Genomic DNA, 288358 nt, shown 5'->3' with positions numbered 1-288358 from the left:
ATTTATTATTTATACAGAGTCTCACATATCACAGGCTGACTTTGAACTCACTATGTAACCAAGGATGACCTTGGCTCCTTCTGCCCCCACATACCAAGATCGGGACTAACAGGTACATGCCACTATACTTGTTTTCATACAGTGCTGGAAATTAATTATGTTCACGATAGGTGTCCATTCTGCAAACTAAACACCATCCCTAGGCCCAAATATTTCTTAACTAGAAGCACTAGCAGCACAATTCACAAAATAATAAATAAATTTGACTTTTATTGGAATTTAAAACTTCAGGCCAGCAAAATGGCACTCTAACCAAGGCTGACAATGATTTCAGTGCCTAGGACTCACATGCTAGAAGGAGAGAACCAACTCTCTCACGTTGTCCTCTGACTTATGTACACATGCCATGGCATAATAGGGTACGTAAGCACATAGACGCATAAACACAAAAATAAATACATTAAATTAAAAGCTGGTTCTTGAAAAAACACTACTAAAGCATGTTGCAGACCAGCAGTGGTCCAGAATAGTCCAGAAAGGACTTGTATCCAGAACACACCAAGGCCATTCAAACTCAACAGTGAGAAAATAAACAACAGTAAAAATACACAACGGGACCTGGAGATACCCAGCGGCCATGGTCTAGTGTACTTGAAGCCCTGGTTCCATTTTCAGCACTGGAAAAGAGTCAACTAGACAAAAAGTCAAAAACATTATACAGAGAAAATCAATACATAAAAAGATATTCAGTTTTAAAATTAAAACCACAAGATACCATTATACTACATATTAGAATAGAAATGTAAGGGACTGCTTATCCAATAGTTGACCCCAACACACACGTCACATGTTCTCTCTTATCTGAGGTGCCTAGCTCCAAATCTTCACATATGAGAAAGTTAAAAATGGGACCATCACTGAGGGAAGGGTGGGTGAAAAGGAGAATAGCAAGGCCCAAGTAATACAAAGGACATGAGGAAAGTGGAGAGCTCTAAGTATGGAGGTAGGAGGCAGATAAGTACAAAAGAAGAAAGGAGGGTAAAACAAGAGTAAGGATGTCTGAAATGGTCATAAGGAATCATATTACTATCCATCTAAAATATCTATAATGCATGTAAGTCAGTGCATAAATATACATATATAGTTGAAATTAGATTTTTCCCATCTGGGTTGACAATGCTTCTTCAAATAGCCATTGACCATCTAACAAAAATTCCAATGCCATGCAAGAGAAGCTCTTTTTTTGAGTTGTTGGTCAGGGTTGTTCAAGAAACTCCACAAATATTATAAGCTACCACGATTGCCCTTGGTTGCCCTCCAGAGGTGGAATGTAAGGCCTTATTACTGAAAATACTATGCACTTCAGAAATAGGGCCCAAACACCCTGAGATGAGACTGATCTGCAAGCCTCCTCCCCAAGCTTTCATGGTTCCAGAAGGTGCCATGTAAGCTTCCAAAGGAGGGACGCGACCCATAGTTCTGACCAGCTATGATTCCTACAAACCACAACAACCACCAGCATGGCACAGCAACCTTAAGGGTCAACAGGAGCATCAGACCAGGACAGTAACAAAAGCCCCTTTAACTTAACAAGAGGGAAATCCTGCCTGGTATAGGAAACCTAGGCAACTACCTAGGGCTAATAAAGCCATTGATCCTGGAGGTTTGAAAACCTACAATGACTCTCTGTTTTCTCTACCCTGGGAGCAGCTCTGCCTTGGCCTCTCATCCCTGAAAATATATGCCTGCTCCAAGTTTGTCTCTACCCACTCCTTGATCAGGAGCTCCTCTCAGCTGCTGAGAGCTGTAGTGGAGTTGAAATGCCCACAGGCACCCACCAGTGGGAGCCTCGGCTCACTCATCTCTAGCTACAGCTTCTAAACCAGTGCCATTTCAAAGGACATCAAGACACATGCCAAGTTCACTGGGGCTGCTACAGTTGGGGCTGGGGCTGGGGCTGGGGCTGGGGCTGGGACTGCTACAGTTGGGGCAGCTGGCTCTTGGGCTGGGATTGGGACTGGTTTGGGGAGCTTTGCCATTGGCTACACCAGGAACCCTTCCCTGAAGCAACAGCTCTTCTCCCACACAATTCTTGGCTTTTCCCTCTCAGAGGCCATGGGGCTCTGTTGCCTAATGGTGTCCTTTCTCATCCTCTTCACCGTGTGAAGCAGATGTCTCCACTTCCACCTCCCCCCATAGTTCTTTCGTGTCCCTTGTGTCCTGTCTGTCCTGTACCTTTTTCCTATACCTCCCCAGGAAGTCTTGGGGAAGTGCTTGTCTCAGGGTTTGACAGAGAGAAGACAAATAAATACTGTACTAATAAGATGTCTTTAAAAAAGAAAAGAAAACCCACAGTGGCCACTTTACTAAACCAGCATAACCCCTAACTACATTTTAAATATAGCCACAGATAAGTGTGGTGCTCACCCCTCATCAAGAAAACATCTCTTTGCAACAGATGGAGACCATTACAGAAAATCACGACCAATGAAAATGCAGAGTTGTGGAGCCCAGTCCCAGTGGATACACGTACAACACAACTCATGCACCTAAGGCGCAGGAAACATTACGGAAGAGAGGACAGGAAGATTTGAAAAGGCAGAGGAACAGGGAATGGAATTTTCTGTAAGACTGTGACTCCTGGAAATGTCAGAAACTACATCCACAAAGTCTCATGAGTACAGCTATCTAAACAAAAGTAGAACAAGTACACCACCAACAGGCATTGTGACAGGGAAGAGGCGAAGCTCACAAGGCCTCAGCCCTATACAAACAACTACAGGCAACTAAGGAAAGGAGAGAATGGGAGACATGGTCTTCCCCAGAGAAGAGCACAACAATTGAATACAGAATGCCAAGAAGTTACCCCTGAAAACATACTAGCAAATAACATTATGCAGACTGAGCAGGTTGTACTTACTTATCTAGGAATATATAATTTACGGATATATATGCCCAGAATATAATATATATGGCATATATCTGTGTGTTCTATATGTATGTATATATTTAGAAATATGTATTGAGGCCATGAATTTGAAAGAAAGCAGTACTGATACATGGGAGGGTTAGGAGGGAAGAAAGGGAAGATGTTATAGCATAATCTCAAAAGCTAAACGCTTGTTTTTAAAACTTTCCCTCCAAAACTTCATACGCCAGGGCTACATTGTCTACATTTCTTTCAGCATCCTTATCTTCTAAGTCCCCACAGAACAGCTTAGCACGCTCTGAGCTCTGAAGTGCCTTTCCAGACCAAAGTTCCAAATGCCTTTCACAATACTCCCGAAAACCAAAATGGCCCTGGCCATCACACCCATGCTCCTGGTACCAATTTCTGTCCTAGTTTGCTTCTCTGTTGCCAAAAGCAACTTGAGGTAGACAAGGCTTATTTTAGCTTACAGATTAGAGTACATCATCAAGGGAACCATGGCAGGAACTCCAGGCAAGGGTAAAAGACAGGAACCACAGAGGAGTACTGGTTACTGGCTAGTTCCCCTTGGCTTGATTGCCTTACTTTCTTATACAACTCAGGACCATCTGTCCAGGGGCAGCGCCACCTCCCACAGAAATTACAGTGGAGAAAATGACTTACAGACATGCCTGCAAGCCAGTCCAATGGAGGCAGTTCTAATAGACAGGTGGAGGTCCTCTCTTACAGGTGTATCAAGTTATCAACCAATATCAGCCACCCATCACTGCGATCCAACAAAACTGGTTACTGCATAACCCATAAAATATCCCTGACATTCTCCTCCTCTCTGAGCTCACTGACATTTTTTTCTCTTACCCAGAATAACCAGCTACCTTTTCTCCTCATTCTAAAATCATCTCTCCATTCCAAGACCTAATTTAAATCCTGTGTTCCTCATAAGGGGGACTCATGATATAAGGGCACCCTTATTGGCTGAAGTAAAGGTAGCAGGTAATAGACGCTAAACTGAAAGTTCCACAAAGATGGTTCAAACAGTTGAACTCTCTTCAGCCTCCTTAGAGGCAGGCCATGAAGATAATCAGACAAACCAAAGCAAGAACTTCCAAGCCAAAGTGCACTGTTTCTGTTACCCTAAATTCCCTTTTTAATTAGTGAGGGAAGATCAGAAGCAGTGTGAATGAAAGGGCACAAAGCACAGCCTGTCACTTTTACAAGTGTGAATGAATGCCCTGTGGGTTTTTTTAATTGCATGAGGACAATGAAGGAAAAGTCTCTATAAAATGTGGCTTCTCAGGGGAATGTGTTAATGTTATGTAAATTAAAATTTGAAAGTCTATTTAACTGAAATTAGCAACACCAAGCACTCTGTGAGTGCAGCTGCATATTTCATCAGCCCTGAGGATGGGGCCTTCAGCCTGCCCAAGGCCAGACCTGCCTCTGGCTGAGCCCTTCCACAGAACACTCTCCGGTTATGACTGTTAAGGTTTGAATATGAAATTCTCTCTGCAGGCCTGTGTTGAATGTTGGTGGCACTGTTTTGCAAGATTCTAGGAGCAAGTAAGCTCCTGGGCGCATGTTCCTGGGGCCTTACCTCGCCCTGGTTCCTTCCTGTATTCTCCGCTGTGCTTCTTGACAGCCATGCTGTTTGCTGCTCTACCATGCTTTGCCAGGATGCACTAAGTCTTTCAAGAGAGAAAGTGCAAATAGACTGCTTTCTTTAATTTGCCCTCTTAGTTATTTTGGTCACAGCTTTGCAAAAGTATCAAATACAATGAAGCAAAGATTCCTGCTTGACTTCAACAAATATTTTTCCCTGGCTGGAAAACAAGAGGCATTGCGAGAAAGAAGCAAATCTGATTGCTTTCATTCAACGTTTGAAGCCATATGGTAAATAATTAGTAAAAGGTGGCCTAACCCCAGTAGGATCTTAAAGTTTAACCTCTACAGCCCAAAACCCACTCAGAACCCCAACTCTACCTGCTTCACCTCATCTCCACTCCCGTTTATAAGGTGACCTCCAGAACTGCCACAACAGTCTGCTAGCAGCTACTCATGCAAGCTATTAAACCATTAGACCAATTTGTCAAAACAAAATGTGTGTGTGTGTGTGTGTGTGTGTGTGTGTACAGAATTTGCCTCAAAAGGGATAAGAAGTTGCTTATTCTGGAGCCAAGTAGGAGTCAACATGGCCCAAGAATACATTTGAGTTACTCCTAATTCCATGTTCCAATGTGGTAACAGTCTGACAAAGCTTGATAGTAACAGAACAAAGAAAATCATAAGGCAAGGCATTTGTCAAATTTAATTGCTAGAAACACTAGGTAGATGGTTAAAGCGAAACAGGAAAAGCTCTGCAGTAGGTCTCAGATGCTGTCTGATGGCATTCTTAGCCTGTTGGTTGCTTGAAGTAGGGGTCTGTTAATGTAATATATTCCAAAAGGTTTTACCTGTTAGTCATAGGGTGTCAGATGAAACAGAGCTGGACAAGGAATGGCCATGAAGAAGCCTAAGGAAACACAAAATAAATTATAACCTGGGCCTGCAACATTCCAACTTCTCCACACTCAATCAGCCTTGCAGAAGATTCCATAGAAGGTGGGTTCTTTTCACAAACTTTTATTCACAATATCCATCCTCACTCTATAGGGGGAAAATCCAAATAGTTCTATGTCTGTAAACACATTACTTCTCAGGAAGAAAAACAAAACAAAATAAAACAAAAACTCACAAAGATAATGCCTGGTTCAGATATAGCCTTTAATAAAGGGATAATATGAATTCTATATAACTTTTTCTAGATATTAGAAAAAGAGCCAATATTTCCAAGTTTATCTTACGAAGTCATAATCTTACCTAAAACAGAGCTGCAGACACTGCAGACACTATAAGAACAAGCCACCATTGCTTGTGAACATCTAGGCAAGTTTTTAAAAAGCACATAGCCAGCCGAGGCCAGCACTACAGAAAAGGGTTGCACATACAAGCAAGTAGGATCTACACAAGGGCCTAAGGCAGGTAACAACTACTGGAAACATATGAGATCTCCACTTCCAGTGATGATTAAATAGCAAAAGCTAGACTGAATCTCTTAAAACCATTAAAAAATAAAATAAAATATTTGAAACTACAGTACTCAAAATCTGTATCCATAACCAAGGGCTGCTCAAAGACAAACCTATATGAATTCCTAATAGGTCTTGAACTTGAAATTTTGTGGAATTGGAGGTGGGGGTGGAGTTGCTTTTTTTTCTCCTTAACAGATACATTAGAAAATGGACTTCCTGGCATAGGCGCACCATTTACCTCACACTGTTGTATAGGAGAGCAGCCATGGGAATAGTCATTCTCAATTCTGCCCCAAACAGCTCAGGCTTGATTGACTTGGCTCTTCAATGTGAGCTAACCTGGCTATAGGATGGAGGATGCTCCATCAGTTCTCTGTGATGGAGCCATGGGCTTGCCCTGAAGAGGGTTATCCTTGATACGTGGTAAGATAGATGACGCTTGCCCAGTGGCTGATACACACTTACTTGGTCTTAAGTCTTTTTAGTTATTGTTACTTTTCATATTTAATTTTAGAATTCACAGTATCCTAGAGAAGACAGTATGTTCCCCAGGACAGAAACAAAAGTCAGAGGATGGTTTCTTAGGCATCTGAATATGATAGTCAAATCCTTTAGCAGGGCTGTTTGATCTGTCAATAAAGAATGGTATCATTATTTTTAATCATCCGAATAGGAGAAAATTTTACTTTAACAGAAGAAAAGAATTTTTAGGTTTTGATAAGAAGTTGTACAAATGTTTACAAAGAAAATTGAGACATCATCAAAAGCAGTCTAAATATGTGTCATGACAGGAAATGTGTATTCTGCATCATTTTGGGGCACAAACAGTAATGACAGAAACAGACATTTTCTTTTAAAATCACTCTAGCTCTCAACTCAAGCAAAGGTTCTGCTTGCTTAGATAGCTTTCCTCCCTGCTCTCAAGGCGCAGGCACAGATGTCCAGAAGAGTAGAACACCAGGCCAAACACCACTGAGGTGACCTTTGCCCCCTGCTGTTGGCTCATCTATTTAATCCGTGTATACATTGGGTTATCTCCAAAACAATATCGACCAAGGACTTGAAGGAACAAGACTTGAATAAGAAAAAAGTCTTGAAGAAAAAAAGTCCCAAGATAATAAACATTAAAGCAAACTTACCTAAGAACTATAAAATCATGACCAGAGATGTGGGTACATGCCATCTGTTTAAGAAGGTAGCTGATGAAAATCAAATTCTAGAATGTCTTTGGTCTTGTTTTGTTATGACTGGAATATTGAATTTTTAAATTGAAAGTTGGATTCCTTTGGGAAAAAATCATTGAGAAAAGTCTTTCAACCTTATTTCAAATTTCCCACAGCACTAGTCTTTAAAGAGCGCACATGTTAAATGCAGAGCTCCATGATGAAGAATAGCCACAACAATTTGAGAGAGTTAGCAAAGTGCACATTTTTAAGATGCGTATACGTGAAGCCAAATTTTCTCCATTGAACCAAAATACCATATTAGAATGAATTGAATGCAGAAGGTAGGAGAATCCAGCTGTGCTTTATTAAGCTGCACATTAAGCCATTTACTAAAAGAAAAGAGAAAAAAAAAAAAGAAAGAAAAAAGTAAAACAGCACTGGCCTTATCACTATGTGAGAATGGGGGGGGGAGATTCTTTTGCTGAAAAAAACAAAACATAACAAAACAAAACTGTCAAGATGCATTTTCAGGTCTGGGATTTAAATCAGCTTGTACAGAGCTCTCCATTCAAATCCCAGCACTAAAAACAAAATGAAACAAATGTTTATTGTTATTTTAAGTAAAATAGAGAGGATATTTTTAAATTTCGTATATGACAGACACCCATAGCAGTAAGTTATATATACGAAACCTTTGGTGGTCTGTAATGTCTAAGGGAGCAAATGGGTCCAAAGGGCCTCGGAGCATCTGGTTAGTTCTGTACTCTACCCGGTTCTCTCCTCAGATGCTGTAAGCAAAGCGTTCTCCTTACAGTTTGCAGTTGCCACGCCGCAATTCCAACCAAATGGTTCTCATCAACATCATCTTCAAATCAGCAACGCCAAGTACAAGCCAGCTATCTTCCGCCCTTGAAAACGTTTACAGGAATTTGTCAACAAAGGAAGAAAATTAATGCTAAACTTTATAACAAATTTACTGACAAACAAGACCACTAACAGTGAAATTACGGTTGTATTTAAGGAAGAAATAACCCACAAATAAGCTCCTTTGTAGGGGCTCCACGGTTCGAAAGAATTTTCATGTGCAAATCTGTATTCCGAAAACCAGTAAGATTTAAGTCATAAAGCTAGTAGAAACCCAAGTGTCAATTTCACCAAGTCAGCTGTAAACTCTCTTGTTTATTAAAGTAATTAAATTATGAATCTAAAAAGTAGCTGAGCAACAGATCTGGAACTAAGTTGGTTTTCCAGCTAACAAGAAAAACAACAACAACAAAATGTGAAGACTTGCTAGTAAAATTAGCAGAGGAAATAGATGGTCACTGGGCTCTCAGTAGGTACTTGGATTAGGAAGGATGTCTGTATTCTAGAATCTTGTATAGACATCTATCACTTTGGATCTTTTAGCTACCAGCTTAGCCTCGAAACAGCTCTTTACATACAATGCAATCCTCTACTTCTCCTGATATTTGAGTTGTGTAGGAGGAGGGAAGTAATTAGCACCAAATCCTTCATAAAGATCATCTGTTGTTCATTTTCCCTCAGATTCCTTATCAACCTTCACTGTGGGACATATCACTTTCCACAGATTGGGCTATCACTCTGCATAGATTGGACAGATTGAAACAATTTAAGAAGGGACAGAAAGAAGCAGAGCTGCCATCCATGCAGTGAGGTAGAAATGGGGAATTCAGAATCAGTCAGGGCGATGCTCCTCAGGCACTGTACACATTTCTACTTGATGCTTGCGAAGTATAACCCTGCTCCCTCACAATGCGAGGCCATGTCTGCTGCTTGTTTCACCACCTCCCTCAGGTGTCACTGACGAATTCCAATGATCAGATTTTGAACAATGATTTTCTAAAATAATTTATCGGGACCTTCCTTACAGTTTTTGTTGTTGTTATAATTACTAAAATTTACTTTACTTATGTCTAAAATATTGTTAGCAAAGTTTGGGCTTAATATACATTACATATAAATTTTAATTTAAAATTATTACTTCTTGTTTGTAAAATTGTCTCAGATATTCTCCATTCACATGAGATATGATATGAACTGAAAGGCATCAAATACATAGAAGAGCATTCAGAAACCAATGCAAAGGAAATCCACATAGGGAAAGGCTGTAAAGCTGTCTAACCAACGCAAGTAAAAGAATCATGTCAACAGGCCATGGTCCAATTTAAAGAATGCTAACCTAATAACTAAGTTATTAAGAAGCATCTAATTAAAATGAAGAGCACCTACTAAGGTATAGACATTAATTTTAAGTTTATTGGAATCACTATTTCAAATGCACAAAAAATTCAAACTGCAATTAATTATGTTTGTATGCATACAAATATCCTCACAAGCTGTATAAAGTCTCAATCTAGATAGATATATAGAACACTTATTTCATTTCACAAAGTGGGAGCACAGACTGATCTGCAGAAGCTATTGGTCGGTCTTAAAGGGGTTCTAATAACCCACACCAAGTGCACTCCATTGTCAACACAAAACTGCTTTTGCAATCCCTCTCTCATTGAATGAGACAGGCATTGGCTGCTCTGAACACTGGTTATCTGGAGCTTGAGCTAATTTAAAAGATTAGATATGGTTCATTTCTATGGGTGGCATGGTTTATACAGAAAAATAAGACCAAAAAAGAGTGAGGTTCTTTTTAACATAAACATAGTTTTTCTTAATTCTACTTTCTTTAAATAAAACTATACATTATTGCGAATAAGTTGGTAAAAGTACTAATAGTTACAATATCACTGAACATACCAGGCCTTTTGTTCAGTAACTGGTTCCTATATGTTAACTATCCTCAAATAAATCAAACCTTCTCTAGCTTTTCAAGCCTTACACCACTCCATAAAGATGGTCTTGTAACACACACACACACACACACACACACACACACACACACACACACACCTGTCATGCTGATGGAATCCCTTTAGTGTTTTCTATTGTTCCTTAGGATCAATAGAAATCATAGACAACATACTCTCATTGTTGTGGCTAATTATATTTTTCATCATAGTCTTTGATGCGCAGACTTTTGTTAATATGATTCACCCACACATCAACACAGGTCATCCATCTAAACCATGACAAAAGTCTCAGATGCCCATGAAATGGCACTTCCTAAAAATATTGCCTGCATCTTCCAGGCAGATACGCCTTCTCGGCTCCTCCTATTTATATCACTCGTTTTGTTTTCAAATAATAAGTCTTGCTTAGGAAACGTGGTTATTCATAAGCTGTAAGAAACACTGTGTTTTATACAAACAATAAATCAAATATGTTCATTGTGAAATTATATATCATTTTCTACACATTTTTGTTTGTAGCTTTGGCTGTCCTAGAACTCACTCTGTAGACCAGGCTGGCCTTGAACTCACAGAGATCCACCTGCCTCCCAACCACTAGGATTAAAGGTGTGCTCACCTATCTATACAAAAAATTTTAAAAGCTTATTCTAGTTGAACATCAAAATGGATCCATTTACAAGAATTGTCTCTTTTTTCATTTTCACCCCTTTCTTGAACTTTCAAGATTAAACAAAATTTGAATGACCTACATAACTTATTATTTCCTAAGCAAGCTTGTCACTCATGTTTATTTAATGTTCAAGCTTACTATTTTCCTTTCACAACGACCTCTAACTCCAATCTTGGTGGATCTGACACCCGATTCTGGTCTCCACAGGCACTGTATACATGTGGTACAGACACATGCAGGCAAAACACCCATACATAATAATAAAAAGTATTTTTAAATGTCAACAGTTAAATTTTTGACCTGTTTGTGGCTTAAACTAGCTCCTACTACCCATTTCTACCAATTTTCTACTGTTTCATTGACTTTTTCCTTCATTCTTCTGTATCTTAAACTACTAAACCAATATTTTTCTAGTTAACCTAAACTCACTTGTTCTTATACCACCTGGTTCTTATATCGTTCTCTTCTTTCCCCATTTTTCTAACTTTCCATGCCTGTTTCATTTATTCATTTCTATACCTTTCCTGGAAATGCCTCCCCAAATCATTTCCTATAAAGTCACTAAAAGAATGGTTTTTATACAAAGTAACAAAAAGGCAGGATACATTTAACGGGCAGATTGTTGAGATAGGCAAATTTTTCACAAATTTGTTAAAAAAAAAAAAAAAAACTAAACATGATACCTATATACTGGCTTGGAGAGCCACTGACTTAACATGATGCCATAAGCTACACCACAGTCTCCAACTGTGACCTTTAAGAATTCAAACAAGCACTCCCAAACACCTTTCCTAACTAGGCCCTAAATCTGTCATCTCCTTATGTTCCTCCTGTATTCCTTTCTGCTGAAACTATTAGCAGTTGACAAATCACATACATTGGATTCAACCACTGCATCCTTCAGTCAGAATATTTGTGCGGTATGACACACAACGTTTATTTAAATTCTATTATTCATAAACTTTATTCATACCAACAGGTAAGGATTGTACAAACTACTGAGTTTCAACATGACATTTGCACACATGCATTTTAGGACACACTGAACAAATCTAGCCACCCTTTCTTCTGCTCCTACCCACCAATATCTGGTAATCACGGTTCTTTCTAATTGATAGTATTTCATTTACACTTATAGTAGAGAACATGCAATGCTCGTCTCTCTATGTATGCTTTATTTCACTTTCTTTACTTCAGTTCCATCCATTGACTTCATTTTTCTTTGTAGCTAAATGATACTTCAGGAAGAATCTGTATGTACCACATTGTCATTATCCACTTATTTGCTGATGGCCAAATCTTAGCTACTGTGAGTAATAACACAGATAATCATGGCTACGCAGATTTCTTCCCGGATGTGTATTTCAATCCCTTTGGTGTATCCTAAGAGTACCAAAAGTGGTTCATGTGGTAGTTCTTTTTTTCAATATTTTGAGGAATCACCACACTTTTAATTTTTAATAGCTGTTCTAATTTTGAAAGATCTATTTTTTTCTACATGCTCACCAGCATTTCTCTCTGTGTTCTTTTTAATTTTTATTTTATTTAATTTTTGCAGTGCTGAGAGTCTTACACATCTAACTAGCATATATATATATGATATGATATGTGATATCACACATGTCAGCTGTGAGTGATTAGACTGTAATAGCCATTTTAATGGGTTTGATTTTCATCTCCCTGTTGACTACTGCATTTTGAGTATTTTTTTCACATATCTGTTCACCATTTGTATTTGTTCTTTTGACAGCTATCTCTCTATTCAGATCATGTGCCCAGTTTATGAAGTGGATAGTTGTTAAAATCTATTTCTCTTATCACGTATAAACGATTCCATTATTACTGGGTCTTTTACATACAAGTTACAGCCAATATCCTCATAGAATCTCAGAAAAACTAATCCTGATTCTACCTTGTCAAGAAAAATTGGCTTTTTAAAAATGAATAGACAAACATTGTGTTCCAACTATTTTTATTTTCATTTCTATCTTCACAACTGAAAACCCAGGGAAAGATTTCTTCTAACATATTTCTATTTTTATGCAATCTAATTTTATACAGTGTTTTACAAATGGGTTCTAAACTCAGAGGAATGGTACTAAATGCCTGTTAAATGTATCTCACCTTTTAATTGCTTTGTAAAAACATATAATTGGCATCAGGAAAATAGAAATTTAATAAGACTTTTTCAAGTCTTTGAGTCTAAGCAGGGTTGAACATCATGGACAGGAGCATGTGGTCATGTAGAACAGCTCTTCCCACAGTGGACAGGAAGCAGCACTAGGCAGGAGAGAGCAGGGAACAAGTGCATCCTTTAAAGGCTCCCCACAGCCACCTACTTCCTCCAGCCATGCCCCACCACCTCACACTTTCACAACGTGCTAATATTCCATCAGCTGTGACTCTAGTAACTAATTAGTGTGTTGATAAAGTCAGAGTCCTCATGACACACCCACCAGCTGGGGAGCAAGAAAACACTTCATATCTATACCATAATACCAACTATTGAAAATTAAGTATCAGACTTTTTACAATTCTCCAAAGCTAATTAAAGAAAGACTTAAGAATACAATGGAGAATATTTACCACACAAGTCATAATATAGTTATTAATATGCAAATGCTAGATACCATATGCTATTTCTATACTAGAGTCTGTAAGAATATTTTCTGAAATAACTTTTTCAACTTTCCTTTATGTTGATGATGGTGTGAGATACACCAGGAAAGGTATATTCTGGGTCAACTTAAAAAGTTCCTTAAAACAGAGACTCGACATCTACTTAAAAACAAAAGGATGGTACCTAAACTGACAACTATATTAACGTCAGGTGACTATCATCGTATATTTTTTAATCTATTTAACCTCCAATTTCAAACAAAAACCTAGGTTCAATGAGCTTTTGTTTTTGTTAATGGCTGGAGTTAAAAGGATTATACACAAGAATACACGGCCATACTTAATTTATATGTTGACAATTCCAGCATAAACAATGGAATGAATGTGCATCATTGAGAACTAACTTGAATCTTGATTTAAAACAATAAAATAATAGGCTTGATTGCTATAGAGGTTACTTTTCTCAGCTGTGCCCAAGCACATGGGAAACAACTTAAGTAAGCAGAGCCTTACTGCTGACCACAGTTGAGAGTACAGCCATGGTGGCAGAGAATGTTCCAGAAGGAAAGGCTCAGGTGGCAGCAGGTGCACCCAGAAGCAGACACAGGGAATGCCTGCCCTCTGCTGGCTTCCTCCTTTCCTGTTTTCTTCGATTCAAGATGCCAGCACATTCTAAGGAGATTGCTCTTAAACCTCCCTGGCAATGTCTTCAGTGACATAGTCAGAAGTGTTTCTTCTAGGTTATCTGTTTCCAGCCAGGCTGAAAATGAAGGCTAACCAGCATAACTGCTGTGCTATTTGAATGAACTATAAACAGAAGGAAGCATAAGGAAATTGTCCAGAGAAAAAAATTAATTTGATGTAACCTGATTTCCATGTTTAAGCATCTTCTTTCCACAATGTTTAGTGCAGAAAATGTTTGAGAAAGACCCAAATTTATGGCCTGCCACCTTTATGTGTGGTACTCTTTCAAAAGTAGTTTTCTGCTTCGTTAAACAGCAGAGTTCTATTGCTAGGTTGTATATGTATCAGAACTTCATCTCTATTTGCTTATTAGGTAACAAAATAATCCTGTTTGATATATTTGTAAAAAGATAAAATTATTTGTAAGCATAAAATATTCTAGTTAAATAGGTGTCTTAGTCAGTGCTCTATGGCTGTGAAGAGACACCATGGCCATGGCAACTCTTATATTATTGGGGTTTGCTTGCAATTTTAGAGGTTTTAATTTATTATCATCATGGAGGAGAGCATGGCAGCCCACAGAGGCACTGGGCATAGATTGACCTTGTGAACCCCTAAAGGCCATCCCTAGTGACTCCACCAAGGCCACACCCACTCCAACAAGGCTACACCTCCTAATCCCTCTCAAGTAGTGCTACTCCCTGATGACCAAGCACTCAAATAGAGAGCCTAGGGGGGCTGTTCCTATTCAAACCACCACAATAAATAACTATAAAATGAAATAACACATAAAACCTGTTTTTACTCATTTAAAGAGGGTCATGGCTTATCAGTGACTGTGAGATTATTTTCATGTCTAAACCATTTTGAGCTGTTCTGAAGTCTAGTTGCATTTGCATTTTAAATATATGCACCTATGTTCTATATAATATATTCCAAATATATGTATGTGTTCACTTTTCCCTCACCAATGACTAAAAATGCATAAAGTACTATGTAAGGCTGGCAAGATGGCTCAGTGAATTAAAGCACTTGCTGTCAAGCCTGGCAGTGTGAGTTCCATATCCAGTATACACACAGTAGGAGAGAACTGACTCCTACAAATTGTTCTTCCATCTCCACACACGCACACAACCCCTTACCCCACAAAGTAAATATTAAAAAATACAATGTAATTATCACCAACACAATAAAATTGCAATCAATGCTATATAAACAAAATAAATAATGAAATATGGTTATGCTTTATAATAAGAAGCTACTTACTTTTATTGTAAGAATTTATATTAGTTTTAAATATCATTTAGTCTTTAATTTTTACTAAAAATTAGCCATGTATGTGATCAGATCATTAAAATAATAAACTTTACCGGTATGGAAATATATGTGGAAGTAGAGCGGTGGCTCAGCAGTCTCTAGTACTTGCTGATCTTCCAGAAGACCTGAGTCTGTTTCTAACACCTAAGTCCAGTGGCTCACAATGGCCTGCATCTCCAGCTCCGAGGGATATGACAGCCCCTTCTGGTCTATGCAGGCACTGCATGCTGAAGCATAAACCCCCACATACACATAAATGATAATGGTAATAATAATAATAACAATAATAAAATCTTTAAAGCCACTGATAGTTAACTAAATGTCATCATTAAAATGTATGTGTTCTTGAGCACTCAAGAGCCCAACGTCAAAGAATGCTTAGGAGGAAAGTACGAAGAAAGGGAGCAGGACCTTAAGAGATTTATACTCTACAAGTTAATTATTATAACCATGTAATATATGTACATTCCTTAAACATTCTAAATGGGTCCTAAGTAATCAGAAAAGAAAATGACTGCTTTATTTTAATTCTTGTTCTTTACATGAAATTAAAAGTATTCTATGTCCTGGTTTCAAGTTCTACCACTAAATAAACTAGGCACGGTGATGCACACCTGTAAGTCTAGCATTCAGCTGCTGGAGGCAGAAAGATAAGTGGATACGGTCATCCTTGGCTACATAAAACACTTGAAAACATGGGCCTGTTTCAAGAGCCTGTTTCAAGAACAACACCAAAAAGGAAGTGGAGTGACACTAAGATTTGTGACAAAAAGAAAAAAGTTAATTAAAAAAAATACTTCAAACCCACATAATAAAGTCCCTAGTGTGTAAAAATACTATTGTTTACCAAAAATGGCAGATGAAAACTGTAAAAAAAAAAAAAAAAATGATATGCATCTCCAGTTTTATGAGATTTAGAATAAACTTCTTAGTTTCAAGAATGTCATTCACATATATTTCCAATATGTACAGTACATATAATAATTCTAAATTGAATGTGGGTTCTGAGTTACTTTATGATTCCACAATTCATTCTGAAGTTCACTCAACACAACCCCATTTTTTCCTTGATGCTACAGTGCACATTTTTTTTAAATTATGGGTAAACACTGCCCTCTTCTGGTAATTGGATATAATTGTGTGCCCACATAAAATTTATTATGGCTTATTACTGCAAAATGCTCAACAAGTTATATGCATTATTAGATAACGAATAAATGCTTTTAGCCCAAATCAAATAATCTTTTTCTCAAAAAAGAATCCTCCTCACAACAGTAAGAAAGCTCACTGCCATTTTTTGGACAGGTGTGCTTTAAAGAAGACTAAGGTAGGCAGTCGAAATTCTCCAATAACTCTGCCACTAAGTAGATGCCGGGCCTTGTACTAATTCTATAATTACTCTAGATTTATGTATAACATTATATGACTAGGTCATTAGTGAAGTTCTTCAGCCTAAAATTTCATGTGCTTCCAGATTTAGAAAAAAATCAAATACTTGTTTTTAATATCCTAATATGAAATAATCTTTATATTTACCTTTTATTAATAAAATATTGACTTGTGTTGCTTGAATTCTCTTTAGAAAAAAAAGGCTCAATTTCTATTCTTCTCTATCAAACACACTTTCACTAAACAATACACAGCAAGAGCTTACTGCACTATAAAGAAAAGTAAACTCCAAAAAAGTTTCCAGGAAGTATTTTATAGTATTGCTTTTGATAATGGAGGAGGTAATGTCAATCAAGTGGCCAAGAGTTAAAGGGAAAGAAATCAACCTTCAAAGATTGAATTTTAAATGTTGCCATGATAAGTAATTCGAACAAACCCAGCCACTCTTTGGCAAGAAAGAGCTTTGGTACCTTGGCTTTATCTGTGCTACCGTTCCATTCTTCCTCCTCAGCTGTCATCAATTTTGCTTCACAATTTCTTTCTCTGGTGTATTCCTTTTTATTCAACTTCTCTGCCATCTATTTAGTTCAGGCTCTCAACTTCTTAAAACTGCATATTATAATATCGATAACAGCTAACTGGTTTCAAAATGTGGCCTGAATACCTAGCATTAGAAACCTTTGAGACCTTTGGAAGACGATGTCTCCTGAACTCACTACACGGTACAATATCAAAACTGTAACATCAATCCCATGTGTAGTCCTATATGCTCTGGTACAGACTTTAAATGCTCAAAAAAGCAAGAGCATATGACCCAAAAATTTTAAAGCTGGCTAATTGCAAAGAAAAAGAATCAATAGACTACCATTTAAATCGTGTTAAATTTATGTTGTAATAGAAACATTTCTAAATACGATTATTACTACTCGTGAATGTGTGTGTGTGTGTGTGTGTGTGTGTGTGTGTGTGTGTGTGTGTGTGTACACACAACTTGCAGGGGTTTGCTGCTCCCAACACGCATGAGTTTTTCTCCCACCTAGCTTCCTTCGCCTTACTTCCCAGACTCTCCCAGACTTGAAACTATCCACGAAGCTGAGACTGTGCTTTAGGGATGTGCAGACCACGGGCTTAGGAGGGTGGTATTCCCACTATGGTCCTTGGGTATTTTCTCGGCCCCAAGACCAGGCGCCCCGCTCACCAAGGATCCCCCAAGGCGCGAGGACCGGAAACAAAGTACAAGACACCACTCTGCGCCTGCGCAATCGGTCTGCCGGCGAGGGCCAAGCCAGAGCCGGATACAAGTCGCTTTGGGCGGGATTTCCTGCGTCACGGGGCGGGGCATACGGCGGAAGCCGCGGTTTAGGGCGGAATCAAGATGACAAGAAACTGGCCAAAGAGGGTTCGGCGATATGGGCGGGCCTTAGAGAGGAAACCAGAAGCTTGGGGGCGGGCTTAAGGAGGAATTTGGTATTATAGGGAGGGACTTGGGCCGGAAACTGGCGGCGTGGGTGGGGCTTAGGGCTCGATGCGCCTGCGCACAGAGAGGCCGCGGTCTGGTAGTTACTTTTGAACTGGTGGCGGGGAATAGCCGGAGGACCTGCGGGGTTGCAGTGTGCCGTGAGGCTGACAGTGTTCTCCGTTCGATCTAGTGATGGCACAGCAGCTCGCCCGGGAGCAAGGCATCACCCTGCGCGGGAGCGCGGAAATCGTGGCGGAGTTCTTTTGTGAGTATTGAGCGCGACCCCAGCCGCCAAAGTGAGCGGCCTGGCCCGGGCCTTAGGACGCGCGTTAGGGCGGAACCATCGCACAGTCTCCCGCTCTTTCCTCCCGGAGGCGGGGAGCGCAGCGCCACTCGGCGCAGGCCGGTGCCTCCTGGAGCGAAAGGGGCTTACATGGGGCCATCGTCCCACTCTTCGCTTTGAAAGCCGAGGTCTGACCACATAATCTGTATTTACACTTAGATTGCGGTACGGTGAAATTTGGCATTGCTGGGTTAAAGGGTTTCCGTGTGGTTTTGTGCCCACTCTGCTTTCTGGAAGACTTAAACACGCGAGTAGACGTTTACAGCTTTATTTCTTTCGCATACAGCATTCGGCATCAACAGCATTTTGTATCAGCGTGGCATTTATCCGTCAGAAACCTTTACTCGAGTGCAGAAATACGGACTCACCTTGCTTGTAACTACTGACCCCGAACTCATAAAGTATCTCAATAATGTGGTGGAGCAGCTCAAAGGTAATCATGTTTTGAATTTTACGTCTTATAGGTTTACATCTGTAAATGTTCCAAGTAACGTAAAGCAATGACTCTTCAAATACAGTGATTCTGAATTGGGAGGACGCAAGTAATGGAGAGAAATCCCACCCCTTCCCAGACTGCTTTTTACATAAGCAGAATGTCTTGATTTTAGGAATGGATTTTGCAGTTTAACGAGGTGCAACAATTTGACAGTCTTACACAATTAAAATGATTTCATGTTTCTATGTTTCGCTTTGTGTCTCCCAACGTAATCTTACAAAATAGCAATTCTAAAAGCATTACAACTGTCATTTTCTCTTTGAGTTTTATTTTATGTGTATGGGTGTTTTGCCCCTGTTATGTCAGGGTTTCGGTTTCGATTGTAATTTCATTATAGTGCTAATTGCATTTTTGTTCATTTCCGCATTAAAATGGCCTTCCTTCGTTGACCACCTAAACATAGTTAGCTTGACGTCTCTCTTTAAGTTCATACGCCCTAGTTTTTGTTTTGTTTTGTTTTGTTTTGTTTTGTTTGAGACACAGTCTCCATGTATGTCTGGTTGTCCTGGAACTTGCAATGTAAATCAGGTTAGCCTTGAACTCAAACTGGCTCTACCTGCCAAGTGCTAGAACTAAAGACATTTGTCACTGTGCCTAGCTAAAGGCCATACTACTAAACACTCCTAGCAATTAATATCCGTAGTAGAGTATCCATCAACACTTGTGAAAATTGGGTATGAATATACAAGCAAAAACAGGTAGGGTTTTTACAAATTTCCTTAATCTTACATTACTAATAATTTGGTCTGGATATTTAGTGGGAAACTGTCTTGCATATCATAAGATACTGTGATAACATCCTGGCTTCTGCTCACCAGATGTCAATTACACATTCCTGGCTGTGACATTCGGATAGCTCTCTCTATTGTCACAGGTACTCTGGTAGACAGAGTTGCCCTTGCTTGAGAGCTTCTTTGATGGATTAGACAGCTAGAATAGGAACGATGAAGTATTTGGTAGATACGTGGAAACAGACTTCTATTCAAGTGCCAACATGATAGCTATACACTGAGAGACGCAGCCCATCTCTCATCATTCTCCCAAATTGTGGGTCAGGGTAGAGTCGTATAAGGTCATACACTGGACTCCTCTCATACTTGACCTGTAGTGGCTATGTATCATCATCCTGATGTGATAGAGAAGCTGGCCTTAACTATGACACAGGTTATAGTTTGTCACCAGTGACATTTTACCTCGTCTACACTGTTGTTGACATTGCCCTCCCTGCCTATCTTAGTTAAAATACCGGAATTGCTCTTTATTAAGAGGGGAATTGTTCATTTTGTTTTCAGTCCCATTTTTGTTAGCCTTTTTAGAAGCTTCTTGTTTATTTGTTTTTTGTGGGGTTTTTTGTTTTTTGGGGGGTGTATGTGTGTGTCCCTGTTATGATTTGAATTCTTCCTGTTTGGTTTCATCTCCCTCCAACTTTAACCCTTTAAAAAAATTGATCTATCCTGAATTGCTAGCCCAATTCCTGTATTAACTCAGAGCTCCACCTGAGGTCCTCCTTAGAGACTGCTTGTTTATCTGTGGCATGCAGAACTTCACTATAGCTTCTGTGTGGTTAAACCAACCTTCTGCTCATACTCGTAACCAAGATGGCATCTCTGTGTGGTTGTCCTAGGCATGCTTGGGTTCCTCAGAATGAAAACTAAGTGTAGGATGGTCGCCTAAGTTGTTTGTCAGTGACTAGATCAACAGTCCAACCAGGTATAAAGTTAGAAACCTGGGAACTACGTCAAAATGGTTTTTACTTATAGCTAGTCCAGGAAATCTTAACAGTGATGAGCATGAAATCTGCTTTGTTCCATCTCCACCAGTTTATCCTTTGACCTTTGAGTTCTGGTACCTGTAGACCCCCTTTTACCCTCTCCAGCTCACTTCCTGCAGGGTAAGTGATAGTTTGGAAACACAAGGCTAACTAATCACTCTGCTTAAAACACGATTGTGGTTTTCCTGGGTTTTTTTTTTTTTTTTTTTTTTTTTTGGTTTTTCAAGACAGGGTTTCTCTGTGTAGCCTTGGCCATCCTGGATTCACTTTGTAGACCAGGCTGGCCTCGAACTCACAGCGATCCGCCTGCTTCTGCTTCCCGAGTGCTGGGAGGGTTTCCTGATTCTTGAACGTATGGTTTCACTAATTTAATGTGCATCTTGATTTTTCATAATAATGTAGTTTAGTCTCCCCTTCTTTGCAATGAAACTAGCCTGCTCAATTACATACGTTTTTTTCTTTTGACTCTTTAAAGCCTGTATTTCTCTCTCCTTTGTAGGGTTAATGCGACCGTTAATCCTTTTCTCACCTACCAGGACGGATCATATTTTTTGTGTGTGTGCTCTCATACTCTCTCTCTCTCTCTTCCTACAGCCACCATAGCTGTGACTGGACAGTTGTTGTGACAGTGGTTAGATTAAAGCCTGTGTCCCATGCTCTTACTGTGAATTAGTGAAGTACTGGTTTGCTGCTCCGTCTGTGATGCTATGGATCGCGCCGATTAGTGATGTGGATAATTTAAAAATTGGCTAAATTCCTAATGGAGAATTTTTTTCCTTATGAAAGGAACGCCACAAAATATCAGTGTAAGAATTTTGTGAGGCCAAGAAGTGCGTCTTTAGAAGAGAGTTACTGCATTATAGGTTAGCGCATGAGAACTGCCCTGTGTGTTGCAGATTGGCTGTACAAATGCTCAGTTCAGAAACTGGTGGTGGTCATCTCAAACATTGAGAGTGGTGAGGTCCTTGAAAGATGGCAGTTTGATATTGAGTGTGACAAAACTGCAAAAGAAGAAGGGTAAGTATGGATTGAGTTATTCCTACTTTAACTTTTTTTTTTTAGTTCGTTGCATTAGTTCACATTGTATTGAACTGATTTCTTAAAATCACTGTCTATGGTATGTTTTTAGAGATGACCTTGGTTGATTTGTGAGGGGCTTCTGAGTTCCTCATAGCCTGTCAGGGATTATGTAGATAAGATATTTTTAGCATGCTGTCTTTAGGCTGACTCACTGAAATTTGACCTTCATGTTTCTGGTTATATCAGAACCTCTCAGTGATATAATAAGTGGACCATTTAATAATCATGGGCTTAAAAGTACTGTTAACTGCCAGACATGAGCCTAGACCCATTCCAGACATAAATGCTGTTTGGCTGTATTTCATCTAATGACATGAACCTTGTAAACATTAAAGAGTGCAAGCACTCTACATCAGAACTGCCCATTATGCTTGGCATACTTTTCTGTAAGTTCCTGTAATGAAGATTTCTGAAGTCTTTGATCTGTAGGAAATTCTTAGCTTATAAAAAAAATTATATGTAAGTTATCTTACTTGACTCAATCAGGAATAGGGTATTTAGGTGTTACTGAAAATGCCAGAATTTAAGCTGGAGAAATGGTTCAGCAGTTGGGAGCACTGGCTCCTCCTCTAGAGGGCCCAGGTTCAATTCCCAGCACCCACATTGCAGCTCACAACTGTCCGGTTTCAGGGGATCCTTGGTAATTGGTATGTATGGGGTGCACATATAAGTGCATGCAGGCAAAATGCCCATACACATTAAATAAACAATAGTTAATGGCAAAATTCTACCAAGTTTCTGTGTTGGAATATTGAAAATATCCTTACTGGAAGTGGTAGGGAAGTGTACTAATCATCATACACTGAGTGACCATAAAGGATGATGGGAAGGACTGATGCAGATACAGTAGCCCAAGGGTACCTTTAGCCATTAACCTTCCGTCTCCTGACGGATTGCTTCTGTGTTGTTAGAAGCATTTTGTTCAGATAAATGGTCACCAGTGTGTTTTAATTAACTTTATGAAACATAGGATGAATTATTTGTTTTGTTCTTTTATAGTGTTTGTAGAGAAAAGTCACAGAAAGCCATACAAGATGAAATCCGCTCAGTGATCAGACAGATCACAGCTACTGTGACATTTCTGCCACTGTTGGAAGTTTCTTGTAAGTAGTAAACAACTTCTTGGCTTAAATTTGCAAGGGAAAGTGTTCACCACTATTGGGAGGATCCCCCATCTGTTAAAGCTCTTAATTTATCTCTGCCTTAGAACATAAATGGGATATGGGAAGCAGAGTACTGCACAGATAAAAGATGTATATTCGGAAAATGTAAAGACGTAGACTGAGCAGATAGCTCTGTGGTTAAAGTACTTGCTAAGCAAGTATAAGGACCTGGCTTAGGATGCCTACCAATCCTCCAGTGGTGGTGGTGGCCCACCTATAACTCCACCCAAGAAAGACAGGCATGGGATCACTAAAGCTATCTGGATACCAAGACTAGCCATATTGGCAAGCTCTGTGTTTGCTTGAGCAGCCCTGCCTTAGTGAATAGATTGGAAGATTAATCATTCTTTTGGGGTATTCACCTGTGTGTTCCCCACACACTCAAGAAAATGAAGGAAAAAAAATGAAAATGCTCTAAAATAAAATATTCTACAGTATTTTGAAATTTTTCTCACAATTCCTTTTACTATTGTTTCCTACTGGAAAGTATAATGCTCAGTTCTAAACCCAGTTTTTACTGAGAAAAATTATAATTAGGACAAGCCAAGGACAAGCTGTCTTTTAGCAAGAGGTGGTTTAAAATAAGTTCCAGTGAGAGAGGCAGGAACTACAGCTTCACTTTGAAAAGTAATTTACTCTCATTCCCAACTTAGGTTCATTTGATCTGCTAATTTACACTGACAAAGATTTGGTTGTCCCTGAAAAGTGGGAAGAATCAGGACCCCAATTCATAACCAATTCTGAAGAAGTCCGTCTGCGCTCATTCACCACCACGATCCACAAAGTGAACAGTATGGTGGCCTACAAAATCCCTGTCAATGACTGAAGAGACGGTGAGGAAGGAACAAAATGTCATTCTCAAGTGTCTTTTTTTAGACACTCAGTCAAATATAGTTGATTTATTTTCTTCCCTTGTTTCATTCTCAGGAGAAGAAAGCCAGGATCCGACTTTGATAAACGTGCCTGTTGTTCCATTTCTTGGCTTCCTCCTGGACTTGCCATAGAATCACCAGAGCAGAAGTGCTGCACATTTTTAACAAGGAACCAACAGATTTTGTTAGCATTGTGGAATGGATTCCTTTAAAAGTGGTCATTGTAGACAGAAAAACTTGTTAAAAAGCTAAATACTTCCCCTAACCATTTAGCTCAGGAATCTTGACCTGGATCTAGAGAGACGTCGGCGTGTAAATACCGCAGAAGGAATCCAAGCTTTGTTCAGTTCTGAGAGCCATGAACGCTGTCTTACTCAGTCCACTCTTTCTCCTTGTATAGATCCCATATTGAAATCCATGTTAATTATTTGATTTTAGTGTATATACCCTGAACTCACAAAGTAGTTTATACTGTTTAATTTCTGTAATAAAGAACTCTTGTTTTAATGTTTTATAAAAAAAAATCAAGCTTTAAATGACAATGATAGAAAAATTTAACTCTTGTGTTTTAAATTTCTGTTACAGTGTCTTTGATATCTTGTTTGCTGTTTTTGTTTGGTTTTTGTTTGTTTGTTTTGTTTGCTGTTAATATAGTCATATATTGCATTGGGTTGAGTGTGGATTGTTCGTGGTGATTGTGTGCTCCCTTCCTCATCACAACAGTGCAGTTAATGCGAAACGGCAGCTGTCGTTTGTAATTAGTTCAAATATCAGGCTGTGGTAACAAGTCAACCTCGTGTTTCTTATGACCTTGAGCACCAAGCTCGTTCCTTTGCCTTCATCTCTTAATAGGTGTGTTGGTTCTAATTTTCCAACACTTAAAAATTTTCCAGAAATATGACTACTTAGTTTATAATAATTTTGAGGTTTATAACTAAATTCTGTAAAATCACAGTCATAGAAGCAGATCATATATCAAACATTTAATACCTCCTAAATATTGTATATTATTTAAATACACATTTTAAAGTCAGGGAGTCAATCTGAGCTTTGTTGGACATTAGTTGGAAAGGCTTGGCCTGTGTTTCCAAATAGATGAATACCTTCCTCTTTAAGGATTGTCTTGGGAGAAAGTTGTTCATTTAACTGCCAAAAGATTTGTGACCAGCTTCTGTTCTGTGCGAAGTCTAAATGCAGTTATAACCTGGTAGGTCACTGAGTCAGACCTGAACTCAACACACTCATTTACTATAGAGGAAACCCATTCCCAATTACTCGATTAAGGCCTGCAGTGAAGCCCAGAAGGGGATGAAGCGCTCAAGGTCTTCAGGGCCCTATTGTTGCCATCAGCCAGAGAAATCCAGTCTCTGTTGAGTTGCTGGAATAAAATTTAATCAATATCAGAGTGAATTCCCCTGTTAGAATTCTATCTATTAAAGGCTATGGCAAGCCCGGACTTACATAACCTCACACTGAAGTGTGCATTGGGACCTTTTTGTTTACTGTGGGGTTTTATTATTTTGAGTTCTTAAAACATTTTCCCAAAATGTTACCTTGTTTCCTTAGTTTTATGATGCACCGTCAAATTTTGTGTACCTGACCTCATTACTCCTCTTTGGCCAAGGCCTGAGACGCTAACTCAGCTTTTGTCAGCAGAAGGCAGCCACGAGTCTTGTCAGTGGCGGAGTCAGCTTCATTTTGTCAGAGAAAAAATTAAGATCCTGGGAACTTGGAGGCTCTGGAGTGCCAAAAGCAACAGAGAAGTTTCCCAGAGTGACAGTAACTGTCACTGGCATGGAGGCGAGTCAGAGCACTGAGTAGAAGCAGTCAATAGGAAAGAGTCACTCACAGTCTACCGTAGAACAAGTACACCTTTGCAGCGCTGAGGCTAGGTCCCACCTGTGGGAAGCCCGCACTCAGGTGCTCAAAGAAGTTTGAATCCACTGCCAGTCAAGAGTTGTTTCAAACTTAAGCCCGGGGCTGAGAATATGCTGCCAACAGTGGCCACAGGTTCACAGCCAGTAGAGAGGAGATGAGCACCAAGGATGAGCAAGCTTGCTTCCTGTACTCTTATTATTCCAGAAGAAAATAAACTAGGAATTGGTCTGGAATTCATTATGTAGCACAGGCTGTTCTAGACTTTGTAGCATCTCTCCTGACAGCCTCCCACGTGCTGGGTGCTGGGATTGCAGACGTAAGCTACTGCGCATCGGAGCTTCCTGCTGTCTGATGGAGTCAGTCTGATACATTGATACTGTGCTGCTGCCTCTACCATCCATTCCCATATATTTCATCTTGTAAAACATACCTGAAACTGTAAATTCCTGTTGTTCTTCCTAAATCTGGTAACTAATTTCCTCTGTATTTCCTACAAATGAAATCATACTTGTATTGATTAGTTTGTGTCTGTTTTATTATCCCAATATCTTCAGGGTTACCCACACAGGATGTTTTCAAATTCCTTTTTTTAAGAGTAATATTATCCTGTATGGCCTTAAGCCATACTTTGTTATCTGTTTATCTGTGGATGTTTGGGATGTTTCCGTGTTTGAGCTAGTGTGAGTAATGCAGTTATGATAGCGAATATTCGTATATTTAAATCCAGTGTTTCAGTCATTTGGGGATATACCCAAATACACTTCAGGATTGTGTACAGATTCTGTTACCTAATTTTTTGAAGAATCAACATACTGTTGTCTGCAATGGCTGTTACTGTTGAGCACAGTCATTCATCTCACAACATAAGCCCATTTATAGGTAACCTCCACTTTTCTTTCAGTCTGTTTAATGCCTTAGTGCTGGTAAGGTTTTAAAGCCCCTTGCTGGTATTGTGGTCTTCCGTTTTTTAACTGTTGCAGTACATATCCTCATGGTATTTTAGGTCTGTAAATGTTTATGTTTGCTATGTCCCTTTCTGTACTGACCCTTTAAAATATATGATACCCTTTGCATTTTTGATTGAGAAAGCCTTTTGTCTTGGTCCAGCCATCTTTGCTCTCTTCTGGTTGCATTGTGCCTGGAATGTGTCTTTATCCAAAAATGCTGCTGGTGTGGTGCTTTCTAGTGCTTCCTGCTTCTTCTAGAACCCCTTCGCTCGATAATGACATTGGAGAGAAAATCAGCATTAGCTATTACAGAGGACGGTAATTATTTAATAAGGAAGGGGGCATTGGAGTACTCATCTTTTTAAAGGCACACACTTAATCCTAGCATTCCAGAGACAGGAGGATCTCTGAGTTTGAGGCCAGCCTGGGATACATAGAAGACCCCGTGTCTCGGAAAGGGGGGCGGCTGGGGGGTGAGGGAGAAATAAAGAAAAGAAAAAGTTAAAAATATGAACCTCAGTCATGGTCCTGGCCAAGTGTAGGAATCACCTGGTAACAACTTTTAAGAATGCAGGTCTCCTGGATCTAATGAATTTGCTAGGCCTGTGGGGTCTTTTAAAATTCCTCCGCGGGACTTTTAATGCTAGGAGGATTTATTAGTGAATAGATTCTAGGAGAACCAAGTCCCTGGCTTGTCCCAACAGTAGGGCATGGGAGAGTGGGCCTGCAGTAATCTGGAATTAGTACAGAGATGAAACTGACCGTAAGCACACCTTTGGAAACTTGGCGTGAAGGCAGTGTTACCCAGTGAGCTCGTCCCTTTAAAAGTTCTTATCCCTGTACAAAATCTGCTTGAGATACTGGAGACCAAGAGTACAACCATAAAACTCTCTAACAGTTACCAGAAAACATAGTGGGAGCACTTTACAGTATTGGTACTGCTTTTAGACAGGACTCCAGGGCACAGGCAATAACAGCAGAGGCTGACAAATGGCATTGCATCCAACTAAAAAGCACAGCAAAGGAAATGCAATGAGAAACTACCCTACAGACTAGAAGAAAATTTGTCAGTGTTTATTTGAGTAGAAGTTATGATGGTTAGTTTTAATGGCAACTTGCAGAAAATTAGAACTACCGAGTAGGGAGCCTCAGTTGAGGAGGTGTCTTAATTGATATGGGTTGACCCACCCCATGCCCTGGGTTCTCAGCCTCCAGTGAGAGCCACTGTGGGACTGCCCAGACTGCTGAGCACCCAGTCTCCAGGACCAAACAGCTACCGGGTTCCTGGCCTCTCAGGTGTAATTGAGCTGCTGTAAAGCTGATTTAATAAATTTTAATATATATGTTATATTTGTGCACTTTTTTATCCTATTGGCAATAAGTTTGCTTTGAGGGGGAAGGCGGAGCAGGGCTTGATGTGGACTTTCTCTGTGGAGCTTCCGATCTTCTGGATCCAAAGTTTTTTAGACCATGAGTTCCATCCTGGAACTCACAAAGATCTGCCTCCCAAGTGCTAGGATTGAAGGCATGAAGGCATACACCAGCCCCACCTGGCTAAGTTTACCGGGTTTTTTGTTGTTGTTGTTGTTTTGTTTTGTTTTGTTTTTTGGTTTGGTTTGGTTTGGTTTTGGTTTTTTGAGACATGGTTTCTCTGTGTAGCCTTGGCTGTCCTGGACTCACTTTGTAGACCAGGCTGGCCTCCAACTCACAGCAATCCACCTGCCTCTGCCTCCCAAATGGTGGGATTAAAGGCATGCACCACCACGCCCAGCTCTTATGTTTACTTTTTAAACATTTATTTTTAAACGTGTGTATCTGTGGCTATGTGCATATGATTGCAAGTGCCCCAAGAAGCCACCTCTCGCCAGGTCTGGAGTTACTGGTGGCTGTAAACTAGCAATTGAACTCTGGTTCTCTGCAGGGGCAGACATGCTCTGAACCACTGAGCTGTCTCTTTTGCCTAGCAACAAGTTTTTTATAGTAATTTTTATCCTGTTGGAAAAGATTTTCTTGAACTGAAAACAGGAGCATGATTCTCTGTCTGGTTCTAAACATGTTTGCACTTGTGCACAACTTCCCTTCTGAGTGGTTGTTGTTTTTGGAAGAATGTTAGTTTTTGTGAGAAAGGTTACATCTTTGATTTCAAGTCTCTTAATCTGATTTGATGGATGTGGTACATGACAGCCAAGGCAGCTACAGCTGGTTTGATTGCTGTCCCCTTCTTTTCCTGGCTGCCTACTCTTCTTCACCTTGGTAATAGCTCTCTCTGAACATGGCTGAGGTCTGGGATCTTAGCCAGGTGCTCCTGACTCAGCTCTAACAGATTAATGACAGGATCCACAGAAAGAGCTTGTTGATAGCGTCCTCCTGGACTCTGGTGAAAGCCATGGCTTACTGTAGGCCCCCTGAGTATGGCAGTGGAGTGCTCCTTTATTTAAAAAAAAAAAAAAATTGAGTGTTTCGTCTACACATACATCAGTGCACCACAGTCATGCCTGATCCTAGCAGAGGCCAGTAGATCCCTGGGGCCGAGTTAGGCAGTGTGGGCCACATATGAGTGCTGGGACTACACCTGAATCCTCGGGAAGAGCAGCAAATGCTCTTAACCACTTTGTAACTGGTTGGGTCAGGACCAACTGTGAATTTCTTTTTATTCTTGTGGGTTGGTTACTTAAATTCAACTATACACGCCCAACTAAAACAGCTAAGTTATTTTGTGCTTTTACATTGATGGCCTTTGTTCTGTTCTGAGGCTTCAGCTTTTCTGATTGAAAGAGTGAAAGGCTGGTGCACTGAAGATGGCGCTGGTGAAATATTGTTCAGTTGGAAGCTCTGCCCTCACCATACTGCACAGCTACTCACTAGTTCCTCTTAATGCACAAGAGAGAGGGTGTGATCCTCAGGGATGTGACTGTCCTAGGAAAGGGACAGCACCGCATTTTCCCCTTGAAGGTACAATGACACAGCCTCTTGATGCATGAGTCATATAGCTGGGCATTGGTAGTGAAAAATTATTTCTTATTTTGTCATCTATTTTTATGTCTGTATACCACATGCATGCAATGCATGTGGAAGCCAGTAGAGGGCACTGGATCTCCTGGGACTGAAGTTGTAATAGCTGTGAGCCACCAAATGGGTTTTAGGAATTGAACATGGGTCTTCAGGAAGAACAGTGCCTGTTCCAAACCCTTAACTAATAAACCATCTCTCTATCCTCAATCTGCCTTTTAATTTTGATAATGCTTTTATTTTATTTTTCTGAAACAGATTATTTAGCTTAGGCTGACCTTGAACTTGCTGTGTATCTGAAGATCATGCTGAACTTTTGATCCTCTTGTCTCTACGTCTCAAGTGTTGGGATTACTAGTATGAGCCATCTTGCCTCGATGTGCCTCGATAACTAAGCCAACTATGGTCTATCTGAGGCTTCTTTGTCTGCTGTAGCATCTCAAACAAAGGTTTGATTTGTGGGGTGCAGGTTAGTTTCCCAATACACAATCTTAGGCTAGCATGAAGGTAGGAAATATGTCCCATGTACCTGGAAGATTTTCCATGGAACTGCTGGATTCACAGGGCTTGTATAACACACATCTACTGCCCTGAACAACCACATTCAACTCCCTCCCCCATCCCCACCTCTCTCTCTCTCTCTCTCTCTCTCTCTCTCTCTCTCTCTCTCTCTCTCTCTCTGTGTGTGTGTGTGTGTGTGTGTGTGTGTGTGTGTGTGTGTGTGTGTGTATGATCATTTTCTCTGAATCATCACCAAGTTGAGTGACCAAAAATGTCTCCCAAGTTTTATAAACTTAATAAATTCTGTTAACTTAAGAAAACAGTTTCAGAGCTTCTTAAGAAGAATGAGAGTTAATCCAACTATGATGCTTTGTTTACCAGGATGTGTACAAAGATCAGAGAATCTACATCTAAACCCTTAAGCCTTACTTTGCATTTTTACACCTGACCCTGTGTCCAGCTCCATGTTGGCCTGAGCACCCACTGCTTCTTTAAAGTGACATTTCAGACATAGTAGCTTTTCAGATATGAACACCCTTCACGGCCTGGGCAGTTGTGTTCATAAAGTGAGCATAAAGATTTGAAACTCTTAATTTGGTTATTTTGTATGATTTTCTGGGTCAAGAGTAGTGAACCATTTTCACAGGTTACCGCAGCCTCCATACATAAAGAGCAGTAAAGACCAATTTGATTACTCTCTACAACCTGATGGTAAGAAGCTATTGCTTCTTCTTGCTGTATGTAGTCTATTGTATAATATAAATGTATATATTAAAAAAGAAGAAAAACTAAAGTTGGCTATTGCATGAGAAGAAGAAAAAAAAGAACTGATCGCGGATGAAAACACTTAATCTATGTCATCAAACATGGAGAAGTTTAGCTAGTTCCTAACCAAAAGCATCACCCTTGATGGCTAGTGTTGAGAGTACTGGAAGGAATTCTGCACACTACCAGAGGGGTAAGGTATTCATCAATATTATCAAACCTATGACCTAACACTGTAAACTTCCTGAAAGATACACTGATATAACAGTGGCACAAATGTTATGGGAGTAACCAGCCATTTCTGATTGGATATAAAGCACACTTTATGAGATGGAACTCCTATCTGACATTGCTAAAGGAGCCGAGAACCTGAGATTGGGTAACCCATGGATCTAGGAGAAAATCAATTCCTGTCATTCTGATAAAGGATCATAGCAAGATAATGATTGCTAAAGACACAGCACTATACCCATAGATCAGTGCCTCTGTCAGCCGTCATCAGTAAAGCTTCTTTTTACACAAGATGCGAACTAACACAGATAACCCACAGCTGAACAACGTGCAAAGAATAAGACGCTTTAGAACACTCAAGACCTGCACAAATAGGTTCAAGCCAAACAGGGTCCCACCACTGAAAGGGGGAGATAGATATGAGCTCTGTGCTGGCTGATTTTATGTCAACTTGATACAATCTGGAGTCATAACTGGAGAAAATCTCAATTGAGAAATGTCTCTATTAGACTGGGCTGTTTGCAACCTGTGGAACATTTTCTTAGTGATTGATGGAGGAGGGTCCATCCCATTGTGGTAGAGATGCCCCCAGGCTGGTGGTCATGGATTCTATAAGAAAGCAGGCTGAGCAAGCCTTGAGAGCAAGCTAATAAGCTCCATTTCTTCTGCATGAGCTCTTGCCCCCAGGTCCCTGCCATGTTTAAATTCCTGTCCTGGCTTCCTTCAGTGATGGACTACCATGTGCAAGTGTATGCCAAATAAACCTTTCCCTCCTTAACTTGCTTTTTTGTCATGATGTTTCATCACAGCAATATTAACACAAACTAAAACTAAGACAGGCCCCACCCAACAGAGAACCTGTCTCCAATTGATACCTACTAGCAATGAAAAAATTAGTTTTCTACAATGGAGTCTCATGGGATGTATTAGCCACACTTCAGGGCGGGCGCCATGCTCAGGAGTAGTTGAGTCAGCACAAAAGAAACCAAATCATGTTTTCTGCAGACTTAAAAAAAAAACCAACCACTTCATTTTGCTTTATTTGAGTATTTTCTTTTTCTTATTGATCTTTTGCTTGTACATATTGTTTCCTTTTTGTTGTTGGTGATTGTGTGGGAAGCTTTTTTTTTTTTTTTGCAGAGAGTAGGAAGGAACACAAAATTAGGGAGATTGAGAGTGTCTGGAAGGGGGGGAAAAAAGAAAACTAGCTCTCTTTCTCTCAGTCATTATAAAACATGAGAGAGAGGGAGGGAGGGTAGAAGAGAGAGGGGGGGAGAGTTCTTTAAAATATCTTAGCATGAATATTTTGTAATTTTTCCTTGTTTTTTATTACAGTTCTTTGGAACAATGCCACTTTCCCTTCAAAGGTATTTTACCAGTGTACATATTTTAATTGTTTGTTTACTGATAAGTTATAACAGATTCTGAAAACCAGTGCTCTCATACTAACCCCTTTACTTGATAGAATTGATAGTCAGTCCTGAAGTATCTTCTTACTTAGACATTTCCTGGTTCTTTCACATTTTATTTATTTTTGAGGAAAATGTGTTCACCACCTTCATCATTTCCTCCTCACCAACTTTCTTATTGGTCCAAACAATATTCTCAAGACATACATTAAATTCTCATATATACAAAATTACTCTACTACGCTTATTCACATCAACTGGTAATAACTACCCTTGATCTTATGATGGTCCCTCCCGTGCAGGCAAGAATACTTTGAGAACTGAATGTGCTTCCTAAAGTTAATGAGTGGAAGGCTTATGTGATCTGAATTGGTAATAGGAACAACAAACAAAGTTTTCCATCAGGCAAGGTGCCTTGACTCATGGGAGAGGCCACCTGCTATTGAGTAAGGGACATTCTTGTTATAGACCAAGGAGAGTTAGAGAGAAGATATGCAAGTCTCTTCAGGATGTATTGTCAATGTCAATCTGACTAGTCTCAACTCAATTCTTACTTTTTTTTATCCAATTAGCTTTATTTTTAATATATTTTATTGATTTATTCATATTACATCTCAATTGTTATCCCATCCCTTGTATCCTCCCATTCCTCCCTCCCTCCCATTTTCCCCTTACTCCCCTCCCCTATGACTGTGACTGAGGGGGACCTCCTCCCCTGTATACGCTCATAGGGTATCAAGTCTCTTCTTGGTAGCCTGCTATCCTTCCTCTGAGTGCCACCAGGCCTCCCCATCAAGAGGATTATTCCTGGACTGACTGGTGCTACTGTGCCTCTACAGTTGGGGATCAAAAGAGCTAGCTGAATCCACAAATTTTTCAGTCTCTCAAAAGAAAATCATGTTTGCCAATATGTCATCAGAAAGCCTTTAAACAATGAATATAAGAAGCCCAGCATGTGCATCAGCATCTTCTTACTCCACTGTCCTGTGACACAAACACCAAAATATTGCTCTGGAAGAAATAACTCATGCCAGTGCACAAGCACACACACACACACACAAATAAAAAAATAAATAAATAAATAAATAAATAAATAAAGTAAAAACCAAAACCAACAGCAAACAAAAACAAACAAGGAGGCAGATGCAGAGTGTGGTAAGCTTTTAGCCAAGAGATTGGAACAGATTGCCAAGAGACATAAGTTGTCCTAGCAGAGAACTTCTTCTGCTTTTGGGTTCAATGAAGAAGAAGGTTTTAAGAGTAACAAATAAATGATCAAACCATCAAGAAAAAAGCTTTATGCCCAATTCCTTTCTGACTTTACTAGAACTAAGTACGTGACATACTAAGAAATAAACCACTCTACTACTACATGATTTGTAAGGAGAGGAAAAAGCCTTCATTCCTCGCTGTAGCACCCATCCCACCATGAAAGCTGACTCAGAGCAGTAAGGACAGACCTGGGCCTTTTCTGAGTCCATAGTCCATTTCCTCATTGTTCAGTCTAACAGATCCTATTTTGATTGCTCCAGATCTTTATTTTTAAGATAAACACATTAGAAATAAAGTCTCACTACGGCCTTCATGTTATATACAAAGTCAATATATATATATATATATCTCAAGTGTGGGCTCTCTAAGTGCTCTCCAAGTGGTTTTTAGTTGCCTGGCAACAAGCTTCAGTTGTAGAATGTGGATAATGACTTGATAATAGCTATTAATCTGTGGCTTTCAAATTGACTGCATGTTTTATAACCTTTAGCTGTAACAAGTTTGAACACAGATATTATAGAGAAGCAACTTTGCTGGGAGTAACTACATCGAGGGGACTTGTAAGCTCTTTTCAGTTAGAAATCAACTCTGCTTTCTGTTACATATGCATTTAAATAAGTATGTCCAAGATTCTTGATTGCTATACATGTCCAAGCCATGTGTTGTCAGCCCAACTAAACTAAATTTATATAATATTAGTCTATACCTGTAGAGTGTTTTTGCATTCTCAGTTTAAGTTCCATATGAAATAAAGATAGTAGCATAATAAAATTGGTCTATAGTTCTATAGTGCAAGCAATAATGTATATTTTGGTGTCTATATTAAATATTCATATACAATGGTGCATGTATATATAAAATATTGTACAATATTGTTAAGAAATTCCTAGCCCTATTTTATTGTTCTTATTGCATCTTTTATATTTCCTCCCTGTTCATGCATATTTATTGAGATTGTCTCTTGAGAATTCAATCTCCATGATAATTCCTGAAGAGCATGCTTTGATAGGCATTTCTGGCATTAGAACATATTGCTAGACTTATGTCCCGTGGATGATGGTGATAAATGGTGCCTCTATTGAACTGCACAGAGGGAGATGGAATAGAATGTGTTCCGTCTGTACAGTGCTATCTGTATGGATGTGCCCAGAGCTGACCATTTGGCTCTGGAAAGTCACTTGTGCGCTCTTCCCCGAAGGACAACCACACCTCCCTTTCTCAGCTTTCCTTAGTTGCCTGTAGTTTTGTGTGACATTGAGGCCTTGTGGACTTTTCTCTGTCCAGTTTGTCATATTCATTTGTTTATCTCCCATTTGGGCAGTCATGATGGTGAGACTTTGTGGGTGTAATTTCAAATGTTACTTAAAGACACAGTCTCACAGGAACCTCCCTAAGTCTCTGTCCCTTACAATCCTTCAATTTCCTCTTCCACAATGTTCCCTGAACCTTAGGTGCAGGAGTGTTTTGTAGATATATCCATTGGGATGTATTCTGTAGGAATTCATAGAGTTGGCCTAGTTTTTGTTGCCTTGAGAGGCATGCATATTGGATGTTTCAGAGTCTATGGCTTCCAGAATACCATGTGCCTTTCAGTTCCTGAGAAACCAAAGCACTCCCTCACACAATGGAGCATTCAGGCTGCTCTGTGTTATCCTGTGTTCCTAGAAGTCAATGAAGCATATAGAAACTTTGCCAGACAACTGGCCTTAGACTTGTGTCCCCTATACAGCTTGCAAATGTCAGAGTATCCTGGCAACTACCATTGTATTGATCTGGGCAACCACCTGTTTCAGATAAGAGTTTAAAAAGTCAGATTGCTTGTAATAAACTTGTCACAGCCTCAATCTTTCTGTGGTACCTCCAGTCTGTACTTGGTTTTCATTTCTCAGTGGCTTTATCAGGTAAACTTGGTCTGTTAAGTAAGCACTGGGCTCCATACCTTTGCATTCTGATTGGTTGTGATTTTCTGTAGTGGTCTCTATCTGTGGCAGTGAGAAATGTCCTTTATAATGGCTAAAGTCTACATTTATCTGTGGGCAATGTAATCTCAAATTGCTAGTTCCTCAAAGACCACCATGAGTCAAAAGTTGTATGCAAAAGCAAGAAGTCTTTATTTCTGCAGAAGTCCAGCATGCAGGAATCACCATTTAGACAAACATGGCAACCCCGAGGTGAGCTTGAAGGCTGGTTTTTAAAGGCATTCAGGGAAATTTCAATGGAGGGGTTGGCCAACTTTGACATGATGGGAGCATTCACACTGAAAAAGCACAGGCAGACTGAAAAGGTGCAGACAACCTTAGCCTGCAGTCATGAGTTAGTCATAAGACAAGAGATTTCCAGACTGACAGTAAACTAACCTTTAGCAACCTTATCTTCCTCTGGCCAGGTAGCTAGGCTGTCCCTGTTTTCTGTGTTATTTCCCAGTAACCACTGAACTCATTTCTGAGGAATGGAGGCTCAGGCCTGCTCCAAGCCAACAAGAAGCTGAAGCCTGTCATGGAGTCGGCTAGACTTATTTAACCAGGCCTGCTCAATAGTAGGGCAAATGCTTATAGATTGTTGTTAAGGAGTATGCTGGTTTGATAAATTAGTGGTTGTAGATTCTCTTCCAATAACAATGACGTCACTAGCACTGAGTAGTTGACTAGGTTTCCAGTAGCAGGCATGATCTCTCTTTTGTTGATTTGGTCTTAAGTCTAGTTAGAGAGCTCTTGGTTACCACCAAGGTATGCGTGCCAGTACTGCACTCTTAGGGTTATTGTGCCATGCTGGACATTGATGTTCATAGGCATCATGCACGGATAGGACTATTGGCTGCATTCCTCCTTTGGAAGCTTGGCTAATGCCTTCTGGTACCATGAAAGCTAGTCCTTAGAAAGGGGGCATTCAGGTCATTTCCAGCTCAGAAGTATCTGGGTCCTGTTTCTGTTTCTGAAGTATACAGAGTCTTCAAAAATAAAGATTTTCCTTCCACCTCTGAAGGGCAGCAACAATAGGTAGGTGATATGCTTTGGGAGTCTCTTGGACAGTCCTGCCCAACAACTCAAAAGAGGGCTTCTCTTATCTGGTATTGAGGTTTTGTTAAAATGTCTTTGGCTCTTGGAGGGAGCACCATCAGCCCAGATAAGAAAAGTTCACTAAAATTCTATGTTTATACACAAAGTTATGGGTATGAGACAGTTTTGCTAAAATAGGTAATAGTATAATTCCTTGTTACTTTTTCAGACATCCTTATTGTTACTTTTCCCAACCCCCCTCCTTCTGTATCTACCTCTCTCCCCTTCCCTAAAGAGCTGTCTGTCTTCCCATTTCCATGATAGATTCACTTGTACCCGTTACTTCCCTCTCTGTTGCTCTTCCAAACCCCTATTCTCGAAGTGCTTCTGTTGACTTTCCTGGTTTCTGGAGTTACTACAGGCTATGTACTCACATCTAAAGATTTTGAGTTAGAAGCCTCCAATAAAAGAGAACCATGAGATGTTTGGGTTTTGAGGGGTGTGGGTTACATCACTCAGTATGATCTTTTTCTGGTTTCATTCATTTACCTGTAATATTCCTGATTTTATTTTTCTTTACAGCTGAATATTATTCCATAGTGAACACATACCAGATTTTAATTATCTGCTCATTGATTGTAGGACATTTAGGATTTGGGGGGGTTTTTTGTTTGTTTGTTTGTTTGTTTGTTTTTTGGTTTTTGTTTTTTGGGTTTTTTGTTGTTTTGTTTTGGGTTTTTTTGTACTTTCCAATTCCCCAACTATTGTGATTAGAGCATCAGTGACCATGGTTGAACAAGTATCTGTGGAATAGTGTATTGAGTCTTTTGGGCATATGTCCAGGAGGGGTATTTCTGAGTCCCATGGTAGACTTACTTTTAACTTTTTAAGAATTTTCCACATTGATTTCCAAAGTGACTGTCCCAGTTTGCAATCCCACCATCAGCGAATGAGGGTTCATTTTTCCCTGCTTCCACTCCAGTATTTGTTGTTGGTTGTTACATTGATCTTTTGTCATTCTAACTGGATTAAGGTAAAATCTGAAAGTTTTTATTTGCTTGTTCCTAATTGCTACTAATGATGAACACTTGTTGAGATATTTATTAGCCATTTTTTTTTTCTCTTTTTGAGAGTGCTCTACTCAGAATCCAGGCCCATGTTTTGAATAGGTCATTTGTTTTTTACTCTTTTTTTTTTAAAAAGTTCTTTGTGTATTCTGGATAATAATCCCCTATCACATGTATAGATAGCAAAGTTTGTCTCCCATTCTCTTCCATTGGCTTCCTCGTTACCTTAATGATTGTTTATTTAGCTGTGCCGAGCTCTTTAGTTTCATGAAGTCCCACTTGCCAATTGTTGGCCTTAATTCTTGAGCAAATAGAGTTGGTCCTATTCCAAAAAGCCCTTTCCTACACCTGTATCATGTAGGGCACTGCTTTCATTTTCTTTCAGTAGTTTCAGTACCTCAGGTTTCATATTTAGGTCTTTGATCTATTTGGAATAACTTTTGTCCAAGGTGATAGATACTGGCATAATTTCATTGTTGCTGCATGTTGATGTCCAATTTTCCCAGCATCATTTGTTGAGGATGTTTTTCCCCACCCTGGGTTGTTTTGGCCTCTTTGTCAAATATTAAGTTGCTGAAGTTAATTCATGCTCATGTTTGGGTCTTTAATTTTTCTTCCATTGGCTACATGTCTGTGTTTTGTGCCAGGACTGTTGGAATGACCTTCCCTCACATTGAGAATGTGTGTCCCTGTATTTTCAATTATTAATTCTGCAGAGAGCCAAGTGCTGGCAGGATTTTGGTATTGTAATTTCTATGGCCCATCACTGGTTTTCTACTTGTAAATGCTTGTCCTTCTTTGCCTGCCAAAGGGCAAGCCACAAGAGTAGTATCAGGTGTGGTCTTGCGGCTGATTGCTTCAGGCTGGAATATGGCTTTTTGTGTGATAAATAGCTGATGGCCCACAGCTGGAGCATGAAGTATGGGAGGTGGAAATTCTGAGTGGGCAGACATGAAGGTGAAGATGCAGGAGATGCAGATACAGACAGATACAGAGAGAGAGGGAGGGGGGAGAGAAGAGAAGATGGAAGAGAGACAGAAGGAGCAGGGAGGTAGGCAGTGAGAATCACTTGGAGAGACAAAGAAGTTAGTCGCTAGCTGAGAGACTGCCTCAACAAAAGGCCAACAGCTTTAACCTACGTAGATGTCTTTGTGTCTTAACTAAACCTCAAGCAGGATCCATGAAACCCCTGTAATAGAGAACCATATTGTTTTGTAACTATGGCTCTGTAATATATCTTGAGGTCTGGAATTGTAATTGATTCAGCATTCTTTTTTTTCCTCAGTATTCTTTTGGCAACCTGTGGTCTTTTGTGATTCCATATAAAATTTTGGATAGTTTTCTTTTTTCAAAGAATGAGATAAAATTTTTAATTAGGATTGCATTGAATGTATAAATGACTTTTGGTAGAATGGTCATTTTCACAATGTTGATGCTACCAATTAATGAGCATGGAATCCTTTCCATTTTCTTGTGTCTTTTTCATCTCTTTCTTTAAAGGTTCAAAGTTTTTATTGTAGAAATACTTCACATCCATGGTTAGTTTATTCCTAGATATTTTATTTTTCCTGAGGCTGTTCTGAATGGATTTGTGTCTATAATATTCTCTATTTGTTGTTGGTGTACTAAAAAGCTATTAATTTGTATAAGTTTATTGCTGAATTTGTTTATGAATTCTAGAAGTTTTCTGGTAGAATTCTTGGGATCTCTATAATATGTCATCTGCAAACAGGGATAGTTTGACAAACCTATTTTTCTCTGTTTGTATCCCTTTAATTTTTGTCTCTTGCCTTAATGCTCAAGGTAGTACTTTGAACAAAGTGTTGAAAATGAATGAGGGTTCCTGTCATGTTTCTGAGATTGCATCAAGCTTTTCTGTGTTTAAAATAATGTCACCTGTGAGTTTCTTATATATAGAGTTTACTAGGTTAAGGTATGTTCCCCTAGTCCTATATTCTCTAGGACTTTTATCGTTGAAGCATGTTAGAATTTTTATTCAAAGTCTTTCTCTGCAATTCTTGAGATGATCATATGATTTTTCTCTTTAAGTAACTTAGTGATTTATTAACATGTTGACTTGTGTCTACTAGCCATCCCTGAAGTTCAGCTGGAGTATGTTGTATAATCTTGTGTGATATATGTCTGTGTATTGTTTGCGTGTATTTTATTGAGTATTTTTTAGTCTATGTTCATCAGGGATATTGACCTATAATTTGATACATGCTTCATAGAAGTAGTTTGTGAGTGCTCCTTCTGTTTTTGTTGTGGTGGTGGTGATATGTTTTCTTTTTTTAATAGTTTGAAAAGGACTGGGTGTAGATTTTTGAACGTCTAATGCTGTGGATCTATCTGGTCCTGGACTATGTATTTTGGAGGGTTTGGGGCTTGTAAATTTTATTTATTTATTGTAATTTATTCACATTCCACCCTGACTGTTATCCCCTTGCACTTATTTCCAATTCCCACCCTTCCTCCCTCTCTCTTCCACCCTATACCGCAACTCTAACCTCTGACTCGGGAGAGGAGGCCTCATCCCCCACCAACTGACCACAGTCTAGCAAGTCTCATCAGGCTAACCTGCACCCCTTCTTCTGTGTACCCACAAGGGTGCCCCATCAAGGGACAGTGATCAAATCTCAAGCACAGTTCATGTCAGAGGCAGTCCCCCCTACCCCTCCCTACACACATGGAGCATGAGCTGTCCATCAGCTACATCTGAACAGGTGTCTAGGTACTCTGCATGCATTGTCCTTCATTGGTGCATCAGTTTATGCAGTCCCCCCGGGTGTATATCCACTGGCCTTGGTGGTTTCCCTGTGGAGTTCCTGACCCTTCTGGGTCCTTTCATTCCCCACCTCACTCTTCCATAGACTCTCAGCTCTCTGCCCAGAGTCTGACTGTAAGTCTCGTATCTTTCCCGAACCCTCACTGGGTGGAGTTTCTCAGAGGACTTCTATGGTGGTCTAATATCTACTTATAAGTGAATATATACCATGGGTGTATAGGTCTGGGTTACCTCTCTCAGGATTGATTTTTTTCTAGTTCTATCCATTTTCCTGCAAATTGCAAGACTTCCTTGTTTTTGATAGCTGAACAGTGTTCCATTGTGTAAATGTACCAGTTTCTTTATCCGTTCTTCTGCTGAGGGACACCTAGTTTGTTCCCAGATTCTGGCTATTACTAATAGAGCTTCTATGAACATACTTGATCATATGTCCTTGTTGTATGGTAGAGAATCTTTGGGTATATACCTGAAAACAGAATGGCCGGATCTTTAGATACCACTATTCCCAACTTTCTGAGAGAGCATCAGATTGAATTACAAAGTGATTATACAAATTTGCACTCCCACAAGCAATGGAGGAGTGTTTCCCTTTCTCCACATCCTCACCAACATGTTCTGTCATCTGAGTTTTTTATCTTAGCCATTTGGATAGGTGTAAGATGGACTCTGTGCTGTTTTGATTTGCATTTCCCCAATAACTAAGGTAGTTGAGCATTTCTTTAAGTGTTTCTTGGCCATTCGATGTTCCTGTTGAGAATTTTCTGACTATCGATGAACTCCATTTTTTAATTAGATAATTTGGTTTGGTGGTGGTTAATGTCTTGAGTTCTTCATATATTTTGGATATTAGTCCCTAGTCGAATGTAGGGTTGGTGAAGATCTTTTCCCAGTCTACAGGCTGTCGTTTTGTTCTGTTGACAATGTCCTTTGGCTTACAGAAGCTTTTCAGTTTCAAGAGGTCCCATTTATTAATTATTGATCTTAGAGTCTGCATTATTGGTGTTCTGTTCAGGAAGTTGTTGCCTGTGCCAATGAGTTCAAGGCTCTTCCTCACTTTTTCTTCTAACAGATTTAGTGTGTCTGGGTTTATGTTGAGGCCTTTATCCATTTGGACTTGAGTTTGGGACAGAGTGATTAATATGGACCTATTTGCATTTTTCCACATGTACACATGCAGTTAGAAAGCAATATTTATTGAAGATGCTATCTTTTTCCATTGTATGGGTTTGGCTTCTTTGTAAAAAATCAAGTGTCCATAGGTGTGTGGGTTTATTTCCAGGTATTCGATTAGATTCCATTCATCATCCAGCTTATTTCTATGTCAGCACCAGCTGTTTTTATTACTGTTGCTCTATAGTACAGCTTGAGATCAGGGATGGAGATTCCTCCAAAGGATCTTTTATTGAACAGGATTGTTTTAGCAATTCTGGGGGGTTTTGTTGTTGTTGTTGTTGATGTTGTTGTTTTGTTTTGTTTTTCCATATCAAGTTGAGAATTGATCTCGCAAGGTCTGTAAGGAATTGTGTTGGTATTTTGATAGGGATTGCAATGAGTTTGTAGATTGCTTTTAATAAGATGGCCAGTTTTCCTATGTTGATCCTACCAATCCACTGGCATGTGAGATCTTCCCATCATCTGATATCTTCTTCACAGAGACTTGAAGTATTTTTCATATAAGTCTCTCACTTGCTTGGCTAGAGTTACACCGAGATACTTTATATTATTTGTGGCTATTAAGAAGGGTGTAGATTCCCTAATTTCATTCTCAGTCCATTTGTCATTTGTATATAGGAGGGCTACTGGTTGGGTTTTTTTTTTTTTTTTAATTAATCTTATAACCGGCAACTTTGCTGAAGGTGTTTTATCAGCTGTAGGAGTTCTATGGTGGAATTTTGGGGGTCACATATGTATACTATCATTTTATATGAGAATAGCAATACTTAGGCTTCTTCCTTTCTGATGTTGATCCCCTTGATCTCCTTTTGTTTTCTTATTGTTCTAGCTAGAATTTCAAGTACTATATTGAAGAGATATTAAGAGAGTGGGCAGCCTTGTCTAGTCTCTGATTTTAGTGGAATTTTATTGAGTTCCTCTCCATTTAATTTGATGTTGGCTATATATAGCCTTTATTATGTTTAAGTATGTGCCTTCTATCCCTGATCTCTGCAAGACTTTAAACATGAATGGGTGTTGGATATTGTGAAATACTTTTTCTGCATCTAAGGAGATGATCAAGTGTTTTTTCTTTTAAATTGTTTATATGATAAACATATGATAGATTTCCATATTGAACTATCCCTGCATGCCTATGAGGAAGCCTACTTGGTCATGGTGAACATATCTTTGATGTGTTCTTGGATTTGGTTTGCAAGTATTTTATCAAGAATTTTTGCATCAATGTTGATAAGAGAAATTTCTGAAGTTCTTTTTTTTTGGGGGGGGGTCTTTGTGTAGTTTAGGTATCAAGGTGATTGTGGACTCATAAAATGAGTTTGGTAATGTTCCTTTTATTTCTGTTTTGTGGAATAGTTTGAAGAGTATTGGTATTTGTCCTTCTTTGAAGGTTTGGTAGAATTTTGTGCTAAAACCATCTGACCCTGGGCCTTTTTTGGGGAGGGGAGAGGTGGAGACTTTTGATGTCTGCTTCTTTTTCCACAGGAGATATAGGATTATTTAATTAACTTGATATTGATTCAACTTTGGTAAGAGGAATCTATCAAGAAAATTGTCCTTTTCGTTTAGATTTTCATATTTTGTGACATATAGGCTTTTGAAGTAAGGCCTAATGATTTTTTGGATTTCCTCAGTTCCTGTTGTTATGTCTCCTTTTCCCTTTCAGATTTTGTTGATTTGGATATTGCTTCTTTGCCTTTTCAGGAGTTTGGCTAAGGGTTTGTCTATCTTGTTAATTTTCCCAAAGAACCATCTCTTGGTTTTGTTGATTCTTTGACTTGCTCTCTTTGTTCCTAATTTATTGATTTTAGCCATAAGTTTTATTATTTCCAGTCATCTATACCTCCTGGGTGTGTTTGCTTTTTTTCTAGGGCTTCATGTTAAGTTGCTTGTAGATGTTTCCAATCTCTTTATGAAGGCACTTAGTGCTCTTAGTACTGCTTTCATTGTGTCCCATAAGTGTGGGTAGCTGTACCTTCATTTTCATTGAATTTTAGGAAATTCCTAATTTCTTTCTTTATTTCTTCCATGACCCAGTCATCATTGAGTAGAGAATTGTTCAGTTTTCATGTGCATGTAGGCTCTTTCTTATTTCTGTTGTTGTTGAGGTCCAGCTTTAGTCCATGGTGGTCTTATAGGATACAGTGTATTATTTCAAACATCTTGTATCTGTTAAGGTTTGTTTTGTGACCTACTATATGGTCAATTTTAGAGAAGACTCTGAGGTGCTGAGAAGAAGGTATAACATTTTGTGTTTGGGTGAAAAGTTCTGTAGATACCTGTTAGGTTTGTTTGATTCATGACATCTGTTAGTGTCATTATTTCTCAGTTTAGCTTCTGTTTCATTGACCTATCCTTCAGTGAGAAGGTGGTGTCATAGTCTCCCACTATTAATGTGTGGAGATCAATGTGTGGTTTAAACTTTACTAGTGTGTCTTTTTAAAATGTGGGTGCCCATGTATTTGGGGCATAAATGTTCAGAATTGTGATGTTATCTTGGTTGAGTTTTCCTCTGAGGAGTAAGTGTCCTTCCTCGTCTCTTTTGATTAATTTTGGTTGAAAGTTTATTTTATTACATATTAGAATGGTATGCCAGCATGTTTCCTGTGTCCATTTGCTTGTACACAGGAATTGCCTATCTTTGTGGCTGAGGTGTGTTTCTTGTATACAGCAGAATATTGGGTCCTGTTTATGTATCCATGCTGCCTCATCTGTGGAGTAAAAAATTATCTTCCCTACAAGAGATGTCAGAACATACAATGTTGATATCTCTCAGGGCCAGTCTACCATTGCATCTGTAGACCTATAACTAGACTCAAGACTAAATAGCCCCCTATAGGTGAGAGACAAAGTGTGGCCCATAAGAAGGTATGCTGTATTTCCAAAGAACTTAATGTATTCAAGTACAAGTCTGGAAAATATGTGTGGTACAGGATTTTAAGGTTGTGGGGTAATGGCCGCAGAAATGTAAAACTGTATCAGTCTGAGTTTATTGAAATAAGACCATTGAACATAAAGTCTGGGTTTAACATTGAAGCTCATGCTTTATTGAGTGGTTGTTTTTTGTTTGTTTGTTTGTTTGTTTGTTTGTTTAAGACACCAAGAGTTTGCTGAAGCATTTGGCAAAAGATGGCCAACCAAGGAACTGGGATTCCTGATAACCCTTGGTATAAATTGTTTTTGTTTTTGTTTCCTCAAATGGGGGCAAGGGAGATGAGACAAGCGCCATACCAAGCTTTACCAATACATGTCTTGGGCTGAGCCCATGGCGATTCTAGCTAAATATCTCTAGGCCTAAGCCTGGAAGCTTCTAGCCTCGCTACAATCTAATCTTTTGCAAGCCCTGACCTTGAAGGTTTCAGCTTCCAGTCTCCATCTGCTAACCTAGGCCTGGAATGTTTTCAGCTGTTGAGACTTAATACTGAATAAATTCAACCTTTCCAACTCTTTCTGAACTCTGGCTGGTTCAACTCACTGTTCTGGCTTAAAACTCCTCTCCAAGCAGACTGATTCAAATTGGCTTCTCTATACTTCTCACTGAATTGCTCTGCTTCAGAAAAGTGCTTCTGAACCCCGTGAGCTGATCTTCATCAAACTGCCTACAATGAATTCAACTGAACTACACTAAACTGTACTGTACCAACTGTACAAACTCTACTGTATTCCTGTACTGTATTCTCCTCTGTACTCTCTGCACAGTACTGACTGACTGTTCTCTCTCTGTGCTGCTATTAAGTAGCTTCCCTTTCCTGTCTATTCTCATGAGAGTTGGGCATATTCTATCTCTAACTCATTCTGTCAACTCTTTCATCACTTTGTCTGTTCCTCAATTAAACATCATTGTTTGAGATCAAAGGTGTGTACTAAAGGCATGTCTGTATTCCAGTCAGAGAGATTAAAGTGTGTATTCCAACCAAAGGGATTAAAGGTGTGTACTAAGGGCATCTCTTTATTCTAGACAGATCACACAGCCCTAGGTGTGACCCCTTACCAGAGTAGCCATGTTGCTGGATTAAAATTCCTCTATATTTTGGCTAGTCTTGATGAAAGTTTTTGAAGGCTCTGGAGTAACTGGAATATTTGATTAGATTCACCGCTTAAAATTTAATTGCCCTGGTGCTGAAGAAATGGCTCAGTGGTAAAGAACAATTGGTGTTCTTCCAGAGGACCCAAGTTCAGATCCCAGCATCCACATTGAGCAGCTCAAAACAAGTTTTATTCATAAGCTTTTCTCCATTATTCTTGTTGAATTACTATTTATATTTAATACTATATTATTTTAATAAATCAGTGGTTACTATTTAACCAGTATGTTGGATCCTGCTGTTAGAGGTTGCAGTCCCCCCTGTCTGGCTAGCCATTCTGAGCTCAGTGTTAAGTGTAGGACTCCCTCTTCCCAGCAGGGCCTCTGGTTTTCTGCCTGACTCCATCTGGAGAGTGTCTTTAAACATAGGTGTCCCTAACCACATTTGAAACATGGCCCTTGTCATAGCTCCCTGCTACCTCTCCCCACTCTGCACCCATAGGATAATTAGGTACTGTGTTTATATGATAGGAACGTGCTGCCAAATTCAATACAAGCATCCCTAAAGTGCCTTGTTTCAACCAATTATGTACACCTATCCTGGAAGCTACACACACACACACCCTCCAAGGCTATATAGCCTTTGTTCTCCCTGATTAAAGTTGAACTAGTTCTTGGAGTGGTTCCTGGGTATTGGGGGGGGGGTGATCTCCATTGTGCTTATGTCCCTCCAAGCCCTCTACTTTGTTTTCTGCTCCTATTGCCTTGGTGAGCTGGTGGCCATCAGCACCCCATGGAAGAGAATCACACAGATATATACCTAAATAACCATACAGAGAGACTAGGATATATTTAATTAGTCTAGAGCACAATACTAAGCAATAATCACTCCATCCTAAACCTCCAAGCTAGTATAGCTTCCTCTCCTTCAGATCTCCCGCATTATGCTTGCTTTTTATTCATGACCTGATATTTCCTGGTCTTCTCCTCATGGCTCCATCCTGTCCTTCCTGCACTTTCTCCTCCCCTCACTGGACCAGGATCTCCCACCCTATTCTCTATATTGATCAGCATTGGCTAGTTAACTTTTACTGGTGACACAGAGAACAAATAGTGGCATGTTCAGGCAAACTTGAGACAAGAGATACTTAGAATAAACATCACAATGCAATGTCTGGATTGAAACCAGATAGTGGGGTAGAGAAATCAGCATTTGAATGAGCAAGGGTAACCTGTACACAGCCCACAAGAACATTATGGGGAAAAAAAAGAAACTATCAGACTTTTCCAAACTATTGGACACTGATTCTGAGCTGACAATGATTCCGGGAAGCCTCAAAAGCACTGTGCCCTTCCAGTTAAAGCAAGGACAGATGGGTGTCATGTGATTGATGGAATTGTGGCTAAGATCTGATTCATAGTGAGGCCCAAAACTCAAGCTGTGGTTATTTCCACAATGCCAAGATGTATAATTAAGATATATTGTCTTAGAAGATGGTAATGTCAGTGGAAGAAACAGCCCTCATCTCAAAGGAATAAAAGACTGAGTTTATTCAAGACCATGTATGAGTAACCATGGCCCAGGAAAATGGACTCAGGTTACCCCACAATTCTGTGTTGCATTGTGGAAGTAGTTTTATAAAATTTTTATAGTTTTACAAAATAAAATTATAAAGCAGGACAAGTTTAAAAGGCATTGGTGAGCACACCAGAGAGGTGGGTATGTACAAATGTGGGAAGCTTTTTTATAGGCTCAGGATACTATCTAAGTGTGTTTGTGCCTCTTGGATTGGTGGAAACTAGTGTTCTGCTAAGGTAATAGCTTCTGATAGGTTTTCATTTATTATCACAAGATATTAGTTTAAATAAATAGCTTATAAAGAGTTTTAAACTTAGTACCACAAGGTATTAGTTCAGATACAGAGTAGGGCAAGGAATGACTGTTCCAGAGGGCTAATACTAGCCTATGGAAAAATTAGTTAGCCTCTGAACTTACAAAATTCCAATCTCTCCACAGTATTGAGAGTCCAATCAGTCCACCAGTCTCTGTAAAAGCAGACTCCTTCCAGTTTTTTTGTTCACAGCCAGACACAGTTTCTTTTGGGTAATTTTCATTCACAGCAGAGTGCTTACATACGTTCCCTCATCTGCTGTGTGAGGGCTATTACGGTTGAAATATCAGATTGAGGCCATTGGACTGTGTTTGGTTTGGTTTTGTAACTAAAACAGCAAACCAAAACCAATATGACATTCCCAGAGGGATTATATAAATCAATGCCACCAGCAGGGATTTGAAAGATGCAGAGGTAATGAATCCCACCTCACCTCACTTTAACTCCATTATTCTCCATAGAAAGCATATGAAGTCTTCCATGATGATGCATTCCTTCATGGATAATGACTTTTGACAATGACGAAGTTAGTGAGGAAGTGGCTCCAACTGCATTTGCTATGCCAGACATGAGTTCATCACTTGAGCAGATTAAAGTACCAGATAGCTGGTAAGCTGATAGTGACCTCATCAATGCTTTAAAAAAAAATACTACTTCATATGGGCCACCAAAAGCAATTTGCTTCCACCTGGCAATGCCAGCACCACATCTTTATATTTCTACCTTAAAGGATATTAATTCTCCAGCCCTGTATCATAAATTACTTCAAAGGGATCTTGATCCCCTGCCTCTTCCTCAAGGCATCATGGTGCTCCACTATATTGATGACACTATGCTGCCTGGACAACATTACCAAGAAGTAGCAGCCTTTTGGGGCTTGATAAAACACATGCACATTAGAAAATGAGATGTAATTTCAACCAAAACTCAAGGACATTCTACTTCACTGAAATTTATAAGAATCTAGTGGTGTGGAGCATGTAGAAATATCTTTCCTAAAGTGGAAGGTAAGTTGTTGCATCTGGTCCCTCCCACTTACAAGAAAGGAACAGAATTCTCAGTGTGGCTATACAGCTTCTGGGAACAGGACATTCTTTACTTGGATGCTTTACTCCAGCCCATATACAAAGGAACTTGGACAACTGCCAACTTTGAATAATGCTAGTATAAGACAAGACCCTTCAACAGGTCTATACTATGGTACAGGCTGCTTTGCCACTTGGGTCTAAGATCTAGCAGATCCAATTTACCTGAGGTTTCAGGAGCAGATAGGGATCCTGTTCAGAGCTTTAGCAGGGTCCTATGTGTTAATCACAAGGGAAGACCTTGGAGTTTGAGACCAAGGCTCTACCATCATCTACAGGCAGACAGTCTCCCTTTGAGAGGCAGCTCTTGATCTGTTACTGAACCTTAGAGGAAGCCAAACATTTGACAGTGAGACACCAGACTACCATGTGATCCTAAGTACCCATATAAGCTGGGTGGTTTTTTGTTTTGTTTGGTTTGGTTTGGTTGGTTGGTTTTTGTTTGTTTGTTTTTTGACTCACCTAGCTAGCTAGTTTTAAATAGGGCTGGAATAAGATATGACTCTTCGATAGGTCCATGCTGTGGTGCATGTTGCCTTGCCACAACAAAAGTTGGATGTGCATAGTAGCCATCCATTATTAAATGGAAGTGGTGTATTTGTGATAAGGCTTCAGGTTCTGAGGGCATAGCAAGTAATGAATAATGCCTATGATTTTACTCCTATACGATGCTTTCTGTCACCAAACATCCACTGATGGCATAATGGGGTGTGTGTGTGACCTATGATTAGATGACTAAAGAAGAGAAGATTAAGGCACTTTGCTGAGGGTTCTGAACATTCTGACACAACACCCAGAAGTGGACAGCTACAGCATTACAGCCTCTTTTTAAAATTATCATGAAAGACACAAGTGAAGGAAAATCCTTATTGTAGGTACAAGTTAAGGCAGTGCATGTGGTTTTAAATTTTGCTTGTAAGGAGAAATGGCAAGATGGGCAATTGTTTACTGATTCCAGCCAGTAGATTATCTGGAAACTAAACTTAGATCATATTGAAAATATGATTCTTGTGTACTATTCTTTTTATAGTGCATACCCCTGTTCTTGACACAAATCAGATGTTGATGGGGGTTGGGTTTGGAATGAGGACGGGTTATTTCTTTGGTGCATAGCATATGGATGATTCAACATAACTCAATTAGTGCCTTTCACGGCCTATATTTCCAGGGTTCACAAATGACCACAGAAGACGCCATATAGTGATTTTAGTTAAAGATAGTATCATAGAAATCTAATAATGTTATGGACAGGGATTTATGGAATTAAACAAGTGGTAAAATCTACATGTTTGGGGATTTATCTTAGAGTTCTTCAAAGGGTCAGTAGCATCACTATTGTATTAGATAAATGAGAAACTGAATAAATTCTTATTAGTACAGTATAATTAATATTCAAATTATGTAAAACTGGGTTCTATGTAATTAAAACAATGTATGAATAAGCATTAGGATTAGTATAGAAACATCTGGAAAACTGATACCATACTTTTCTTCATGCCATAATAAGCATTTTAGAAATACTTGAATTTGTGATATTAAATCATTACATGTTAGAATAACCTTTTTCCTAGAGATTTCATAATTGGTATTACTAAGGTAGGTTATTTCATAGTGTAGTTAGTTTGATTTCAATTTTCTTGGAAGAATATTGAGACTTAACATATAGTAGATAAAGTAGTTATTTATTTTACACCTATTGATTGTGACAGAGGGTATCAAATTACTTCATTTCAAACTGTATTACAGAGCTTTAGTAAGAAAAACAACACGGTACTTACACAAACCTGACACATAGCTCAGTAGAATAGAACAGAAGTTCCAGACGTAAGGGCATGTGCTGCAGCCACCAATTTTTGAGAAGGATTCCAACAATAAACACTGGAAGAAAGTCAGCCTCTTGACCAAATAAGTGAATTAGGAAACTTTTATGTCCACATGTTAGATAATTAATCTATAGCCTCATCTCTCCCCTGGCACAAAAATTAATTCCAAATGTCTTAAAGACATTAATATAAGATGTGAATCTCTGAAACTATTAAAGAAAAAAGTAGGGAAAGCACTGCAATATACAGAATAAGGAAGCACTTTCTAAATCAGACTCTAGTTGCTCAGGAAATAAGGCCAGCAGTTGAGAAATGCAACATCAGGAAATTAAACAGCATCTGCATAGCAAATGAAACAGTTAATAAAATGAAAAGACAGGCCACAGAATGAGGAAAAAAATCTTGGCTAGCTATACATCTGACAGAGGATTATTTCTAAACTATACAAAACACTAAAAAAGGTAAATTAAGAAATCCAATTAATAAATTGGCTAACATAGTACACAAAGAACTCATATAATTCAATATACACATAAATAACTGAATTTGAAAATAGAATCAAAACAGGGTTTTCTCCAGTAGTACAAAGGGCCATACAATGCACAATATTATTCATTATCTGGAAACAACAAACCAAAACAATGTGGGATATCACCTCTCAAATGTTAGAATGGCTTTTATCAAAATCTCAAGGGATAATAAGGGTTAGGATGTGGAGAAAAAGGAATACCTGTTCATTTTGGTGAAAAGGTAGAGTAGTGCAGGCATTGTGTGAAAGATTATTGTGGTTCCTCAGAAAGATTCAAAGTAGAATTATAAAATTCAAACTATGATCCCACTTCTGTGAATACATATGCAGGACATTAAACTGATATTCCAAAAAAAATAATTGCATTCCATCATTCACTTCAGCACTATTCATAAGAAAAGATATATGTTGGCTGATACATTATGGATGGCAAAATACTATATACAATGTATAATTATTTTACCTTATAAATTATTACATATAACTACATTTTCCTGTAGTGAGAAATTTGGTTTCTTTAAAAACTCAGTTATATTATGTAAGCATATTTTTGTCTTAACCCCAGGTGTGGGATATGAGGCTGCTATAAAGTGTCCCAGCAACAGATTTTTTTTTTGCCTTGTGTTGTCTCTGAGAGGGGCATGATCTTTGCCAGCTGCAGATAGTTTAATTCTGAGGACTTATGAGAGCATATGAATGCCAGAGCGCAGCATCTGTCCCAATCCTCCACTTGATGGAATAGCTCAGAGGGCATCTTGTTGGGCTAATATCCATCTATAAGTGAGTATATACCATGTGTGTCTTTCTAGGTCTGGGTTACTTCACTCAGGATGATCGTTTCTAGATCTATCCATTTGCCTGAACATTTCAAGATTTGATTTTAATATCTGAGTAGTATTCTGTTGTATAAATGTACCATAGTTTCTTTATGCATTCTTCGGTTGAGAGACATCTAGATTGTTTCCAGATTCTGGCTATTACAAATAAAGCTGCTATGAACATAGCTGAGCAAACACCCTTGTTTGGTGGAGCATCTTTTGGGTATATACCCAGGAGTGGTATAGCTGGGTCTTGAGGTAGCACTATTCCCAATTTTCTGAGAAAGCACCATATTGATTCTGGGCAGAGGCTGAGAGTTGTAGGGAAGAGTAGGAGGATGGAAGGTCCAGGAAGAGCAGGAGTTCCACAGGGAGACCATCAAAGCCTGTGGATCTGGACACAGGGGCGGCGAGGGCCTGCACAAACTGATGCACCAGCCAAGGACAATGCATGCAGAGAACCAAGACCCCTGTTAAGATGTAACCAATGGTCTATAAACTCTCCTGGGGTTGGGGGGGGGGGCTTCTGCTGAATCTCTAACATGCACGCAAGTGCTCACAATTTGGTCACTGCCCCTTGTCAAGATGGCCTAGTGGGCACACAGAGGAAGGGGATGCAGGCTAGCCTGGTGAGACCTAATATGATATCTCCAGACAGTTGGGGTAGGAGGGCCCCCCATCAGAGGTCTATGAGAGGAGACTAGGCAAAAGAGGTAGGGAGGGTGGGAATGGGAAGATAAGAGGGAAGGGATAACAATTGGGATGTAATGTGAATAAATTATAATAAATAAAATGTACATTTAAAATAACTTTTTAAAATTCCAGAGCCCAGAGAGGGATGGGTAGGATGCAGGGGGCTCCAAGGAAGAAGGAAGAAGCTGCTGCTCCCACCGGCTGCTGCTGGTTGCTGCTGTTGCAGTTTGATGAGAAGAAGTTGGAGACATCCTAACTATGAAGATTGGACTTGTCCCAAGGAACCCAAGGACCCTAACCAGCAGGAAGGAGTCTTAAGAGAACTATGCCCCATCTCCCCACTAGCATTCTTTCTCTCCTACCTTATGTTGGAAGGGATTAAGGTGGGAAATGGAAGTAGAGATATAAGGAACTCAAATAAATTAGAATTTTTACATGTGCTAACATTTTTCTTGGTTATAAATATAGATAGATGTTGAAGATATCATCTAAGAAAAAATACTCTAGCTACAGAAAGATAAGCACCATACAGCTGATTTTTAAACAAGGTTAAACATATATGTAAGGAGAATAGAATGTATATTACCAGAGGTTAAGAGAATAGAGAATAAGGGAAGGGAAAATATTGGTAAAGTAGTTACACTGTTGAATACATGGTTATTCATTATGGGAGTTCAGCATATGTACCGTTGTTGAAATAAACATAGTAAAACCTTGAACACTGTTGAAATCAAGTGACTTCACCACAAAGAGAACTGAGGGAACAGGGATGGATATGATCAAAATACATCATGTTCATGTGCTAAGTTCTCAAAAACTGAATCTAAAAAGAGCTTTGAGTCCACCTGCCTGCCTATCAGCCCCCACCCATCCCTGACCAACCACTGGGCTCTGAAAACCCATGCAGCCCAACTGGAATGCTGATTAGGAAACTCCAGAGCCTATCTGCCAGCCTCTCAGCCACCCTTCTCATTGCTGGGCTCAGCGATCAGAATGGCCCCAAGACTGAAAAGTCAAGCGTCATTGAGCAGAACCAGCTCTCAACATCAATGGTCTCAATTTCCCAGTAAAAAGACAAACTGAAAGAATGCATGCAAAAACAGGATCCACCCTTTTTCTGCATCTAATAAACACACCTTAACATCAAGATTAGATATCACAAAAAAAAAAAAAAAAAAAGACTAGATATCACTTCATGTCGGGGGGTCTCTGTGACTACCAGAAGCAGGGAAATGATCAGTGAGAAGCAGAAAGAAAATTTGTTTCAGTATGACTTAGTTAGCCAGGCCAGTTCAAACATCTAGAGATGACACCAGGAAGTTTATTTTAGACACGTTTAAGTACAGGATAATTTTGAGAAAATATTTCCTGGTAACAATTATCTCAATCACATGTGCACAATAAAGCTGAAGGCGTGAGTACATTGAAACTCTTTTGCAAAGTACTTGGTAATGTCTTCCATGAAGATGGGTTCTATAGCTTAACTGGTGTAGTCTCTGACAGAGAAGTCAGAGAAGTTACCAGGCTATAAAGTACATGTGACATCTTCCTTAAGGGTGGTTCTATTGACTGAGAAACAATGTTAAAGATAAAGGTCCAGAAATGAAAAGTCTGAGATAAACCTCCTGAGGGATTTGGGTGAGGCCTGGCCCTGCAGAGAACAAAGGTCACAAGGTTATTAACAATGTCCACTGCCAACCTTCTAGATGGAAGACAGGTGTACACATCCCTTCCATTGAAGAGATAATCCTGTGTGCATAACATTCCTAGTTTCCCTAGTGCTTGTCTGTGAGCACAAGGCCACCACGCCCCCTACAACCTCAGAGGAAAAAAAATATATATTCCAAGCAAATAGACCCAAGAAGCAAGCTGGTATAGCCATTTTAATACCTGAAAAATATAGATTTCAAACTAAAACTATTCAGAAGAGATAGGGAAAGTCATAATCATCCAAGGAAAAATTCATCAAGAATATATGGAAATTCTTAACATCTATGCACCGAACACAAGGACATCCAAGTTCACAAAAGAAACACTACTACAGCTTAAATTACATATCAACCTTCACATAGTGACAGTGGGTGACTTTCAATACACCATTCTTATGAATAGACAAAATAAACAGGAATATTGGAACTAATTGAAGCCATAAATCAAACAGACATAACAGATATTTACAGAACATCTACTCAAGCACAAAACAATACATCTTCTCAGCAGTTCATGCAGCTTTCTCCAAAATTGAACAAATGCTTAGACAGAATACGAGTCTCAACACATACAAGAAATTTGAAAAAATTCTCTGCATCCTATCTGACCACAGACTAAAGCTGGATATGAACATTAACAGAAATCTTAAAACTCATGGAAACTGAACAACTCATTACTGAATGAGAAATGGGTTAAGACAAATTATTAAAGAAACAAAAATCTTTCTGGAATTGAATAAGAATGAAAACACAAAAATACCTAAACCTATGGGATACAAGGCAGTTCTAAGAGACAGATTAATAGTACTAAGTACCTACATTAAAATTTGGAGAGATATTATATTAGTAACTTAGTGGCATACCTGGATGTTCTAGAACAAAATGAAAAAAATAACACACCCAAAAAGAATAGATGGCAAGAAATAATCAAACACAGAGCTGAAATCAATGAAACAGAAAAAAAAGACCTAAGAAACAATGAAACAAATAGTTCTTTGAAAAAAATCAGTAAGACGCACACACACACACACACACACACTGCCTCAGGCTGTATAGCTGACCTCACCTCTTGCCTAGGCAGTGCAGGAGAGCTGGTGTCATGGGCATGGGAGAGCTGGTGGCCTACCAACTCAGCTCCCACTCAGGCCCCGATCCAGGGCTTTGAGTTGGCCCATCTGTCTTGGTAAAGGTTGAGAATTAGTGGAGTAATGGAAGCCAGAAGTCTTGAGCGAGACCAATGACTCATTGCAATGAACATTTGCAAGCAAAGCTGTTTGGACCAAAATGTTGTACTGTGTGACACACCATAACATACCACAACTTCCAGAGAAATTTTTTATTTTAAATTTATTTTTAATTCTGGGGGGAAGGATACATGGGTGGAGGGCAGATATGGGAGGATTGGAAAATGAGCGAGATTGGCTTGCATGAAGTGAAATTCACAAGGAATCAAAAAATTATGTTAAAAAATAATGTATTCAACTTATTAATTTAATAAAGCAGCATTTCAGAAAGTATAACTACAAAAGTATTGACAAGCTCTTGTCCAGATTAACTAAAATGTGGAGAAAGGATATCCAAATTAACAAAACTAGAAGAGGGGGACATGATGACAGACTAGGAAACCCAGAGAATCAGAAGGACATACCTTAAAAACCTGTACTCCACCAAATTAGAAAATTAAAAGAAATGGATAATTTTCTCAAGAGGTATCACTTACCAAAGTTAAATCAAGATCACATAGACAATTTAAATAGACCTATAACCCCTAGTGAGTAAAAGCAGTCATTAAAAGTCTTCCAGTCAAAAAAAGCCCAGGACCATACAGTTTTAGTGCAGAATTCCACCAGACTTTCAAAGAGGAGTTAATGCTAATACTCTCAAATTATTTCACAAAATAGAAACAGAAGGAACAGTGCTTAATTTTATGGGGCTGCAGTTGAACCACATAAAGATCTAACAAAGAGAATTGCAGATGAATTTCCCTTACAAACATAGATGCAAAAATACTCAATAAAATACTTGCAAACTAAATACAAGAACCCAATGAAAAAATCATCCATCATGATCAAGTAGGCTTCATCACAGAGATATAGGGATTAGTCAACACATATAAATCAATAAATGTAATTTACTATATAATCAAACTGAAAGACAAAAAAACAACATGATAATCTCTTTAAATGCAGAAAAAGCCTTTGGCAAAATTCAACACTCCTTTACGACAAAGGTCTCTGCAAGATTAGGGATACAAGGGACCTAACTCAACATAATAAAGGCAATTTACAGTAACTTCGCAGCTGACATCAGCTTAAATGGAGAAGGGCTTAAAGAATTTCCACAAAAAATCAGGAAGAAGAGGATGTCCACTCTCCCCATACTTATTCAATATAGTACTTGAAGTCTAAGCTCAAACAATAAAACAACTAAAGGACATCAAAGAGGTACAAATAAGAAAGAAGTCAAATTATCTTTATTTGCAGATCCTATGATAATGTGTTGGCTATTCTTGGTTGTCAACTTGACTACATCTGGAATTAACTAAAATCTATATGACTGGTAACACAGTCTTTGAGGTAGGAGGAGTAGGAGGATACACCTTTAACCAAGATCTCTGGGATTGGAATATCTACCTTTACTCTGGGCCACACATTTTATTGAAAGGCTATTTAAGGATACTTTCTCTTTTTGTCTGCTTGCTCTTGCTAGAAAGTCAATTTCTTCATTGACATTAGAGCATACTTCTTTGGGAATCCAGCAATCTGAAGACTAGTGGATGAACAACTACTGGATTGTCATACCTTCTATTAGTAGACAGCCATCATTGGACTAGTGGGCCATTCTAACAAATCTCTTAGATAGATTAAATATATGATAGATAGATAGATAGATAGATAGATAGATAGATAGATAGATAATAGATAGATAGATAGATAGATGATAGATTTGTTTTATAAGTTCTGTTCCTCTATAGAACCCTAACACAGATAATAAGTGACTCTCAAACTTCCACCAGGAAATTCCTAGAGCTGATAAAAATTTTCAGTAAAGTAACTATATACAAAATTAACACACACAAAACCAGTAGCCTTCCTGTATACAAACAACAAATGACTGAGAAAGAAATCAGTAGCCTCAAATAATATATAATATTTTAGGATATCTCCAAGCAAGTGAAAGACTTGTGTGATAAAAACTTTAAGACATTGAACCAAGAAAATGAAGAAGATATCAGAAGATGGAAAGATCTCTTAGGCTCCTAGATTGGTAGAATTAATATAGTAAAATTGGCCACTTACCAAAAGCAATCTATGGATTCAATGCAATCCCCATCAAAATCCCACCATAATGTTTACAGACATTGAAGGATAGTGTTCATTAAAAACCCAAGATAGCTAAAACACTCATGAATGATAAAAGAACTGCTAGAGGCATCACCATCCCCAAATTCAATTTATACTATGAATCAATAGTAATTTTTTAAAGAAAGCATAGTGTTGGCACAAAATCAGACATTGAACAATAGAAGGAAACTGAAGACCGATACATAAGTCCACATACCTATGAACACCTGATTTTTTGTGAAGAAGCCAGAAATACACAGTGGAAAAAAGACAATGTCTCCAACAAATGGTGCTGGTCAAATTGAATAGCTGCATGTAGAAGAATGCAAATATATCCATTCTTATCACACTGCACAAAACTCAACTCCAAATGGATCAAAGACCTCCAAATAAGGCCAGACACGCTGAACCTGATAGAAGACAAAATGGGGAATAACCTTGAACTCACTGGCACAGGAAGAAGCTTTTAGAACAGAAAACAGATAGCACATGCACAGAGAATGAGACCTCATAATAACTAATAAATGAGACCTCATAAAACAAAATCTTCTGTATGTCAAAGACACCATCATTTAGACAAATCAGAAGGCTACAGAATGGGGAAAGTATTTTTTTCAACTACACATCCAATAAAGTTCTTTAAAAAAAAAAAAAAAACCTCAAAACTAAGACAGCAAGAAAAGAAATAATTCAAGTTAAAGGTGAGGTACAGATCTATACAGAATTCTCAAAGAGAAAACTCAAATGTCTGAGAATCACTTAAAGAACTTTTCAACATCCATAGTAGAGAAATGCAAGTCAAAACTACCTTGATATTTCATCTTACACCATCTTACACCAATCAGAATGGCCAAGATCAATAAGATAAATGACAGTTTCTGGTGAGAAGAATGCTGAGTAGGAGATAAGGAGATCACTCATCCATTTCTGTTAGGAGTGTAAACTTGTACAGTCACTGTGGGAGTAAGAGTGGCAGTTCCTCAAGAAGCTGGGCATAGATCTAGCTCTACCACTGTTAGGCTTATACACAAAGAACAATTCATCCTACCACAGAGACACTTGTTTCACCATGTTCATGATTGCTTTATTCATAATATCCAGAAATTGGAAAGAGTCTAGATGCTCATCCATGGATAGATAAAGAAAATGTAATTAATTTACCCAGTGGAATTTTACTCAGCTATTAAAAATAATGAAATCGTGGAATTTTCATGTAAATGGGTAAAACAAGGGAAATAATGATTCTGTGTGAGGTAACCCAGACTCAGATTTTTTAAATGGTATTTGACAATGTGTGTACATTAGTTATTAAGTCATTGATACACAAGCTACAATCTATATAACCTCAGAAGTTAGGTATAGAGTAAGGGAGTAGGGGGAAAGAATGGTTATCCTTAGGAAGGGGAAATAGAATATTTAGTGATGGATGGATGGATGGCAGGGTTAGCAATGGAAGAATCGAACCAGGATGGGGAGGGAAGGGGGCAAGGAAGAGAATGCAGGGATGGATAGCTGAAACTAAGAAAGATTTGAGGGGTTTATGGAAACTTAATGCAGTAGAAGCTTACACACACACACACACACACACACACACACACACACACACACAAAGGTGATTTAAATGAAATCACCAAATAACTGGTACTACAGAGCCCCAGAAAACATCTCTCATCACTAAATGAAGATTCCAGTTATATCTAATAAAGTTGTTGGCCAAAGGCACCTCATGGAAACCTCATAACAATCCAGACTACTGCCAGGGCTATTGGTTGCTCTTCACAAACTTACGGTAAGGCCTTATTGATAAAGACAACACCTACAATAGTCATTGATCGTGAAAAGTTCAAGCTGATTGTCTATGAAGAGCGTGGGACTGAAAGGTACCATGAACACTACCAAAGGAAAAAAATTAAACACCAATCCAGGTATAAACCCTTCAATCTACAATGGTGACTTGCCCAAAACTCATACATATAAATAAAAGTAAATAAATGGTTTTTTTAAAAAAAGAGAAAAATTACCCTTTTTTAACAATCTGCTGGCACATTGACTGCATCTTTTTCAGCATATTGATTATTCTGCTATCAGAACTGATTTGTACTAATGGAGTGATTGTGGGATAGGCATTCATCACAAACTTCTGAACAGTCAGGGTGACTGGGTCGTACATCCATAACAGGAATGAGGTGACTGATATGGTGAAGTCCACCCAGTACAAGACCACAAAGAAAATCACCAGCAGCAAGATGGTCTGAGTGGCCCTTTTCTCAGGGGATGCTCTCAGGTGGCTGATGCTATGAAGATGCTTACATTGCCTCTGATGTCTGAACAAGATAATCACCATATATGTGCTTGTGGTCAGCATGACTCCTATTAGAAACACATCTCTGGAGGTTGTCACTGTTAAAATTAGTCCCCCAATTATGTAGTTCATGGGGAAGAGTGCACAGGATTTAGTGACCCTCATCTGGTTGGTCTCACTCATGTTGGTACATGCATCAACATAGAAGATCCGGTTACTACTGAATGACAAATTGAAAGACCAAATACATAAGAAAGCATAGATCACATATGTTGTTAGTTTATGCTTAAATTTTGCCAACAAAGAAGTACTGGGACTGATGGTTATGGCCTGGAACACACTCAGGAGGCAGGTGTTGCAGATAGAGAGGCCTCTCATCACCCTGTATATGTAGAAAGTTACCTTGCATTTGAAGCTATTATCGATGTTCAGTGACTCAAATATGTCTGTATGCCAAAAGTACCCTCCAGAGAGGACCATCATTGTGTGAATGAAGGTCTGTTGACAGGAGATCATGTCCATGGGCTTAGGTCTACGATTCAGGATTATGAATGTGTAGAAAAAAAGAAGAAATACATTGCCTAGGACTCCAAGTCCAGCTTGGAAATAAAATACATCATTTAATGAAGACATACATAGAAAGTGTATTCATCTTAGGAGCATAGAGAAGCATATTTCATATATCTGAAAAAAATAGATATGTCAAACTTGTGATTCACTGGTTAGTATGTCTATCGCATTCTATTTTACCTACTGATTCTTGATTAACCTGTCTCTTTAACCTTTGATATTCTATACTGAACATCATTTCCTACATTTCTGTATCCCTTTACATGTATCTACCTGTATATGTAGCATATTATAGATAATCAATGTTTCCACAGTCACATTCCATACAAAATTCACACCTCATATGCTTATATTGCACCTGGGCCTCATATCTTAGAAATCCAATCCTACTGATTTAAATTGCCCATTTTGTAGTTAATATCCAAAACAGTAGTGATGAACACAGAATATTAATCATGTTTGTGCAACTGAATAAAAATTATGGTGATGGGGGCATCAAAAAAGAAATCTAAAAAGTCAGGTGAGTCAGTCTCATATTCCATAATTTTACTATGCTCTATTTTGCAACTATCCATGTTTTTACTCATAATTCTAATGAAACCACAGTGATAATTAATGACAATACTATTTCCAATCAGAAAATTGTTTATATCAAACTCTCTGTTTTTATATTTCTTTTTCCATGAAATTTTACATCCTTATAATTTACAATTGAAGACATAGATACAGATGGAGATCATTAGTGTGCTTGCCACACCCTATTAATTGTATAACCATTAACTATGGTTATAAATGGTTCTAGATGTCTCCTACTTTATTTCCCATCCCATTTAAACCTTTTGGGAGACTTTACCTCAGGTTTTAAGGAACTATCTTCCAGCTATCAAGACAAACACTATATTTCTTTCCTTGTTGGGGTTAGGGAGGCAAATCGTTAAAGGTGTGATTCCTTATGGCTTTTCAGCCATCTGTGTTGTTATTTTACCTGTCTATCTCCTTCTGTACTTATCTCCCCCTGCCCCTTTTGTAAGGAGCTCCTCACCACTTCCCCATTCCCTCTATCAGATCAATTGTATTCTGCTATTTCCCCTTACCTTACTTCCACCTTCTTTTGTATTTACCTCCCTCTCCTTCCCTAAGGAGCACACTTTTACATTCCCTCATCAGAATCCTTGAATTCTACCATTCCCCTTTATCCTCTTTCTACCTTCTTCTCCCTGCCTCTCCCTAAGGTGCCCCTCTTTCCCATTTAATTCATCAGTTTACTTGTATCCTTCTATTACTTGTCCCCTCTTCATTGTTACCTACCACTCCACTCCAGTTTTACTTTCCTTGCTTCTGTAGTTACTACAGGCTATAATAATCATATCTGAAGATGAGGAGCTAGGAGCCCCCAACAGGAGAGAACATGTAATCCAAAGACAAACGTCTTTTCAGCACATTATGACAAACATGAACTCACTGAAGATGACATGCATCATCAGCACCCAGACATTTTTCTTTTTTTCTTTTTCAGTAATTTATTCAGATTACATCTCAATTTTTATCCCCTTGCTTGTCTCCTCCCATTCCTCCCTCCCTTCCTCTTTCACCCTATTCCCATCCTCTAGGTCTGTGACAGAAGGGGACCTCCTTCCCCACCATATGGTCACAGCCTATCAAGTCTCATCTTGGAAGCCTTCCTATTCTTTCTCTGAGTGCTACCAGGCCTCCCCACCATGGGGAAGTGGTCAAATATGGGGCACCAGAGTTCATGTCAGAGTCAGTCCCCACTCTCCACACAACTGTGGATAATGTCCTGTCCCTTGGCTAGATCTGAGCAAGGGTTCAATATTTACTGCATGTATTGTCTTTGGTTGGTGCAGTAGCTTGAGCAGACCCCTTTGGGTCCAGATCTGCCCATCATGATGTTCTTCTTGTAGGTTTTTAGGAGCTCCCCCCCAGATCCTCTGTTTCCCCATTCTCCCATACTTCTCTCATCTAGAGTCCTAATAGGAAGTCCTCACATCTATCCCAATCTCCTGATAAGTGAAGACTTTCAGGGGACATACCTGTCAGGCTAGCGTCCAATTATAAGTTAACCCAGACTCAAAAAGACTCACATGGTATATACTCACTTATAATTGGACACTAGCACCCAGACATTTTTACAGTTTCACTCAACAGTCTTACCTTGGGTGCCTATGTTAGTTATTTGGCCTGGTTACCAGTGTCATTATTTTATTAAATTAATTTAATTTAACCTTTAAAATCAGCTTGTGATAGAGAAATAGAAAACTACTACACTGACTCAGATTCTTATATGAAAAGTGTATTTTCAAGTTCACTACCATATTGTACATATACAAATTAATGTATGCATATATGTATAGAAATAACGTAGACATTAGTGGATGAGATCACTTGAAAAGCTCTCCATGAATATGAAACAATATGTCATACATATACTTACATGATCTTTACTCTTAAAAATCTTCATCTAGTAAAGGAATGGATTTGTCCCAATTTCCAGAGCCAAACATCTGATTCTCTCACCAACATACATTTAGGTAGCTGCACAGTGATGCTCTGTTTTTAAAATCCCCAAGGTATGGTCTGGAGAGATGGCTCAGTGTGTAGAGCACTTTTGATCTTGCTGAGGACCTGGGTTTGATACTCACAGCAGCATAGTCACTCACAACCATCTCTAACTCTAGTTCCAGGAGATCCATTGCCTTCTTCTGACCCAGCCATGCAAGTGTTACATAAACATTCATGGAGGAAAAACATTCATATATATAAATAAAATAAAATAAATCATAATAAATAAAATCCCCAAGATAATATTTAACCCAAGTGTTAGTCTCCAAACTCTAAGGGCGATAGCCCAATTCCCACTTTAAAAATTGCAAGTGGTCAAACCATATACGTATAATCATTATTAATTATACATCCACAAATTATTTATACAGTATGTATATTATATGCAATATAAGAGAGGATAACATAATAAAATAATAGATAGTAATCTAAATTTTTATGCCAAAGCTATGCACTTCAACTTCTCTATTTAATATCCATTGCTTTGTAAATGTTTATCGCATACAAAAAATGATGCATCTTCTAATTCATCAAATGGCATCTTTCTGTGGCGCTCACTGGAGCTGAGACTGGACCAGAAAAGATCATAGCTACCATGGGTACAAACTGAGGCTGTTAACTAGATAAATGCACTGAGAAAAGGTATTTATTTTATTTGAAAACAATGGCAATGCTGGAATCAGTCTATTCTGGGAAAGCACTCTAAAACTAAGACATACATGCCCTCAAGCTCTGAGTGTTATTTGCTAGTTTGTTTTGTGCTGTTACAGGCTTGACCTTGTTATGGAGCCAAAGATGTTCTAAAATTTATGTTTCTATTGCTACTGCCTCCTGAGTGCTGAAGCTACTGGTATGTACTCAACCAAGTTGTTTAATTTAAATGTTAAGTATTTATCTGACATTTTTATTTGATGACCCTGAAAGTTTTGTAACATAAGAATCAAAAGATTTATGCTAATGTAATTCTAACCAGGAAGACATAGAAGAGAAGAAAATATCACAGATAGAGTCTACAAAGTAGTGTGGTGTCAAGGAGAATTGGACCGACTGTGACAGGCAGTCTGTAGAAGTGTGAAGACTGGGGCTGCCCTCAGGTCCCTGTAAAAACACTGGAGCACATTCAGATAAGACACTGAACATTACGGTCATTGCGGTTTCTGGCTTTCACATTAGTTCAAGTTGTAAGATTTAGTTGTAAAGCAATACAACTCAAAGTGTGCCCATAAATATTTATAATAGTGGAGAAGTCATCACTATTAAATTACCAGACCAAAAGACTAAACAGTGTGTGGACATCTGTCTGAAGAGATGTGCATCAAAAGAGAACAAGAGATGTTTTGTTTGTGGCTCTACATTAATCCGAGAAAAATCACTTTACCCCTTTGTTATTACAGTATTTGATTTTAGAACAGTCTAGTTTTACGAATTGATCTTTACCTTCTGTTTTACGGAGATTTAGTAAGCTAAGGAACATGCAAATATCCTACATCAAAGCTATCATTTTCCTTTTAAGGTTTCCCATATTGAATGAGTAATGACCTAAAAGCCATATGACTGTTCAGAGAATATATTGGTAAGTATGACTTTCAGGTGACAAGACACATGGTGTTGCCTGATGTATTGTCCGCTGTCAGCAACATTAATAAGTCTTCAGGAATCTCAGGAGATGAAGACCTTAGCCACCCAACATAGAGCCATGGAACTTTGATGACATAGATAATGATGGCAGGACTAAATACTGATCACTATTATAAGATATTAATTTTTAGTTATTTCTTGATACTCTTAAATAATTTTAATGCATGGATTTTTCTTTGGAAATTGAGTTTAGGACAGGTGTAACTGGAGGCACACAGACATTGACTAGAATATTCCAGTCTCACACTCATGAGCCAGTTCCCTTGAGATGGAGAAGCAGCTGCAGGAGTGTCACTGCCAAGACTGTGGGGAAGGGACAATACTAAGAGCTTTGTCACAAGCTGCATGGTGTGAGTTTAGAGAAGTTATGAAAATGTCTACTGGAAGAGAGAGAGAGAGAGAGAGAGAGAGAGAGAGAGAGAGAGAGAGAGAGAGAGAGAGTGTAACTAAGAATAGAGCAATATCACAGTATGTGCCACAGCAGCTAACAAGAGTACCTGTATATCACTTGAGTGAGAAACAGAGAGTTATTTAAAATATGTTTGTGAAATAAAATGACCATTGAGGAAAATGGAGAGTATGTCCTCTGCTTTCTGGTCATTTTGATCAGATCAATAGGTCCTGCCTAGTGTACCAGTGCAGACTACTAATGTAAGTTACTCAAAACAATATGAAATTTCTGTAATGCTTGCAAACAGAAAGCCATGTTCCTATCAGTTGTTGTTTTGGTTTGGTTGTGTGTGTGTGTGTGGTATTCATACGCTTTGCCAGTGACTTATTGCCAGTCATTGACATCACTTTGCTCCGTTTATTGACACTGATTTCGTAATTCTACATTATCTGTTCTCCACTTTGATTTTGTTATGTTCTTCTGTGTAGGAGAGATAGATATGCTCTCACTCTGTAATCAAACTCATGATGCGCCTGCCTTGGCCTTGAAAGTGCTGGGATCATAGGTGTGTGCCACCACATCTGCCTTTCATTTTCCATTTTAGCAAATATTAGCACATATTATTCCAGAAAAATAAAAAGTGGACTTACATTTTTGTAAGAATAACTTTATGAAGATTTAATAAATAAGTGAGGTGAGATTTCCAGATATTTTAAAACACCCAAAGAAGATCTGTCATTAGAAATCATTGCAATAGAATAAACAAATTTATATAATTTTAAAAATACATATTATACAATATTAAGAATATCGTATGTTTATTAGGCCAAGATTTGAATCTTCCCTAAGAATTACTAAGTATATGCAAACTTAACAAAGTAGAAAATTACTGATAAACACTAAATTAGTTAATACTTGTTAGATATTCCACTTTAAGTTTCATATAAATGCGTGTAGTCAGTTAACCTGAAAAAAGTTGTAAAATGAGAAAATATAAAATACTATTCAAATGCATCAATATTATAAATGTGCTCCTGTAAATTAATACATGCCTGTTCTTTGTTTTTCACCCTCTAAGTTATGTCAAATGTTTTGTGACAGGAATAGCAAACTAACACAGCTGCTAGTGTAATCGTGTTTTTAAAATTACTGGAGTATAAGCTCAGGATAATTCATAGTCAGCTACACTGGTAAAAACAGTCTATTTGGGGTTACTTTTTACTATTGGTAAATTCACTGTAAAAAAGTGATGGGTTACATGACATTTTTCACTCAGTATGTAACACCCATTGATTGTCTTCATCATATTAGCCTTTCCTGTCTCTATCCACCCTTCTGCTAAGCCTGGTACTTTTCCCAGTATCCTCCCTCTATTGCCACATATATAATCCCTAGATAATATTAAATGAAACCTATATTCTTTTGTTAGTCAGAAATATTTCTATTTCTATGTCTATAAACATCTGTTATATTTGCTTATGATACAGGATAGATCAAAAGTAAAATTCTAAGCAGAGAATTCTCTAATCACTGATAGAACCCTGCTTCTTTCTACAACCTACTTACAGCTCTCGCTATTAATGAAAAGCAAGAGAAACACTCACCAGCTGGGCTTTTGACAAACATCCATGTAGAATAAGGCCCTGAGAAGTAGTTATATGGAAGAAACGTCATCAGCTCATGCCCCTCTAGGCACATAATTACCATGTCATCTTGAGAAACAGTGCTCACCTTGAGGTTGTTATGAACTGGTGCCGTCAAATGGAAAAGTGAACTTCTTTACTTCCAGGGGAACAGTGGAGTAGGAACAGCTGAGCTCTGGATTTCCCCATGTGTGAGCTCTTCTCCCCAGGCCATACCTGTCTATGTGGATCAGCTGATCCCAGTCCTTGTGAACAAAACAGAGGTAAGAATAATAATATTCCATTTAAAAGAAGTAGAAAAACATTTCAGATTCCCCAAGGTAAGCTTCCTGCTTCCAAAACATTCATGATGACCTCAGTGCTTACTTGACAGTGGCTTCAGAAATTTACAGTTCTTTTGCTAAAATTACAAAAATGTCACCTCCTTCAAACACACTTAAGGAAAGTAATCCTTCTTACAGAGAGCACAGTGGTGAGGTGATGTAGCTGTGTTATCCGCAGAAAACAGACTGTGGGGCTGCAATGTAGCTCAATTGGTAGAGTGCTTGCCTGGGAAGTATGAATTCTGGGTTTGAAACCCAGCACCACATAATCCAACATAGTAAATATAGACATATGTAATTACGACACTCAGAAAGCAGTGGTGGGAGGATCAGAAATTCAAGGTTGTCCTTTGATACATGCCAGTCTGAGGCTAGTGGGAGATCATGCTGCATTTCTCTACCATGAACATAGAACACATCCTTCCTCCACAGTTTAGGCATAAACCTCCAGGCTCCTGTTATGTCTGTTCTTTTATGTCTACTCCTTAATCTAGTCTAGTGATTTTATTAACAGGATTGTGTAGAGTTTCGGTTTCTTAAAAAGCCCAGGTATGTTATGTGAATGTTTTTGTTTTAACTCCAGGTATGAGATATGAGGCTGCTTAATTTTGTCCACAGCTGTTAACTATGATTGTCTCATGCGCTAGCAGGGGCATGATTTGTGCCAGCTGCAGATAGTAGACATCTAGGAGTTAGTGAGAGGGTATAAATGCCAGAGCCTGAAGAGGGCCTGTGGCAGCTGCTGCTCCCCCCACCCCACTGCTGCTCCTCACCCCCATGTTGCTGCTGGTCCCAGCTGTTGCTGTTTTCCTGAATTGCTGGTTTGCTATTTCTAGATTGCTATGAATTCTGACATAGGAAATTGGACTTGCCCATAGGAAGTTAATGCCCTTAATAAATAGGAAGTAGTATGAAGAGATCTGTGCCCCCTTTCCCCTCTTCCTTTTCTACCTAGTGTTGGGATGGGTTGGAAGGGATTAGGGTGGATAAAAATCAGAAAGGAGGTAGAGGTATAAGAACCCCCAATAAAATAGCTTTAAAAATATGCCAACAGGATTGTTTATATCATATACTTAGTAAAGAAGAAACTGACAGTCTCTTGTTCTTGACACATAACTGTCAAGTTATCATAATTTATCATAAATTATAGTTCAGCTTTAATTGTGACTATCACTTTGGCTATTGTCTTAATTCAAATCCATTTTACTTTTAAATGGTGACATTTGGGCAGACAAAATGAGTAACCAGTGAGTAAAGGCATCCTACACCAAGCCTCATCACTGGCGTTCAGTCCCAAGGACATACATGGTAGAAGGAGAGAGCTTCCACGGTGTGTCTCTAACCTTCACATACACACTGTGGCATGAATGTGCACACATTCAATAAATAAATAATAATAAAATGGTGGCCTTTATTTTGTAAATCTACAGATCTTCCAATAGAGTATCAGCTCAGAATAAATCGGAGACAGGCTGAGGCAAAGAAAATACATAATTAACATTGTGGCATAAATTCATGATTTTTTTTATTTAAATGCTTATTTTTCATGAAATTTCATGAATACTGTATGTACAAAATGTATCCTAGAAGAAGACATGAATTTGACAGTGAGTTAGTTGGAGGGGGAGACATTCACAATTTGGAGGGGCAACAGGGTAGAAATTATGTAAAATAAAATTAATACAAAGAATCCATTTACAGAATGGTTGTTGCTTTGAAAAATAAGATTGAGAATCCCTTAGCCAAATTGAAGTAAGGATAAGACCCAAATTCAGAAAATTAGAGCTGAAAAGGGAGCCATTACATATTTGAAAGTGGCCTAGAAAGCATTCTTGTAATGTTCTGGCAAAGAATGTGGCTGGCTTCTGCCTTTGTTCCAAGAATCTGACTGAGGATAAATTTAAGAGTTTTGGATTAGTGTCTTTGGCAAAGGAGATTTCAAGACATCCTAGTATTGACTATGTCTGGTAGTTATAAGTGATGACTTTTATGAAGATCTACAATGAAAATGAGCAAACCAGGCATTGACAAGTATAAAATGTTTGGTTTGAGGAAAAAAGGAGCTCCAAGAAATGTTATGTTGGAGCCAAGACTTGTGCTTGAATAGACGAGACATTTAATGAGAAGCCTGATGTTAAATGGAATAAAGGGGATATCAAGACCCCACCCAGCTAATCCTTCAACCAGTGAAACGGAAAGGTCTGAGGGATTTCCTGTGCCTAAACAGCAACAGAAAGATTTATAGAGTCATAGTGGGAGAGAAGGTTTTACCCCAAAAGCAAAGGAAAATGGCAGCTTTACACACCTGATCTGGATTTAGAATCAATAACAATACAGGAAAGGGGTTATGTGAGCTTTCTCCATAGTTAGGAAAAGACTCTGAGGTCAGGCATGTGATAGAGGACTCCCTACAAGGAGCCCCTAGAGGCCATTGTGTGAATTTATGGGAAGTGAAGCCTGGATTATGTTGGAGACTCCAAGATGTTAGAGAGGCCAGATCTATGAAATATCTGCCAAAGAGAGCTTCAGACAGGATATGGAACCAGTCCAACTGTATATTGCCACTAACAAAGCTGAAAAGGAAAAGCGATCAAATAAATGCTTTAGCATTAGAGTGAAGGATGTGAACATTGCACGATGGGGTTTCAGTATTTCTTTACTATGCTGACTTTTTCCCCTTTTGGCATGGAACCACCTATTCTGTGCCATTGTGTGTTGTGATTTGCTTTTTATTTTCCTTTTTACTTGAATTATAAAAGAGGTTTTATAATTAATAGATTGCCCTGAGTCTCAGAAAAGACATGGACTTTCAACTTTGAAACAGTATTGGGACTGTGAAAGACTATGGGGACTTTTGAAGATGGACTAAATGCAGTTTGCATTGAGATATGGCTACAAGCCTATGAGGGCTAAGGAGTGGAATGTGGTGGTTTGAATGAGAATGTTCCATAAGCTTATGTGTTTCAATGCTTGGTCTCTAGTTAGTGTTTGGGAAGGATTAGGAGCTGTGGCCCAGTTGCAGTAGATGTGGTCTTGAAAGAGGTATGTCCCTAGGGATAGGCATTGAGGTATCAAAGTACACACTACCTCAGTCTTTCTATATATACCAGCAAATTGTGAGTTGGATATGAGCTTTGAGCTACTGCTCCAATGCTATGCCTGCCTGCTGGCTAACAATACTCCTTGCCATGAAGAAGATGGACTAATTCTCTGAAAATGTAGACAAACTACCAGATAAATGCTTCATTTTATGTGTTCCTTTGTCCATTATGTGTCTTCACAGCAAGAGGAAAGTATCTAAGATACCTATCTAAGCCCACACTTATATCTTGGAACAAGAATCACATCCTCTATACCAACTGAGTCCCTTCTGTCCATCTGTCTTCATTTCTCCTAAGCCATTTCCAACCCCTAGACAAAACTCACCACCTCATCTTCTCTTCTCCCCAACCTGCTTCTTCCATAACAAACTCAAAGCTAACCAAGGAAATCCACATCTCATCTCAGGATTACCAATGATTTGAAAGATCAAGTCAGTATCTTCTCTTCAAAACCTACCAGTCTTGTGCAAATGCTTGCCAATTATATAGATGAACCCAGGACACAGAATTTAGAAGAATTCTTATAAACCTCCTTAATGAATTTAGGGAGCTTAAAGGAGATACAAAAGAAATCAAGGAGATATAGCATACAGGTAATAAATGCCTGAGTGATACTCAAGAAAACACAAACTGAAAGTGATGTATATGATGAAGATAATACAACACTTGAGAGCTGAATTCAACCAGGATGTAGAATAACTGATGAGGACTCAAGCTGAAATGAAAAAGTTGAAAAACACAGTAGCCCAACTAGAAAACACAAAGGAAAGCCTTACAAGTAGACTGAATCAGACAGAAGACAGAACACCAAGTCCCAAAGATAAAATAGAATATATCAACCAAATACAAAAGTAATATGAATAAGGGGATCCAAGATGGTGGCACTGAATACAGTGTTTGATCAGCAGGACAGCAGTGACTGCACAATGACTTAAGGACCAAATTGAGAACTACAAAACACCAGCGCTGGCAATCCACAGATGAGAGGGGTCCAAGCTGTGTAAAGCATGAGTGGCTCCAGCCTCAGACCACCCAACTAATCTACAGAAAGTCCCTGGGTCCCTGAAGGCATTGGTGAGGGCTCAAAGGACTACTTGCTCACCAGATGGGACAAGCCACTTCTGACCTCCAGGACTCAGAGGGAGCTGTGGGCTGCACAAATATCAGCATTGCTCACTGTCTTCCACCCCAAGGATGCCAGCTGGCCCACTGGAGCAGCTCTCTGCTTGGTTATCTATCCGCATGTTTCCCAACTCCATGACATACCTGAGTCATAAAAAGGGAACCAACAAAGACAGAGAACACAGCAGAGGTGACTTAGTCTGAGCAAGGAACCAAAGTCCCATTGTCCTTCCACTCCAAAGAACCCAGTGAGCCCACCAGAGCAGATCTCTGTTCAGATATCTTTCAGCCAGCTGTATGGCCTACCTGGGTCACAAATAAGGCACCAACAGAGACAGTGAACTCAGAAGAAGTGAGTTGGAGTGGGACCAAAGCCCCATTGTCTATTCATACCCCCAACCTCTGTTAACACCAGAGATATCACAATGGGAAGAGGTCAGCATAAGAACACAAACAATTCCAGGGCCATTTAATACCACCAAAACCCAGCAGTCCCACAACCACCACAATCCCTGCCGATAATATCACACAAAAGAGAAAGATTTTAAATCTGAGGTTATGAAAATGATAGAGGTCTTAAAGGGGGAAAATAAATCCATCAAACTAGAACAGGAATGCACAAAGGATAAAAGAATTGAACAAAATGCTTAAAGAAATTAGTGAAAGACAATAAACTACCATCAAACAGGAGAAGGAAGTGAATAAAAGCATTCAAGACCTAAATATGCAGATAGAAGCAATGAAGAAAACACAATCTGAGGCAATCCTAAAAATGGAAAACCTAGGGAAGAGGACAGAAACTGCAGACGCAAGCATTACAAACAGAATACAAGAGATGGAAGACAGAATCTCAAGTGTAGAAGATATGATTGAAAAAATCAATACAATAGTCAAATAAAATGTTAAATCTAAAAAGCTACTGAAACAGAACATCCAAGAATTCTGGGGCACTATGAAAAAAAACCAAATCTAAGAATAAAGGAATAGAAGAAAAAAAAAGACTCCCAGCTCCAGGGCCCAGAAAATATTTTCAATAAAATCATAGAAGAAAACTTCCCCAACCTAAAGAAAGAAATGCCCATAAACATACAAGAAGCCTAAAGAACTCCAAATAGATTGGACCAGAAAAGAAAACAGTCCCACCACATAATAATCAAAATATTAAATGTACAGAACAAAGAAAGAATATTAAAAGCTGCAAGAGAAGAAGGCCAAATCACATATAAAGGCAAATCCATCAGAATTACACCTGACTTCTCAGCAAAGACTATGAAAGCCAGAAGGCTCTGGGCAGATGTCATGCAAACATTAAGAGACCACAGATGTCAGCCCAGACTACTTTACCCAGCAAAACTTTCAATCACCATAGATGGAGAAAACAAGGTATCCCATGACAAAACCAAGTTTAAACAGTACCTAGCAACAAATCCAGCACTACAGAAGGTACTAGAAGGAAAACTCCAACCCAAGGAGACTAACTATACCCAGGAAAACACAGGAAATAAATAACTCTATATACAAATCCAAAAGAAAGAAAACACTCTCTCCCCCTCTCTCTCTCTCTCTCTCTCTCTCTCTCTCTCTCTCTCTCTCTCTCTCTCTCTTTCTCTCTCTCTCTCTCTCTCTCTCTCCCCTCCCCATCAATCACCATCATCAAAATAAAAGGAACTAACAACCACTGGTCATTAATATCTCTCGACATCAATGGCCTCAACTCCCCAGTAAAAATCACAGGCTGACAGAATAGATGCAAAAATAGGACCAATTATTCTGCTGCATACTAGAAACACACCTCAGCAATAAAAATAGACACTATCTCAGAGTAAAGGGCTAGAAAACTATATTCCAAGCAAACGGACCCAAGAAGCAAGCTGGGGTAGCCATTCTAGTATCTAATAAAATAGACTTTCAACCAAAATTAATCAAAAGAGATGGGGAAAGACATTTTGTACTCATCAAAGAAAAAATACATCAAGATTATGTCTCCACTCTGAATATCTATGCTCCAAATGCAGGAGCACCACATTTATAAAAGAAACATTACTAAAACTTAAATCATACATTGAACACCACACATTAATAGCAGGAGACTTCAACATCTCACTTTCCCCAACAGACAGAAACTAAATGGAGAAATAATTAAATTAATAGACATCTGAATCAAATGGACTTAACTGACAGCTGCAGAACGTTTCACCCAAACACAAAAATATACCTTCTTCTCATCACTTCACAGAACCTTCTCAGAAATTGACCATATACTTGGTCACAAAGCAAATCTCAAAAGATACAAGAAGAGTGAAATAATCCCTTGCATCTTATCAAACCACCATGGATTAAAGATGGAACAATACAATAACAGAAACAACAGAAAGCTTACAAACTCATAGAAACTGAACAACTCCCTACTCAATGACCTTTTAGTAAGGGATAAAATGTTTTAAAAAGAAATAAAAAGCTTCCTAAAATTCAATGAAAATGAAGGCACAACATTGTGTCCCAAACTTATGGGACACAAAGAAAGCAGTGCTAAGAAGAAAATTCATAGCACTAAGTGCCTTCATAAAAATATTGGAGCGATCCATCCTAACAACTTAACAGCATGCCTGAAAGCTCTAGAACAAAAAGAAGACACCCAAGAGGAGCAGGTGGCTATAAATCATCAAACTTAGTGCTGAAATCAATAAATTAGAAACAAAGAGAACAATTCAAAGAATTAATGAAACCAAAAGCTGGCTCTTTGAGAAAACCAACAAGATAGACAAATCCTTAGCCAAAATAACTAAAAGGCAAAGGGAGAATATTAAAATTAACAAAATCAGAAATGAGAAAGGAGACAAAGACAGACACCAAGGAACTACAAAGAATCATTAGGTCTTACTTCAAAAGCCTATATGCCACAAAAGTTGAAAACCTAAATGAAGTGGACAATTTTCTTGATAGCTAACAATTACCAAAATTGAATCGAGATCAGGTAAACTAATTAAATAGTATTATATCTCCTAAGGAAACAGAGGCAGTCATCAAAAGTCTCCCAACTAGAAGGCCCCCTTCTGTCTAGGGGAGGGGAATTGAGTGGAAGAGGGAGGGTGGGAACAGGATTATACAATTGAGGGGACGACAATCACGATGTTGTTAAATTAAAATTTAAAAATTAAAAAATTCAGTTGGAGGGGCTGGAGAGATGGCTCAGTGGTTAAGAGCACTGCCTGCTCTTCTAAAGGACCTGGGTTCAATTCCAGCACCCACATGGCAGCTCACAACTGTCTGTAACTTCAAGATCTGACACCCTCACACCAATGCACACAAATTGAAATTTGAATAAAATATCTTTTTTAAAAATCAGTTGGAATCAGAAATGAAATAAAATGCTTAACATAACACCAAAAAGGTCTTCCAACCAAAAAAAGCCTAGGGCAAAATGGATTTAGCACAGAATTCCACCAGACCTTCAAAAGAGAGCTAATACCAATTATCTCAATATATTCCAAAAATAGAATCAGCAGGAGTGTTACCAAGCTCATTCTATGAGGCTACAGTCACCTTGATATCTAAACCAGAGATTCAACAAAGAAAGAGAATCTCAGACCAATTTCTCTTATGAACATTGATGCAAATATACTCAATAAAATAATACTTGCAAACCTATTCCAAGAACAGATCAAAAATATCATATTACATTTTACAAACTAGGCTTCATCCCAGGCATGCAGGGGTGGTTCAATATATGGAAATCTATCAATGTAATCCACCATATAAACAAACTGAAAGAAAAAAAACCCTCTTGATCATCTCCTTGGATGCCGAAAAAAAAAAAGCATTTGACAAATCCAACACCCACTCATGTTAAAAGTCTTGGAGAGAGCAAGGATACAAGACCCATACTTAAACATAGTAAAAGCAATATACAGCAAGCCTATAGCCAACATCAAACTAAATGGAGAGAAACTTAAATCAATTCCACAGAAATCAGAGACAAAACACAGCTGTCCACTCTCTCTGTATCTCTTCAATATAGTATTTGAAGTCCTAACTAGAGCATTAAGACAACTAGAGGTGATCAAGGGGATACAAATTGGAAAGAAGTCAAATTATCACTATTCATGGATGAGATGATAGTATACATAAGTGACCCCAAAAAAATTCTACCAAGGAACTTCTACAACCGATAAACACCTTCAGCAAAGTGGCTGGATACAAAATCAACTTAAAAAAAAAAAATCAGTAACCCCTATAAACAAATGACAAAATGATGGGCTGAAAAAGAAAAGACAGAAACCACACCCTTCACAATAGCCACAAATAATATAAAGTATCTTGGTGTAACTCTAACCAAGTAAGTGAAAGACTTGTATGAAAAAAACCTTCAAGTCTCTGAAGAAAGAAATTGAAGAAGATATCAGAAGATGGAAATATCTCCCATGTTCATAGATTGGGAGAATCAACACAGTAAAAATGTCTCTTACCAAAAGCAATCTACAGATTAAGTATAGAGATTTTTCCCTTAAGATTTTAGCACAGAATCTACACTCTGTATGTTTACTTATAATTAACATGCATTAGGGTGTTATACTGGTTTGAATAGGAAAGGCCCTGATAGACTTGAGTATTTGAATACTTGGCCCACAGGGAGTGGCATTATAAGGAGGTATGACCTTCTGGGAACAGGTGTGGCCTTGTTGGAGGAACTATGTCACTGTGGAGGCAGGCTTTGTGGAATCCTATGCTCAAGCTTCTGCCCTGTGGATCAAGATGAAGACCTCTCAGCTTCCTCTCCAGCATCATGTCTGCCTATGTGCCACCATGTTCCTCACTATGATAATAATGGACTTAGACTTCTGGACATTAAGCCAGCCCTGATTAAATGCTTTCCATTATAATGGATTTAACTGATACGTACAGAATATTCTATCCAAACACCAAAGAATATACATTTTGTTCCACAACACTTTTTTTTTCTAAAATAGATCACACCCTGAAATTCAAAATAAATCATAACACTTCAGAAATTTTGAAATCCTTCCTTGTATCCTATTTGATGACAATGCAATAAAACTTAAGATAAATTGCAAACAAATATTTAGTAAATATACAAATTCAAGGAGATTAAACAGCACATTACAGAATGATGACTGTGTCAAAAAAAAAAAAATCAAGAATGAAATAAAACCTTCCTGGAACTAATTAAAAATGAAAACAACACAACCAAATCTCTAGGACACATTGAAGGCAGTCTTATGAGAAAAATTTATAGCTCTAAGTGCCTATTAAAAAATCAGAAACAGTACAAATAAATTACTTAATAATGCACATCATACAGTTTGGAGAGAACACAACAAAAAATAAATACAAACCCAATTTCCATCAAGAAGTAATAAAAATAGAAAGCAGAAATCAACAAAATAGAAACAAAGAAAAAGTTTTTAAAATCAACAGATGTAAGGCCCAATTCTCTCAGAAGAAAAGCAAAATTGAGAGCTCCTTGGCAAAACTAACCAAAAGAATGAGGGATCCAAATAAACACACCCAGAAATGAACATGGAAACACTACAAGTGACGTCAATAAATTCAGGATATTATAAAAGGATATTTTTAAAACCTGCACTCCATTAAGAAGGAAATCTAAAAGAAATGTATGGTTTTCTAGATTCAGCCAAACAACTAACATTAAACCAAGTAGTCAATAACATGAATAAATGCATTAAAATTTCCCATGACATCTCATAGTCAAAAAACTAAGTATACAGAACAAAAGAAAGTGTATTGAAAGCTGCAAAAGAAAAACTGCAAGTCATAAATAAAAGAAAGCCCATAAAAAGAATAGTTGATTTCTCAATGGAAAGATTCAAAGCCAGAAGAACCTGCAGCAAAACATTCCAAGCAATATATTATATTATAGTAATATATTGTTATATTATATTAATGTGTTATTATATTCTATATAATTTAGTAACATGCATATGATATTACATATAATAATACAGTATTTTATAAGTATATTACAGTAACATAAAGTCTTTCAGATAAAACAAAACAAAGCAACAAAAAATAAATTATTCCCCTGACAAAAAAACACAAAAAACAAAACATAGAGCCAGATGAATTCACAACATATTTCTAACAGACTTTCAAAGAGGATCTAGACTAAGTCCTTCTCAAACAATTAAAAAACAAAACGAGGCAAAAAAAAAATGAACTAGAAGCATCCCCAAGCTACTTCTACAAAGACAGTATTACTCTAAAAACAAACTCAGCTAATAACACAACAGAAAAAAATTACAGGCCAATAATCTTGATTAACATAGATTCAAAAATGCTCAATAAGATACTTGCAAACAAAATACAAACACACATCAAAAAGTATGCACTGTGAGCAAGTTGGCTTTATCCTTGAAGTACAGAGATGGTTCTAAAAACACAAGTCAAAAAAAAAGTAAAAAAAATAAAAAATAAAAATAAAAACACAAGTCAATAAATGTAATAAACCACGTAAATGGATTTAAAGACAAAAATCACAGGATCATCTCAATAAATGCAGAAACTGCCTATGACAAAACACAACATACCTCCACAGTAAAGGTCCTAGAGAATGAAAGGCCAGAGGGAACATTCTTCAATATAATAAAAGCTATGAAGATGATCCCACAGCCAACATCATCCTAAACACAGGCTTGAAGCAATCCTCCTGAAGTCAGGAGTGAGACAGAGATGCCCAGTGTCCCCACTGCTTCTCAACATTGTGCTCCAAAGAAGAGCTGGAAAAATGAGTCTAAAGAAGGAAATTAAAGAGATACACATGGAGAAGGAACATGTCAAATTATCCCTATTTTCAGATGACATGAGCTATGTATTAAAGATCTCCCAATTCACAGAAATTTTCTAGAAATTATAAAAAATCCAAAGTGGCAGCATACAGAATCAACTTGCAAAAATCAATAGCTTTTTATATACCAACTGAAAAACATACACAAGAGGCAATATAGACATACTCTCATTCACAATAGCTTTGGAAAAAATGATAGAAAATATCTAGGAATAAATCTAACGGTGGAAGTGAATGGCCTCTTGAACGAAGATGTTAGTCCTCTAAGGAAAAATGTAGAGAAAGACACTAGAAAACAGAAAGACATCTCTTGCTCATGGATTAGTAGAATTAATACTGTGAAAATGACCATTCTGCCAAAATCTATTTACAGATTCAATACAGTCCCAATCAAAACCTTCATCTTGTTCTTTACAGGGATTGAAAAACTATCCTAAATTTTTAATTGAATCACAAAAGATCCTAGATAACCAAACAATCCTGGGCAAAAAGAACAGTGCTGGAGCGATCAAAATTCCAGTTCCTAAAACATATTGTAGAGCCATAGTAATAGAAACAATATGGTACTAGCACAGAAAAACAGTCATTTAGACCTATGTCACCAAATTAAAGATAAAAGCATGAGTATATGTAACTTCAACAACTTAATATTTGACAAAGTTGCCAAAACATATTCTAATACAAAAGATAGTATCTTTAACAAATGGTTCTGGAAAAACTGAGCAAAAAAAAAAAAAAAATCTATTGCCTTGCACAAAAAGTAACTCCAAATGGATAAAAGACCTAACCTTGTAGCACTGAAAATGCTAGAAGAAAGAACATTGCTAAACTCATTCTATGACGCCACAGTCAACCTGATACTTAAACCACACAAGGAATCGACAAAGAAAATTTCAGACCAATTTCCCTCATGAACATTGATGCGACAATACTCAGTAAAATGTTCACAAACTGAATCCAAGAACACAGCAAATACATCGTCCACCATGATCAAGTAGGCATCTTCCCAGGGATGCTGGGTGGTTCAATATATAAAAATACATCAACATAATCCACCATATACAAGACTGAAAAAACCCTCAACCATCTCATTAGATGCAGAAAAAAAAAAAAAAAAACTTTAACAAGATGCAACATCCCTTCATGTTAAAAAGTCTTGGAGACAAGGTACATATCTAAACACAATAAAGGAAATACACAAATGACAAGCTTGCAGAGGAAGAAATTAGGAAAACCACACCCTTCACATTAGCCACAAGCAATATAAAATATCTAGGAGTTACCCTAACTAAGCAAGTGAAGGACTTGTATGAAAAAAATTTCAAAACTCTGAAGAAAGAGATTGAAGATGACCTGAGAAGATGGCGTGATCTTCCTTGCTCATGGATCGGGAGAATTAACATAGTAAAAATGGCCATCCTACCAAAAGCAATCTACAGATTCAATGCAATCCCTATCAAAATAACTACACAATTTTTTAAAGACATTGAAAGTTCAATTCTGAACTTCATATGGAAAAACAAAAAACCCAGAATAGCTAAAACAATCTTGTACAATAAAAGATGCTCCGGAGGAATCTCCATACCTGATCTCAAACTGTACTATAAAGCAATAGTACTTAAAACAGCATGGTACTGGCACAGCAACAGGCTGGTTGATCAGTGGAATCGAATCGAAGACCCAGATATGAATCCACACACATATGGTCACTTGATTTTTGACAAAGAAGCCAAATCCATTCAATGGAAAAAGGATAGCATCTTCAACAAATGGTGCTGGTCTAACTGGAGGTCTATGTGTAAAAAAATGAAACTGGACCCATATTTGTCACCTTGCACAAAACTCAAATCCAAGTGGATTAAAGACCTCAACATAAAACCAGAGACACTAAGCCACTTAGAAGAAAAGTGGGGAAGAGCCTGGAACATATTGGCACAGGAGACAACTTCCTGAACAGAACACCAACGGCCCAGGCCTTAATGTCAACCATTAATAAATGGGACCTCATGAGGCTGAGAAGCTTCTGTAAGGCAGGAGACACTGTCAAGAGAACAAAGCGACAGCCTACAGACTGGGAAAAAATCTTCACCAACCCTACATCTGACAAAGGTCTAATATCCAAAATATATAAAGAACTCAAGAAATTAAACACCACCAAACCGAATAACCCAATTGAGAAATGGGCTTGGAACTAAACAGAGAATTCTCAACAGAGGAGTATCAAATGGCTGAGAAACACTTAAAGAAATGCTCAACCTCCTTAGTCATCAGGGAAATGCAAATCAAAACAACTCTGAGATTCCATCTTACACCCATCAGAATGGCTAAGATCAAAAATTCAAGCGACACCACATGCTGGCGAGGATGTGGGGAGAGAGGAACACTCCTTCATTGCTGGTGGGAATGCAAACTAGTACAGCCACTTTGGAAATCTATCTGGTGCTATCTCAGAAAAATGGGAATAGGGCTTCCTCAAGACCCAGCTATTCCACTCCTTGGAATATACCCAGAAGATGCTCCAGCACACAACAAGAAAATTTGCTCAACCATGTTCATAGCAGCCTTATTCATAATAGCCAGAACATGGAAACAGCCTAAGTGTCCCTCAGTAAAGAGTGGATAAAGAAACTGTGGTACATATACACTATGGAATACTACTCAGCTATTAAAAACAAGGAATTCCCGAAATTTGTGGATAAATGGATTGAGCTAGAAATGATCATAATGAGTGAGTTAACCCAGAAGCAGAAAGAATCAAATGGTATATACTCACTTATATCTGCATACTAGCCCAAGGGGCATGTCCCACGAAAGCCTTCACTTACCAGGAAACTGGGACAGAGGGGAAGGCATCCTATTGGGACTCTAAATGAGAGACGCATGGGAGAACAGCAAAATAAAAGGATCCAGAGGGTCCTAGAAATCTACAAGTAGAACAATATGATAGGCAGATTTGGGCCCAGGGGTCCCGCTCAAACTAAGGCACCAGCCAAGGACAATACAGGAGGTAAACTTTAAACCCCTTCCCAGATCTAGCCAATGGTCAGAATATTCTCCACAGTTGAGTGGAGAGTGTGATACGACTTTCTCACGTACTCTGGTGCCTCACATTTGACCATGTCCCCTGGAGGGGGAGACCTGGTGGCACTCAGAGGAAGGACAGCAGTAGCCAAGAAGAGACTTGATACCCTATGAGAATATATAGGAGGAGGTAATCCCCCTCAGGAACAGTCATAGGGGAGGGGAATAATGGGAAAATGGGGGGGGGAGGAATGGGATACAAGGGATGGGATAAACATTGAGATGTAACAAGAATAAATTAAAAAAAAAAAAAAAAAAAAAAAAAAAAAAAAAAAAAACCAAAACAAAACAAAACAAAACAAAAAAAAAAAAAAGGAAATAATAGAACCCAATAGCCAACATCAAATTAAATGGAGAGAAACTTAAAGCAGTTCCACTAAAAGCAAGGCTGCCCACTATCTCTTTATCTATTCAATATAGTATTTGAAGTCCTAGTTAGAGCAATAAGACAACTAAAGGAAACCAAGGGGATACAAATTGGAAATGGAAAAGTCAACGTACCACTATTTGTAAATGATATGATGGTATACATAAGTGACCCCAAAATTCTACCAGAGAACGCTAAGGCATTGCCTATCTTTAAAACTAAGATGTGTTTCTACTTGGCAACAGATAGACGGATTTTGTTTCTTTATCCATTTAGCCAATCTATAATTTTGGTTGGTAAATAGAGGCCATAGATAATTAAAGTTAATATTAAAATGTAAATGTTAATTGTGATCATTATGTTGTTGGGGTTTTGTGTTGTGATTTGTGTATTCAGTGGTATTTTGGGCTCTAATAATTATGGCTTCATGTTACTCTACATAATCTCTCTGCTAAGCTTATACCTTTATTTAGCATGAAATAATGTTTCTTGTATTTTCCTTAGGTTTCATTTGCTGGATACAATTTTCTAGGCTCTCTATGTTATTGAAAGTTTTTATTGTTCCTTCAAACATGGCAGATAGTTTTGCTGAGGATATAATTTTAGGTTGATAGTCATAGTCTTTTAGTAATTACAGTGCATTGCTCTAGGCTCTTCTAACTTTCAAAGCTTCCATTGAAAAATCAGCTGTTATTTTGATAGGTTTTCCTTTATTCAAGACTTTTATTTTTTCTTGCAGCTTTCAATATGCTTTCTTCATTGTGTATACTTAGTATCTTAAATATGATATCCTGTGGGGATTTTTTTTTTCTGGTTTTATGTATTTGGTGTCCTGTGTTCTTCTTAAATCTGTATGAGTGTGTTTTTCCTTAATTTTGGGGTATTTTCTTCTATGATCTGGTTGACTACCTGGCCTATGCCATTGACCTGGGATTCTTCTCCCCCATGTATGATTCATAACTTTGATATTTTCATGGTATCCCACATTTCCTGTGTGTTTCTTTCCTGTATTATTTCTTCTTCTTCTTCTTCTTCTTCTTCTTCTTCTTCTTCTTCTTCTTCTTCTTCTTCTTCTTCTTCTTCTTCTTCTTCTTCTTCTTCTTCTCTCTTTCGTCTTTCTTCTTCTTGCTTCTCTCCTTCTTCTTCTCTCTCTTATCTTGTCTTCTCTCATCGTCTTCTCTCATTTCCTTAATTGGTCTTGATCCTCTATTTTAATCTTCAAGACTTGATCTGTCTTCTGCTTGATTCATTCTACTTGTAAGGCTTTTCTTTGAGTTTTCTAGTTGATCTAATTGGGTCTTTAGATTTCTTTGTTTCAGCTTGAGCCTTCTTCATTGGTTCTATAGCCTAGTTGAATTCTGTTCTAAAGTCTTAGATTGTCTAATCCTTTCTATCAGCCTTATGTTTGTGTTTCCTTGGGCATCACTCAGGATTTATTCTCTATGTGTTTGTTATCCTTGATTTCACTGAGTTGTTTCTTTGTGTCTCCTTTAAACTCCTTTAATTCTTTGAAGAGGTTTATGTTTTGGTTTGGTTTTATTGTGTATTATGTGCATATAGATAATTTTTTTAATAGTGAAAAAAGTGTATATTTAGAATTATCCAGCTGGACCCAGTTTAGCTTATCCCAATCTTGTTGGCAACATCCAGAGCATCATAATCAGCAGCTAGCTGAACATATGCCTTGCCTCCTTCTCCCCACCAGGCCTTATCATGGTACTGACTTTGACCACATCAATGTCACAGAGTTTCTTCATGGCCTCTTTGAGCTGGTGCTTGTTAACTTTCATGTCTACAATGAACACTAGTGTGTTGTTATCCTCTATTTTATTCATGGCTGACTGGGTGGTCACAGGAAATTTGCACAGTGGTCAAGCTTGTTCTTCCTGGGTGTGCTCTTTTGGAAGTATTTGGACTGCTTCTGGAGCCACAGGGTCTTGGACGGCCAGAAGGTGGGTGACATACAAATCTTTTTGTGGCTGTAGATGCCTTTCAGCACTTCTTAGCTTTCGAGGCCTTTGCTTTGCCTTCGGCGTTGGGAGGGGCAGGAGCTTCCTTCTTCACTTTCAGCACCATCTTGGTGAAAAGGATTGCCCATCTTCCCATATAGATTATTCTTACTGGTAAACATTTCTACAGGACTGGTAGGTCTCTGAAGAGAAGATACTAATTTGATCTTTCATATTGTTGGTATTCCTGAGAGATCTGGACATGTGGACTTTATTAGTTTTGAGTTTGTTGCAGAAGGAGCAGGCTGAGGAGAGGAGGTGTGGCAGTGTTGTGTCTAGAGGTTGGAAATGAAGTCAGATGGACAGAGGGGCCTCTGCTGGCATTCAGGATATGCTTCCTGTTCAGCGGCGAATGTGGGGGTAGACAGATCTGAGTGGAAAGTTTTGATGTGACATGGAAGAGTCCTGTGGTTTGATGGACAGGAGAGAATCCTGGACCAAGTATAGAGTTCCTTTGCGGGGAAGGCAGGGAAGGCCAGACTAGGCTGGTTCACTGGTTGTGAGACCCAGACAAAATCTGGCAGGGAAAGGAAAACGTGTGGGGGAGGAGGTCAGGGTTATTCACCAAGCTAGATGTTGGAGGACTACATGGGGAATCTCAGTACAGAGTTGAGTGGTGGACACAATGTAAAGGCACCTGTGGGTGAAACCTAATGTCTAAGATTTTAATTTAAACATCCCACACTTGAGATCAAATAAAAAATATGTTTACATCCACTACAGTAAAAGCCCTTCCCCATTTTCTTTTCTAATAGGTTTAGTGTATCTGGTTTTATGTTGACTGGGGGTCCTTTGATCCACTTGGAGTTTAGTTTTGTGCAGCAAGATAAATATGGAAGTTTTCACCTGTGCCAACGAGTTCAAGGCTCTTCTAATAGTTTAGTGTATTTGGTTTTATGTTGAGGTCTTTGGTCTGCTTGGACTTGAGTTTTGTGCAGGGTGATAAAGATGGATCCATTTGCATTTTTCTACATGTAGAACTCCAGTTAGTTCAGCATCATTTGTTGAAGATGCTTTCTTTTTTTCCATTGTATGGTATTGGCTTCTTTGTCAAAACTCAAGTGTTCATAAGTGTATCGGTCTATTTCTGGATCTTCATTCAATTCCATTCATCAACCAGTTTATTTACATGCCAGTACCATGCAGTTTTTGCTATTATTGTTCTGTAGTATGGCTTGAAGTCAGTGATGAAGTTCCAGAAGTTCTTTTGTTGTGTAGGATTGTCTTACCTATTCTGGGTTTTCAGTTTTTCCATATGAAGTTGAAAATTGTTCTTTCAAGGTCTGTAAAGAATTGTGTTGGTATTTTGTTGAGGGATGCATAGAATCTGTACATTGCTTTTGGTAAGATGGCCATTTTCACTCTGTTAATCCTACTGGTCCATGATCATGGATTATCTTTCCATCTTCTGATATCTTCTTCAATGTCTTTCCTCAGAGACTTGAAGTTCTTGTCATATAGGTCTTTGCCTTGATTGGTTAGAGTTGCACCGAGATACTTTATGTTGTTTGTGACTATTGTGAAGGGTGTTGTTTTCTCAATTTCTTTCTCATCCTGCTTGTCATTTATGTACAAGATATCTACTGATTTTTTTTTTAGTTGATCTCGTATCCTGCCACTTTGCTGAAAGTGTTTGTCAGATGAAGGAGTTCTCTGGTGGAATTCGAGGGGAGTCACATATGTATGCTATTGTAACACCTGTGAATCGGAATACTTTGGCTTCTTCCCCTTCAGTTTGTATCTCCTTTATCTCCTTTAGTTGTCCTATTGCTCTAGCTAGAACTTCAAGAACTATATTGAAGAGACAGGGAGAGAGTGGCAGCCTTGTCTTGCTTTAATTTTAATGGAATTGCTTTGAGTTTAACTTGATGTCGGCTATCAGCTTACTGTATATAGACTTTATTATGTTTAGGTATGCACCTAGCATCCCTGATTTCCCCAAGATTTATCAGGAAGGGGTGTGAGATTTTGTTACAGGCTTTTTCTGCATCTAATGAGATAATCATGTGATTTTTTTTCTTTTAGTTTGTTTCTATAGTGGATTACATTAATGGATTTCCATATGGTGAACAATCTCTGCACCCCTTGTATGAAGCCTACTTGACCAGGATGAATGATATATTTGTTGTGTTCTTGGATTCAGTTTGCAAGAATTTTATTGATAATTTTTGTATCAAATTTCATGAGTGAAATTGGTCTGAAATCCTTTCTTTGTGGAGTCTTTGTGTAGTTTAGGTATCATGGTGACTGTGACTTTATAGAATGAGTTTAGCAATGTTTCGTCTATTTCTATTTTGTGTAACAGTGTGAATATTGGTATTAGCTCTTCTTTGAAAGTCTGGTGGAATTCTGCACTAAAACCATCTGGCCCTGGGCTTTTTTTGGTTGGGAGACTTTTAATGACGCTTCTATTTTCTTAGGAGTTATAAGGCTGTTTAAACTGTTTACCTGATCTTGATGTAACTTTAATAGGTGAAATATATCAAGAAAGTCGTCCATTTCATTTAGAATTTCCAATTTTGTGGAATACAGGCTGTTGTAGTAAGCCCTAATGATTCTTTGGATTTCCTCAGTGTCTATTGTTATGTTCTCCTTTTGATTTATTTTCTTAATTTGCATACTATTTGTCTTTCTGCCCTTTAGTTGGTTTTGCTAGGGTTTTGTCAAGCTCGTTGATTTTCTCAAAGATTTTGTTGATTCTTTGAATTATTCTCTTTGTTTCTAATTTATTGATTTCAGCCCTGAGTTTGATTATTTCCCGCAATCTACTCCTCTTGAGTATATTTGCTTCTTTTTATTTCTAAAGCTTTCTGGTGAACTGCTAGTATGAGATCTTTCCAATTTTTTTATGAAGGCACTTAGTGCTATGAACTTTCCTTTTAACACTGCTTTCATGGTGTCCCATAAATTTGGGTATGTTTTTCTTTCATTTTCATTGAATTTTGGGAAGTTTTTAACATATTTATTTCTTTCCTGACCCTGTGGTCATTTACCAGGGAGTTGTTCAGTTTGCATGTGTATGTAGGCTCTCAAGTGTAGTTTCCAAGGTTATGGACAATAATTTTTGTGTGGGGGTACTCTGTGCACTACAAATGAGAGATCTGTCTCTTCTCTAAGCAGGACAGGACTCTTTTGAAAACCAGAGTTGATTTTACTCTCTAGTCTCCTCACGGCATTTCTGTCCTTTGTCTCCTTTGTCTCAGAGTTGCTAAGGTTACAACACCTTTCAAGTTATACTTTACTCAAGCACAATAGCCATTGTGGCTGTGTACCTTTCTCAGTAATAAGTTATCTCAACAGGATTATTTGCAGGCAAAGCTCAATCTTCTTCAAAGAGTCTAGGGCAGTAAATCTCAAGTTCTCAGAACAAAAGTTTTCTTACCTGGTTGGAGTTCTCTAGAGTAACGGAATTTATGAATGAATATGTATTCCTATATGTATAATATATATATTGGATTTACTAGAATGGGTTACAGGCTATGGTCCTGGTACTCCAACAGTGGCTGCTTGTGACTGGAAGGTCCAATAATCCAGTAGTTCTTTAGTCCAAGAGGCTGGATATCTCAGCTGATCGTCAGTAGATGTCTGAATCTTGAAATAGTAGGCTCGAATGCCAGTGAAGAAATGGACTTGCTAGAGAGATGAGAATCCGCAGGCAAAGAGCAAAAACCTCCTTCGCCCATGTCCTTATACAGGCTTCCTGCAGATGATGTGGCCCAGATTGGAGATGTGTTTTCCAACCTCAAAGATCTTCCTATTTCGAAGTAAGCAAAAAGAAAGAAAGAAAAGAAAAGAAAAGGCCCTCGCTGGCATGCAGCATTTGTGATCTTACTCATTTCCAGATGCAGTAAAGTTGACAACCTGGAAGAGCCATCACACTTAGAAATGGGGCGTGAAAGTGATGTTTAATTAATAGCCACAGAAAACCCGAGGAGCTGGTTACATTGTGCACCGCAATCTATGCTTCATCAGAAAAGAGAGGAAAGTGGGTTTCCTTACAGAGGCTGGAAGAGGAGCAGGGACCACTGAAATCATTACCATGGGAGACACATAGATAGAGCAACTTCTCTGCTTACTTTAATCTTTTTCAGCTTTCAAAACACAGAAATAGTAAAAGAAATAAAAAATTTTTTATGTCCCCTAGAGTGCTAAGAAAGTTTACAGGAAAAAAAGAAAAAATAAAATAAAAAAGAAAGCTTACAGGCTGCAGTTCTGTCCTGCCTGGAAGAAAGCCCCATACCCACTCACAGGTGAGCATCGGGTCGGCTGAGAGTCTGACGGAGCTCCGGTTTGTAACCTAGGGCTTTAGAATATGGATGCTTCATGTTAAGCTTTAAAAAAAAAAACTGAAAAATAAAACGACAACAGACAAAAATCAAAGATCTTGTGTAACATTCAGTCATACATTTAAGGAAGGCTTACCAAGTATTTACTCCAGCCCACATACTTAATAGGATGTCTTCACACAACAATGTCGGGCCCAGTTGAAGAGAAAAACATCAAGTTTTCTTCTACTTTATACTAAAACATACTCAGAGATTTCTTGAGAAATAATCTAATTTTTGTTCTGAAATAAAACATCTGACTGGGAATCCTTTACCCCAGTTATTGTCCATGTTCCAAGAAGCTTTTTCCATTTCCTGGCCGACTCTGTTCGGAAGGAGATTCTAAACTCCAGCCGCACTCTGAATCCATATGACGCCGACTCTGTTCGGAAGGAGATTCTAAACTCCAGCCGCACTCTGAATCCATATATAAATGTTCACTCCGCATCTGCTCTATGCGCAGAACGTCTCTCAGCACAAAAAGAAAATAAGAAAATCACATTTGGACTCTTAAAATCTTTCTTAACTGAGCTAGATGCCTATCATTTCCTCAGTCATATTTTATATTATTTTCTCAAGGTTACTGATGAAGGGATTATTCCTCTTCTAAAATAGTTATCAAAATAATTTAACTACAAAAAAATCTTGAATCATCTATTGTATTCAGTGTGGTTGACTAAAACAAAGCCTTGAAGCAAAGGAAGAAATGGGATTTTTTTCCTAACACTGTAGTACAACAGCAGTGGCTATGCCTATAGGGAATTATGTAGCACTCTATTGGACCTGCGTTTTCTTTTTTTTTTTTTTTCCTTTCTTTTTTTTTAAGTACAGGCACGAATCACACGAGGTCATTTTTAATATAATTAAGAGAGACTTTAAACTGTGAGAAACTAACACACTAAGATTTTTCTTACAAAATGTGCATTTTTCAGTCTTAGAATACAGGGAGTGCCTGACGTATAGCTCAGGACAACATATATCCATATACCCACTTGGTTAATAGTTTTTTTTTTCTTTTTGGAACAAGACATCATTAAGCATCCCAGGCTAGCCTTAAATTCCCTATTCTCCTCCCTCAGCCTCCCATGTGCGGAGAACACAGGGATATGCCAAAATACCTGACCATTTTGGTTTTTGTAGTATTGGCATCATTGTAAAACTCACCAAAAAAAAATAAGTGTGAATAAAAAAATACAGACAAAAACTGAAAGTATATTTACTTGGTAGTATATATTAATGTTACAAGATGTTCCCTTAGCTTTGAGGCTTGGAACATCTTCATGAGTCATGGTTTTCTGGAGAGATCCTGCAATCTTGGCATTCTTACCTCTTTGGCAGCCATTCAGAATGCAAATTCCAAGGCGCCCTCAGTTCAGTTCTCAAGTGCGCACGAACTCCTGGCTATCCTTGCGCCTGCCTTCATCAAATGCCCATTCCGTGGAAAGACTGAGTGTCACTGTAATTCCTATCCCAAGCACATCACTGTGCCTGCACCAGATGAAAAGGCAAAGTGAGAGGTCACCAGGTTATATGACACAGAAATGGAAGAAAAAGAGATGTCACTCTATTTCTGAAGGAATGAAATCCACTTTTATGGTACAGGATCTTTAAGAAGTCTTCGCAGAGTAAGGGCTGAAAAACATGGAAAAGCAAAACAAAAATCTGACACAGATCTCCTGAAAATCTTCAAGTTCTTCCCTCCCACAAACACGGCTTCAAACTTGCTAGTTTCTGATACCCGACAGCTCCCCTCTGGTCGTTCTCTAGATATAGCTATGGAAAAAAGGGAAGCCATTGTGCTGCATGCCAGAAGCCTGGCTGCAGAGCCAGGAGTTGAAAATGAAACCTCTCTTTATAAATCTTATGGACTCTTTCTGCTTCTGGGTGAACTCACTCATTATGATCACTTATATCTGGACACTAGCCCGAGGGGCATGTCCCATGAAAGTCTTCACTTACCAGGAAAGTGGGTCAAAGAGGAGAACATCCTATTGGAACTCTAGGTGAGAGAAGCATGGGAGAATGGAGAAATAGAAGGATCCAGAGGGTCCTAGAAACCTATAAGAAGAACATTATGATGGGCGGATCTGGGCCCAGGGGTCCTGCTCAAACTATGGCACCAGCCAAGGACAATACATGTAGTAAACTTTGAGCCGCTACCCACATCTAGCTAACGGACAGAACATTCTCCACAGTTGAGTGGAGAGTGGGGACTGGCTTTCACATGAACTCTGGGCCCCATATTTGACCACGTCCCCTGTAAGGGGACGCTTGGTGGCACTCAGAGGAAGGATAGCAGGCTACCAAGAAGAGACTTGATACCCTATGAGCATATACAGGGGAGGAGGTCCCCCTCAGTCACAGTCATAGGGGAGGAGAGTAAGGGGAAATGGGAGGGAGGGAGGAATGGGAGGATACAAGGGACGGGATAACACTTTAGATGTAATATGAATAAATTAATAAAGTATTTTTAAAAACTAGGAAGAACGTTAAAAACAAATAAGATATCTATCCTAAAAAAATAAATAAATAAATCTTATAAACACTTTGTGTGAAAAACACAACTCAGCTATTCTCTGACAATACATGTTGTCAGATTATTTCAAGAAGAGTAACCATGGTGATAGAAAATCCCCAAACTGCCAACCACTGAGACAGTCCCATGAGCTGCCCTTTTCTCCTCACAGTATCTCCAGGAACTCATGGCTCTGAGTGGGTAAGGTAACAGAATTGTAACCCTGCAATTTCACCTGCTTTTGTACTTGTATTTTCTATTTGTTTGGAATCTGCTTTCCTGAGTATGAAAGGCTGCTGAACACAAAGAAGAGGTGTGAGGCAAATGGCATTGCAGAGAGATCTAGGTGCAGCCTGCTGCTATAATAAACTTTTCATCAACTTATGGGGAAATAGAAGGATGCAGAGGGTCCAGGAACCCTACAAGAAGAACATTGAGGCTGGTGGATCTGGACCCAGGGGAGCCTGCACCAACTGCTATACCAACCAAGGACAATGCATGCAGTAACCTAGACCCCCTATTTGGATCTAGCCAATGGACAGTGTATTCTCCACAGTTATATGGAGAGCAGGAACTGACTCTAGCATGAACTCTGGTGCCCCCTATTTGACCACTTCCCCTTGGTGGGGAGGCCTGGTGGCACTCAGAGGCAGGGGAGGCAGACTATCTGGATGAGACCTGATAGGCTGTGATCACATGATGGGGGAGGAGGTCCCCTTCTGTCACAGGTCTAGGGGAGGGTAATAGGGTGAAAGAGGGAGGGAGGGCGGAATGGGAAGATACCTTTCTCAGAGTGAGGCAAGTCATCCTCAAGGAAGTTCAGAATGGTGCCAAGAGCCATGGAATTGGGGAAGTTCATTAAGCATGTGGGCTTCCTAGAAGGTAGTCCAATATTTTGCAAAGTTTGTACCATGATGTACCCCAAGATTGCTTCTATACCCTGGCACCCTTCCTTTCTGTGCTGCTGTATCTCTAAAAAAAAATCTGGCATGGTGTGAACCCTCACTTTCTGAGGATTTACCCACTCTGATTAAACAATCATCCTACGGGCTCTTTATGAAGATGCATCACTGTTCAGATGAATTCATTCTTGATTACAGAATTACTGATTTGATTCAAACACTTTTAGAAGTTAAAAACGCGAAATAGTTGATAGAAAGTTTACGGCTGCAGTAAACGCTTTTGTGTCCCTCCAGATGCCTCACAAGACAGGCCTGGCCTGAGACAGGGTTATGGCTCAGGTATGCTATTACTTTAGCTTTAAAGAGAAAGTCACAGGTTTCTGTGTACACAGAAAATAGACAATTAACTAATTTTGGAATGAAAGACAGATAGAATTATTGTCCTGAACTCACTATAGACTAAGAGATAGCTATAAAATGTATAGCCAGGTTAGTTCTAATTGAAAAGACATAGACCTTGTTGTACCCTCTTAGACCCTGATAACCTTTAGGCCTTTTCAACCTTTGTCATTCTGAACTCACTATGAACTTATGTAATGGTTATATAGATAAGGCATCTTTAGTTTTTAATGAAAAAAATGTGTAGCCTAATATCCAGTTGTAGTATTTAATTCATCCGTTTCTATGATTAATTGCCTTTTTGACTATGAGGTCATTTCTTTTCTGACTTAGAGAAATTTGTCTCACATATGTAAAAATTATGACCAGACAATAAATGGGGATGAAGGTTTTATTTTTTTTATACTTCATCCACCTTTCTCTCTTCAGTGTTTGTGTGTGTGAACAGTCTTGTTTCTATCACTCTATTTCTTATTCCCCGGTAGACTCAAAAAATAAGCTAACAGTCTCAGTGCCCTGCCACCAGCATACATACCAGAGATCTCTGCAAAGAGGCCAATATACAGATCAAAGAGCCTCCTTTTACAAGCCCCTGCAGTTTTTTGGCTGAAGCTGCTTTTCACAGCTGGCTACAGGAAAAAAAAAAATGCTTTTAGTTTAAGCTTTCCTCCTCAGTGCCAGGACAGCCTGTCCTTAGCCTCAGAGATGAAACCCTGTCTCCCTCCCCTCTTCCCTGTCCTTACTGGCTGCCTCTTGCAGTTTCTGAATGTAAAAGGTTCTTGAATCTAGGTATAGAACAGGAGAAAGAAAGGCATTACTCACCAGCCTGACTGACTCCCAAATGGCTGAAGCTGCATACACCTACCTCAGTACCCCCACTGTACCCCCGGACTTCAGCAGAATGGGGGCTCCTGAGTAACAAATCTTGTGAAAACTGGAGAAGCCTTCCGTCATCCTGAAGAATCCCAGAAGTCCAGGAGCCAGTTCTATGTAAAGCTCTGTGACAGTTACAGGAGGTACATGCCTTTCAGGCCAGAGGCCCATGAGCACCACTTAATGGTCAACACTGCTTTTGTCCAACACCCAGCACAGGTGTTTGCTGCACTGACAAAACCCCAAAATCCAGAAGGTTGTGGGGATGACTCAGTGCACAGACATCGTGATCAAGGTGACTGCTAACTGATAAGAGGCTGCAAAGACAGAGGGGGAAAGTACTTAGAGAGGAAAGTATGGCTCTTGTAGTTCAGGCCTGGGAAACTTCAGGCAGCCAGAGACCCAAGAGAAGGGAGGGTCTGTGAGTTCATTAGACAGGGACCAAATGTGTCTGTGCAAGGAGAAAGGCCACTGGGAAAATGAATGCCCCAAGAAGAGTGCACCAGTGGCTGAGGGAGACAAATAGCAAGAGGAAATAAACAAGGTCCCTATAGAACCCTAGTGAAACAAAAGTCCCCATGGGGAGCCAGGAGCTGCAGCTGTCCCCTGGGAGACAGACTCACAATGAGAATGACCTGCCTCAGTTGGAATTGGCTCACAAGAGCCCATTGTCAAAAAAAAAAAAAAAAAAAAAAAAAAAATATATATATATATATATATATATATATATATATATATATATGTATATATATATATATCAGTAGCCAAACAACAGACTTCATCTTGGACACAGGAGTGGACACCTTGAACCAAGGCCTGAATGACACATATGTGACTTGGAGTGGTAGAGTATACATGTTGAGTATGGAGGGGGTGGGGTGGGGAGTGCACAATAGTATTCTTGACTTCATACCTAGATATTTCACTTGGGACAAGGAAAAAAGTAAATCCTATCTTATTCCCAATATTATTGGGGATGACTCTCCTTGGTGCTTCTGCCATAAGGTTACCATGCTTGTGATCCAACAGGTCCAACAAAGACACCTTACCAACCAAACTGTAGGTAGGACCTCAGACTACTCCAACAGAGCCGAGTCACCCTGCAGGACCAAAAAGATTCCCTGGCAGCCATGGAAGAAGGCTGGACCTAATCACAGCCAGAAAGAATGGCATATGTGTCTTCCTAGGAAAAGAATATTGTTTCTATACAAATCAATCAGGGATAGTAAGAGAAAATGTTAGACAACTGTTATAACAAATCAAGGCCTCAGTCAAGACCGAAGAATCTTACTGTGGTGAGACCTGGGCCTCCTGGAAGCCATAGCTAACTCCCGGGTACTTGGGCCTTCCTTTGGTTATGATTCTCCTGACACTGCTGTTTGGTCCATACCATATAAAGTTTCTACCTCCTCCCTTCATAAGAAACACGATAGAAGCAGTTAGACTCCAGGTCCACCACCAGTATCAGAGAACGCTTCAGAAGGAGCAGAAGGGATTATGACCAAGAAGAGAAGCTGGGGAGCGCACGGCCAGTGAGCTGTGGGGCACTTGGCAATTAGAATGTCCATATGAGAGTTGCTTTTCAAATTGGTTTATTCACACAAACATTCCTTGCAATGCCAGTCTATAGGCTCTGGTAATCCCATGAAAACAGACACCTCACCAAGTATAAAAGATGGGCAGGGACTGCTGCAGCCTTCTGCTGAGGAATCCTCTCTCATGAAGACATTTGAGGAGCAGGTCAACCTGCATCCACTGTGAAGCCCTTCAGCTGTTGCAGGTTGGGAAGGTTGCACTCTTGGAAATTTCAGAAGGCCCCTGAGAGTCAGCAAGTGGCTAGCACTGACAAGTGGGAACTGAGCAACCGTGCTGGACACTCAACAGTCACTAGAGCCAGAGTCACACAGCTGGCCTCAGATTCCTACTGCTGATGGGAATCAGGGAAGAGACTGGAGATGCCCTGCAATCCTAGGGCCCTGTCTCATTTCAGTTCTCAAGCTCTTTGGGAGCCAGCTCATGGCATATCAACCTCACCATGCATTTGCCTTTGGAGTTATTATTTTGCACATTTTAACATTTTTTTTTCTGTTTTGTTCACAGTCAAAACATGTTCAAACTGTTAGTAAAGACTTCTCTTTACAACAATAACCTTCTTTAAGTCAAAACATGTCTGTATTCATTTTGTCAAAACACATTCTTGCTTCAAAATGACATGACTTTTCTTCAATATAATTTCCAGGTTGCCAAAAAAAATAAATAAATAAGTAAAATGGCTTCACTATTGTTCCTAACAGGAGGGAATGTGGTGGAAAATCCCCAAACTGCTGTGTGTTGAAACAGAGGAAATTCCCCAGTACTGAAACAGTCCTGCTGGACTGCACTGCCCAACTTGCACTATCTCCAGGAAATGAAGGCACTGAGGGGGTGGAGTTATGGAATTTCAACCCTGCCCAGCCACTGTTGCTTTTGTACTTGCACTTCCTATTTGCTCACTTCCCACGTAAGAAAAGGCTGTTGAACCTAAGACAGGAGGCCCTTGCAATTGATGACTGATCTAGGTATGGCCTACCAATAGAACAAACTTTCCACTCCCCACTTGAAAAAAAAATGGTACAAAGACTCAGTTCCCAGGAAGTTCCTGCAATACAATCAAAGCACAGTAATTTGTAAACTAGAGGGGCCAAGGTATAAGTTTCTGAGCTGGATGTGGTGGCACACACCTGTAATCCCAGCACTCTGAGAGGCGGAGGCAGGTAGATCTCTCTCTGTGAGTTCAAGACTAGCCTGGTCTACAAAATGAGTCCAGAACAGCCAAGACTACACAGTGAAACCCTGTCTCAAAAAACAAACAATCAAGATGTGAATATCTAGGGGTTTGCGTGCCAGAAACCAGAGGCATTAAAGAGTGTCAGAGGCGATGAGACCAAAGCCTCCGTTGTACAGTAACTTAAGTCTATACATTGTGGACAAAACTTAGCTTTACATTTTCTCCTCTATATGTTTAGAACACCTGCTTCAGTCCCATCTCCCCAGTGAGCACTCCTGCTGGTCCAGGGAGACATGGTCTTCTTGATTACAGAGTCAGAAGAGAGTTAGCATATGCACATACTCAGATGCAGGATTGGTTGCGCTCATTGCCAATAGAGTCGATCTATATTTAGCATTATCCTTATGTAGGAAATGAGCATCTATATGGCATCAAAATGAGCAGCCTTTGAAATGCCAGATTCATCTGATGGGTATGGAGAAGTTGCCTCTCTTTTCTCAACCGTAATGTAGTCTTGGAGGCTCTGGATGGATCATCTTAAAGTCCAGGCAGCAGCCTGGAAGCCACAGCAAAGCAGTGTGTCCTTTTACCTTCCTCCGAGTACTTTTTTTCCCCCTCACATCCCATATCTATTACTGACCAAATTCTCAATGCATGGAGCTGTTCTTCATCCAGTGTGTCTTATGTTCATTTCTATTGCTGTGAGAAGACACCAAAACCAAAACCACTTATAACAGACATTGTTGGGTTTCAGACCTGGACCACTGGCTGGGCTGCCTACTTAACATATCAAAGCTGATCCAGCCTTTGGATTCCTCCAGCATTTCTCAGTCCTCATCATTCCAGGACATGAGAGAGGATGAAGAGTCTGGGTTGGGGGGAGGGCTCTTGCGCTGACCGTTCAGCATAAAGGGTGGGGTTATTACAGGGCATGGCTGACATATCCCTACCCTTTATGCTGAACAGTCCAGCACAAGAGCCCTCACCCCACCAAAGACTCTTCATCCTCTCTCTCCTCTCTTTGTGTGCCCCTTCCCCTGCCTTTTTTCCCTTCCCTGTCTTCATGGTAACTTCCCTGGCCCCCATTCCTTGGGACCCATGAACCCACATAAAAGCTGTTCACAATAAAGCTGCCTTTTTGCTTTAATTTAGCTTGAATTCTCATCTCATCTGCAGAGAATACCTCCTAGAAACAATTTATTTGGCTTACAGTTCCACAGGAATGAGAGTCCATCACGCCCAGGAAGCATGGCATGTTGGCTGGGACAGCAACTGAGGGCTCACATCTCAAATCACAAACAAGAAGCAGAGAAAACAAACTCAAACTGGCCCCAAGCATTGAAGCTTTCAACACCAGCCCCCATTAACACAGCCAAACCTCCAAAGCATCACCAAACAGAGCCACCAGCTGGCAATCAAGTGTTCAAATGCCTGAGAATGTGGGCAACATCTCATTCAAACTACCACATAGTGGGAGGGGACGGTATAGACAAAAGCCTGTATGACCTCAGAGTCAGCCATAGAGATAATTGTAAGGTCTGATGTCATGATCCACCTTGTCTCTAGGCACGTATTTTCATTCCTCTAAATGGGTTGTTGCTCTCTTCATTGTATCCAGGGAGCAGTTTGTAGACTTAATTATGTATATACTAATCTAAAGGCCTCTGAGGGACATGTCTTCTAAGGGACACTCATATCTTCCTCACACCTGAGCTTGACAATACCTGGGCACAAGAGAAATGATTAAAATTATTACATTTATCACATCTGCAATGAAGACATGTGGCGTAAAAGGTGGCCCTTCAAGATTTAAGCTGAAAGGCCCTGGTCTCTTTGACAAAATTCAACTCCCAATTTTTTCCCTCAGTAGTCGTGCTTTCCATCTCTGTTTCTGAACTAGGTCTGTACTGTGGCTGGACTGAGTATGTGGTGGCTTTTGAGCCTTCCTGCTCTCCACGTCCTTCCAGCCACTTCATCATAATCCCAGTGGAATTCTTTGACAAGTAAAAATGTGTTAATAACTTGGAAAACACTTTCACAGAAAAACAAATTCTTCTTAAAGGTGTGTGTGTGTGTGTGTGTGTGTGTGTGTGTGTGTGTGTATGTGTATGTCTGCATGAATACATGCACATGTGTGTGCTTGTGTCTATGTTGGTGGGGGGCAATTGGTAATGTAATTTTTCATTCTTTGTCCCTCAGCTTAACCTATAGGAAGACATTAACTCAAATCATTTCAATATTATTTAATTGCCTCATTTTTTCATGTCAGTAGCACATATTCCATTAGTCACAGAAGCTACATGAATGATCACTTTATATAAATATGTTATACAGTCTGAGCTATGTCTGAAAATATTTTGAGAAAGTAAAGACTGGATATTGAATTTTCTCTCTGTTTTCATAGCTTAGTTGTATACATAAGTCTGCATCAAGGGCCAGGGCTTCCTCTAGGACAGTGGTTCTCAACATTCCTAAATGCTGAACCCTTTACTACATTTCTTCATGTTGTGACGACCCCAAGTCATAAAATTCTTTTTGTTGCTACTTTATAACTGTAGTTTTGCTAGTTATAAATCGTAATGTAAATATTTGTGTTTTCCAATGGTCTTAGGCAACCCCTGGGAAAGGCTTTTGACCCCCAAAAGGGTTGCAACCTATAGATGGCAAACTGCTACTCCTTATAAAAGCCAAGGATCAGAACATATATGAATAATATTAGAAATAATCAAATCAGACTAAGAGAAAAAAAAACTTAGTTGCATAAAAGTCTACTATAAAATGTCTACTTCTCAGGCCTTGGTACATGTTGTATACAGGAACATCCTTTTGGACTTGAAAATATGACCTTTTTCTTTGAAGTTGACGGTGTGAGTGTCAGCTAATATGGCAGCCAGGCTTCAGGACTTCACATTTCCTGGATGCTGCTGACACAAATGGAGAACAGGGTTGTTAGTCTTCTTTATGAGAAGAAAACTAACATCTAGGCTGCCTAAAAACACACAGTTCACAGAAGTGAGCTGTGATTTCATAATAGGTAAATGTGATGTTACTCTGGAGGATCATGATGTCTCAACGAAGCTTCATGGCATCACAATGGAGCATTATGGTGGCACAATGGGGTATTGTGTGGTCAAAATGAAAATGTTGATGTCACAGTGGCTCCCTGTGATGTTAAAAGGGGATATTATGTTGTAACAATGGAGCGTTGCATTGTTTATTCCTGTGTATCTTTTAGGCAGGGTCTGAAATTCTCTCCCTCTCTCTCTCTCTCTCTCTCTCTCTCTCTCTCTCTCTTGCTTTCTTGGGTCTTTGTGTGGTTTAGGTATTAGGGTTTGTGGCTTCATAGAATGAGGTTGACAATATTGCTTCTGTTTCTATTTTGTGGAACAGATTAAGTAGCTCCTATTAGCTCTTCTTTGAAAGTCTGCTAGAATTATGTGCTAAAACCATCTAGCCCTGGACTTTTTTTTTGGGGGGGGGAGACTTTTCACAACTGCCTCTAATTTAAATTCTTTACCTGATCTTGATTTAACTTTGATAAGTAGAATCTATCAAGAAAATCATCCATTTCATTTAGAGTTTCCAATTTTGTGCAGTATAGGATTTTTAAAATAAGACCTAATGATTCTTTGGATTTCTTCAGTGTCTATTGTAATGTCTCCCTTCTCATTTTGAATTTTGTTAATTTAGATATTGTCTCTCTGCCTTTTAGTTAATTTGCCTAACGGTATGTCTATCTAGTTGATTTTCTCAAAGATCCAGCTCTTGGTTTCATTGGGGGTTTTTTGTTTGTTTGTTTGTTGTTTTTTGGTTTTTTTTGTATTCTCTTTGTTTCTAATTTATTGATTCCAGCTCTGAGTTTGATAATTTCCTGCAGTCTACTCCTTTTAGAAGTGCTTGCTTCTTTCCATTCTAGAGCTTTCAGGTATGCTGTTACATTGCTAGTAGGAGATCTCTCCAATTTCTTTATAAAGGCACTTAGTTTGGGTAAGCCATACCTGCATTTTCATTTAATTATAGGAAATTTTTCTTTATTTCTTCCCGTCATTGATCAAGGAGTTGTTCAGTTTCCATGAGTGTGTAGCCTTTTTGTTATTTCTGTTGTTGAAGTCCAGCTTCAATCCATGCTGATCAGATAAACAGCAATGGGTTAATTCAATACTCTTGAATCAGTTGAGTGTAGTCTCAATTTTCTTAACCAATATATTTTATTATAACTTATTAACCAAGCATATGTCACTTATAACTCAACTAACCAAAACAATAGTAAAAGAAGATTAATGGACACAATAACAAAACTATAAGGATATCAGTTCTGAGGAACGATTCTCCTGGCGTAATCAGCAGGATTTCTTCTGCTAGAACCTGGAGTAACCAGAACCTAGAACCTCAGCAGGAGCTGGAGCCTCGAAGCCTTCCCTCGAGTGGTTCTCTCTAGGAGCGTCTCAAAGTGCAGTGATGATCAGTCAAAACTATCTGAAGTCTCCAAACAGCCCCACCTCCATTTCTGGGCTCATTTATATATTTCCCCCCAGAGTCTGTTCACAGGATTTTTTTCAGCTGGCAACAATCAAGCTCCTGCACAAAGTGGTTGGTCTTCTAGTGGATTAACCTCACCTGTTCTCTCACAAGACCATTCCGATCCCACACTTGGGATCATAATGGTTGAGATTTGCTTTGTGACTGACTATATGGTCAACTTTGAAGAAGGTTCTGTGATGTGCTGAGAAGAAAGTATATTATTTTGTGTTTGAGTGAAAAGTTATGTAGACATATATTAGCTCCATTTGACTCATGGCATCTATTAGTTTCATTATTTCTCCATTTAGTTTCTTAGTGAGAGAGAGGCATTGAAGTCTCCCACAATTAATGTGTGGAGATCAATGTGTCATTTAAGCTTTAATAATGATTCTTTCATAAACGTGGTTGCCCTTGTATTGGGGCCATAGGTGTTCAAGATTTAGCTGTCCTTTGGTCGATTTTTTTTTTCCTCTGATGAGTATAAAGTGTCCTCTCTCATCTCTTTTGATTAATTTTTTAAAAATATACATACTTGAGAAACAAGCATTTTTTTAAAGATTTATTTATTACACAATGTTCCGCCTGCATGTACACGTGCACACCAGAAGAGGGCACCAGATCTCATTATAGATGTTTGTGAGTCACTGTGTGGTTGCTGGGAGTTGAACTCAGGACCTTTGGAAGAGCAGATGGTATTCTTAATGTCTGAGCCATCTCTCCAGTCCTTGATTAACTTTTGTTGAAAGTCTATTTTATTAGATATCAGAATGGCTATTACAACTCACTTCTTGGGTCTATTGGTCCATTTTCTTGGAAAGCCTTTTTCCAGCCCTTTACTCTGAGGTAATGTCTACCTTTGTGGCTGAGGTGTGTTTCTTATATGTGGCAGACTGATGAGTCCTGTTTATGTATCCATTCTGTTAGTCTGTGTCTTTTTATTGGGGTTTTGAAGCCATTGATGTTGAGAGATATTAATAACAAATGATTGTTACTTCCTGTCATTTTTATATTGGTGGTGGTAGAATGTGTGTATGTGTGAGTGAGTGTGTGTGTGTGTGCGCGCGCGCACGTGCCCTTTCTTATTTTATTCTTGTTTCAGTGGAGTAATTTATTTTCTGTGTTTTCTTGGGTGTAGATAACCTTCTTGGGTTGGAGTTTTCCTTCTAGTATATTCTGTAGGGCTGGGTTTGTGCATAGATAATGTTTAATTTTGTTTTAGTTATGGAATATCTTGTTTTCTCCGTTTATGGTAATTGAAAGTTTTGCTGAGTACAGTAGTCTGGACTGACATCTATGGTCTCTTAGGGTCTGCCCAGGCCCTTTAGGCTTTTAAAGTCTCTCATGAGAAGTCAGGTGTAATTCTTATAGGTCTGCCTTTATCTACTACTTGGCTTTTTTCCCTTGCAGCTTTTAATATTTTTTCTTTGTTCTATACATGTAGTCCTTTGATTATTTTTATTTATTTCAATTTATTTGGATTACATCCAATTGTTATCCCCTTGCCTGTCTCTTCCCATTCCAACCTTCCCTCCCTATTCCCTCCTATTCCCCTCCCCTAGACCTCTGGCAGACGAGGACCTCCTCCCTCACTATATGACCACAGTCTATCATGTCTCATCTGGATAGTTTGCTTCCCTTTCCTCTGTGTGCCTACTGGGCCTCCGCACAAAGAGGAAGTGATCAAATCTGGGGCACCAGAGATCATGTTAGAGACAGTCCCCATTCCTCCCACAACCTTGGAGAATGAGATGGGCATTGCCTAGATCTCAATAGGGGGGCTAGGCTTACTGCATGCATTGTCATTGGGTGCTGCAACAGTTTGTGCAGGACCCCCTGGGTCTCCATCCACCTGCCTTGTTGGTCTCCTTGTGGAGCTTCTGAACCATCTGGGTCATTCTGTCCCCCCATTCTTCCCTATGGCTCTCCGCACTCTGTCCAGAGTCCAGCAGTGAGTGCCAGCTTCTGTCCTGATCCCCCGCAGGGTGGACTCAGAGGACATCATGTATGTCTTTCTGGGTCTGAGTTACCTCACTCAGGATGATCTTTTCTAGTTCCATCCATTTGCCTGCAAATTTAAAGATTTCCTTGTTTTTAATAGGTGAGTAGTATTCCATTGTGTAAACGTGCCATGGTTTTTGGGTTTGTTTGTTTGTCTTTTAATCCAGTCTTCGATTGAGAAACATCCAGGTTGTTTCCAGATTCGGGCTATTATGAATAACACTGCTATGAATTTATTTGGGCAAATGTCCTTGTTGTATGGTGGAGCATCTTTCAGGTGTATGCCCAGGAATGGTATAACTGGGTCTTTCAATAGCATTATTCGTAATTTTCTGAGAAAGTGCCAGAATGATGTCCAAAATCATTGTACAAGTTTACACTCCCACCAGCAATGGAAGTGTTCCCCTTTCTCCACATCCTCGCCAGCATGTGCTGTCATTTGAATTTTTGATCTTAGCCATTCTGGTAGGTGTAAGATGAAATCTCAGAGTCGTTTTGATTTGCATTTCCCTGGTGACTAAGGATGTTGATCATTTCCTTAAGTGTTTCTCGGCCATTCGAAATTCCTCTACTGAGAATTCTCTGCTCTGTGCCCCGTCTTTTAATTGGATAATTAGGTTTGGTGCTTTTTACTTTCTTGGGTTCTTTACATATTTTGGGTATTAGCCCTTTGCCAGATGTAGGGTTGGTGAAGATTTTCTCCTAGTCTGTAGGCTGTCATTTTTTCCTAATGACATTGTCCTTTGCCTTACAGAAGCTTTTTCAGTTTCATGAGGTCCCATTTATTAATTGTTGATCTTAGAGCCTGATAGTGTTTTGATTATTATGTGGTGAAAGAATTTTCTTTTCTGGTCCAATCTATTTGGTGTTTTTTTTATAAGCATCTTTTTCTTTTAGCTAGGGACATTTTTTTCTATGATTTTGTTGAAAATAATTTCTGGTCCTTGGAGCTGGGAATCTTTCTTTTATACCTATTATTCTTAGGTTTGGTCTTTTCATAGTTTCCCTAATTTCTTGGATTTTTGTGTCAGGAATTTTTTAGATTTAACATTTACTTTACAGATGTAGGGATTTCTTCAATTCTATCTTCTAAGCCTGAGATTCTCTCCTCCATCTCTTCTATTCTATTGGTGATGCTTACCTCTAGTTCCTGTGCTCTTCCCCAAGTTTTTCATCTTCAGGGTTCCCTCAGTTTGTGTTTTCTTTATTGTTTCTATTTCCTTTTTAGGTCTTGAACCATTTTATTCATTTCCTTCACCTATTTGATTGCACTTTCCTGTGTTTCTTTACAGGACTTATTTGTTTCCTCTTTAAAGACCTCTACCATTTTCACAAGAATAGATGCATGGTCATTTGCTTGTGTTTCGGCTGTGTTAGGATATCCAGGGCTTGCTGTAGTAGGATAACAGGGTTATGTCGATGCCACATTGCCATCACTCTTGTTGACTGTGTTCCTATGCTGTCCTTTAGCCATCTGGTTGTCCCTGGTGTTGGCTGGCTGTTCCTCATGCCCACTGAACCTCTCAAGAAAGCAGTAGGAGCCCTGGGCCAGAATCTGGATGTTCCTGGGGTCCAGAAGCCTTCTTCAGGATGGTGGGTAGGCAGACTGTCTCTCAGGGAATAGCCCACTGCTCTCCTCTGATGGCTGCGTCCCAGTGGTACCCACAGGCAGAAGATTGTGGTGTTGGCGATATGATTCTAAGGTCCAGCTATTCTCCTTGGGAAGGTGGATAGGCCTGTGTAGAGGCTGGAACTGGGAAGACAGGTAGAACAGTGAACCAGAGGCTGAGACTGAGTATCCCTTGGGACCAAGAGCCCTCTTCAGGAGTAGGGGTAGAGCCAGGAGGCTGGAAGATGGTTGATCCTGAAGGCCAGGAATAATACTAGAAGGTGGATAGTCCTAGTATTCTTCAGGAACTGGAGGCTGGAACCATGTGTCCCTGGGGTCCCATCAGCTCTCCTTATGAAGTCCAGTAGAGCTGTGGATCAGAGGCTTGGATCTTTTGTCCTTTGGGCCCAGGAGCCCCACCCCACCCCCACCTTGGGACAGCAGATAGTGCCTGGAAGCTGGAGGCCAGTTAATCCTGGAGCTCAGGAGCCCTCTTTGGGGTAGGAAACACAAATATAGGCTTTTTGAAGTTAACAGTGTGGCCTCAGCTCACTTCTAGATACACAGTGACTGAGCTTAACCTCCCACTCAGTGACTCCATATTGGAGAACAATAGGGCATTTTGAAGGCAGAATTGTGTGCTATATTGTCACAATTCATCACTGTGGTGGTAGATTGGAGACTTGTAATATGTTAATGGGCTTTATGATGTCACAAAGGGGAAGCTTCTTCCACAATGAAGCATAAGAATGACCCAATGTTTCCTTGTGATCATGGTAATGTCAAAGTGAATTGTTGTGATATCACAGTGGAAAATTAAGTAAGAATTGCAACTGAGTGAAGCATTGTGGAGTAACATGGAGCTTTATGATGCTATGATTTAGCATTAAATGGTATATATAATGCAAGAGATTTCCAGACCATCACACTTATTGAGCCAATCAGGTATACAGGTAGTCTTTTATTCAAGCTTCTCATGCCACAAAGAGTCTCACTCCACTCCCAATAAGCAAAGCTTGGTAGCATTTTCAAAGTAAAAAAATATATATATATTTGAGTCACACTAGCTTCAGGCTCAGGGGGTTGATTGTTTGTTTGTTTGTTTATTTATTTCAAAGAATCCTTTCTCACAAGGAAGGAGAAAACCTTTTGTCTATAAAACATCTTACAAGTGTCATTTCTCAGGAGAAAGGAGAAACCATTTTTTTACAAATAGGTTGTAGCCCCAAAGATGAAGAAGAATGGAATCAGGGCAAACAGACTTCTCGTAGGCCGTTTCGTTCCCCAGCCCTTTTAATAAAATCTACATTTTTGATTCTTCTTAAGGGATAAATATTAGGTCCTTTTGTTGATTGCACAAGGTCCAACTGCTATCCTTGTGAGGAGGAGGGTGATATCAGTAATCAGAACTGTGAGCCAGGGGTTCCCATCAAACATTCTATAGCACTGGGAGTTATTTGATTTATGCTTTGTGCTGTCTTTAATCTAGACTGTCTCTATCCTTTTGTAAAACTTTTTTGTTGTTGTTTTGTTTGGTTTTTTTGTTTTTCAAGACAGGATTTCTCTGCGCAACCTTGGTTGTCCTGGACTTGCTTTGTAGACCAGGCTGGCCTCGAACTCACAGAGATCCACCTGCCTCTGCCTCCCGAGTGCTGGGATTAAAGGCGTGTGCCACTACACTCAGCTCTATCCTTTTATAAAGTCTCCTTAATAACTCCTGACTGCTTCACTAGAAGACGTCCCAGATGCTCAAAGAGAATGATCCTGGAGTTCAGCTAGATCCACCATCCTGCTCTGTCCTGCGAGCACAGAGTTTAAGCCAAGGAGGGAGGCTCTGGGAAGGAGTTAACCATTAATCCATGTAATAGATCAGGGTTCCCATGACATTAAGGCAGCCTGCTTGGGCGGCAGCCATCCTACCTCTTAGGAAGGCCAGTCAACTTCACAAGAGGTGTGCATTTTTCTTTTATGACAGTAACACTATGATAATCTCCAAACCCCGGAGGGAAGTTTTGCAGCATGCATTGAAGTGAGAAGAGCCTAGAATGAGTGATCTACATTTTAAAGCAATGTATGTGAGCTGGTGAAGTATAGGATTGAAGGACAGAGGCTGCAGTAATAAGAGGTCACTTTGTGTGTGGCCAGCAAAGCCTGTGGTGCTGGGATAAGGTGAGTAAGCCAGAGAGAGGGAACTTTCTGTGAGCATGTGTTATCAGAGAATTCTCATCCTGGGATGGGAAAAAAGAAGGGAAGGGATGCTGGGGAGTCTGCAGACAATGGACAGAAGAGACAGCGGACAAACACAGATGGCGGAGTTTACTGGAGCTGTTAATACAATCCCTGAAAAGGACAAACTCCTCTCAGGCAACAAGGTGATGAGAGCAGTGGATCTCTCTACAAAGCCACAAAAAGAGACAACACTAAAAACCTGTCCAGAAGGCATCTGCCATTCACATTACGATCTGCCTGGCATTCATTCAAAACCGAGGTCCTCCAAATACTCCTGGGAGGAGAAATTGAAGGCAAGTTTATCTCATCCTCATAAAGCACAATTTGCTATGAGGTCTTCTGTAACTGGCAGTTTAATATGCAGTCTAGTGATGGGGAAGGGTCACTCATCAGGACACCTCTTCCAAACCAGACTCGGAACTTAACTCACTGTATAGGCTTAGCTCCTAGAAGAATCAGAAGCACTGCATCTGATTTGGTATCCTGGAACACGGAAATCATTCCAGACCTTTCCAGAGGTAGCAAGAGGAAGGGGGTCCTGGAAATCTTCAAGGGGAAACTCCTTTGAGACCTCTACCCTGGAAGGCTTGGAGTGAATGGTGTGGATGTTTTATAGGCCAAAGGGTTCCTTCATTTTCCCTTCTGGGAAAATCAAAAACAGAACAAAACAAAACCCTCAACTTGTATTTGATGTGACTTTAAAATCCCTATGATTTGACTGTAAAAGTCCCAAGTGGTGTGGAAAACCTCACTGGGGCCTCCACTTGTCATAGATCACAGAAGACAGTTACTGACCACCAATTACACATACTGTACAGACAGTTCTTTATTTAAGCTGTGAATCAAGAGCGGGTCCTTCTCCCAAGAAACTTCAGGCCCATGGTAGGGTAGGGATTTTAAAGTCAAAAAGGTTGCAATCTCATCAAATGCAGGCTGTGGGCTTTGTTGGTTTTGACTTTTTTTTTTTTTTCCAGTAGGGAACAAGGAACCCTTTGATTATAGAACATGTTACAAAAATTATTTCTCAGTAGATTATATTGTCACAGTGAAGTACTGTGGTGTCCTAATGACCCATTGTGATATCACAATGAGGAACCATGATGTGAAAACGAAGCATTGTGATGCCATTGTGAGTTGATAGGATTTACAGTGGAACCCTGTAATGTAAAAATAGGTTAATATTTGCATGGTAACTGGGCATTGTACTGTAACACTGGTGCAATTTGAAGTCACAATTGAGTACTATGTTGACACAATTCAGCTTGTGATGCCACAATGGAGAGCTGTGATGTCTCAGTGTAGCATTGTAACATCACAACCAATAATTGTGATGTCTCGATGCAGTACCCTGGCCCTGAAGCCTAGGGCAGGCAGGTACCACTGTGATAAACAAATACGTGATGGAGAAGAGGGAAAGATAAAAAAAAAAAAGAGCAGTGTTTTACACTATGCAGAGATGAAGAACTGGAAACATGATGGTGGTGACAGAGAGAGAGAAGGCTGGTGTGTGGAACTCTGCTAGATAAGATTAAGGTCTGGCTTCTCCTGGTAGCTGTTTCACACCTGGTCTATGAGGGCAGACTCCGTTTCTTAGCTCGGTTCTCACTCCACCTGATCTGGTAACCCTAGGTTTTGTAACAGGTGTTACATAGTCCTAAAAGAAAAATACAGGCCCGTCCCTTTCCTGATAAGGAACTTTAACAAGCACAGGGAGTTCCTGGAAGTACCCCATCCTATGTTGCCATCACAACCTCCAACAAATGACTTTTAATTGTACTTGGACAATTTCACCATCTTTTGGCTGGTTTCATGCATTGTCTGCATTCTGTGCTCTGATCTCTCAATGAAAGGCGGTAACACCTTTTGGTTTCGTGGGGCTTCCAAGTCTCCACTGCCTATTGAGACCTGCCGTCTCATTCTAAAAGGAGCTAACTGTAATTCATTTTCCACGTCCCCCAGAGAGGCTGGGAATCTGGCCTAGTGCCCAGGCCACAAGCCTCAACCTAAAGCGCTCTAGCCACCCCTGAGCAAGAAACAGGACCTCTGATCTCAAGGTCCATCTGTGCTCATCCAAAAGCAAGCAGCGCCTGGACTAATCCACCAGATGTGGGGCCCATGACGCCCACTGGATGCTGAATGATAGCTGGTGACCAATGTGGGGGTAACAGAACCTCCAGTTACAGCAGCAAAAGAAGGGTGAGTGGACCCTGGCCTAAAATGGCCTCCCTACTCTGAGGGAGGTAACTCTTTTTATTTTTGTACTTTGTTTTCAGTCTTCACCTTCTCAAGGGTCTAGATATGGTTTGTGGAGCAACTGAAGCCTCTCAGTTGGGGTACTCCCTTACCCTATTTCTGGACCCAAACAGCCCAACCTGGGTGTAGGCCTTTCAGTCTCCCAGAAAAAAAAAAAAAAAAAAAAAAAGACTGGTAATGCGGATTCCTAAATCTGTGTGCAGGTTTGTGTTGGTGGGACATGCCTACTCCTCTTGGCAAAACTGCCTTGAGAACAATAACCATCAGCAGCAACACTTGCAGTCTTTACCTATCATCATGAGGACAATAATTCATGTAGGAAAGCCCCGCAGGTTAGGAGGATATATAACCTCTTAAAAGGACATGGCATAAAATTCGCCATTTGGGAGGGAGGTACTTCAGATAGCATCTCGCATGGCCATGACTGTATTTACAACCCCAATTCATGGATCCAAGTTGCTTCTCTCACCTGAAATAGGAGCAGTCAGGGAGGAGTACATCTTCCAATTTCCCGCTCATCTTAAACATAATCTGGCAGTGCTTAGGACCCATCAAACACTGCTTCTCCCAGCCATCCAAGTCTGAAAATCAAGGCCCTAAACCCTGCCTTACCTCCGATATTGCAGCCCTCATTGAATTCCTATGAGAATCTATAACTATACACATACCTTTGTCCCCCTGTAATTTCTGCTAGGGCTGCAAACTTCTAGCCACACCCCCTCGTTTCCCTTAATTGGACAACCCAGCTGCCCCCAAGGATCCATGTTAAAATGAGGTAATCCCTCCCCTCTTCCTACTCCACCTCCTGCCAAAGTGGAGGGAGTGCTCTTTGCTTCTTCTCCTAGGTAACAAAACCACACCCTTCTAACATCCACCAAAAAGATAAAAGAGAAGCCAAGTAGTTCCATGGTCTCTCCCCCCACCCCCACCCCCCATCCCCTCTACCATGGACCAGCTTTGCCATCTTTATGATTCTCTTGCAGAAACAACAGTATCCCAAATTAAAACTGCCTCTCCTACTTATAACTCTGATTCAAAGCCAGTAGTTCAGGAATCCCAAGCATTCCCAGTTCATGTTAATCCCACGAGAAACAGACCACTCAATTGGTATCCATACCAAGCTGCAGATTTAAAAGAACTCAGACCAGCAGTAAAGGAAGACCGCATCCATGCACCTTGGACAGCATCGTGCTTACCGAGCCGGATTGCCACCTTAAATATACCCAAACATTGGCAAGGTGTTTGTTCTTCCCTGCCTGGCCCACTCTTTTACAATGGGAAGCCGATTTCAGAGACAAATGCCTCCAACAAGGTTTGAGAAACCAGGACCAAGATGACAGCCCATGGGGAATTCGATGAACTTTTTGGCCAGGGACCCTTTTCCACTGGAGCACAGCAGGTGACATTGCCAGTGAGTTGTTTTGACCAGATACACCTCTGTGCGTTTTAAGCATGGGGTAAAGTAAACCCTCCCTCTGGCTCACGAGACCCTACCTCCTCCTTGTTCTCTCTCTCTCTCTCTCTCTCTCTCTCTCTCTCTCTCTCTCTCTCTCTCTCTCTCTCTCTCTCTCTCTCTCTCCCTCTCTCTGCAAAAGCAAGGAGAGGCTTTATCTGATTTTATCCTTAGAACTAATACAAACATAGAAAGATAACTGGGTCTGCAGCCAGAGACCTCCTCCTTTAAAATATCATATGAGAGGCCATGATTTCAGAGTCTAAGCTAGCCTGTCAAGGTTTCTGAGAAGAACCCTATGATCAGTGGATAGTAGCCACCTAAGATACAGGGACATTAAACCAGATTCAAACTTTTGCAGCCACATTAAAAAAGGAATGAATCTTCTTTAACTGTGCAGAGGCAGGCCACAGGAAAAAAGGATGCACGAATGAAACAACCCCCTGCTCCCAACAAAAGACCTTAATCCAGCAGAGTCCCACACTGGTGGACATGCTGTCACTGCCCAGTAGGGTCAGAGGGATGGCATACAAGAACCGGAAGCTTTGGCAGATGCAGACTCAGCCCCAAAACCTGTACCCCGGGTGAGGGATGCCACTGGCTCTGGACAATAACAGAGGCTCAAAATGAAAGTTCCTCTTTCTGGATTGGGCATTCTCAGAGGACCACCATAGTCCATGCAGCTTTGTTGGTGTCTACAGTTCATGCAGCTGCCCCAAGAACCAGTGAACCCTGAGATCAATGTGTGCTGCCCATGGCTGATGTGCAATGTCCTTGGCTTTGCTGCCTCTGGGGGGCAGGGGGAGGAGCATACTGATGTGAAAGGCTTGTGTCGCTTCCTAAGGCCATATTGAGGCCTGTGGCCATGCAGCTGCTGAGAGCCATGAATTGTTTGGTGGCCCTGTAGGCCGTGCTGATGTCTGCAGCCTGACCAGAGGCCCTGTTTATGTCTGTGGTCTGGGAAGCCACCTGAGGCCATGTTAATGTCAGTAGGCACAGCAGGGCTGGCTGCACCCCTCACAGAAGAGCAGGCTCCACTCCTTGTTGGCCCTAGTAGGGGCAGTGGCAGTGGCAGTGGCATAGGGGTGGGAGGGCTGGCCACCCCAGGGCCTGCTTCAGTTGATGGCTTCAGGTATGGATGAAGGCAGAGAAAGACTCATCCTTCCTGTGGAGACTAACTAGGAATTTGACATGTTCCAATGAGAATATGAACAACACGAAATGGAGTTGCTTTTTTCTTTTTGGGGGTGGGTATTATGGGGAGGGGGGACAGACATAGGAAAACTGGGAGGTGAGCATGATGAGGTGCATAATATGATTCCCAAAGAACTTTAAAAACTTTTTTTAATCACAAAAATGAAAAAAAAAAAAAAAAAAAAAAGGAATTGTGATGTCTCAATTCAGATTGCGATATCACAATGGAGCACAATTTCACAGTGCAGAACTATGATGTCATAATTGGGCATTGTGACACCACAATGGGGAATTGTAATGTCAGAGCAGAGCACCGTAATAACACAATGAAGATTTATGGTGTGTTAGTAAGGCATTGCGATGTTATAATAGCAAATCATAATACCATAATGAGACATGATGGTGCCACAATGAGACACTTTAATCTGTGTAACATCAATTATACAATGGGGCATTACAATATTAGAAGAAAGAATTACTATGCCATGATATAGAATTTTTGTATCACAATTGGAACATTTTAATGTCCAATGGAGAATTACAATTTCCTAATGGCATTACAATGTCATACTGTTGCAAAGAATTGTGATGACAAAACTGACTGTGTGAAGTCAAATCAACTATTATAGTGTTACAATAGAGAATTGTAATATCACAGTAAAGCATTATGATGTCACAGTGGTGCATTTTTTACAAAACAGTGATTCATATGGTAGTTAAAGGAGCCTTGTGGTATCACAATCAGTCAATATGTCACAATAAAAAACTGTGATGTCAAAATGATTTTTTTTTAAGTTAGGTCTTACTACATAAACCAGGCTGCCCTCAAACTCACAGTGATCTGCTTGCTTCTGCCACCTAAGCACTAGGGTTAAAGGCATTCCGAACACAATGAAGCTTTGGCTATCCTGGACTCACTTTGTAGACCAGGCTGGCCTTGAACTCTGCCGGCCTCTGCCTCTCTGAGTGCTAGTACTAGAGGCATGCACCACCCCACCTGGCTCACAATGAAGACTTTTGATGTTACCTTTATACGAAACCAAGGAGCAATTGTGAGATCATATTGGAACATTGTGATGTCATAATAGAGAACTGTAATGTCACAATCGGTCATTTTTGCTAGGCTGGTCCACGTTCCTGGCCAAGATTGAGTCACCAAAGACACCAGGATAGATGACTCAGTGGGAACCAGCCCCTTAAGAAAAATGAAAACAAAGTTCCACACTTCTCAGAAGCCATGTAACCCTTATTTCATCAGAACAGCACAACATGGTCTCTTAATGAACAGAAATCCCCTCCTAAAAATTTTCTTGGATGAGCTCCTCTTGCTTACAGCAGCTCCTTTTCCTCTTAATGCTCTCCCACTACTCTTCCATCCAACTTAAACCACCCACTAAACACCCAAACTTACTTAGGCAGGGCTGTTCTTCCTTCTCTCAGAGACAGCCTGGCAGTCTGTGCCTCGGTAAAGCTTTTCTCTTCAGCCTCAGTATAGCTCTAGTAGTCTCATTCTCTTTTTTGTTTGTTTGTTTGTTTGTTTGTTTTTGAGACAACGTTTCTCTGTGTAGCCTTAGATGTCCTGAACTAACTTTGTAGACTAGGATAGCCTTGAATTCACAGAGATCAGCCTGCCTCTGCCTCTGCCTCTGCCTCCTGAGTGCTGGGATTAAAGGTGTGTGCCACCACTGCCTGGCTCATTCTCTTCTTAAGCCTTATAATTGTGTTGTCACAATGATGCACTGAGGTATCAAAAGGAATATTTAGTGCCACAAAGGAAAATTGTTATATCACAATCAAGTGTTGTTATGCTACAAGCCAGTGTTTTCATGTCACAATGGTGCTTTATGGTATCACTGTGGCATTTATAGAAAATGTACGGTTTGTTGTAAGAGGAATGTGACTTTACTGTCTCATGGAAAATTCTGATATTTGTTAAGTCCAATTGGTTTGTTAGCATAATTTAGCTCTGAGATTTCTGTGCTAAATTTATTATGGAAAACCTATCTAAAGATGAGAGTGGAATATTAAAATCTCTCAGTATTAATTTGTCAGTACTGAGCTGATCTTTTATGAAATTGAGTGTCCAAACATATATTTATGATTGTTACTTCCTCATGATTATTCCATCTCACTGTCTCTCTGTCTCTCTCTGTCTGTGTCTCTGTCTCTGTCTCTGTCTCTGTCTCTGTCTCTCTCTCTCTCTCTCTCTCTCTCTCTTTCTACACAGTGTTTCTCTGTGTAACCCTGGCTGCCCTGGACTTGCTTTGTAGACTAGGCTGGCCTTGAACTCACAGAGATCTACTACCTGCCTCTACCTCCCTGAATGCTAGGATTACAGGCAAGTGCCTTTATATATCTGCCCAATATATACACATTGGATATCAGCCCTTTGTCAGATGTAAGGTTGCTGAAGACCTTCTCCCAGTCTGTACGCTGACATTTTATTCTGTTGACAGTGTCCTTTGCCTTATAGAAGCTTTTCAGTTTCATGAGGTCCCATTTATTACCTGTTGATCTTAAAGCTTGAGCTGTGGATGTTCTGTTCAGGAAGTTGTCTCCTGTGCCAATGAGTTCAAGGCTCTTCCCCACTTTCTCATCTAATAGGTTTAGTGTATCTGGTTTTATGTCGAGGTTTTTTTTTATCCACTTGGACTTGAGTTTTGTGCAGGGAGATAAATCTAGATCTATTTGCATCTTTCTACATGTAGTTAGACCAGCACCATTTGTTGAAGATGCTATCATTTTTCCATTGTATGGTTTTGGCTTCTGAAGAAAGAAGAGAGAGTAGGAAGGAGCCTTGAACTCATTGGTACAAGAGACAACTTCCTGAACAGAACACCAACGGCTCAGGCTCTAATATCAACAGTTAATAAATGAGGCCTCTTGAAATGTAAAGCTTCTTTCTGTAAGGCAAAGGAGACTGTCAACAGAACAAAATGGCAGCCTACAGATTGAGAGAAAAATATGACTTCTTCAGGACTGATTTGTCATAAAATTTTTCTTCTCCTTCAATTGTGATGGCTTTGCTGCATATAGTAATCCAGGCTGGCAATTGTTGTCTTTTAAAGCTTGAAATGCATCATTCTAGGCCCTCTTAACTTTTAGCTTTTAAAGTTTCTGTACATAGTTCATTGGAGTTACCAAACACATGGGAGATAAACTCCCACAGAAGCCATAAACTAGAAAACAAAATGTTCAGTGCCAGGTGAGGGATATCTCTCTCTCAGTGGTTTGGTCAAGTGGGCCCACACAACCAATGCAAGATACTGTCATTGTTTTATGTCAGAACATGAAAGGTCCTATTGCTTGAAGATACAACTTCAACCTCAGGACTTGGAGGAATCAAACTAGTACTGACCTGGAAGCCTTCTCCCTGATAGAAAATTTTTATAATATTGGAAGAACTATGCAAGCTACTAGGGGAAAAAAGGTTATTAACAGTCCTACCTAGATGTAAATCTAATGAACTACAATAATGACTGGTCTACCAAGATATGCCCAACAGTGCAATATCTTGGGAATAGCCAACATCTGTTTGATTTGACTTAAGGTCTGCTTGGTAGGAGGGAACTCTAATCCTAACCCTCACCCACAATGGGCTGGGTGTTCACACATCAATCACTAATTAAGAAAATGCTATACAGACCAATCTTATGGAGACATTTTCTCAGTTAAGTTTCCTTCTCACATGACTCCAGCTTGTATCAAGTTGATATAAAATTAGCCATTCAGGGGTTTATATGTGTCCTCTTATTTCCTTGAACAGATAGTTTTTCTTGTGAGTTCTTTGTTTGGGATTTCATCTAATTTACTCTCATTGGAGGCCTTTATTAAGGGATTAGTTATTTTGTGGGGAGCCATGTTGCTTTGGATTTTTGTTAAAGCTTCCTGGGCTTTATGTGAGACTCAGGCACATATGTTGTCATTGATTGGGCTGTTTAAAAAAATCAGTTTTCCTTTCAGCAGAAGTCTTTTTTTTAACAATGTTTAAGTGGATTGGGTAGAAATGTCTCTTTCATCTGCTAATCTGATATTTGGGACATCAGGCTCAATTTCTAGTACTCCTTTGACAGTAGCATACTGTCTACAAAACAATTACTGTATAGATACTATATGAAAACATAGCAATAATCAAATAACCATTACCCCTTAAATGTCAATTATTTTAGGAAGTAAAGGAGCATGGATAGTGCTGTGTGCATTGGTAGATAAAGGAAAAAGCACAGGACACCCAGTGAGTCATGGTTGATAGAGGAAAAATAAAAGAGGAAAAAGTAATGTGAGGAGATAGGGACAGGACAAGGAGATGAAGAAGTTTGAGATAAAGATATTAAAAGAAGACAATTAATAAAGAAATACAATCAGATAAGCTAAAATGTTCCCAGTTCTCAGGAGGCTAAGACATGGAAAATGCCAGTGGGCTCTCTGTAGGGTCAGATTCTTCCTGTAGTTCCTCAGAGGTCAAGGTTATGGTGTCAAATAGAAGTGGAGGTGAGGGCTGTCGGTGGGTCCACAGGCATGCAGCAAGGTCCCCAGATGGTAACATTGGAAGTCCCAAAGAGAGAACAAGAAGGACACACAGCACACATACTCAGATGGAGGTGTTCGGGTACCAGAGAAAGGGAAAGAGGGGGCCACCAGTTGGGTGAGCAGGTACCTAAGCAGATCATCAGACGGCAGCATTAGAGTCCCAGAGGGAGAGAGAGGAAGGGCTACCTGTGAGGTAAGCAAGTGGCTCACTGCAAGTCCTCAGATGGCCAACTTCAAGGTTTCAGAGGGGGCGGGGGGAAACTTGCTAACGATTGTCAAATTTATTTTTGCAGTCAGGACTTCACCATGAATCATAGACACGTGCAGCTAACTGAAGTCTGAAAGTCTCAACTGAGATGTTTGGTTTAGAGTTCATATTTAAGACTGGACACATCTATTGAGGCTAGGCAGGCAGTTCAGTTAGGGGAAAGGGACCCAAAGGCAGGCAACAGAGTCTGAGACAGACGCTGCTGCTGCTGCTGTTAGAGGTCCCACTTGACACTGGGAGTAGAGGAGGAAGGGAAACTTTCTACAGGAATGTAAGTAAGTTAATTAACTACGTAACTAATTAATTGATGAAAAAATAAAACAGGACTTACACACAAATGAAATTCACATTTACAATTTCTGAGTCTGGTTTTTGCCCCCTTTCACCCAAGCCTGCCCTATCTATACTCTTCCCATATCAAAAAAGTAACAACTCTGAGGCTTCATCACCAGCTCTCTCACACCCATAGCTACTTCATGAGCAAATCCTGTTAGTGCCAGGTCTGTCCACTTTTCACACCTGTAGGCATAAGGTTATTGTGTAGTTTAAATTCCAATTTCTGTCTCAATGTTGTGTAAACACTGCTCCCTAGTTGTCCCCTGATATGCCAAAAAAACAAAAAACAAAAAACAAACAAGCAAAAACAAACCAGCTTACAGCCAGTGGCTGAGCAGGGGACAGAATAAGGCTGGACTTCCTGCCAGCCTGGGGAGGAGGAGTTGGAGGAAGAAGTAGGAGACTGAGCCAGAGGACTCAGCCACAGGCAGAGGTTTAAGAGAGATGAAGAAGATACAGCTGGAGCAAACAAGTAATTTAGGGGTTTTGGCAACGATGGAGTCAGGATAACATAGAGGCTTAAGAGCAAACTTAAACTGCTTGAGATTGAGTTGTATAGCTTTATAAACATATATAAAAGAGCCTCAGTTATTTGTGTGATAGGCAGTTAAGAGAGAAACTAAGAGAAATTAACACAGTTTTATAAAAATAACTGCAACACACACCTCTCCCCCGGTCAGCTCTAACCCAGCCAATCCCATCTCTTCTAGACTATGAGACTGTCTAATTGGTTTCCTTTCTTTTCCTCTCACCCTGCCTTGAGTGAGTCTCCTCGCACAGAGCTTTGAGTGAGTCCTTTAAAACCTAGATCATACTATGTGCCTCTCCTCAAGCCCTCTAATTCCTCCCAACTTCATCTCTCGGTGCTCTCCCCCTTTCACTCTGATCTGGCATATTTCTTCCCCCAAGCTTCTGAAATTCTATCACCTCTTCCTAAAATGCCCTTTCCCCTGGGTGTCCTCACAGCTTCCTCATTCTTCTTTGGGTCTTTACTAAGATGTAATTTATGTTTATGTGTGTGCATGTGTGTTTGCCTGCTTGTCTATCTGTGCAGGAAGGTGCCTGTACACAGAAACCAAAAGAGGAAGTCAGGACACCTGGACCTCGCATTACAGGAAGTTCTTGAGCAACTCGGTGTGGATTCAGGGAACCAAACAGGGGTCCTGTGTAAAAGTGAATAAATGTTCTTAACTGCTGGGCCATCTGTTCAGCATCCCAAATGTCATTTAAATATGACATTTTCCCAACTCATTAAAATTGAAACATACACTGTAAGGACCAGACAAACTCCATTTTGAAAAAGAAACTCCATTTTGTGTTAAACCTGGCCAAGGGTTGAACCCAGATTCCAGAAAAACCACAAAGTAGTCTAAATGGAAAGATTCCCCTCCCAACACAATCAACTCACCTTGGTCTGAAACATAGCAACACCAATTACGAGAATACAGGCCAAAGTTCCTAACACCCCCATGACTGCTTCAACCGATATTTTCTGTAGGTCAACTTGCCCCTACACCTATTACCCAACCACAAAACACCAAGGCTTATAACTCCCTGCTTGCAGCTTTCCTGCCCAAATGCCATCCAGTCATATACTATAAAACCCATTTCTTTGTCTAAAGCCTATAAAAGCCCCTCTCAGTTGAGACCCGGGGCCACTTCCCTGCATCTGCTGTGTCAGTGCATAGGAGGCATGGCTCAGGCTCAAATCTGCAATAAAGACTTCCTTGTGATTGGACTAGGTTCTTGGGTGGTCTGTTCAGGGAGTCTCTCAAATTTTGAACAGAACACACACACACACAAACACACCCCTACACACAGCTTTCCAATTCTGCATTTCATTTTTCCCATGGTCTCATCATTATCTGATACAGTGTATACTTTATCTGCACAAGTGACCCCCCTCTGATAACATTCTTTACTGCTTCTAGCATTACTTCATGCATAGTATGCTCTCAATAAATATCTGGCACATAAATTAAAATGGCAAATATTCCTGAATATCATTGGAAGAAAATACAGTAAATAATCCAAACTTCTATGTGAGATTCATATAAGAAGCAAGGTGAGGCTACTGAGGGCCGTATAGGGGAGAAGGCTCCTGAGACAGCTCTTTGGTAGAGTGTTTGTCTAGCTAGTATGAGGCCCTGTTGGATCTGACACACTGCAGGGGAAAAGAAGATGAGGTGTCCCGTGATGGTATGTGAGAAACTGAGCTGCAGCACACACTGTGAGAACTTGCTTCCACACGGCCACATTCCCACACCCTTTCACTTGGACTTACAGCCTGAAAATCTGTTCTGCTACCTGCACTACAGGTTAAAGAGCAAAAGCCTTTTTCATTCCTTCTGTGGTAGAAGTCTCTTTCCTAACCTCCCTCCATCACACTCCCCATGGGAGAAAGAAGGTGAAAAGCAAACATTCCTTGAAGAGTGCTTTTAGCAACATTGCAGAAAGCATTTTAAAGATGCTCAAGTATTTTAGAATCTAAACACAGGAACCATCCATCATCCTGAGAAAAAGGAAAAGGGAGACGAAGTGTACAGGGGGAATGGCTGAACTTTAGCCTGCAGCTGAATCTCAGGCAATACTATAAATTTGATATCCCCAAACACAAGTAAGAGTCATTCACACAGCTGTACGTTCTGTGCCAAGTTCCAAACAAAATGAATGCTCAGCAGTACCCCACTCTGGAGGTTAGGAAGTATAATGTTATAACAGATAACAAGTTCCATGGATGAGGGAAGACCACATCCGCTGAATTGGATGTAGTGTGTCAGGAAAGAGCTTATGCCCATTCGGGATCTTCTTCCTTCTTTTCTTCACAGCTAATTTTGTTGGATGAAAGGACTCCATCTTGATTAAATGCGGCTTGGAGAAAGAGCTGTCAAAGAGGAGTTTGAGCTTCGAAGGAGACGAAAGGGAGTTGGCCACTCATGTGCTTATGAGGTCAAGCTGGAATGTTGCCTATGACCAAGGCTGGCAGGGTTTAGTCTTGGGGGAATAAGAGTAGGGATAAGGGTCATTGTTCAATAAGATAATAAGATAAATATGGATTAGATGTTTACAGTATTTCAGGCTCTGATGAAAAACATTAATAGGCACAGGCTATCTAATCATATATTCATACTGACCCTATGAGATTAAGATAACATTCAACAGGGAAAGGAAGAGGTTCAGAGAGTTTGCCTGAGACCTTTTGTATTTCTCTGGTGCTAAAAATGAGCATTTAGGATTAAGGAGCTCCTCGTGATGTCAAACACACAGACTCAGACAGCATATGCACAGATGGACAATCACATGAGAGCTTCTTGGCAGAGGCCAGAGAGGGCCTTGCTCATAAGGCCACATTCACCAGTGCATATCATTAGAAGAACTCAGCATTATGAGATGCATTTTCAATGATTTTCACTAAATTTTGCTTGTGAGCCCCCAGGAAATCCATTCTCAACCAGCTGAGAAGGGCCCACACCTGGGCTTTTGTAAAGGAATGTTGCCATCTGGTGGACATCTGGTCATGCTAAAAAACAAAATTAAAAAAAAAAAATTCATGGTTGTAGGGAGTAAAAGAGGAAAGGGTTATGAACTTTGAAATCAAGCTGTTCTCTTTAAGCATCAGCTATTTCAGCCTTAATTTTAGGGCTCCAAGTTTTGCTGTGTAATTAAGTGGCGCTTCAAATCACATGACGACTATAAATTGTTCGTCGTCCTCATATAAATCCCATTTTTCATTTATTTTCACAATCTTATTAAAGACACTTCCATTAGTTAAATGTCTGGGTCTGGACAAGAAACTGGAAGCCAGAACAATATAACTGTTAAATGATCCAGCTATACCATTCCTGGGCATGCACCCAAAAGACTCTTTACGTTACTACAGAGATATTTGCACATCTGTGCCCATTGCTGCTCTATTCATAGTAGCTAGGAGACAGAACCAGCCTAGATGTCATCAATTGATGGATAGGTAATGAAAATGTGGTACATAAGCAATGCAGTTTTATTCAGCTATAAGGAAAAAATGAAATTTGGAGGAAAAAGATTGAAACTGGAAAAACATTGATCCTGAGTGAAGCAACTCAAGTCCAGAAAGAGAAACTGCATGTTCTCCCTGAGAGGATCCGAATCCACACAGGACACACCAAGACCACATTCTCAGAACAACGGAGATGTATTTGCCCCAGAGGGACAAAGAGCGAGGGATAAGAGACAAAGACAGGTGGCAGAGGACTCAGGGAAGAGGGAAAAGGAACAAGGTTGAAAAGGGGCAGGGGAGAAAGGGAAGGGACATTTGTCCCTGAGGAACAAAGGACTGCCTCTGCATAGAGAGAACAGAAGTGGCCTGTAGGCAAATGACAGTTATAAAGGGAAAAAAGGAAATACTCATGTCAGATGAATTTGTTTGTTTTGATTGGGCATGTTAATTAGGGTAGCCAGAAGGAAGATTTTTATTGCTAGATTTCAATACTTTGATAGCTGGACCAACATTAGTTTATCCTGTTACTATACAAGGCATACCAGGAGATGATAGGCGCCCCCCAAGGTTATAATGAAATTAAATAGAATCCTGTAGACATATTAGATTTGAGGAGATTTCAGGAAGCCATCGCCTCCTACATCATCGGTATGCATTCAGCCTATGGTAGGCAGATGTTAAATTCATGGACAACTCAGAACAGGATTATTTCTCAAGACTGGAAAGAGTTGACAACAGCAATATTGGAACTTGGCCCTCAGTTACAATGGCAATCGTGGTGAAAAGAGGAAGCAAAGGCCACAGAACAAAGAAATCAGGCCAGTCAGAGGTATTGATATTTCCCAGGATCAGTTGCTAGGTGAAAGTCAATATGCTGATTCACAAAGGCAGTTTTACGTGCACTGTAATAAAGAGAGAGGCTGCAGAAAGAGAGAACTCGGGTGAAGACCGAATGATCCAAAGAATGAGAAGGAGCCAGGAGATTAGAGCAGGTTGCTGGAGTTTGTTTGAGGCCAAACAGAGCAATTCAGGGGCCAAGAGAAAAGCCAGATTGAATAAGTCAGGCTGAGAGAGAAGTTTGAGCCAGAACAGCTGAGCTGAACCAGCTAGCTCAGAGCTCAGGAAGAACAAGGAAGCTTGTTAAGCAGTAATTCTCAGAGGCTGAAACCTCAGAGGTGTAGGTTAGATTGTATGGAGGCTAGAAGCTTCCAGGACTAGGCCTACATTAGTAGACAGAGGCAGTAAGCCCCCGAGACAATAATTGAAACAGGCAGATAAAAGTTCCTTTTACACCCTTTTCCGTTCTAATTTTATTAATTTGGATATTTGTCTTTTATTTACCTTGGATAAAGGTTTGTCAGTTTTACTGATCTCAAAAAACAAACTCTTTGTCTCATTGATTCCCTCTTTGTTTTTTGTTTGTTTGTTTCTGTTTGTTTGGCTGGTTGTTTGGTTGGTTGGTCTGTTTCTATTTTATTGATTTCAGCCCTGAGTTTATTTCTTGCTATTTATTCCTTTTGGGTATAATTCTTCTTTTTATTAATTTCCTCTTTAAGGACCTTTATAATATTCATAAAGGTTAATATCAGGTCCTTGTCTTGCACTTCAGCCACGCTCCATTTTTAACAGCCTACTGTAGTAGGGTTACTGGGCTCCAGTGAGGACATACTGCCCTGGGTTTATGTTGGCATGAAGGCATCTGGGTTTGGGAAGATTGTAATTCTCGGTGCTGATATTTGGTCTTGTCTTTTTTGGGTAGGTATTTTGTTCCTTCTGCTGTCCTCTTTGATTCTTAGCAGAATGTGGTAGCTGTGTGTTGCCTAGTAGGGAATGCTTCTGGGATCCTGCTAGGTGTGGTCACTAGGGGCTCTGGGTACAGCATGTTTCTAGGTATTGGGAGCTAATGCTTAGCAAGGGTGATGAACTAGGAGAGGGGTGCCAAGGGAGTCTACAGGAGGGAGAAAAGCAGGGTGTTCCATCAGGGTCTGCTTAGTCACCTAGGAACTGGAGCAGAGAATGAAGAGAGGCTACAGCCTGCGGTCTGATACAGAGTTCGGGATGAGTCTGTGGAATTGGACTTGAAAGAATGAAGGAAAAATGAAAAATAGCAGCCAACTGTGCTAGCACACTTCTCTCATCATAGCACTAGGGAAGCAGTGGCAGGCAGATCTCTGTGAGTTCAAGGCTAGCCTGATCTACATAACAAGTCCCAGAACAGTTAGAGCTACATAGTGAGACCCTGATTCTAAAAAGAAACAAATAAAATTTTAAATTAAGTAAAATGATCACAAGTCCCTAACCTTCTGTAATTACAAGCAATCTAACAATTTCCTGAATTACAAAAATGCACATCTGTTGATGGATTTAGCCATCTATCGTTTAAGACATGTGCTCTATCCTGGTGTCTCCTCACTATAGCATAACTGTACTGGCTAAGTTTGCATCTCTGTTGGTTTTTCCTCAACTATAAACACTACCTTTCCATCTTTAAGTCATTAGACTTATGCCAAATTATAGTGAGGATTCAGTATCATTAGAAACTTGGACTGGCTTGGGGTCATTATGACACTCCAAGTTAAGACCATGCAAAGCACAGTGTTGCAAGTTACTGCTCCTGGTGCCTATAGATGCTTACTTCCATCATGATCAAGGCTCTTTAGCTGTCATTGTTTTGAGCCCATGTACCGAGGCCCACATCTACTCAGTTCATACTGTCTTATTCCATTGCTTCCCACCCCAGTCATTGTCTCTCCCTAGCTCTGTATCTGTTTGTTTGCTTTTTGCTTGTTGGTTTTGAGATAGGGTCTATCTACATAGCCCTGACTAGCTCTGAACTTAAGAGATCTGCCTATCAAGTGGTGGGATTAAAGATGTGTGCTACTGTGCCCGGCCTAATGCAGCATATTGTGCACGCCCCCCCTCAAGTCTCTTATCTCTACAGCCTAGGTCAACTTCAGAATAACCTTTAACCAAGAAGATGCTTAAGGTTTATTAATCTTTCAGTTTTACTGAGTTGCATATCTCTGCTTCTGCCATTCCTACTCAACTGAGGTGTAGCCAAAGGACCACTGAAGTGTTTTACTCACCAAAAGATGTTCTTCACTACAATATTTTGTCAACAGTTCTTCAAGAGGATGTTTTAAGCTGAAGGATGTGAGGAAACAGGATCACTATTCACTGCCAGTAGGAGTGCCACCTGGTACAGCCACTATGTAAATCAATGTGGCAGTTCCTTAGAAAGCTAACACTAGATCTACCTTAAGGTTCATCTGTACCACTCTTGGGCACCCAAAGGATGTTTCATCCTACTACAGAGGCACTTGCTCAACCATGTTTATTGTTGCTCCATACATAACAGCCAGAAATTGGAAACAGGCTTCATCAGCTGTTGAAGGGATAATGAAAATGTGGGGTACACTTACACAATAGAACATTACTCAACTGTCAAGAAAAAAAAAATTCAGGTAAATGTATAAGAGCTAGAAACAAAACAAAACAAAACATCCTCAGTGAGGTAAACCAGACCCCAAAGTACAAATATTGTGTTTTCTCTTATATGTCGGTGCTAACTCTTAAGCCTTTCATAAGCATGCTACATTCCAAATAACCACCAAGGCTGGGTACCTCATAAAGGAATAGCTGGGAAGAGAGGTTCTCCCACAAAAAGGGAGATAGAGTATATTGTCATGGAGAGACAAAAAGGAAACTAGAAAAGGAGACATAAATGGGGAGGAGGGGAAAAGAGCAGGGTAAAAGAGGGAACGTGGGGAGGGACAACTAACACCAAAGATCTTAAAAGAATATGGAAACATGCGACTGTAGAAGCTTCCTAAATATTTTTAGATATGAAAGGAATTTAAATAGAGTCATCACATAATAGAGGAGACAGTGCACCAACTAGGCATCTTATGCCACCAAATAAAACCTCCTGTGTTAGGAATGAGTTCCATCTAGTTGAGTCATTGGCCAAATGTGTTCCATGGACCTGCACGCCAAACAATGCAGGCTATTGCCAAGGCTATTGATTACTCTCCACAACGTGATGGTAGGGCCTATTGCTGAGGGAAAAAAACTTACCTGTGTCATCAAACATGAAGACATGGAACTGGTGCCTAACAAGGGGTTCCAGCCCTAATAGATAGTGGCCATGCTACTGGAAGGTATTCTGAATATTACGAGAGGGAAAGAGTTACCATCAATATCACGAGTGACCTACAAAGTAACCTGACTACAACATATACTGGTGCAATAGTGATACAAATATTAGGGGAGCCGGGAGTGGTGGCACATGCCTGCAATCCCAGCATTCTGGGAGGCAGACAAATCTCTGTGAGTTTTAGGCCAGCCTGGTCTACAAAGCGAGTCCAGGACAGCTGGGACTACACAAAGAAACTCTGTCTCCGAAAAATAAACAAATAAATTATGGGAGTAACCAACCACTGTTTTGTTAAACTTAAGGTCACTCTGTGACATAGAGCCCATACTTGACACTGCTAAAGTGGCTAGAAAACTGAAAACAAGGATATCAATGGCCTAGAAAAAAAAAACAAAAACAAAAACTAATACTTATACTTTCCTAAAGGAACTTAGCAATGTGACTCCTAGCGCCACACTGCTGTATCCATAGATCAGTGCCTCTGTCAGCCGTTATCAGAAAAGCGTCCTCTTGCAGTAGATGAGACCCACCTCCAGACAATGTGCAGAGAGTGAAAGCCCTGAGCTCTAAATGCATGTCTTCACCAAACCCCTCCCATCAGGGCTTAAAGGTGTAAGTAAATGAAGAGGCAGGAAGATTATAAGAGCCAATAATGGTGGTTGATTCCAAGGAAACAGTGTCTTCCAGAAGCAATAGAACTGATACACATGAATTCACAGAGATTGTGACAACACATACAAGACCTGCACGAGTTCAAACCAGACAAAATATTATCACCTAGAAGGAGAAGTAAAGACAAAGTCATAGTCCTAACCAAGAAGTTATTTTGAATTGATACTTGATGGCAAAAAGAAAATCAGTTTTTTTACAGAGGAATATTACTCAGGGCATATGAACAGTACTACAGATCAGGTCTTATGCCCATGATTACTTACCAACACAAAATGAAACACACACACACACACACACACACACACACACACACACACACATATGTATCTTCAGGCAATTGTTTGTTTTCAGGATTTTTGTTTTTGTTTTTGTTTTTTTTAATTTTTGTTTCTTAGTTTTTTGGGTTTTTTTTTTTTTTTTTTTTTTTTTCTCTTCTGAGAGAGAGAACACCATACTGTTGAATGATTAGGGAGGTAGAGAGGAACTGGGAAGAATGGGGGCGGGGGGCAGAAAACATAATCCAAATGTAATCTATGGAAATTCTTTAATAAAATAAATATACATATACCAATGAGAGTTATCAATTCTTAGTTTTTAAAAACTTAACTTTTTTTTTTTTTTTTTTTTACCTATATGTCCTTAGGTGTTGTTCCACATTTCCTGACACTGCTGCTGGGTGCCACATGTGCCTCTTGAGAGCTGTTCCAGGCTCTGTCAGAAGAACCTCAGGATTAAAGGTTCTGCTTCTCTTAGGAGCAGCTACAGCACTCAGAGGAAGGCCTGTGTGTAGGGTTTCTGGATCTCACCAGAGGTGTGGAAAAGAGTTTCCCACTGTGCTGTAGTTAGCTCTTTTTAATGAAATTGATGGTACCAGACAGCAGTGGAAACTGGGGAGTTCTAAAGCTAGTGATGATACAATGTTACAGCCCTCCAGCTAATCTGCCAGGCTAATAGCAGAGGGTGCAGGTAGATGCCTGAGACCAGCCAGAATGTAGGCCTGGCTACTGCTTCCTTGGTCAGGGGCTCACTTCCTTTTCAGTGGTAATCTAGGACAGATATGGCTGCCTGGCCAGAAGCCAAGCCCCAAAGGTCCAGCAATGAATTATTCAGGGGGGAGATGAGCCCTTCCTTCCCTGGGATAAATGACAAGTCTCAGATGGCCGTGGTGAAAAGATGATGACAGTCCATTTATTTAGTGTAAAACAGGGACTTATAAACCTTGGGCAGTGGGAGTGGTTTTGAGGGTGAGTGTGTTTGATTCACTGGATTAGGGGGTGCCAAGGATACTACTTTTACATGCAATAGCACAGTCCTATTGTAAGAGAGGGAACAAAGCACTTAATTATCCTTTGGGTGGGGGAAGAAATCCAGGCATGGTTAAAGGTCATTTGCTGAAAGCAGAGGTCTCATCATCATAGGGTGGGTGTTTCCAGGAATCACCAGGTGCTCACTGAATAGATTTCTGAGGAAAGGGTCAGACCCTGCAATTTTTCCTGAGGGCTATGTGACTCTCCTTAGAGGATCTGGAGTTTCCCCAGATCAGGGGGAGAGGAGGGGACCCAGCTGAGGAAGGGAGTCCTTCATCTTATCACTGAACTCAGGAGCTATCCAGTAATACCAGACTTCGACCTTACAACAGGGTACAACACTTGGCTTCATTTACAATTTGGCTTTATTTAGTGTTTTGTTGCTATAAACACACAACATGACCATGCAATTCTTATAAAGGAGAGCATTTAATTAGGGCTTGCTTACAGTTTCAGAGGTTTAGCTCATTACTGTCATGGTGGGAAGCATAGCAACACAAAGACAGAAAAGGTGCGGGGAGATGTGGCTGAGAGCTACATCATGATCTGGCAGCCAAGAGTGAAACTCTGTGTTTACTCCAACAAGGCCATGCCTCCCAACCCCTCCCAAGCAGTGCCACTCCCTAATGACTAAACACTCAAATACATGAGCCTATGGGGGCCATTCTTATTTGAACTACCACATTTGGTATCAGATTGATTTCAAGCACATGCTCCTGTAAACCAGAGTTGTTAAATTGCCCCAGCTTCCCTCTGGCTCATAGTGAAACTAAGTTTTAAGTGGGGAAAATCCCAACCTCAACTGCCCAAACAGGCTAAGTAAGCTTGGCCAACACAGCTAGCAGGCCAATTTAAAAACAAACAAACAAACAAACAAACAGGGCAAGAGACAGAGAGAGGATATGTAAGCAATATGTTTGTATTTGGAAAACAAATCCAAAGTGTTCATTGGCCCAGGTCTATCTTTTGGAGGTACTAACATGAACACTTAAAAATTAAATTGAAAAGACTCTTAAGACATACCTGGTGACACATTGCTGATGAAGATGCTGTCTGCTTGATCTTTGCCTCAATTCTGGTTCTACGAGATCATCTTGAAAGTCTCTACAGCTTGAGGGATGAACTGGTTTTTATGAGAAAATTGTTCTTGTTCCATAATGTAGTCCTTTCTCCTAATAGGTAATTGCCACAATCTAGGGTCTGGAGTTATAAAAAACACAGTAGAAATGCAAAACAAAAACAAAAAACAAACAACAACAACAACAAAAAAAACCTATTCTGCTTTGGATGTCTCATGAACCCTAATGAGAAGTAAATACTTTTTCTTTATTTCCTTTAAACCAAAGCAATTTCAAAGTCCCTGTTACAATGACTTAAATCTTTATAATTTAAATGTGTTAGGAAAAAGGATAGAATTAATGTGTTTTATCTGTATTTGTACCTGTTAGATATTTAAAATACTGTATACATCAGCTGTGTTTTAGATACAGCTTCCTGGATTTTCATTTGAAATACAGTCATCTGCTTGAAAATGAAAGCATTTTATAAATTGTGCAAATATACCAATAATAATGATGACGGTGATAAGGCTTAAAAAATGGAGGAAACCACAAGTAAAGAAAAAGAGATCTAGTGTATGAGATACATTTTTTGATAAGAGAAAGTTAAAAAGGAAATAAAATGAGGCCGAAGGGCTGACTCAGCCGTTAAGAACACAGGCTGCTCTTCCAAGGATGGGGCTCTGCGTCCCAGCACTCAGAACCATCGCAACTCCATCCCAGGAAACTCAGTGCCTTCCACTGGCTTCTGTAGACATGAGGCACACACACGGTACACAGGCACACCTGCAGGCAACACACATACACATAAAATAATGTTTTTAAAAAATAAAAAGAAAGCTGGGCGGTGGTGACTCACGCCTTTAATCTCAGCACTCGGAAGGAAGGCAGAGGCAGGTGGATCGCTGTGAGTTCAAGGCCAGCCTGCTCTACAGAGTGAGTCCAGGACAGCCAAGGATACACGGAGAAACCCTGTCCTGAAAAACAAACAAAATAATAATAATAATAATAATAATAATAATAATAATAATAATAATAATAAAATAAAAAGAAAGGTAAAGATTTGGTGCTGTAGAAGAAGTATGAGAAATTGGGCATGGTTAGAATTAAGCTGGTTGTAGGTGAGGGCTAGACAGTATCTACCCCTTCCTCATAAGCTCCCAGTGGGGTGGGGGGAGTCTAACTTCACCAAAGTTCATGGGGTGAGGCATGAAGAACCAACAGGTTTATTAGGCTCACTTATGGATCAAGGGGTTAGGGATTACAGCCAGACACCTAGATGACCTCAAAGCAGCCACTCTGAAATGCCTATACCCAGGGAGGACAATGACTTTTCATTGCTCTGCAGATCAAGTCCCCTTCTCTAGTTATGTTCACACTCTAACCCTTCCCTAAGATCCTGAGGCCATGCGTAGTTAGGGCAGAATGGCATGTAATTAGTTGGGAGGAGTGGCTATATACTTGGTGAGAGTTCTATGACTCTCTTTCCCCCTCCTTCTATAAGGAATGTCCACTACCAACAAGCCCATGTTTTGAGAGCTGGTCAAGCCAAAACCCTGAAGATGGTGGCAGTTTGGCTCTGCAGATAGTCCTGTACAACAGTTACTAAATTTTAAAGGTAAAAAATCAATACCCTGAGATAGAATTGATGCTTACTTCTCTGTCTACAATAATAAGCTTTTCTGAAGTATTGATCTATTTTTAGAAACGTTTTTAAAAACTAACTTGGGAAAACAGGACTTTGTTTTATTCTTTTACTAAGTGAGATGTTTAAAACTTTTGGTAAGATGTTTTGTTTTGTTTTGTTGAGATAGGGATTCTCTGTGTAGTGTTGGCTGTCCTGGAACTTTCTCTGTAAACCAGGGTGGCCTCAAACTCACAGAGATTCACCTGCCTCTGCCTCCTGGGATTAAAGGTGTACACCACCACCTCCTGGCTAACACTTTATTTTCTCACTGCTTTGAATTTCTCATTGAGTAAAGTCCTCCTTTACTGGACAGCCATTTCCTCAATGGTAGGGAAAATTCTTACCAAAGCAATCATTTCAACCCTAACTAAATATCTTTTGCCACCAAATGAAGATTTTTGTGCCAGGGATGGATTACGTGTAATTAGCTGTTAGTCAAAGGGAACATTAACAACTCATTCTGTTGCCAAGGGTACTGGTTGTTATCTACAAACTGATGGTGCAGTTCTATTGCTGAAGATAACACTTACAATTTCACTGGAGCCTAACTAGAGCCTTCTCCCTACTGGATAGTGTTCATGATACTAGAAGGTACTCTGCACTCTACCAGAGGGAAAAGGTAATCATCAACATTTCCCAGTTACAAACTCTTTGACTTACAACAGTAACCTACCTACAAGATGCATTGGTGCAATCGTGGCAAAAGTTGTAGGAGCAACCAACCATTGTCTGATTGGATTTAAGGCCCAATCCAGGAGATGGAACCCATACCTGAGACTGCCTGGGTGACTAAGACCCCAAGACTGCATATGCCATGGGCTTAGGGGAAAACCAAATAAGGAACACAGACATAAAATGACTCTTAATGACATAGTGTTATATCCATGGATCATTGCCCTTCTCAGCTATCATCAGAGAAGCTTCCTCTTACAATAGGTGGGAACTAACATGGGGACCCAGAACTGACAATATGCACAGAGTGGAAAGCTTAAGAGCATCTAGTCCTAAATAGCTATCTCTATCAGACCCTCACCTTCAGGGCTCAAGAAGCTATGAGGAAGTGAAGACTAAAATATTGTAAGAGCCAGAGGGGACAGATGACACTAAGGAAACTGTGTCTTCCAGGTACAACAGGGCGTACTGAGACAATGGCAGCAGAAACAGAACCTGAACAGATTCAAGACAGTTGAGGTACCAGGGCTGAGAGAGGAAAGTAGATATAATCTCCCATCTCTAACCAGGAAACTCTCTAATTGACAACCCCTTGCAAAGGAAAAATCAGTTTTATTCCATGGATTAAACAACACTTAAGAATAGTCCCCATACCTAGCAGTAGATGGTCAATACAAATCAAACTTAGTGTTGCTTTAGTAGAATTTTTTTCATCTCATGTTGATTTATTTGGGCCTTGTTTAATCTTGTCATTGGCTTATATATTATTGTTTACGATTTTGTATTTTTATGGGTTTTGTTTGCTTGTATCTATCTGTCTATGTGTATTTCTTGTGCTTTTTCATTTTTGTTTGTTTGTTTTAAAATTCTGGTTTGTTTGCTTTTATTTTCCTTTTTTTTTTTTCTAAAGAGAAAGAAGGCATGGAGTTGGACAGATGGAGAGCTGGGGAGGACCTAGGAGGAGATGGGGGAGGGAAACCATGATCAGAATATATTGTATGAATTTTCAATAAAAAAGAGAAAACAGAATTATTCCAGGGCACCACAGAGATTATCTAGCTGGGCACTTGCTGTTCTTGTAGAAGACCCAGGATCAGGTCCCAGCACCGACATGGTGGCTCATAACTAGCTGCCCTCCAGTTCCAGAAGCTCATACACCCTCTCCAACGCCTCAGACACCACAATGCACATAGTACATACACTTATACAGACAAGTACTCACACACATAAAATAAAAATAAGTGAATCTTAGCCAAGTGTGCCCTAGACATATCTACTATCACTATTGGAGAGACAAGGGGAGATGAGTCTCTGAGTTTGCAGCCAACCTGAGCTATATGTTAAGTTCTGGTCTAGTCAGAGCTGCTTAATGAGATAGTGTCTCAAACAAAACAAAAACAAAACAAAGAAAAAACAAAGAACGTAAATCTGAAAAGAAAAAAAAAAAAAAAAACCCTAATCCTGTTTGAGGAATTTCTGCTAGTCACACAGCAGTCATGGAGCTCATTGTAATGGATAACTATTTAAGTCTATCCACAAGCTTGGACTAGTAGAGAAACAAATAGAGTTAGTAAGTTGTCAAAATTAACTAACACTTTGCCTTCCTCCTAAGGTCTTCCCTTTTTAGAAAACATCCATTATCTCCATATAATGTAAGTACCTGGCGACCTATAAAAATTAAAATTTATATGACCCATCTCCACTAAAAGGGGAACGCACAACGGTCTTCCTCAAAAGATTAAGAAAAACATGATTTTATCAACTGGAAAAAAATGGAACAAACACACACACAAAATAAAGTAGCTATCACATCAAAGACTCCATTCTGCCTGGAGGGAAAGACTCTGTCCAGTACTTCATTTTTTAAAAAAGATTTATTTATTTACTTTATGCATATGAGTGTTCTATCTGTATATACCCCTGCATGTCAGAAGAGGGCATCAGATCATATTATAGATGGCTGTAAGCCACCATGTGGTTGCTGGGAATTGAACTCAGAACTTCTGAAAGAGCAGGCAGTGCTCTTAACCTCTGAGCCATCTCTTCAGCTCTCTGTCCAGTACTTCTAACCTATTCCTGTAGGACAAATTTTCATGTCATGAACTCTTAGATTTGTACGTCTTCTACAAACACACGCACCTGGACCTCAGACATTCTAGACGGTGCTCATCTTCAACTACACTGATGCTGAGTACCCAAGTAACTAAACATTTATCACATGGTTAGCTTTCTTCAATTATTTATAAGTAGAAATGTTATTTGTTTAAAGTACTTAGCATTTCAAAACTCAGTGTAGTTGTGATAGAATGCTAATCTTGCTTTTAATAGAATTGCACATGAGGATATTAAGTCCTTTCATATAGCAAGTTCCAGTGCAGCGAAGGCTATACAGTGAGACCATAGATAGATAGATAGATAGATAGATAGATAGATAGATAGATAGATAGATCAGAACAGTAGTGATGTGAGCTTGATACCTAGAGCCCATGTAAAGGTGGAACAGAAAAAAGAGGTGGTTCCCCAAAAGCTGTCTTCTGACCTCTGCACACTCGCCAGAGCATGTGTGCACCCTCCCACAAATAATTAATTTAAAAACCTAAGGCCACTCCCTCTTGGGGCTCAGCTACATACTCCTATTATTCCTAATCATAAACCCCAAGTAGAATCAGGGTCCTGTGAAGCCAGGACCCGGCTGTAGGTTGGCACAGCTGGTCCCAGTTACTGTGCATACCCATGAATGGGCACTGCCCTAACAAGCTACTTTGTCAAAGCACTGCTTCTTTCTCATAGCATAAAACATCAAAACACAAAGAGCAACCCTTGCTCCCATTTAAAAAAAAAAAAAAAAAAAAAAACAGAATAGCAGAACACAAAGGTCAACACCATGAACTCAGTTCAGGCCAACTCTGAAGACTCTCCCAGCTTCAGTCCTGGACCAGGCTGTAGGCTCAGCTGAGGCCGCAGCTGTCTCTGCATTGAGAGGGGCTTGTCCTTCCAACCAGGACTGCCCATCTTGCTTCTTTACAGGTATCTCTGTTAACCAATCACCACCAGAACATCTTCAGAAAAGGCATTTCTGGGATACTCCACTTGAGTGACAGGCAGAAAGAATCATGGCTGAAATTCATTTTCTCACCTCATTAATCCAGACCATTCTGGATGACTCTAGTGCTTTCTGTGGCCGTAGCTCTACCTACGAGAACATAATTCTTCCTTTGAGATGTGACATGCTGGTAGCTTATACAGACAAGTGCGCTGGTAACTACGTGTGCTTATTGCTGCTTTAAGAGCTGTTCTTTTAGCTTGAGAGTCTCTAGAAGCAGAGCTGGAGATGAAGAAAGACTCAGGTGAAGCTTGGGATCTAGGCCAGCTTCTTCACTAACGTACGAAGGACGGTTACACACCTGTGCAGCACACGGGAGCCTAGATTCGACTTAATGCCCAGCCATACCATTCTAAAAGTTTTAAATAATTTTGAGCATTTTTCATTCTGTACTGAGTCACATAAATCATATCGCAGGTCCTGGTTAGGATGTGTTCCCAAAAAAATTGAAAAGGGGAGTAGGAAGTGGAGCTGGGAAGAGTGAGAAAGGCAAGGGAAGGAGATGTGATGCTCATTACTAACCAAAGTGCTGGAGAAAAGGGGAGACTCTTACCCAATTCCCTCAGGGGGTGCTGCTGATGGCAGAGATGCAGCCTCAAGTTATTCCAGTGAGGGTCAAAACAAACGAAGTACTTTTCCCTCCACACTAATCACCAAGCACTTCCAACTGTTTTGTGCCCGGGCAAAGGACGACCTGAAGCTGAGGGTGGTAGTTTGATCACGAGATGCAGATGCTGGCAGGCAGGTAAAGCAGTGCAGTTAAAATCAGTGTTCACAAAGCTGGAAAAGGGTTGCAAGGGGTCAGACCAAATGCCAAGAGAAATTGCTGGGATTGGGCATATATGTCATTATGAACAGGAAAAAATAAAAAAGAATTCTTGATGACCAAAACATGACTTCATGAGTGGAATTACTAACCAAAAAGGTATATACTCACTTATATAACCATATAAACCATACAAACATAAGTATATGTAATACTACACACACACACACACACACACACACACACACCACATTTAAAACCCAACTCTGCCCCCCTTCAGACTGAGTAGTTTGAGTTTTCTGTGCCTACCTGCTGGGGTTGCTAGGAGAAGGAAAAGGGTTCAATATATGTAAGGCTCTTAAAGCAACATCTGCCACACAGGAAGTACTAGTTAAATGTTAGCAATTACTGCTCTTGCCTTTTGGCTAATATGATCAGAACTTCCCAGCTCACTGTCGTACAGCTGTCCCTCAGCCCACAGGCGATTGGTTCCAGGACCATGCTCCATATAAAACTCTCATATAAAATCACATAGTATTTGCATATAACTTATAACATCTTACGTATGATGTTTTAATCATTCCAAGATTTATTTATGTAGTCCTTTAAAATGTAAATATTAATCTTTGTTATACTGTATAATAAATGAAGTAAAGGTGAAAAAAACTTGTTCAGAACAGTCTCAATTTTGTTTTCAAATATTTTCTGGAGTTGAATCTGAGGCTGCAGACCCCACAGGTATACATGGTTAACTGCATTTTATTCTTAATTTGCTGCAGGCTGTTATTTTAGTACAAAAAAAAAAGAAAAGAAAAGAAAAGAAATTCAAAATGAATAGTGTAGCGGTAGTGGGAGGACACAAAATAGAAAGCCACACTTCAAATGACTTAACTTCAATAGCCAATTTCTTCAGACATTTGCACACGATCTTGGATTTCTGTTCTCTCCTTGTGCATATAACAGCGTATAGACTGTTGTGTGGTTACAATCTGAAGAGCACTAAACCAGACATTCTTTAACGAGCCACTTTGGTTGTTTTTGTTACAGATGAGTGAGAGAAAAATTAAAAGTACATGAAAATGCTTAACTGTACTATATAATGAGAGTCAATTCATATGTCAGGCCTGTTTGGGATGCATCTTTGAACTGTCACTAGCGGAATCAACCAAGTGTTTTCCTCAAGCTGTACAAAGTAGGACACAAAGGACAGACGGGCTTTGGTTTGCACCTCAGCAAGGACGTCCTCTCGGAGCTGCTCACACCACACTCAAGCAAGGCATATTTGACTAAGAGTGTAACAGGAGTTGAGTTCAGTGCCTTCGGTGGGATTCAGTGCCTAGATCCCAGTGCTCCAAGGACCCGCTTCTCTTCTGCAGCTGAAACTCCGCAGTAACATCCTCACTCGATGCGTGTGTTTTTTATGCCAAATATTCGTGTGTTTTAAACGGTCTTTTATTTATTTGACAATTTCATACATGTACCTTGATCACACCCAACTTCCCCTCCCAAGCCGCCACAACCTTCAATGTTTGCCTCCCATCTTTTTATCTGTCTTTATTTCCTTCCTTCCTTCCTTCCTTCCTTCCTTCCTTCCTTCCTTCCTTCCTTCCTTCCAACATTAGCACCACTTCAAAAAGTGACCACTGCCGACGTCGGTTCTTAGTGACCCACCTTGGCCTTCTATCTCAACGTTTTTAAACGAGAAAGCAGATGCCGGGGAGTAATCTAGCCGACTGCTGAGTATCACTATTTCTGCACACCCATCTCTACTGAACTCAAGCAAGCCTCTCGTGGGTTGCTATCTCCTTATCCAGCACAGCATAATGTTAACATGCAACAGGTGCTTCGTTCCTTGAGTGGCTGGAAGCAGCTATTATAGCAGCAAAACTGGCCCTTCAATCTACTAAGCTCTAAGTCCATATCAAAACAACAACAACAACAACAACCAACCTGATCCCATTAATTTATTACGCAGAAAGAACTCTGCCAAGTTTGGGGCATTCAGAAGCACAAATTTCACAGGGATCGAGGGTTAAGGCATGGTAGAGTATGTACTTCACGTTTAACAATCTGACTGTGACCTCCATTTCTGGGAAACAACGTCCCAGAACCCTTTAAATGTGACGGTGGCCTTTCCCTCAGACCTTTCTGGACCAGAGCCTCACTTTTGTTGTAGGGGTTTGGCAGAGCTCATCTTCGCATCCCAGGGACTGCAGAGAATTCGGGCGGTGTGAGTGTGTTGTGTAAGGTGGTGGCCTCCCGCGGGTGTCGGGTCCGCAGCACCGTGACGAGATGCACCAACCCTGTCCCGGGCACGAGTGTCCTTACACTCGACGGCCGCGGCAGGGCGTGGCGAGGGCGTCCGGGGCCCACGAGCCCCAGCGGAGGGGGGTGGCGGGCAGTGGCCCCGCCTACCGGACCGCGCGCCCCGCCCACGCGCGCGGGGAGGAGCCGGAGCGGAGTGGGGAGGAGAGGTCGGACGGTCCCGGAGCGCGGAGAGACCGACTCTCTGGCGGCGCTGGCGGCGGCGGTGGCAGCGAGTGAGTGCCAAGCGAGCGCGGGGAACGGGCCGCGGGGACCGGGACGGGACGGGGTGGCCGCAGCCACTTCGGGGCCACCTGCGGGTTCCCCGAGCTGGCAGCGGACCGGAGCGAGGGAGCGGAGGAAGGAAGCGCGGGCTGCGGACGCCCTGGGCCGCGGGACGGGACTGGGAGCGAGGCCCGCCGCCGCGACCCACGGACACGAGAGCCCGAGGAGCGCGAGTGACCCCCGGAGGCTGGGTCTCCGCAGCTGCCCAGTCCGGCCTTGCCTGGAGGGCGAGAGGCCCTGGAGTGGCCGCCTAGCTCGTGGAGGTGCGGGAGGAGCGGGTCATGGGGGGCGCCACGCACGCCCCTCTACTCCCCGCGCAGATCTCAGGACGCGCGTGGATTGGTAGCCTCAGTGCTGGGTCCTCACTGGGGGGGAGGGGACGACGGGGTGGCGGCGGGGAAGGAGAGAACTCGGTGGTGACACTCCACAAGGGACCCGGCGGCGGTGACTCGAACAGGAAGGTCGGAGTTCAAACTTGTGCCTCAGGTGCTTTTTTTTTTTTTTTTAATTGTAGCGCGAGACACTTTAGCCCCTGGGTTAGAGGAACTCGTCTTCATTTTAGTTAGGGCCTGTCCATTAAACCTCTTTTAAAGACGCCATTGCTTGTGTCTCCTGACACTCATTTATCATGGCCGGGAATGTCTTGTAAACTTGACTTAAATCATTCATAACTTTCGTGAAGGGAGCCGTGATTCTTGTTAAACTTTAAGCAAACTGGAAATCAGCTGGAAGGATCTGCCGAGGCCTTCGGGCTCGTGGTCCTCCTGTGCGGGCGTGGCTGTGCACAAACAAGTGGAAAAGGAAGGAAGAATCCCCACGCTGGAGCTGGAGGGGAGGTCTGTGCCCATGTGCCAGGACACGTTTAACCGCGGCTCCCAGTGGGAGCACTGGGGATGTCTTAGGCCTTGTTGGACGGACTTCACATGATTCGACTCATTCCGTTCAGTTATTTCCTCTCCTCTCGGCTGTCTTTGGACACTGTTTATATTTCCTGGGGCGATCGTAGCGTCTCCTGAGTAGACTGTCTATAATGAATCTTGTGGATGTTGTCAGAGCCAAGCTCTGTGCCTGTGTGTTCTCAATTTTTAAAGCAAAAGCTTGGCTTTGTTTTTAAGAGCGCTGGTCACCCTGCTGCACCATTGCTTGGCACTTTCAGACCATGGATGTAAATTACCGCTGGATTGCAGCCCTTCCCTAGGGAAGCTGGGAAAGCAGGTCACTCTAGAACAGCGAGGTTAAATTTACTGTTTGTGAAGCAGTCACTTTCAAGTAAGGAGGTCCTCCCCCATTTTTAGAAAAAAAAATGTATATGTCAGAAAGAGGATTTTCCAGTAAATAAACATATGGTTCTCACATTTTAATTTTTTTCTTTATTATTGTCTGTTTCAGACCTGTATATCCTCTTACCCTCTTTCAAACCACTCACATTGACCACCACCTTCCTCCCAATCACATTTTAGAAAGCAACCAATTGTAGATTGTTAAGTGGACTTTTAGATAAACTATTCAGACCCTTTGCCTTTCTTAGCCGTCAGCCAGCACTGTAAACCCCTGGTCCTCCAGTGAGGGCTGAATAGTAACCACGATGTGCTTGTATTTAGCACAGCATTTTAGTAGGTGTAGAACCTTGCAGTGGGTAGCCCTTAGGTTTGTATAGACCCATGGACAAATGAAGATCTGTGTCTCACAAGAGGCTGCAAGTCACCTGTGCGGAAAGCTTTGAGCTTATTTGAAAAACAAATTCTCTGACAGTTGGGTTGCCGTTCTCACTTGTTACAGACTTGCAAGGTGTTCATGTTTGTGAGAGCAAAGGATCTCACAGGGGGAAAAAAAAAAACCCAAACTATGCCACATTTTCATTAGGTGGGTTTTGTTGTTTGTTTCATTTTAGTATAGGCCTTGCCTGGAAAGGTCAGTTCTAGAGCTAAGTTTTTCTGAGCCCTGACTGGGGTGAGAAACAGTTTAACAGCAACTGACTATGTAGGCTTTCTTGTCAGACAGGCCAAGGTGAGGATATATTTAGCCTTTTTCAATCTGATCTGTTAATTAGGGTAGTAGTGGTCTGGTCTCTTCCTAGAGTTTTGATGAAAGTGCATCAGCTAGTCTTTGGAAAACGCAAATTGGAACTAAACTACATTGAGTGCTTAGAATGATCACATTTCTTCTTTGTCACCTAGTTTACTCAGGCAGCAGGGTGCTCGATAAACCATAATACCTACAACCTTCTGGAAATGCAAGATATCACAATGCTAAGTTCCAAAGAATGATGAATGCTGGCATGGTAATCTCAGCAGTTGGCAGAGCTGAGGCAGGAGAATTGCTTTGAGTTCAAAGCCAGTTTGAGTGTCAGGCTAGCCCGGAGTAGAATGAGATCTTCCTCAAAAAACCTAGAAAGTTGACCAGACTCTCGTGTGTGTGTGTAAGCTTATATGTTCTGTTTCTACCACAGCAGTATGAACAATAATGATTAATGGACCAGTAATTTTAATAATACTTTCGGTGTTCTTGTATATATAATATTTTTAGGGCTAGGTAAGCTAGCTTTTAAATATAAAGAGAATTTTTATTTCAAATAGTTAAATTGGTTAACCTTGGATAGAAAATTAAAAATAAATAAAAAACAGAAGTAAAATTTATCTTTCATGAAGTATGACTTTTAAAGTTTGAAAAGGTATAATCCAAGAGTATGTAGTTGTTTGCGTTTATGTGTGTGGCTGTCCAAGGCCAGCAGATAAGCCATAAGAAATGGAGACTAATTGTGTTTATTTTAAATTTTTTTTGAGAGTAGATAGCTAGTTAATTCAGGGAATGAACTCATAGAGTCACTGAATCATCTGCTAAAATTTACAAAATTGAAAAAAAAAGTTTTTACTTTACAAACAGACCCCTTTAAGTATCTGTTTCTTTCTTAATGCACATCAGATGCATAGGATCAGCCATGTCAGTGACTGACACAAATGCTGGTTTACAATGATTTCAAGTATAAAGGGTACAGTGTTCACTATGAATTGTTTTGGGGCCTGTGGCATTGTGCTCTGATGTAGTGAAAGACTTGATTGAGCAAATTATTGCTTGCTTTTACCCCTAGAACATTACAGCATAATGATGGATTGCTGGCTTATGTTCCTAGGTATGTAGATCAGACAACTTAGTTAATTTCCTTGTGTTTTATTGGGGTTGTGAGGAACAAGGAATTTGTCTATGTAGACCATGCAGAACATTGCTTAACATTCAATAAGTTAACATTGATACATCTTTGTACAAATAATAAGAATGCATTACTTTATAACAGGAAAATGGCCACAAAAATTTTTCTTATTCCTCTCAAATCCCAAAAGGCTATTGTTATCCAAAAGTTCCTGCCAAGTTGTACTTACGAAGTAAGAAACTATACAGTGGTTAGGCACTAATATTTTGGTTTTTTTTTTTAAATATGAAATGGATTGTTATACCCACTAAGCAAATTAATTCTAGATCTTAATTTCATTTTCCTTTCTAATCGGTAACTCTGCACGAAGTCTGTTCTAGGTTACAGAGTTGAAAGACAGGTACAAATATAGTACATTATTACAGTTTTAAAAAAATACAGCTAGCTCTGCATTTTTGTAAAGACTTTAGGGAAAATACAGGCAAATGGATTCCTCCATTTTTCTTCCAGTTTCCCCAGTAAGCTTGTACATACTACAAATAAAAATGCTTTTGTAATAGTTACTCAAAATAAATTCTGGCTTATAGCTGCATTTAGCAGGGATTTTGTTGTCTTGGAGGAAAAAAAAAAAAAAACCCAACTTTTGCAAGTGGGAAATAAATAGGAAGTAAATGGGAAGCCCTTCAAAAGTTTTTAAGTTTATCTCTGTAAGAGATATTCTCTGTGTGTGTGTGTGTGTGTGTGTGTGTGTGTGTGTGTGTGTGTGTGAGAGAGAGAGAGAGAGAGAGAGAGAGAGAGAGAGAGAGAGAGAGAGAGAGACTGGCTATTGAATGTAGGGCCTTGTTCATGCTAAGTGGTTCTATACACTGCTACTCAGTCAGGCCTTGGACTTCTGGGCCTTGTGCTGTCGCCTCCCAAGTGCTGCGATAATGGATCTGCCACCACGGAAGACGTTAGATGTCCACAGAAGGTAAGAAGGAGCTGCCTAGAAGCCAAGTCAGAGTTCACAGAAGTTGGGACTTGGCAGATCCAGGTCTCTTCTGCCTTGACACGCTGCCTTGACACAGAGCACCTCCAGCCTGCCCCGGATGGCAGGAATGAGGAAGAAACGGGTGCACGGAAGCTAATAATAACGTCGGATAAACAAACCGTGACTGCTGCCACCCACCCTGGGCCCTTCCTCAGGCTTTTCAGCGTCCAGGTCCTGCCCAGTTCTCACCAGCGCCCACAGGAGGCTGATGTTTCTTAAGCATTCAAACCTCAAGGGTAGAGAAAAAAAATTTCCCCGGAGTTGTTATAATTCCACAGCCGACTGAGCACTCTGCCAAGAGTCATAGGAGAGGCCCATCCAGTCAGAGGGGCGAGAGCACATGGCGCTTAATGGGGGCATGTACATTGGAAAGCTGTACATCAAGAGAGGTACGCCGGTCAGGGCTTCTTACATGAGTGAAAAAAGTAACCAGAAGAGAAGCACAGGGGCCTCTCTGTCAGCGCACTACTTCTTCAGCCATGGCAGTTAGTGCCCCACATAACATCTGAGACCCCGCAGGCCTGAGGTACAGTCCGAGGCCAGTCTTCCCACAGTTCCCAGAGGAAGCCTTGACTGGGCAGAAGAGAACTGGCCTGCAAAGTTCTGTTCCAAAGAAGCCCCTGCCAGCAGGTGTACGCAGCATCCTGTATTTTCTCCAGAGGGCAAGGGCAAGCAGCTTGGAGCTGGCTAGAGGGTAGAAGCGACTGAACTGAAGATGACTTCCCAGCTAGATTATTCCATCCGCTGCCAAGTCTCTCTTGAAAATCATTCCTAGTGCCACTGAAATGTTTGGTTTGTCATGGCAGGTTTTATTGCGAGTCATAAAAATACTTAGCTGCGAGTGTCTGGTTGCTGTCCTGGCACAAGGAGGGACTTTGTCTTTTTTTTTTTTTTTTTTTTTTCCTCAAGTAGGTCTGCATTTCAGAAGGTTACAGAACAGTGAACCAGGGTGTTGCAGCCCTTTCAGACTTGTTACTTTGAGCAGTTCCCGAAGATTGTAGCTAAAAGAATTTTTTGGTTTGTTTGTTTCTGGGCCTGGCTGAATGAGTGAATGAGTTATTAAGAACTTGTATTTTTTCCCCCCATTTGATTTTCCCCATGTTGATTTTAAGTTTGTGACTCTGGGGCCAGGGAGTCAGTCAGCAATCCCTGTATTCTGTGACCTTCCTTGTGGAATAGGCTGTTATCATTCCTCTTGAAGACAAGGTCATGCATGCGGTAGACATTTGGCTGGCTGAGAAGAGAAGTTTGAGTCCAGGTTGGACCTGAGTGGGTGTAGTTACCAGGGCTCCCTGGAGCACAGACTGCATTGCCATCATCTACACTCAAAGGCTCTCTGGAGAGCCTTCACACAGCATGACTGTGTACAAGCCCCCATAAGACGGTCACGGGGACACTTCAGTGGTTGAGGACCTTCAGCTGTCTACTTTGCTGCGGATACTCCTGACCGCTGGACACTAAAGTATTAGTTCCCACTGGGGTGCATTGACTCAGATCTCAAGCTCATGGTAATTTCAAATTTTGTCCACCAGATTCCCTGGAAAATTAGACAAAAAAAAAAAAAAAAAAAAAAAAAAAAAAAAAAAAGCAAGCCAAACTGGTCATGGCAGTATAAACTTACAATTTCAGTACTTAGAGGCAGAGGCAAGAGGATTGCTAGAAAATTTAGAGCAACCTGGTCTGCTACATAGTGATTTCCAGGCTAGCCAGGGCTATACAATGAGACCCTGTCTTTAAAAAAAAAAGAGCCTCCTCACACCACCAAAGACTAAATAAATAACAACACACATCCAACACAACAAAACCATGTACTGGAGTAGGATTATTCTGGGATGTAGAGGTGTTTCTTTCCAGTGCACTTGGGTTTGGTGGTGGTGGTGGTGGTCTTTGTTTTCCTAACTCAGAGAAGTGCAGGGTCTGGCAATAGCCCTGCCTCTCAAAGGCTGAACAGCTACAGCAGCCTTCTAAATGCCCTAAGCTGTAGAATGTGCCACATGGTAGAAACTTAAGAAATGCCAGAGGACTGAAGAAGTAAGGCCGTGCTCCCTGAATGTGCGCCAGCAAGTTGTGTAAGCCACTGTCTATTTGATCAAAAAAGGAAATGTCATTGTATTCTGGGAATCACACCTTCAGTGGTACACAGATTTTTAAAATCTATTTTATTAATCTATTCATATTACATCTCAGTTGTTATCCCATCCCTTGTATCCTCCCATTCCTCCCTCCCTCCCATTTTCCCCTTACTCTCCTCCCCTATGTCTGTGACTGAGGGGGATCTCCTCTCTCTGTATATGCTCATAGGGTATAAAGTCTCCTCTTGGTAGCCTGCTATCCTTCCTCTGAGTGCCACCAGGCCTCCCCATCCGGGAACGTGGTCAAATATGGGGCACCAGAGTTTGTGTGGAAGTCAGACCCCACTCTCCACTCAGCTGTGGAGAATGTCCTGTCCATTGGCTAGATCTGGGTAGGGGTTTGATGTTTACTGCACGTATTGTCCTTGGCTGGTGCCATAGTTTGAGCAGAACCCCCCAGATTTTTTTTAATGACTTCTTCCTCTTGGCTTCACCATTCCTTAAGGGGCAGCTAAAGACTTGAGTGCCTTGACATTGTCTAGTGTTGATTTCACAGCAGCAGTCCTGGGATCACCTAATACTTGCCGAGCTGGGAACAGCTTATGCACTCCTCTGCAATCATTTGTGCATCCTAAAGTGCCCCCAGTGTCTGTCTGATGCAGGGAAAGGAGTCTTAGGAACGGCTAGGGTGCGGGGAGAGACTCGTGTTAGGTATTAGACAGACATGGCCCTCTTGTTTGGCTATAAAAGCCTTTGGAACTGCTTCTTTTTTTGGGGGGTGGACTTCTAATTTAGGAGAGAAGTGAGGAATGCTGGTGCCAGAGCCATCAGGAGTTTATCTGTGTCTCCCGTACTGCCAGCTGGCTCTTAACGTTTTCTCTTTTAAGCAGCTTCTTCAATTTACTGTCAGAATTAGCTTCCTCTTTCTGCACGTTTTGGGAGGGATGAGACAGCAGGTGAGAGCAGAGCCTTGTTCGGTGGGTGTAGCTGTCAGGCGCTGTGTGAGGGTAAACCGGCTGCTCTGTATTCTGCCCTTCAGCACAGAGCACCTTGTGAAAATAAGCCAGCATGTATGTCTAGAAGAGTGAATATTTTTCACTCTTAATTTGGTTAAAGAAAGTCAGTCGTCTTCAGCCTTGGATTCCCAAAGCAGAAGCAGCAGATGACAATCCCTTATCGGACTCCCTTATGGAAGCAGGCTCACTTGCTACATTTCAGTGTGATTTCAGTTTTCAAAGTTGCAGAAAACTCTTGTGCCCAAGCATCTGTGTGTGCTTTGCCTCCTGTTTAGCCTGCATAGCCCAGGAGCAGCATGCTTCACCTCCTACTTAGTCCAAAGAGCAAATAAACACCCCTGGCATGCTGCCTGGGAGGTAGTACAGGCGTTTGGCCTTTGCCTCCCACTTACCTGCACTGCCCTGACTTCCTTCTGGCCACAATACGGAACAGCGACTGCAGTCCGCCCACGCCCAGAAGGGCAGAAGTCACCCTGTCCACAATCACTGTGCTCACCTACTGGACTCTGGACCGAGTCTCTCTGACTTTACAGACTTTGGCCTGAGAACTTGTTGCTTACACACCTGGTTCCTTAATCCCCCTCCTAGTCAAACTCCTTAGATTTATTTTTTGGTTTGTTTGTTTTGTTTTTCTAAGTTAATCTTACCCTATTTTTCATACTTCTAGGAACAACCTCTTCATTAAAAATTTTTTCCCAAAGTTTAACAATCATAGTAGAAATGAAAAATATTAAAACTTGCTTCTATGCCACTATCAGGGAGGCTTTTCCATACCAGCTACAGGTATTAACTTGTATATTTAAGGTATTATGCATGTGTATGTTGCGTTTCTTCCCATTCTTTCATGTGGATGGTCCCTATACTGTTGTCTGCTTTGATGTTTTAAGCTGGCAGCGTGTTGATAAGTGTACTGAGATAGCTTCTCTCTCAGTTGCATCAGTTGTCCACTGTGTGGATGCTTCACAGTCCATTCTCTCCCACTGGAGCTGTGGGCTGTATCTAACCCTTTGTTCTGACAGTGCTGTAAAGACAGGTTAATGAGTAAATCATTTTGTTTAACTGTTGGAGTACCTAAGGCCGACTCCCAGAAGTGGTCTGCTGGCCGCTGGGCTCAGTGGTCACCTTTGCTAAGTACTGACTCAGCATGCTCTTCATGGACCACCAGTAAGAGGAGTGTTGGTTCCTTTTTATTTTGCTAATCTAGTTGGTGGGAAATGACAGTTTACTTTTTTTTTTTTTTCACAGTTAGAAATGAAGTGGAGGTTTGAGTTAATTATGGGCCCTTTGGACATTGTCTAGGCTGGCAGGTTCTCCTGTGGGCCTTTGTAACCTTTCTTCATGTGTATAGTCTGTCAGGATTTCTTAATTACAGACTTAAGGATGTGGGCCTGGGTGGAGTGGGCTGCCAAATCATTAGTACAGAGTCAAGAAAAGTACAAAGGATGGTTTTGCTGCATTTGCTAATGTCTGAATTACAGTCTTCAGCTAATGGTGTTATTAACGTGTGGCTGCTCCAAAGCCATGAAAAATTATCTTCCTGAATGTCTCCTCCTCCTGCTCACCTCACCTCAAATACACACAGACATACAACACAGACATACACTCACACATGGGGGTGGGGGGTTGTGGGTGTGTAGGGAGAGTGAAAACAAATTAAATCATGTAGATTCCGATGATATTTCCTATAAAACCTTTTTAGGAGTCTAGAATTTTTCACATATTTGTTTCTCTACAAAGGTCATACAGGTCAAATTTGTTTATTTCTTTGGTCCTTGTATTGGGCTGTTCTGTTTGATTTTTTTAAAAATATTTTTTGTTTTTTTTTTACATATACATTTATATTATTTCACATATATAAAATAAACTGCATCAGCAAGAAGAACCATGAAACAATCAGGCGTTTTGTTAATGTTACATTTATAGTGTCTTGGCTATTTTGTATCTGGTAACCTTAAAGAAAACATCTTTCCTATCTTGGTGAGTCTAAAATTCTGAATGTAAATCAATATCTATCATATCTCATCTCTATCAACTTAAAACATCTAGACCTAAAATCATCTTAACCCCTAAACAACTAAGCTTAATTGTAAAACTAAACTATCTGGTTTTCACCTCCATCAGAGACTTGAGAAGGAATAAAATTAATTACCTGAGTAAACAGGAAGTACAGGTTAGCAGCTTCCAAAGTGAAAAAAATGACAGAGACAGTTTGCTGCCTGACTCTCTCTAAAATTGGAGGGTCATCTTCAGTCTTCTGGCCCAATATATCTGACAGACATATTTGTGAGGCAGGAGCTATTGAGGACTTGCTTATCCTGTCTTGGCAGAGTTTGCCCGTCAACACTACCTGCATTCAAGCTTGCCAATTTTTAGGCAGAATTCTGTCTGTAGCCAAAATGAGGACATTTTGCCTGGTGGCTTGTTTGCCACCTCCATAAGGAGGTTCTTTGATGCTCATCATCTTCTTTGAGGTAGGCTAGGTATTGCCAGGAGTTAACCTGTCTTATTGTCAATGAATCTTTAAAATAATAAAAACATCTTTAAATGCCATATTCTGTAGGTCTCTGGGGTTTTTGAAGAACTTATCTAACTATTTTACCTTGCCTATAAAGTCATATCATTATGTTACACCTAGGAAGTATATTCACATGATGAAAATAGACTAGTAATTGACATGACCATGATTTGATCAACTAACAATTAACTTGTATTTCTTACTTATCCTAAACAGCTTGCAATAGCACTTTCAAAGTATTGGAGGCAAACCATATATTCTACTTGAGTTGTGTGAGTACAATACTCATATATATATGTGTGTGTGTGTATATATATATATACATATATATATTTCTTGTGTATGAAGAATAATCTTAAATTTGAATTCTATACCAATGTATCAAAATTAAACTTATTTTGCATCAATATGCAAAATTTTATACCAGTGACTACCAATGAACCTTGTGAGTAACAATTAAGGCCTTAAGTTGAGGAGTAGACTCAATAATTACTTTTTGGTCCTATCATCCCTATTTATTTCTATATTCATATTCCCCCTTCTTTCTTTTCAGCCCCTATCTCCAAACCTAAGAAAGAAAGATAAAGGAAAAGAGAGACATCCCTGAGTCCAACCTTGTTTTCTCTCTGAATAAGACCAATAGTAACATATAACCAACTCCCAATGAAAATAAGCATCTATAGCCCAAGAAAGCAACTAACCAAAAACCTACTCAACCTCCCTTAAGGGAAATGGGGCATCATTCTCTTAAGGTTTCTTCTGGCTGATTTGGGACGAATAATACCTTTTAAGGGCCTAAATAAAATTGGAGAAAATGGTTAAACAAGCTAGAAGTAGCATTTGTGGACCAGTTTCTAAATGTTGAGAAATTCCAGGCTTAATAGAAGTCCTGTGTGGGACAGGTTGAAAATCTGGACCAATTGGGATCAGAAGCTTTCTTAGAAGCTGTCCTGGGAGCCATCCTGTTCTGATTAGGAACAGCGACTGAAGCACTTGGTGCTGGAACATGAAGGATACAGGATGTCAGTGTCCAGCATACTGAGAGGAGTGAATCCTGTCAGGTCTGATCCAGTGTCAGTGTCAGGTTCTTTTGCTCTTAAAACATACAATTTCTTACAAGCATTATACCATCCTAAAATTATAAATGTATGAGGTGTGCAGGATACACAGAACAATTAAGGCTGGTTCTCGGCTCTTTGTGTGTACAGAAGAAAGACATCTGTAAATCTTCATTCATGCCATACGACCTAACACCTTTAATCCCAGTGCATTGGTCAAAGCCCCAACTGAGAGAGTATATTTTGCTAGCAATAAACTTGATGATAACAGAGTACTTAAGCATGTACTAGGCATGGTCGGCATGTACTAAGACACATTCTTACTCCTTGTAGGAACATGAGGTAAGGTGCACTGGCTCCATACAGGGGAGGAAGTAGGTTTGGAAGGGTGCAGCCATCAGTGGTAGTGAGGTTTGTAGTATGAACCCACATACAAAGGATTCTGAACATGGCATACATTTCATGGCTCCATGTTGCTTGGCTTCACTATCCCTGAGAATAGCATATGAAAGTGCCACAGAGCCAGACTGGTGGTGCACGCCTGTAATCCCAGCACTCAGGGAGGCAGAGGCAGGTGAATCTCTGTGAGTTCAAGGCCATCCTGGTCTACAAAGTGAGTCCAGGACAGCCAAGGCTACACAGAGAAACCCTGCCTCAACCTCCTCCCCCAATAAAATAAAATTAAGTGCCACAGGAGAGCTGTATACCCCCAGGAGTGGGCGGTCTGCCAGCTAGGAAGGAGATAAATGATGCCTCCCTTCTTTTTTCCTTGCTATTTAATGTTTAATTCACTGAGACAAAGGCCCCAAGTTTTTTTAAATATCCAAGTGATCTTAAGTCAACAAAGCAGTTGCCTGTTTAGTAGGGAAATGGCTTTAAACAAGACATGAGCAGTTCTTTAGTAAAAACCACACTAGCTGTTATTGATTCGGGTCAGGTTAAGTATTGTGAATGCCGGAGAACTGGGAGTGAGGGCTAAGAAATGGGTGTCAAGAGAGTAAGAGGGTTGGTTACCTTCATGAGGAACCTCTGGAAAGACCTCCATGCAAAGTAATACTTCTGCCAAGACCAGCCTGAACTTAACGGTAAGCTTGGTGCTTACTGGTGAGCACAAGAAAAGAACGCGTGAGTGGCAGTCCAAATAGCCAGATGACAGGGCCGGGATGGATCTCATTGAAAGTGCCTGTCTAGTATGTATAAGGCCTGACTGCAGTGATAAACAACACACGCACCTCTGAGCCATGTGGTAGCATGAATGAGAGTGGCTCCAGCAGGCTCATGTGTGTGAATCCTTGGTCCCCAGTTAGTGGAACTGTTGAGGATGGATTAGGAGGTGTGGCCTTGGTGGAGACAGTGTGTCACTGGGCACGGGCTCGGAGGCTTCCAAAGCCCATGCTAGGCCAAGTGCCTTTTCTCCTGCATGCTGCCTCTGGATCAGGATGGAAAGCTTTATGCTGCTGCTCCAGCACCATGTTGCTGTCTGTTTACCACTGTGATGACCATGGCCTAGCCCTCTGACACTGCACGCAAGCTCCCAGTTAAATGTTTTCTTCTGTAAGTTGCCCTGGTCATGGGGTCTCTTCACAGCAGTAGAACAGTAACTAAGAAATTTGGTTTAATGAAAATGCCATCAGGACATCATAGAGAGATTCTCTGTTCACAGATAAGCTATAATGAGCTGGGAGCCTGTGCCCCAGACATGAGCTTTGTAGGACTTCAAAGGGTGAAAGTTTTGGAACTATTTTTAATTCTTGCCTTTTATTTTATTTTATTTTTTAAATTCTTGCCTTTTAAACCATTTTAAGTGTACCATAGCAAAGGCAGAACCAGATTAAAAAGAGAGGCTACCTGAGCTCAAAACACTCAGGGATCTGGCACAGATTTTGCCAAGAGAATTGTATTCGGGTGAACATTGTTGAAAGCTGAGCTCATCATCCCGTTGAGTCTGCTTTTCTTTTTGCTTCATTCGAGGTCATTTCAGGACCTTCCCTTCCCTCCATGACGTTCGACTCTGAACCCCTGAATTATCTGGATCTCCTCTCTCCCTGACACCTCCTTCTGTTCCAGGCAGCCCTGTCCCTGGTCACTTGCTAATCAGCCTCTGCCTCATGCCTGACTTTCGCACTTTACTGTCACCAGGTGATTTCTCCGAAATGAAGATCTGAAAGGTTTCTTCCTGGATGACACTCAGTGGGCTCCCCAAATCACCCCAGTCCTGTCAGTAAGAGTACTTCCTGTCCAGGTTCAGGTCCACCCTTCTTACCAGCCCTGGAGTCTTGGAATCACTTTAAGCATTTTTGTCTCAGTTTCACTACCTATAAAATGGAGGTGACAGTCGCACCTACCCCACAGGTAAACTGTAGGCTTACAAGGAGTTACTAGTGAGGTTCATTCAGCCGTGCTTGGTGTACAAACCCTCCATGAACAGTAGTTAGTAGCTGCCCTCTGTGTGGCAGGCCCAGCTGGTCTAGCCTGCTGCTTTCACATTAGCCTCACTCCACCCTTCCAGAAGGCAGCAAGATCAGTACAGAAATTAAGACAATCCAATTCGCAATCTATGTATCAGCTTCATCATCGGTTTTGAAATGTTAAATTCAGTCTTTTAATTCAGTTTTTTAAAAACTGGATTTGTATATTGTCTGGTTTATAGGAAATCATTTTTATTGCGTTTTACAACAATGGTCTTCCACAGTGAGTTGGAAATAAGTGGTTTTGTTTCTGTACACACACTCTCTCTCTCTCTCTCTGGAGTTTATTGTACACACATATTAAGCACCTATCATAAAGTTGAAGACACAAGGATGATAGTCCATTAATTTTGAGAAAGTTTTTCTGAAACTAACCAGCCTGAGTCTGTGGATTGATGACCCACTAAGAAGTGTGTGAGGCACCAGTGATGTATTTATTCCTCACTGACCTAAGGTCCCTGAAGTGAGTGAGAGGAATGGAGGTCCAGAGCAAGAAGTGTGAAGACAGTGCGAGGATGGCAAGCCTGCCTGGAGCGGGGGTTGGAGGAGTCAGGAATGCCTTAGCTGTGGTAGAAGACGGAGATGCAGGTCTTAATGTGAAGCAAGTGGCTGAAGCCTAGCTTTAACACTCCAGCCGAGTGTGGGGTTGAGCGACTTCCTCTCAAGCCCTGAGACCTTTTGTTTGTGACCTGAGGCTAGCAACATCTGCCCCTCTCAAGATTGTGCTGAGGCGTGCGCACACACGCGCGCGCGTGTGTGTGTGTAAAAAGCGCTTGACATCAGCGTTTATCAATTAGTGTAACTTTACTCTCCTTTACTCCGTCTCTGGGCACAGTGATATATTTTTCTTGTCTGCACTTACTGTGGGAAGCTTATCAACCGGTGTACTAACTACTACATTAGGCTAGGTAGTTTTGCCTATATTTTCTGTCTTCTAGATATGTTGTGTCTCTTCAGTCAGTGGCACTTTCTTTTCATTCACAGGGACAGCCATGTTTATCATGTATAAGTCTTTGTGTCTAGAAAATTTGTATTGAATTAAAATAACTGGTAATTTGGTACTTTTCAAAAGCTTCAGGAAGAATTGGTTAAAAACTTTTTGTTTGGTTGGGTTTTTTTTTTTTTGGCCTTGTAGATAGGGAAATTAAGGCACTTCTGGATAGCTTCTGATATTTGTCTAAAGTCATAAAGCTGGCAGGTAAATGGCAGAGATGGGATTAGAACCCCCATGCCTCTTATTTTCCTGGCTTTGCATTGCCTTGTCAACTCAACCCCAAGAACTGGGAGCTTTGTGGGTGTTCTCCTGGCTCAGTCCCTCCTTGTCACTTGGCTTCACCCAGCCTGGGATGGCTGAGTGGGCAAGAACCTAGCCTTAGGGAGAGCCTTCGGGAGGACCCAGCTCCCTCCCAGCTGCCCAAGGTATTTATGGGTGTGAGTCCTCCTGGAAACCTAGGGAGAGGCTGGGAATGGTGGCCAGGTGTAGCTGCCAAGAGTGGAGGAGGTGAGAGAAGGCATGGCTTCTGAGAGTGATTTGTAACTAATTAGTGTCGAGGAGGAGGAGCCAGGTCGAGCTCTGCATTGGAATGCAGGTTAAGAAGTCCAAAGTGCAGTGGAGTCTGTCACAGACTACTTTGTGGTACACAACCCTTCCTACCCTCTCTCCCTCTTTCCTTCTGCTGGGGAGCGTGTTCTTGCTTACTCACTCAGCTTGTGTTGTAACCTTTATTGTGTAGGCAGGCAGAGGGAGGGCTGAACGCACAGGAAGGCTCTGACCTTAACCCTCCTGGCTTGAACGAAGTTTAGAGTTTTTGACTTTGTGTTCTTTTAAGAGTGTTGTTCAGTTAGAACTGTAGGGAGGGAGTAGGATCCAACAGCTTAACTGAAGCAGAGGTTCCCAGGGTGTGGGTCACACACTTGTCAGTGTGGCATCATCAGTGGGGAGTGACTGAAAAAAATCACACCACCCAGCCACACCCAGACCTGTGGAGTCGGCCCTTCTGGGTATGATCCAAAGGCAGTGGCCCCGTGAAGCTCAGGCAAGGTTCAGTGTGAGAGAGAGCCTCGTAGGGCAGCCATATGTAGCTCTGTGGCCGGGATCAAGGACAGAAAAGAATCAGTCCCTGGCTGCTTAAGAGCCATGAATTACTCCGCTTGGTTTTCTCATTTGTGTATGAGGTCTAAGAGGAGCCTTTGAGCTCAGATGCATGTTCCTTGCAAACCCCTTCTTGAAACTTGCTGGGCCTTCTGTAATCTACCTGTTAAAGGAGGTGGAGGTCATACCAGAAACTTCCACATTTAAATGGCTACTACATCCTGTTGTATAAAAACAAAACAGAATGCCCTCAGAGGAAGAATGTGTGTCCTCTTTTCCAACACAGGAGATGCACAGAGTGCCCTTGCTGAGGCCTAGTGGCTGCTGGATCTAGAAAGCACTTTTTCAGAGAAGACAGGATCTTGGGATTCTGTGAGACTATTAACACTTGACCACCTTGTTATAACAGAGCCTGGGAGCAAACTGTTCTATGACGGCCATGTGAGCCTTTAGTTTTTACTAGAAACTGTTTTTGTGCTCAACATGAATTTTATGTCCTTCATATTTAAATCATCTGTGACTTTAAGGAGAGGCACTTAGGGGTATTTGCATTCGTGTGGTGTCTGCTGTTCTGGGTTCAGGGCCAAGCTGACTTATCAAGACAAGGTTTTTCTTGTCTTGAATTCCTGATCCATATGTGTTTCTCCCTCTCTCAGGACAGCAAGCAGGTTCCAGAAGAACCCAAAAGTAGACATCCCTTGAGAAGTGTTATGATCACAAACCTGCTGAAAGTTAAAAATGAAATCTCAAGGATTTAAACTTGGTTTTGAAATTTTTATGACATCTGATTGTGAGAAGCTGTGTTATTTATCTGCCCTCTTTCCCTCTCTCTCTTCCTTCCTTCCCTCCTTCCTTGTTTTTGTTGTTTCATTTTGTTTTGACAACTGTGTCTGTAGCTCACGCTGGCCTGAAACTGACTTTGTAGTCCAGGCTGGTACTAAACTATTAATTTTCTTGCCTTGGCCTGTCCAGCCCCACTCTTGACCAGGTTTGAAATCTCTAAAGAAAGTATAACTAGTTTTACAAAGAAAGAGAACAACAGTTTTAAGAGGTGCCGTGACTAGCCCAAGGATGCACGCAGTGCATGGAGAATGGACCACCTCAGACTTTTTGTGTTAGTATTTTGTTGTTGAGGGTGATGTTTGGGGGTTTCTTTCTCCTCCTCCTCCTCCTCCTCCTCCTCCTCCTCCTCCTCCTCCTCCTCTTCCTCCTCCTCCTCTTCTTCTTTTCTTTCTTTCTTTCTTTTTTTTTTTTTTGTACCTTTGAAAGACTCAGTCTTTTACTGGTCACAAGATTGTTCTGCGAAGCATTGTAAAGCCCGAGGCCCAGCTGAGTCTGCATCTACAGCACAGCGTCCAGAGAAGAGAAAATAGGTTGCAGTTCCTAAGAGCCCAGCTCACAGTCATGTGCAAGCTGCTTTATAACAACTTCAAGGACTACAGCTACCAGGACCCACTCAGTCTCAGTTCCCTGTGAGGTGCCCTTGCTGAGAGTCCAGCTGTAGTTGAAGTTCTGCTGTTGGATAATGTGTCTTTAGTTGATTGTTAACAATGAAGTCAAAGGGTTTGGTTTTGTTTCTGCTTTTGTTGTTGTTGTTGTTGTTGCTGTTATTTTCCAGAAAACAGTGCTGAAGGAGTTCAAGAGTAAATGTTGAGAAAGTGGCAGAATTAAAAGATTGGCATTCTCCGGAACGTCTCAACAGAAAAGATTCAGACAGCAGTCTGGAAAGGTGTTAGGGACAAGTCTGAAAGCCGTTCGCTAAGCAAGCCCAGCTCTTTTTCTCTCTTTGGTTATATGGCCCTAAAATGTTTTCTAATAATGTTTTAAATGTCCATTGTCAATATTAAAAAGGGTCTTGGATTTTTGGCAGCACAGAAGCCTGACAGGTAGGACTTCAGGCCCAGCCCTGCCACTTTCTACTTGTGCGACCTTGAAGAAATTACTTAACCTTTCCGTGTCTAGGTGTCCTCTACTGCAGAGTAGAAATGACTTAGTGTGAGGTGTGCGTTAATTACCAATGTCTTTATGGCTGTACTTGGCATTTCTATTGCCATTTTAATTAACTAAATCTCAATTAATGTAATTGCAGGAGCCAGGAGAGATAATGGGGGGAAGGGAGGATGCTAAAATTGTCACAGTTCAGCCTTCTGTGAATTCTCCCAGGGTAAATAATTCCCTTTAGCCCAGTGATTTAAGGTTTGTGTTTATATTGGCACTGAACTCCGCTTTTGAATTTTCTCCACATAGTGTAGTGAGAAGATCACCAAACCGCTTTAGCCCACACTGGCCTGGAACTCACTGTGTTGCCCAGGTTAGCCTCAAACTCACGGCAGTACTTCTACTACGGCTTCACAACTCCGGGACTACGGGCACAAGACACCTGTTTTAGCTAGGGCTCCTACTGCTACCACGAAGCACCATGACTAAAAAACAAGTTGGGGAGAGAAAGCGTTATCCGGCTTATGTGTCCAGATCATAATCCATTATTGGACGACGTCAGGACAGGAACTCAGGCAGGTCTGGAACCTGGAAGCAGGAGCTGATGCAGAGGCCATGGAGGCCACTGCTTACTGCCCTGCTTGCTTGCTCATGGCCTGCTCAGCCTGCTTGCTTATAGAATCCAGGACCACCAGCCCAGGGGTGGTCTCACCCACAATGCACTGGGCCCTCCCTCACTGATCACTAATTGAGAAAATGCCTTCCAGCTGGATCTCACGGAGGTGTTTCCTCAGCTGGGGCTCCTTTCTCTCTGAGGACACTAGCTTGTGTCAAGTTGCCACACAAAGCCAGCCAGTCACCACCATTCACCCCTTAAAACATAACTCTTTGTCATAGTTACTGTTCTATTGCTGTGAGGAGGCATTATGACCAAGGCAACTTAAGGAAGAAAGCATTTAATTGGGAGCTTGCGTGCAGTGTCATAGGATTAGTCCCTGGGCATCAGGATGGGAAGCAGACAACATGGTGCTGGAGCTGCAGCTGAGAGCTTTACAGCCTGATCTGCAGAGAGAGGGGGGGACAGCAGAGACAGAGACACAGAGATACTGAGACAGAAACACACACACAGACAGACAGACAGAGAGAGAGAGACAGAGACAGAGACAGAGACCAGAGATAGAGACACAGACACACACACACAGAGACAGAGAGACACAGATAGAGACAGAGAGACACAGACAGACAGACACACACACACACACACCGGGCGGGGGGGGAGAACTTTAGCATCCTCCCTTCTCCCATTATCTCTCCCGGCTCCTGAAATGACATGGCGTTTTACTTGTAATTATAATGACCTGTCTATGCCTCAGTGTCCTCGTTCATCAGCTAAAGTTAATACCTAGGATGTGGGGTTTTTAAACCTCAAAGGCCATCCCCAGTGACACATCTCCCCCAACAAAGGCTACCCCTCCTAATCCTTTGCAAACAGTTCCACTGACTGGGAGCCAAACATTTAAACATCTGAGCCTAAGTGGGCTGTTCTCATTCAAACCACTACACTGTCATATTAATCTTCCAAGAGGTGGTAGATACAGTCTCTGCTTAAAGTGTTTTCCATGGGTGGAGATAAAGGTCAGGAGGAAAGAGGTCAGAGCTCCATGCTAAAGACCAATGATGCTTATAATTTCTGTGGAAAGGGGCCCCCTATGCATAAGCATTAATTAATTCATATTTATATTTTACAGTCATGTCATTTCCGTTCTGTTGCAGAAGGAAAAAGACTCTTTTCTGGAGAAACAAGATTTTTTTTTTTTTTCTTGTTCTAAATTGCAACCTTTTCCTCCTATAGGTTCATATGGGAAGGTCATTGGGTGAGCCTCTTCTCTGTTTCCAGCTGGCCTTTCTGGTGAGTATAGTCTTTATATATGATTTGTTTCATGTGTTAGCCTTGGAATAATTAAAGCATGCTATTTAATTTGGATTTAGTGACTAATTGCCCAGGAAATAGCAGCTACCTAAAACAGTCTTCCCTTGGTAAGGGGTCCAACATTGGTAGAAGGGTAGATAGATTCAGCAGTCTCCTGTTGGGGATTGTGAGCAGAATTCTAGGATGTTACTGCAGAAAGACCTTTTTCAAAAGAAGAGTGAGCCGAGGTTCAGTTTTGCCCAGTTCCAGGACTCCCAGACCAGCTGTGGGTGCCAACAATTACAGCCTAGTAGTACAGATGCAGTCCTGAACTGCCTGTTCTGCCTAGTGTGGGAGCCACCTGTCCCACATGGCTCTCGAAACACCAGAAATACGCTCAGTGTTACTAAGACACTGACTTCGTTGCTCTTTCACACGCTACCAACATAGAATTTAAATGTGTGTAGTTGCATGTCCATGTTGGCCAACAAGGAAGCATGAGCCCTCGCCTCATGCACCTCACTGTGGTCAAGTGAGAGGCTGAACCCTTTTCCCCTTTCAGAAGGCAGCTCTTGCCCAATGAGACTGGACTGGAGCTCTCTGAGGCCCCACTTTGGGTGTTTTCTACTAGACCTGCTTTCTACTTGTCATCATAATGACCTGTCTGTGCCTCTGTTTCCCCGAGTGTCAGCCCACATTAACCCCCTATCCTGTCCCTCCCTCTCAGAGATGTCGAGGGAAGCTTGAGCTTAAAAATTCATGGGAGGAGCTTCCCTCACAAGCTTCTTTATTTTCTTCTCAAAAAGTCTGTGGTGCCCGAAGCGTCTCCGTTTGGGTAGGTTTTCTTTTCTCTAGGACAGTGTAGGTGGATGAACTTGGTGTTCCCCGGTGATGTTCATCATGGGACCATAGACTCACACAGCTCTCAGCTCATGGGAAACATGAGCTAGAAGGCAGAGTGCTGATGAACAAAGCCTATTCCACCAGTGAGTACTAATGTTCAACTACCATCGCTGAGGTGGGCATTCCCTAACCTGTGCCCCCAGGGAGCTGTGTCATCTAAGAAACCAAGGCAGATGGCATTCTGCTGGGGATTTTCTTAGGGTTTCTGGTGCTGTGATAAAACACTATGACCAAAAGCAGCTTGAGGAAGAAAGGGTTTATTTCAACTTATAGGTTTTAAGGTCCATCATCCAAGGGAAGTCAGGGTAGGAACTCAAAGCAGGAACCTGGAGGCAGGAACTGATGCAGAGGCCATGGCGGAGTGCTGCTTACTGGTCTGTTACCCATGGCTTGTCCCTTTCTTAAATACCATCGAAAACCACAATGGGCTAGACCCTTCCGTATTAATCACAAATCAAGAAAATGCCCCACAGGCTTGCCTATAGGCCAATCTGGTGGGGCATTTTCTCAACTAAGGTCCTCTTCTCCTTTTTCTCTTGGCGGCTTTCTCATCTTTAGCTTCGCTAAGTCTCAACTGAAGTATTTGGCACAGTGTGTTCTTCAGTAAGAAAAAGCTCTCATGTGCTGATTTTGACGCAGCTTCAGTGGCTCTCAGACCTTTTTTTCCAAGAGAGGGTTTTTTAGATGCTAGGACACAGCATCAATCAGCAGTTTTCACCGCCTTCAGGACTGTGCCACTCAGATTTGACAAGATAGCGTCCTCTGCATAGCAAGACAGGACAGCAGCAAGCTGGGACCAGGCAAGCAGGCACCTTAGCACTTCTGCAGTGTTTGCTCAAAGCAGTAAGGTAGCATAATTGAAACAGCACCTGTGGGACCCCTGGAGTGTTACCCAGTATGGCGTGGCATAGCTGTGGACGCTCCTGGAAACCCCAGGAATATTACTTTTATTACACGAGAGTCTGCTTTTTATTATTGTTTATGGGTGTCTTTTAATTCTTCAATGACACCACCAAAAATTGTAGTGCATATAACAATGACAAAGGGACATTAGGCTTCATGCTTTGTGTTGGATTTTCTGTGGGTTCTGAAGATCTATAATGTATATTCGCTGTGGTAACATTCTACACAATAGTTGCCCCGGAAGTCCTCTGTTCTGCTGTTCATGCTTCCTCAGCTCATAGCAACACAACCACTAATGGTTCCTCTGTCTTCATAGTTCGCCTTTTCCAGAATGACAACTAATTGAAATTGCTATAATATATAACCTTTCAAAATGGTTTATTTTATTTAGTAATATGCACTAGATACTAATCACTTCGCAAGGGACGTTCAAGTTGCTTTCAGGCTTTGGCAATTATGGACAAACTGTACAGACATCCATACACACATTTCTATCTAAACAAAAGTTCTCAGTTCGTTTGAGTAAACGCCGGAGGACGCCATTGCTGGATTGTGTGACAGGGCTGTTATGAGAAATGACCAAAGTGCCTGGGCTGCTGTGAATGTCTGTCACCAGCTGCTGCCTCCCTGTATGCTCGTCAGCTTTTGGTAGTGTTGGAGTTGGGGATTCGGGCCATTCTAGTAAATGTGCAGTAGATCTGATTGGCTTATGGTTGAAAAGCACTTAAGTACTCGGCCCAAATCCAGGGCGTTGGAGCCACTAGGTAAGCGTTGTACTGTTTACTGTTGATTTCTAAGAAAATTTTCTTTTTGCTATTAGGTCTTTATCAGAAGTTTCTTTTGCAAATATTTCTGTTCAGCCCGTGGTTTCTCTTTCTGTTCTCATGCATGGCGTTAGGGAGAGCAGTTCGTTATCTTTTCACTTTAACAAAGGGAAGCTCATCAGTTGTCTTTTACTTCTGAGAATCCATTGCTGCTCCGGTCATCATTTGTTTTCCTGTTGCTGTGGTAGTCCATCAGGGTGGCAGGAACTGGAGGCCATTGGTCATATCACTTGCAGAGTTTGGAACAGAGAGCACTGAGTGCACGCGGAGAACACATGCAATCCGGATCCCAGGCCGGGGAGCGGTGCCGTCTGCAGGGGCCAGGTCTTCCCACTTCCATTACCTCAACCAGGATAGCCAAGAGCATTCCCCGCAGACGCGCCCGGTGTCCCTTCTCCAGGGGATTTTGGGTGCTTCCAGGGTCTCAGTTGGCGTTAGCCATTAAGATACCCAAGTCCTCTCACATGTCCCTAGGTTGTTTTTCAGTTTCTAGTTTTTAAGTCTACGGTTAGGCCTGTCATTGGTATTGACTTCTTGTAAGGTTGTGAAGGCTGTGAGGTCCGTGCCTGGTTTGTTTTTTAATGGTTTTGTTGAGAGGATTCTCTGTGCCGTTGCCCTTACGTACTTCTGATTAGCAGACTGTACTTATGTCCACCTGTTTCTGCCTCTCTTTCCGTTGTTCTAACTACATTTCTGCTGGGGTTATGCTGACTTGATTACTGTAGGCTTATACTCTAGTTCTTGCAGTCAGACTCAGTCCTCCAAATGTGTTATTTAATAGTGGTTTGACTATTCCAGGCCTTTTGCTTCTCCGTTGTAAACTTTAGAATCAGTTTGTTAATGTATGAAGTAATTCAGGAGATATCTGTGATTGCATTGAATCTGAAGATGAAGTTGCAAAGAGCTGCAGTCGTGAGGACACTGGGGAGTTTGTCTGCCTGTGAACACGGACTGTGCATTTACGCAGTCCTTTGATACATTTTGTCGTAATTTTATAGCTTTCCTTATACAGTGCTTATAGATTGTTTATAGCTCAGCATTTCACTTGGGGGTGCTAATATAAATGGTAATGTGTATTTTATTTGAAATTAAACATAATTGCTGCTGCTACACAGAGAAGCAGAAGCTTGCTGGGTTGGCTGTGTGTCTAGCAACCTCACTGTGGCCATGTAACAGACTCAAGACAATTTTTTTGTTATTTTTTTCATATTTATAGATGATCATATCGTATGTGGACAAAGCTTTACTCTCTTCTCCATTTATCTTGTGTGTATCTCTGAGTGTATGAGGGGCCGTGGATACACATATACACAGACTTACACTTTAAGGTCAGAGGACAATTATGGAGAGTCAGTTCATTTCTTTCTACCCTATTGGTTCTAGAGATCAAACTCAGGCAGGCAGTATTGGTACCAAGTATCGTTACCATCTCACAGGTTCTGTTTATTTTTTATTTGCCTTTCTGGTTGTATTAATTAGCACTTTGAATACAATGTTGAAAGCATTGGCAGTTTATCATCAGATGAATGGATAAAGAAAATGTCATTTATATACAGTGGAATCATATTTTGCTCTAAAGAAGTGAAAGAAGGCAGACTCAGATTTTGCATGTTTTTTCATATGTAGAATCTAGATTTAAATTTATGTATAAACAAATACACATACATGTGTGGGGTGTGAAAATAGGAAGGAGAACTATAAAATGGAAACAGTAGACCTAAATGAAAGAGAAGGAGCAAGAAAGAAAAATTAAGATAAAAATTCAAAGGAGGAATGAGCGGTGAGATGGATCATGGGTTAAGAGCGCTCACACAGGACCTGAGCTGGGCTCCCAGCACCAACTGCCTGCAGTTCTAGCTTCAGGCAGTGTAACATGCTCTTCTGGACTCCATGGGCCCCATGTGCGCGTGCGCGCGCACACACACACACACACACACACACACATACACACGGACCTCACATACATGCACCTCACACACACACATACACCCATGCACCTCACACACACGCATGCACTTCACATGGACCACACACACACACACACACACACACACACACACACACATACACCCATGCACCTCACACACACATACACACACACGGACCTCACACACACATGCATGCATATTCCACACACACATGCACCTCACACACACACACACACATGCATCTCACACAGACCTCATACACAAACACACACACACACACATGCACCTCACACACATGTACCTCACACACACACAAGCACCTCACACAGACCTTATACACAAACACACAAACACACACACACATGCACCTCACACACATGTACCTCACACACATGTACGTCACACATACACAAGCACCTCACACACATGTACCTCACACACACACACATGCACTTCACACACACACATGCACAAACCTTACACACACACATGCATGCACCTCACATGCGCGCGCGCACCTCACATGGACCTCACGCACACACATACACACCCACACATCACACACACACACACACACACACACACACACACACACACACCCTCCCTCTCAAGCAAAAATGAGTGAAATCCTTCAGAAGAGAAGAGCCGTGGTGAGAGCATCCGCCCTTCTCTAACGTTAGGAGAGCTTTGTGTTTAACCAGTAAACATTCTGTCAGCTGTGCAGTTTTTGAGGTATTCTTGTTTCTGTTTCTTGGAGGTTTTTAGGGAGGTTGTTTTGTGTTTGTCTTTCTGAGATGGGGGTCTCAGCACACTCAGGCTTGGAGCCCTCACACAGCCGAGGGTTGCCTTGAACTACAGCTGCCCTTCTACCCTAGTTTCCCAAGTGCTGGACTTAGCGCCGTCACCACCTCATGGCTGCTGTATGGTTTTATAGGCGTGCCTTGCCATCTGAGGGTGTTTATTACCAGCTAACAGCATTTTTATAAATGTTGTATTTTCCCCAAGTGCCTTTACTGCTGAAAACCCAATATGCTATCATAGTTTGTGTGTCAGAAGCCTATTCTGTGTTACATAGATGTGTCACATGAATATTTTCTGACACAAACATAAGCCTTTTTGTGAATAATATATTTTGATGTCTAATTTTGTAACATTATTTGTAAACAAATCTATTTTCTATTATTATTACTGAATTAGTGTTGAGTGGGAACCATATGTGTGTCTTCCCATTAACCCAACCAGAGATCTCAACCCTGAGAAAATGTGCATGTTTCATGTGAAGCAAAGCACAGAAGCCATGCAGCAATGTTTCTACCTATGTCAGTCTCTTAATTTTTTTTATTTTCTTAATTGATTAAAAGTTTAGAATTTTTGAGAAATAATTAAAGCATATTTTAATAATTTAGTCATCCTTTAATGCAAAATATTAGTTGTCTCTCTTCTGAACCTCCAGTAGCTTTTTTTTTTTTTCCTTGTTAGCCTCAGTCTCCATGACTAACATTTAAAAATGCCAGATCTAAACCATTCCACTAGGAAACTCATAGTCAACATTTTAGTGTCTGCAGTTTCTTAGGCCTGATAGAAATAAAGACTTTAAATATCATTGGCTTTTAATGTCAGTCTCAAGTTCAACAGTTAATTCCTGATTTGGCTTGGCCTGGCTGAGGACCTAGAATAGCAGGTTTTAGAAAGAACTAGTGGGCAGGGCAGGTGAGGGGTGCATCATGGTAGGAAGAAAGAGAACAGTCATGAGCTATGGCCTCTACACATGAAAGTCATATTTCTATTTCTCATTTTTCCTAACGCATAAACACACACACACACACACACACACACGTTGCTTCGTGTTAGCAAAGGATTGTGTTTAAGGTTGGCATATGGCAATGCTTTTCCAGGGTCGTACTCCAAGGTGGGTTTCTCATCGGTGTTGGGTTAGGCTGGGTTGGGCTGCATGCTTTTAGGAATGGCAGGTGGCAGAGGTGGGCTCACTGTTTTCTGGTTGTCGATGCAACATGACCAGTTATTTCAAACGTTCCTGCCATGGTGAACTGCAGCCTTGAACTGTGGGCCAAAGTAGTCCCTTTCTCCCATAAGCTACTTTTGTCAGGGCACAGTATATTACAACGTCAGGGACATAAGCCACGTGGGACACAGTGGGGTGTGTCGCAGCAAAGTGGGGGGACCCCGTTGTAGCTTCCAGGGGCTGATGACAACGTTAGGTAGAGGCTGGTGGTCTGCTAAGAATACATTTGAACACTTTTCATGGTCACAAGGATGTAAGTTTGGACACAGGCATGGCCTACGGACGGCTCTACTCAGGTCTGCAACATATTAGCTCTCCACAGTCACAAAGTTCAGTCAGTTGTCCTTGTAGAATCATAACCACATGTGGGCCTTCTCTTTTCTTCTGGAAACTCATTTATGACTTCATAAAGTTGCTGTGAGGGTAAAGTAAATGTGAGTATAAAGCAAGTTCTTCAGCTGGCGCGCTGTGAGGGCTATGCCTCGGGAGGCTTGCATGCACAGTAGGCAAGAGCCCGCGTGACTGCTGCTGCTGCTGCTTCAGCTGGAAGCTCCAGAACCTTCTGGATGCTCTTCCACCTTCAGTGCTCTCACCTTCCTCTAGATCCAGTGCTTTCCACCCACTGTCTTGATTGCATAAGGAGAAAAGTTGAAGAAATTTGAGTTCAATAATTTAGGTAAGTGGTGGAAATGCCTTCCTAAAGGTTACTTTAATACCAAAAATAAAATGTAATGGAGTTGGGCTGTGCTTAGGAAGGCTGTAGACCACAGCGGTGCCCAGGACTCCTTGTGTCTTGTCCTGCCAAGAACCAGTTCCCTCCATGATAATATAGCCCCATGTCTCTGCGTCTTGTTCACATGGTTCACGTGTTCTTCTGAAGCTCATCTCAGACTATCTCCTAGTTCCTCCAGCTTTTCCTGGCAGAGCAAGCCTGCCTCCTGCCTGGTGTGCCCCTCGGGGCCCCTCCATCTGCCTCCACAGCCCGCTCACCCATTTAGAACGGGCTGGCTGAGCATCTGATGTGTTAAGAGGTTTAGAACAAGGCTACACCTGGGAGAAGGACACACAAAGTGGAATTGGGAAGCCATGCTCATGCTGCCTAGACTGGGCCGGAGGGGAGGGTGTGCCTGGATGTGGAGGCCGCCTGGGGCAGGGCTGTCCTACTGGCTGCGAGGGACCCAGACAGTCAAAGGTACAATATAGCACTGCTCACTTTGTTTTGATTAATCTTTGTGTGTATAAAAGTGTGTTTATGAATGTGTATATACACGTGTGTGTGTGCGCGTGTGTGCATGTGAAGGCCAAAGGATATTAGATGTCTTCCTCAGTTACTTTATCTGTCATAAAACACCATGACCAAAACAACTTGAGAGGAAACTTTATTTGGTTTACACTTACAAAGCACAATTCTTTGTGGGGTTTTATTTTGTTTTGTTTTGTTATTTAATTAATTTATTCTGATTACGTCTCAATTGTCTTCCCATCCCTTGGACCCTCCCATTCCTCCCTCCCTCCTGCTTTCACCCTTTTCCCCTCCCCTATGTCTGTGAATGAGGGGAACTTCCTCTCCCTGTATATGCTCATAGGGTATCAAGTCTCTTCTTGGTAGCCTGCTATCCTTCCTCTGAGTGCCACCAGGCCTCCCCATCCAGGGAACGTGGTCAAATATGGGGCACCAGAGTTCGTGTGAAAGTCAGTCCCCACTCTGCACTCAACTGTGGAGAATGTCCTGTCCATTGGCTAGATCTGGATAGGGGTTCAATGTTTACTGCACGTATTGTCCTTGGTTGGTGCCATAGTTTGAGCAGAACCCCTGGGCCCAGATCCACCTGTCATAATGTTCTTCTTGTAAGTTTCTAGGACCTTTTGGATCCTTCTATTTCCCCATTCTCTCATACTTCTCTCACCTAGAGTCCCAGTAGGATGTCCTCACAACTATCCCAATTTCCTGGTAAATGAGGTCTTTCATGGGACATGCCAAGAGCATGTCCAATTATAAGTGAGTATATACCATATGAGTCTTTCTGCTTCTGGGTTAACTCACTCATGATCATTTCTAGTTCCTTGCATTTGTCCACAAATTTCAGGATTTCCTTGTTTTTGATAGCTGAGTAGTATTCCATAGTGTAAATGTACCACAGTCTTTTTATCTATTCTCCTTTGAGGACTACTTAGGCTGTTTCCAGGTTCTGGCTATTTATGAATAAGGCCACTATGAACATGTTCTTTGTAAGTTAGGACAGGAACTCAGACAGGGCAGGAGCCTGGAGGCAGGAGCTGATACAGAGGCCATGGAAGCTTACTGGCTTACTCCCCATGGCTTGTTCAGCCTGTGTTCTAGAATCACCAAAGGGATGGCCCCACCCACAATGGGCTGAGCCTTCCTCCATCAATGACTAATTAAGAATCTTATGGAGGCATTATTTTCAACTGAGTCTCCTTCTGCTCCAGTGCCTCTAGCTTGTGTCAAGTTGACATAAAACCAGCCATCACACTCTTATTTTTTTGGAACAAAGTCTAACTCTCCTACTTGGCAAGACTAGCTGCCCAGCAGGCTGGAAAGATCCTCTGTCTCTGTGTCTCAGCACTAGGATCACTGGCACACCAGCACAGCTGCTTGTTACATGGGAGCAGGGTGGGGATGGGGGGTATCTGAAGTCAGGTCCCTATGCTTGTGTGACAGGCACTGTACCCACTGACTGTCCATCTCCTCAGCCCATTTTGTCATGCCCATAATATGATCTTAATACTCCACTTTTGAAGAAACACTGGTTCTAGAGAAGAGATGCAAGGACAGAGTATGCCCAAGGCTGATGCCAAGAGCATTGGCTCTCAGGTTTGATAGAGAGTGGAGTGGCTGGCTAGAAAACAGGGTGGGGCCAGCCAGACTGTGGGAACTAAGTGGTTTTACCAGTATGTCTTGAGCATCTGGCCTCTCGTTTCTCCATCTGGCCTCATTATCAGTGCCCTGTGTCCCACAGGTGTGTCCGTCCCTGTACTCTGTGTCCTCCTGTGACTTAGCTCCACTGTAGACTTGTGTATGCTTTTCAAAGCCCTCCGCCTTTGCAACCTCAGCGCTAGTTTCCATGGTACCTTGGGCTGGATGCCCTGTGGGCACCTTCATATCAGCTCACCTTTCTGATCACCCAGACTTGGAATCTTGGAGTGACACGAAGCGTCTTTCTTTCTTTCTTTCTTTCTTTTTTTTTTTTTTATTAATTTATTCTTGTTACATCTCAATGGTTATTCCATCCCTTGTATCCTCCCATTCTTCCCTCCTTCCCATTTTCCCCTTATTCCCCTCCCCTATGGCTGTTCCTGAGGGGGATTTCCTCCCCCTGTATATGCTCATAGGGTATCAAGTCTCTTCTTGGTAACCTGCTATCCTTCCTCTGAGTACAACCGGGTCTCCCCCTCCAGGGGACATGCGTCTTTCTTATTCTGTTAGGAAAGAGCACCGCTGGCAGCTCTGCTCACTGCTCTGACACTCCAGCAGTCTGACAACGTTCCTCCTCCCTCTCTGCCCATTTCTTCCGTTTCCTGCACCTGTCCCCCACCCCACTCCCTTCCTTTTTTCTCTCTTTTCCTTGTTCCAAGCAATATTTATTAGGCCGAGAGCTGTATCCCTTCCCCACATGGATTATTTCATTAGATGCTCACAACATCTGTGAGAAGTTAGTATCAGCATCACTCCAGAACTCTGCAGTGCAGGAAAGTAAGGACCAAATGGGATGTACAACTTGTCTAGCATTAGATTAGGGACAATCTGAGTTTTGTCTACCATCCTTCCTCAGGACCAGATTAAGTCATTCAGCTGGGGTCCACATTGGTCTCTGTTGTCTTCCCTTCTGTGTGGTTTCAGAGCTTGCTTACTCTACTCTTCCCACAGCACAAATGTGACCCTGTCACTTTGCAGAGTACCTCAGTTAGCAACCCCTCTCCTAGCTGAATTTTCTGCCATTCCCTGTGTAAACACTCCACCCAGGCCATATCTTCTGCCATTTTGATGACACTGGTTTATGAAAAACAACATGAGTTTGGTGGTTTGGAGAGCCTGGGTTGACCCTAGAATTGCTTCCTGTCTGTTGCCGAAAGAGGTAGTTAATTTCTCTGAGTTGTTCTGTCCATTTTGTGTGTGTTTCCTGCATGTTTTCTCCTGCTAGTCTTGCATGAGGGATTCCAGTGTTCAGAGCTCCCAGGGGGCCCATTTGCTCACCTTTGACTTCCTGCTAGACTGTGTCAGGTGACCCGTGTGGAGTGCAGTCTGCGTGGTGTAAGGTGCTAGTTCCCCAGAGCTGCTTTCTTCTGCTTTGCCAAAGCTCCCTGCAGCTTACTAACTTTTTGTTTCAGCTTCTTCCAGCCTTCTGTCCTTCCTCCTCCTCTTCCTCCTCCCCGCTTCTTCTTCTTCGTGTGAACATGTGTCACAGCCCTAGTATAGAGGTTGGAAATTTCTCTGTGAAGTCAGTTCTCACCTCGTGCCTTTATGTCAGTCCTGGAGATCAAACTCAGGTGGTCAAACTTTCAATGTTAGGCGACAGAGCCATCTTACTCGCTCCACCTTTACGTCATCTGGATGACTGACCTGAAAAGCTGTCCAACTCACTGAAGCTTTCCAGATCGTCCTCACTGAATAGAATTGTGTCATTTATGAATGAGTTCAGACATTCTCGCTAAATAGTTTAAAAAGCAGGTGTGTTGCTGAGGGTGGTACACAAACCCGAAGTCATCTCTGATCCCTTCAAGGGATCCACAAGGTCAGATGTGTTTCTATGATAATATTAAGATACTACTTGGTATTTTTCTCTGTGTTGACATTTGGAATATGCAGTAGTCACATTCATTACAACTTTATGCTCAGAGTGAAAAAGAAATGTTACTTGAAGCAATAAAAGTTACTTAACTAAGCCTCATTTCAAAACACATCTTCTGGATCTACCATGTGAAACAATGACAGATAAAGCTGACTGTCAAGCCTGGTGTCTCAGGGAAACACTCCGATTATTTTAGTTGCACACGTAACTAGCCCCATTTTATTGGTTTCTCCAGTGTGCTCTCTGTTCTGCATCTCTGGTGCCCCTCAGGTTTCACTGTGACAGCAAGCATTGGGCAGGATCCCACTCATCTTTTCCTGCCTGTATGACTTCAGCCCTAGCTAGGTACTACCACTGTCCCGGGTCACAGTGATGCTGATGGGAGGGCAGCAGTGGAAGAGTAAGCATGTCAATGATCCCAGCTTTTTGTTTTCAAGACTGAGTATACTGTACAGAGTTCTTTCATCTTTTGGTCTCTTAAACTTCCTGACACTTTTAAAAATTGAAAATCCCCATGAGGTTTTTATTTAGCCTAATCTGTTGAAATATATAGTAACCATTGGCATATGCTATAAGAAACTGAATTTGGGACGTTTAAAAGTGTTTAATACATTTTTATAACGATTTTCATGGGGTCGAACCCATAGACAAAGAACCACAGGCAACTAATGAATGCTGATAGGGAAAACGTCCTTCCCAGGGATGAGGCCCCCTGATTCCCTGTCCAATAACAAGTGGTCAGCCCCGAATTACAAGTGTGTTTAATAATGCTAGTGAGATAACTTATGGTAGGCAGCCCCTAGATAGCTTCAGGATGAGGGTTGGCCAAGCACAACAACAAAACAGAACACTATGGCAAGAATAGAGCATTGTGATAGAAGTCCAAACACTCTAACCTTTTGGGAGGGAAAAGGTTATGGCGGCTGGTGATCTTAATCAGGCAGCCTTGCTTGTGTAATGAAGCCTCCATAAAAAACGGAAAGGAGTAATGTTTGGAGAGCTTCCTGGAAGTTGATGCCCCTGGAAAGAGCGTGGTAGTTCCTTATCTCTTTGCACATGTCCTGTTGTAACTACCCATTCCTTCATCTGGTCTTCCTCTCTGTCCTTTTTAGTATCCTCTTAATAACCCGAGAATGTTCTCTGAGCTCTGTGAACGGCTCAAGCAGATTAATTAACTGAAGACAGGGGTTCTGAAAAGCCTGTTTCTAGCCAGTCAGTCAGAAGCACGGCTAAAAGTACTTGGGGCTTTTTGCCTAGAATCTGAAGTCTTAGGGAATATGCCTAAGTATGGGAGACAATGCCTTATCCAGACAGACAGTGTCAGAGTTAAGTGAAGTCAAAGGGTATCCGCTTATTTGCTGGTGCACACAGCAAGGCCCTTGTTCATCTGGCTTCAGATATCTGGGTTGAACTGTTGCAGACACCAAGACTGATTTTCTTTCCTGTATTTTCAGAAGCCCACCATCAAAGGCTAGGTTTGGTTTTGTTGTTGTTGTTTGTTTGTTTGTTTTTTAATCCATAGTACCACAAAAGAAAAAGAGCCCTTTTTGTTCTGGTGGTTCAGGAGGAACAGTGGCTGTTGCCCTAACTCATGTGTGTCTTTCTCCTACCTCTACCCCAAAGGCACAGGCTGATGACAAGAGCCCTTACATCCAAGGCAGCTCTCACCTCAGCCAAAGCAACAGCTCTGTGTACTCAGAGTCTTTATGTGAAGTGGGAATAGAAGATGTGAATGACACTGAGGTCAGGGGACACATAGGGCGGGATCTCCGAGTGACCATGACTGCGGGAAAAGCTTTCTAATTAATGATGTGTGCACTTACGGTGCATCCCCTCACCACCACCACCACCACCACCACCACCACCACCACCACCACCACCACCACAGGTAGCCCTAGGGCTGGACTGTTTTTTTTTTTTCCTCCACTCATTTTCAAGGTTAGAATCTCTTCTGATAAAGTATGGAAAGCTTAACTGGAAATTATTTGAATAAAGTCAGTTTGGGGGAATTTTCCAAAATTCAGAGCTTAAAAAAGGGACTTTTCTGTTGGGCTTCCTTAGATCCTGATGCGGTTTCATTTGTGTGCTGTTCTTACTTGAGTTGGTGTCTTATTTGCACGTTTGTCTAAGTCACAGTTTTGTGCTGCCTTAGTTCTGTTCAGCAACAGGGTGGCCTCCTGCACTGACTGGTGCCCGCGGAAACCTTAAAGGAGAGAGTTTCCATCCCCAGTGTTGGTCTTCACGGCAGGACAGGTTAGGTATTATTAGAAAAAATAATCAGAGAATTTACTTTGGTGGACATGATTTTTTATATCTGGTATTTTTTTTTTAAACTCATAAGCTGGAACTTAGAGAACAGTGAGCCAAGACGGGGGCTGAGTTGCCTGTTCCTGTCAGCCTTGGCCAAGTGTTAGCTTAAAGCAACCAACTTTCCCTATATAAAAAGTCTGATAATTATAACGGTCTCTTCTCACTGTGTTCATGAGAGGAACTAAATTTTCATGCCTCCAGCAAACATGATTAGTGCCTGCTCTCTGTTTCATACACTGTAAAATGGTACTGCAAAACCAGGTTGAAATGGCATTCATAGGAAGACGCTTGTAAAACATGCTTGCATTACGGTAGAACACCCAGGAAGCAGCACTGTTGCTGCTGTTACTTTTGTATGCAAGTTTAGAACATCTTGAGTAAGCCAGAATTTACCAAGAGAAGGGTGACACGGAGTGCCAGCCCAGCAAGGCCTGTGTCGCTGGGGAACAGAGAGCCTAGGGTGTCTGCATCTGTAGTCAGCAATGAATGCATGGGCTTTCACACAGCCTTAATTCTTGTGAGGCCTTCAGACATTAGAAACAATGTACATGTTTAGCAATAAATGGATGTATTTTGTCAAGAAAGCACCCTGAACCAAAAGAGGAAAAAAAAGAGAGCCATTCATGCCGGTCATGAATACAAAGACATGTCTTTTAAAAGTTGGTCAAATATTACATTGTGAGCATGCAGTTTGTAAGAACTTGCAACATTGATGATACAATGACCCTAAAGATAAGCAGTAGGAGGAAGAGCCATTTTCCATCATTTCATTAAGTTCTAAAGTTGCATTGTGCACTGAAGTGTTCTTACGAGTCCAGATTCGCCTTTTCATGTAGACAGGAGTCTGTGTGTGAGTCTGTTGGTCTGTCTTTACATCTACCCTGGTTGTATATTGTCCTTTTCCTATGTCCTTATGCTCCAAATCCTTCTTCTAATGGCAGTAAAAACAAATCCTGCCCTGGTAAGTGGCTATTGGTTTAGATTTTCACCTAGGTACCAGTACTAGGTGGCTAGGTTTTTTTGTTTGTTTGTTTTTTGAGTTGGGGGGGAGGTGGCATCAAGTTAAGACACACTTGCTATACACGTTCATAGAGAGCTTAGTCAGCAACTTTGTTGAGTCAGGGCACATTTGCTGTACGCATTGTGCATGGAGAGCTTAGTCTGCAACTTTGTAAATACCTTCTGGCACAGGACCCTGCCGAGGCATGAGAAATATTATCAATTTGTGTGCGATGAGGCTCAGAACTGGCATGCAGGGTTCCTTGGGGCAGTGTCTGACTCTTGGACTTAATTTTCTCTTCGTACATTTGGGCATCTGATCTTTGAGGAGCTAAAAGAACCATCATGCCCTTGGGAATGTACTGGGAGTGTACTGCAAAATGGTGAGCAGAGTGGAGAAGGGCCCCACATGAATACAAGGGGAAACTGTTACCCCACTTGTTACTCATGGTAGCAGTGACAGGTAAAAGTAGACCTGTGTCCCAGATGTTACACATATCTGTCCAAAAGGGACAAGATACAGTTAGTAATTGGTGTAGCTGGGGATGGGTCAAAATTGTAGAACATGAAAAGGCAGTACAGTTTCTTGTTAAACGTAAATTAGGCAAGTGAAGCAGTGGTTGACATTTAAAGCATAGTGAGAAGTGTGAGACATACATCCAGATGCCTGTAGATCTGAATCCCAAAGGTACATACAGATTTTTAGTGTAGAAAAACATTTAAACCCTGAGAACCTCAATGTCTTTGTCTCTAGAATGGGTACAGGTGCTTTGTGTCCCTAAGGTGGTGTGCATCCCTTTGGCCTGGTGAAGTATCCACTACAAAGTACTAGCTTAACAGTTAGTTGTAAGCAGAAGAAAATGAAAGAAGGCAACACTGATTGGTGGATGAATGGCTCCACTGGTGGGTGGAACAGCTGCCCTGCATGGCTAAATCCCAAGGCATACATACATCCTGATGCCCTGTCAGTGGCAAGTTTGATAAGCAGTTGTTTCTAAATCTGTAAGCCTTGTCATTTCATGAATATTAAGACTAAACATATCAGAAAAGCAAACTGACCAGCCATGCCCCTAAAAAGTTAAGGGATGCATCATGGAGGAGGCAGCTGTTCTGTTTATTGTCACGAAAGGTCTGTGCTAGTCTCAGCCCATTGATTCACCCTCTTCGTTGTATTGCTTCTTAATTTCAAATTTCTTATGGTCACCAAAGGCTGTCACAGCCTTTCGGCCTCAACAACAACAACAAACAGTCACATGTTCCTGGTTTTGCTGAGGAACTAGAACTTTCCCCTGCATCCTGCCCAGGTTTCCCCTTAGGTCTCATTGAATTGACCTCAGAGATTCCAATATATCTACACAGGAACTCAGGCTCTATCAGCAGAGACACATTGGGAGCTGTCTGCTGAGTGACCACTAGTGACATTGCACATAAGTCAATGGAGGAAAAAAGAAAAAGGTGGGTGTTCATTGGACCGGATTTATTTGTGAGGTTCCAATACCCATGTTCAGGGATTCAGGAGTTAGAAGTCTTCATTTGTGGCTTAAGGGCTTCTGATAGTTTTGAGCCTAGGAAGAACACTTTGGAAGATGCCTCTGCTTTATATGTTGTTTTTATCCTCACTCCTTCCTTTTAAAAAAGTGAAAAAATACTTACAAAGGTATCCATGTGTTTGTGGGTACCCACAAAGGGCAGAAGAGAGCACTGGGTCTCCCTGAGCTGGAGTTACAGGTCATTCTGAGTCATTTAGCATAAGTGTTGAGGACAAGCATTGGCCCTCTGCAAGAGCAGTACCTCTGAGCTTGCACTACAGGCCCAGCGTACTTTGTTTTTTTTTTTTTTTTTTTTTTTTTTTCTTTTACTTATTTGTTCACATTGCCCTATACATATATGTATCCTAACCGCACTCACCACCTCCTTTACCCTCCCTTACCCCCTTCCTATGCTCTCTTTCTCCTTGTCACTCATCCCTGACTATCATGTCCTAGTGTGTGTTCATGGCTCACTCAGTTTCATTAGGGTTGCTTACGTAACCATGATTAGGACTTATTAAACCAGACCATGGGCAAGTTAGTAGTGGTGTAGCTCTCAAGAAAATGAGTCCCCCTTACCCAGCAGCCATAAACCACATTAGCCACGCAGGGCACAGTGAGGACTTGTGAATGTCGATGGATCCAGTCTTGTGCAGGTCATGAGCAGGTAACCACCGCTGCTGTGAGTTCAGGAGTCAAAACAGCCATGGCATGTCCAGAAGGCAGCACTTCACAGCGCTCCTCCCATCTACCAGCTCTCCCTGTTCCTCCCCCCACCTCCCGAACTTGGAAGGGCTCAACCTCCTTTCTTTCTAGATGGCAAAAGAATAGAGGAATGAAAGAATTCAAGTAAGGAAATGTTTGCGAGTTAGTGTTAGGCATCTGAAATGTTTTAACTCTGACTAATGCCAGAAACTATATCAAAACTGGCCAAAGGACTGTTACCAGATTACTTGCCCACCCAAGCCCCATGAGGAGAAGAAAATCTAAAACAGTATTTGGGCAGGCTGGCCTTGGAGACAGGAAGAGCATTTGCAGTGAAGCTTTGCAGAAGAGGACAGGAATGTGAAGGTCGCTCAGAAGTCACCAGCCCTTGGTTTATGTTGGCCCTGCCTGTGCTGGGTGTTCATATAGGGAGGGAGAAAGGAAGCCACGTACATAGTCTGGGTAGGAGAGACCTTGGAATTCCATCCAGAGTTAAACTGTGCTTGCATTCCAGGAGTCCAGATTTGTGATGTAAAGAAAAAAAGGAAGGAAGGAATGGAGAGACTTTGCAGGACATACTAACTTGAGTAATGGCACGCTTTTTGTCTATTAGTTTTCATTTTTCAAGACAGGGTTTCTCTACCCCGACTGTCTTGAAACTCATTCTGTAGACCAGGCTGCCTGCCTCTGCCTCCCAAGAGCTGGGATTAAAGATGTCTGCCACCATTTCCTGTAGCAACAATTCTGGAATTTTGGTTTTGTTGTTTTTTTTTTTTTTAACGCAAAAAATATTATAAGAATGTGTTTTTGTTTTAATCCCAGGTATGGGGATATGGAGCTGCTTCAGACTGAGTTGCCTCATGCTTTAGCAGAGACATGGTTTTGACATAGTTTCTATGATTGTGTAATGTTTGGAATTCTGGGAACTTTTCAGGGAGTATATAAATGCTAGAGCCCTGAAGGTGGTGTTGGTGGCTGTTGGTTGTGGTTTGTTAGTAGCAGTGATCAAAGAAAAAAACAAAAGGAAAGAAATTAGATGCAAGGATTTTCCTAATTCCTCTCTTCTTTCTGTCCTTGTTTCTCTCCTATCCAGTATTAGGGGGTAAAAAAAGAGGAGGGGGATAATGTGTGGGAAAAAGAAGAACCCACAAAATAGGAAAGAAAAACAGTTACAACCACCCAGCTATCAACATCTTTCTTTTATAATCCAGATTTACTATTTTGTTTCCAACAAACTACCCAAAAGCTTACGTTCCTACATGGTTAGAGGATCCACATCACAGACAGGACCAATGGTGAGAGAGGGCACAGCATCACAGACAGGACCAATGGTGAGAGAGGGTACAGCATCACAGACAGGACCAATGGTGAGAGAGGGTACAGCATCACAGACAGGACCAATGGTGAGAGAGGGTACAGCATCACAGACAGGACCAATGGTGAGAGAGGGTACAGCATCACAGACAGGACCAATGGTGAGAGAGGGTATGGTATCACAGACAGGACCAATGGTGAGAGAGGGTACAGCATCACAGACAGGACCAGTGGTGAGAGAGGGTACAGCATTACAGACAGGACCAGTGGTGAGAGAGGGTACAGCATCACAGACAGGACCAATGGTGAGAGAGGGTATGGTATCACAGACAGGACCAATGGTGAGAGAGGGTACAGCATCACAGACAGGACCAGTGGTGAGAGAGGGTACAGCATCACAGACAGGACCAGTGGTGAGAGAGGGTACAGCATCACAGACAGGACCAATGGTGAGAGAGGGTATGGTATCACAGACAGGACCAATGGTGAGAGAGGGTACAGCATCACAGACAGGACCAATGGTGAGAGAGGGTACAGCATTACAGACAGGCCCAATGGTGAGGAGAGGGGTACGCATTACATACAGGAGGCCCAATGGTGAGAGAGGGTACAGCATCACAGACAGGACCAATGGTGAAAGAGGGTAACAGCATTACAGACAGGCCCAATGGTGAGAGAGGGTACAGCATCACCAGACAGGACCAAATGGGTGAGAGAGGGTATGGTATCACGACAGGACCAATGGTGAGAGAGGGTACAGCATCACAGACAGGACCAATGGTGAGAGAGGGTTACAGCATCACAGAACAGGACCAAGTGTGAGAGAGGGTACAGCATCACAGACAGGACCAATGGTGAGAGAGGGTACAGCATCACAGACTGACCAATGGTGAGAGAGGGTATGGTATCACAGACAGGACCAATGGTGAAAGAGGGTACAGCATCACAGACAGGACCAATGGTGAGAGAGGGTACAGCATCACAGACAGGACCAATGGTGAGAGAGGGTATGGTATCACAGACAGGACCAATGGTGAAAGAGGGTACAGCATCACAGACAGGACCAATGGTGAGAGAGGGTATGGTATCACAGACAGGACCAATGGTGAGAGAGGGTACAGCATTACAGACAGGACCAGTGGTGAGAGAGGGTATGGTATCACAGACAGGACCATTGATGAGAGAGGGTATGGTATCACAGACAGGACCATTGATGAGAGAGGGTATGGTATCACAGACAGGACCAATGGTGAAAGAGGGTATGGCATCACGGACAGGACCATTTAAACATTAAAGAAACTTAATGTCTAAATAAAAAGCTACCAAGACTCAGGCATGATTTGTTACATTGTATATATTGAAGAAGTCACTGAATAGAAAAATGAGTGTGCTTTATGTTATATGCAGTGTAAGAATTTGATAAGACCCTTGAGCTGTGCTGTGAATTGTCAAATGATCCGAAATTAAGAATATTTTGTTTTGGGAACAACAGAATGGCTAAGTGGATAAAGACACTGCTGCCATGTCTGACCTGAGTTTGATTCCTGCAACTTACGTGGTAGAAGGGCAAGTTCCTCAAGTTGTCTCCAGACCTCCAGACCTCCACATGCATGCTGTGGCAGTAGTGTACCTCTCCCAATATTTATTAAAAAGAATATCTTATTTTTAAGAAGGAATCCCAAAGTCTCACCTTTAAATGCTGCAGGAAGATTGTGCTTTAAGAAATGGTGTGATGAAGGTCTGAAGAGATGGCTCAGAGGTTAAGGGCACTGACTGCTCTTCTAGAGGATCTAGGTTCAATTCCTAGCACCCACCTGGCAGCTGACAACTATCTGTAATTCTAGTTCCAGGGGACCCAGTGTCCTCTTCGTACAGACACACATGCAGGCAAGACATCAATGCATATAAAAATAAAAATAAATAAACTATTAAAAAAGAGAGACGAACCAGGTGGGTGTTACACACCTGTATTCCGAGCACTCAGGGCACTAGCCTAAGTACCTTAAGTACTAGGCAAGCCTGAACTGTAAAGACGGTTTACAGCAAACATAAAGGAGAGGGAGGGGCAGCTGGTGAGACAGTTCCCCTGGTACAGTACTTGCTGAGCAAGCCCGACTACCTGAGTTCCACAGGCACACTTAGGCACAGCCCCCACCCCACAGCAATAATAAATAAAATGTAATAAAGGAAAACCAATTTGAAAAAGAAGACAGTTGGCAGTTGATCTAACCCGCTGAAGCTGATCAGAGAGTTTGTTAGGAATGCAGCCAAAGAAGAGTTAAATTTGTGATGGGAGATAGTGGACAGACGCCAGGGTAGAATGGCTGTCCCCTGGAGCTAACACTGACTGCTTAGGATGTCCTCGTCAATGGGATTCATTCATGAAGAGAAACACTACCCCTGTGAAAGGCACCCGGATCAGCCAAGCAGCCTGAGCCCCGAAGACCCTTGGGAAAGGCTGGCACTTGTTTGTAGGACTCCCGCTCCCAGGAGTTTTCTTAATGTTCTGCAGGTTTTCAGTGGCTCTTTGGCCCCAAACGTCATAGAACCAAGTAACAAAAAGTGGAGCCACCCACGTGGTACTGAGGTCAGAGCCAGCGCTGTTTAGGAATAATTGGGAAGAAACTCTGCTACTAACTACAGATAGGACAAACAGGAGTGTGATGGTTAAAGTAGCGACGCTTCAAGGCCTTAAGACACAGAAGACCGGAGAACACCAGTTGCCTACCAACAGTTTAAGAGTATAGCCATGATGTTTTCCAGTGAACTCATGTCATTGCTCTGCAAGTTAAGATGATGTTTGTTTGTTTGTCATTGGGGGGAACAAGAAACATTTTCATAGTACTAACTGAAACCCAGTTTCTGGCCAATTAAAAATACTACCTGTAGGAGGTGGAAGACGCTTGAGCAGGTAAAGTGCTTTCTGTGCAAGCGCGAGGACCTGAATTTCCAAACTCCAGCACCATGAAAATGCCGGACAAAGCAGCACTGGGGGTACAGGCAGGCGGACCCCAGAGCCTGCTGGCTGCCAGTCTAGCTGAATCAGCAAGCTAGAGAGTGAAGAAGACACCTGTTTCCAGCCTCTCAGGTCACACGCATGCGCTTGCTCCCCCCCCCCTCCATCCCCAAATACACATAAACTAAATAAAATTGTTATTGAATGCTTGTTCTTTCCTGGCTCTAGGGCACAGCAACGAGAAAACAGCTCCCTCTGATCAGTTTTCATTCCAGTGTGTGAGGTGCATGCAGATCAGTAGGTAGAAAAGAGCATCAGAGGGTACTTTGACATGGCAAAGCAGTGTAAGGGAGGAGGGCGGAGGGCTCTTGTGAAGATGACACTCCATCTCTCAGAAGGGCTTATCTTCTCTATCAGGACCACCAGCCAGTTCAGTTGGGTCATAGTTCGTCCTGTAAGGCACTAGGGATTTTATGAAAAATACACAAGCCAGCCAAGCCTGACAAAGTGACATAAATATCAAGAGGGGTGGGCGCAGAACCTGAGGGCCTGTAATGTAGGTTGTCTTATCTGTGTGTACATAGACTAAATACATTCTATTATGACAAGTATTTCACAAGACGTAGCACCGTCCCCACAGTCCTGAAGATGAAATGTCAAGCAGGTTCTGCTGTGTTCAGTTTGAATTTTGGATGTCTTCCTTTCATATGTTGATCTAGATGCTTTTGTTTTCTTGCCAGCTAATGTCAGTTGCTTCCCGTGAGTTTTACCATATTAGGAAACAGATGTTCTGTATTTCTGTGAGTTCTTTCCAAATACTAATCAAGACTTGACTACTTCGTGGGATATGCAGATATGCGCGCACACACACACTGAACATTTGAAGAATGGATTAGATGTGAATTGCAGACTAAAGTGCAACAGATATATTTTCAGAAAGGCACAGATTGGTGCCAAGTTGTAAATGTCTCGGGACACTCTGTTTAATATAACTTAGTGTGGTTTAGCTAATGCAGTCTTTGCACTGGGGATGCTTCAAAATTGTTTCATGGTTGGAGTGTGTTTTCAATGCAGCAAAGAATATACAGTTAATACACCCTACACTTTAATGTTTCAGGTGCTAGAAAGTGGAGAAATAGGACCACAAAAACAACAGAGCCTTGAATCCTTTCCTTCTAGTTTAAGTGCAGTGTGTTGTGAATTACATTAATGGAAGGAACAGCTGTAGAGCTTCAGGGAGTGGAGTGGTTTCACTGAACCAAGACTGAGGAAACCCTTCTCTGACAAAATCTATATTCGTGCCAAGTTTAAAACAAAAAAGCAGTTATGGTGAGGCACACCTGTAATCCCAGCATTTAGGAGATGACGACAACAAGCTCACTGGCAGTTCTAGGCTAGCCATGGCTACATAATGAGACACCATCTGAAAACAAATAAGCTAGAGCCAAACCTAGGTTAAGTCTAAGTTTATTGAAACTTCATAAAAGACTGGGTAAGGATGACTATCGCTTTGGTAGACTCCCTGAACTTGCTAGCGTTTCTTGGGAGCTTCGGTTGCAGCAGATGATTCCCTGTTTTGTTTGGGCTCTTCTGCCTCTACCTCCCTTTTCCATCCTAATCCCTCACAACCTACCAACACTAGGTAGACGAGAAAGGGTTAGAGGGAAAGGGGATGTTGGTCTCCTTAGACTAGTTCCTGTTGATTAGGGTCGTCAGGTTCCTTGGACAAGTCCAATGTTCGTTTCAGGGTTTCTCCCAACGTCTCGTCAAACTGCAGCAGCAGCAACCAGGGGCAGCAGAGGGGATCAGCAACTACCTCTTCTTCTTTGCATTGCCCCTCGCCCTCTCCACGCTCTGGCGTTTATTCCCTCTCCACAGTCCAGAATTAAACTATATGCAGCTGGCAGAGATCACATCTGTGCTAGTGCACAAGACATCGTATAATTAGCTGCTATGGACAATCTGAAGCAGCCCCATTTCCCACACCTGGGATATAAACATAAACATACCCACAAAATATAACTAGGTTTCTCAAAACCAAAATTCTCATTTCCGTGATGCTTTGAATAAAGTTTTCTAGTAGAAAATGCTACAGAATTGGTACGTTGAGACTTGATTAAAATACACACCAAAAAGCCAACCAAACATGACAGAGTGACATGTATATCAGTGTGTAATGAACCCAAGAAACAAAAATGTTGCACACAATTCATCTCTCCATTTTACCTCACAAGGTTTTGTTTTGTTTTGTTTTTCCGGATAGGCCCAGGGTCTGGTCTATAGCTAACTAAAGAGCTCAGGGACCCTACCAGGACCCTACCGTGTCACCTGCAGTCTGCACCTCAGTTTTCCATGCTACTCGGTGGGAATTGTTTCACCTGAAAGCTTTCCCATAGACTGACTATAAAGCTCAAAGTGGATGGAAATATACTTTGAAAAGCAGTCAAAAGCATTTCCCCAGGAAGCAATGCCATTGTTTATGAGGCTCATAAACACACGAGCCATATGTTTATGGCTGTTGCATATTCATTAAATGTCTTACAACTGAGAAAAGCTACCACAAAAGCTGCTGGTGTGGTGGCGGTCCTTTAATCCTAGCACTCAAGGTTGCAGAGGCAGGTGGATGTCTGTGAGGTCTACATTGTGAGTTCTAGATCCATAGCAGTTACATAGTGAAACCCTGTTTCAGAAAAGGGACAAACAAGAGCAACAACAAAGTTGCAGAAGTTTGGGGAATACATTTGTAGCAATATATGTGTTCATCTGTATTCATTGCTGATCATGAACTATAAAGAAGACAATCATAGTTATAAGAAAAACCAAACTAGTGTAGGAATGAACAAAGAATATGAGTGTTTTCATTGTAACAAATCATTAATAAATGGGAAATTTTCATCTTTATTAATTGTTAGGAAAAATAAAATAACATTAACAATAGCATTTTTTATAAGATATTAAGACTTTAGGAATCAGTGCTGGAGAGATGGCTCAGTGGTTAATAGTGCTTACTGCTCTTGCAAAGGATAGGGGTTCTGTGTCCAGCACCCTTGTGGATAACCACTATAGCCTGTAAGTTCAGTTCCAGAGCATTAAACATGGTCTAGTGACCTCCATGTGCTCCTGTGTACATTATGTGGTATACATACATAAATTCTACAGAATGCTTAGTGAAATAGATCTTAGGAGCTGCTAATTATTTTGTTGATGGTGTACTAATAAAAGTTCCTTTAGTGAAGAGGGGTTCACGAGCCCCACCCCTAACTGGGGAGATACTGACAGTTGGTAGCTTCTGGGGGAGGGAGGGTCAGTTTCTTTAATGGAATGTCACCCCTTGGTAGGTAAGTCACACTTCAGTGGATGGCCCTATACACATGAGTCTATATAGAGTGCAAACTTGAGTCAGTAGGATTAAAAGAAATAAAAAGGGAGGTGAGGTGGGTGGGTCTTGGAGGATTTGGGAGGTGACTGCCATCAAAATATATTATATGAAGTTCTTCAAATATTCATAAAATGCTATATTTTAAGTAAATTTCCTTTAAGAAAAGAAAAAAAAAACCAAGTAGCAATTCTAGTCTTTGAGTACAGTGAAACTAAAGAAATAAGATAGAACGATTACAAAGCAAAATCATAATGATGCCAGAGTCCTTATAGTCATGAAGACACTAACCGTCAGTAACCTAAGGACTCCAGCATAATGGGGTGGTGTAGTAAATTAAGGCTCTCAAAATGAACAACTGCAAATGCATACATAAAACACAAAATATTTAAGGCTTAAAATTATTTTTTTAAATGACTATCACTTGTGGACTTTTTCCTTTTAAAACTTTTATCATATACATGTATGATCGGCCTGCATGTGTGTCTGTGCACCATGTGTGCCTGGTTTCTGCAGAGGCCAGAAGACAGCCCCTGAAATTGGAGTTATAGATGGTCATAAACTGCTATAGGGTACTGGGAATCCAACTCAGACCCTCTAAAAAAACAAGCGCTCTAAACCACTGTGCCTTCCCTCCATCCCCCACTGAATGTTTTAAGTCTCACTGTGCTAATACTATTTATCCTTCTAACAACTGTACGCAAGTGGTAATATTAGTTTCCATTTCATACCAGAGAAAACTGAGGCTCAGAGGCAAGTAGTCATATTAAGTCATATAAAAACACACATCCATCTAAAGTAATTGCCACAAATACTAGCACTTAGCACAGAGGGAACACTCTAACATTTTTTAAAAAGATTTATGTATTATTTATTTACTTATTTATTATTTAATGTGTATGTGATTGCGCCTGTATGAATTTATGAGCACCACGTTGCACGTTGAAGCCAGAAGAGGTTATCAGGTCCCCTAGCACTGATAGTTAAAGGCAATTATAAGCTGCCGTGTAGACGCAGGAAACCAAACTTGAGTCTTCCCCAAGAACAGTAAGTGCTCTTTAACTGGTGAACCATCTCTCCAGCCCTTATTCTATAATTTTATGTTTGTTCATAGCATGGCAACGTGGAAGCACAGAAGTGAGCCCATGAGATGGCTCGGCCCAGAAGGCCCTCGCTGCCAGGCCTGATGACATGAACGTAAACCTAGGGATCCATGGTGGAAAAAGAATGCTGCTTCTAAAAACTAGCCCTCTGACATCTAGACATGGAAGAACCAGCATATTAAAATGTTTCTCTCTAATGTTGGTATTGTCAGACCACCATGCATTGTCAACCTATCTGCGCATTGGTTGAGAACATAGACTACCAGCTACTGAGAAATAGACTTTGAAAGGAGCTGGAGAGGCAGCTCGGTGGTTAAGAGCACTGGCTGCTCGTGCCAACGACCTGGGTTTTGTTCCTGGCACCCATCACCTGGAATTTCAATTCCAGGAACTCCTTTCTAACCTCTGCATGCACCCGGCATGCATGTAGTACACATACATACATGCAGGCAAAGCGCACATACATAAAATAAGATAAACAAATCCTTTTCTCAAGTAGACTTTTAGTCTGCATGTTAAGGGTGGTATCTCTTTGGAAGAGTTACTCTCAATGGATAGCTTAAGCCAGGTCTGCCAGCAAGGAGCCCATCTTGAGTGGAGGCTGACGTGGTAACGCCTTTGGTTAAAGTGGACATGGTACCCCTAGGATAGACGCCCCCGCCCCATCTATGTCCTATACTAGCCCTAGTCATTTTACCTTCAGAGTCCATCTACTTCTGTCCCTACTGTCACCATTCTAGACCATCATTTCTCACCTGACCAATCAAGTGATCTCAGAATTGGTCACCTTTTGCCCACTGTTGCCTCTTCTAGAAACCTTCATATAGCTGCAAAATAGAAGTAGCTGAATTCTTCAGTAGTCATGACACTCTCTGCTCTTATGAAAAAAATTTTAAGAGCCATCACTGCTTGAAATTGAGTTCTTACTGTGTCTGTGCATTATTACCCTGCGAAGGCCTTAGGCCATAAACACCATTTACCTTACTCACCGTTGTGTCCTAGGGCCCACAGCAAGGCCCAGTGCAGTGTGTTTGCTTTGTAAACCTCTCAGTTAAAGAGTTGAGACAGTAAGCTGGGTGTGCTGGCGCACGCCTTTACTTCCAGCACTCGGGGAGACAGAGGCAGGTAGGTCTCTGTGAGTTTGATGCCAGCCTGGTCTACAAAGCCGATCCAGGACACCCAAGGCTATACAAAGAAACCCTGCCTTGAAAAACAAAGAAGAACAACAAAAAAGTTGAGATAGCAAAAAATCAAAATACAGGTGCATAATTTGGTCGTGAGTGACAGACGCCTCTCAGATTGTGCTCGTGAGAAGGTAGTACATTCGATGGGTACTACAGCTAACTGCAGTTATCTGTGGGTGCTGTTCTAGGCCACAATCCTGGTGCAGTTGTTTGGGGGGGAAACGTAGAAAGAACACCTTCTTGCTGCAGGTCTTGCTGCAAGTCTTTGCGTATCTCTGATCCTGAAACTGCCCTCTTTACTGTTAGAGGACCTTTCCGGGGTCATCCAGGAGGCATTTAGAAAGATTCCATAAAACGCTGGGCCATTTCCTAGCAAGCAAGAAGACTTCATCATAGCCAAAACCCATTGTAAGCTGCTACTTACGTGTGCTATCCACTTCAGACCCGTATGTAGGGGCCAGTATGAGAACTGAGTTCAAGCCCAAGCGCCCATGTACGAAAGCTGGCTATAGTAGCACACGGTAATCCAAGAGCTGCGCAGAGAGTCACAGGCAAGTCCCTGGTCCTCACTGTCTGTCAGCCTCGCCTTTGTGGAGAGTTCTAGGTCAGAGAGAGACCCTGTCTCAAACACAGGTGGACAGTGCCTGAGGAACCACCCCCAAGTTGCTCTTTGGCCTCCACACACAAGCAAACACCACAGATACACACATAATCCATATGCAAAGTAGAATCAAACCAAATCAAACCGATGAATCCCTTGGAGATATATTAAGTCAATCGCTTATGTTACTTCGTGTACGGAATAGGCCTGGGAAGTATCGTTGCCTTGGTGATGGCTGGATTTAAAGGACAGAGACAATCTTGCTTTTTAAAGTGGATATCCAGAGAACTCTGATGTGCTTTGATGAGTTCTGTGTCCCATTCTTGCAGTGCTGCTTTCCATGTGTGTATTTATTGAGCACCCACTGTATTCTAACATCTTAGGTCTTAGAGACCCAAAGATGAGGTCTGAAGGTGGTTCTCAACCTTCCAGGGTTCTGTAAAAGTCTGCAGAGAGACCAGCACATTCACAAACCAAAGCCTAAGAGCTACTTTGTGGCAGAAGGGGGGAGGGGAAGAGGGGGCAGTGGGAGAAGGCGGCTACAGACTTGGAGTAGCTGATAGGCCACGGGCTCTGGAAGCTCTGTCTGTTGTTACATCCAAACTTTGTGACCTTAGGCTGCTGCCTTCACTGTGCGTGCGTACCTACCTGCAGCATGGGGCCATAAAGGGTGACTCACAGAGTTACTGATGGGGTTAAGGGAGCTTGTGGTGCGTTGGTGTTAGCTCCATAAAGATCAGCTCTTACTGTATCCACTGTCTTCTGTGCATTTGTGAGCTGAGAACAAATGCTACTGCGGTGGCCACCACCATCCCTGGGCTGGTTGGCTGGGAGGTTTGAGTGACTGAAGAACAGGATGCCCATGGGGAGTGTGGGAATGAGACAAGTGGGTGGTGGTGTGAGTCTTCTTGCAGCTTTGGATGTGACTCTGAACAGCAGTGTGCTATTGCCTCAGCCTGAGTGTTGTGAGGTCTCATGGATGAGCTGGCCAATTCAGCCTGTGGGTCTGTGTCTCACTTCTTGTGATTCCTGCCTATGCATTAGTAAAGTAAAAGGATGGGGGGGGGGGGTCCTGTTATTCTGTGTTCTATTCCTTCTGCCTTAACTCCCTGCTGCTGCTAAAACAGATGCACGGATGAATACCTGTGACTTTTCTGGAGAATGATAAAAGCCATGGGCCTTTGGCTAAGACAGGTGACAGAGACAAGCTGTTCTGTAGATCTCACATGACCCTCCCTTCCCTCCTCATTCAAACAGATGCCAGACTTATTGCACTGTTTGACTCCAAGCCTGCTTTTTGTTTTCATATTCCCGTGTCAGATTGTTTTTAATTTTCAAGCACGAAGTAACTCTGCCATGTGCCGTGAGCATTGCTGGCTAACCATGTCATCCTGTGCACTGACTTTGATAATTATGATCATGATTTACAATGAAAGGAATATCTTATTTTGAGATGTTCTAATTAAATTGACAGTAAGTAGTGCATGGACTCTGGAGGCAGACCCCGCCGTCCTCGTAAGGCCTTAGGTCAGGCATGTAATGTCACTGTGCTTCAGTTGCTCCAGGACACACTTAACCACATAAGGTTACCTTGAGGGTTAGTTGAGGTAAACAGGGCGAGGGCAGGTCCTGCTGGCACCTGGACAGCACTGAAACTGATTTCTCTTAAGATGAGGCAGTGATGGATTGTTGTGAGGAGGAAATAGTGACTGATTTCTCCACTTTGGCAGCTGGGGAATTGTCTCAGTGGGTAACAGCCTTTGCTTCCCAAGCTTGAGGACCTAAGTTCAGGTTGCCAGCAACACATAAGAACGTAGTGGAGCAGCACATGTCTGTTAGCCTAGTGCTGTGGGACAGAGGCAGGCAGATCCCCGGGGGACTCGGTGGCCAGGCAGTCTAGCTGAAAGGGTAAGCTTAAGATTTGATGAGACCCTATCTCAGAAAAATATGATGGAGGAGCTCGAGAGATGGCCTAAAGAGGCTAAAGAGCGGTGGCTGCCCCCGAAGAGAACTCTGGTGCACATACATAAATGCAGTCAAAACACTCCTATGCAGAAAATTGAAAATAAATAGAATAAAATAGAATGGGGAGCAGTAGAGGAAAACGTCTCACGTCACCTCTGATCTCAACACATGTGTGCATGGTGTGTTTCACACCTGTACACATGCATGTGCATAATGCACCATACATTGCTATGTATCTATGTACACACACACACACACACACACACACACACACCATATCAACTGATTTGCTTTATAGCTTGGTATTCACTGAAAGCCAAGACTGTCTTTCTCAGTCGGGTCTGCTCTGTATGCAGCCATGGGCTGTGTTGGACTGACCTTGTGGCTGTCCTGAGTTGAGAAGTATGAGATCTTGACAGTTTAGTTTTGAAGACTGAGCAGAGGAAGCGTCGGACGGCTGTAGGTCAGAGGGCACCAAGAGTCAGGTGTAAGCTAAGGAAGTAGAAGCTGCAAACACAGGCATTCAGGTGGTAATTTGTAGGAAGGATTTTTGCTTTTCTTCTTACAAAGAAAGAAATTAGCCTCAATGTGAGGCTAATCAGTGCCACTGTGGGGGCCATTTTTCTATGTATATAATTATTTCATAACATGCTATAAACCTCAAATATATACAACAAAGTTTGTTAAGTGAAGAAATATAAAATATCTTAAATTTTTATGTGGACTTCCTGTTACAATAGTATTTTTAATTATTCAAATCTCTTGTGAAGACTTTCATCCATTTCTACTTTTCAATGTAGCTTGTATTATATATCACTTGGGGCTCACCATTAACAATAAAACAATTTTAGTTATTTACTTGCTCAGGTGACTCCATTAGAAAGCCTGGAGCATCCTCCTAGTGTCCTTCAAGTGCAGCTTAATCCTAGCAGAAGTGGGTTATGGAACCAGAGCAAGAGTGACATCTGAGGAGGCTTTTGCTCACTTGCAGAGTTTGGATGAAAACACGACCATTTATAGTTATGCTGGCCTCAGCCTTCCAGCCACTCTCTGCAGCAAATGAGAGCATGCCTTCTGTTTGGGAAGTTGAAGTATGTAGGGGAAAAACACTCCCTATTCTACTAGGAGCCAGGAGCAAGCTTTGTTAATCTTTAACTAATAAAGAATAAATACTTGGCATTACACAGTCGCTTGAAATGAAAGCAGATCTTTTCCGCATGCGATTCACTCCTAGTTTGTCTGTTTAATTCTCTTTCAGATTCACCTCACGGTTTAAAACCTGGAGACAGTGGACCACACAAAGCCTTGCTGGTAAGTAAGGTCTTCTCCATTCATTGTTAAAACAAAGTGACTCTGTGCCATTACTTTTGAAATGCTAGTCACACTTTAAGTCACAAGCACCCCTTAGCATGACTGAATATTTATTTGCACATTTTTCCTCCGAATGATTTATGAATTTTCCATGCCTTAAAAAGTTTTATGGTTTTTACTTTTTTCTTTTTCTAAGAATTGAGGCGAGTAGATCTGTGATTGCATAGCAGATTCTATTAAAATAAAATCTTCCGTGTAACGAAACCCTTTCCAGACTCTTGTTGATGTTCTTCTTGTTTCATATAGTATCCAATGCAGCAAAAATGTTCCTTGCCTAAGGAATTCAGAATTTGCCTTGAAGTAGGCTGTAGTGAAATAGATGCACAGCTACAACACATTAGGCTATACAGTCTTTAGTTTTGTTTGTTTGTTTTTTTGTTTTTTTACAGTTTTTCATTATGCATATGCATGTGTCTCTATGTGGGGGTGTGTGCGCATGAGCGCAGAGGCCAGGAGAGGGCGTTGTATCTTGCAGAACTGTAGTTGCAGCTGGTTGTGAGCCACCACCTGAGTGTTGGTGACTGAGCTGACTGGCTGTAGGAGCAGCCAGTGCTTTACACCACAGAGCCTCTCCTCAGCCCCAGGCTGCACTTCCTGCTTTGCTTCCTTTCTCCTCTAACCTTAGCCTGGCTGATTGTTGCACAGACAGGAGCTCAGTTTTAGAAATCAGTTTTGTTTTGTTTGGTCTTTTTTTTTTTTTTTCTTAAGTGAAAAGCATCTGAGGATTGGTACGGTATCACTCCCTGGTCTTGCAGCTGTAGTCTGTTTGTGGTGGTAGCTTTTACTCTATAATAAACCACTCTAAATTTATTTCTCAAATAGCAGTTGTTTATGTATCTTCAAATTCTGTGGGGGAGGGGGTGGTTGAGCTCAGCTCAGGTTTGTGATTCCCCTGATTTGAGCTCAGACTGTTTTATTCATGAATAAATTCCAGGTGAATGAGGCTTTGTTTTTGTTGGTCACATGGCTGTTAGCTGAAGTGTTTATAACACCTGAGGCGTGGAGAGACTCTCCACTTGGTGCCACATTGCCTGTCCTTCAGGATGCCCTTGCTCTGCTCACAAACCATCCCTACCTTCTCTGCCCGCCAGCATTGCAGCCCGGGCATCTCCACGCTGGCTGCCTAAGTGCGTCCTCTCTTGCTCGCTCCTTACTCTTTATTCTTTGTGTGTGGTGTTTGTGTCCAAGTCAGAGGTCAGCCGTGAATGTCATTCCTCAGGAGCCATTGACCCTGTCTTTTGCTTTTTTTTTTTTCCCTCCCCCTCACTGGGCACCTGTAGATGGCCAGTAAGCCCAGGGGTCTGACTGTCTCTACGCCCCCAGCACTGGGATTACAACCACATGCTACCACACTGGTGTTCTACACGAGGGTTGAGTATAGGTCACGGGCTTGCACAGCAGGCATTTTACCCACTGAGTGATTTTCCTAGCCCCTATGCCTTCTTTTATTTTTGTCAGGCTAATCTGCTCACCATCACACGAAGCATCTTATTTCATTCTGCTTCCCCTTTTTCCACCTGAAGAGCCTTGTTACTTTTTTAAGCATTAGTCAAGTCCCGCCTCGTTTTTGCCATCTGTGATCTCACCTGCTCCAGCCTCCTTCCAAGCTAAGCAGTGTTCCTCCCTTTTTCATCCTGCCTGCTCTACCCTGTTTTTTTTTTTTTTTTTTTTTTTTTTTGGCCCTTTGTCAGCTCTTCACAAGCAGAACTTTCCATACACATTCCTTGTGGTCCAACAGCAGGAGCAGAAAGTAGAAGAGACCCCTAGTTAATCAGATAGCAGGCCAGCCCAGCACTCATTCACACCCCGAGGCCCAGTTCCGGGGGCCACAGGAGCGCCCCACTGCATGACAGACCATGTTGCTTTCATTCATCAGGCTTGGGGGAGAGCACAGGGATCAAGGGTGCTTCACAGCTGACAGCCACTTGTTACTCCAAGAACAAGACACTTAGGGGAGGCTTGGGTTTTACGCACAGCTCCGGGAGTTTCCCTGCAAAAAGCTACCTTTCCGAGCAGCGGCTCCCCTGTCTTGAGCAGGGCTGGTACTTAATGCAAAGCCTACCGGAAATGAGTGGAAGTGGTGGAGTAATAAAACAGCATCCGTGCTAATAATTAGGGCCTGCCGTTTATTGGACAGTGGCTGTGTGCCAGGCACTGTGCTGTGTGTTTACATGCGGATTTCCTGGAACGCTCCTCATACATGTGCAGGGCACTGTTTTCCTTGGGATTGGGTTGGACTCACTGTTTAGCCCTGGCAGACCTGAAAGTCAAAAGTCTTCCTGCTTCAGACTCCCAAGTGCCAGAGTTACCGGGGTCACTGCCACGCCTTGCTCTCATCGGTACTATTCTTTATTTTTTGCCACTGGTGATTTTTTTTTGTGTGTTTTCTTTTATATTCTTCAAAATAACTAATTAGATATGCATGTCCCTTACAAAGGTAAGGTGTTAAAGATATCAACCATTGACAGCTAGACAGACTTACTATAGAAATTTCATTCAGAGAAGTGATTTTAATTCAATTAAGATTATTACCAGAAAGGAGCCCAGAATTCCACAGGGACTGGGCTATTCATGGAAGGAAATTTCCTTTGGGGCTTTATTTCCCCTTAAGTAAGGTTTATTGGTTGCAATTTTTCTGCTCATAATCAACAGAACTCCAATTTAAGCTAGGTTATTGACTTACACGGATAGCTTGTTTGTCCTGCGTGGGCTTTAGGCACAGTTGTGTTGAGGGGCTCAGAGGCCTCCACCCAGCCATTTGGAGTCTCTCTCCTGTTCTTCTCCAGTCATCTTAATTCCATCAGTGTTATTCTCCTCCCTATGCCACGCTCCATTACACACCATGGTGGCAGACATAGCCACCAGCATCAGCCACTGTTCTTGAAGCTTGTGCCTTAAGAGGACTAACTCTTCTAATAGTACCAAGAAGGTATTTTGACTGGCCTGGTTTGGATAGCCTATTGGAACCATCATGATTAGAATTGGGCAGTAGCCAGCAAGCAGTGTCTCTTTGACCATGCTGATCATATTCCCATGACAGAAGGCAAGTCTATCAATACCAAATGTGGTGGGTTCCTTGGAGGGGACGGGGTAGAACTTTTCCAACAGGAGGGTTGGTGAAAGAAGATGCGAGGCAGATAAGTACCAAAGTGGCCTGATTTAGAAATTTCCTAATTTGGAGTCAATTAAACTTGGAAGGTTGAAAATTAGATGTAGTCTTGGTGGCACTGCTACCGGCTTCAAATTTGGTGTCATGATCCAGGCTACCAACCATGAGCTTATGGTAGGAACCAGAGTGAGTGGCCTTGCTGTGGGTGTGGCAGGGAGCTCCTGGATTGAGGATTCCATGTTGTATCTGAAGGGGCTGTAGTTGAGCCTCAGTGGCTCTGTAGACCTTCTGTAATGATTTACAAAATCATGTACATGGAGCAGCAAGTGGTCTATCACTCTTTCACTGGACTCAGCTGATAAACCATCCTTAACTGTGGCTGTTTTAGATTTGACTAGTTTAGTCTCTGGCATCAGTTAGTCTCTGTTCTTGGCTCACCCAGCGAAGTTTAGTGTCCATTGTAAACATGGAACAGACAGTGATGTCAGTGGCTGAGTATTTTGCCTTAAATTATATATTCAGTTTTCCAGCTTTATGTATAAAGTTTTCACAGCCATAGCTGCCATTTACCTAATGCCAGGTTCAGCTAAATACTTCATGCACATTATCTGAACTGCATGTTTATGGACATGGCTAAGTCAGGGAACCTCGGATCTGTCACAGTACATCCTGCTGGGACCAGCACCTTCCAGCTGCCGTTCTGGAGGCACAAGACACAGACTCTCCTTCTGTTTGCTCTTGTAGGCCCCATAGCCTCCTTCCCACCACAGGTGGTGGTATGAACGCCTCAACATTGGAAGACACTGCTAAGATCATGTGCTTCGTTGGTTTCCCGTTCCATTCATACCCTGTCTTAGTAGGGTTTCATTGCTATGGAGAGACACCGTGACCGTAGCAACTGTTGGAAAGGAGAACATTTCATTGGGGCTGGCTTAGAGCTCAGAGGCTGAGTCCACTATTGTCATGACGGGAAGCATGGTGGCATGCAGGCGGACATGCTGCTGGAGAAGGAGCTGAGCTGAGACTTCTACATCAGGATCAGCAGGCAGCAGGAAGTGACTGGGACACACTTCCTCCAATAAAGCCATATCTACTCCAACAAGGCCACACCTCCTAATAGTGCCACTCCCTATGGACCTTTTGGGGCCACACATTCTACAGAAACCTGCTCACCTACGATAATAAAACAATTTAGGCTTAGACCTCAGACTTGGTTCAGTACCTGTCTGACTACCGTACTTGCTTTCCTGTGTGGTCCTGGGCAAGCTGCTTGCCTCTGAGCCAGTTTCCTTGTCTGTCAGATTGGATAGATAGCTGTCTTGTGGAATTGTTAAAAGGGTCTGAGTGAGGTTCACACCCCCACCCCAACACACACACACGCGCGTGCAATCAGGTTCACTTAGAAGCCTGCAGTGCTCTCTAGGGAAGGCCACCTACTCTTCTAGCTGCTTAGCCTTGGGTCTCTCTGGTGCCACAGAAAGAAGAACACAGTCACAGAAAACCAGAGCGTAGAGGGCTGTGTTTGTTAACTTTTCCTGGGAAGATGTAAACAAATGTTTTTTCACTCCAGAGAGGGCAACAACAGCAAACCAAATGCAAGTCCACCAGAATCCAACTTGGCAAACCAGTGAATTTATTGGACTTATTTACAGAGTATGGGGGCAGTGCTGCTTTCAGGGGCATGATTATCTTAAATGTCTTGAGTCAAAACCAGACAACACATGCCTTTCCTCAGTGTCAGAATTTCTTAAATAAAATAAATTTATAGGATATTGTAGTTTCAATGAAACAAATTCTGATTCTTTTATTCAAACCTTAGTTACTAATACTAACTCTCCGATCACATAACTGTATATCACACAGTACATATCTCTCTGCACCTGCATACATAGAGGTTGCAGCTTGACTATAAAACATGAAAGAGGCAGGAAGTCAAAGGGGCTTCAGAAGCCAAAGCTAGGAAACTGACAGGGACACACAAGTCTCTTTTGATAAGATAACCAAGCCACAGAGAAGCAGCAGCACCAGCAGCAACAGCAACAGTACCAGCAGCAGCGGCAGCAACAGCAGCACCAGCAGCAGCAATTGTGGGTGTTGGGGTTAAAGTTGTGGAGGACCAAGGCCAGACAGCCTAGCAGGAAGATGAACAGGTGGCAGTGGAAGAAAGTCATGGCAAAAGTAGGGACCAAGTCAGGCTGACTAGGCAGTCTGGAGTCCTCTGCCTGTTGGTCCTTGATGTACACATCAGGTGGTCAGGTGACAGGTTACTGGGAGCTATTGTTATTAACAGTGCTAGGTACCACTGTGCTGTTCTGATAAGTGTTAAGTGTTTGGACCTGGTTTTCTTGATAGGATTTTAGTATACCTATGGGTCTACTCCAAGATGGCATGAGTTGAACATATTACGTCTGGAGGGGGAAAGCCATGCTGCAGCAGGCCGATGGAGAAAAGTGGTCTCAATGTTGATTTCCTGGCTTTGTCCAGTACTCTCCCTGTACGTTCCACCACCCTGCAGTACCCTCCTTCACAGCTTCTGGCTCCCAGTCCTCTTTGTCACTTGCTGTAAGGGACACTCAAGCTGCCTTCTAGTGCTCAAGATGGTTGCGTTCCCTGACTTGTTTTAAGAAACGGACAAAGCCACTGTGACGTTTTGAGCAATCCTTCTCGCATTTGGTTCCTGTGGGTAGACGTTACACCACCGGCCTGGGATTCTAGCCAAAGCTGACTTTAAAACCGGCCTCTCCGAATTGAATCGAAAGGGCAGCCCTCTTGCCCTCGCCACCCTGGGATTGTAGAAATCAGAACAGTTTCAAGCACTCTCCCTCCACTAGTGTTGTCTCTTTCCACTGCCTGCCCTGTTTACACCCTTGTTAGGACTCCTAGATCTGGCCAGGTTGACTTCCTAGAAATTTCCATGTTATGGTCTATCTAATCCTTCCTTTGGAATTTTTTTCCTGCCACATCTTGACTCTTCAGTGGAAACTTCCACTACAGTGTCTTGTTATGTTGAGTCAGCTCCCGATCCAGGACAGAAGACTCCTCTCCAGAAACCTAAAAAGGGGTCTTTCACCCCATTCTGTCTTTCCAAGTAAGAGTCAGGAGTGGCGGGGCTGCGGTGTGGGCGATTGTGTGTGTGTGTGTGTGTGTGTGTGTGTGTGTGTGTGGTGTTGGAGAGGAGGTGTGATGTGTGGAAGGGTGTGCTATGTGGTGTGTGTGTATATGTGCGTATATATATTGTGGGTGTATAGGTGCTGTATGTGGTGTGTGTGTGTGTGTGTGTGTGTGTGTGTGTGTGTGTGTGGTGTTGGAGGGGAGGTGTGATGTGTGGAAGGGTGTGCTATGTGGTGTGTGTGTATATGTGCGTATATATATTGTGGGTGTATAGGTGCTGTATGTGGTGTGTGTGTGTGTGTGTGTGTGTGTGTGTGCGCGTGTGTGTGTGTGTGTGTGTGTGTAGAAGTACCGTGAAGTACCTTATTTGTACAGGACATTTTCAAAGTGAGTCTGAGACACCCTGTTCTCAGTCGCCTCATGGAACCCTTTCACTGCTGGCCGTGGGTAGGTTTCACTGCCCTCATTCCAAAGCGCACTTGATGTCACCTACAGAAAGCCAGTGCCTGTGGGGAAACTGCTCAGTCACCATTTTTCATGCTCAGCGCCCTAACATAGTTTATCTTGATCGGAGAGCCGATTTGCTGTGTGCCGTGAGGGTGTTTTGATGAGAGCTCCACACAGAGCTTATCGGTGGCACAGAATCAAGCCTTGTGGAGTGTCCACTCCTTCACCTTTTGAGGCAGGGAAGAGGGTGCTGGGCTAAGAGGCTGGGGGCTTGTACTTTCCAGTTACTGAGACACTTGCGCAGTGACCTCTGCTGAGTCTTAGCTGCTTCATCTCTAGTGGGGTGATAAGATTGCATAATATGATCTCTCCATTCCAGGAAGCGCTGCACTTGATGAGCTAGCTCACTGTGGCCTCCCTTTCCGTCGTCAGTAGTCAGCGGTCAGCAGACAGCTTCTAGGAGTATTTGCATGTGGCTAGTAAGAACAACTTAGAAAACTTTTAAAACAGCCCACTTCATCAGATTTTTTTTTTCTTTAAATCAATCAGGACTTTGAGAATAGCCTAAAATATGTATATGCTTTGAAATAAATGACTGTCTTGGGCTGGATTGATGGCTCAGTGGATTAAGGCACTGGCTGCCCTGGTAACCTAACTTCTATCACCAGAAGCCACATAGAAAGAAGGTGAGAATTGATTCCAGAACATTGCCCTTTGACCTCTGCACATATGCCAATATATGCTGCACACAGTCACATAAACAAATGATATTTTTTGTAACATCTGCTTTGTGATATTCATTAGTCATTTTATAGTGTGAGTACTAAGTGCTGAGGTAGTGAGGCTTGTCTTCCTAGCTGAGACCTAGGTCAGGTTATTTACACAAGGATAATAGTGTCCAGTGTCATAAAACTTACAGTGCACGGAACAGGCATGGTGCACTGGGAACCTCCAGTCGCTTTCCTGTACATCAGCTCCGTTATATAGACAGGCATTTGAAGAGTGTTTGGTTCCTTGTGACGAATGATAAACAGCATCATGAAGACACTTTCATATGCAAGACGTAGCTGTCTGACTTGTTCGAGAAAGAACATTTGACAGCGGAGGAGCTTGTAGTCAGCAAGCTGGTACGTATAAAAAAACGGTTGCATTGACCTAATTAAGCAGCTCTTCCTTTTGGAGACCTCATCTTATTGTGAAAGTTTGAGGCAGTTGTTTCGCCACCAGATTATATCTCTGTTAATTTTACAAGGATTAGGGACACATATCTGCAGCTATGTTTAGCTCGCTGCTCTAAGCCCAGATGTTTATTTTGCTTTCTTTCAATGAAAGAACAGGTGCCAACTACAGGAAGCTGAGCAGGGAGTATGAGTTCCCTCAGGAAGAAGCAGGGCCTGGAACAATGGCCTAATAGACACAAGGGCTAACGATTTGTCAGGCAGATGTGAGACATGGGCCAGAGCAGATATGGGCTAAGCAGGAAGTTGCCTTTTCCCGTAGCAGGCACTCACTTCACCATCCCCTTCCAGGGCAGTCCATAGTAGATAGAACTCCAGCCTGGTACCCTGTGGTCAATACACAGAATGAGTGTGTAGAGTGAGGGCTGCGTTGTTTTTGCCTAAGCTAACCTTGTAGTTTGTGTTTTGTAACACATGCCTAAGCACCTCTGGTGAATGAATAACCCGGTGAGCAAGAAACCCATGCCTGTGCCGGTCTTGACAACACCTTTTGAGCAACAGTCATCCTTTATAAGGAAGGCAAACTACGGTTAGGCAGTTGGAAACAGGAAGGGGTGGGTGGGTCCGTGGCAATCAGCAGACCACTTTAAAAGTTGCTTAGCAAATAATGTTTAAGGAATACCTTACACTTGAGGCTATGCGACTTTATTTCCAACCTCCTCAGTCTGCTCCCAGTGGCCTTAGAGGGATGCAAGGCTGACGGGAATCCTTTGTCTGCATAGTTCTCGACCATCAGGGCCCACCACAAGCTACAGTTCCTGCAGCAGCAGTCTGCCATGCCCATCCATGTAGCTTATATGACCTCACATATTTTACTTGATTGTTTCTTTGTTTTTGGCAAAGGGTCTGCTCTGTAGACCAGACCGTCCTCAAACTTGTAATGATCCCCTGCCCCTCCCTGCCTTCCAGCTCCTCTGATTGCAGGTATATAGCAACATGCTTAGTTTAATTGTGTTTTCTTTGTTTAAAGAAGACTCTGGAGACAATGTAAAACTCAGAACCTACAAAAACCGGATCCAAGTAGAAGTGTAGCAGGACTGATCGGCACACCTCCAAGCCTTTCCTCTGCCCTCTCTCTGCTCATGAGCGTGCCAAAGAGGGTCAGTCCCCAACCCCAAACTGGCTTTGGCCCCATGTGTGCAGCTAGACCTGAACATGCAGTGGGAACACTTGACCATTTTAAAGAAGGAACTGCTGCTTCTTTAAAGCCCAGCAGGGAACTGCTGCCAGAGGCATTCCTGGCCACCAAGCACCTTCTATGGTGTAATGAAGTCCCAGCACTCCCCCAGGAAGGGAAGCCTTTCCCTCTTAGGCCTCCAGTGCAGCTGTGCTTGATCAGAAGTTCCACAGAGGAGCCATTGGAAAGGAGCCTTGGAAGCATCCACAGGCTGAAACAAACACTGGAAAATTCTCCTTAAAGAAAATTATCCACTGTGGCAAAACCATGGCCCTGACCCAAGCCTTAGGAGAACCACCCAGCCTTCAGGACTGTAGAGATGAAGGGATGAAGTGTGCCCGCCCTATCAGCCTGAATGGCGTGTATGTGAGGGGGCAGGGAGGACACCTTTTGAAGCGCTATGAGGAACTGGTGTGACTGACTTCTTCCAGTGCAGAACTGGCCGTCCTCGCCCCCTGGAGGAAGCTGAGAGAATGACCTAATACAGGCCATCCCAAGCATAGAGTCTTCATCCTGTATTCCTTGAAAATACTATTAGAAACTTAAGAGTTGTACACCCGTTTATTGTGGTAAAGAGTGCAATGGCTAAGATGCCATTAAGCTGAAGTTCATTACTTATTAAACACACGGTGAACATTTAGCAAAACCTTCCCTGTTGCTGTCTACACCAAATTATCACTAGTGCTGTGCCCTCTGCCTCTGTAAGACTTTGCCAAGGAGGCTGTAGAGACGGCTCAGTGTCTAAGAGCATGCACTGCTCTCGCAGGGGACCTGAGTTTAGTTCCTACCATCCATATTAGGTGGCTCACACTTGGCTATAACTCTAGCTCCAAGGCATCCAACCTTTAGCCTTAGCAGGTATCTGTGCTTACAAACAAAATTAAAAATAAACAAATATTTTTAAATGAGTATATTTAAAAAGGAATTTGTCAGTGGCAAAAAGGCAATAAGAAAGCAAGAATTTTCAACTATGAACTGAAAAAGTATATACATATATGTGTGTATGTAGGTATGTGTGTATATACATGTGTACATACATACGTATATACATACATACATATGAATATACATTTTCTTTAAATCGATTGTATTGCTACTAGCAAATGCTGGGTACCAGATTCAAAGGAGAATTCAAAACAAGCCAAGGTGTGGTAGGACCATCAGGAGTTCAGAGTCGCCCTCAGTTACATTGTGAATTCACAGCCACCCTGAACTACATAAGGCTGAAATACAGGGAGGTGAATGGTCAAAATATAACAGCCTCCTCATTTGTTCCATCCTTTGCTACACTATGGTTTTGGGGTCCTTCCAGCCACTTACGGCCCAGTTCCTCAGCTTTGATGTGTGCTTTATACATGGAGAACCTCCATGGGGAAAGCCTCACCCATTGTCCTCTGTTCACCAACAGTACTTCCATCTTGTGATGAATATTGTTGTCATCTCCATCCCCCAAGTGAAGGACACACTGGTAGTGTTTAAAGATGAGTCTGGTGTTTTATTTTCTCAAGACCTCCTCTCCCAGATCACTGAGGTGCACCTCAGTATTGAAGACAAGGCACTATTAAGAGATTATGTAGGATTCATGCATCAGGCTAGTTGTTTCTCTGGGCCTGTCTCTTGTTAAAAGAAAATGCACACGTTGAAAGTTATCGTTAATTTTTTAAAAAACATTTGGCAGAAGCATCTAATAATTATTGATAATATTCTTACATGTTTTGCCTTTAATTTTTCGTTTCATATGAGAAAAAGATGACAGTGTCATCTATGTACTTTTTGCCTCAGGCTTCTAGAAACCAGTTGCTCTGAACAAACAACAGGCTTCATCTGAGCAGGTTGATGGGATGTGTTTCTCCCAAGAAAAATTCTCTCTCTCTCTCTCGATTCTATTTTCTTTTTTTTTTTTTTAATTTTATTAATTTATTCAGATTACAACTCAATTGTTATCCCATCACTTGTATCCTCCTGTTTCTCCCTCCCTCCCGCTTTCACCCTATTCCCCTCCCCTAGGTCTAAGACCGATGGGGACCTCCTCCCCTACTATATGGTCATAGGCTATCAAGTCTCATCTTGGTAGCAATTCTTAGGGCACCCCTCTCTTTCCTTTCATCTGCCTCCTCTAAGGATGCCTTGAGGTGGTAGTGGGTCCTGGGAAGCTAGAATTCCTGGGGAACTAGATGTGTGCCTGGTACTGGCTGATCTCTTTTGTCTTCCTTGCCACCCCTGTTAAAGAAAGAGCGCACACACACATGTACACACAGCCATTAGTACCTTTCTCTCTTTCGGGATGTTGGTCCCCTTTCCACTAGTCAAGCCACCATTAGGAATCCCCCATGGGTACTTCAGTTCCTTGTATAAAATGGCATGTTCCTGCATATAATGTACACATACGCTCACATACGTTTTTTTTATTTTGAGACAGAGTCTTGCTATATATCTCAAATTGGCCTTGAGTGCAAAATGCTCATATTGACTTCCTAAATACTAGGGTTATAGATGTGTGTCACCACTCCTGCCTCCTACTTACACTTTAAATCATCTTTTGATTTGTTGAATACAATGGAAGTCCTATATAAATGGTTGTTATACTAGGTTGTTTAGGGAATGGTGACCCAAAAAAAGCCTGTAAATGTTCAATACAAACACAGCTTTTTTTTTTTTCACCTATTTTTGCTATAGAGTTGATTAAATCCACACACGCAGCACTCCTGAATCTAAAGGCCTGCTGTGATGTAAGACGAAACTGGTCATTGCCTCAGAGGCCACACCCCAACCTCTTCCTCCTGGGCTCCGGGCTACAGCCTTACCTGTTTGTCTTTCTTGAAGAACCCGGCCCCTCCCTGCTGGTTCAGAGTAGTTCTCCCAGATATTGAGAAATCCCTACCTGTGTGTTTCATATTCCCCACCTCATTCCGTGTTGCCTCTCTCTTGCATTATTGGAGCACTTTATCCTGTCCCTAGAACACCTGTTCAGAGTAGACAGTAAATATGAACCAAATCCGTGAACAAGAAAACAAACACGTACTCAGGGTCATGAGAGGACAGTACTCTTTTTAGCCATACTTTCAGTTTTAAAAGCCATCCAAACGGCATCGACACGTGCATAGTGGTGCACATCTTTACTCCCAGCTCCTGGGAGGCAAAGGCAGGCAGATCTCTGAGTGTGAGGCCATCCTGGCCTACATAGAGAGTTCCAGGACAGATAGAGCTACATAATGAGACCCTGTCTTGGGAAAGGTACCCCAAGACAGAATTCCTTGCTGGATTCCCAAGATTTTACAGGAAGGAAATGTTTATCCAAATAGAGTCTTATGTGTCCTTAAAAGTGATATTTATTTGTGTCTGTAGTATCACTGCCAAAGGTATTTACTGTGCCTTAAAAGAAAGAAAAATTTGGCAGTTTCAAGTTGTGGAATATTCTAGTCTTAACAAATACCAGCTTTGCCAAATACAAAGAGTTAGGATGTACCCTTGTGATGGCTTGAATAAGAGTGGCCCGTGTAGTCGCATGTATTTGAATGTTTGATTCCCTATTGGTAGACTGCTCAGGAAGGATTAGGAGATACGGGTTTGTGTGTCACTGGGGGTGGGCTTTAACGTTTGAAAAGCCTACACCAGGCCTCCCCTCCCTTTCCCCCTTTTCCTCTCTTCTCCCCTCCCCCCCCCCCCCCCCCCCCCCGCCGCCTCTTCCTTCTCTTTCTGCCTGCAACTTAGAGATCAGATATGAGTTCTTAGCTACTGCTCCAGCACCTTGTCTGTCTGCCTGCTGCCATGCTCCCCACCATGCTACCCCTCTTAGAGGAACTCTCTGAAACTATAAGCAAGACCCCAGTTAATTCATTTTATACATGGTTTATTTTATACTTTGCCTTGGTCATGGTGTGTATTCTCCGCAATAAAACAGTAACTGAGACACTTGTGTTAAAAAGACTCAAGAGACATGGCAATGGAGCATATTGTGTAATTTTGGGTTTTCTTATACTGTAATAGACATTATAGTATTATAATGTCATAATCTGAATAAGTCTATGTTAATTTCCTGGGTTGCTTAAATACAATATGATTATATAAGAAAAGTCCTTATTAGTAGGAAATGCATGTCCATATATTTGCCTGGTGTCTTTCTCCTTTCCTTTACGGTTGGGATTAAAGTAAATACAGTAAAATATTGAAGTTGGTGGGATCTGACTAAGTAAAGGAACTTGTTCTAAGTCTGAAGCTGGTCTCAGTGCTGACTCTGCAGCCCCACTCCTCAGCAGGCAAGGAGAAAGGGCCACCTGAGCTGAGCAGGCTCGAAGCATCCTGACCAATGTAAGGAGACTTGCACCTCAATAAAACACCACAGCATGGTATTCATAAAGACTGTATTATAAAGAAGCCCTCATGGAGATGCTTTTGCTGAAGTGACGTAGCAGAGGGAAGATTGGGACGGACTATATTTTTTGAGACAGGGTCTTGCTGTGTGTCTCATATTGGCTTTGAACTCAATTCTCATGCCTCAACTCCCTAAATATTGGGATAACAGATATGTGTCACCTTTTTAAGATAAAAAGAGCTGGAGATAGAGCTCAGTACACACTTGCCTAGTACTCATGAGGCAAAGAAAAGGCTGTGTGTCACACACACACAAAAAAAATCAGTGACCTGTGATCTTTGCTTCTTTATCACTAAACTCTTCATTCTACTAAATGGAGACATGTATATACACGTGTGTGTATTTAAAAAAAAAAAGCCTACATACATGGTCCCCTAGAGTCCAGGCAAACCTCAGAGGGTGATCTCCAACCTCTGATCCTTCACTTCCCACCTCTTAGGTGCTAGGATCACAGGGTCTAGAGCTTTGTGCATGCTAGGCAAGCACTCTTGTGTGCACCTGGCCCTTTAAACTAATAGTCTGTGGCAGTTCTTGTATTGGGTAGGAGTTAACCGAGATGTCTTTGTAAGCTCCTCTGCCTCTGGAATTCCTCACTTTCTTTTCAGTTCTTTAGGAGTAGCTGCCCCTGTGAGCCAGATGCTGTGGCCAGGTGTCACCTCTAAAGATGTCCATGGTACACAGGTCAAGTCAGATAAATCACAGGCTGGCTTCCTGGACCAGGCATGATATGAACGCAGCAGTTCCTAAATTAGCAGACTTGGATTCGAGTAGTGATGGCAGCAAGCAAGATTTGCCTAAGGAGCTCCCTTAGAACCGAGTCTTGTTAAATGTGAGCTTCCACTCAGAGAAGATGAAGAAAGCACAACTGACAACCCATAGGGGTCTGCCTGGTTGTCCCTACCTGGAAGCACATGCCATGTGGACCAGGAGGATGGCATGCGGGCGGCGGCTGCCTAATCTCTCATGTACTCAGTCAAGTTGCTTGAGTGTTTACTCATTGAGAATCGTTACTAAAACCAAGAGGCTGTGTGTCTGGCTTAGCAGGGTCCACAGTTTCTCCACACAGGCAGTCTTAAGCACTAAGCTCTGCGTTTCCCCAGGCAGCGTCTTGTCTTCGAACCATTTGCCAAGGCTCGTTTTCCATCCCTGTCGTGTGACCCTGAAGACCCCAGGGCATCCACTTTCTCTACTGTGAAACTAAATCAAATAGACATAAATCCTGGCTTAATTTAGAGTCTTCTTTTTGTCTTAGGATCCTTCTTGTAAATACCACTTTAAATTTGCCCCACAGTTCCTAGGATTGTATGAGCTAATGTAATTGGGGGCCTCACACACAGTAAGCAGTCAGTGTTAAGCACACACTTTGGAGGAATCATTGAAAATGTCTTTCAACATCTAGTCCAATCGCTAGAAAGGCACAGAAACCCCTAGGTTTATTACCTTAAACTGAAATGCTGTCAGTTTGAAAGCAAGATTAATAGCCACTCTCCCATGTAGGACTTTTCCAGGGATTAGGCAAGTGAGTATACAGGAGACTCCTAATAGTGTCTGGCAGCTGAGAGTCATCTCTGTGTTTGGGTAAGTGTGCAAATGTGTGAGTACAACCTTGGGTGATAATTCTCGGGTGACTAACTGGCCTGGAACTTGCCAACTAAGCTAACGTGGCTGTCCAGTGAGCCAGTGTGTCAGCCTGTCTGTCTCCACCTCCCAGCTCCAGGATTGCGAGTATGAACCACCAAGCACAGTTGGGGGGGGGGGGTCAACTCAGGTCCTCAAGCTTACAAGGAGCCCTTTAGTGGGTGAGTCCTTGGCACACACAAGCTAGCATGTTACCATTTCAGTGAGAATGCATGCACTTGCTTACTACTGGGAGGTCTAGGTTTTCCACATATCCTGCAGTTCGCTTTGACTTTAGGCAAGTTGTTACATTTCTCTGTGCCTCGGTTACCTTACCTAGAATGAAATCAGGTCCTGCCCAGGACTGTGAGCACCTATGTGCCCTAGCTGAAAGGAAGCCACCTGTTAGTTTCTGGTCTGTTAGTTTCTAGTGGCTGGCCACTAGGTGTCATCATTGGTCAACTAATAGAGAAAGTTTTTTGGGGGATTTTGTTTGTTTGTTTTGTTTTGTTTTTTAAGGCACTGCACTGAGTGCCCAAGCCTGTGTAATTCTAATTAGAAGCTGGTTGTCTCTGGATGGCTCTCCTTGAAGAAAGAGACAGGAAGTTTCTTCAGTATTTGTATATGTGGACTTTCCAGCTAAGTATGATTTAGAGCCCACAGTTCTACTCAGGCTAAGACACAGGGTAACCTCACAGGGCCCGTGGCAGCATTTGCAAGTCCTGTGTTCAGGTCTTTGCCCAGTGATAAAAGAGCTGCACACAGTCAGCAGTAATGTGGGTTACTCCTGGTGTCCGACACTGTGAAAGAGAACTGTTCCGTTGCCTGCCAAGCGCCAGCGCCCAACAGCTTCCTGTGCTGCTCTTGTTTCACAAAGCCAGCGTCCCAAATGGCCCCTCAGACCATCGTGTGCTGCAGTGTCAACATGAGGACAAAGGACAGCCTGAAGTGTTAGAACAGGTGTCACAGCTGTTTGGGGGTCACTGTTGGGCGGAGTTGCCACCAGCAGCAGTTTGCAGATAACGGGAACTCGGGGGGAAGAAGGTGGAATCGTCCCTTGCTGAAATCACCAAGGACAGAGCTTCTTGCTTGAGCTATTGTTTGCATCTGGGTGTCCGGTTTCTTTAAAACTCGATGAATAAAAACTACTAGTGTTTATTGCAGACTTAGTTCACAAATGGTGATATGCTGATCGCTGCACATGTGATTTTTTTTTTCACTTAGTCCTCACAAAACATCCCTTTGACCTCAGTATAATTTTCATGTCCATTCTGCAGATGAGGAAACTGAGGCATACAAAGATTGTAATGCGCCCCGTACTTCCTGCAGGCGGACTGAGCCATTCATTCTCATAAGAACTCTAATGTATGTACTGTCGCTGTTGTCTTAAAAATAGGGAAACCCGGGCACCATGAGGGTTTGGCGGGGCCACCTCAGGAAGGAATGGTTCATAGTACAAATCCACACTAGATTCCAACGCACTTTTTAAAATATGCTTGCTACATTGTACTTTGCATGCAGTAAATACTTAGCAAAGGTTTGTGAGCAGAATAGTTAAGGACCTAAATTTCATCAGTGCAGAAAACTACACAAAGAAACCGTACTACTCCTCTTTCCACCCAAAATTGTACTTCTGCCTGCTGCCACCAGTGTTCTGGGACACAAATGCCATTCCATGCGCTAGATTCTGCCATTAAGTGTTTGTTAGAAACTGCTTGTCTTTCAAGTAGAACAGTCAGGAAACAGCTTCCGAGGGAAAAATCTTAGCTCATTTTATTTTATTTTATTTTATTTCTGACATAGATATTTCCTGGGCTTGTTTGTTCTGGCATAATTGTGTCCTGCATAGTCTGTGTAGCCTCAAAAAGCCAGGGCTGGAAGGTTGCCATGGTATCAGTGTAGCCCTCAGTATTGCACCATCTGTGTCTACTATCACGCACATAAAGCACCTTTCAGTCCCTTATGAGCATGCTTCATGCTCCTGATACCAGCCCAGTGCCCAGGGAGGGCTCATTAGGGGCCATTGCCCAGGTCAGCAAGCTGGGTCTTCTTCATGCTGCCAAGGCCTGAGGAGAAAGAACAGGGCGCACTTCATCATTCTCCAGTTCACTGGTTCTTTTTATTGTGCTACTATAGTAGTCCAAATGAAGTTGGGGTAAAACTCCCATCATACCCTCCGATCTGAGCACCAGGTTTGTTTCCATAGCCACTAGCCCCTGTAACATCCTGACTTTCAGCAAACAGCTGTCAGATCTTCCTCAGATCTCAGCTTTCCCTCAGCATCTCAGGGATTCCCCGCCTCTACCCTTCTAAGAAAAACAGTACCTTTCTTTTGGAACTTCTCTTTCTAAATGCAAGAAAGTCTTCCACTGTAACCAGACCCACATCTGTCAGAAGCGCTGGAGAGAGTGGGGAGCTGTCGGGAGACAGGTAGCGGAGTGTATCCATGGAAACGGGAGAGGGTGGACAGCCCAGGGGGACAGGGTTCCATCTGTCATTGCCTCCTCAGCCATATTGTTCATTGCCTTTTAGCTACCCTGGCCATTATTTACCTTCCAAGGATGCAGGTAGAGTCGAGCTGTTTTCCCTGTAACCTGGGGGCTAGTAGGAACTAAAGGAAGAGGGTGGAAGGTCAGAGGTGAGTTGGGCTTTTGTGCATGTTTTCTTTTTTCCTGTTTACAGCAAGATTACCTGTGTGTGAAAGTATCCACAGTAACCAGAAGATGGCATCAGATCTCCTGGAGCAAGAGTTACTGGCAGTTGTGAGGCAGCTAGTGTGGGTACTGGGACCAGAACTCTAGTCCTCTAGAAGAGCAGCAAACATTCTTACCCGTGAACTATCCTGGCAGCCCACCTCCACACTGTCTTGAAGTTGCTTTTCATTCTCCTCAGCCCCCAGTTTCTAAGCCAACTGAGGTCAGTGGGTCTGTCTGAGCAGTGGTCACAGTACCAGAGCCTGGCACAAACAAGATGGACCAGTCAGAGTGTATTCAACTTCTGCTTATTGTACCATGCCCAGCTCTGCTTGTTCTATTTAAAGCTTTGGCATTGTAGCATTTAGTCTCTCCTGTAAACAGGAACTTATTTCCAGTGAGAGCCTAGGATCTTCTAGTGATATCCTAGGACCAGGATATATTTAGCACAGTTTGTTAAGGCCCTAGAACGCTATAAAATTCTTGAGTGCTCTTGACTCATCAGAGACAAATTAGATTATTCATTTCGCAAACATTCTGAGTGTGCACAAGGTGCTCCGTGTGATGGAGCATGTTAGGACAGGCTGACAGAGTTTCCTCCTAGGCTAGGCCATAGGGCCTCCGTGTGATGGAGCATGTTAGGACAGGCTGACAGAGTTTACTCCTAGGCTAGGCCATAGGGCCTCTGTATTTTCTTTCTGTATTGAACATTAACTGATCTTGAGAGTCGAGTCACATTTAATATAAGACTGAACAACAGAGGTGCTTCTTCACTCAGTCAGAGTAAAATAAACCACCAGCCTTAGGGAGAAATGAAAATCCATCGGATGCAAGCCTGTCCCGGTATGCCTGCAGTCTAAAGGAAGCAGGAAGGGTTTGTACGAGATACCTCTAAGACAAACGGAAAGACACTGGGCTATGTAGCACACCCCAGGCCAGCAGGAGGAAGTACATCTGTGTGTGAGCTGGCTCCAGTATATGGCCACAGCAGAACGGAGACAGGGTCAGCCCTTTCCTCTGTTACCTCACCTTGCAGCGTCAGACATGGCTTCTTATGCTTCACAGAAGGCTGCTCCCTCTCATCCCCATGCCAGCGCAGGATAAAGAGGTGCTTGCTGTGCGCCTCTCCTGTAAGCCCACGAGTCAGTTTTCCCTCATGTTTCTCTGAAGAGAGTCAGGACACGTGCCCCCCCCCCCCCCGCATTCATCTCTGACACTTACGTGATCTACCCCAATCTAGACTTAACCATGGTCACATGGAGAGGCAGCTTATGTGTCCAGCAGAGAGCAAGGGAAAGATGACTGTCAAGTGTTACTCAGAGGGGCACCCCACCAGAGAATCAGTAGACAACGTGCGTGGCACGGAGGACAGGTGGGCCCTCCTGAGCTTGTTCCTGGGAGAGCGGCCTAAGAAGCATGCGCCCTGTTTTCCCTGCAGGAAGTACAGGGACCGCTGCGGAGTGGTCAGTAAGGCTTTCTTGGGGAAGTGATGTCTGAGTTGTGGAAGTACAGGGAGACATTTTTTCTTTTAGAAGTCACTCTACCAGTAAGAAGTAAATTGCAGAAGACCTCAGGGAAGATAGAGAGAGCAACGGGGAAGTTGTCACAGCACAGCAAAGTCACCACCATGAGCTGCACAAGGTCAAAGCGTGCCATGTGAGAAAGACTCGGGAGAGCCTGGAGGTAGCAGAGGGATGCAGTTGAGGGGAGGGTGTCCAGGTATCTGCCCACACATCAGTGCTGCTCCCTGAGCTGCAGACCAAAGCAATAGGTTGAGTTCTGTACTTGGGATAGAATGATGGGTAGAGGTGCATGTGGGTGGGTGAGGATAAGCGCAGGTCATCAGGGACAGATACATAGGGCCCTGAGGTTGTGCCAAGAGGCTGCACACCATCCTCTTTAAGAATGTGAACAGACAATGGTGGAGAGAGATGGAGGGGAGGAGTTGCTGGGAGCAGCTAAAGGGATCATACCTTTCCAGGTCCAGGCAGGACAGCAAGTTCAATGTGATGGTAAAGTGAGCTGCTCAGGGGAGACCAGAGTGGCAGCACTTGCCCTGGGTATAGCAGCCGTGTATAACTTGGCAGTGTGCTTACATACACTGTCACTAAGTGCTGGCCACTCGTCCTGTGAGAGCAGGCATTCTTGCATTAACAAGGATTGCAGCACCTCAGGGAGTAACTGCTCAAGGGAGTCAGGGCATTTCTGAATGTGGCTCCTTGTCCCTCGTCTCAGACCGATACTCTGTTTACTAGAGACCTCTGCAGAGAGCCTTCACTCATCACTGACCAAGCATTTCCTCAAGTTACAGCCCGGTACGGGAGACAAGGGAAATCAGGAATACAGCTGCAGAGTACAAAGGCACAAATCCCGGGAGCTGCTTTGGCCCTGGCCTCTGATCTGGCTGGCCTGCCTAGTACTTGCTAGGTCATCAGCTCACTGTAGAGTATGAACTAGAACCACTACACTGCTCAGCAGGTTAGGCTAGGGAGGGGCTCCTGGAGCCCTTCCTACTGGGAGTTTGGAACAGAGACGTCAGTGAACTTACCTCTGGGCTGAGGTCCACTAATGTTGGTTGACTTGCCCACAGAAAAAAAAGCAGCGGCCTTGATGGCAGCAGATCTGCCATGCAGAGTGGTGCGATAATTCAGCCAGCTGTGATCTGACACAGAACTTCTTAGTCCCAAGCTCCTCTGCGTGTAACCTTTTTTTCAAGGACAAGTTTTAAAAGGGCATACTTGGAAGAGTCTCCTGGAACACAGCCCATTGGGACCATCTCACAGGCTTCTGCTCGCACAGAGCTGCCCTCCCACATCTGACTAGACCAAAAAGCAGAGCAACATTGGAATCGCCGAGAAGTGGTGGGTGGGAACAGTGAGTGATTGCCGTGTTCCTTATCACAATCCCTTTCCATGTAGGTGAGTGAGCTAACATGTGTTAGACTCCAGAGGAACTAATCTGGGAGTTAGCAACAGGAACAGCTGGCTATCCAGAAGTCTGCGTTAGAAGATCACCCCAGCCAAGAAGGAGCAAGTTCCTAACGGGTGTGGCTAGAGAGGAGACTGTTGGTTCAGTCATAACTCTTGCTGAAAGACGGGTGTGTGATGACACTGACCACACTTAGCATCCATGAACGGGACATCTCTTTGCACGCTGTTAATGCTGCTCTGGGTTAGAAAGGCAGCTGCACGGACTCTAGAAGATGTGGAAGGTTGCATCTCATTTAGTACCCAATTCGAGGCGCAGGTTGGGTTGAGGAGAGAAGCTCCTTGTTGGCTTGGCAGCTTCTCTAACGTACCCACATTATATAACCGTTGCATTGTCTTGGAGATAGAAAAAGACATCTTGGTCATCATGCTGGAAAGCCATTTAGATTTCTCTGGGAGTACTTTTGGGTAGGAAGAAGAGAACATATGTTTAGAGTTCCTCCCACGGTGTGTATATATGGATGAGATCGTTCACGTGTATGAATGTGAGCACACACGTGCAGGTCAGTTAGTCCTTGCCTGAGATAGCCTGTATTGTTTACTTCTCTGTACACACGGCTGGCTGGCCCGTGAGCTTCCAGGATTCTCTTCCCGTCTCACCCTAGGAGCTCAGGGAATCACAGGTTGTGCTACTGTACCCTACTTTTACTTGGGCTCTGGAGGTTTGAACTCCTCTCTTCATGCTTGCATGGTGTGGCTTCGATAGGAAACGCCCCTATAGGCTCACCTCACACATTTGAACACATGGTCTCCAGCTGGTAGCACCGCTGGGGAAGGTTGTTGGAGCCGTGGAGCCTTGCCAGGGGAAGCGTATCTCTGGGGGTAGGCCTGGGGTTTATGGCCAGGCCATACCCTCCCTTCGCTGTTTGTGAATGGCCACCAGCTTCCCTCTCTTGCCCTTTGCCTCTCCTAACAGCTGCCATGCCTTCCCCACCCTGATGGACTGTGAGCCAGAACCAACCTTTCTCCCCCAAGGAGCCTTTGTCAGGGCGCTCACTCACAGCAGCGAGAGCAGTGAGAGCCAGAGCAGAGCCTTACCCACTGAGGTATCTCCACAGCCTTAGACATTTGAACAGCTACCACTGCTTTTGACTTTTGCTTTTTGTCTTTGAGACAGAGGCTCATTGTATATCCTGTGCTGGCCTCCGGGAGTCTCAAGAACTAGGGTAATGGGCCTTTAGCAGCAGCAGCAGCAGCAGCTGCTGCTGCTTCTTCTTCTTCTTCTTCTTCTTCTTCTTCTTCTTCTTCTTCTTCTTCTTCTTCTTCTTCTTCTTCTTCTTTCTTCTTCTTCTTCTTCTTCGTTTCTTCTTCTTCTTCTCTTCTTTCTCTTCTTTCTTCTTCTTCTTCTTCTTCTTCTTCTTCTTCTTCTTCTTCTTCTTCTTCTTTTCTCTTCTTCTTCTCTCTCTCTTTTTTTTTTTTTTTTTTTTTACAGCTAACATCTATTGTTTATTTGGTAGCTAGTAAATGTTTTTAAGTTTCCAGAGACTATTTATAAAGTATGTATGGCAAACAAAATATGTTTATAGCTAGTCTGGTGTTTTTTTATTTTTACTATAAATTTAAAAAAAAATAAAAATAAAATACAAATAGGTATGCATGTGTGTGAATGTTTGGGAAACCCCGGAGTGACCAAATTAATTATTGAAATTGAAAACTGCTAAGATAGTTTAACATAAAAGAAAAAAAAAAGTACTTGCTTCTTTAGCTGATGAGGAAAACTGACTCCTTGCCTGTCCCAGGTTAATGAACCTGGTACATAGACTAACCATTACCTGGCTCTGCATGCATGCACACTAAGATGAGAAAACTGCAGGACTTAGTGTTGCTGTGACAAATTATCCTTAAGGTAGGTTTAAAGACGGAAATATATTCTGTAGTTTGGAGGCGTCGTAAATAAGCCCTTTGCTCCGTAATGCACACAGCCTTCTAAGAAATGGTTTTCCCGAGACCGGGATCACAGGTGATCACATCTACACTCTTCCTTTTGATTTAGTTATTTGAGCACTGCCAGTTTGATGGGAGGAGTGAGTCACTCAGTGAGAGGGCAGATGACTGTGTGAGGGCACTCTGAGAACTGAGTGGCCCTGGAAACCTAAACCCCAGCTGTTGCCATGGAGAAATATGCCCCTTAAGGACCTTCTTTGAAATCCACTTTGGAACTCCTGCTGATTTATAAGTTGAGGGGCTAATGATATAAAGCCATCACCTACTGGTGTGTGAAATTCTCAGCACTAGCCTGTCATCAAGAGTTTATTGAGTGACTGCTGGGTGGATTACACTGATAGGCGTATCAGGGAGAAACAAAAGGCAGAGAGAAGCATGGCTGCCCTCCAGAAGGCTACACCTAGTTGGAGAGGCAAGACCTTGCTGTACAACTTCTGTGGTGCCTGAGCCAAAGCGCAGGAGTCTGCAAGCAGCAGCAGGGAAGGGGATGTGAAGCCAGTGTGGTTAATCAGGGAAATGCAGGACTCCACCCTGGGGCATGTTCTCTGTTCATTTGTCATCCCCAGAGGCACCAAAGACTTTCTCATTCTTCCTGGAGAGCCTTGTGGGTGACTGGCTGGCTACAATGACCTGGGCAGAGACAACTTGAAACCACACAGGAGAGGTCAAGCCTTCTCACTCCCCTCCCCCCATTCCCTTCTCCTGCTTCTGCCTCCTAGTAGTACTCATCTTCCTTCCCTTCCCTTCCCTTTCTCCTTCCCATTAATTTGTTTATTTTTGGTTTCTGTTGTCGTGTTTTGGTTTGGGTTTATTTTGGTAGCGGGCTGGGTAGCAGGTACGCATCCCACCCCAGGTTCCACCAGTGAATCAGAGTCTGGAGCCCGACATGTGAAGCTAGTGGGATGCTTTTGTCTAACTTCAGGGGGTGTGCAAAGGGGGACAGGTGATGGCCAGTAACTCACCAGAGAGGTGGGGTGGGAGGGAGAGTGGGGTCAGGGCAGAGACGGGAGCCCTGGCCAAGGCTGCAGGTGTGGGTCCCCGCGAAGGCTGCAGGTGTGGGAAAAGTCGATGCTTTTCATTTCCTTCAAGTTTGTGGTCTCAGGGAGAGAAAGGGGAAATTGAGAGGGAAAGACAAACTGGAAGTAAACATGTCAAAAGTGGCTTGTGGTCCAGCCCCTTAAGAACGAACGCTAATGGCTGCTAAGCAGAGGCATCTAGATAAACCAGTCTGGCCTGACTCGAAGCTCCTAAAGGCCTCCCTGAGAGTGCTCCCCAGGAGCTGTCATTAGCAAGGCGCCACATGCAGACCCTTCCTTATGGTACTGCAGTGTAGCTCTAAGGAGCAGTGGATCTTGCCAGGTGCATCAGCAGAAAGGATGGCATCCCACTCAGAGGGTGAATCCTTGTGTTGGCTTACTTTCCCTGCTGCAACAGATACCTGACTAAAGCAACTTAGGAGCAGGAGAGATGGCTCGATTGTGGATTGTGGAGGAGGGGGGCAGTCTCTTATAAAGCGTCCTTTCATCATTACTCAAAAGAAGCATAACTTTTCCCTTTTCCCTCTCACTCTTTGCTAGGCAAGATTTTCATAACACTCTTTCTAAAGATCTTTTTAAAGGTCTCCACTCTTTCTCTAAAGCTTCCCTGCCCACCATGTGGCTCACTCACTTCCATGTCTACAGCTGAACTCAAACACGTGGCTTTCTTCTCTGTTTTCTTCTTTCTCCGGTCTCTGGACAGTTTGTGAGAATCACAGTTTGGCTGCCCTGGCATGTTTCTTCGAGATGCTAAAGAAATTGGCTTCTTTGAATAATAAACTTAGGTTTTGCTTGACTTTCAATACAAGACAATAAAATAAAATCTCAGGGAAAAAAAAAAAACCACAAAAGTAATTTAAAAGAAGGAAATTTGGGCTTACAGCTCATTATGACACTGTAGGAACATGAGGTATCGGGTCACACTGCACCTGCAGTCAGGAAGCCGAGGGCAATGGATGCCAGGGGCTCCGCTTGTGTTGGTCATGTTACTCAGCCTGCAGCTTAGCCCCTGGAAAGGTACTACCCACCCGTGGTTACTGTGTCTGCTTCCTTCAGTTAACACAAAATAGAAGCTCCCTCGCAGGCACGCCCACACGCTTGTCTACAAGGTGATCCTATATTCTGTGAAGTTAGCAATATTATTCCCAGCAGTCAAAAGTAGCATAGAACATGCATTGAGTATTTATTGTGGCTGTGACATTGAAGTACTGTACAAGCTTGCCTCGCTTAACTTCCCTGGGAGGGATTTTATATTATTAAAACTCCAAATGATCTCACCATGAAATAGCAATTGGTCCTGTTAACAGTTCCGTTTGCAGATAAGGGAAATGCAGGGGGTTCAGTAACTTCCCCAAAGCCTCACTCATATGGCAAGCATGGGCACGCACCCCAAGACAGCCATCTTCTTAGACCCCTTCTTATTTACTACCTTCCTGGTGTGAGCTACCTGAGGGAAAATCGAGATGGGCGGTGAGAAGAGGGAGAGGCCTTGGAAAAGTAAGTCAGAGAGGAAGTTCTTTTCCAAAAGGAGGGCTTGTAAGGGAACCAGCGAGTTGGCTGTCAGCTGCTAAGGGAGAGGCTCTTCTGGACGGCCCTGTGCTGTGGGAGAATGCATGTGTGGAGAGACAGAAGATACACCGGACGCAGCAAGATCCCACAGGAACATGCTGAGTGAGCCAGAAGGAGAGACAGCCCCCATACAGCCGCATCTCCCCTGCGCTCTGCGGGCCTCCTGTGTGGGGCCGAGTTTCACTTCCACAGAACAAGAACAGGACATTGAGCTGAGTTTCTGTGGAGGCTGTGTGCATGCACAATGGGAAGGACAAGAATGGCAGTACACCAGCTGGAGAGATGGCTCAGAGGTTAAGGACACTGCCTGCTCTTCCAGAGGTCCTGAGTTCAGTTCCCAGCAGCCACATGGTGACTCATAACCATCTGTAATGAGATCTGATGCCCTCCTCTGGTCTGCAGGTGTACATGCAGGTAGAGCCCTGTGTATATAATAATAAATTTTAAAAAAAAATGACTGGTGAGATGGCTCAGAGGTTAAGAGCACTGACAATTCTTCCCAAGGTCCGGAGTTCAATTCCCAGCAACCCCATGGTGGCTCACAACCATCTATAATGAGATCTGGTACCCTCCTCTGGCTTGCAGGAGTACAAGCAGGCAGAACACTGTATACATAGTAAATAAATAAATCTTTAAAAAAAAAAAAAAAAAAAAAAGAATGGCAATATACAGTGATCACTTCACAGCTCCGCCTGTGCCCCCCTCCTCTTTGCTCTCCAGGCTCCAGCTCTTCTTCCTCTTTGTTTCTTGCACTAATGTTGAAGATCCTTCATCCCTTGCATCTCCAAGAAGATGGGGAAAAAAGTGCATGGATACTGCAGCATTCCACAAGGCTCCTCCCCTGTGGCCTGTGGCATGCTGTGGGTTACTCTGACTTTTGTCTTGTGACTGGTAGCTGCCACCAAACCCTTCAGGCTTTCTCTGCCACTTGGAAACCTTCATTGATCACTCGCCGCCCGTCAAGAAATATTTTGCAAGCCAAAGAACCCCTTGAATGTATACTTTAGTCTGTGTTTCAGTCTCCCTCCTTTATTTTCCCCCCTGAAAAGGAAAATTATGTCTTACCTCTCCCTCCTCCTGTCCCTGTGCCCCTTGCAGACTCAACAGTCTCTTGTTTGGATGGAGCAAGTTCTGTAATTATTTGTACTTTGCAGATTGGGAGAATGAAATATTTCAACCATTATCTGTGGGTTTACATTTTGCTCCCAACAGGCAAATCTGTGCTCAACTATAATTCTCACAGCCAGCACCCTCAAGGCCCACTGTATCTCAGCTTTGACAGAGAGAGCCACGTGGTTTGCATAGCAAACATTCCTGGGCAATAGAAATAGCTAGTTCAACTTTCATCGCATTCCCGCCAGATTGTGGGTGTTCCGGTGAGAGGAGGAGGGACTGGGCCTTTCATGGTCCACACATGATCCTATCCACCCACCTCACACACATACCAGGCCTTCAGAGGGTAGCGAAAGTTAGGACTGCTCTGTTTCAGGTGCAAAAGCCAACTTTTAAGTACTTCTGTTGTTTCATCCAGAGGCACGGAATATTGAACACTTGCCCTTCAAGCCTTCATCCATGTACCCTACCCTCAGTATATGAAAATAGCATGATCCAGTTGATCTTTGTCAATGAAGCTGTTGTCATAGGACACTTTCAGGAATTAACGTTCTGGTTAGGAATAGCGCTGACTGAGGAAGACTCTGACACTCCTCTCCCAAAGGTGTGATCTTGCGCCACCTACCACCTGGAAGATTCTTTATGCTACAGCTGCAAGTTAGGGCCTATTTATAGTTTTGTTTGTGTGAAAATATATCCAGAAATGACGTGAGGAAAAAAATGGAAATAACTTAGTTGAAACTCGCCAGTTGTTTTTTCCCCACCTTTCTGAAGTAGATTGTAGCGCCTCCCACGGAAAGTATTTACATGCATGCTCTTAGCTTTGGGATATCTTAGCTGCCACTCCTTTGAAACTGGAACTCAGGGCATCCATGTCCTCCAACCCACATACATTTCTCTCTCTATCTTTACCCTTCCTCAGACTCTTAAAGATGCTTATAACCCTGGAATCCAAATAAAATTGCCAACTCCCTGAATTAATTGCTCTCCAGTTTTACAGCCTAATTATTTATATATAATTTGTAAGTTAAAATACCAACTAATAGGTTTAAATCAAACTCTGTTTTTATATCAGCACTAAAAAAAATGTGTATTTTATTTGGAGCTACATGGGTGCACAATAATGGGAGGCTCCTGGGTTCTTCTCCATCCCTGGGTGAGACACTGGTACTATGACACTTCCTCTCCTATACAGCTGCACCCCGCCCCCATGCCTCCACAGGACGAGCCACTTCTGAGGCTTTGACAGTCAGTTACTGGGAAGAAGGGGTATTTTGCAACATTCTTTTTAGTTCTGGTAGATTTAAGTGCTTGTTGAGCTTGAGGGGGAAGTAGAGACTTTCAAAATTAAGAATGGAGGGGGAAAGTGTCCTCCTGTAGTCACTGTAATTATGCTGTGTCAGCAGGTAGTTTATAGGGGCGTCAGTTTCTGAAAGGAGAGACTCTGGCCTTTAATTATCCCAGTTGGTGTTCAGCTTTAGAAAGCCTGTGTACTTGCTGAGCATGTTAATTTAACCACTTTATAGTTGGCCATTCTAGAACCCAAACCACCTTCCTAGAGGAAAGAATCTGAGGATCAGGTGATACAGAGAGCTTTAACCTTTTCCTTTTTCTGTTCCTCAGATTGTAGCTCTCTGTGAACCTTTAGGTCGCAAAGAGTCCGTGAATACAGGTTAAGAGATGACTTTCCCCAAGGCCTTTCTGTTTCAGGGGCCCTTAGATTGCAGGGTCAAGAGACACAGTAGTAGACAAACGCAGGTTATTTCAGAGGATGATGGGCACCACAGACGTGTTATGTACACCTTTTACCAGGTGTAGACCATGTTCTCAGAAAGCCTGTTTTCCTCATTATTTATCAAATCCAACTTACCTAGCCCAACCCTGAAAATGGGGAGGGGGCACTATTTTGTCCATTTTATAGAAGTACTAAATTGCAATTTAAAGAAATGAAGCCATTTGTCCGAAGTTATAAAATGTGTTGATCTGAAGCAAATATGGCTCAGCTCAACCCAATAGCGCACTGTATCTGACCTCAGCTTGATCCCTTGAGCCCACGTGGAGAGAGAGAGAATCAGTTTCCCCCACATTGTCCTCTAGCCATAGTTTCCTCTGCTCACTCTCTTGCGTGTTGCCCCCCCTTCTCTCTCTCTCCCCTCCCTTCCTCCCTGTCCCCTCCCTGACATACACACACCATAAAAGTAAAAGGAAAGTCCATTGGGAAATGCTAGCTCCAGAGGATCTGCACCTGTGATCTTTTCTCTGGGCCTTGCTGTCTTGCCACACAGTGCAGCCTTAACCACTGGAGAAAACAAGACCCACAGGAGTCAGATGCCTCCCAAGCTCCATAGGCCATGTACCACCAGGTCTGGTCCTCTTTAGTTCAGCCGCTGGTAAGGCTGGGGTCCTAGCCACACAGGTGGTAGTCTTGTATACTGGCCCCTGTGGAAGCCAGTTGACTCACACATTCCACTGCTCCATCTGTGTGTAAAAGTCCCCACGTAAGATGGAGTTTTTCTTTTTTTGAGATATTAGCCTTTGTTCAAGCTTAAATTTTTTAAATTTAATTTAATTTTATTTTTTTGGTTTTTCGAGACAGGGTTTCTGTGTGTAGCCTTGGCTGTCCTGGACTCACTTTGTAGACCAGGCTGGCCTGGAACTCACATCGATCCACCAGTCTGTGCCTCCCGAGTGCTGTGATTAAAGGCGTGCACCACCACACCAGGTTCTCAAGCCTAAATTTTTAACTAGATTCTTCTTTTCATGTATTAATTGTACAAAAAAAAAAAAAAAAAGTGCTTCGTTATGGTGTTCCTGTGCCTGTGTGCCCTCTATTTTAAAGACGTTCACTACACTTTTTCCACATCCCTTCCCTCTTGCTGATCTTCTTCCCAGACAGTGCTGCTTCTACTTAGGTGGGACATATATTTTCCCCATAAGAAAATATGAGAAACCACATTTATCTGACTCTGTCTTACTTCACTTAACAGGATGCTGAAAGTCCATCCATTTTCCTGCAAATGACCTTGTTCTCAGTGCTGAGTAATTCTCCATTGTATTTCTGCTACATTCTCCTTGTGCTCACACTGATTGGCCCCTGGGCTGGGTCTGTAACTGGCTGCTGTGAGTAGCACTATGACAGAGACTATGAATGCTTGTCTTGTGTGCTGCCTGTGACCCCTTGGGAATATGTACCCAGAAACAAGGTGATTATGTTGTAGGACAGTTAACAGGGAAATGTATGATTTTTTTTATTTGTTTCACACAGGTAAACATTTACTGTGTGTCCAGCCCATTCTGAACACCCCACAAGCATTGAAACGTTTATTTTTCAATTAAGTGTGGAAAGTGACACAGGAATAGCAGCAGTTTCCTCTCCGTCACAGAGGAAGCAGGTTACACAGCCGCTCAGATCCAAACAAACTGCACTTGTGCTTCCTTCTGCGAACTTGATTCTGGCTGTTGTTTCCAGCAGGGTTCCATACCCTCTTAGGTGGTTTGCTAAGACATGCAGAAGAGCGAGAGAAGCGTAGCCACAGAACCCAGATGTTCATGTTACTATGTTTGTGATGTGAGACATATGTGGGTAGCACATGAATAAGAATCATTCTCCTGGAGGTGGAGCCTTGTTCGTCTTTGTGGGCTGTGGGGAGGCTAAGATGAGGTAATGCATACATACGCCTTGCCCTCACAGCACCTGAGTCCTCCACAGCTGCCCGATGAGCCGCAGCTGCACATTCGTGACTCTGGAGCACCTCTGTGCTGCCCTGTGCAGCACTGGGCTGCACATGGGGGCTCTAGACTACATTGCATTCTTCTCAAAACGTCTTTGCATATCTGAAATTTGATTCTTAAGAGAAATGCCAGACCACAGTATAGGACACTGTGGAGAAGGAACATGTTCTTGGGACACCTAAGAATTTGAAGGCAAGCTGGTCTTAGTGACACATGGCTTTAATCTGAGCACTCTCAAAAGCAGACAGATCTCTGAGCTTCATCTATATACCGAGTTCTAGAACAGCTAGAACTATGTAGAGAGACTCTGTCTGAAAAACAAACCAAGAGTTTGAGTGCAGTCTGTGCTGTAGACGTGCTTGCTGCTGTCCAAAAGCCCTGCTGCTTTGGCCAGGACCATCCTGCTCAGGGAGCTGCTGGGATATGGTTCTGTTCTTCCACTTAGCTACCGTTTGCCAGCTCTGGTTGACGTCACTTCTTCCTGCCTTTGCTTATGTTTATATCACAGTGGGAATGGCATAGAGCTCAGGCAGGGTGAACATGAAGGGTACGCGAGGTGATCTTGTATAAAGTAGTGTCTGGAATAGAAGTGGCCAGCAAACCAGGACCCAGCTGTCTTTACAGTGCCTTCTGGGGTAGATGGGTCAGTCCTCCCCTCCCATCCCTCCACACCCTCCCCCTTCCCTTCTTCCTCTTACTTTTTCTGTGTGTCTTTCTCTTCACTGAAAGTGGCTTATTACATGATTGCTACCAACATTTTAGTATATCTGCCAGTTTATCTACTGGCAGATAAACACCACTCTCTCCCTTTGCTGCTTCCTAGAGAACTGTTTGATATCCAGATGTTATTTGCAAATCTCTTGGTAACAATCACTATTTTTTGAAAAATGTGTACCCTGGCTTACCTGGTTATTTACCTCCTAATTCTACACTGGAGGTAATACACAATTACATAAAAATATAAAACTTGGCTGTTTAATTAAATCTGGAATGTATAACAGAAGTCATATAAACTGCTGTTTGAGATTTTGAAGTTCTAGAAACAAATCATAATTTTTACGAAGTCTTTTAGTTTTGTTTGGAAGGAGGGGAATCCAATTCAAGCAGGGTGGCTGAACGTAAAGAATCCGCTTCATTTTGCCAGGAAGCAGCCTGTGTGCAGAGGCCCCTGGCTGCTGTGCTCCTTACTCAACCCTCCCCTTCTCTGTCTGTAGCCTCTGGCTGTGCTGGCAGCAGATAGAGTCCGCCTGTGCTGCATGAAACTTTCATGCCATGGCTCATGAGCAGTTTCTATTGCCAGTTGACAAAAGTATGTTACATTTTGTTGTGTCCAATTGTACTACGATTTTTTGATGGTGTCTAGTAACACCTTGCTGTGACTTCAGGTACAAAGTGGATGTAAATGCCACGCCTGAGTCTGAACTCTTAAACCTCATTCTTGACTAGTTGTGCCCCCTTTTTTGTGGGGCTTGAGACCAGGAAGGTGGCTCCAGGGACTTGACCACCCAATGACAGATTGGTGGTGAATTCCATGAAGTCTGTGAGTTTTGAACTAAGCATCTAGGAGCCTCTGTTTTTCATGATTAGTAAGTAGGCAGACTGCTCCTCTACCTTGCTGGTAAATCCTACTGTTCCTGTACCACTGGCAATACTTGTCAAACCTGGCACCATATAGTGTCAGATGTGGACTGGTTTTTGTTTTTGTTTTTGTTTTTTTCAATCTACTTTAAATTAATTCACTTTTTAAGCGTTTCATATTTTCTTGTTATTCTATGCATGTGAGTCTTTTGCCCACATGCACATCTGTGCATCACTTATGTGCCTAGTGCCAGCAGAGGCCAGAAGAAGGCTTTGGATGCCCTAGAACTGGAATTATAGATGGTGGTTAGCCATCATGTTGGGGTTGGGTCCTTTGAAAGAACACCAGTCCTCTTGACAGCTCGTCTATCTATCGCTCCAGCCCCCTCACCCACAGTGGTAGTCTGAGTGAGAATGTCCCCCCACCACTCCTCACACACACACACCTAGGCTCATAGATTTGAACGCTTAGTTCCTGGTTGGTAGAACTATTTTTCAAGAATTTAAAGAAGTGGCTGTGTTGGAAGAGGTGTGACCCTGGGAGTGGGCTTTGAGGTTTCAAAAAGTCCATGCCATTTTCAGTTAGCTCTGTCTCTGCCCTGTGCTTGTGAATCAAGATATGAGCTCCTGGGTAGTGAGTGCTCCAGGGCCGTGCCTGCCTACCTGCTACCGCACTGCTCTCTGCCATGATGGCAATGGACTGTAACTCTATGGAACTGTGAGCCCCGAATTAAACACTTTCTTCTATAAGTTACCTTGGTTATGATGTTTTACCGCAGCAACAGAGAGCTAATTAAAACCTTTTTAATACTCTGATTTTTTTTCCCTATTAAAATGAAGAGGGAATGCCTATTATTGCCCCAAATCACTATATATCCCAAGAGTGGAGAACTGTTCGTTAATGGAGAGACCAGATGATACAATTCATGTCTGATCTTTCACCATGGTAAAGAGTTGTGTTTTTGATCTGTTGGTTGGTTTATTTGTTTGTTTGTTTGACCACCACCCCTACCTTGGCGTTAGCTATCTGTGTGTCATTTATCCACTCTATTATTTACTGTCTCTTTCATTTTCTTCAGAATCTAAGCGTCATGTCAGACCCACTTTGTCCTCCAGATGATAGTCACAGGTATTGGAGCAGAAGCCCCAAGCATGGTGCCTGGGGTGTTAGGGCCAGCATCTCTTTTCTTTGAAGCCAGTTCTTGGAGTGAGAGAATTTCTGAATATCTTGTGAGTGTCCATTTCAGTGGCTTGCCTGTGGAACGTGCCACATATGTATTTATTAAGTAGAAAGACTAGGTGGTTTTAGAGCTAATCAGAGGAAAAGCACAGAGTCTGGAGTCATGAAAATAAAACCTTTCTTGATGTTGGTTGCTTAGTGAATGTTGTGGTAGTTGTGCCTTGTCTGTGTTCTGTGAAGCCATATTCATGCATGGGACACCTGGCTTGTTACATGAATGCTGGCATCCAAACTGCGGTCCTCATGGTTGTCCAGCAAGATCTCTTAACATCTGAGCCTCATAAATTATAAAGAATGTTTAAGTCGCTTATTCTGTGTCATGCAACTTACACAACTATTAGAGCATCTAACAGTGCTGCAATTCAGGAGGAACGCATACCTTTGGTGATCAGTTTCTGTTTGGGACAAGCCAATGCACTCCCAGCCATGCTTGTGACAGTGTATTGCGGATGCCCAGGAAACATAGGCTTCAGATTCCAGGAGATAGCACTTGAGGTAACTCCTTATGGACCCAGGGTAGAATATGATGAACTTTCTCCCAAGGTTGATATATTTTTCTCTTTCTTTCTTTCTCTCTCTCTTTTTTTTTTTTTTTTTTTTTTTTGGTAGTACATAGAAACAGTTTGGAAGAAAAGTCCACATTATCATCAGGTGTCTAACCTTACACAAGAAGACAATTGAAACAGCCAGAATCCAGGACACATCTATAATCCTGGCACTTCACTTCCAGTGAAGATTGGAAGGTCAGGAGTTCAAGGTCATTGTTGGCTACTTAAGGAGTTTGAGGTCAGCCTGGGCTACATGATTCCTTGTCTCAAATAAAGCAAGGAGCCAGGAACCCAACTCTTCCCCAAAGCTTGAGTTTTCAAAAACAGATACACAGAATCTTCTAAAGTAAGAAGCATTTCTTGGGGCTGGAGAAGTGGCCCAGTGTTAAGAGCATCTGCTTCTCTTCCAGAGGACCTGAATTTGGTTCCTAGCAACAGTGTCAGGTGGTTAACAACCACCTGTAGGGCCTGCTCCATGTGATCTGGCAGCCTCTTCAGCCTCAGGGGCACCTGCCTGTACATACCACACGTTCACACGGATGTACACCTAACAATGAAAATAAAACCCAAGAAATTAAGAATTTTGCACAAAGAGGGATTTCTTTGTCTTTCACTGGTCTGTGTTAGAGAAAAGCAAACTGAGTCTCAACTTAGATAGTAAGCTTGTATTCCTATGTAACGTTAGATGGAGGAAGTGTAGAATTCCTCTGGAGATCATCACCTAGGGGCTGAGTTCACGCTAGAACCTTGGGGGAGTCAGGCCAGGGGGTGCATATGCGGTAGGCTCCTAGGATGGAGTGGGGTGGTCTTCTCTCACTCTGGCTCAGGGGTCAACAAACCTGTTCCATGATGGAAGAAACAGTAGATAGGCCAGGCTTTGTGAACCGTATGGTCTCAGTCACAACCATTCAGTTCTGCCACTGTAGGGTAGAAACAGCTGTGGATAACTGATAAGCAAGCACATGACCTGTGTTCCCAGAAAACTTGGTTCACAAAAGGAAACCTGACAGTAGACTAGGTGCGCACAATGGTTGTAATTTATGGACCATTTCTCCGTATGAATGAGGGAAAAATGCAGATGTCCTATTTTCCACTGTTTCAGTACTCAAGCAACAATGGTAAAAGAACATCCATAGTTCTCTCTAGCAGGTTAAGCTTGCTTATTCCACCCATTTATTGTAATATGTAGATTACAGAAATAAAATTACATATATATATTTACTTAACACATACCCTAAATACATTTTATATACCAATAAAATCTTCAGAATTTGTACATGTCCACCTGGCATGCTGTCACATACCATTCTATGTTTGAGGATTCTTTTTTTAATCCTTATATTTTATTTTCAGTGACTAGCTTAATACACATATCTCGGATTATCCCTGTTGGTTAGAATTGCTGAGTACAAAGATATAAATATTAATGTATGGGGTTTGACACGTGGTGCTTTGGCTTGAACATGGGACCCTGAGTATAGTGAGGCCAGTATGCTACCACTAAACTATAGTCCTAGAGCCAGTTTTTATGCTTTCAGGAAAGAATCGAAACAATGACTTTATAACCACTCTGACTACTCCTGGGCCATTGCAGAGGTCCAGTTCCGTGGTGGTTTTCATAAGGAGGCTCTGGAAATCTGAAGCGAGGTGTCTGCTTCCCAACCAAGGCTGACTTGCCCTGGTTTGCAGAAACAGAAGCCTAACTCTTCTCAACTCTGATATTCATTTGTCTGCTGTTCGGACCCATGGGGGCATCCTATGAAGTAAATCCCCAACTTTTCGGGGTGTAGCGTAGAACGGCTTTGCTCTGTGACTTTCCAGCGAAGAACACACCCCCCAGTTACACCCTGCCTCACTGGTGTGATGTTGCCTTGCTGCTGCCTGTACTGTCACCTCAATCTGGAAGGTCTCGTAAGTAGGGTCTATTCAGTAAATGCATGGCTAAATTGTCTAATCGTGTTATCTTAACCAGGAAGGTGTCAGGCAGAAGTCCCTCAGGCCTGAGCACTTGAGTTCGTGACTTTTACCATTCCGAAAGGAATGTGCCACAGGAGAGAGCATTTTGGCAGCAGGAGTTTATTCCAAGATTAGCCTTACATAGAGAGGTTTGAGGTGTTAGACTGTTAGGAGAAGTTAGATCAGTAGCCAGCGCTCTAGGAAGAAGTCAAGGCTGGAAATACAGGGAGGGTTTAGGAACTTGGTTAAGGTGTGTGTGTGTGTGTGTGTGTGTGTGTGTGTGTAGCTATTGCACAGTGGATTTGGTTTAGTGCAAAACAAAATTACTAACTGAAAATATGCTTCATTGTTACAAACAAAAAATAGAAACCTATTGTGTAGTTCCTTAGAAATAATTACTGGTTTATGATGAAGTCAGCTCTTGAACCTTCAAGACCTATTAATAATGGCTGATTACTGTCAGGAGTGGAGAATGTTTGCAGAGCACACACAGGCTGAGTACTGTCTTAAACTTACAGCTATGACTCATGTAAAGATGTTTGTCCTCACGCGTGCTTGTCAGTAGGTTCCAGGAATAGTTGTCATAGGGAAAGACAATTTAGTGTTTGTACACATTTCACATTGAAATAGGTGAGGGACACTGATGTCCAGAAGAGGAAGAGATGACAAGGACCTGTGTAAATCAGCCAGCCAACTGACAACTGAGCCTGGATTGGTTGGCCCTGGATTTCTTTATTTCTTCTGCACCCCCTTTGGGTTCTTTAGGTTTTGTTTTGTTGTTGGTTGGTTGGTTGGTTGGTTTGTTTGTTTTTGAGACAGGGTTTCTCTGTGCAGCCCTGGCTGTCCTGGCACTTTCTCTGTAGACCAAGTTCCCTTCAAACTCAGATCCCTGCCTGTCTCGGCCTCTGAAGTTCTGGAATAAAAGGCATACTCCACCAATGAGCCTGGGTTTCTTGACAACTCTCTGTGCTATCAGTGTGCCAGTTGTCCTTTGATGCTCTCTGTAGACTGTAAATGTCCTGTTGCTTTAGAGCAAAATCATTTATAGTGGGACCTGGGATTGTCTTAGTGATTTATTTTGCCAAATGTTTTTATGAGCATTTTAATGATACCTTGCTTTAGCAGATTTCAAAACCTAGTTGCAGTTTGCCAAACACTTTCCGTTAGTGATGTAAACGTGTAAGTAGCGCGAGAAAGGTTGCCACAGTAGGATTTTCAGTAGTCAGCAATAGAGTAGCACTCATGTCGAAAGCTAAGACTTGATTTTAGGTACAAGCATTATTTTTTTCAAGCCTGTGTAGAATTTTAGGAGGGGACACTTCAATTTTTGCTTCAAATCCTGGCCCCACAACTTTAATAACTAAACAGATTTTAGCCATGTTCACCCCTACAAGCCAATTTAAATATCTGCAAAACAAACCTAGTAGCCTTGGTGTGAACACTGGATGCCTACCTGAATGGCTCTGAGAGAGACAGGCCCATCACCTTACATATGAAGAAGCAGAAACCAATTGGAGTGACCCAAGAATTCAACCTAGAGCCCAATCCCCAAGCTTTTAATCGTCCACCAATCACTGCTCTGTCTCCTGGGGCTCCTGACTGTCTTCCCCAAACTGTTCTTGCCAGAGAATTGTCTGTTCTTGCCACATGGATGGGTTTCCTGGCAAAGGTGACCCATGAGGGCTACTGTCCCTGGGGTTGGCATTCATGAGGGCCAAGTCTGCAGAACTCAGCAAGCAAGTTCCACTGAGAGGCCACCCTGAGAGTTTTATTAAAGCCCTGCCACACAGCAGCTGAGCCCTGGCTCACCACCCTGTGTACTTACAATAGCAAAGCAACAGAGGCAGGTCAGCTATGCGGAGCTTAGCCACTTGAGCCCACTGAGGGCAGGTTGTGTCCTTGCAGCCTGTGGCCATGTTAGCTTTAGGGGAAAGTGGCTTTCTGCTGCAGCCTTCTCCAACTTGGTATTTGATGAGCTTTCTGTTTTACTTTTCTGTCAGCTTACATGTTTGCCAAGCACTAAACCAAAAGAAGTGGGGGTAGGGTTGAAGGGAGTTTGGCATATCTGAGAGTCAGCCCCAATAAGCTAAGCCCCAGAGCACCTTCCGACAGTGATGACAACCCTAGATTAATTACCCCTACCTTGATGCCATGCCATTTTTTACTCAGCAGTGAGACTTTATCCCTCCAAAATTGACACACATCTTTTCCATTCCCTGAGCCCAGTAGACCCATGAGGCTAACTCATCTCTTGTAAAGGATATCTCACTCTATATCCACTCACGACATGGATCCATGTCCTTGTCTGTATCTGTCACAATGTCAGGACTTTGTCCAAAAAAAAAAAAAAGAGCTCTTTTGAAAAAATGTTGTTTTTGTTATTTTATAATTATTACATGTGTGGGGAGCGGGTGAGTGCTAGTGCCCTCAGAGGCCAGAGTTATCAGATCCCTGGTGCAGGAGATGTGAGCTGCCTGACATGGATGCTAGGGATGGACTTGGGTCCTGTAGGCGAGTAGTACTTAACTCTTAGCTGCTGAGCCATCCAGTCCTATCTGTACTCTTGATTATGTGGCGCTCTTTATCCTCACAAGAGATTGTCTGCCTTGTAAAAGCATTGCAGTTCCTTTGTTCTCAATCACGCGGCATTCTCTATGATCGGTAGAGCTCCCATGTGTGGAGAGCTTCGAGCCATGCAAGCAGAGGTACCTGGTTCCCAATCCTGTACATGCTACTCCATAGGTCAAATGTGTTAGCCCCCCGTGCCTCGCAGGTCTCATCTGTATAATGCAAAGAATCACAGCATATCTCTGGAGAAACTTTTTGAGGATCCAATCAGTCAAGGTACCTAAAGAAACTAACTCACCGCTGTTGGCCACATAGAGAAATTGTCACTCACATGAAGCAGAGACTATCAAGACTTTTGTCTCTTGTGGACTCTCAACCAAAATGCTGCTTTATAGATCTTGAGAAAACACTAGGGAGAAAGCATGCCCCCAGCTCCCTCTCTAGCTTTCTGGTCCCTTCCCCATCTGACTGCCGCAGAGAGTACCCTCAACCTGAGCTATGATCTAGATATTAGGTCTTTGCCTTTGAGTCAGGCTTAGCATTCACTTCTCCTGGGATGGGGTAGCCATCAGGGTTGGTCACATGATGTAGGTGGCCCAGTAGAAGCTACAAAGAACACACTGGTGAGAAAGGAAGCAAAGCACTGATTGTGCAGTACCACCAGCTTCTGGGCTTCCAGAAGAAGAAACATGCAGAATATTGCTCCTGCCCTTGAATGGACACTGGCTGTGGAGGCTTAGAATTCTTCAGGCATCACTTCTGGGTGCTGGTTCCTGGCCTGCCTGGACCACCAGTTAGAAGTTCCTTCTCCGTGCAGCCTGGTATGGTGGTGCACGCCTTTAATCCCAGCACTCGGGAGGCAGAGGCATGCGGATCGCTGTAAGTTCGAGGCTAGCCTGGTCTACAAAGTGAGTCTAGGATGGCCAAGGCTACACAGAGAAACCCTGTCTCGAAAAACCAAAAAAAAAAAGAAGTTCCTTCTCCAGGTAAATAGCATGCGATTGGGTTCTGCTCATCCCCTCCCTCCCTTGTGTTTTCTGGAACTGGCCCTGTGTTAATTTGCAGGGTTATCTGGAGAAGAGAAAGTACGCAACTATAGGAATTTTCTAATTTCCAAAATGATCCTCAGTATTTTGTTGCATTGCACCCCCCCCCCATTTTCCCCCCTTTCTTATAAAATTTTTTAATTTTCTTATAAAAAATTTTAAATATGTCAAAATGAAAACTAAAACCAGGAAAATAGGCTAGCCACCTGCGTGACAAGGCTGATTGCCCATGGTGCATGTATTGTGTGAAAAAGCAATTCGCAGAAATATATGCAAATAGACCTCATTTGTTTAAAAACTGGTATCTATGCATATGGCATGTTTGTAACAGCTGGTAGAAGGTATCGTGGGGCAGAGGCGATGGACACGGGCTACTCATTCGGAGTGAGCTCAGAAGGAAAGGATTAGCGCTTTTTGTTTCGTTCACATGAATAGTTTTGCGTATTTCTTGCTCGCTCCTTTTAAAAATGAAGAAAAGGCAAATTCTTGAGCTGCCTTCAGAAAAACAGAGCTAAATGATGGTGTCTAGAGGCTGGGTCTAGCCTGGCTTGTTGGACGGTTCTGCCTGAGGGAACTCCGACAGGACAGGAACTCATCTCAGGCATTTTGACCCTGCGTAGCTCACACTCCTGGGGCCTGCAGAAGACTGTGACACTATCTCGTTTCCCCTCCCCCCTCCCACCTACCCCCCTCCCTCAGGATAGCTGCAGCCACTCTGCACACCCCCACGTTTGACCTGTGTCCATGAGGGAACACCGTAATCACCCAATCCCAACCAGATGAAGGAGCCACTCCATGTTCCAGTACAGGTGGGAGGGCACTTGCTATCACCCCAGTAACCTCTGCGGAGCCCTAGCTGTGGGGGAGCAGGAGTGCTCACCCACAATAGAGAGTAAATACCTCATTGGTAGTCAGGACCTTCTGTCCTGAGGGACCTTGGGCAAGTCCTCAGGTCTCTGCCCCCCTGTTTTCTCCTATGCTGATGTCTAAAATACTAATATTGCGCGGTACTTCAAGAGGCATGATGATGAGAGGAAGCGGCTTCAGCACTCGAAGGTGGCACCACGCCGGGGAGGGACAGCACAGTGAGTGTTCCCAGCAGCTGCCTGAAGCCTGAGACCACCACAGCTGTCAGCCTACCACCGCTGTCCCACCACCGTCCCAATGGCAGCTCTCCCAGAGCAGTCACTCTTGACTTGGATGCCGAGTCCTTTCCTCATCAGCATCAGAGTTCTTCATGGCACACAAACAGCCAATGGCTCATGTGAGGGTGGTGGCCGAGACACAACCCTCACTCTCACCTTGCGTATAGCTGTGCAGTAGCCTCACTTCCCCTCTGCCCTTGCAGCCCTTCCACTCAGCGCTGGCCATCATGGTGAACATTTAGGCAGCAGCGGGATCTCATTTTTATTGCATACCATGTTTTCTTTTCCTTTTTTTTTTTTTTTTTTCCCCCTTCTGTTTGAGCATTTCAGCTTTTCTTCCTCATTTTAAATGGATGCTGCACAGGCGTTTGTTCACTGCATCTAAAATGGCACACTGCCACCAGAACCGTCTTGCCTTAAAGTGAGAGGACAGTACAAGATGATAGTAAGCGACAGATAACCACAAGAGGAAAGCAAAGGATGAAAAGGAACCTCACAGGCAAATATATATATATATATATATATTAGACCCCGCAGAGAGGAAGCGGCCCCTCGGGTTTGTTTACAAACCCTCAGTGCCTGTCAAGGTGTCATACAACCCCGGTTGGAGAGCTGTGCCGGGGAGAGGGGCGTGGCTATTTTAGCTGAAGGATGAGAGAGATTTGGTGGAGATGTAGTGTGGCATGAGCTTGAAGCAGGCGTGGATCCCTACGGAGAGGAAACTGGGAAGGGAAGGGTCTTCTGAAGAAAACAAAACAGAACAAAAAGCAGGAGCAGGTTGTGGAGCTAAATTGGGGGGGGGGCCACTTTAAGGAGCAAGAAGTAGAGCAGATGTTCTCTGCCTCCTCAGGCAGTGACCCCCCCCCCCCTTGAAAACCATGGATGCCCTGGGTGCCTGCTGTGGACTGCTATGAGCCTCTCCCCACAAAGGGCCCACATCACATTTCACCAGGCTTCTGGGTTATTTAAGGTTGGAGAATACCCCCAAAGAGCAAGAAGCCCAGTGCCAGCCTTTTCAGCACCACATAGAAGGTCCCTGATCCTGACTGCAGGGACCTTCAGACGGTAAGCAGGGTCCCTGTCCTCACACCACCATTGACAACTGCCCACTGTTCTGACTTCTGAAAGCATAGAGCAGTTTGGCCTGTTTCTGTTCTGCATGTGCCTGGAGCTATATGAGGCATGCTCCATTTTCATCCTTGTGCCTGGCTTCTCTCAGTCAGCTTTGTTTATAACCCATCCCTGCCACTGCAGGTGTTTAAGCATGTTCCTTGCCGTAGTCTTTGTGTCCATGAAATCCATGAGTGACTCTCAGTGCTTAGTTGGACGGTTCCATTTGTAACGAGCTTTAACTAGTGCTGCCATGGACATTCAGATCTATCTCCTGCGAATCATTGTGACTGCACCTGGTCTGAAAAAAACAATATGCAAATGTTCTGGTTGCAAGACTGCAAGTGGAATTCAGATTTCCATTAACTGCCTGGCATAAACCATCAAAATAGAATTCACATACCCAACCTACTGACAGTAACCTGCCAGAGCTGAGTTACGGACATATGAGGATATAGACATACCTTATCAGTGTGGTTTCAGTGTCCCCTCAGCAAGGTTTTGGGGACAGAAGGGAAATGGTGATGCTCCAGGCTCTAACCCCACCCCTGTCAGGGCAACACCCTCAGGTTTGCTGGGTTAGCTTTACCACTGTCAGGATCTCTGGGCCAAGCCCAGTTGTCTCATAGTTCAAAAACCTTAGAATAGGACATCAGAGAACTCGAGAAAGCCAAAGTTGCTTCCATAACTGCCCCTCCCAGTACATATTCATCAAGAATGAATGAGCAGTTGCTGACAGGCACCTGGAGGGGGAAGCATTGGAGGAAAATGAAACCAGTACAGGCCACCCGGTCCTGTGGCTATGAGGAGCAAGATGCTGATCTCAGAGACAGAACTCTGAGTCGTAGCTGTGGTGAGATAAAGATCGTCCTGAGTCATCTAAGTAACGTTCTGGACTTAGAGACAGCTGTGCACCCAAGTGGGGCTTCTCGGTATCCCTTGGGAGTGGTGGGGCGTGTGTGGATGGGAAAGCAGCGCCAGCCAGGGCAGGTCTTCGAGAACAGCTGTGTCTAGAGACAGGCAGCAGGGCAGGCTCTGTTTGAAACCGGAAGACACAGTGTCCTAGGTGCCTTTCTGTTACTCTGGTAAGCACACACCCTGTAACCTGTGGGTCACAACCTCTTGGAGGTAGGATGACCGTTTCACAGGGGTCACCTCAGACCATAGGGAAGCACAACACTCATAGCAGTAGCTAAATTACAGCTATGAAGAAGCAATAAAAATGATTTTATGGTTGAGGGGGGTCATCGCATGAGGAACTGTATTAAAGGGTCACAGCATTAGGAAAGGTGAGAGCCACTATTATAGGCATATGGCTTTCAAGGAGGAGTCTACATCAGAATTACATACAGCTTTCCCAGAATGCACCTGAGTGGGGTCCTATCCCAGGTACTCATTTTACAGGTATAGGGTGAGGTTGGAACTTGACTGAGTTGTGGCATTTACTTAAGTGACTCTGAAAGGCAGGCTTAGTAATAATATACTTCTAGACACTTGGCTGTTGACTCTGTCTTTTATGTTTCAGTATCCTTTGGTACTTTATAAAGAAAATTTAAGTCAGAGTTCTGAAGCCTGGAAGTCTGGCATTTCGTGCTTCATGTGTGGCATCAGATGAGACCATCATGACATGTGGTGTCACAGTAGCAGTGACACGTGCAAAGAGATCACAGGGGAGACAGGAACCCAGGCTTGCTGTTTTATAACACCTCCTTCCAAGGGAAGTAGCCGGGATCCTGAGAGAACCACATCAGTCCTTTCCAAGGGAGGCATGCCCCGTCACTGAAGGGTCTTTCATTAGGTTCTACCTCATAGCAGTGTCATACTGGGGCCATGCTTCTTGAAGATGATCCTCATAGGGGCCACACCTCACAGTATCCACGCCAAGCAAAGGGGAGGACAGGCACTTCCTGTTGACTGTCCCTGTGAAATTATTGAAAGTGAGAACATACCTAATATGTAAGAAGGAGGCCCTTGATAGGCTAGGAAATAGTTTTTTGAGGCAAATAATACTTATCATTATTATTGTTGTTGTTGTTATGTATTTTAAAAGTATCTTCAATAAATTAATTTAGCATAAAATCTGAATTTATCATAAATTTGCATCTTAAATTCAAAATGTTCTTCCAAGTCTAAGAAAAAAAGGAAATTTAGACAAATTTTAGTTATTAATTGACCCTGTCCAATATAGATAATATTTAAGAAAGCACTTTGTGTTATAAAGTCTTTTGATGGCATTCTCTCCAGCTTTCTGGAATAGAAATACAAGGATAGGAAAGGAGAGAAGGACGTGGGGCACCCTGCAGAACCTACTGACAGCCAGGCCTGTTTCCCAGCTTCCACCTGGGCATGGTCTTCCTGTATAGCTAACTCCCTCTAGCCCAGGAAAGCATAAGTACCAGGTATGCAGACTTAGAATGCTGACTAGTCCTCCTCGTAAAAACAGTGGCTTGTTCGGGGCTTCTAGCAAGAGAGTGCAGCTACTCATATAGCCTTGACCGAAGACCCGCCCTCCTCTATTTGGTATTCCTTCTCAAGTCTCTGATGGGGTTGAAGACCAGATAGTTTATTTTTACAATTAAGCTTAAGTTGTATAGGGGTTAGGTTGTCTTTAGGTTGATAGAGCTATGAGATATGATAAATACTGATTTACATTCAGAATCATAGACTCACCAAGATAGGAAAGAGGTTTTCTCCAGGGTTGCCAAACACAAATAGCCAAAACACTATGAATGTAACATTTATATAATTCCTAATTGTTTCATGGACCTTCTTGCTGTATGTAGTTTATTGTATACATGTGTAATAATATAAACGTATATGTAAAAGTAAAAATTAGAAAAAATAATAATATAAAAAAAAATCAGCCACGATATAAAAGAACTTCTGAAAACGCCCTCAGGACAGGCAGAATCTGCTTCAACCAGAGGAAGCTCCTGTTTGCTCACAGACAGCTGGATCCTGCTTTCTCGTGACCTCGCTCATCCCATTAATCCTGGGAGCATTATTGACGAGGAAACCTTAGTTCACTCTACAGTGACATGAGTAGGTAACAGGACTGCTGTTGTAACGGTTAGGCTTGGTCCTCGCTGCCCCTTCCCTCCGCTCCTTTAGCAGAGACGGTATTCCGTCTCTTCTTTATTTCCAGAGTTCACAGCTTCAGAAGAGGGTTTCCCTGGATCTGGAAGGGGAAAGTGCCGACGACGTGGAAGGAGCCAAGATAGCCTGTAGCCAGATGACAGTAAGCATCACCTTCCTGCCCACCAGCTGGAAGTCCTGAGAGTACATGCACGGCAGGTGCATTTTAGACTTGCAGGAGGATTTCCCTCAGTCTACACAAGAAGTTAGGTGAAAATGCTGCATTTTAATTTAGGAGGTTATTGTTCTGGTCCCTAACAGGCATTTGATTAGAATCAGAGCTAAATAGTTTCTGTAATCTTAACCTCCTTGTCTAATGGGTGATCCATTTGGGAAAGCATTCACTGGATGAAAACCTTCGGTCATGTGACACCCTCCCAGCTTGTCTGTGCCTCCCAAGAGCTGGAATTAAAAGCATGGGCCACCATGCCTGGTGAACAGAATCTACCTTAACTTCTCTTTTATCTCCATTTTTTTTTTCTGTTTCTGCTTTCAGTTCAAGCCCCCTGCTGTTTCTTTTTCCATGTTTGTGTCTTCCAGGTGTCTCCTCTGCCTCCCCTAAGCCCAATCTTGAGCTCATCCATTCAGCTCTTACAAAGACTTCCTCACACACCTTCACTCTATCGCTGGTCCCCCAGCGTTCTGTTCAGAAACACTGCTGTCAGCCACCCTAGAACGTCTTTGCCTCTATCCATCATCGTCCCTTCCCTGTCCCGCCTCGCTTCTCTCAGCAGAGCCCCTGTCCCTGCTTAATGCTCCTCTCTTCAGTTTCATATTGTGTGATGCCTGTTCCTTCCTTTTGGAAACTGCTTATTCAGAGAACGCCCACTCACAAATGCTGTGGACAGCCTTGCTCTGCCAGTGGCAAGAATTCTAGGTGGGTTTGGTGTTGTTCATGCAGCACTGCAGCGGTAGGTTTTGGTTTGGGTGACGGAGTATGGTTTGACAGGGAGCAACCAAACTTACCTTTGAATGGTACATGACGTCATTACTATTCATCTCAGCCTGGAAAGGCAGGAACTGAGGCAGCTGCTTAGAAGAAGCCAAGAGCAGTGAGAAGGTGCATGGAGAAGTTGCTGCTCTGGCCCCGCCTCAGCAATACCAGAAGCTCGAGGGCTTGGTGGCGCATGCCTTTAATCTCAGCATCCAGGAGGCAGAGAACCCTGTGAGACTGAGGCTAGCTGGGGCTATGGAGTGAGGCCCTGTCTCCAAACAACCAACCACCTTCAACCCCCTGTGACACTCCTTCACTCATCTTCCCATCAGCACCCTCAGGCCTGACGCTTTTGCCAGGAAACCTTTGGTGGCCCCATTCATTAGGAAAACCATGCTAGGCTGCTCTCTGCTGTTCTTGCCAGTAACCATTTTGAAATTCATACCCCCTCTTTGTCTCCACCTTTAGTGTCAGGCCTTTGAGGATTGACTGCTCTCAATAGTCTGTATGTTCAGCCTGCCCAAGCCCTCACTGGCCACTCCCTTTTTCCAAGTTCCTAATGTCTGCCTTTGAATGTCTCATTGTCCCACTTATAGTCCCCCTCATGTCCATCCTGACAGAAGCATAAGCCACCAGCCCAGTAGCCAATGTGCACTGTTGGCCATGCTCAGGGCCAGCTGGTAATTGTCAGTTTCTCTGAACTGCACAAAGTCTTCTCAGGCCCTCCCAGCCTGTTCCTTGATAACTATTTATCCTGCCCCTTCAAGGTGCTGGCACTATTCAAAGCAAGACAGTGGCCACATGTCCCCTATAATTAAAAATGGATGCAGCAGAGTCTTGTTGCCACACTGCAGGAGAGGGGGCTTGGTTTTTGGTTTTGGTTTTGGATGCTCTCTTGAGAGGCAAGCTCCCATCTGCTTAGCGGCATGATGAAGCCATGTCCTTGGCTTAAGGTGGACCAGGTACTAGGTCCGAAGGCTAGAGTCCTAGTCTTCTCTCTCTTTCTTTGTCAATTGGCCAGCAATGGGGGTAGAATAGCTAGCTACACTGTAGACAGCATCTAGAGTTTGCTCAGAAACAACCTTCTGCTCTGCTAAGCCACAGTGGTACAAAAGGACAAAGCACCTCAGTCCCCCAGGAAGGCTGATAGGTACAACTCGCAGTTGGTCATGTGGCTACAAAGGAAAGTTCCCAGTTTCAGGTATTGGGTCAGAGACCTTTATCCCAGGTAATAAGTGAAGCCCCCAACCTGAGCAAGTGGGATTCTGCCTCCTTCCTTAATGAGACCACTCTGAAGTCCCTGCCACCTTTCAAGCTGTATGTAGGCTGTGCACAGCTGTGCTTCTGATCTTAGGCTTAGTTCTAGGAAAAATCAGGAATATGACCAAGTTTGTTGAAATAGAACAACTTCTATTTCATAGGCAGATCTTCCTGCTGTTTGCTTTGCACCTGTCCAGGACAGTGAGCACTTTCTAGATTTTAGGGACTGAAGGATCAGCTGGGGGCTTTAGCTTCTTTATTTTAATTATGTGTATGTATGTATGAATGTGTGGGTGTGTGCACATGTGAGTGCAGGTGCCTACAAGGTTCAGAATTGGGTATCAGATCCCCCAGAGCTAGACTTTGAGGGGTCTGCAAGCCTTTCCCCTGCCCTTCCAGGTTGGTTATGGAAACTGAAACCGGATACCCTGCAAGAGAAGCAGTCAGAGCTGTTAACCACACAGCTGTCTCTCCAGACCCTCACCTAGAGTACTTGAGGGTGGGTGATTCTAGGACACACATTGACAGGGTCTGCTCCTAACCTGATTCAGCAGGACTGGGTTGGAATCTGAGGATTTCCATTCCTAAGAAATCCACAGTTGTTCCTGAGGTTGCTGGTACCAGAGTGAGACTGTAGACTGAGAGCCACTGTACTAGAAGACCCTTCAGTGCAGTCCCTTAGCCTTTGTGCCTCCTTCCTCTCACAAATGTGTAAGAGCACCACCATATGGAACAGTGAGAACTGCTCTTAAGCAGTGTACAACTCCCACCATTATTATAGTGGTGTGTGTCTTCTGTAGTAGTCTAAGGGAGGGCTAGGCCTGTGTTTGTATCCTTGTGTGTATGCAAGCGGAAGCCAGAGCAAGTCTTTACCGCTCGTTGCCTGAATGCCTTAGAGAGTGTCTCTCACTGAACCAGAAGCTCACCAGTTCAGCTAGGCTGCCTGACCAAAGAGCTCCTGGGATCCACCTGACTGCTGGTTAAAGGTACACACAGTCAATACTAAGGACTTTTTTAAAGCCTGGGTGGTAGGGATTTGAACTTAGATTCTTGTCTTAGTTACTCTTGTATTGTTGTAACAAAACACCACAACCAAGATGACCAAGGTAATCTATTTTAAAAAGTGTTTAGTCCAGCTTATCATTTCAGAAAATTAGGGTGGAACTCATCATGGTCCTGTGCAGAAACAGCTGAGAGTTTACGTCTTGACCTGCAAGAAGCAGAGAGAGCTAATAGGGAATTGGGGTAGGTGCTTGAAACCTCAAAGCCAATGCCAAGTGACACGCCTCCTCCAAAAAGCCCACACCCCTAACCCTTCTCAAAACTTTCAACAGAGAGCCAAGTATTCAAACCAAGGAGCGTGGAAGCCATTCTCACTGAAACCCCTTGAGCCCTCATGCTGCAGAGCAAGTGCTCTTTCTTACCCACTGAGCCATCTCTCCAGGATAGCTGTGCTTTCGTGTGGACCCTTTGGTCATTAGTGCTCACTGTCTGTTTATACTCGCAAGAGAAATGCTAACTGAAGAAACAGCAGTAATTTTTTTTTAGGGGTATTGTAAAGAGTAAATAAAAACATGATACAAAGCCGTCAACACAGTGTCCAGCACAGAAAAGCATAGCTTCAGAGACTGGCCTGACTGGGGTGACACGGGAATGAAGAAAGGACAGACAGACACGGTACAGAAAAGCTGGGATCTGACGGGCCATGCTCACGCTCGTGGAGGGCACCGCCTGCACAGGCTTGAATCTTACTTACGTTATGCATCTGCATCTAGGAGGCAGGCTTACTGTATACAGCTGGACATGGAGGTAGACGTAGCTAGTTTAGGTCGGAGGTTCCTGTAGGAGAGCCAGTCTCAGGCTTCCGTCATCCAGGAGGAGGAAGCTATGGTTGATGTTTCTTGCTGTACTAGGTAGTAGATAAAGCTTGTTCATAAGCATTGTTCTACATGTTGACAAGAAACATTTGCTGAGCATGGCCCCGCATAAAAGGGAGGGTGCTGAGTGCTACATTGCTGTGTATGAACTGCAGTTGAGAATTCACAGAGTCAGCATTTTTGTCCTAATCAAATAGAAGCAAAAGTGGGAATTCCACCTTTGCTTCTAAAGTCTGCTCAACGCAGCATAGCAATGGGTATTCATTGGCTCAGAATAGGCCGTTTTTCCAGATACCTGTGGGAACAGCCAGCAAGCTGTATCCTGTTGCTAAGATAACAAGTATCAGGCATACAAACACCAACACCAACACCCCCATGATGGCTTCACGGTAGCTAATCATGGTTGGTTTCTGTACTGTAATGTCTTACTGTAACCCAGGTATCTATGGAGGTCACTTCCTCTGTGTTAGTCACTATGAGGGGGAAGGTGAAACGAGATGGTCAGGATGTAGACTCGATGGCAGAGAAATATGGCCTAAAATCTATAGCTTTGTGATCTTGAAAATTCTGAAACCTTCCTGAGCTTTGGTTTCTACGGGTATAATAAATCCAGCCTCCAGGAATATTAAATAAACCTGTATTTGCACAGAGCACAGAGCGCTAGTGACAGTCACTGGCACACGGAAATGAAGACATGTAGTCGCTGTACTACGGTGTTTATATAAAACCAGTTACGGAACAGTACACAGCAGATAGCAGATAGTTACTCGTGCACTTTCCAGGCATGAGCCAGGCCTTCAGGAATCCTTGAGCCCCTGATCTGTAAGCATATATCATGAATTAATTGATAAAAGGTTTTAGCTGCTGTAAGCAAAAGTAGTTAGGGAAGCATTCCCTGAAGAAGATAGCAATCTAAACAGGATTCTAAAGCTAGAGAAAATTTAAATAGAGCCAAGAAGCTCCCAGAAAACTTGAGTGGAGGCTCAAGACTTGAAAACACAACCTACAAAGTCAGGGACTTCAGTGTTATACCCCGGGGACACTGCTTCTGTGTAGCAATAAAAATTCGGGCCCTGAATCCTTAAATCAACTTGTCTGGACTCAGATCTTATCCTAACAGCGTTTTAGCTGTCTGATGTTTGGCACATGCCTGATGTCATCCATGAAACTAGAAATAAAATGAAACTTTCCTCAGGTTACTGTGATGGCTTAGGCCTGTAGTGTGTCTGTCACCTGGTACCTGGCTTTTGGTACACATTATATAGAAACAAGCTTCTTTTGTGCTTAGGAGTTGATTATGGATGCAGACTTGTTTGAGGGCCTTGAATGCAAACCCTTCAGACTTTTTGAGGGGTACCTTGGGAAACCCCTGGATCTTGCTTGAGTCAGCTTTTCAGAGGTATTAGCTGAGTCTAGACTACTGGTCAGGCCAGATGAGACTGGAAGGTTGAGGACAAAGGTGTTGATACAGGCATGACACAGTAGCTCTGGCTTGAGGTGCTGAGAGCCTAGGTTAAGCTAAACCAGAAGCCAGGAACTGGGGAAAATGAAAATAGAATTTGTCAGAGTAGCATTTGGGAGGATTGAGATTGCCCTGGTCTGAGATTACTCTGCCCACTGAAACTGTCACTACTGAAGCCAATACAGTGTTAGTGAGTACTATTGAGCACTCAAGTGCCACTGATCTGATTGAGATTCAGTGCATTTCAATGATTCAGGACCCCAAAATATAAAGTATTTCAGTAATTTTATATGTGTTGCATTAAGCTAAATATGCTTTGGATATAATATTAATTAGATATATATATTTATATATAAATATAATAATTATTTTCTTTCTTCTCGTGTGGCCCTTTAAAAAATAAAATGTTAGCTCACATTTCTGTCAGACAGATCTCTGTCTAAGATAAAAGGAGGGCCAAGGGAAAAGGCTTCAGTGTTCAGGACAATTGAGGTGTTCCCTCCTGAGAAAGGAATAGAGTGAGTGGACAGAAACCACTTCATTGGGTTTTACCCGTCACTGTGGACAATGTGGGCATGGGTATTAAGGTCCAGGGTATTGGTGAAATGGGTGATGGCTGTATTGTCTCTCCCGTGAGGAGTTAGGCAATTTATCTGACAGTAAGCGCCCTTGATGGCTCCGCTGCGCCAGTACCCCAAGACGGTCCTGAGAGTGCATGCATTGAAGATGGAGAATACTGCATGGGAGCACAGCACTGTGTGTGGCAAGCACAGGTTGTTCAGCATTGTGGCACTTTCCAGAAGGAAGTGTCCGTCCTGGAAACAAACTTAGACTTCTGTAGCAAAGAAGAATGTCAACTAATAGAACGATTTCATGTTGAAGGAAGTCAACCCTGTAGGCTACTGTCACCAAAAAGAGAACCGTTCAAGGCTTAGTCAGAGCTTTGGAAAGTCATGCGTGGACAGAAAGCACCATTCTTCTGAATTGACCCATCTTAATTCCAGGCAGAAATAAAGATGGGCAGCAGCCAGAGGCAGTCTGGCCATCACTACTGCTGTTTCAGGAAAGTCTTCCGAGGAAGCTTTTAAATTGTCTGATTCCCTGTTGCAGACCTCCTGAACCAGGTTTCTGAAGCCCGTGTACCTCAGGCATTCTTAGATACTGGATGAAGCCAGGGCCTCGCTGCCAAGGCCCAGAAGCTCCTGCCCACTGGACTATTACAGGGATCGGCTAATTCTCCTGGCTCCTGCCCGTCATCTCAGGGCTCACGGGATGTTGCAGGCATCTGAGTCCTTAGCAGTAGCCTTGCCTAGGGTCTGGGGCAGGTGTCCTGTTCTCCTTAACTTGTCCCTTCTTGCAAATTCCCTCCACGCCACACTTCTGCTCACATTGCTGAGGGGACCAGCTGTGGGAATGAGCCCCTGAATGGAGACCAGTGCCACCTTTTATGCAGTGAGGCTAGTGGATACATGGCACTCCTTTCTGCCAGCTCCATCCGCGACTCTGCTATTCAGGGCAGACCATACACAGGTGATGCGTATGTGTACAATAACATCTTGAGTCATGTAGCCTGAGCTACAATCCCACCATGTGTGATCTTAGGCTGTGTGTGTGTGTGTGTGTGTGTGTGTGTGTGTGTGTGTGTGTGTGTGTGTGTCTGTCTGTGTGTTTTATGTATATGGATATATATATAAAGTATTTATAATATATTAAACTTTTGTGCAGCAATTGTAAAAGAGAAGTGATAAAAGGTTGCTAAAAAAAAAAACAACTTAAATGCAATGGTGTGTGCATTGTGTACGTGTGCATTGTGTACAGAGTACTCAGCAAATGGTGGCAGTTGTCAGAATTAGCCATTTTAACTTACTATCTTTATCATTGCTGTTGGAAACATGCCTTCATGGCACACACCTTTACTCTGAGCACTTGGAGGCAGAGGCAAGCTAATCTGTGATTTTAAGGCCAGCCTGATCTACAGAGTAAGTCCTAGAACAGCCATGGATACACGGAGAAACCTTGTCTCAAAAAAAAAAAAAAAAAAAAAAAAAAACCCAAAGCAAAGGCCAATAAAATCCTCACAGGTGAGCGCTGCTGAGGCCTTGAGAGAGATATTCTCTTTTCCGTTCGGCTGATTCTGAACGGTGTAAACGTCTCTTAGAGATCTCTAGATGATGTATCTTCTCCATACAAAATGTGTGTTCCTACTCTCCTGCAGGCTTCCTTACTGCTTCCTCTCCTGTTCTTCTGTACAAGCTGTCAGCACAACCATTTGCAGGAACTGAGTGGCATGTACAGCTTGGCCACAGGCTTGGCTTCCCTCGGCCTCATAACCCATAACCCTAGCTGGGAAAAGAAGAAGGCGAGTGTTAAGACTCGGTCCTTCCTCCACTGAAGTCTAGGAGTCCGAGGTGGTCAGCAGTGATAGCAGGGCAGAAATAGAAGTCATAGCTCGTCTATAAGCTGTTAGCAGTAGGTTAATCATTTTGTGTGATGTGTTTCAGTTACAGCCAACCAAAAGCACACTCTACAGTTTTAGCAGAGTCTTAAGACAGACTGAGGTACCTGTGCAATCTCTGAACAGCAGAACAGGCTCTCACTGGTGTCCCTAGAAAGGACTCCAAACCACACAGAATGCAGAACCAGAAGGCTGCCATGCCATGTGGCCTCTCTGTAACTGATTGATGACTAGACTCTGGGACACCACACCCCCTGCCTCCTCAAACAGCAGCCTGCCCTCCAACTTAACTTCCTTGTCTGCAAAAATTCCTGTCACTCCTGTCTGCCAGGTCAATACTTTGACCACTGTTCTGGTGGCAAGAGAACCTAGGTGTGGCCGTGTGCTCTGAATACTATCCAGTTACCACAGGCCAGGGCCTCAAGCAATGATGTTTGTTTTTCTCTGTTTCTGGAGATTAGAAACCCAAGATCCAAACGTTGGCCTACTTGTCTCCCCTTTGTGAACCTCTAGACCCAAGTTTCCCCTCTCATAAACACATTGTCTCATGGGATAAGGGACCACTCTCTCATGGTCTCGTTTTAACTCAGTAACCTCATAGAAGATACTATTTTCAGATATAGTTATATTCTGGCGTGCTGGGGTTAGACCTTCCACATATGAAATTAGGGATAGAGAACACAGTTCCTCCCGTTAACATGGAGACATCTAGTTTATTGCTTTCCAGCCCTGCAGTGCAATAAAGTATGGCAGGAAGAGGAAAGAACTCTGCCAGGCACCGGGAACTACAGTAGGAACACCACACAAGATCTGAGAAGAGGGCTGAGGTGCTAAGCACACAGCATTCTTTGTATTTATTAATCTCCATGCTTTCCCCCAGTGGAAGGGATTGACTCCAAGGCCTCCATTATAGTAAGCAAGCATCCCAGTACTGAGCCATCCCTACACACACAACAGTTGTATCTGATATCTTAACAGTCCTTTGAAATAAGAAAGTAATGTTGTCCCCTTTTCTCATCATGAGAAAAATGAGGCTTAAACATTCAACCAGTCTTACACAACAGCTTTGCTGGGAAGAGAAACAGTGAGACCTTGCTGCCCCAGGCCTGCGTGTCCAGGGCACAGAGAGCAGCGGCAAAGCCAGTGCATGTCAAAGGAGAAGCTGCCCATCAGATCCAGCTAAGGATTTTCCAGTTTTTCTAGACATCATCCTTCTAGAATGAAATCTCTAAATTTCTATTTATCTTTGTTCACTCGTTCATTTGTTTCTTCATTCATTTATTTTGTTTGTTGTTTGTTCAGACAGTCTCACTGTGTAGCCTTGGCTGGTCTTGCACTCCTAGCTGTCTGCCTGCCTCTGCCTCCTGAGAGCTGGGATTAAAAGCATGCACCCCCGTGCCCAGCTGAGACCTCTTTTTCAAATGGTGACAGTTGATTGAAGTTAAAACACACTGTGCAGTGCACGTGCGGCAGTGACACCATCTGAGGCTGGCCTGAGCCTTTGGGCTCCAGTATGAATGGTAAGTGCTCATGAGGATGAAGGGCTGTACCCGCCAGCTCTGCACCTCGCCCCTATTAAGCCATATTAGGAAGCTGTTGCTATGTGACCACGTAGCCTTGTAGTTCCCCATCTGGTTCACACCAAGAGCACAGGGCTGAGCCCAGCACTTAGTAGTGTCCACACATGTGGCGTTTTGAGGACAGCGGGTATCTGTGTCCGATCTCTCACCGTCCTAGAAGGCAGGTCTGCTCTGTCCCTCTCTTACAGAAGACTCAGAGCTGGAGTAAAGGGAAGCTTGCTCTTTTGCTACGGCCACAGAGGGGTGTTTGTTCTTGGAAGTTGCTTCACCCCAGTGATTAGCTCTGGGCCAGACCACTATGACTTGTCAATCAGACCATAGGCTTCTCTGTTCCTTCCGCGGAGAGTGTGCTCAGTGACACTTCTTATGCCCACTCTCCTCTTTGGCTCAGGTCCTCTTGACACAGATTTAAATGCCTGTATTCCCTTAATGGACCATCTCGTTCCTAGGAATTTCTAAGGACTTCAGAATCTAGGCAAACCATAGCGTCAAAACCAGTGCAAACCACTTGATAGCTAAATGCTCTGTGTGTTCCATTGTGTTGCTCATGTATGAAGCTGAAAAGAAGCAATAGCCAGGTCTCATCAGATGGCCTCCAGTTCTTGACTTTTGGCTCTGCTGGACAGAATGGCGTTCAAGACACACACACACACACACACACACACACACACACACACACACACACACACACACACACACACACACACACACACACACACACACACACACACCCCACAACCACCCCAGTGTTGATTTTCCCCCTTGCCTCTAAGCTACAGAGAATGTTCTCTGCTAATTTCTGGATGTGAAGCCCTCTGTGGCTGTGGGCAAGATAAGTCTTGTGCCCCAGGTAGTAACACATACACACAAGGTGGCCGGCAAGCCCCTGTTCCAGTTCGACAGAGGGTCAAAGGTGTTTCCAGTGAAGAGGCACATTGCGGAACATTCTGTGATGCCCACAGTGTGCAGAGTCACCTTAGTTGGAATGGTACCCTCTCTGCGAGGCAGGTGGGAAGGGTGACTTCTGGACACAGAAGTCTCACAGGCTGCACAAAAGCACACAGACTGGGCTACCGGGAAGCTGGCCTTCCTCCTTCTGGTTGCCTCACCTTTAAAACAACAGTAATAACCCCGTGCTGGGTTGTAATGAGGCTTCTTAAAATGGTGAATAAAAGCAGCACATGGGGCTTCAGTTACCATGAGGAGGCCAGGTGCTGTTTGCCCTGGAGTTTATGCTTGGATAAGACAAGTTGGTGCACTCCTGCCCAGCAGAGTCGAACTGAGACATTTGCAGGTATTTTTCCCCATTCTCCCAGTCCTGCTCTGCCCCAGGACATTTGTTGAGGTTTTACAAAATATCTGCAAGGAGGAAGGTCATCTCTAGCCAGTCCCAGCCCCAGAAAGGCCCTCTCCCTCCCAAGTACTGAAGAGCCACAGCCTCTGTCTACATTTTTTGAGGCAACTCAGTAGAATTCTGTATCTCTGAAAGAGGCTTCTCTACCTAAAATTATAAAATTTCGATCTGATTTCTCCTTGAGAACAAAACACTACTCTGAGATTCCCTTCCTTCCCAGCGGCCCAGTGGCTGTTTTCTAGGGCTGCCCACAGTGCCCCACCCCACCCCCACACATACCCATTGAACTGACTTTGTATTTAGGAATGAACCTGAAACACTTTCATCTCTGTGTGTTAACTAGTTTTCTAGGTAGGGTTATCCCTGTGCCAGCAGAGAGGAAGGAACTTGCAGAGAAATTCCACTAGACCTGGGAGACTGAGAAGGGTGACAAGCAGTGTGGCAGGGCTGGGCTCCCCTGCAGCAGAAAAGGAAAGCATCCGGCAGGCACTGTATCCTTCTCCATCCATTCTCTGCATACCCAGCCCAGTGCCAGCAGTGCGTCATTGGAAACGTGTTGCTATGTGTGGCATCTCGAGCCTATCATTCCAGCACTTGGGAGGGAAGCTTGAGGATTCCCCAAGTTCAAGGCTAGCCTGACCCAGCACGCTCCCACCTGTGTGGCCATTAGCAAAGTATCCACAGTCAGACACTACTAATAAAAACCTTGGAAGGTCCCTCTCTCAGGGGAGAGAAAAGAGACCTACCTTTTGAGACCCTGCATCAAAAGGGGGATGAGGAAGCTGCTAGGGCCAGCATGGTAGCTGGTGCCTCTAGTTCCAGCTCTTCGGGAGATGGCTCGCAGCCAGGAGACTGAGGAAAGGGAGGAAGGAGGAAAGGAAGAGTGGGAAAGAAAAAGGAAAATTCCAGTGTTGTATGGACACGTTAGAGCCTGGCAACCTGCTGGGTTTTCCCCATGGAAGGGAACAGGGAGCTGTGAGTGTGACCAGGTCCAGTAAAGAAGCAGTAGAGGCCAGAGCTGGCAATAGTGAGTTGTGTATTTCTGGTTTTGTCTTTTTCATTTTCTTTTGTTTTGGCTTATAAGCTACTTGGTTTAAATACAATTATAATGCAGCAGGGAAGGAGGAAGTCCTCCATGTGTCTCTGTAGATATCTTTACTGGAAGAGGAACCTCCCCAGGCTTTTACAAACAGAGCCGGACTGTGGGTTGTTTTGCTGATGGCCACACAGGTAGGAGCAATGAGTGATGTTGTTCCTGTGTGGCCTTCCCTGCAGTTCCATGAAAATGTGTCCTGGCCCTAGATACTGCACCCTGAAAGCTGAGAAAAGGAGAATGCTTGGCAAAGGGAACGTAGAGAGCCCCTAAGGGTGCACCCCACAAACCACAGGCCACTCAGAAATAGAGTCATGGTCTCACAGTCAACCAGCCAGCAGCTGGAAAAGGAGTCCAGGATCCCAGGCTGCAGGGACAGACTTTTGTCCACCAATTTGCTGTGCATCAGGGCCCTGCACTCTGTGTGCTTTAGACCCTGGCCCAAGTACATTAAAGGATTATAGGCCAAGTCAACTGGGTGTTGAGCAGCACCCCACCCCCACCCTCACCCCCACCCCCACCCAGCCCTACTGCGACACCCTGAGCCTCTCTCTGGGGCAGGGCCACATGACTGGTGTGTGAGGAAGAGTCTGTTAGTCTGTGTGTAGAATCAAGGTCACTTACGGCTTCAGGCAAAGCAAGGCCACACTGCCCTGCTGTACACTTCCTTGGTTCCTGCACCTCTGTCCTGAGGGGCTTCCTGCTCCCCCAGTCATCTATTGGTTGTCATCACCCCTTCGCTCTGTCTTCATACCAATGTGTCAGAAATGCCTGAAGACCTGTTCTAAAACACCCTGCTGCCCCGACCAATCAGTCAGAACCCCGAGGTCCACCAAGCAGCTAGGGGAAGAGGTGGGCAGCGCAGGTGCAGGGGATTCCAGAACTAGCAGCTGCAGTTTATGGAACACGATTGTTGTGGGCCCCATACTAGCTACTGTGCATTGGTGACAAGCCCAACACCAAGGCTTAGTACAGAGTCCTGCACACGGATAGAAGGGGTATCTTTTAGTTTGGGGGGAGGGGTTCTTGAGTGTTCTTTGGGTTTGTACAAATGTGTAAAAATGGACACCAAAGGGTCCAGCCCTCTCAGATCATTGACTCAGCCCTTCGCAACATCTGTGTCTCTCGTCCACTCACTTAGTCTCTGTTACTGTTGGTTTATACCTTGTCCTGTCTAAGCTTTGTGCAGCAGCAAGCTCTCCCAAAGAATGAGTCAGCCTGGGTTTGCTGCTGGCGCCATGGTGCCCTAGTCTGCTGAGTCCTCACATAGTGCCAGGGAGGCACACCTACTGCCCACCTGCTCCCATGAGTCATGAAACTGCTACCTTCCTGCCAGCTCAGCCTTTTTCTCTGGTTGCTACTACTCTAGGCATGAGCGTAACCATATATGGCAGGGGCACCAGGCAGTGCCTGCCCTGGGCCTGTCTTCCTCTTCAAATGGTGCCATTGGCTAAGCAAACAGGTCAAAGCTCAAGGGCCAGGTTCTTTCTACTGCTTTGCATCAGGTGGTTGTGTGGACAAAGCAGCAGGGCAGTGTAGAATCCAAGGGCTCAGACCAGGGAGGAAGATCAACCCTCTAACATGTGAGGCCAGGTCACAGGGTGGGCAAGTGTCTTGGCCACCAGGATAAGGCAGGAAGGGATGATAACATTTCACTTTTTCAGGCTTTTGTACATTTGACATTTACTTTAGATCAATCATGGAGAGTCCTTTAGCTGGAAGTCTGTCCTCCCCCCCCCCCCTTTTTTTTTTAATTAAAGATTTGTTTATTTGCCAACAGTCTTAGATTTACTGCACATCTGCTGGCCCCTAACAATTGCTCTGCGTGCAGAGTTCTTTAGAGGAGGCTTTCTCTCCATTTTCTGTGACTTGAGTTTTTCATCAGGCTAATAGAAATGAAGTGGAGCCTCTGTTAATGGGGGTTGTGGTGATAGCAACATGCTCTGCTGGCAGATGCTTGCTTTTGCTGTAGGCCCTTTATCTACTGCAAGTGTTATTTCTTAGAAAGTTCTCTAAAGGACACTTTTCTGTAGTATGTTGGGGCACGTAGATTAAACTGGTTGGTGCTCGATTTCTGCAGAAAGGTTTTGCATATACTCAGATGAGTGGCAGGCTGGCACGTCTGCATCATCACCAAAATGGCTGTGGGGCATTTCTGGCTGTGATGGTTGGGGATATACAGCCAATCCCTCTTCAAGTAGCAAATCTTAACAGATGTTCAAATAACCTAAAGGAAATTCTGTTCATGTTCTTAAAATTAATTTCTCTTCAGATTTTGGAGAACAAGAATCATCAAAGATGTCCAGCAAGACGGCAAGCGCCAACAGCACCGCCCAGGCCAAGAGAACTGTGCAGCAGCTGAGACTGGAAGCATCCATCGAAAGAATAAAGGTACGTGACAGGGGACTGGCGGTGTGTTCTGGGTAATTCCCTGCCTTTCCTGGGCTGGAGCACAGGCCAGAGAAGATACAGCCAGCCATCCGCAGCTTGCTTGCTTCCAGGCCTTTCTTAAGCAGGCTGACAGTAATTTTAGTTTTCGTTTCCTACCCAGCACAGATGTTATTCCAAAACAGCTGAGGAGCCAGCTTTTGAAGCTAGCCCCTCTGTCAAGCCCTAGACGAGACTTCCTGGAAGGCTTTGCCTTTCCGGAATGAGTGTGATCAAGCCTTGCCTGACTGTCTACAAGATTCCTAGTGGAGTTGATAAACATCCTTGACATCCTCCCAGAATTTATCAAAGTGTTACAAGTCAACTGTCAGTCTGAACATCCTCCAGGAAAAGTCTGCCTTTCAGTGCGTCACTCAGCAACCACTCTGTTGCCCCAGGTTCAGTAGAGATGCTATCTCCAGATCAGATATATTTTGTTAGGTATCTTGACCTTGAAGTGTTCCCTTCAGTCCTGAGAGGATTGGCTCATGAGAGTCCTGGAATATTATGACTAATGCTGTTTCCTGAGTCTGAAGAAGTCACCTGACTGGAGATTGTCACCTGTCTGCACATCTCAAGGTTCCTATGGTGGCCCTCAGGGCTCTGTTCTCATCACTCCAAACTCCCTTGACAGGAGGCAGAGTTCCACACGCCACAGCAGAGAAAGGCATGGTGCCTTCCTGGTACTGTGTTCTCACTTCCCCACACTAGGTCACTGACAGTAAATCTCAAACCCTACTCAAGGGTAGGCTCCATAATTCAATTCTCAATTCTGTTCTGTGTCCCAGCCTCCTTTCTCTTGGATAGAAACTAAAATGTAACTCCCCTCGCTCCACACACCTTTCCTTCTTTGCCCCTAACTTTTATTTGGAAACATTTCATACTATAGAGAAATGGTAAATGTCCAAATAATCATTTTTTTATTTTTCATTACTAATTTTTTGGTGAGAGATAGAGGATGATTGTGTGTGTGCACGCATGCATGTATGTGTGTGCATGCGTGCACGCATGCGTGTGTGTTGTGTCTGTAGCAAAGCACACATGTAGAAGTGAGAGGACAGTTTTTAGGAGACTTTTTTTTATCACACTATGTTGGTCCAGGAAGGAGAACTCAGGTCATCAGGCTTGCAGCAGGACCCTTTACCCACTGAGCTGTGCACTGGCTCCACCATGATCTCTCAGCAGTTTATTTACCTTGTTAACCATTGAGCACTGTAAAATGTCATATGCTTTTATTTTCCCACAATGTCTCTCTTTTTTTTTTTTTTCACAATGTCTCTCTTTTGCTCCACATTTATACAGAAAACATTAGGACTTTTTCTTTAAGCACTTGAAAAGTATTGCATCTCAGGGTTCTATAACAACAGTATTTAACCCATAGTGTGTCTTACGGCGAATCCAGGCAGCTTGTTTCACAGAGTTGCCACCACTAAGAATGGAGACTGATTGTTGCCTGGTCCTAGTTAATGTTTTTGATAGCTTCCTAGTGAGGTGTCCTCATGTGATCACTTGGTTAAGACGGGTCTTATCTGCCAGGTACCGTTTTCCTTGCCACTGAGAATCAGTCTGAAAGCCATACTATGATACTGATTATTGGCTTCAGATCCACCCCTGCTATTTGTTGGTAAAGTCTTCTCTGTCTTATTTGTGTCCGTGTCAGGTCTCAAAAGCATCTGCAGACCTGATGTCATACTGTGAGGAGCATGCCCGGAGCGACCCTCTGTTGATGGGCATACCAACCTCAGAAAACCCATTCAAGGATAAGAAGACCTGCATCATCTTATAGTGGACCGGGAAGCACCCCTCGCCTCTTAACGCAAACCACAGCAGCAACCTGAAGAGATGCCTTCGGCATACCCGGTAACCACAGCTAGTAACTAAGCCGCCCTTCTCTTGGAGTAACAGACCCCAAAGTCTCTCTTTTCCAAGTGTCCTTTCTTTGCCCTTTACTGATTTAATACAGAATAACTATCTTCTTTTCTATTTGGTAACTATGGTATCATATTGGGTTACTGTATAAGGAAAGTGGCAGGGGGCAGGGGAAGCTTGTCTTATATAATTGATTAAGATATGTCAAGACTGAAATTGTCCAAGCATCGGCAAATTAAAATGTCAAGAATCACTTCTGTCCGAAACCTTTATATTATGTTCTTAATAAGGTTTATGCCAACCTGTACCCCACACAGGGGGTCTGGAGAGGCAGGTGTTCGTGGCCATATCTCTTTGCACTATTGGCACTAACCACACTGAAACATCAACCCCTCAGGCTCATACCTTTATCCTGAATTGTGTGTAGGTAGAATAACAGATTCTTTCTGTATAATGTTTGTACAAAAAAAAAAAAAGAGGTAATGAAAGCACATTGCAAAGATCATCATATAATGAGCTGATGCTGTTGCCTCTCCTGTCTTGGAATCATACGGGCCCCTTAGTCTACAATAATTGTGCTAATTATAAATCTAAGGCTAAAACTGAAAGCCCTTTGATGAAGTATTAATTCGTATCAGTCATTTGGACTCCTGTGATCCTGAGGCCAAGAAAGGGAAGAGGCCCTTGGGAGGATCCTGGGCAGCTGTACTACAGGGCTCATGATCTCTGCTGGATTGGGATGGCCACCTCAGAAACTTTCACCTCATACCTGGCTTGAGTGCAGGAATGAACTGGGAGCCAAGAGGGGCGCAGACATTTGTGGAAACAGCTGCTCTCCTGGGCCCAGCTTTGCAGGCAACCCTCTCCTTTTCTCCTTGCCAGCATGGTGCCTGTCCTTTGCTGCTAGAGCAACTGTTTTCAGGGGGACATTCCCTATTTCCCAGTTTCAGCTGGGGGAACACAGTGGGGAACACACTCAAGCACTAGAAAGACATGGAAACACTCTGCAGATGCCTGCGGTTTTGTCACTACCATGTTCACAAACCAGTCAGGGGGACAGACCCTTCCAAAAAGAGGCTTGCATTCTGTAGGACAGCCACAATGCTTATAGCAGTTGGTATTGAGGTCCTCAACTTTGATCATGAAAATACCCCACATACCCGAACAATATCCAGTGAGGATCCCAGAGGCACATAACTTGCCATGACCAAGAACGTATCTTGACTTTGACAGTGAGAAGGTCCATTTACAATATTCACTTAGAAGCCCAAACCAAACACAAAGCCTGTGATATTTTAATTCCTTCTTTCAGTTCATTAAGGATTTCACTAATGAAGGATTTTTAAAAAAAGTGTTCTGAAAACGGATATAGTCCCCAGGAATTGTTTGTAGAATTTCCCCTACTTGCGTACAGTGTACCCTAAAAGGAAATATCTTTTAATGTAATTTAATGTAACGCTTGTGCTTTGGGCATCGTGCTTCTTGATGGTAAACAGATGCAGCACTATTCCTAAATGACTCAGAGACATCTGTATCTCTCCAAATCACCCATCTGCTCAGCACTCGGGACTGAGTGTGTGAAAGCCATAGCACTGCCCACAACCTGTTCTCACCTGTTGTTTAGTTTCCAGCTGCATTAAAGGTACCTATTGAGGAGAGAGAGAAAGCTTTTACCTTCCAGAAGGTAAAAATGGAAATGTACACCAAAAAGACAATTTTTACACTTAATGGAACATTCTTTTTTTACAAGTATATTTTTCTACTGATAGTTTCAGAACACTAATCTTATATCCACTCTAATTTTAAACATGTTCCTTTAAATATTTATAAGGCAGTTTATTACAGAATATTTTTATGCAATCATGTGCACACTATTGGTAGCAAACATAGTATATCCTTTCATACTTAAACATATGCTTGTTAATATGCTTTTAATGGTAAGAAATGAACTTGAGGTCCTGGAGATTTTTTTTTCCTTTTCACTGGTTACAGACATTAATGTCTTGTAACTTCCTAACCAGATCTGAGCTATGCTCACAATGAAAGTAAAATCAGATCCTTTGATGCTGGACCCAAGAGGAAAAACACTAGCCAAATGTTGATTTACTTACAGTGAGACGTCTATGTGAAAATATATGACTATTAAATATAATACATATATATGACACACAGAAGTCACTTATTTATCTGTCTTTGTTCACGTATGAAGCCATGTAGCTGCCTGCAGCAGTATGTTGTGACGGTCATGATGAACACAAGTCCCAAGTAGGATTTCTTTCCTACACTGACAGCTTGGCTTCATTTCTGTATGTTCAATCTGTTTTGTCTGAACTCACACTCCTCTGAGCACTGTAGTGTTTATACTCTGATCCCCATAGTCCATCATAAAATTGTCCATTTTAAGCCTCGGGGCTGTGGCAAGATAGAATACACAGTATTCTGTGACTCCAAAGCATTTTGAAGAAACATACATTCTTTTTAATTTTATATAGCAGGTAGTTCATAAGCTGTGGATTGTAGCTAAATATTTTGTTTTTCTGAAATCATGTGTTTAAGTTCTTTACCATATGAAAAAAAGTATCAAATATTTTCATGGGAAGGGCTGATCTGCCTTTTCTGTGTTTGGATTATTTTTATACATTGCTGATCTTTAAACTCTCCATGGGGAAAATTGTATACCAGTAAGTTAATAATTTTGATTCATTGTTTATACAATGTAAGATGTGCTAAACTGAGTCGAGCAAGATGGCTCAGTGAGTAGAGATGCTTGCTGCCAAGCCCAGCAACCTGTGTTTGATCTCCAGGATGTGAAAAGTAGAAGAAAAAAACTGACTCCTACAGGTTGTCCTCTGACCTCTGCATGCTCAGTGTGTAAAGGTCACACACACACAGAGTAACAATAAAATAACATTTTTTAAAGATGTGCCAAATTGTCTCTGTTCAGGTGCCACCTCCCACCAGCTTACCCCTAAAATAGAACTCTCAGGCCCATCACTCTGAATCTGTGTTAAAGGGTGTCCGTGCATGGGCCCAAGAGTCATTTCCAGTGAAATAAATGTAATGCTGGAGTATTCCATGAAGTTGGTTGCTTTCTTCCATCGTAAGCCTATTTGTGAGTAAAATACATCAAATCAAGTAGAATAGAGCACTTCTCAGTGTTTGGCAGTCTGGTAAGTCCTGTGCTGGGTGAGCAGACCAGGCACGTCAGCTCTGACCCTCCTCTTACCCATTTGTCACCAGGGGGTAGAAGGAGATGGTGGCTGAGATCTCCCCTGTTCCCAGAGGCCTTGGTTGAGTGACCGGCCTCTCTGCTGGTCCTGCCAGTGTGTTGGTGCTATAAGCTTCTTCAGATACTGGTCTGTCTATATTGTGTGCTCACCTAATCACTTATGTTATATAGTGCCTTTTGCTAGGTTTACAGACTTGGTTTCTGTAATGTCTCATTTTTAGCCATGTTAACTCCAAACACATATTCTCTTATGTCTCAGTAACGTTTCATTTGATTAAGTTGTTGTTGAGATTTTGTTATTTGATAATATTATTTGGCTACTCGTCCAGCATCTTAACCATTTTAAAACTGTGACCGCTATTTGGAACTCTGTTCTGTAGAAAGAATAAAAGCAATTTTTTCACTTGCCAACATGTTCACAGCTGTGAGAGAAGAGTCATTAAAAACCCTGCTTTACTTACTTGGTCAGTGTGTCATGGACTCCTTCCCCTGTTTTGCTCAATAAATTAATAAAAGGCCATTTCTCTTCCCTTTTCCTTTCATTCGCTTGGCGCTCTCTAAGCTCCTCCTGAGAGCCAGTGCTGCTGACACACAGGTAAACGAGGCTCCTCAGGCCTTGCCAGCCTTAGAGTCTCGTGTGAGGACGTTGGGATGCTGGTACTTACCTCCATCATTACAGTGCCATGTGTGGGACATGAGTCATGAAAGGGCATTCTGGGAGCTCAGGGAGGGACAAGTGTCGCACAAAGTCTTCTAAGAGGGCTACTAATGTGACACGTGTGCTGGGGCTTGAGAAGCAGAAAAACAAACAAAACAGCCACTGTGTTGGCTTTAATCCTGTGAGGAAGAGACAGTGAACTCCACGCTCAGGTGTAGATCTCCCATACACCACCATCTATCCTGTAAAACCAAGAGGTTTATGAGATGTTTAGGAGTGACACCACCCTGAGTTCCATCTGTGACCACGAACACAGGTAGCATTACAGTTGCTGAAGATGCTCTACTCCCAGCCCTTGTAATCCTTCTGTAGTGATGAAGGTCACAGAGCGGCTTCTGAACAGCTAGGAGAAGGGAACAGCCCACCAGCCCCTGGCAATACAGTAGATCTAGAGGGAAGGCTCCCACCTCTGCGGAGCCCCACCCCCACAGTACATGCGCAGTGGAACAGAAGGTCCTCAGACTATCTAGTAAGGACTACAGGTGCTCAGTACTCTGGTTGTGAGAGTGAGGCCAAGGCTAACAAGCACTTGTACCAGTAGTTACCAAATCCCCTAAAGCTGATTTTTAATTTCCCTTCTTCATCCTTGCTACACCCTCTCCCACAGATTTTTGTGACTCCATGAAGACAGATGTGCTAGGGATGATAGAGGAATTTAGTAAAATTTTGAGACAGGAGATAACAAAACTGAAAGGGTGTGACAATAAGCGTGACAGGTGAAACATTTCCTACCCTACCCTAAGTTATGGGCAGGAGGCACCTGCCAGCAGTGTGTTAGAAGGACACTGCTGTTGGAAGTCACAGCCCTCCCTGTCTGGATAGCTACTCTGAGCTCAGCATTAGTTGCAGGACTCCCTCTCCCCAGCAGGGCCTCTGGCTCTCTGCTTGGCTCCATCTGAAGAGTGTCTTTTAGACATAGATGCCCCTAACCACATTTGGCCCCGACATAGCTGTCTGCTACCTCTCCCCTCCTGGTGCCTATAGGATAAGTAGGTACTGTGTTCCCACTCATATGACAGGAGCGTGCTGCCAAGTGTAAAACAAGCATCCTTAAAGTACCTGGCTTCAACCAATTATAAACACCTATCCTGGAAGCCTCCCACCCACTCCCCAAGGGCTATATAATACAGCCTTTGTTCAACAGAGTAAAGTTGACCTGGCTCCTGAAGTGGTTTCTGGAGTGTCTGATCTCCATCGTGGTTACAGCCTTCTAAGCCCTGCACCTCAGCTTCTACTCCTCTTGCCTCTGGGCTGGTGGCCATCAGCCCCCCAGCCCCCCCCCCAAGGAAAGAGGAAAACCACAGTGTATACTACCCTAAGGTGCACCACCTGCAAAAAGTGGCAGTAAGAGCAGGAAGTGAGTGTACACTACTCTCAGGTATGTACAAGAGGCCCTTGCCAAGAGTGGCTCCTAAGTATACACTACCCAAAGTTACAGGCAGGAAGGACCTGCCAACGGCGGTAGTAACCTCCAGGAGATGTGTACCACTCAGTGTTTCAGCTTTTCTCTACATGTGCCATCATCAGCCTTTCACTGTCAAGCAGCTAGTTACAGAGACACATGGACAGCCACTCCCAGCCTTTTACTGAGGGATTGGCAGTCTGCCCCCTCCCCCTCCCCCACCGTGTCCCTCCATCTTACAGCTGTGAGCCTGTTTGTAGAATCTGACCCGTCATCAGCTCTGTCTTTATATAGCCTTGATATGTATGGTCAGCACCTCTAACTGATTTGTCTTTAGTGTCTGCTACCCCAGCCTGTGGCGGTTGTGAGCGGCAAATGACCTTTGCCTTCAGACCCTTTTTTGTGCTTTGTCTGTGTACTTGTCAATCAAGCCTGCATTCGAATGTCCAGGCCATCTCTAGACAAACGCACTGTGAGTCTTAACATTCATCACAGCCATCAGGTTTTTTTTTTTTTTTTTTTTTTTTTCAAAATTCAGTGTTGCCTTTGCCCTGCAAGAAATTACAGCCCTGGGGCTGGAGAGAGGGTTAAGAGCATGCACTGCCCTTGGAGACCCGAGTTCAGTTCCTAGCACTCTACATCAGGCAACCTCAAAGTGGTTCCAGCTCCATCCCCAAGGGATCTGATACCTCTGACTTCCCCAGGCACCTCGAAGCATGAGCACATGCCCCCACACAGATCCACACTCATACACATGACTAAATAATAAACTCTTAAGTAAATTCATGCTAAGGTGTTAATGGCTTAATGTTATTTGTTGATGCCATAAATAGAATTATGGAAGAAAAGCAATGCCTATTAGCACAAAGGAATACAAGATAATAGTACATTTTTAAGTATCATTGGAATTACTATAAACGCGGTATCCCAGGTAACACCTTCCAATCCTCACAGGCAGTCCATGCTGTTATGAAAATAATAGAAACAGTTAAAACACAAACTGAGTGATGCCAGACTTGATACTTCTGGTAGACCTGGCACCTCCACACACCCCACTTAGTGACATTCACTAAGAGCTAGAGGGCACACACCATGTGACACAACTTGGGGCTCCATTAGATTCTGAGCTGGACAGACATGGGCAAGAGCACCTTCTGACCTAGGCATCGGTAGGCTGAGATGTTAGCGTCCCCTGGGATTAGGATGAGGACAGCTTTACAATGGGTGTGTTTGGTGGTGGTATACAGTTCTTTTCCTTTGGTGATGGGCATTGAAACCAGTGCCTCAAACTTGGTAAGTGCATTCTGTATATGAGGGAGACACTCTGAGCTACAAATTAATCCTTTAGTTCACCAGCTCACCAGTTGTGTAGTTTTACATGTCCAGGGAAACTAGAACTAGTGTTACAAGTTAGATGAAGTCGCCTGCTGAAATGTATTTTTAAAATAAGTCAGTTTACACTTTTTAAATGTAAATTGCACACCCTGTCTTTAATTCAAATCTATACAGAGGCTTCATGGTCTCTGTAAGCACAGGATTACATTTCTGCATCTGTCCACCGCCAATGTGTTAGAAGTGGTTTGTTCTACATAATTCTCAGGTCTGATATCAGTGAGACATATTTCAATACAGGCAGGGGAACATCTGTCATGAGTTCTAGGCATTTGTGCAAGGCATGGGGGAGGGAGACAGCAGTAGTCTACACATTGTGTGTGTTCTGCTTAAGTCTCATAGCCACTGTTTAAAAGAAAGTAAATGTGATTTAACCTCATCTTATAGGTCAAGAAACAAGCTCAGAAAGATTATATCATGTCCTATCCCTCAGAAGTGCTAGAGAGATAGCTCAGCAGTTATGAGCATTTGCTGTCCTTCCAGAAGTCCTAAGTTTGGTTCCCACCACCCACATTGGGTTCCTCACATCTGTCACTCCAGTTCAGGGCTCCAGGCTCTGGCCTTCATAGACACTGTGGGAACTCAAATGAGAACGGCCCCCCACAGGCACCTATATGGGAATACTCGGTCCCTAGTTGGTGGAACTGTCTGGGAAGGATTGAGTGTTGTGGCCTGGATGTAGGTGTGCCACTGGGCCAGGCTTAGGTTTCAGCTGCTGTTGATAGCTCTGTCTCTGCCTCATGCTTGTAGATCAAGAAAGAAGCTGTCAGCTACCTCTCTGGCACCATGCCTACCTGCCTGCTGTCGTGCTTGCTGCCACGATGGTCATGGACTTTAACCTTCTGACTCTAAACACGAACACCCCCCCCCCTGCCAAAAAAAAAAAAAAACTCTTCTCCAGGTTATTTTGGTCACGGTAACTGATCACAGTAAAAGAAAAGTAACCAATGAAGGCACCTGCATCCATGTGCATACATGCTTAACACAAGTAAAAGAGAAAATGAAACCTGGGGACACACTTTCAGCCTGTAATTCCAGCACTCAAAGGCAGGAGCAAGTAGATCTCTGAGGTCCAGGCCAACCTGGTCTACATAATGAGACCCTGTAGCAAAGTAAATTGTGCATGTGTGTATGTGTGCATTTGCGTGCGCACGCGCACTTGCATTTGCATGTGTGTGTGTGCAGATCTGAAGCTTATGTCATCCAAATTCTATGCCCATATATGGATCTCTGGTTTTAGTTTTGAATAGGCATGTCTTTGATGGGTTTTTGTTTGCTTTGGTGGTGGTGGTTGTTGTTGTTAATGAAAATACCTCAGATATTAAAATCAAGAAAGTAAGAAAACAAGTTTTTTAGTAGTCAAGAGGACCAGGAGGTATGCTGGCTTAGTTGAGGAATCCCAACACTTGGGAAGTAGAGGCAAAGGAGAATCAGGAGTCAAAGTCACCCTCAGTTTCATGGTGAGGCCAGCCTGGGCTACATGAAACCCTGCCTGAAAGGATGAGAGTATAGTGTCTCAGCAAAGAGTAAACGGCGGCCTACCGCTGGTGCTGCCTATGATTAGGTTCTGTTTGTAGTATTTTGCATCTACTAATTAACTTAATTCTCACAGCAGATCCAGGCAATAGCTGCTATTTTCGTCTCAATTTACACACACAAGGGTAGAAGCTTAGAGAGATCCACAAGAATATTTAATATGCTTTTCAAATTAAAATTCTTATAGTTTGATCTACATCGAAAACCACATGGTGCCCGTTGCCCCTTTACTCCCCTTTCTCATCCATGATGGAGACACTCTATGCTGCCAGTGGGCACCCAAAGCCACAGGTAGTGTCAAGTCCTGTGTACGGTGCTTTCTCTTATATGTACAGAATTGCGATAAAACTTGAATTTTTAAATGGGCACAGTAGGAGTTGAATAACAGCAGAACATTAATATAAATATGCTATAATAAAATTTACGAAGTGTTGAATTTTCCATTTAATATCTTCCAGCCTTGGATGACTACAAAGGAGGGCCTACTGAATTACTCTCTCTTCAGGGTGACAGTTTGCTGTCTCAGCACAGGATGCCTAGGACCTCTGCTTTGCCTTCTGGTCTAGTAAAAAAAAGAATCCGGGCCAGGCAACACCTAAGAGTTTCCTCCAGCTTTGGATTTTGCCATAATCACTGCCTTAGGTTTCTATTGCTGTGATAAACACCGTGACCAAAACCAACTTGAGAGGAGGAGAGGAAAGGGCTGCTTCCGGCTTGTCCCACATCACAGTCCACCCCAACGGAAGTCAGGGAAGGAGTCAAACAGGGCCAGAACCTGGAGGCAGGAACCGAGGCAGAGGCCATGGAGGAGCCCTGCTTACTGTTTTACTCACACCACAGGGGGCGGGGCACCACCCACAGTGAGGTGGGTGCTCCCCCGTCAATCATCAATTAAGAAAACACACTACAAGTGTGTACAGAGGCCAATCTGGTAGGAACATCTTCTCAATTGGTGTTCCCTCAGCCAAAACGACATTAGCTTGTGGCTAGTCATAAAAACTAGCCTATATAGCCACCAAGATGGTTTTCCCAGAGCAAGGCTTAGCCTTTGCACACCATGTGTGCTGATCCCTGCCATTTCCCCAAGTGTGTGGGAAAGTTGACTGCATGATTTGTGGTAATGGGGGGTCTCCGTGCTCTGCACTGGAGGGGAAAAAGAAAGGCAGAGGGAAGCCGAGTCCAGAGGAGGCTCTGAAGAATGAGTGCGCTGCGTTCTGTTAAAGCTGTTTGAAACCTCGTGTCCCAATATTTCAGCTATGGACTTGTTACCAGGACTGAAGAGAATTTCTAAGGAAAACTTAATTACAGAAAGGCATTTTCAATGTTAATTTTCTACAAGTAATAGAATTTTTTTAAAGTTCTTTTAAAACTTTTTAAAATTTATTTATTTATTTATTTATTTTGGTTTTTCAAGATTGGGGTTCTCCGTGCAACAGCCCTGGGTGTCCTGGATTCACTTTGTAGACCAGGCTGGCCTTGAAACTCATAGAGAGCCTCCTGCCTCTGCCTCCCAAGTGCTGGAATTAAAGGTGTGCACTACCACACCCAGCATCAAAGGCCTTTCTTATAAGTCAAATGTGAATGGCAAGGCCTTTGGTTTTCACCCATTCATTTGCTGAGCCACCACCAGGGAGGCAGCACAATGGAAGATATAGTCTTAGATAAGCCCCAAAAGGCAAAGATAGTTTGGCAGGGAACAGATGAAGTCCCGCTTAAATGTGTATTAACGCCATGAGCATGGCCTTGTTAAGGACTCCAATGCCTCAGACCCATGGAAATGTTAAGGCCTTCCCTTGATTCCAGTATGGATGTTGATAATATGTGCTGAACCTGAACTACAGCTTCCTCCTCACAATGACTGCAGCCTGAGACTGCTCCTCTACGGAGACCCCTTACCTAACTAGCTAACCTACCTCTTTCAGCTGTATGTAATAAACACACTGAGTTTCCAGGTGACTGGTGCATCTCCATCAGAGAGCCCAGCCCACTCACTCCAGCTTTTCTGTACTCGTGTCTACTGTTTCTTCACTCCCCCATTGCCCCAGGCAGGTCAGTTGCATCACAGTTTGTTTGGAAATAATGGTGAATGGGCAGTAGGATGGAAACAGAAATTACTACCCAGCGTGGCAAAAGCTCTGTTGGCTGTTGCTGTGCCTGGAGGAATTGGCAGCAGTTCTGTGGAGAGGGCGAAGTATCAGTTGCACTTGGAAGGGTGAGTACAGCCTGTTTGGTGAAGACTAGGGAAAGGATTGTGGACTCAGTGACAGAAGCGGTTTTAAGGCAAAAAAAAAAAAAAAAAAAAAAAAAAAAAAAAAAAAGAACTTATTTTGATACAGGGTTTAAAAGGATTCTGTCTTGGTGGGGAAGTTACCTGTGGCTGCACAGGTTTTAGCACTGGTTATGTCTTCGCATGGAAAGAGCTGGAGGCAGAGCAGGGGCTCTCTCACCCATGCATCCTACTTGCGGTGTCCACATCCTGCAGCTAGGCCCAGCTCCTAATGGTTCCACAAAACAGTGCTACCAGCTAGGGACATTGCATTTTAAGCACCTGAGCCTATAAGGGACCTTTCACGTTCCAACCATGAGACAGGCGCAACAGTGAAAATGCTGTATGCGTAAGACTTAGGTTCTGAAAGAAGCCTGGGGTGCAGATCTTTGTGGCAGAAGCATAAGAGGCTAAGACAGCTGGAAGAGAAGTTAGGGTCAAGCCAAGGCTGTACTGGAATGTGTGGGTGAAAGGCAGTTGGTAGAAAATTTTAAGAGGGTCCGAACATTTTAGTTATGGAGATAATTGCAATGAACAAAATACTATAGTGGAGAAATGTGACTGCATTGCTTTCCCGCTCTGCTGGGCTCCTGTGGTATTTCATAATCCTTTTGGGTGGGTCAGGTGGGCCTAGAACTTGCCTTTGTCTCCCTGGGCTGGGGTCATGGATCTGCACACCACACCCAACCTTGGTTTTGTTCTGTTTGGGGGTATTGGGTTTTTCTTTTACTTTTTTCTAAGGTGGGAATTCCACTGTTAACCATGCTTGGTCTTGAACTCTCGGACTCACATGTTCCTCCTGGCTTAGCTTCTTCAATAGGTATGTGCCACCATGTCTGCCCTACCGGACTTTAAAAAAAAAAAAAGATTTATTTATTTTTATTTTATGTGTATGAGAGTCTTGCCTGGATATTAGAGGCCAGAACAGTGTTAGATCCTTTAAGACTGGAGTTTCAAATGCTTGTGAGCTGCCATGTGGGAGCCCAGGCCCTGATCCAACTTGACAGCCCTCTACTGGACTTTTTTAACACTCACATTAAAACTGAAACATAAGTCCAAAGCTAAGTTCTCTCCTCCCCAGAGTTCACTTAGTAGCACTGTTATCCCTAAGTTGCCTGATCTGAAAGCTGAAGAAATATTGAGGAGTTACCTCCCATTCCTAAAACTCACAACCAGCTCATGCCTGTTTGATTCCCAGATATGTCTCAAACCCATCCCCTTGTTTCTCAGATTTCTGAAACACTCCTATGCTGAACCAACATTGGAGTATGTCTTTTTTTTTTTTTTGAAATTTTTAATTAATTTATTCATATTACATCTCAATGGTTATCCCATCCCTAGTATGTCGTGATTTACTTAGAACTGTCCTAGTTTTTGTATTAAAGTCCTACATTCTAGCTGCTATTGTTTACCCAGTTTTAGCTGCAAATGAAACTGGTTCAAGCACATGACTGAAAATGCCTGGGCTCACGCACAGATCTAACCTCAGAGCTCTGCTCCCCAGCTTCTCTGTCCCTTAGACTTAAACAGCCTCTGTCTCTAGAGTAGGCAGCAATGATGGATGTGTCTGTCCACTGGGTAACACCAGAAGAAATTCTCCCCTGCAATAAAGATGTTAGTGAGAGGATTGGACATTGCTAAACGGCCCATAACAGAAGTCATGTACAGATGCTGGCCTACAGCAGCAATCCTAGTCAGAGTCATGTAACTGGATGCTTCTGGTCCCAGAGAGATGCATGTGGGAAAGATCTGAGCCTATCAGTTTACACCCCCTGTGATTCCTCCTTAGTCCACCCAATAAAATTAGAAGATAGTGCACCCTCTTAGAAGTCCCCTGGTTCCCTCTAAAAAGATCTGCATGCCTTTGACCAGGGTCAAGTTGCCATTTTGTATGAGTGAACAACCCTAGCATGCTGGAATTCTCTGCAGAACAAGCTCTCTGTTGTGTGCATACTACTTGAGTCTGGGGAGTTTTCTTCATTGAGTTCCAGACCCTAACATTAGGAAGATCTCTGGTTGGCTGAAAAGTGACATTCACCAGCCCCAAACCATGTTCAGGAGGATAGGTCCCGTGTGCATGACAAGTCTGCCCTGAGGCTGCCATGAAGAGCACCAAAGAATGGTAAAGTGCACGCAGCAACAGCAACCAGCCCTCTGCCTAGCATGAGATCCAGCTTGCACCTAAATCTGTCTCAGAAGGGAGAACCAGAAAACATTCAGATCTGGACATTTCTTGCAGGGGAAGAGGGTGTAAAATCCTCAAGCCAGGTGTGTTAGCATGCACCTGTAATCCCAACACTTAGGAGGTGAGGCAGAAGGATCAGGAGTTCAAGGCTATCTTTGGCTACAATACTGAGTTCAAGGATTATCCAAGATCCTGTCAATAAATAAACAAATGAATACTCTTGAGTCGCCTCACTGTCTGCAGAGCAAAGTTCATACTGCTGCCGCAGGCATGCAAAGCCTTCAGAGTATCTCTGCCTTTCCAGCGTGCCTGTCTTTACTCCCTTAATACCTATGCCTGGGTAAACAGCACCGGGAGAGACCCGGAAGGCTTTCTAACCATCACATCGCACAGGCAAAGGGCTGCTGTTGGGGGTATCTGCCAAGCTTGCCTTCATACCACACTGGTCTGAAGGTTGTCTGGTGACTGCAGGCAGAAACCACATGGGGGTCAACCTTAATGGAACAAGCTCTAGCACAGTGCTTGTGCTCAGCCCTGGATGTTGGACTGGCTATGCCTCAGTCTCCAGAACCCTGGGAGTACAGGTACCAACACTGGATTTTGAACAATAGAGTTCCGATGGCCCAAAAGGGAGCACTTGGTACAGAGGTAGATTAGTGATAAAGTGGGTGTTTCCCAGACTGGCCCTGGTGAGGAAGCAGATTAGCCCTGCACTGCCTGCCTCTAGAAACGGAATGTCCAAGACATTGTTGCCTTTATTTTAACAAATTTATCTAATGGACTATTTGGTGGGGGGGGGGCACCCTATATACAGTAAAGTATCAAGAGACAATAGAAGGGTACTCATGGTTCAGTGTTCTACAACTTATTATTTTTTAATTGTTAAATGCTGTGTGCATAAAATTTCAATTGGCCGCATTCTAACTTCTCAGGATTTTGCGAGTTATGGCTTCATCTTTTCCATGCTCTCTCATGGTGTGATAATACCCTATCTCTTCTCTCAGTTGTGTCTATAAATATGTGTATAATCTATATACACATAGATTTTTTTTTCATTGCACACTACCACTGAGCTACAGCCCCAATGTCCCTGGACTTGCTCTGGTCCTAACTAGCTGGACTCAACCACCCAGCCTTGGCAGGAAATTGGTAACAATGGTGAAATGCAGAGAAAGGAGGTCAAATTGGGCAAAGGAATAAATAAGAGGTTTAACGACCTCCTCCTAAGTCTTGGCATGAGGCTTCCATTAAACTGAGGGCAAGAAATGTGCAGTCCTGGTCAAGGGGTGACCCTCCCCATCACTGACACATCATTGTCTTGGTTCCTGCCTCCAGCTCAGTCCCCTGTTGTGACAAAGCTTCCCTGCTGGCTAGCAGCGCCAGCCCTTTTCTTCTCAGCATGACACTCCTGGGGGAATTCCAGTTCCTTGGGGGTCCATTGTCTCCACAGTCTGATAGCCAAAGGGAAGGGCAGTGTTACATTGGAATGTCCTCATTCCTCCCAACATAGTTACTGCAGCCTCAACTCTACCAGTTATTTTAAGGAGCTTCCCATCACCTAATTGGTAAAAGCCTGCCTTTCAACCAAATCATAGTTTGGCACCTTCCATCTTTCCTGCCTCGTTGCCTACCATCAGTAGACACGATGCTCTCTGGCTTTGCTACTCACTAACAATACGCTTTTGGGGAAAATTGGAATCTCTTTTCACCTGCAGCATGAGGAGAGTAACAGGACCTACCACCATAAGTCTAATGTGAGAGCTGGTGAATTACAGTTGGGAAAGTGCTTGCCATGAAACTGTGTTGGCACACCCTGGGAACTAGCAGCAAACATCTGTGTACCTCCTCCTCCAAGAATGACATCAAGCAACCCCACCACCTGCAAGAAACGGCTTCATGTTTCCTGGAAAATTGTTCGACTTCAGTGGACCTGTCCCCTCCCTCGTTACCCAGTGCCAAGGCAGAGGAACACCAAAAATAAAACAAAACAAACAAAACCACAAAACAGCAGCCACCACCACCCCTCTCCCCAAATAAACTGGGCACATCCTCAAAGGTTAAGTCACTGCTGCTTTTATAGTCCTGGGACCTAACACAGTGCCACGTGCATGCTAGGTATTTAAAAATCCATTTTAGGAATGTGCTTGACTTCCTTACAAATTATAACCATTTTAGCGCCAAGAGGTCCCATAGGCTATCTGCAGCATCTAGCAGAATTATACCCATATCCATCAGCCAAGCACTTTTATGCTGTTTGCAAAATACAATGCTAACTCTGATCAAAGAACTTACAACCTTTTCCTCCATTCTATCCTACCTGCCCTGGGGAAACGTCTACCCTTCAAACTACCACAATAGTCCTTTGTGCGTTTGGTTGCTGAGCTCTGCTTCAGGCCACATCAATGCTCTTTGTGTTTCACTAGGACTGTGAGCTCCCTGAGGCCAAAGTATCTTCTCCAGCCAAGTCTAATGACCATAGTAAACACACGATACATAGTTCCTGGTAGTTTCATAAATACAACTTTTTCAAAGTTCTTATGTTTACATAAGAATTGCTTAAAAGAAAAATCAGCTCATAGTTTGAGAGACTCTGGCTTGGTGTTGGGTCGATGCCACCAAGCTTCCTCCATTTGAAGAAAACAGACCTTTTACTACATTTGCAAAGAATAAAACAACACATAAGGGTGAAGGCAAAGGAAACAATTATTTCATAAGTTATAGTAAGGTGGTAAAGCAGGCTCTAGAAGTTTCTAGCTAGAAGCTCTTTCTTGCAAATAATACCTCTTAGTTTAGGAAATAGTTTATTCTAGATTAGTCACTTTCATGGACTCTTTTTATTACAAAGCTTTAACTTACTGAAGACTCCAGTTAATCAGACAAAGCAGAAGCAATACTGAGTCTATGGTGAAGTCACCTGTGGAAAAATAGGTATTTTCCACTTTTCAACAAACAGTACACCCCGGACATGTATAAAAGTTTTTGTTCTTGTTCCATGTATGGAGGACAGTTGTTTGCTTTTTTTTTTTTTTTTTTTTTTTTTAAAGAACATACCAAGCTAGGCCCAGTGGCCTTCAACTCAAAGTAACCCTCCTGTCTCAACCTTGTTTAATAATTTTAAAAGCAATTAACTAAATATTAGCATAAGTTAGAAGCATTTTTATACATGTAATTGTATACTTATTTCAAAAACTTTCATACATTTTTTTATGAATGTTACTTATTAGTGTGTATGTGTGTGTGTGTGTATGTGTGTACACATGCGCCTGGACATGTCACAGCACTCATGTGGTCAGAGGACAACTTTCAGAAGTGAATTCTCTTCTTTTCCCTTGGGTTTCGGAGATCAAACTCAGGCTGTCAGCCTTTGGGTGGCAAGCGCCTACTAAGCCACCGATGGCTCATAATTTGATTTCTATTTCAACGGATGTTTAATTTATGTCATGAAGAACAAAACAAAAATCAACAAACAGTAACTGCAGTTATTGTTGAGACGTTCAACAAATGGAGTCATCTTAGGATTGTAGCCGCTATTTTCTATCCCTAAGCACTGGGATTTAAGTGACTCGAACTCCTTTTTAAATAATATGTATGATAAATGGCAGATCTCTCTCTGAGGCCTTATTTTCCTGTTGCTATCATCTGAGCAAATACCATGTACCAGGTAGTAATTATCTTTCCCAGTGCCACAGATTATCAGTGTGAGATCTCATACATGCTCTACCACTAAGGCCACAGCCTTTGGGGTTTGTACTCAAGATTTCTAATCATTCACTTACTTAACAAATATTAACTCAGCACCTACTGTACAGGGACATCTATGGACCAGACAGCAGCTCATCCTTCCAAGAGATTACAAAGCTACAAAAGGCAACTGGGGAGACAGACGGGCAATGTTGACTTCATTTTACACACGAAGGCATCAGGATGGGGGAGGGCTGATGGAGACATAGCTGACACCACCATGCTCCTTCCGGCCAACAGCTGCTTTTCTCCACTCCTCCCACTTGGTTTAACGTTATCCTATTTCCCGAGATACAACAGTTGCTAACACAGATTGAAAGATCCTAAAAGGCTAAAGGTCTTGCTTGAAAGTCACTGCTCTCGAATCTTCTAATGCAAAAAAAAGCATATGTTCCTGTTAACAATTGTTTGGGTTTACACAATGGCTTAAAGCAGAAGGCTTACTTCTGTGGGCCTAGAACCCCACGTTTCTAAGAGTGGAAAAGCAGAAGGCTCGCAGGCCTGTACAAGATAAGCAGCCACTTAAAGCTTTCGTTGTTTCCTCTGCTCTTCCTGCTCTTCACACGGAAGGCTGGCAAACAGCGGGGGCCTCCAGAGCTCCTGTGGGAGAGGCTGGAAACGTGGAGACTAGAGCTGTGCCAGGTCTCCTCTTCAGTGTGCAACTTTGCTTTCCTTGGTGCTGCCTACAGGAGGGAGGTGGGGGGGATGCTGCTGCAGTTAATTACCAGGTGCTTTCTGACCAGACACAGCAGGAAGGCTTCTACTGAAGTCTTTCCCGACCCTCCCCCCCTTCCTTCTTCTCTGCCATTTCCTCCCTCTAACATAGCCAGACCAGATCCCTCACAGCAGTAGTGCAAATATTCAGCCGAAGGTACAGTGCCCCTAAGAAACTAAAACCATCACAAAACCTGCTTACACCCGACTCGACCATCCTACAACAGTAGGACAACCATTCACCCAATTAACTATCCCTTACACCCCCACGTTATCTACCCACAACACTAAGGATGTTACTTCCTTCTGCAGTCCAGAGGCCTCTGCAAACTGTGACAGCTCAAATACATACGGGTGATTGATGCAAGAATGCCTGTCACAGTCTGAGCTGACCCCCCACCTAGCCTTAGCATCTCTTATCTTTCAACACCAGAGGTGCACAGAGTCACACTGCTGACTACGCAGCCTGTGATCTTTCGGGCCTCTGCACCTTTGCACAAACTGTTGTAACTGTTAGCAATAGTCTTTTCTTCTCTTTAACCTAGAGAAATTAAGCTCATTTCGTAAGAACCCTATAAAACGGTTTTTTCCCCAGTGAAAGTGACATTTATCTTTTAAGTGGCTTTGGTAGCCCTCCTCTCTCCTTTCACATTTTGTATGCAATTTTACTATAGCATTTAAATAATTGAGTGTAATTCAGACTTTGCACAGCGAACCTCTAAATATTTCTTTTTCCCTTACTCAAACCCACTAAAATCACCCATCTTTCTGCCTAGTGTAAAGTAAAGCAAAGCTTCACTAAAATGCCTGTTAATAGAGTCGGTGTTGTAAAAGACAAACCACACACACACAGAGAAATGACACAATTATTCCTTATCAGTTTATTTTTAGATATTGTGCTTCAAAAAAGTATAATAAATAACCTTTCACATCATAAAATAACTTAGTACAATTTATAATAAAACTTCTGAGAGTTTAACATCTCATCAAAATACATTAAACTGTGGCTTGAAAATACGATTAACCTTCTTACTTTCCTTTTACTTGAGGGCATAAAGACCAAAAGAATACCCGAACTATTGCTGCGTATTTAAAGTTTCAACAAAGCAATATTTGGCTTGTTTTAACGTAACTCGACCATCCTAAATTAGTAGTTTTCTTTCTTGCACAGTTCTTTGTCATCTTTGTCCCTTTTGACTAAGGTTTCTGTTTCAACCCAGCTTCCTCCATTTCTTTTCACCTCTCTCCATCTGCAAAGTCACCTCCTAGCCCCCATGCAGTTGAACTCACTCAGCCCCTTGGCATCAATTTCTGTAATCCTTGCATCAGCGAAGGGAGTGACTGCTTGGGTAACTACAAAGGCATTTCAAAACTTCAGTGCAATCTGCTTCAGTTATTTCCACTCAGAGGCCATCACCGTTCCGGGAGGTTAATCACTGGAACCCACTGGTCCATGTAGCGACTTTCCCGGCAAAAGCAAATGAGTTGACTTAAGGCAGGGTCCTTCCATTGTGATGAATGTGGGTTCTGAGAACAAATTTAGGAAACCGTCAGCTTGGACCACTAGCTGTACAACTTTTCAAGACCCCAAAACCTGAACATTCTGTTTAAGCATTTGGCAAAGTCTAAACACCTGTGATGCCCACTGGGCCACAGTTTTGCATAATTGTCTGTACCCTTCTGCATGAGGCTGTCATTCATAAGACCATCCTACCAAGCATGGACCCTGGCGGGGAGGTAAGTAAAATATTTCTAAAAAAACATTCTCAGGCGTGTGCACGATGCGAGAGCTACACACAAGTCAGGCAGCTGAATTGCCAGCTCTTATCTTCCCGGACGATGAAAAGCACTTTTCACTGGCAGCACAAGTAATCAGCTTGCCACTTTTCTACACCAGTCAAAAATATAAAAACAAACGAACAAACAAACAACCCTGAAGTCCTAGACAGCACATTCTCTCTAAAAACACTCTCCATCCACCTGACATTTTTAAGGGGTGGGGAGAAGGGCAGAGAGGGCCCCATTTAAACAACTCCGAGCAGCAAAGAAAAGAATTCCACTCGGTACACTTCAGAGTATCTTCAGAGAATTAAGAGGGTCTCTCTCCTACACCATTTCTAGCTTTAGCTTTGACAGCAAATGAAGAGGGAAGCTGACTTCTTAATGAAGGGTGAGCCGGGAATTTATTTGGCTTTATCTAATCAGAGAATTAGTCACGCGAGGTAATGCAGAGGTAGGCAGGGGTAGCTGGGCAGCCTGCTGACTCACAGGGATATGTTTTGCCGCTGGAGGCCACCCACGAGCTTAGACACGCTCGGTACTATCGGAACCCCCTCGCGAGATCAGCGTCCAGCTCGGCAGATTGCGGGCTGCAGCCCTGGGTCCCTTACCGTCACCAGCACACAGTGCAGGTCTGGGGTCTGCGCGGCGCCCCCGCTCTCCGCCTGGCCTGCGTCATTCTCCAGTAGCAGCAGCTCAGCCAGCCGACCCGGGTTGCTGACCCGCAGGATGTTGATGTCGTTCTCGCAGCAGAACGCCTGGATGAGTGTGAAATGGATCTGCAGAGCTACGTCCCTGTCGTCATCCTCGTCCGCGGCCAGCAGGCACAGCACCACGTTGTCGGGGTCTCTGCAGGCAGCGGGGGCAGCGGTGAGTGCACACGCCCCAAGGAGAGAAGGGTAGAGGCGGGGTGGGGGGTGGGGGGTTGCGCGGGCAGCCGGGGCCACTTACACGTTGAGCAGCTTGGCAGCCTCGTACACGCCGACCGTAATAGTGCGCTGACTCCGAGCCTTGCTGAGCACTTCCTCCAGGGCATCGCCCACCGTATCCATCCTACGCAGGAGCAGGGCGAGAGCGGGTCAGTCGGGTAACCCCCTGTGCCGCGAGGCGGGAGGGGCAGCGGCCACCGCGTCCGCAGACACACTTACCTTTCGGTCTTCTGCTCTGCAGCCGAGAATTCCTCCAAAGTCATATTGCAAGTGCGAACCCCTCAACGCGGCGCGGGCTGCTTCTGCCCCCCCTCCCAGTGCGCAGCGCCCGCTCCGCGCTCGCCCACCCTCCCCTCTCGGCTCCCGCCGGCCTCTCGCCTAGTCCTCTCGGAAGCGCTGCACAGCCGCCTATGGGCCACTGGAGGACAAAGGGCCGGGTTCCAGAGTTAAGGGGCTAGCCCTCAGCCAACCACCGCCAGCCTCATTTGCATGCGGCTCGGCCATTGGCTCATACAAATTAGCAGACTTTGACACTCCGAGCCTGGCCCCGCCCGGCTGGGTCGAGAGGAGCGGAAGAGGGCGGAGCTACGCTGGAGGGAGCCCACAGGACAAGGGTGGTGCAGAAACCCGGTTGGTGGGGTCCGGAGCCAGCTCTAGCTAGTTGGTGGCGAGCCATCTGGTGCGGAGGGCTTTGCAGCGGTTCAAGTGTCCTCGGCTGGGACTGAAACAGCTTGCCGATTGTTTTTCTAGTTGTGGACATCTTTCGATTGTCGTTTCGTGTCGTTTCATATTAAGGGGCTGTTTTAAAATTTTATCTCCAGGGCTAATGCACCCCCCCCCCCACCTCTAGCTGTTAACCAGTAAGCAGATTACATTTAAATTGTCCAATGTGCCAGGCAAAGCTTGCTTCAGAAGTGTTGTTTATAAGCAAGTTTCAGGCAAAGCTGCTTATTCACAATAATACTTTTTTTGGTGCCCTGATGTCTGGTCTGATTTCGTTTTGGTTGGTTGTGAGAATTTGAAGCTCCAAAGAGAAAACCCAAGACACTTGTGTGTAGTGATGGCACGGTACCAAGTTGGAAACTTTTCCTCAAAACACTGGTAAAATTTCTGCCCACTCAGTGTTAAGTTGGGGAGCTGGCGACCACATGTCTAATGGGCCAAATTCACCATTTTAAAAATCTTTCCTGAAGAAGGCTCCTTCTGATCAGGTGAGAACTGAGAGACAACTTACAGCACTCACAGGACCCACGGTCTAAGTTCAAAGTGCTCATGATGGTCCCTGAACCTCCCTTTACAGGCAAAAGAGTATGCCACTGCCTGTGATCTCACTCTGAAATACTGAAGCTGATTCATGAAGCTGTAACTAACTATAGGACGTTTTAGCCGTGTGCTAGACTTTCACCTTTGAGATAATGGCAACTTGTAGGTGGAAGACAAACCTTTATAACTGCAAACAGGAGTTACAAATTCAAAAGCAAATTTCAACGCAGACTTTTACTGAATAGTTCAAAAGTCCCTTTGTTTTGAGCTTATTCAATAAACACAAAAGCATTACCTGAACCTACTGGAGTCATCAACAGTGGTGAAATTGCCTTCCAGATGCTTACATTCCTAGTAGTGCTTATATGGAGGTCACAGGGCAGCTTATAGTTACAGGAGCAAATTTTACAGAGGCATATGTGAGTTTTGCATTCTTCCGTTTTTATTCTTGTGGACAACGTATTTTCCAATTCTTAACTTAATGGGAAAGTTATAGGTTGGTTTTGCAATTCACTTATTGGAGGTAGAATTTCTAGTTCAATCCCTAAGGGCTCTGTCACCAAGAGACAATGTTTGAGTAAAGGAACGCATGTCTGTGTAGGACTCAGTCTGAGGTGCTTGTGTATCTCATGCCTGTACCTTAAATCTTTACATTGGATGTGCTTGTTAAGGAATTCCTCAACACTGGGCCTGGGAATCTAGCTCAATGGTAGAGCAGTTACCTAGTGTGCTCCAGGCTCAGAATTTGATCCCTGGCCCCCCTGCAGAACAGCAACAGGGACAAAATGTCATCACTGAGGCTTAGGCTTCAATTGTAATGGTTAACAGAGATCCTTACCTTAAGGGGATCTAGAGTCATCGCTAAAACAAGCCTCTGGGCATGCCTGTGATGGGTCATTTAGATCAGGCTAGCTGAGGAGGGAAGACCTGGTCACGGACAACACCTTTCTATGGCCTGGGAGTCCTCACTCTGTGTGGAAAAGAAAGCCGGCTAGCTGAGCGTGGGCGTTCTTAGCTCACTCCTGTCTGAGGATGCCACTTGAACAGTCTCCTCCAGCTCTGGCTGTCAAGCCTTCACAGGATGGACTGGACGCAGGACCTGTGAAACCACAGTAAACCCTCTTCCTTAAGCAGCCTCCATCAGCTGTTTTGTTCCAGCACCAGGAAGACCGACAACACAGGCAAGCACTAGAGCAGTTTCAGCTTTGCAAAATCAAAATTACACAAAAGTGTCTGAGTCATGCTTTGGAGGTTTGGTGAACTGTGTTCCCTAGAACTCCAGGATTCCACCCATTAGACATTTCTTAGAAGTTCTCTGGAAGGAACTGTGATCGCAAGCTGACAAAGAATTACAGGATCATGTGACAGCAGAGACCATGACTTCATCAGCTTGGTGTCCTAAACACCCAGCACAAGTCCTACACTCAACAATACAGTGGGTGTCATGAGTGGGAAAGAATCTGAGAATTAACCAATATGTCACGATCCTACAGTCCTGTACAGGAATTCTCAGATAGCCCACCTTTATCATCACTTCAAAAATGTAAGCACTGAACAATTTCTTTGGCTACAAAGACCTCATGATCTAATTTGTATATCCATTGTATTAGGGTTCTTTAGAATAGTGCAACTTATAGAACTAATGAATATATATGTACACACACATATAAAGGGACTTTATTAGAATGACTTAGAGGCTATGGTCCAACTAATCCAACAATGGCTGGCTATCAACAGGAAGAATCCAGAAGTTGTTCAGTCCATGAGGCCAGATGTCCCAGTGGTCTTCTGTATGTGCCAGCATCCTGCAGATGTAGGCTCTAATGCCAGTGAAGGAATGGTCTTGCTGTCAAGGTTGGAGCAAGCAGGCAAAGGGCAAAAGCTTCCTTATCCATGACCTTATATAGGCTTCCAACACAAGATGTGGCCCAGATGAAACGTGTGTCTTCCTGCCTCAAGACCTGCATTAAAGGAGTGTGTCTTGTCACCTCAAGATCCAGATAAAGGAGTGTATCTTGCTGCCTCAGAATCTGGATTAGAAGTGGATCATCCTATTTTAAACTAAGGGGAAAAAAATCACTCACTATTTTGCTCTCCATTTTTGAGCTTTAGATTTCCATCTGTAGTCAAGTTGACAACCGACAACCAAGAATAGCCATAACACCTGTGCTTCAACTGAATTTGGGGACAAAATGGTATTCACTGTCATCAGCCAGCTATGTTGAAAGTCCCATAACTTTCTCATCTGAATGGAAGCAATGGGACAGTAGAAACACACACTGTTTATGCCTATTGAGATGAAACAAAGTACAGTAGTGCCCCCAATAAAATCAGCTAGAGGAAGTTTAAGACGTGTATAAAGTAGTAAAATATAATATTATTCCTTTAAAAACTATACTCCATGCTATGCTTAGCCTTGTAAAGGAGGCATTTTATCCAAGTCTTGAAGGAGCCCTCTGGGATTCAAAAGTATCCATGTCATACTCTCTGACTCAGACAAGCTGGTGTCACACTGCCTCATTGCTGAGTCTACCCAGCATGTCTCATCAGGCATTGGCTTCCTGTGGCTATTATGGCTGGAAGTGGCAACTGCACTCAGCGTCTCTGCCTGGCAGCAGCTGTACATTAGAGACCTGGATTATAGTGATAGGTGCTCATTTTCAGCACAATAACCTCGATATGTATTGATTAGGGCTTCTTTTTCTGTGCTTAAAAACACCATGACTGAAAGCAAATTAGGAAAGGAAAGGGCTTATTTGGTTTACATATCCTGAATCTCACAGTCCATTTGGGGAAGCCAAGACAGGAACTCAAACCAGGCAGCAGCCTGGAGGCAGGAGCTGATGAAGAGGCCACGGGGCGGAGGGGGGGGTGTGGAGGGGGGTGCTGCTTACTGCCTTGCTTTGCATGGCTTGCTCAGCCTGCTCTCCCATAGAACCCATGACTAGCCCAGAGATGGCACCACTTATAATGGGCTGGACCCTCTCAAATAAGACTCTAATTAATAAAATGTACTGCAGGCTTGCCTACAACTCAATCTTATGGAAGCAGTTTCCCAATTGTGGTTCCACTCTTCTCAGATGGTTCTAGCTTGTGGCAAGTTAACATAAAACTAATCAGCACAGTTACTATTTTGTTTCTGACAGGATCTCAAACTCTCAATCCTCCTGTCTCAGCCTCCTGAGTGCTGGAATTACAGGAATGCGCGCACACACACACACACACACACACACACACACACACACACACACACACACATTATTTTTAAATACTCCAGGTAGTCCCAGGTATTGAATTACAGAAGACTAGAATGATACTTTAATTCTATTTATAACAATCCCAAATGGTTGCATCTGGAAGCCATGGGGGAAACATACTAGAGAAGTATTAAGTTATTTTGCTTTTTGCATCTTTAAGTCTTTGTGACATCATCCTCAGTCTTATCATACCTGCATTCCTGTTACTGCTTCTACAACACAGGATTATAATGTCTCCTTCATTCCAAGAGAAGCAGTTTTGCTATTTCAGTGTGAGGCAGGCCACTCTCTACTGCCTAGAACTGAAGTCCTAAGTTATAGAATCTTAAGGCTGCAACTTCTTGTTGCTCTTGTTTATCTGCATAAGATTGATAAGGTTTTTGGTTTTTGTTTTGTTTCGTTTGTTTTTTTTTCTTCAAAGCAACCCTATTAGTTTACCTCCATTTTTCTTGCAGAACATTATTTGGAGAAGATTTACTGTCACCTAAAAATGTGTCTTTCCTTAGGATCAGTATTTCCCTTTGAACTTGTGGCTTAGATATGAAAAGTTCCCACCCTTCCCTGACCCCATCCTACCCCAAAGCTTGGTCTGCAGTTACTGGTGCTACTTTAGAAGACAGCAGAAATGTTAGGAGCTGGAACCTAGCTAGAAGTAGGTAACTGGGCATGTGCTTCCGAAGGATGTACCTAGTTCCTGGTGCCTTCCTCTCTCTTGCCTCCTCTCTGGGGGGGGGGGGGGAAGCAGCCTTTGCCTTGTGTTTCCATGCCGTGATGGCCTCACAACTAGCCCCAATCAACAGAGCCTTTGAAACTCTGAGGTACAACAGGTCTTTCCCTCCTTGTTCATGTCAAGTATACGTTTGTTCTTTACAGCAATGAGAAACATGTCTAAAGCAGAATGTAACATGAAGGTTTAGTTTCTTGGGGAAAAGGCCAAGAATGGCCGTGATGATTCTCTACCAGCTCCTGAGTGTGAGCAAAACTCGTGACTTGCTTTAACTGATAAAATATGACAATAGGGTTTTACATTCCCTTGCAGAGAGGAAAGGACTTTGTAAGTGTAATTAAGGTCCCTAGGCAGTTGACTTTGAATGAAAGAAAGGGAAATTCTCTTGAACAGCCCTGACTCAGATAGGGAAGGTCATGTGGGTGCATGTTCATGTAGATACACATGTGTGTGCCTGCCTGGGTTGTGTTCAAGGGACAGCCTCAGGAACCAGACACCTTGTTATTTTAAATAGGTGTCTCTTTGGTCCAGAGCTGACCACATAGGGGAGGTTGGCTGCCCCATTAAGCCATAGGGATCTGCCTTTCTCTCCCTCCTCAGTGCTAGGATAACCATGTATATACCCTGTTGTACTAAGCATTTTATATGGGTCTTAGAAGTTCAAACTCAGGTCTCCGTGCTCACACGAGCAACACTTTCCCAGTGCACCTACCTCCCTACCACCAGTTGAAGTCTTCAGAAGAGAACTGGATCTTCTTGAAGGAAAGACTGAATATCTTTTTCCGTTCTTGGCTTGAATCGTCCTAACAAGGACATGAATCGTCCTAACAGCCTATGCAGGCTTAGAAGCAGATCCCTCCCCACCAAGCTTCTAGATGGGAGTGTAGCCTAATCAACACTGACTTAAACAGTGGCTGTGACTCAGAGAGGGAGAGCCAGTGGCCTGTACGGCTAGACCACTAGCACTACTACATACTGTTATGAATAATTTATTAATTAAATTTGTCTTAGACAGTTTCACACATACACAAAATACATTTTGACCACTCCCATCCTCTTCTTCCCAACCACCTGTCAACACTCCTCCTCACAAATCTCTTACACTCATGACTATTCACTTTGTTTTGTGATCCACTGAGATAAACCAAGGCAGTCTGTGTGGCCATGAGTTTGCAGACTAGTGTTCTCAGCAGTGGATACACAACTAAAGACACTAGTTCCCTATCTTCCAGAGTATGTCAATAGCAGTAGTTCAGAGGGAGAGCGGGGAGCCCCAGGAGCCCGACTCATTCCCCTCATTCCAATGCATAGTTGGACCCATAGAACTCTAGTTGCCGAGAGGTAATAATCTCAGTAGTTGTGTTGAGTCTAGAGAATAGTGTTTCATAGACTCTATCTCCTGGCTCTTACTTACTTCCCACATTCTCTTCTGGAGTGTTTCTGAGGCTTAGAGGAGGTGGTGTACGTGTCTGGCTTAAGGCTGGACCCATAACCGTTGCTTATTTTCCGCACTTTGGGTAGCCATGAGTGTCTATCCTCACTACTGTCCTTTATATAAAGAGGCTTCCCTCAATGAAGCTGGGAGCCACTGTTGTCTATGGGTGTGGCACTCTGCTGGATAAAGTCGAAGTCTGACTTCTCTGGATAGCTGTTTCGCGCTCAATCTATGTAGGCAGACTCTCTTTCTTAGCAAGGTCCTCACTCCACCTGATCTAGTACAGGTTTTGTCACATAGTCCTCAAAGCCATCCCCTCACACTTAGGATAATCAAATACTGTTTCCTCCTTCTTGGGATAGACCCCATGGTATTTACTGTAAACAGAGTACTGTATGTAGATGAAGTATCCTGGCACCCGTAGCCCTAGCGGATCAGGCACATTCACCCTCATGAAGCATCCCCTTCCTCCCGCCCAAGGCTTATAAATCCCTCATTCACCAGTAAAGTTTGGCTTGTTTCTCACTCCACCACAATAGTCTCAGACCCATCATTCTAGGAAAAGAAGGGGTCCTGAGCATCATGCCAGGCTTCCAGGACTTCCCATCTTATGCCGCCATATGGAGTCACCTGCTCCATCATGGCAAGAACGGTGCTGTCTACTGGGGAAGCACCTGCCGAGTCTGCATCATGTAGAACCTGCCTCCAGGTGTCCACCCACTTCCCCTGCCTACCTGGCAAGGCACACGAACCAGAGAGCTGTAACACTGCAGTACCATCACAGGCCTTTGCAACGCCCACATTTCCATTGCCTTCTAATACAGACCATGTCATAGCCTTTTGGCTGGTTTCGGGTGTTTGTCTGCTTTCTATGCCATGACCTTCCAAGTTTCCACTGTGTATTGAGACCTGCAGTCTCATTCTTTAAAAGAGCTAACTGTAACACCTGGTATGGGAACTCATTTCCCACCTCCCCTGGAGAGGCTAGGAACCCGGCTTTGTGTCCAAGCTACAAGCCTCACCCCCAAAGTGCTCTAGCCACCCTTGAGCGAGAAACTTACTTCTCCGGCGGCAAGCAGTGCCTGGACCAACCCTCAGGACATGGGTGGGGCTCAGATCCGCTGCCGCGTGACGTGGAATTGCATATGAGTATAAGCGTAGATACTTAAAAGGCAGTTCACTGCGTTGTCGATTTAGTTAAACATCAATAATAAGTTCCCTGCCTACCTGAGCCTACAAACTTCCCTGACCTGAGTTGTTAGCCAGGCTTATAGAGCCAGGAATGGGTCACCCTCTCCCCAGCCCCCATGCTTCTTTCCCATTGGGCAGCTGGGCTCAGACTTCTGATAGACAGAAGCTCTGAAATATTAAGTAGATGTTGTTTAATATAATAATTTGGGGTGGGGGATGGAAAGATAACACTGCAGTTAAGAGTGTATACTGCTCCTGCAGAAGACCCGTTTGCTCCCAGCACCCATGTCTGATGGCTCACAGCTGCCTATAATTACAGACTCACAGGGGTCTGAAGCCTCTAGCCCCCTGGGGCACCTGCACTCACATACACATACCTTCCCCCACCCACCACACAATTAAAAATAAAAATTTTTAAACATTTATTTATTTATTTTACTTTGCATGTATACACGATGTGTCTGTGTGTGGTATGTGTGTCTATGTGTCTGTGGGTATGTATGTGTGGAATGTGTGTGTATGATTTGTATGTGTGATATTTATGTGTATATGCTGTCTATGTATGATATATTGTGTGTATGACGTCTGTGCATATGTGGTGTGTGTGTGTGAGGAGGGGAGGGGAAGATGTGCACACACAGGCACACATGTGGGAATGGTAGAAGACAACTTTCATAATTTCTGTCCTTCCACCAATGGGCTCTAGGGCAAAACCTCAGATTACCATGATTGCTGGCAACTGCTCTTAACTGCTGAGCCATCGTGCTCTAGCTGTTGTTTTAAGCTACTAAATGTGGGGCAATGTGTTACTTCCCATGTAAAACTAATACAATATCCCCAGCTCCACTGTTTGGGGGTTTAAGAATTACTTACCCTATGGCAACTCTCTTCTGCTCTAAGAAACCACGGTGGCTTGACATGGTGGCATATGTCCATAATATCATACTCAGGAGGCAGAAATAGAAGGGTTATCAACAAGTCAACCTAGGCCAAATTGAGAGAGGGGTGGGGGGGTGACAGAGGGAGACATAGCGTTGTGGGCAATTTGGGCCAGCTCCCCTGTGTTGCCTCTAGGTGTTCAAAATCTCACCAACCAATCAAGGTGTCAAAATAAGGGGACTAGAGTCCTTCAGGGCACCTCTCACCCCACTCTCCACCTCTCACCCCGAGAGTTCGTCTCAGAAGGCTTTCATCCCAGGAGTGTTTTGAGAGGCGCTGGTCAGCAGGCCGGTTCCTGGTGAGGAAAGTGAGTTGGTAACCATCTGTTGTAGGTTTGTCCCTGCTCCTTACACAGACTCAGAGTTTCCTCTCTGACCCAAAGGAGTGATCCTCTTCACACATCACCTTCACGGCCAAGTTTTCTTCTTCCCCCTGAAAGCTCTGTCCTTGAACATCTTCTCTCTCTGTCATCATGGTCTTGATGACCTCATCTAGTCTCATGGCCTTAATATTTATACTCCGGTGACTATCAAATGTATATGCAGTTTGCTGAGCCCTGGTGCTTACTCATCGGTATCAGTAAGCATCTCAAACTTCAAATGACAAAAGTTGCCCTGCTTCTTGTTCTTCTAAATCTGTAGTTGGTGGCATCACCTTTCTTTCCACTGACTCCTTTCTCAGCCCTCTTCCACTCTATCAGTAAATACTGTTGGCTCTACTTTTTTTTGCTCTCGCTCTCTACTTCTTACTATCGCTTCTAAGTCCCACTCAGATGAATGTAACTGCTGGTCTCTGCCTGTTCACCTCTAGAAGCCAAAGTGCAGAAGTCTTAACACCTCTGCACCCTCCAATCTGCAAAGACTGTATTCTGTCTTTTAAAAATACATCATTGCTCATCCTCTGACACATCTAGTTTTCTTTAAGAGTTTGGCGACCTGATTGTCCTCTCCTGGCCATCCCAGTCCTCAGGTATAAGTTCCATGGTCAGAGCAGTGGTTCCAAAACTGCCTAATGCTGCCACCTTTTCATACAGTTCCTCATGTTGTGGTGGCCCCCAACCATAAAATTAATTTTGTTGCTACTTTCAAATATCTGATATGCAGGATATCTGATAGGTGGCCCCCTGTAAAAGGGCCACTCGACCCTTCAAAAGGGTCACGACCCCCAGGTTCAGAACCACTGGGTTGAAATTTAGTTTTCTTCCCTGATTAATCTCCAAATGCCCAGAATGGTGCCTTGCATATAGCAGATCGGTAAACATGTGTTTAATCGGATCTTGTGCTGAAAAAGATGTACATATGGATTTAAAGCTGTGGTGAGCTGGGCAGTGGTGGAGCACACCTTTAATCCCAGCACTCTGGAGGCAGAGGCAGGCAGATCTCTGTGAGTTTGAGACCAGCCTGGTGACATCCAGAGCTAAAACAGAGAAACCCTGTCTCAACAAGCCAAAATTAATTTAATTAATTAAAATGAAGTTGTGGGGACTAACTTCGAGACAGGGATGAAAGCCTTCTGGTCTCCTTGTCATAGCAGAATGGAAGCCAGATGAAATACAGCCCTGCTCATAGTCCTGTTAAAGCACAGAAGGATGTGCAAACTATCTGCATATTATTCCTTCTACTTCCTCCAGGCCATTAGAATGTTTCTGTTGCATGTGTTGTTCGTTTGTTTTTAAGGGCTATCAACTGCTGTGTTTTATAAACTAATGATGAGTGATCCCTGCTAGACTACACTGAACTCGAATAAATCTTTTTTTTTTTTTTTTTTTTTTTTTTTTTGTTTTTCGAGACAGGGTTTCTCTGTGTAGCCTTGGCTGGCCTCAAACTCACAGCGATTCGCCTGCCTCTGCCTCCCAAGTGCTAGGATTAAAGGCATGTGCTACCACGCCCGGCTTGAGTAAATCTTAATAGGTAGAAAGGTACCTGATTGCCAAGTTCAAAGCTTGTTCTTTCAATGCAGCATAAACAGATTATAATGATGAAGAATACAATCTTTAATGGTGGTTCAGGTTTTGCTTATTTGTTTGTTTGTTTTATAGTGGGGACTGAATACATTCTGAAAAGGTTTTATGGAGGTCCTTGTTTTTTTTTTTCTTTTAAGCTGGGAGATTTTAAAGCACAAAGATGGAGTGAAAACAAGGAAACCAAAATAAGTAAATAAGTAAATAAATAAAGGATTTAAAACAAAAGAAAGGAAGAGTAAAGGAAAGTTAGACCAGTCTTTACTACAATTTCAATTTGTACCTGTCTAACTTCCATGCTTGTAAGCAGGTGTTAAACTTTACACAGGGAGATGCCATCAGCACACTGTAGCAGTTTTTCCTCTACAAACACTTCTCTGCTTCACAGTCCATATCGGTAGGTGGCAGAGTGATGGCCTGTTTTCAACACTCTCATGTTGACATATATGATTTTCACCGTATGCTTTGGTTCGTCTCCTTAAAACCCAGGGATGAGAAGTAGGTTTGCTAATACTTTGGCCAATAAACACAAATGAGCCATGGATTTTCTCAGCTGGAGCCTCAGAGGGTGACCCAGCTGTCCTCTCTATTGTAGGCAGCCCCACTGAAAATACAGGAAGAGCCGCTTGTAGACTTTCCTGGTCTGTATTTAAGGACATCTTGGAGTGATGCTATGCAATTACAATCTGTGCAGCTACTTTGTACACGTAGCCAACTCTGATAAATCTAGTTTAATGTCCTTCCGAGGATATGCATTACACAACGTATCCTGTAAGGCAGGTTGCTTGTTGGCTCCACTCCTCAGTTTCTTCCTTTGTCAAACAGTTATGAAACTTTAAAAAAAAGAAAAAAGAAAAGAAAAGCAGAATTCTCATATTCCCAAAGACAAAATGGGTACAATACCCACACAAACAAAAGCAGAGGTGCAGAGGTGTGGCTGTAGTGGCCTAAAGGGAATGGGATGGGGGTAGTACTGATTTCCACTTAGCACCCATTCACACACACATACACACACACATACACACACACACACACACACACACACACACACACACACACACACACCAGCCATAACCCGTGAGACACACTTTGATCACAACTGGAAATAAGAAGATTGTTTTCTAAATCTATTCCAGCTCTAATATTTTGTACTTAATAATTTTGTTATTCTATTATTTTCTTCAGTCACTGAAACATGTCATACCTTCTCACCACCGAGAGAGAGACAGAGAGACAGAGAGACAGAGAAAGACAGAAAGACAGAAAGACACAGAGAGACAGAGAGACAGAGAGAGAAATAGAGAGAGGCAGACAGACAGACGGAGAGACAGAGACACACACATATACACAGAGAAAGAGAGAGCGAGAGACAGACAAAGAGACAGAGAGAGAGAGATACAGAAAGACACACAAACACACAGAGAGAGAGAGAGACAGACAGACAGACAATAAGACACACACACACAGAGACAGAGACAGTCAGACAGACAGACACAGACAGACACACAGACAGTGTTTTGGTCTTTAAACAATTCAGTCACCAAAGAATTCCAAGAATTCAAAACACAGGTTTGTTTTTTTGTTTTTTTTTTTTCACTGCTTTGATTCTGATTTTCAAAGTTTCCATCTCACTTCCAGAGTTCAGCTGAAGCTTTCTTCCAGCTTGCTGCATTAACATCAACATATTGTCTGGTTACCAAATGCTGTGGTGTATAGTTTGGCTTTGTGTCCTAATAAACAGGCCACACCTGGGAGCTGGTGGGAACTCAAGCATCGGAGACCACGGACAACAGATGGTAAAACGACTGAGGCCAGGTGGGGTTCTTGTTTAATGACCATCTGAATTAAGTTCGGTAAATTTGGCATGTCTCTAATTTTCTCTAGCAATTGGACCCTCTACCCCATTTTAGAAGTTTGGGTTTATATATTACATGTAAACTATCAAAACAAACCCATCTGTGACCCCCCCAAAGCTGTACACTTGTGGCCTTGAATCCAGCCATAGCTCTCAGGAGCCTTCAAGGCTGTCCTCTCCGATGTCTGCAGTCTGCTTTTCTTAGACTCATTCATGACATGAGTATTTCCCTTCCCTATTTAATACATTTTTTTAAATAAAGAAAGCTTCTTCTAAACTAATATACTTATCTACACAGTATTAAAAAAAATCAATGATGTCTAGACCCATGTGGTGGCAGATGGCTATAATTCCAGCACTAGAAGTAAAGAGCATTCTTTTTCTAGGGACAAAAAAAGACAACAAAACAAAACAAACAAACAAAACCAAGATTAACTGAGATACTATACACTTGTGTGATACTTACAGCACATGGCACGTAGCCATACACTGTTAGTGCTATGACGTCCTCTGTACAGTTTCCATTCTACCTACATTTGTTCTGGTTTCTTTCATCTAAACAAAACGCTATGCTTATAATTGATTTATGTTCTCTAAAACGTAGACTACCACTGATGGTAACCAAAATACTGAGAAAACGTCCCCTGAATTTCAGTGCAGCCATGCCTATAGCCAGTATGCAAGATCCTTCTCGGATGTAGATAGGCCTCTTGAGAAGAGATTTGACCATGTCAATAAGGTATTTCTGTGTACTAGAGAGTTGGCCTTGGTGTTATTATGCAAATATTTCTCATCTGTGTTTCTTCAACTACCAAACAATAACTTTCCCAAATCCACCTTAGAACGCCCTCACATTTTCTTTTATCCTCTGAAGGCTTCCTATGTTTGTGACCTGTCAAATCAGCAACTGCTGCCTCAACATCAGGACCCTCCCACCTTAGGGGACATTAGTTAGCTGGCAGTAGCCAATAACTAACACAGGTCAGAGCTCAGGGAATGCAAGGTCTTGGCTGAAATGCTTCAGGAATGTAGCAGGTGGCTGGCCGGCAGCACCTCAGAACTGGCTGTGCCTGACATGGATAACATCATTGCTCCCAGAATTGGGCTGCAGTGCCAGGAAACACCCCCCAACGCCAACCCCCACCCCCACCCCCCGCCCTGCCAGCCACCCCTTGCGTCTACCCTGTTACCCTGTGTTTGCTGGGGACCATTATCAACTCTCAGTTGTCATTTGATCTCCATCTGGCTGCTGTCATTAGAGATGCCTTTTATCACTTGCCAGAAGTGTAAAAGCTGAAGACGGTTCTGTTGCTCACAGATCTTTGCTCCTGGTCATTGCTTTTCTGCCTTTCAAATGATTCTGTCTGAATGTTTCTCATCATTGGCAAAAAAAAAAAAAAGGGGGGGGGCTCATTCAAGTACTTACCCACGGGTTATCACACTTACTGCTAAGTGAGCCACACTTACCAATAATTTTTTTTTAAATCATCATGTGTGTTAATGATCATGCGTGTGAGTACAGATGCATGTGGGTTATAGAGAGCACATTGATGTCAATCTTCTGCCATCTTGGTTGAGACAGGGTCTCTTGTTTGCAGCTGCTTAAGCCAGGCTAGCAGGCTCATTCTGAAGATTTGAACTCAGCCATTTTCTCCATCCTGGTAACAGATCTTTTTAAATATAGAACTTCTAGAGGTAGCCTGTGGCTTTGCTGACTTCCGATATAGTTTTCAATTTTGTGTGATTTTGAATTTCTTATACAACTGTGAGCTCTGCTTGTGGCATGTTTTTTGAGGTTGTAGATCATAACAGCCTTGTCATACGGTGATGTGGGTCTCCAAAAATTAAACAATAAGTAGAAGAGTAAGTGCCATTGGGGGGGGGGTGTCCTGGCAGTTTGACTACCCAAGAGTGACAGAAGAATGGCTTCTGAGACGATGCTTCATGTATTTCATCCACTCAAAGTTCTTCTCTCGACCTAAAGACTTAACTCTTGTGATCTTCTGGTAGCTGGGATCCAGGTCTCAACCAAGGAAGCTCTTAAGGGAGTGGCCTCCCATTCCACACGTGCCGCTGCTGAGGGATGCTGGGTATCATAGGCTCCACACATCTCCAAAGAAATGTATAACTCTGCTTTACTGCAGCAGATTCATCCTTTAAGAGAAGTATAAAGAACCTTTATGTATGTTGTTAGTACACGATTTATTTTAAAAATTCAAAGATAGCACTTTTTGCACAACTCCATGCTATATATGTGCACAGAAATGATTTGGGAGGCCACATGTTGAACTGTAATAAGTGTTCCTCTGTGAGTATGGGATCACAGTCATGCTGGTTTTTTTTTTTTTTCACCAACCTTTATTGGTGATTTCCTTAATAAACGTATTTAACTTAAGACATTTTGAAGTGAGGCTGGAGAGATGGTTCAGCAATTAAGAGAATTTGTTGCTCCTGTGGAAGACTTGGGTTCGTTCCTGGCACCCACATGGTGGCTCACAACTGTCTGTAATGCCTGTTTCAGGAACCCTGACACCCTCTTCCAGTCTCTGTGGACACTGTACACACATGGTGTGCAGACAAAACACCCACACAGATAAAATAATGAACTAATTAAAACAGTTTTGAGGAAACATTTATCTTCAGTGAAGCGGGATGCTTGTGTAACCCCTTCAATCTCTGGATCCCAGAAGTCATTTCTGTTCTTACTCAATGAGAACAGTGAACTTAGGAGGTCTTTTTTCTTTCATTAAGTCACATATGTGCGTGCATGTACACACACACACACCATGCACACACACACACACACACACACACACACACACACAATGTTCTTTGGTTGGTTATTTGTTTTTGAGATGGGGGTCTTACTGCACAGTCTAAGGCCCAAGCTGTCTCAAGCTCTCCATCTTTGTCCATCAATTTCCCTGCATCTTAGAAGCACAGATAATCATCTCTGTCTAGTTCACAACAGTCTGTGTTTATGTGTGTACACGTGAGTGAATGACATAGTGTCAGTGTAGGGGTTAGAAGACAGCTTTGTGGAGTCAGTTCTATCTTGCCACATTTATTTTCTGGGGATGGACTCAGGTCACCTGGCCTGAGTGTCTAATGCCTTTACCTGCTGAGTCATCTCAGAAGCTCAAGAGACCTCAGAGAAGACAGAAATAATCATAAGATGCTATGAAATCCATTACCTTAAGGCACTGGAGAAATGGAAGGCAATGCTAGACTGTGTGCTCCAGATCAGTTCCAACATCTTTTTCACCATGTTTCTGTTCATACTGCACACCGTAGGGCACTGACTCAGTAAATAATCGCGAACACTATTTGTTAGTCAACAAACATTTATTTGTTCTTAGATAATTATTTCTTAACGTGTTGTGGATTTGATCAACTCTGGTAAAATGATAGGCACGGTCCCTAGCCCATAATGGGATCTGTGGGGAAGGCTGGTGCTGCTTACTAACGTGTAGATTAGCACTTGGAGACATCAAGATGGAGATGGGAACACCTAAGGGAACCAAGCAGGAATTGTGCTTTGGCTGATGGCAAAGTGTGATGAATAGAGAGCAGGTATCAAAGGTGGCTCAGGATTGTATGGGAAACTTGGTGAGTGGCAGAACAAGTTAATTTTATTTTAATCATAGATAATGCAGAGAAAGTCCATGGCTCCAGGGTCTGATGGGGATCAGACTTCTAGTGTTCATTGGAGAGGAAAGGTGAGTTCAGATAATACATGCTAATGTGAAGACTTGGAGGGATTTGTACTTAGCGTCCACTTGCTCTTCTCTTGGGGTTCTGTTCTTCCTCTTGTGCATGCTCGTCACTATCTGTCATCTCCTTTCTGAGAATCTAATAAATCATCTCTGCTGAGGTGATGGCTGCTCTTGTGGCTCTAGGATGGTGTGTGTGTGTGTGTGTGTGTGTGTGTGTGTGTGTGTGTGTGTGTGTGTGTGTGTTTACTTCTTAAAACCTTACCTGGAGTCTTTACATTTTAAGTGAAAAGATACGTTGAGTCAAAGACCCAGTTTTTAGAACTATAATTTCTTCTCAAGCTTGTGTGTGTAAGACCCATTTTAGCAATCTCTCTTGCTCCTGTGTGTTCTCCCTTGCCTTTCCTAATACTTTGTGTGTGTGTGTGTGTGTGTATGTGATCTTTTGTGGAGCAGTTGTCTTTGTTTGAGATCCTGGCTCTGTGACTTTGGAAAGTTTCTTTAACATAACCAAATCTCAGCTCAAGCAACTTTGGTGGATTGTATCAGTGTTGAAGGATTTGGTGTCTTGCATGTTGGTGGTCTCTCAGTGTTACCACCACACGCCTTTTTGGATCTATTGCTGACATCCTAGAAACTCAGAAACTCGTTCTCAGACATAGTTAACCTCCATACGTAGACGTTATATACTATCACATGGATTTCTTTCCCAGTCTGCATGGATGTAACAGCTATGAGAGATGGTCATTAGTCCCACTGAGGTGTAAGTATATGTGCTCATATACAGTAATTATTAAGGGAAATAGTGTGTCTGGATCTGCACAGATCATCCCCGCCATGATAAAAGCACTTCAATACATGTGTTGATTGATATCTGCAAGAATCTTTACTATGGATGAGTAGATATCTAGGAATCAAATAAATAATCTACTCAAATCATTTATAGCCTTGAATAATATACATATTTTACAAAATCACTTAATAATGGCCCAATATTCATTTGTTTACTCAAACACTGCTATTAAGTACCTACTGTGTACAGGGTAGTGCTGTTAAGTGTCATGTCTATAGTGAAGAACAAGACAGAGTTCCCAAGTAGTTGGTATTGGAGGGACACGAGAAAGAAAAATCAGGATTAATTGTTGAATTTTAATTGTGGAAAATTGTACTATGTAACAACTGGAGGTTGCCATGAGAATTAAGGCCAGGGCCCAATCAAGTGGTTTGGTCAAGGTCTAGGGAGACTCCTAAGCACTGACTAAGACACTCTGCTGTTTGTAGGATGGAGATGTTGTGTCTCTGGATCAGACCCAGGGAGTCAGTCTCAGGCTGCAGAAACTTGATGGAGTCTTGGAGTGAAGACTAGTTAAGAGTATTCTTAACAATAGGGAAGGAACCCACCTATGCTTCAGACGCTAACCAAACAACTGACATTTGTGACGGCATGATAAAGATATTAAATATTTCCCTTACCAAAATCTACACAGGCTATCCAGGTGTCCAGCTTTATTGGCAGTCTTACTCAGCACAGCTGCTTCACACATCTGTGAGTTCTGCAAACCTTACAACACAGCTATACACTCCATGTTAGACCCAGTAAAGTGAAAGAGAGAGAAGTTAAATAACTCACCAAACATCATACCTGTAACCTCACCCAACTCAGTTGAAAGGTCATGACCTTTCTGCCATACCCTGCAGCCCAGTTGCTAGCCCTTTGTCTAAGGAATGCTGCCCTGTTGAGGGACATGTAAAATATTAAACGTGTGGGTTGGGTGTAGCTCAGTGATAGAGTTTCTGAACAGCCCGCTCTAGACTCTAAGCACCGGCATGGAAGGAGAGTGGGAACATTAAATTTAAAGTGTGATGGTTGTCCTGGGAAGCAAGAAGTGAGCCATAGGGTCAGCTTCTCTTCTTGTTTTGAAAGATTATTTAATGCAGACAGTTATGAATTCTGGGCAGATACTTCGACTGTTTCCATGTGTGACTTGACGTCCTAGCTCCTGAAGTTTATCAGCAGAGAGGTAAAAGGAAAATCAGGATGCACAGATGAATTAACGCATGAAAACTGGAACAAAAGACCTCACGTCAGAGGGTTAAACAGGAGGAACTTAGCTGCGGGAGCCACATTCAGCCTCCTGGAAGTTTGACGTTCACTCTCCATCCCAGTGAATTGATGCTGCCAAAGTTCTGGTGGATTCATGTTAATTCTAATTCTGTAGATCAGACAAAAAGAGTTAGTACACCCAAGAGAATGCAGGAAACTTCCTGAGAATAGTTTGGTAACTGAGAAATCTCATCTGAAGGGTGTGAAGATCAGTTCTATCTCACGGGGAACTCCAGTGACATGCAGAGGCTATTTGGAAGGAGACCAATGATAAATAAATAGGTTCTTCACCCACTGGGGCAAGATCTACACAACAGCCTCATTTCTTGCATTTTGTACCTCCTCTAGGATGGCTCCCATAGGAAAAGTGGTAAGATGGTGTTAAATAATTAGAACACATAGTATTTTAAATAGGTCTAACAGGCCAAAGGAAAAATGGCTTGTTTTTTGTTTGCTTGTTTGTTTGTTTTTTGGTTTGTTATATCTTAAACATTATAACTTTTGCCAGCCTCTTTCCTTGTGAGCACTTTGTTGTGCACTGTAAGTATTTACTCTGCAAGCCACCCTCCTAATTATTTCTCAGCAGTACCTTCTTGGATATCCCTGGTTCAAAGGCCAAGTTCAAGGCTGGAGCCTCTCTGACCCATATAAGCACCACTGCTGCTGAGCTGGCTGGGTTTTCCTCTCCCTCTGTCCTGTCTGTTTCTGGCAGGACTACCAGAAGAGTCTTTCTGCAAACTAATCCAATCAGGTTACATCACTGCTAAGAAGCTTTCTGTGGTTTCTTGTTAGCTATGGGAGTGACTCCAGCCTCCTTACATGATCTGGCCTCCACTGACCTTGCCAGTATCGTTTTCTGCCTCATAAAGTACTGCTTAGGTACTTCTTGTTCCAGCAATTATGGTATCTATCAGGTCTGGCTTTATGGATGTGACACCTGTTCAGTTGCACAAAGCTTGGAAGCACTTCCTGTTTGGTTTAATAGCCTGCTATAACTGTTACGAAATTGTTAATAATGTGTGCCCAAGGGTGCTGACAGCTTCATTTGTGTTGTGCCCAACAACGTAGGTAGCTGGCGCCGGTACCCAAAACATGTTGTTTCATTTCTCTGTGCTGCTTGGGGTTTTTGTCTGCCTAGTATGTCTTGTCCTTCACTCCAGTCGGAAGGAATGGTCTTCCTTTAAATCCTAGTCAGGACTCTGCATCTTAGAGAAGGCATCCCTGAAGGCATCTCTTACATCCATCTCTCCTCCATGCTCTTCTTCCCCTGTGTGCTGTACCTACACCTCACATAGCCGTATATGGTGGTTAATCTCCTGCCTGCCTGGCTCCTTCCTGAGACTTTGAACTCCTTCAGGACAGGGTTCATGCAAGGTCTAGGCAGTAGAATCTCAAGGTTAAGAACTGTAGGAAATGAGTGCTTGGCTGGGTGTGACCCTGGCGAAACCATGCAACCTCTCTCTGTTTCTTCGTTTCTTTCTTTAGTGGCAGGAACCTATCTACCTTGAATGGATAATTCCTACCAAATAGTCAAAAAAAGATTCTGCATTTAGTAGGTGGCAGAATATCTATTACTTCTTCCTGGGCATTGCCCTCTTGTTGTTCCTTTAACCTAGGACAGTCTACAGTCATCAGAATGCTTATTCCTTATGAACTAAGTACCTACTGTGTGTCAGGCTCTGTCTTGAATCCCTAAGCTACAAAGTAAAGAAAGTCACAGCTTCTGTCCTTGAAGAGTTGACTTTTATCAGGGAGAGGAACGTGCAGTTGAGAAACATGGTCCAGTGTGATAAAAATGCTAAGTGCAGTATATTTTAGAGCACAGGGCACGGCATGCAAGTCAGCCTGGGGAGGGGAAACTCAGCTGGAGTTGTGCAGTATGAGTTAGGGTTAGCTAACCATGGGAAGGGAGATTATTGTAGGGACAGAGACCATGTGCAAAAGCGAAGTTTTGTGCAGGTTTTCAGATGTGCACCGAAGGCTGGAAAAGACCCAACTGTGATCCAAACAGTCTGGCTATATGCCAGGAGGAAATATAACAATGTTAAAAGAAGACAAGGAAGTCTAGAAACCAGCAGCCACGATTCATAATGCCCAGTGTATGATTTAAAAATAAAAAACTATGAGGCATATCTATAAATAAGAAATAAGTAAAGTTATCACCTTCCGTTTGGGTAAAAGCACGAGCAATAGCAACAGAAATGACATCGACAGTGAATTGGTGGACAAGAATGTTCACAAACAACCATATAAATATGCTTTGTGTGTCCCAAAGGCAAAGCAACATTGCGTAATGAAGAAATAATTTGGGAATGTGAAAAAGTAAACCTCTAGAGTTGAAAACCACCATATTGAAAGTGAAGGTTTTGCTGGATGCAGTGTGCCTTTGATGGTGGGAGCTGTGTATTCTTTCTCCCTTCCCTATGCAGGCTACCTTTCACGGGCTTTTGATTGGTGTGCTCGGTCCATTCACGTTGGAAGTAACTGAGTGTGTTGGATAATTAGGCCTGTTTGTTCCTTTTTCTTATTCATTTTACCTGGTTTTTGTTTTTGTTCTTTGTTTTTTGTTTGTTTGTTTGTTGTCTATCCATTCTTTATTTTGTGTGTGTGTGTGGCTCAGAGGTTCTTTGTTTGGTTTGGTTGTCATGCAGTATTACAAGATTTGTTCCAGAGAGTCAGACATCCAGGGTTGAGGTCATGGCTCAGGGGATATAGTGCTTGCTGCACAAGCATTAAGGCCTGAGCTTGAATCCTAGTGGCCAGATAAAATCTGGGTGTGGCAGCACATGCTTGTAATCCTAGTGCTTTGGGATGGTGTGGGACAAAGTCAGGAGGATCCTAGGGAGCATATCAGTCAGTCAGCAGAGCTGAAATTGACAGCTTCAGGCTAAGTGAACAAGCACGTCTCAAAAGATAAGGTCGAAAGCAGTGGAGGAAGGCACCAGAAGGTGACTTGTGGCCTCTATAAGTGCACATGCAGATGAATATGCCCACCCACTTAAGTGGTGCATGGTGCATGGTAATATGCATGTGGGGGGTGTGTATATACGTGCATGTATGGTATATGTGGTATGCATATATACATATTGTGCATGGCCATTCGCTGCAGGGATCCCCTGTCTCTGCTTTTCCAGTGGTGGAAATGCAAGTAGCCCCCAGCCTTTATTTACATGGCTTCTAGGGGATCTGAACTCTGGTCCTTGAGCTTATGCAGCAAGCTCTTTCCCCACTGAGCCATCTCCTAGGCCCTCTCAACTCAGGAATTGTTGTTGTTGTTGTT

At 42.5% G+C, this 288358-nt stretch overlaps 4 protein-coding genes and 1 pseudogene across 4 annotated transcripts; 3 read left to right on the top strand and 2 right to left on the bottom strand.

Annotated features, from left to right (window-relative positions):
* The first annotated feature begins 997 nt into the window (after positions 1-997).
* LOC127194156 (ATP synthase F(0) complex subunit C2, mitochondrial-like) lies at positions 998-2166 on the top strand (annotated as a pseudogene).
* Positions 2167-18201: 16035 nt separating this feature from the next.
* Mad2l1 (mitotic arrest deficient 2 like 1) lies at positions 18202-24176 on the top strand. The gene is made up of 6 exons (XM_051152243.1): positions 18202-18391; positions 18756-18902; positions 21633-21753; positions 22816-22919; positions 23633-23812; positions 23907-24176. The coding sequence occupies exons 1-5, from the start codon at positions 18319-18321 to the stop codon at positions 23803-23805; spliced, it is 618 nt and encodes a 205-aa protein (XP_051008200.1). The 5' UTR covers positions 18202-18318; the 3' UTR covers positions 23806-23812; positions 23907-24176.
* A 35642-nt stretch (positions 24177-59818) lies between these two features.
* On the bottom strand, positions 59819-60736 carry LOC127194282 (vomeronasal type-1 receptor 90-like). Its single transcript, XM_051151587.1, has one exon. The coding sequence runs from the start codon at positions 60734-60736 to the stop codon at positions 59819-59821; it is 918 nt and encodes a 305-aa protein (XP_051007544.1).
* Positions 60737-135777: 75041 nt separating this feature from the next.
* Positions 135778-246996, top strand: Gng12 (G protein subunit gamma 12). Its single transcript, XM_051152242.1, has 5 exons — positions 135778-135860; positions 155099-155155; positions 185848-185900; positions 244720-244838; positions 246535-246996. Exons 4-5 carry the CDS (start codon positions 244746-244748, stop codon positions 246658-246660), a joined length of 219 nt encoding a protein of 72 aa, XP_051008199.1. The 5' UTR covers positions 135778-135860; positions 155099-155155; positions 185848-185900; positions 244720-244745; the 3' UTR covers positions 246661-246996.
* Positions 246997-264620: 17624 nt separating this feature from the next.
* On the bottom strand, positions 264621-266996 carry Gadd45a (growth arrest and DNA damage inducible alpha). The gene is made up of 4 exons (XM_051152241.1): positions 266854-266996; positions 266657-266758; positions 266317-266554; positions 264621-265453 (listed from the first exon to the last, which is right to left on the bottom strand). Exons 1-4 carry the CDS (start codon positions 266895-266897, stop codon positions 265340-265342), a joined length of 498 nt encoding a protein of 165 aa, XP_051008198.1. The 5' UTR covers positions 266898-266996; the 3' UTR covers positions 264621-265339.
* Positions 266997-288358: the final 21362 nt, after the last annotated feature.

This window comes from Acomys russatus, chromosome 10 (assembly GCF_903995435.1).
Source record: "Acomys russatus chromosome 10, mAcoRus1.1, whole genome shotgun sequence".
Lineage (NCBI taxonomy): Eukaryota > Metazoa > Chordata > Mammalia > Rodentia > Muridae > Acomys > Acomys russatus.
This window is presented reverse-complemented; position numbering and strand designations above follow the sequence as displayed.

Coding starts and splice junctions, on each gene's coding strand:
- Mad2l1 (XM_051152243.1), top strand. CDS start 18,319: ATGGCACAGCAGCTCGCCCGGGAGCAAGGCATCACCCTGCGCGGGAGC. Junction 18,392..18,755: donor AATCGTGGCGGAGTTCTTTT/GTGAGTATTGAG, acceptor TTTCGCATACAG/CATTCGGCATCAACAGCATT. Junction 21,754..22,815: donor AAAACTGCAAAAGAAGAAGG/GTAAGTATGGAT, acceptor GTTCTTTTATAG/TGTTTGTAGAGAAAAGTCAC.
- LOC127194282 (XM_051151587.1), bottom strand. CDS start 60,736: ATGTCTTCATTAAATGATGTATTTTATTTCCAAGCTGGACTTGGAGTC.
- Gng12 (XM_051152242.1), top strand. CDS start 244,746: ATGTCCAGCAAGACGGCAAGCGCCAACAGCACCGCCCAGGCCAAGAGA. Junction 244,839..246,534: donor CATCCATCGAAAGAATAAAG/GTACGTGACAGG, acceptor TGTCCGTGTCAG/GTCTCAAAAGCATCTGCAGA.
- Gadd45a (XM_051152241.1), bottom strand. CDS start 266,897: ATGACTTTGGAGGAATTCTCGGCTGCAGAGCAGAAGACCGAAAG. Junction 266,555..266,656: donor GCTGCCAAGCTGCTCAACGT/GTAAGTGGCCCC, acceptor CGCTGCCTGCAG/AGACCCCGACAACGTGGTGC. Junction 265,454..266,316: donor TGCACTGTGTGCTGGTGACG/GTAAGGGACCCA, acceptor ATTTGTTCTCAG/AACCCACATTCATCACAATG.